The sequence below is a fragment of the Thermobia domestica genome, chromosome 17 (genome assembly GCF_964235325.1).
Source record: "Thermobia domestica chromosome 17, izTheDome1.hap1.1, whole genome shotgun sequence".
Classification (NCBI taxonomy): domain Eukaryota; kingdom Metazoa; phylum Arthropoda; class Insecta; order Zygentoma; family Lepismatidae; genus Thermobia; species Thermobia domestica.
In genome coordinates this window covers 41,695,941-41,984,298 of record NC_137470.1, presented here as the reverse complement: position 1 = coordinate 41,984,298, position 288,358 = coordinate 41,695,941, and the positions used below count along the sequence as shown (strand labels likewise).

The following is a 288,358-nucleotide window of genomic DNA, read 5'->3' as shown; positions in this document are numbered from 1 at the left end:
ATTCAATCCCCCCGCACTGGAAAATCTGAAATGAACATTGTCTCCTATCGTGCTCAATATGAATTACATGTATTTTTGCAGTACTGCTTTTCAGCTCTAGTGTAATGAAATTCTTCCAAGAGAAAATTCTGTAATCAACACTCAGGCACGTAGCCAAGAGGGGTCCGGGGGGTCCGGACCCCCCTTCGAGACCAGAAATGAAAAAAGTAAGGAAGGATAAAACAAAATGAAATGACAAAAAGAAGGATCAGCGTTAAAACTTAAGAAAGAAAACTACAGGAAGTTTTTGTTTCCTCTTTCTTATGAGGAGATTTGTATTAGTTGCAATATGGTGGCGAGGTAAGTGAGGTATTCGGGAAGAGTCAGGGAATTTGGAATTAAAAAAAAAGTTATGGAATTCTCAGAATTCCTGCTACTAGCCAGGGAGATTTCAAGCTTTCGAAATCATAAGTGCCGTTGTGTAACAGCGTGGACATTTCTAATCATAACTTTTCGTCATCACATCCTTGCAGTATTAAACATGTTATTTCAAGGACAATTTTCTGTTGCCTCTTTAACCTGTCATTTGGAACCAACAGTAGTTTACGGAATAATAAAAACAGAAATCATGTTGAAAGTTCTGTTAGCATTTGACTCAACACAGAAAGAAACATATACAGTATATTGTAAAACTAGTTGAATATACAAATGCTTCGCACAGGGGCTGTATTTGGAAGTCAACGCCTGTGGGAGTATCACCATTGATCTCAGCAATCGCGAAAACTATGGGTTTGACACTAATATCGATCATTTTGGATTACTTTTATGTCTTGATATCTCACCCCCTCCGGTGACCCCCGGCCCGGAGCCGAATAGCGTGAATTTTGAAGTTAATGCAACTGGAATTTCATCAATGATTTCAGCGACCGCGAAAATATGAATTCGACACTAATAGCTAAAGTGGTAGAGCGTTGGCTTCGCATTCGGGAGGTCGTGGCTTCGAATCCCGCTGCCTACCATCCTGACTGAGATTTTCCACGGTTTCCCTCAGTCCTACCAGGCAAATGCCGGAATAGCACCCATTAAACAGGCTCTGGTCGATACCTTCCCAAATCCTTTCCATTGTTAATGTTGTTGGATATTCAATGTAAAATCCCTCTGAGCTGTATCTGGTGATTGTTAAATAAATAAATAAATAAATAAAGATCGGTCATTTTCTATTACTTTTACATGTCCCGGTTAAACACCCCTGAGACTCCCATGGTTCGAATTTTTACAAAAACGTTTAACTCTGGTCTGGAGCCTGGACCAAGTTATTCGTGACTAAAATTTGGTAATTCTCGGTCCATTTGTCTGGTTCCCAAGCCGGTTCCGGTAAACGCCCCCTGACACCCCACTGTTTCGAAATTTAAGAAAAACGCTTCGTCTTGATCTGGGGCCTGGGCCAAGGTATACCTGATCAAAATTTGGTAATTCTCGGTCCACTCGTCTGGTCCCCAGGCCGCACACAGACAAACAGACAGACAAGCACACAAACAAACAAACTCTTTATTTTATTTATATTAGAAGATAGTTTGCAAGACAGTATTCAGTGTGTAACTTTTATAATAATTGAGGTCATAACGAAAGAAAAATTGTTATATTTGAATAAACAGGAGAAGGACGTAAATATTTCAAAATCTTCTTCAATACTTTTTTTTATTTTTATTTTGCTCGAAATTTCTTCATAGTTTGTTATTAAAATACTTGCCAATATATCCTCATTTTATTGTCCTAACAAACCAATATCTGTTGATAGTAAATTAGTTTAGATTGATCGAGCTCCTGGGCCTTCAGAATTTCATGTCATCCCGCCCCGTTACGAAATCCTGGCTAAACTAACCAATATATGTTCCAGAAAAACAGTTTAGAGTGATCGGACCTCTTTTGTGATGACCACAGTAGTTCATGTCACGGACCCTTCCCCCCTTCACGAAATCCTGGCTGCGTGCCTGCAACACTGTCAGTAGCTACGTCCTCGACTAATATACATTTACAAGTACAGCTTTATTTTCGTATTTTTTTCAACAGTTAACAAATTTAAAACCGTATTATAATGCAAAGTACTTCTATCTCATATTTCTATCGTAAACAGGAATATGTAGTTAACTTCTTAAATACTTCGCTCCGCAGGAACCCGTTCAGCGCGTGCAACAAGCAAAAACAACATGTTTGGCGTCTCACAAAGGACAAAGGAGAAAAAAAGAAAAGCAAAAGCAGCACAGCAGTGCCTTATGGTAGTCAGAGCTGACAACATAGTTTCGGTCGTCACATACGCCAATAGACCTACAAGCGGTGTACAAGAGTTATACAGTTACAATATGTTGTACCATAGTAGCGCTACAGACGGAATGTGCACGAACTACAAATGAATATGTTTCTTACAAGTATCAGTCACTGTTGCACCCTCTTCACAGTCTACACGTGTTTTTTTCTCCCACTTTTTGACCTTGACAAGCAGAAGTGCCAGGCATTCCGAGTTCACAACCATAAACTGTTTGTGTACAGAGTACGTTTTCAGTTCTTCGAATGACTGTGCGCGCGAAGAACAAGGGTGATGATCGGGCTACCGTATACGGAAGTCAGTAACACCCGGTTGCAATAATAAATGTAAAATACAAATATAGAGCCTTGACAATGCCGTGAGGATGAATATATATATATATATATATATATATATATATATATATATATATATATATATATATATATATATATATATATATTTATATCAGCTAATGCTTCTGGCAACAAATACTATTCGAAGCTTTCTTGCACCCACTGGAAAACGTGAAGTATATTAATATTTATTTGCATATATTGTTATTGTAGACTGTTCCCATAATGCCCACCGACTTCGATTTTACAAAATTTGAGAAATAAATTTCACTTTTTATTTAGTGGTCAATTTGAAGGCATTTTGTTATACTACCATTAAGAAACCCATATACATCATATTACGAATCAATCATTATGGAACAATCTCATGTGTGACACGCAGCAGTGCTACCAATCTTTGAAAGTTTCATTTACAACTTTTTTCTTTTTTTCTTTTTTAACTGATTTTGTGAGTAATTGTGCATTCAGTATAAAGGTACAACAAGATATTCTCTTTCTCTCTCTCTCTCCCTGTGTGTGTGTGTGTGTGTGTGTGTGTGTGTGTGTTTGTTTGTTTCTAGTTTCCGGCGTAAGCGTGTGGATACTACTAGGTATACTTTCGTGTGTACAAATGCTAGTGTGTGTGTGTGTGGCGCGGGTATATGAACTATTAATTGGGATCGCGTAGTGGAACTTATCAATATTAGTACGTACATACAAACGGCTGTTACTTCACACGATAACTTTGGACGAATGCGAATTTTTAAATTCTGCTTTTTGCAATAAATAAGTAGAGTGATTCCTCTCGAGGGAGTTCCCCTAAATGGTAGCCCCTACCATGTCCAATTAAATCACAAATTGCCGCAATCGTTTGTACATTGTTTGTACAGAAATGTACAGGCCAAATTTTCGTTTGTACACTATTAGGGGCGCCGCCAGAACGAAAACAAATTGGGGCTGTTTAACTGGTAGCCCCCCCCCACCAACATGTTCTATTCAATCACTAATTATCGCAATCGTTTGTACTTCGTTTGTACAGAAATGTGCAGGCGAAATTTTCGTTTGTACACAATTAGGGGCGCCGCCAGAACAGAAAAAATGGGGGCTGTCTAAGTGGTAGCCCCCACCATGTCCAATTGAATCACAAATTACCGCAATTGTTTGTACTTCGTTTGTACAGAAATGTGCACCCGAAATTTTCGTTTGAACATAATTAAGGGCGCCGCCAGAACAGAAAAAAATGGGGGGTGTCTAAGTTGTAGCCCCCCCCCCACCATGTCCAATTCAACCACAAGTTGTCGCATTCGTTTGTGCATCGTTTGTACAGAAATGTGCAGGCGAAATGTTTGTTTGAACAAAATTAGGGGCGCCGCCAGAACGAAAACAAAGTGGGGAGCTGTCTGAGTGGTAGCTCCCCCCACGATGTCCAATTGAATCACAAAGTATCGCAATCGTTTGTACATTGTTTGTACAGAAATGTACAGGCCAAATTTTCGTTTGTACACTATTAAGGGCGACGCCAGAACGAAAACAAATTGGGGGCTGTCTAGCTGGTAGTCCCCCACCAACATGTCCTATTCAATCACAAATTATAGCAATCGTTTGTACTTCGTTTGTACAGAAACGTGCAGGCGAATTTTTGTTAGTACACATGTAGGGGCGCCGCCAGAACAGAAAAAAATGGGGGCTGTCTAAGTGGTAGCCCCCCCCCCACCATGTCCAATTGAATCACAAATTGTCGCAATTGTTTGTACTTCATTTGTACAGAAATGTGCAGGCGAAATGTATGTTCGCACGCAATTAGGGGCGCCGCCAGAACGAAAAAAATTGGGGGCTGTCTAAGTGGTAGCCCCCGACGATGTCCTATTCAATCACAAATTGTCGCAATCGTTTGTACTTCGTTTGTACAGAAATGTGCACGCGAAATTTTCGTTTGTACATAATTAAGGGCGCCGCCAGAACAGAAAAAAATGGGGGCTGTCTAAGTGGTAGCCCCCCCACCATGTCCAATTCAATCACAAGTTGTCGCATTCGTTTGTGCATCGTTTGCACAGAAATGTGCAGGCGAAATGTTTGTTTGAACAAACTTAGGGGCGCCGCCAGAACGAAAACAAAGTGGGGGGCTGTCTAACTGGTAGCCCCCCACCAGCAAGTTCTATTCTATCACAAATTATCGCAATCGTTTCTACTTCGTGTGTACAGAAATGTGCAGGCAAAAGTTTCGTTTGTACACAATTAGGGGCGCCGCCTGAACAGAAAAAAGGGGGCTGTCTAAGTGGTACGCCCTCCCATGTCCAATTCAATCACAAATTATCGCAATCGTTTGTACAGAAACGGGCAGGCGAAATGTTTGTTTGTACACAATTAGGGACGCCGCCAGAACGAAAACAAAGTAGGGTGCTTTCTAAGTAATACCTCCCCACCATGTCCAATTGAATCACAAATTGTCGCAATCGTTTGTACTTCGTTTGTACAGAAACGAGCAGGCGAAATGTTTGTTTGTACACAATTAGGGGCGCCGCCAGAACGAAAACTAAGTGGGGCTGTCTAAGTGGTAGCCCCCGACCATGTCCAATTCAATCACAAATTGTCGCAATCGTTTGTACGTCGTTTTTACAGAAATGTTCAGGCAAAATTTTCGTTTGTACACAATTAGGGGCGCCGCCAGAACGAAAACAAACTGGGGGCTCTCTAAGTGGTAGCTTCCCACCAACATGTCCAATTGAATCACAAATTTTCGTAATCGTTTGTACATCGTTTGTACAGAAATATGCATGCGTAATTTTAGTTTGTACACAATTAATGGCGCCGCCAGAACGAAAAGAAAGTGGGGCTGTCTAAATGGTAGCCCCCACCATATCCAATTCAATCACAAATTATATCAATCGCTTGTACATCATTTGCACAGAAATGTGCAGGCGAAATTTTCGTTTGTACTCTATTAGGGGCGCCGCCAGAACGAAAACAATGTGAGGGATTGTATAAATGGTAGAAGCATTAAAAAAATGTGTCACATTTATGGAGTATTTTTCTAACAGGACTTTGTTCACACTATTGTGTGGTTTGGTTTGTTCACACTATCGTGTGATTCACTATATTGATCTTATCCTAACGATGATGGAATTAAATGTTGTTTTTTTTTTGTTTTTTATATTTATATTTATACTTACAATCATTATTGCTGAGTTAGTTTTTCACTCCTCGGCTCTTATTATTAAACTTATTCATTATTTCTTACGTGAACTGAATCCTTATGAGAAAAATGTATTTTTTTCTTTCTATCTTGCGCAGAAACCGTTATTCTCATCTCGTACAGGAATTTGATAAGTGGAAGATATAACAAATTCACAAAGTAGACTGTTAAAGGGAAAATTATAACACAGTATTTTGTTTTATTTGATCATCTTCATTAAACTCATTTTGCAGAAACTATAGAATGCATGGTGAAGTATTTTGGTGCATTCAGCATCCTGATTTACGAGTAGAGTTGCTAACTGGCCGGTATTTGCTGTAATTTTGATTAAGGCCGGTGACCGGTACAAACTTCTTATTAGACCCCTTATGACCGGTATTTTGGAATCTGCAATCCAGAATATAACATTGAACATCGAAATTTTTCAACAGTGCCTTTACAAACACAAATTTCCGTTGTATTATACATTATCGATATTTTTTTAACGTATGGCAGTTTTTTTATTTATTTAACATAACAAATTTGATAACACTTATATTTTATTGTAAAAGAATTTTATTCATTTATTGAGAGTAGAAAATGACTTTTTAAAGCAATTTCCTTTGTTTGAAGTGAAGTTTATGGAATAAATTTCATTTTATGAATCAACTATTGTTACATAAAGATTAATATCCAGTATTATTCATCTGTTTCCATAATTTTAAACAAGTGACAATTGCTGGTAAATACAATAACGATCAATACAGTCTTCAGTTTCTCATTTGTACAGAGAATTTTGAGGGTGTGCCGGTAATTTTGTTTTCCTGAGTTGGCAACCTATTTACGAGGTTTTGTTTCAACTCTGCTACGTAGTGGCTCCGTACTGACACTCCGCATGCAAATAAGTATGTAAGGCTACCATACGCCCCGGTTTCTTAAAATTTGTCCCGGTGTGCAGAAATTTTCCTTCTTGTCCTGTTTTTTTTCTTTATTATTATTATTAATTACATATCAAAATTTCTGAAAAGATAATAAAATCGACTTATTCCTTTTGCTTTCAATTCCGACAATACTATAGGAACAATTTCATTCTAATCTTTATTATTATTGCAATCGCTGCTTTCCCGGATATAACATGCAATGTTTAAATCCTCCTAAGTATAACTCTTATCACTAAAAGTAAGAATGTATACCCCGAGGTGGCAACAAATTCTTGTGACGTTGCAGACCAGCCCCGAAAACACATTTTTTTTTCTGCTTCAGAAAAACAATTATGCAAATTGCTTTCTTTTAGTTCGCATTTTAGGTTAACAAAAATAAATCAGCCTATTGAAATTTTGAAACAACTTCATAAATCTGGATATTTTTCTTTATAGACATGTAGAGCATGTAAAGGTGGTATGCGTAATAATATTGAAAATATAATTTTTGCCTAAATATTGTATGTTCACTGATTGCGTTTATATTGTATAACAGCTTCTAGCTTCTATAATAATTTTTAGCACTGTTGATTAAGTATGGACAGTGGCGTATTTACGATTTTGTTTCGGGAGGGACTTTGCTAACTTCCGGGTGTGCTTTGCCTGAAAATATGAAAATTCTGCAAGATATTTCATATACTTTACTATAGTAAGTAAGATTTCGGTGGGGGGTTGAGCCCGGAAGCCCTCCCCCTAAATACGCCACTGAGTATGGACTATATTAATACATTATTTTAAGTTGTATAACTAGTGCGATACTGTAGTAAAATTCGAAAGATAAAATTAATACAAAATGCAATATTTACTACTAATTTGTAAGATGTCCCGTTTTTTCTGTTTTCAAAAAGTATGGTAGCCTTAAAGTATGCTAAACCATACAAAATAAATTGTACTGTAAATAGTACCCCTCTGATAGTGCTCTCAAACGGGTCGGGTTTTCGGGTCGGGTCAGTCGGGTTAGCTCGTGTCGGGTCACTCGGGTCGGGTCGTCACATTCTTCACTTATTTTCTATACGGAATACTATAAAGAGCTTTGTTGTGGAATTCAATTCGAAGTTGGTGAATGAATGATAAATGTGACTAATTGAAGGTGAAATAGTAATACAATTTTAATTTTACCCTATATTAACTAATTGGTATTGTAATTGTAATTAATATTACTACTGACTTTTTTCCTTTCTGCGTTTCTATGTCAAGTTAAATGTCACATTAAGTGAAATTGAAAGGAAATATCTAGTTAACGTCCCACGTTATGCACCAACGCTAAGAGAGACAGTGATGATGAGAAATAATTGAAGTGGTTGAATGAAGAAAGTGGGAGGAAATGGGAGAACACCGAGAAAACCCATGCACATGGGGTTTGTCCACCAGAAAACTTACTTGGTACGAGCTGGAATCAATACCCATGGACCTTCGGGTCAAACATCTGCCTTTGGGCAGGACACATTATTATTATTATTATTATTATTATTATTATTATTATTATTATTATTATTATTATTATTATTATTATTATTATTATTATTAATATTATTATTATTATAACTTTAAGAGTGCCCAAGAAAGTTCCGCCGCCTTTTCACCAACACCTTCGAACATTGGTATGTAACCTAAGACGTACCTGGAATATCAAAAATCGTCTCCATCAGCCTCGACGACCTTCTGAAAACGTTCTGGAAGGCCATGGATTCCATCGCAGTCGAACTTGGTGGGACGTGAAGTGAAGAAGGTATCAAGTGCATATTGAACCTCTTCTAGCTGTTTGAATTGGCGTTCTCTAAGGTGATTGTCCAAGGAATGGAACAGGTGATAATCGGACGGTACAATGTCCGTGGAGTATGGCGGATCCAATAGTGTTTTCCATCCAAGGCGTAGAATGATGTACTGGGTCATTTTAGCCACGTGGGGATTAGCGTTGCCTTGTAACAAGAGGACCCCTTTGCGATTCAGAACTGCTGGATCCAGACAGTACACAGTGACAGTACACAGTTGCATTGATGATCTGACCAGCTGGTAGCAGTTCCCGATGGACGATGCCTCGAGCAGTCCACAAAATGCACAGGAGAACCTTATTCTGGCGTAGTGCTGACTTGGGCTGTTTTTGAACCGGTTCATGGGATGCTAACCAACAATGACGGCGCCGTGGAGCTTCGTACAGGACCCACTTCCCATCACATGTCAACACCCTGTCCAGAAATTGCTCCTTCCTCAGACGAGACACCAAAGAAACACAGGTGTCTGCTCGCGTTGCTTTCTGGCTCCAAGTCAAATCATGTAGGACCTATCAACCCAACTTGCAGTGCTTCCCAAGTTGATGGTGGTGGTGCCGAATGGTTTCTCCACTTACACTGAAAGGTAGTACCAGTTCCTCACATGTCTGTCTTCGCCTCAATTGCTGCCTGAAGATCTTTATTTTGAACATCTGTTTGTCTTCCGGCACGTGGTGCGTCTTCAAGTGTTTCGTCACCGTCCTTAAACCGTCATACCACTGCACTCTCCGCGTAGTCACGACACCCTCACCAAAGGCCTGTCATATCTTCCGCCCCGCGGTGCAGCAATTTGAACTCGTACAGCAAACAAGCCCTTATGACGCTCTGTGAAGGCCCCATGTTCACTCAGTCCTTACGCACGTTCACGGTGTATCTGAACAGCCACAACCAAGTAGTATGTTGGATATACTTACTAGTGTTGCTCACGAGACCTGGTTTGGGGCATTCTCGTTTCGAAAATGTGTCGTGAAGGTAGTCTCGTCTGGAAAAGTGCATATGTTTCTATTGAAAGAGTTCTGTCTCATCTCGTACCCTTTCATGAAAATTCTGTCTCGTCTCGTCTCGTCCAACAACTGACCTTCACCTTATATCCATTCGCATTCAACTCACGGTGTGAGGGCCAATTGAACACAGACCTCCACAAAGAGACAGAACTTTCTTGGTCACCTTCAGATTATTATTATTATTATTATTATTATTATTATTATTATTATTATTATTATTATTATTGCGGTAGTGATTTGACTTTCTCCGCAATAAAATACTTGCTAATTTTATATAACGTTGCAAATATCTTCTAGATAATTTAATCAAGAAAAAATAAAAGGTAATTCCCTACAGAATGATATTTCAGTGCAATTAGTTCCTTATGATTCTATCAGACAGCAACGCTGTTTTTAAATAGAAAAATCGGAATGTTAACGTGATGAAATTGTTGTTTGTTACACAGCAAAAAATATTAAAAGAAGTTCTATATACATTCCTTACTTGAAAATAATGTTGTCTTCAGAACTTTTATTATTTTAGCCTTCAGAACTTGTCTTCAGAACTCAGTCAAATTTTATTTTGACTTTCGAACTTGATTGCCTAAATTTTAACCTTGGAAATTTGGATGTGGAGTAAAATAAAGAAGGTTAGCAGGGTAGAGAGGAAAACGAATTAGGAAATGCTGAAAAAATGCAAGAGACGAGAGCAATATTAGACGATATAAGGAAGCGAAAAATGGACGGATCACAAGTTTTGATCTTGCTAAGGGATTGCATTCTGAGTGATGTAGTAAAGGGGGTGATATCAGGAGAGCGAGAGTGTGTAAGAAGGTTGGAATTGATAGATTGTAATAAGGAGGGTGGTACTTTATGTTGGGTTGCGAGGCAGATATTAGCGGGAAATCGCAAAAATGGAAGCTTCTTACCTAGTTCACGGAAACTGGCCTGTTTATTAATGGGAGAACACTGAGGAGGAGGAGGAGGATAATTATACTACAAGTAAAAAAAGCCGAAACAATGGTTTATGCATAAGAATTGGTCAGCATTTTTTTTCTGGTGGCAGTTTTGTAAAGTTCTAGCTCTCTCAAACTGGTTAGATTGTAAGGTCAAGTCACTCGGATCGGTTGTCGGGTTAAGTCACCTCGGGTTGGTTCACTCGGGTCACTTTGGGTCGGGCCAATCGGGTCAGCTCGGGTCGGGTTGTCGGGTCGGGTCAGTCAATTTGGGTCACGGGTGGTTTCGGGTCGGTCTTCAACACATATAATTTCCACGAAAATTACAATATACCACGGTTTATACCTCATTGGACTTCCAATAAAACGTTTTCAATGATGTGTACACCATGTCACCATTTTTGTATGAGGGAATGTCTAGAGGGATTTTGTGGGAATTTGATGGAGTGTAGATTCCTGTGTGTGTGTGTGTGTGTGTGTGTGTGTATGTATGTGTGTGATACCTTACAGGATACAAGATGTCGAGGAAGTGTGTAAATAAACCGGACAATTTCTGTTATGTATGTGGGGAGCTGATATTTAAATCACAACGTCGATGTTTTACTCCACTTGTGAGGAAGTGTTATCAGTTATATTTTGGTTGCTGTGTAGGAGACCAGGATAAGAACTGGGTTCCTCACTACATTTGTTGTACTTGCGTGAAACGTCTGACTGGGTGGGCAAATGGTGGACGAAACATGAACTTCGCAGTACCGATGATCTGGAGGGAACCAAAAGATCATTCTTCAGACTGCTACTTTTGTATGACACAGATAAAAGAAATAAGCAGTAAATCTAACCACACAGTACAGTACCCTAATTTGCATCAGCAATTAGGCCAGTTCCACACAGTGCAGAATTACCTGTACCGGTACCTCCTTCTTATCTTACGGTAAATGAGGATTACGTACTTAAGGCAACTATTGAAGTTCCAAATGAAAATGATGATCCTACTTATGTAGGAAGCACATCTACATTGGATTCCCATCTGATAACTCCGGGTGAACTAAATGACCTCATACGGGATTTAAAACTCTCCAATACACAGACAGAACTTCTTGATTCTAAACTTAAGGCTGGAATCTGCTCCATCGTGACACTAAAGTGTGTATTTTTCGAAACCTTCATACAGAGTTTCAGAACTACTATTCTCAAGAAAATGATTTAGTGTATTGTAATAATGTCTGTGCTGTGATGGATAGACTTGGACATGCACATATAAGTACAGAGTGGAGATTGCTTATTGACTTTTTGAAAACTAGTTTTAAGGCTGTCCTTTTGCACAATAGCAACAAATTTCCTTCAGTGCCTTTGGCTTATGCAACTAATATGAAAGAAACCTATGAAAACATCGAAATAGTGTTAGAAAAAATTCAGTATGAGAAATACAAGTGGACCGTTTGCTGTGATTTACAAGTCATTTCTTTGTTAATGGGTTTGCAGCTTGGTTATACGAAATATTGTTGTTTCCTCTGCGAATGGGACAGCAGGAACAAAGCGGAACATTACATCAAGAAGGAATGGCCAACGCATGTATTAACTCCTGGACAGAAGAATGCTGTTTATTCCTCACTGGTGAGCCCTGATTAGATAATTCTACCTCCTCTTCACATAAAGTTGGGGCTCTTCAAAAACTTTGTTAGGACAATGGACAAAAGTAACGCAGGATCTTGTTACCTCAAGGAAAAAATTCCTCGGGTTAGTGACGCTAGGGATTTTTGTAGACCCCCAAATAAGATGTTTGATTCGTGACCAAAAATTTGAGGATCTCTTAACTCTGGTTGAGAAAGCAGCTTGGTGTCCATTTAAATGTTTAACAGAGAAATTTTTAGTAAACAAGAAAGCCCCAAATTACCGTGAAATTGTGAGTGATTTCCGGCAATCATTCAATGAAATGGGTTGCAACATGTCCCTTAAAGTTCACTTTCTAGACTCCCACCTGCATTTCTTTCCTGAAAAGCTTGGTGCTGTTAGTGATGAGTATGGGGAACATTTTCATCAGGACATTTCCTCCATGGAGAAGAGGTACCAGTGACAGTGTAGTTCAAAAATGCTAGCTGATTACTGTTGGACACTTAAAAGAGATGTTCCAGAAACCAAACACAGAAGAAAGTCGACAACTAAAACATATTAGTTGAGGTAAGTAAGTGCACATTTATTAAGAAGATACCACTCAATTCTTTTGTATTATTTATTAAGTAGATATAAAATGGTGACACGGTGTATACATCATTGAAAATATGTTTTATTTCAAATCCAATAAGATATAAACCGTGCTTATATTGTAATTTTCGTGGAAGTTATATGTGATTTTATCTGCACTAATGAATATTGTAAAATGAACAGTACACATCGCATATTTTTTATATAAATATGTTTATTTCTCTAGATAGAATAATGCTATTCTTATGAAACTTAGAGGGCTTACTAAGTATAAATCAGGCTAATATACAATATAATTTGTGCGTTTATATACCTAAGGTACCCAAGCTACAAGTATGAAAATGGTTTAAAAAAAAGAAAAAAAGAAAAAGAACAGAAATTTGAGGGGAAATTTTCCGAAAACGCCTCTGTCACGGGAAAACTGAGGGTGATGGAGAAAAACTGATTGCAGATTTGAATTCTACGTGAAAAGTTCTATTAGAATCAGGCATTTTCTTCCGTGTGCCAGAGAAAAAGAATTTTTTTTCAACTAGTGCAATAGGAACCATTTTCAAACTCATCAACCGTTATTCAAACCGGTTAATGTTGATCGCAGATATTAAAAATACTCACATCCGTATATTATTTAATACAAACGAAAATTTTACCTGCACATTTCTGCACAAACGATGTATAAACGATCGCGACAATTTGTGGTTCAATCGAACATGGTGGGGCTAGCACTTAGACAACTCCCCTTTTTTTTCGTTCTGTCCACGCATCTTATAGCTTAGAAAAAAAATTTCGCCTGCGCATTACTGCTCAAACGATGTGCAAACAATTGAGATGATTTTCTTTTGAATCGGACGTAGGGGGTGCTACCAATTAGGTAGCCTATACTTTGTTATCGTTTTGGCGCGCCCGCAATTGTGTACAAACGAAAATTTCGCCTGCAAATTTCTGTACAAAACCGTAAGAAACAAGTGCGACAATTTGTGGTTGAATTCGACATGGTGGGAGGCCTATCAATTAGAGAGCCCATAGTTTGTTATCGTTTTGGCGGGGCCACATTTATGTGCAAACGAAAATTTCAGCTGCACATTTATTATGTACAAAGGCGTACAAACAAGTGCGACAGTTTGTGGTTGAATTGAACATGGTGGGAGGGCTAACATTTAGACAACCCCCCACTTTGTTTTCGTTCTGGCGGCGCCCCTAATTGTGTACAAACGAAAATCTCGCCTGCACATTTCTTTATAACTATATTCAAACGATTGCGACAATTTGTGATTCAATTGCACATGGTGGGAGGGCTACCATTTAGACAGCCCCCCCTTTGTTTTCGTTCTGAGGTCGCCCCTAATTGTGTACAAACGAAAATTTTGCCTGCATATTTCTGTACAAACGATGTACAAACGATTGCGACAATTTGAGATTGAATTGAACATGGTGATTGGGCTATCACTTAGAAAGCCCCCCACTTTGTTTTCGCCCTGGCGGCGCCCCTAATTATGTACAAACAAAAATTTTGCATGCACATTTCTGTACAAACGATGTACAAACGATTGCGACAATTTGTGATTCAATTGGACATGGTGGGGGGCTATCACTTTAACAGCCCCCCACTTTGTTTTCGTTCTGGCGGCGCCCTTAATTATGTACAAACAATAATTTAGCCTGCACATTTCTGTACAAACGATATAGAAACGATTGTGACAATTTGTGATTGAATTGGAAATGGGAGGGGCTAACATTGAGACAGCCCTCACATTTTTTTCGTTCTGGCGGCGCCCCTAATAGTGTACAAAGGAAAATTTGGCCTGCACATTTCTGTACAAACAATGTACAAACGATTGCGATACTTTGTGATTCAATTGGACATCGTGGGGGGAGCTACCACTCAGACAGCTCCCCACTTTGTTTTCGTTCTGGCGGCGCCCCTAAGTTTGTTCAAACAAACATTTTGACTGCACATTTCTGTACAAACGATGCACAAACGAATGCGACAACTTGTGATTGAATTGGACATGGTGGTGGGGGGCTACAACTTAGACAGCCCCCATTTTTTTTCTGTTCTGGCGGCGCCCTTAATTATGTACAAACGAAAATTTCGGGTGCACATTTCTGTACAAACAATGTACAAACGATTGCGATACTTTGTGATTCAATTGGACATCGTGGGGGGAGCTACCACTCAGACAGCTCCCCACTTTGTTTTCGTTCTGGCGGCGCCCCTAAGTTTGTTCAAACAAACATTTTGACTGCACATTTCTGTACAAACGATGCACAAACGAATGCGACAACTTGTGATTGAATTGGACATGGTGGTGGGGGGCTACAACTTAGACAGCCCCCATTTTTTTCTGTTCTGGCGGCGCCCTTAATTATGTACAAACGAAAATTTCGGGTGCACATTTCTGTACAAAAAAGTACAAACGATTGCGACAATTTGTGATTGAATAGGACATGGTCGGGGGCTACCACTTAGACAGCCCCCAATTTTTTTCGTTCTGGCGGCGCCCCTAATTGCGTGCGAACATACATTTCGCCTGCACATTTCTGCACAAACGAAGTACAAACAATTGCGACAATTTGATTCAATTGGACATGGTAGGGGGCTACCACTTAGACAGCCCCCATTTTTTTCTGTTCTGGCGGCGCCCCTAATTGTGTAAAACAAAAATTTCGCCTGCACATTTCTGTACAAACGATGTACAAAACGATTGCGACAATTTGTGATTGAAGTGGACATGGTGGGGGGGGGCTACCATTTGGACAGCCCCCACTTTGGTTTCGTTCTGACGGCGCCCCTAATTGTGTACAAACGAAAACTTCGCCTTCACATTTCTGTAGAAACGATGTACAAATGATTGCGACAATTTGTGCTTGAATAGGACTTGTTGGTGGGGGGCTACCATTTAGACAGCCCCCACTTTGTTTTCGTTCTGACGGCGCCCCTAATTGTGTACAAACGAAAATTTCGCCTTCACATTTCTGTAGAAACGATGTACAAATGATTGCGACAATTTGTGCTTGAATAGGACATGTTGTTGGGGGGCTACCATTTAGACAGCCCCCACTTTGTTTTCGTTCTGACGGCGCCCCTAATTGTGTACAAACGAAAATTTCGCCTGCACATTTGTGTACAAACGATTGAGACCATTTCCGATTGAGTCTGATAAGGGGGGGGGGGCTGTCTAAATGGACGTCTCCTTTTCACCTCTACTGTAATTAAATTCTTCCTCGAGAAAATCTGTAATCAACACTGTCAGTAGCTACGTCCTCGACTAATATACCTTAACAAGTACAGCTTTATTTTCGTATATTTTTCAACAGTTAACCAATTTAAAACTATCGCAAACAAGAATAGGTAGTCAACTTCTTAAATACTTCGCTCCCCGAAACACGTTCAGCGCGTGCAACAAGCAAAAACAACATGTTTGGCGTCTCACAAATGGAAAAGGGGAAAAAAAGAGAAGGAAAAGCAGCACGGCAGTGCCTTATCGCAGTCAGAGCTGACAACATAGTTTCGGTCGTCACTAACGCGAATAGACCTACTAGCGGTGTACAAGAGTTATACAGTTACAATATACGTCGTGCCACAGTAGCGCTACAGGCGGAATGTGCACGAACTACAAATGAATATGTTCCCTTACAAGCAACAGTCACTGTTGCACCCTCTTTACATTCTACACATCCTTTTTTCTCCCACTTTTTGACCTTGACAAGCAGAAGTACCAGGCTTTCCGAGTTCACAACCATAAACTGTTTGTGTACAGAGTACGTTTTCAGTTCTTCGAATGACTGTGCGCGCGAAGAACAAGGGTGATGATCGGGCTACCGTATACGGAAGTCAGTAACACCCGGTTGCAATAATAAATGTAAAATACAAATATAGAGCCTTGACAATGCCGTGAGGATGATATATATATATATATATATATATATATATATATATATATATATATATATATATATATATATCGTAATTTCAAAGAAGGGCGGCTGGACTCTCGTGGTCAACCTTCTGACAAGTAAACCTTACGTTTGGGTGAATCGAGTTGCTGACTGAGACACATATGAGAAAGTAGTACTATATGTGGTCAGTATTTCAGTGAAGTTGTAGGTGCGAAGCTCCAGGGGTTTAGGAGATACAGCTACCAGAACATCACATGGAAGTACAGAATAGTCTTCATACAGTTGGAGGTAAAAGCTCTGTAAGACCTCTTGTAACGACAAAAGGTGAATAACAAATATATGGGTACATATTAGGACTAGGGAGAAGTCATATAGTAAGGGTATACCTGACGGCGGCCATCTTGAAATCCGCCATTTTGAATTAAGGTTAAGTTTCTAAAATAGGAATAGGGTCATGTGATACATGATTTAAGGCGCAAATTTAATTAGCAGAACAATGGTGACGTTAATTTTGATTTACGCGCAATTGGTAAAACGTTACAGGGAAATTAAATATTGTTGCAGCATATGTATTAGTCCTTTACCCCACCTTGTAAATTTTGTGTTAATGTTAATAATTAAATAAAAAGCAGGTGGATAAATATTAGGTCTATGGTAAGAGTTGCCTTCATGGCGGCCATGTTCAAATCCGCCATTTTGAATCAGACAAAAGTTTTAAACAAAACGCATAACAATGACACCTTATTAATAGGAAATTTTACCATAACTACAACGGTATAACCATTTTTGCTTTATCATTAACCAGTACAAAATTAAATGGATTGCTCCTTACGACTACTGCTTTGACGGAATTGTTAACGACAAATGTGTCAAGTGTAACTCGATTGCCTTTGTCAGATGTGCTCACTGTGAGCAGAGCATTTGTGTAAGTCATGTACTCCTTTCTGAACTACATATTGATTGTACTAATTGAGGACTTTTCTGGAAGAAAGACCCAAATTCAAATATGACTCAGTTCCACTTTGGTCATTTTTCCTTAAATTAGCAACTTGTTTATGCGATAACAATTGCTGGTTGATGACAAAGCAAAAATGGTTATACCGTTGGATTTATGGTAAAATTTGCTATTAATAAGGTGTCATTGTTATGCGTTTTGTTTAAAACTTTTGTCTGATTCAAAATGGCGGATTTGAACATAGCCGCCATCAAGGCAACTCTTACCATAGACCTAATATTTATCCACCTGCTTTTTATTTAATTATTAACATTAACACAAAATTTACAAGGTGGGGTAAAGGACTAATACATATGCTGCAACAATATTTAATTTCCCTGTAACTTTTTACCAATTGCGCGTAAATCAAAATTAACGTCACCATTGTTCTTCTGATTAAATTTGCGCCTTAAATCATGTATCACATGACCCTATTCCTATTTTAAAAACTTAACCTTAATTCAAAATGGCGGATTTCAAGATGGCCGCCGTCAGGTATACCCTTACTATATGACTTCTCCCTAGTCCTAATATGTACCCATATATTTGTTATTCACCTTTTGTTGTTGCAAGAGGTCTTACAGAGCTTTTACCTCCAACTGTATGAAGACTATTCTGTACTTCCATGTGATGTTCTGGTAGCTGTATCTCCTAAACCCCTGGAGCTTCGCACCTACAACTTCACTGAAATACTGACCACATATAGTACTACTTTCTTATATGTGTCTCAGTCAGCAACTCGATTCACCCAAACGTAAGGTTTACTTGTGAGTACTTCACTGACAGAAGTATCAAACAAATGAAATTATGGTTAACCTAGTTTCGTAATCTTTCTTCTCTGTTCCTCCTATTGTTATCTTCTTTCCAACTTGATTTTTTATTAGATTACCTTTTTTTCTTTTGGGTCTTCGAATGTCACAATCTAATGTTGATGATAAAGTTTTAGGGCCAGCCCTAGGCACATAACCATCACGTGAACATGAACTCAAAAGATCTTCGTTTACTATACCATTAGATTCACTGTTTTCCTTCACAAATTTACTTGACGTTATTCAATTCTGATGTTGATAGTAATGATTCCGGGTCAGTAATAGACACATCATTTTTACTTGAACACGAATTCAAAAGGACTTTTTCTTTCTGTACCCAACTCAATGTTTTCTTTTACTGTTTTCCTGGTGTTATCATCCAATTTGATTAACTCGAGAACTCTTCTTGCCTTCGAAGTCAGTTTGCAGTTTATATATGAACTTTGCGGGACCTCGTGCCAGTCAGCATCCACGCTTCATTCATTACTCTCCTGGTTTTCGTCATTCTTGCTAAGGAAAGAAAAAGTTACTAAAAAATAAAAAGTCGACAACAAAAGACTGTCAAAAAATAACTTCCATTGTTGCGGATTAGTACTTGACAAAAATGTGATTTGCTTATTTTGGTAGTGAGTAAAAAGTTGGGCAGGCTGAAAAGTCTTGTGAGTCAACATTTTATTTGGTTTCTGTAATAATTAACTAATATTTTATTTACTTGGTTTTGAAATATCGAAACAGCGTTATGATTTTAGTATAAAAAAATACTTACGTCAACTAAAAGCAATGGTACCCACTAAAGGGAATATTTCAAAATCATCTGAGTTTTCGAGTCAGAGAAACATATGATCCAATACGTCTCTTCGGTCCTGAAAATTGAATGACCTCTTTTAAGAGAAAAGAACGTATTGGATATAACGGTTTTCTGGCTCTAAGATCATTTCGTAAATGAGAAATACGTTACTGCCTTTTAATGCCATGAAGAAGAGATGAAGTTATGTCGATTTGTCACCAAGTGGGCCTTTCAAAATTATATAGATGCATATAGAAAAACGGAAATCCAACTTTTGGAATTTCTTTCTTCTGGGTCTCATATGACGATATGAGCAGATGAGAAACACAATGTATCCAATGGCAAACATGTCAATCGTTACCGAAAAACAGATCAATAATGTTGCATAAAATTTCCCTAACATCCTTATTGAGTATGTCTTGTTTGTGTTTCAATGTGGTGCTATGTAGAAAAGTACACTAAGAAAAATCCGTTCTCCGGACAGCGGTATATTGTACAAATCATAGGCGTCTCTGGCGGAGGGGGGACGAGGGGGTCGCGTCCCCCCAATATTTTGAAGTACAAATTATTAAATATTTCACTCTAATTTAATTTATTTACTAACGACACAATAAGAAACAAACAAATAAATAAATAATAATCATATTTATTTGGAATATATTATTCAGGCTGTGGAACGATTATATCAGAGTTCTTGATATACCTTAGGGTATCCGTGAAGCTAAGCAGAAAGGTAACAAATGGAATCGAAGATAATAAATAGGTTGGGCTAGGTAGCATCATTTTAATAACTTTCTTCGATGCCAACCCCCAAATTTTACATGTCAGGGGCGCCAGTGGTACAAATATAGTGAATCCTCTTGCTCACTACAGAAATCGGTACGGAGCATGCGTTATCCGCATGCTACATACGCACTGCCCTTAGATGTTACATCATGCCGTTGAAGGATGTCTGACATCTAACAGTTTTCCGTATATCACGTGCATGTACTTATGTTGCATTTCTCAGCTATTTGTTATATACACGTACGACCATTTGAGTGTGAGATCCTGACCGCCTATATTGTTTCATACGGAAAGTAGGTATAGATGAGACACTTGTACAGAAAGTATTATAAAACATACGTTTTCATTATACGTCTGCTGTACGTTAAGTCCAAAAACTACAGGAATTATGCATATAACCTACCATTTTAAGTACGATATCTACATTTCTTCTCAGTGTATTTTACTGATTTATTTTTACACATGCGTTTATCAGTATTTTACTGATTTATTTTTACACGTTAAAACTAGCCTTTGTTTAGGCATACTGTTAGGATCTATATTTATTTTCACATTCATTAACGAAAACCAAGGCTACATGATAAAAAGTAAGACATTTTTAAGTAGGCCAGAGTAGTTATAAAATGCCGGTTCTGCGCCACTGACCCTCTACCCACTTTCTCAGTCCCGCCTGAAGCAGACAACCAGTTTCCCAGTGCCGCCTGACACACTATGCCGGAAGACACAGGGAGGATACGATAAATCGAGCACCTTACACCGTCAACCCACGGTCTTTTACTACCTCGATTTTAGGGGTGAATTTGTTCCCTTTTATGAGCACTTTTTAGGGGGTGTACTCGTTCCCTTTTATGACCTCCATTTTTGGGGTGAACTCGTTCCCTTTTATGAGCATATTTTCCAGCCCATATTTTAACATAGGAGATACCACCTAAGGCCACGTAACACACAGCAGAACAGATAACACATAAGAGTACGTAACATAGCAAGGGTGTATTCATTCTCTTTTATGAGCATATTTTTCAACCCCTATTTTAACATAGCAGATAACACATAAAAAGAGCAGATAACACATAAGGCTACGTAACACACAGCAGAGCAGATAACACATAAGAGTACGTAACATAACAAGGGTGAACTCGTTCCCTTTTATGATTACTTTTTCATCCCCTATTGGAACATAGCAGATAACACATAAGATTACGAACACATAGAAGAGCAGATAACACATAAGACTATGTAACACACAACAGAGCAAATAACACATAAGAGTACGTAACATAACAAGGGTGTACTCGTTCCCTTTTATGAGCATATTTCTCAACCCCTATTTTAACATAGCAGAGACTACGTAACATAGCTAGGGTGAACTCGTTTCAACCCCTATTTGAACATAACAGATAACACATATAAGAGCAGATAATACATAAGACTACGAAACATAGCAGGGATGAACTCGTTTTTACGAATACACAGCAGAGCATTCCACCCCTATTTGAACATAACAGAAATGATAAAAGACTATGACTTATTTTTCAACCCTTATAAGACTATGTAACACAGCAGGGGTGTAATCATTCCAACCCTTATTTTAACATAACACAAAGAGCAGACAATGAGCAAAGATAGTCATTTTAGAGGGTGTATTCATTCATTCTCTTTGATGACCATTTTTTCCACCCTTAATTAAAATTACATAGCAGAGCAGATAATACATAAGATTCGTTCTCTTTTATGAGCACATTTTAAGGGTGAACTCGTTCCCTTTTATGATTACTTTTTCAACGCCTATTTGAACATTTTAACATATCAGAAATTTATGAACACATTCTCCACCCCTATTTTAACGTAGCACTGATTTCGTTCCCAACCGCTAATTTAACATAGCAGAAATGACACAAGCATGTCCTCAAACTACTGACCATCGTGAACAAAGGTCAAACACAAAAACGAAACAACATAACGAGGTGCTGTTTCCACATTTAGTAATTGGTCATCAACTACTGACCCTCGAGGTTAAAGATCAAAACTCGAAAACAGAGCCACATTTAGTAATTGGTCATCAGGTACTACATGTCCCAAAATTAGTGGCCATCGAGGCAAAGGTCAACATACTTAAAACCTAATAACTCGACAACTGAGACACATATTGAAGTGTTGTTTCCAAATCTAGTAACTGGTCATCAACTATTACAAGTTCCAAAAGAATGATCATCGAGGTCAAAGGTCAACATACTTAAAACCTAATAACACGAAAACTGAGCCACATATTGAGGTGCTGTTCCCACATTTAGTAATCGACCACCAACTACTACAAGTTCCAAAATAATGATTATCGAGGTGAAAGGTCAACATACTTAAAACCTAATAACTCGACAACTGAGACACATATTGAAGTGCTGTTTCCAAATCTAGTAACTGGTCATCAACTACTACAAGTTCCAAAATAATAATCATCGAGGTCAAAGGTCAACATACTTAAAACCTAATAACAGGAAAATGGATCCACATACTCAGGTGCTGTTTCCACATTTAGTAATTGGTCATCAGGTACTACAAGTTCCAAAAATAATGACCATCGAGGTCAAAGGTCAAAATACTTAAAACCTAATAACTCGAGAACGGAGCCAAATATCGAAGTGGTGTTTCCACATTTAGTAATTGGTCATCAACTACTACAAGTTCCAAAATAGTGACCATCGAGGTCAAAGGTCAAAATACTTAAAACCTAATAACTCGAAAATGGATCCCCATGCTGAGGTGGTGTTTCCACATTTAGTAATTGGTCATCAATCACTGCAAGTTCCAAAATAATGACCATCGAGAGCTTGTAAACGGAGCAACGGTAAATTTTGTACAAAGCAGAAAAAGTGAAGGAGGAATAAATTTGAGTGGCCTATTGAATTTTGTACCAACGAAAAATCTAATTTGTAACTAGCTCAGAATTTCTGTAACGAAAAAAATAATTTGGATGGACTAACGAAAGAAAGCAAATATATGCCATTTTAACTAGCTGAGAATTATATGTCTTCTTGTACTAATTAAATAAAACGAAGGAATATTGTACCAATGAGAAATGCCATTTTTCTAGACCATGTCGTAATATTTAAACAAACGAAGGGGTGAATTTGAGTGACTTATTCAATTTTGCACCAACGAGAAATAATTGCGTATTTTAAATCATTTTGTACCATTTAAATAAACAATCGGATAAATGGTATAAAAATACCGAGCTTGTAATAATGGACCTTCGTGGTTGGTATAAAATTAAAGGGGCTTTTTTCTTTTTGCTATAAAAGTGAATAGGTCACACAAATTTATTCCTTCGTTTGTTTGAGTAGCAGAATATGGTCTTTCTTTGCTTTTCTCTGGTTTGTACAGAAAGTAGACCTTCTCCGCTTTTTTAATTGCAAACAAAATTTATTCATTCTTCAATAGGTCACTCAAATTTAATAGCACAAATGGTATAAATTGACCTTCTTTGCTTAAGCCACTCAAATTTATTCTTTCCTTTTTCTGATTGTTACAAAAGTGAATAGGTCACACAAATTTATTCCTTTGTTTCTTTAAGTAGTACAACATGGTCAAGAAATTGGGTAGACCAAAAAAAAAGCTGTAACATGCTGAGCTATTTAAAAATGGTATTTCGTTGCTTTTTTCGGTATGATACAAGTTTTACAAAAAGGCATAAATTTCTAAGCCAGTTAAAATGGTTCTCGTTGGTACAAAAGGAAATAGGATACCCCAATAAATGGCACAAAAAGTATAGAATGCTGATCCTTCTTCTCCTTTTCTGGTTAGTACAACTTTATACCATCGTTTACTTGATTAGTACAAAGTGTTAATTCTTTCCTTTTTTCTGCTTGGCTAGTTAAAATGATCATTCTTTGATTTTTTTCTGATTGGTACAAAAAGTAGTACAAAATGGTATAAAGATCTGAGTTAGTTAAAATGGTCCTTCTTCATTTCTTTCTGGTTCATACAAAGCTAAATACTCCATCCAAATTTGAGTAAAATGGTTCATGTTCGCTTTCTCAAATTTAGCCCTTCGTTTTGCTTAAATAATACAACATGCACTAGAAATTCTAAGCTAGATAAAAATGGCATTTCTTCTTGGTACAAAATGGAATAGATCACTTAAATTTATCCCTTCATTTATTTAAATAGTTAATATGGCATATCTTTGCTTTCTTTCTTGTTACTCCATCCAAATTAATTTTTGCGTTATAGAAATTCTACGCTAGTTAAAAAGGTCTTTTTTCGCTTTTTCTGGTTAGTGCAATTTTATTATTTCGTTTATTTGAGTAATACAAAATGGTTCTTCTTTGTTTGGTATAAAAAAGTAGAACACCCAAATTTGTTCTTTCGTTCATTGGGCTAGTATAAAGGTACCTTCTTCGATTTTTCTGGTTAGTACAAAAAACAGGTCACTTAAATTTATCCCATCGTTTGTTTAAATAGTAAAAAAAGGTACAGAAATTCTCAGTTAGTTAAGATGGGTCTTCTTCGTTTTTTTCTCTGGTTTCACTCATATTTATGCCTTCGTTTATTAGACTAGTTTAAAATGGTCCTTGTTTTGCTTTTTCCTTTTGTTTGTTGAAATAATACAGAATGACCCTTTTTAGAGTTGACACAAATTATAAGTCCTTTGTTTATTTGAATACTCCAAAATGATACAATTTCTTTGTTTTTTCTCGGTAATATAAAACTAAATACTCCATTGTTTATTTGAGTAGTAAAATTCTGAGCCAGTTAAAATGCTATTTCTCATTGGTACAAAATTGAATAGGTCACTTAAATTTATTCTTTCGTATATTCAGCTAGTTCATTTTTTTCTAGTTGGTATAAAAAGTAGAACATTGAAATTATGAACTTGTCAAAATGATCCTTCTTCGTTGTTTTCTGATTGATACAAAAATTGAACATATCAGTAGTTCAAAAGTTACATAAATTCTGAGCTAGTTAAAATTGTTATTTTTTCGTTTGTTTAAACAGTACATAATGAGCTAGTTAAAGTAGCTCTTCTTCTCTTTTCCAGTTGGTACAAAAGAAACTAATCCACCTAAATTTTGTTCATTCTTTACTTCTTATTTTTCTGGTATTCCTTCGTTTATTTGGGTAGTACAAAATGGTATAAAAGTCTGAGTTATTTAAAATATTTTTTCGTTTTTTTTGTTTATTTGAGTAGTACAAAATTGAATAGGTCACTTAAATTTATTCTTTCCTATATTCAGCTAGTTCATTTTTTCTCGTTGGTATAAAAAGTAGAACATCGAAATTATGAACTTGTTAAAATGATCCTTCTTCGTTTTTTTATGATTGATTCAAAAATTGAACATTCCAGTTGGTACAAAATAAATTAGTCCACCTAAATTTTATTCATACTTCACTTCTTTTTTCTAGATGGTACAAAACTAAATACTCTATTCCTTCGTTTATTTGAATAATGGTCCTTCACTTTTTCCAGTTGGTACATAAGGAAATAATCCAATCAAATTTTTCTGGTTCGTACAAAACTAAACACTCCATCCAAATTTAAGTATTACAAAATGAAATGGAATTCTGAGTTAGTTTTTTTAAAAAAAAATGGCCCTTCTTGCTACAAAATTGGAAAGCCCACTCAAGAGTACAAAATAGCATTGAACTTCTGAGCCGGTTAAATTTATCCGATTGTTTATTTAAATAGTACAAAATGATTTAAAATATGCAATTATTTCTCGTTGGTGCAAAATTGAATAAGTCACTCAAATTCACCCCTTCGTTTGTTTAAATATTACAACATGGTCTAGAAAAATGGTATTTCTCATTTGTACAGTATTCCTTCGTTTTATTTAATTAGTACAAGAAGACATATAATTCTCAGCTAGTTAAAATGGCATATATTTGCTTTCTTTCGTTAGTCCATCCAAATTATTTTTTCGTTACAGAAATTCTGAGCTAGTTACAAATTAGATTTCTCGTTGGTACAAAATTCAATAGGCCACTCAAATTTATTCCTCCTTCACTTTTTCTGCTTTGTACAAAATTTACCGTTGCTCCGTTTACAAGCTCTCGATGGTCATTATTTTGGAACTTGCAGTGATTGATGAACTATTACTAAATGTGGAAACACCACCTCAATATTTTTCTCCGTTTTCGAGTTTGACTTTTGACCTCGATGGTCATTATTTTGGAACTTGTAGTAGTTGATGACCAATTACTAAATGTGGAAACACCACCTCAGCATGGGGATCCATTTTCGAGTTATTAGGTTTTAAGTATTTTGACCTTTGACCTCGATGGTCATTATTTTGGAACTTGTAGTAGTTGATGACAAATTACTAAATGTGGAAACACCACTTCGATATTTGGCTCCGTTTTCGAGTTATTAGGTTTTAAGTATTTTGACCTTTGACCTCGATGGTCATTATTTTTGGAACTTGTAGTACCTTATGACCAATTACTAAATGTGAAAACAGCACCTGAGTATGTGGATCCATTTTCCTGTTATTAGGTTTTAAGTATGTTGACCTTTGACCTCGATGATCATTATTTTGGAACTTGTAGTATTTGATGACCAGTTACTAGATTTGGAAACAACACTTCAATATGTGTCTCAGTTGTCGAGTTATTAGGTTTTAAGTATGTTGACCTTTGACCACGATCGCCACTAATTTTGGGACATGTAGTACCTGATGACCAATTACTAAATGTGGCTCTGTTTTCGAGTTTTGATCTTTAACCTCGAGGGTCAGTAGTTGATGACCAATTACTAAATGTGGAAACAGCACCTCGATATGTTGTTTCGTTTTTGAGTTTGACCTTTGTTCACGATGGTCAGTAGTTTGGGGACATGCTTGTGTCATTTCTGCTATGTTAAATTAAGGGTTGGGAATGAAATCAGTGCTACGTTAAAATAGGGGTGGAGAATGTGTTCATAAATTTCTGCTATGTTAAAATGTTCAAATAGGGGTTGGAAAGGAATCATAAAAGGGAACGAGTTCACCCTTAAAATGTGCTCATAAAAGAGAACGAATCTTATGTATTATCTGCTCTGCTATGTAATTTCAATTACGGTTGGAAAAAATGGTCATCAAAGAGAATGAATCAATACACCCTCTAAAATGACTATCTTTGCTCATTGTCTGCTCTTTCTGTTATGTTAAAATAAGGGTTGGAATGATTACACCCCTGCTATGTTACATAGTCTTATAAGGGTTGAAAAATAAGTCATAGTCTTTTATCATTTCTGTTATGTTCAAATAGGGGTGGAATGCTCTGCTGTGTGTTCGTAAAAACGAGTTCACCCCTGCTATGTTTCGTAGTCTTATGTATTATCTGCTCTTATATGTGTTATCTGTTATGTTCAAATAGGGGTTGAAACGAGTTCACCCTAGCTATGTTACGTAGTGTCTGCTATGTTAAAATAGGGGTTGAGAAATATGCTCATAAAAGGGAACGAGTACACCCTTGTTATGTTACGTACTCTTATGTGTTATTTGCTCTGTTGTGTGTTACATAGTCTTATGTGTTATCTGCTCTTCTATGTGTTCGTAATCTTATGTGTTATCTCCTATGTTAAAATATGGGTTGGAAAATATGCTCATAAAAGGGAACGAGTTCACCCCTAAAATGGAGGTCATAAAAGGGAACGAGTACACCCCCTAAAAAGTGCTCATAAAAGGGAACAAATTCACCCCTAAAATCGAGGTCGTAAAAGACCGTGGGTTGACGGTGTAAGGTGCTCGATTTATCGTATCCTCCCTGTGTCTTCCGGCATAGTGTGTCAGGCGGCACTGGGAAACTGGTTGTCTGCTTCAGGCGGGACTGAGAAAGTGGGTAGAGGGTCAGTGGCGCAGAACCGGCATTTTATTACTACTGGCCAGCTACAATGTTTTTTTTTTTGTGTACTTATATACTCTCAAAATACATTTATTTATGTAATCGAATGTTTTTTGATATGTTTAAGATTCAATTTCTCATGTTCTGTCCATGGTTCATTGGTCTTGTTTGTATATAAGAATGTACATTCCTCCTGTATCTCATAACGTCTGATGAAGACAAAGTGTTAGCTTGCGAAACTGTAACACGTATGTAGATGTTTAATGTGAATATATTATTTTGCTCAGCAAATAATTTTTCTTGTGTGTGTTTAAATGGCTCATGGGTGTCAGGTCACATTTAGGCGGTATTTTACCTGTTGCGAGGATACAGATGTGTCTTCCCTCAAGGTCCGCCACAAAATTACCAACATTCTATAGATATCTTTACTGTTTTATTATAAGTTTATTTGGGTGAATATATAGAACCATAATGAGTCATCCTTGCTTGAGCAAGAAGTGGAGGCTTACGAATGGAACGTCAGACATGAATACGATGTTTTGAGGTGAATATTGTCACGTACTGATTTCTTCCTTCCAGGCTTTCCCATATGTTTTGTAAAGTCCTCGGAGGCTGTTGAATGGTCCCTGAGAGTGCACAGGGTTAATATCCTTAGATGCTCTAAGCACTTAAAAGATGTACATGTGATTCTAACTTTAAACAATGTAAACCATAAAATAAAATTGTGTTTATTGAACTCAAACAAAAGTTGTAGTAAAATGAAAATTAACGTTTATTTTTGTGTATTTCTACTTTGTTTTATATTTCAAGGTTCCCTCCTATTTCTTTTAGTTGCAAAGTTCGTCAGATTTTCAATCATAATTATTACCAATCATTACCATTGCAGTTATTATTATTATTATTATTATTATTATTATTTTATTATTCATACAGGCTGTTTCAAACGGTGTACACATGTTTTTTTTTTTCAGTGATGTTGATCAGGAAATTTACAGGTTTCACATACTGCATACACAGTTTCCGCTCCTTTTACGTATTAAGGGAGCATTTGTTTTCTTTTTACTTAATGACCCTTGGCGGAGGTATGCATTCTATGAGTACTCTTGTAATTATTGCATGGGTATATTATTTCTATTTTAATGTGGGTTTAGCTGCACTATTTTCAGAAGTACATCATATGAACCATGGACTATGATAAACGCAAATATTAAACTTTATATGATACCTACTTCGTTTGATGCTCTAAGCATGTACTTGTTTTCCTTAACGATTAATTCATCCCTGGGGGTGTACAGTTCGAAGCATGGAAAATGTTACGAAAAGTTTAACTCCGACTTAGGAACCAACTCTTGTTCCGTGTGCTTAGGCATTCCGAAATACTTCTCATCGATTAAATACTTCCGGTATTCAACCCAACTCATCACCCTTCTACATCTCTCCTTGTCTAAAGCGGTAGCAAGGACAAAAATATTGAAATCAAACAAGTGAAATAAATAATGAAACAATAACTTTAAAAAAAATTCTAAAAGTAATTATTATTACAAACATTTCGAATAATTTAAATTGTAACATTTAATGTATAGGATTTTTTTTAAAAATTAGAAAATCTTAGAAAGATATGGGTATAAAGTGTGTAAATAATTATTTTTGTCACTACAAGCATTCTTTTTATGGATGGAAAGATTCTGCAGAACGCCTTTTATAAACCATCGTCCCATGAATACATGTCGGCTAGATTGATCGAAATACGAAATACACTGAGATAGAACATTGTATTCCACCCTAATATTGTGTGTTTGGGGGGAGTGTATAAAAGAGTTGGTGGTAACAGTTTAGAGATGAGTACCAAAACTAGCAAAAACAAGATGATTTAGGGAGAAATGAGTTGATATAATAGTTGTGACCGGCAATCGATTTTTGAGTAAAGTGTGATGAAAATAACCTATCCTAACCTCACTTAACGCACAGAACCATAAGACAACCTAATGTGAGTAGAAAATCGCAGAAAGTAGACGAAAAAGCTATCCTCCCATCGTTAAACAAAGACTCTGTTGGCTATACTACAGTATTAAATATACTAGAATTGTTATGTTAATTTAGATTACGATTATAGTGGCTAAATACCTACTACTCTGCTATAGAAGTACACATCTGATATTTTTGCTCCATTATCAAAGTACTTCTGCTGTCAATGATGCTTCATGCTTATAAATTAATATAAAATATCATATGAAGATATACTAGTATGTTAAGGATAACTATTATGCTTATTCAGTAATAGTTTAATACTGTATTTTTATACCAAGATCCATAATTTCTTTATATGTGCTCCTGCTCCTTTAAACGCCTAATATCGAAACATAATACTGCACATTTCGTTTTGTACTTGAGCTTCTATTACTAATATTCTTTTTTAAAAAAAGAAATTCTTTCGCATTGTTCTTTCAACATAAGAAAATATGGAAATTTTACTTTTTCCCATTAAGACTGGTTTGTTGCACTTATTAACAATAGATGGCAGAACACATTTATTAATTTTAAGAGTAGAATGTTAAAGTAATTCTTATATGTAGCGCTCCAATTTTGCATTATTTAATTTGCATATTAAACTTAGTTTTCTACTTTAGACTGAACTTAAATATTTGTGCGTTAACATTTAAGCAAAGTTTAAAATTCAAGCAGCCTGCAATAGCTGTGTTTGAATTGTATTGAAAATGTAAGGTTGTCTCTTGTTCTTGTGCCCCGGTTTTAGTATCAATGATCAGTTACTCCGTCTGTCTAATGTTATTATCAATCAGTTTAATAAACAATTTCCATCTTGAATAGTGCTCTTCGACCTGGAAAAGGCATTCGATTAGGTATCCATGCAGCTCTCGTATATAAACTTATCCGTCTGACACTTCCCATATCATACATCAGGTTTATCTATAATTTTCTTTACAACCGTATTGCATATGTCGCTCTTAATGACACACTCTCACACCCGATATTTATTTTCTCTGGAGTACCACAATGGTCTGCTTTATCACCTTTGCTTTATCTTCTGTATGTAGCAGATATGCCACCGTTGCCACCTAACGCACACATTTTTCAATATACAGATGATACTGCATTTCTTACATTGGGCCGAACAATCCATCGCATCAGTACTGAAATTAATGCAGCAATTCAAAGCTTTCACACCTGGTGTACGAAATGGCGTTTGAAACTCAACCCAGATAAAACCCAAGCCATAGTATTTCTCCCGACAAAACGCAGATCTCGTGTACATCGAAATCCTTCGCTACTTAACATCTAAGTACATAACACTCGCGTTCATCCAACTAAACATGTCACATATCTGGTAATTATTTTCGATCAACACCTGACTTGGCGCCCTCACCTTCAGAATGTAATACAGAAAGCATGCAATAGGCTTAATCTTCTCAAACGTCTCACAGGTACTACATGGAGACCACGAGCTAATACTGTTCTTAACACCTACAAAGTATTCCTACGACCAGTCCTGACATATGGCTTCACAGCATGGATATTCCGCCTTCCAAGCCCATTATGAAAATACTTGAACGCCATGCCATACGACTAGCCTATAGAGTAAAGCTCCCGAGTCGTACTCAAGAGCTTTATGAAGTACTGCCTTTTCCACACCTATTACATGTTGAAGCTTTACGATCGAAGTATATTACTAGCAGATTTGAGTCCAGACATCCATTACTCCTCGCTACCATGCAAGCAGACAATCCATACAATCCACCTCGGAAGCTATTGAAAACGCCTTTATCACTTCTGTTTGCACTTTACCAATATACACTTCCTCCTGATCATCCGGATTTCGACGCAGTTGCAGCATTTTCAACATTCATAGTTCCTCCATACACAGCACCATCATTTACTGCATAGTAAGAACCTCATGTCTTAACAGGGCACCCATTTGGTCTTCGTTACGTCCAGAGTCGCCTCTGGACAGAAGATAGCTCTCACTTGTCGCACTAACCATTTCCTATGTGTTGTGTTGTTACAGTGCACTACATGTTTCCCATTTTAATTCTTCATTCTCATATATCATGTTTCAGATAAAGGATACAAATGAAACAGCAAACCAATAATATACAGCCTAAATCCCTTTTAGTGAAATTAAAATAGAAAATTCTACTCCAGCTCTACGAACATCAATTAGCCTATCGAAAATTATAGACCTCCAATAATTCGTTTACATTTATTACCGCACAGAAGGCGCAAGCTTCTAACGGTTGCTGGCTGATAGCCAGCATTGAAAACAAAACTTGTTCTTGTGTTGAAGTGTGCATCGATTTTAGTTAAAATCGATTTGTTTACTCACCTACTATGGCTGAAGCTGCGTTTCTCGTTTCTCCAAGGAATAAGAAGCTATTGAGTCATAATGGTTATATATAACATATTCACTCGTGTAACAAAGAGAAGACCAAGCGCTATTGGCGTTGTGAAGATCAATTTTTCTGCTCGGTGCATTACTACTTGTGACGATGATAGGCTGGAACTCTTTAAAGATGGTACAAATGATCACTATCATGGGACGACATTTACAAAATCGAAAATCCGTCAAGTGAGATCAACTTTGAAACTGAATGCTGAAGCTCATCCTAATGCTCCCCCCCCTTGAGGAATTGTGAGGCATGCATTGATCGGGCTTCCAGATGAAGAAGTGCTTGTGCAAATGCCCGATAGAAACACATTTGCGAAGTTTGTACGGCGTCATCAGCATCGCAACCATCCTCGTCTGCCCCAAAACTTTCAGCAATGTGAGATTGTTCCACCATATACAGGTAGTAAGGTCGGCAATATCTTCTTCCTGTTTGATTCTGGACAGCATGACCCGAACCGAAATTTAATTTGGTATACCCATGTAACCGCCCAGGTGTCGGGTTGCTGTTCGGGCTGCCATTTATTTGTAACCATTCTGAGTTTGAGGTCTTTATTTGGTTGAACATTTATTTGTAATCACTCCGTGTAATCTGGTTGCTGTTTGTGGTGCGTGGTCCTACCAATAAGTACTCTGCTGGAACTGGAACTTACCTGGACAGAACGATGAAGGACCTCTTCAAGAAGAGTTACAAACTTTTTCCAAATCGCTCGTTGGTTTCAATAATGAGATGAGCATTAGGCGCCGAGAGGTTCGGTTGTTTTGTCTTGAAAACCTCACGGACGATTAGACGGTCATTCAGACCATAGCGCACACAAACATCACTTATATAAACAACGAAAACACACTGGATTAAATGACACTATACTTATTTATTAGAACACTATCATATATATATATATATATATATATATATATATATATATATATATATATATATATATATATATATATATAAAATAGCGAAGAGGAACGAACACAACACTGAACACTGAATATGTAAAATAATTTTCGTCACTGAAATCACACTTTGCCTTTTTAGTGCGCAATAGCCCTTTAAATATATAAGATTATAATTCAGATTTTACTGTAAATGCCTCTCTCACACCATTGACACACTTGGGAGATTAACACTGGGGAAAAGTTGTCTGGATCGTCCCCCGATGAATCCAGTTGTTACGCCGAACAGTCCTAAAACGTAGAGGTGATTCTTTAGCAAATTAAACAAGAAATTTTCCAAAGTAGAATGCTGATGTTGGAGGGCGCGTATATAACTTTTTAGCACACTAGGTTTGTGAACCTGGGACTTCACTAGTTGGGGGCTAGCCGTAAGAAAGCGTCCTTCACCGGCTAAATAGCTTGTGCCCCTTAACAAAATGTCAGACTTGAAGCTCGACGCGAGATGCGTGGTTACGGCTTCCAGACCTCGAGTCAAACTCCCCGAGCACCCAAGCTCAAGGAACGGGTTGCAATGGTCAACTGAAAGTGTTGGCAGTTTATTTTAAAAATCACTTAGTTAACTCACCTGTATGCACATACAAACAGAATATATATAAAAAAAATATGTTAATTTTAGTCAACTGCCCATAATGCACTAGACACGGCGATAACTCTGGCGTGAGAAAGTACAGATAACGAGTACGAAACAATGCAGTTGGTGCCACTTTGGTCACTGGAACATTTGGTCAGCCCGTATTTCTCTAATCTATAGTAATGTTTCCATAAGCGATTAAAGAAAGCACTTAATTCAGTTCCCAATTACTATATAATATATACTGTGCATATAATGAGTCAGGGAGAAACACTGAAATGGTTCGTCACTAACTGAAACGTTTTCACTAAAAGCCACGTTTTAAATATACTTATGAGAAAACGATGAAATACTTTTTTGTCCAATTGTGTGGGAAAGAAGCAATTCCTACCGAAGAAAGAACTTATATGCGTTGCAGAATAAAGTACAAATTGAAAATAATGATTATTGTTTTTACGAAATATACAGAGTGTCCACAAAAAATCCTTTTATAACCTGGTGGCGGTTATACCCATAATGACTTTGTGTCCTCTCTCAAAGTGATAGAATACTTTGCGACGGTACGTTTAAAACTGTACCGAGACTGATTTTGCAGCTTTTTACAATACATGGTGTATTTATGGACCATTGCTATCCATTCGTATATTGTCTCACTGTCAGAAAGACTGAAGATACATATTCACGAGGGAAAGGTTGGGATGTGAAATATGTTGCTGCAATAACTGCTAACATGTCATCTAAAATTTTAATGTTGTGAATGAAATACTTTTAAAATAAGTACCCTTCGCTAAAATTAATGGAGTTTAAATTTGAGTAAGTGAAATATTAGGTGTTCAAACCTTTGTGTTAGAAAAGTGAAAAATAATGTGTGTCAAGTTTTTTGAAGAAATACTGAGAACAGAAAAATACACATATGTGAAATATATTCTTTTTATCATTAATAATACCCTTAAATTGTCACTTTCTTGGCTGCAACATTGTGATAAGTGATTGACAAATATAAGGTGAAAGTTGGAATATTTCGTGTAGAATATAGGTTTGTTGTCAGATTAACCATAAGACTGTTTTCTCTTCGTAGACTATTGATATTGTGTAACTTCGACAGACGTTTCTACATAACTAGAGAGCTGTATGACAAACCAAAACTGTTCATTTTCTTGTATTTGTATTTTAGTGTTATTAAAATGTAAATGCAGTATATACTTTGGATTTCATATTAATTTTCTCGGCACAGTACAGTACATTGAGATATCCATTGCAAAGTCTTAAACCCAAGGTATATAAAATAACAGGTAGCCCCAGTTTAGCGTTTAGCCCGATTAGCGTTCTGATTGACTCCCTGTCTGTGACGTCATGTGGAGGTATCGGTGAAGATTTTTCGCTTGCCTGATTGTTACACTAACGCGCTTTATTACTAAAACTGGATCCACAACATAATTATGTACTTCCCTTTCTTTCCAAATACAAATAATGAGCTTTTTCTACTCACAGATGAGACAATATAATTTAATAATTAAATAAATACCGTCAATAATAATTAATGATCTAAACAAACAAAGTGAATACAATGTTTGCTCGCTAACTTATCCCAAACCTTTCGGCCGATTTTTATAATTTTTATTACATGAGTTGACCTGGCCTGACTAAGATTTTTTACTACATTACTTTGATTAAAAGGCGAATCCTAAGGGGGTAGAAAATGTTCAAAATTTGTGCCTAAAATACAGTGTCCCAAGAGCCAATCAAGTTAGAAAGATGAAACTCGGTATACAAATCCCTCACTAAACTTAAGGGAAAACACGTTTCATTCTTTGAAAATTTCCGTTTTATGGGGAAGAAGGGGCATTTTCTATTTATAGAATTAAAAAAAAAACATTGTAACAATATTTAACTGGTAACCCCTCCTCAACCAAGTACTTTTGATACTTTAATGCATCCAAGCCTAAAAAAGGATCTTATCATTTTTTTGAGTTTTACGTCCCACGTTTATGCCGGTTAGGCGAGATGAATGAGATGGTGGGTGAAGAAAGTGGGAGGAAACGGAAGAACTCCGAGAAAACCCAAGCACACAATGTTTGTCCACCACAAAGTTCACTTGGAGGCAGCAGGGTTTGAACCCAAGTCCCCAAACACCAGAGGTGACTTGTCATTTTTTAGCTAGGGGGTGAAAGGAGATAGGAAGGAGACGACAAATAATCGAAAAAAGTCCATAATTTTCGTGGTTACTGTCCCGATACCGTTTAAATCGAAATTCATCCTCTTTCGGTGTGGGAAAGGGGTGAAATAGATTTTTGTCATTACACTTTCATTGAAACGTGAATTCTAAGGGGGAAAGGAGTTCAAATACTTTCCATAAACCAATCAATCCTCTCTATAAGAGCATTGCAGGTAGTAAAATACATAAAACAAACGTAATTCAAAGTATTCAGAGATTCCGCGTATGTAATAACAAATTAGGTTAGACTGTGTTAGGATAGGTTACGGTACGTTCCAAATTTAATATATCCTAACATAACCGAACCTAACCTAACTTCGTTTGGTTAGGTCGGGTTAGGTTAGAAATCTAACCTCACCTATTGTATTTGGTGTGTATTTATCAAACTATCAGATATCGTTACTGCAAAATATTTCCTTGACAGTGTTAATATTCGTTTATTACTCAATACAACATTTTACATTATGTGTTACAGGTTACAAGTTGCACAGATAACTATAGAGTGGTATACATACATAAAAACCGGCGGGAGCTCATGTGGTTCGGATTCCACGTTAATCAGTAGGTCCACGTCTCATGTAGCCTCGCTGCTGAACGGGACGTTAAACTCAAAATCAACTCAACATACATAAAAAGTGACTTCACAGGGAAAAATTGCTGCTACACTTTACCCTTCGATATCTTGAAATTTACTTATCGTGGTTTACCCCCCTCTGTTGGTCAGCCCTAGGGTTGGCAGACGTCTCGGTTTACAATGAAAGAATTAACTATTCCGAGAAAGGCTTTCGGGACACCTCTTTGTACCGGTTTTTATTTTTAGATCGAAAGAAAAATCCAACCTGCAAGAACTAGTATGTCTCATCTAAAAACGGAAGGTTTTCGGAAGATTTGTGTAGCCAATTACTTTTACTAAAAAAAACAACAAGGAGTTTAAATATCACACCCATTCTTTCGTCCTATGGGTTGTTTAGATTCCAGAGTGGAAGAAGGATTTTTAAAAAAAAAAAAATTATTCAAGAGGAAGAATATGTTATGACAGTAAGTTCTTGAACATCACTCTCAATAGAAAAGAACGCCTTTTTTTCCGGTGACGGGCTTTGACTACTACTTATTTCATATTTCAATCGGCAGCGAAGAACTGCTTCGTTGTTGGACTTTAATCAACAATGGCGACTTCTGAGCCACAATTTACAATCAAGCGTTTTATCTAGCGTAAGAAGTGACAGTTAAGCAGTAAAGGTATGTGTCTTGTTTAATTTTAATACTCATTTTTTTTGCCAAACTTTTGGAGAGTCTGTGTAAGTATTTAAAGAGATTTATACTACTTTTGTATATCGATCTGAATTTAGCGTAAAAGTATTTTTTTTTTTTTTTTTTGCTATATGCTAAATTTGTATTTATTTTATAGTAGTGTTTCTGACTCAGGTGATGATGCAACAAAGAAAAAATATCCCTTCAATCATAAGTGGGAGATGTTTCGTAATTGGCACAATATTTACGACCTTTTAAACACAACAAATCGGAATTCAGAGTACGAAGCGGCAGGCGGCTGCACTTATGTTACCTTTCCACATCGTTTATTCAGCCTTTGTGGGGCTTCATGTATGTTAACTGTGTATGGTAAAGACGGGAAGAACGGACATGCTAAGCAGTTTTCTGTTGCTTGTATGAATATGAATGAAAGAAGAGAAATCAAGATATTTCTTACAAACTAGTAAGCTTTCTTCAAAGTAAAGGTATAACAAAGAAATCAGTTTGTCAATTAATCAAGGATATATTGAACAATTAGTATACAAGGGTGCAAGATGCCCATATGCCCTATGGGGTTGGGCAAAAGGACAAAAATAGGGGGTGCAAACGGACAGTTACAGTTACAGTTTATAAACCACTAACACTGTTACAATGAATGCGTACAAAATATGCATCACGACCATTTGGATCGCAATCTACATGGAACCAGAAAAACAACCTTTACACACTACCCAGTCTTCTCCCTCGACATATCGTGTCCAAGAGTTAAACTTCTAGCTGTAGCATAGGACAATGATTGCGCTACACGCGCACTTAGTGTTTTGTGACGTTGTACGAAAATATGCTCCCAATCTTTACCAGCCATTTTTGCATCATTATTGAATATGCGTGTGTATTTGTTCTCAACAGCAAAGTTGTACGCCAACTTTTGTAATTCGCGTAGAGTTAACCCAAATCCCATTTCGTCCAAAGCAAGTAGACGCTTTTCCAATTCATTTTCTGCTGTACTGAGAATGTTGTATGATTTCCAAACTTTCGGATTATGTGCGTTGACATAACGCGTCGTCGTAGTGTATTACGAGGGACATTGAAAGTTGACGCTAGAGTTGACAGAGGTATCTTGTCTTCACGTACGGCTCTAACATCAGCGGCTATGGAATCATTTTTCTATTTGCATCTGTCTGCTGTGCGAGATGGATAACGTACCATCTTTGGAAAAAATGGCAATACTAATAAGAAACCCGCCTCTTAAGTAATATTCATACAAACAAATATTGTTTTTCTATTTCATACTAACCATTTAGGTCACTGTCCGTTTGCCCCGCTAATTGCGTTTCCGTCTGCCCCGCACACACATTGGTTTCAAATATTTCTGACCCTATTCAATAGGTGGCACGCAACATTCATTTACTCTAGTGGTGCGTATAACTATCCATCTATTGTCTGGTGCTCCTCCCGCGAATGTTTAGCAACTTTCCTTCGTTGTCAAATATTTAATTTCTGAAGTCGAGTTTTTAGAAATCACGTTTTGGGATACTTGCCTCTGTGTAATTGTTGCCAATTTCTTTGCAATAGTGCTGTGTACACACGATATTCAGTGAATTCTACTCCTGCGATGTGAATCACGAACTACAACCAAACACCACACACGACTAGACTCACTGTTGCTAGGTTAGCATATTTCCTATTACTATATTTCTCAACTCCTGTCGGTCTGCCCCACCGTCCATCTGTCCCGTCCTTACCATATAGATTGAATTGGAAAATTGTGAGTAGTAACATGGAAAAGACAGGTAATTAATTCATTCTGACCAAATGAGTAAAACCATTGACCTTATATGTAGCCTGAGATTAGTGTCCCGGATTTTCGTTTACAAAATCTGGTAACCCTAATCATCCCTTCAATTATAAGAATAATGGTAAAAGTGCACGAGTAGAACAAGTAATTTTGGCACGATGTGCCATTGGAGAAGGAATAAAATCAATGTAATTTGTACACTCATGTACAAATTTATTGTCGCATGTCTATAAATATGTTGTTCTAAGAATATAATTTGATAACAAATTCGCCCGGTATTTCTTATAATGTCAGTATGTATATAATCGGCAGAGCCATGTATGTTGCAAATTTCATGTCAAAAGAGCAGTAAATAAAAACAATAAAACGAAAATAAACCTCTCTTCTCCATTTAGCAAAATTTGGTTTTACTCAATCTAATTTTCGTATTTATAATTCTTTCCCTATGAAATTTACCACGTATACATTTCCCGATTATACACATACTATAAGTATTAGAAGTGCCTTGCAACATCATTATCAAATTATATTCTTACAAAAAAAAAGAAAAAAAAAACAGTTATAGGTATGCGACAATCATTTTGGACATGTGTGTACGTAACATGTACGGTTCATTTCATAAGATAGTGCTAAGTTTGGTTAGTAATAGGTTCCTATGAATGTTCTGTTGAAAGGACACTCTAAGCTCTTTGCAAGAATAATGATTCAGATACTGAACAAAACTTAAGTATATCATTTAAACTAAACAATATGTGATAGTATACATTTATATTTTTGTTGGTACCCACTTCCACTTCGCTTTACGTACATAAACTCCTTAAGTTTCAGGCCCGCAGAAACAAATATCAATAAAAATAAAATAAACTATTGTTGTTACACACCTGTTTTTCAACTTGACTAGCGTCTAGTTTATTTCTTTCCCACGCCAGTTTGGTATCAATAATGAAGGAACAGCGTCAGATTTTAAAGACTACTTTTGCGGGAAACCTAAAAACTCATTTTCCAGACCCTTTGATAATCTTGTGGTGAAAAGTGAGGGGAATATATTCATGCGTTACCCGTATTAAAAGTGTTCTTTTGATTACAGCGGAAAATTGATCTTCTTTGAAGTTCAATATTTTCAGGGGAACGATGGAACGTTATTTCATTTTATTGCTTCCTCTGTTATTACAATTAGCTAAAGTGCAACTAACATAGTTTTTGACCATCTTAAACTGTAGCATAATTCTTTATGCAGTATTTCACTTGTTCTGTTGAAAAATACAACGATACCACCATGAGACGTCGCCGGCCTCAATGTATCCTGGGAAAAATGAGAGCAGAAAAGATGAATCTAGAGTCCCCTGTCTTAAACCAAATGAAAGATTCAAATGCCCATGCAGAGGCAATGTTGCCCTCAAATATAGAGGGAGTTTGCTCTTCAAAGGTTAGTTTATCATTATTTCGGGAGGAGGCAAATTCCTTAACCAACGGTTGTGTTTTTATAAAATTATTAATGAAACCATAGAAATGTGCCTTACATATTGTATTTAGTCAATCCATTCGAAGTGATCCAGCATGTGCACTCGACTATCTAAAAATATATATATATATATATTTAATTATTGTATATCCTATAAAAGCGTACTTCATAACCACGGAAACATTCTTTAGAAACACCACTTTGACGCAGCGGCTGCGGCCATTTTCTTTTCAGGCGTTTACGTTTTTCTGAATATCTCAACATATATTTCTTCTATCGAAATTAAAATTGCGGAATAAATCTTATTTCAAATTTCCTTTAGAGATAAGAAGCTACTGACGAGGAAACGGTCTTAAGTGTAAACAACCGATTTGGCTGGGGTCGGGATATGCGTTACGGGAGACCAAAGTAGGAGACACGTATTTTGGCGTTGGACCCATACGCAGCAATTTCCGAAATACGAAGCCTCAAAGTGGCCCTACATGCTATAACTAGGAAGCGAATGACGTCACTTGTACACAACCGATTTGGTTGGGGTCCGGATATGTTACGTAAGACCAAAGTAGCAGACACGTATTTTGGCGTTTGGGCCCATACGCAGACATTTTCGAAATACGGGACCCCAAAGTGGCCCTACATGCCATAACTAGGAAGCGAATGACGATACTTGTACACAACCGATTTGGCTGGGTTCGGGATATGTGTTACGGGAGACCAAAGTAGGAGACACGTATTTTGGCGTTTGGGCCCATACGCAGAAATTTCCGAAAAAAGGGACCCCAAAGTGACCCTACATCCTATAACTAGGAAGCGAACGATGTTACTTGTACACAACCGATTTGGCTGGGGTCCGGATATGTGTTACGGAAGGCCAAAGTAGGTGACACGTATTTTGGCGTTTGGACCCATACACAGAAATTTCCGAAATACGGGGCCCCAAAGTGGCCCTACATGCTATAACTAGGAAGCGAATGACGTTACTTGTACACAACCGATTTGGCTGGGGTCCGGATATGTGTTACGGAAGACTAAAGTAGGAGACACGTATTTTGGCGTTTGGGCCCATACGCATAAATTTCCGAAATACGGGACCCCAAAGTGGCCCTACATGCTATAACTAGGAAGCGAATGATTTTACTTGTACACAACCGGTTTGTCTGGGAACCGTATATGGCTATTATAAGCCCAAGTCGAAGACATGTAGTTTATCTAACGACAAAACCTGACAGGGCGGCAAATTTTACTTCCGCCACTGTGCCCGGTTTCCTGACAGCACACGCTGTATCGATTAAATATTAATGTTCACTCTCTTGCACAAAAGTGTATCACCCGGTTTCCACACATGCTAGCCATAGAAATACTAGCGAAAAACGCAAACATTCGTTCGCTCCGTTGACACCCTCGTGGTCAGCAGATCCCCCTCGACGGCTCGTTCCAGCTGAACATCTGTTCATATTTGCATGCGTACCACATACGCCAACTTCATGGCCTTATTGAAAATCTACCAATATCGGACCCTGTACATTCGACATTCCTTTTTATGGGACTTAAGAACAAACACAAGTCTCATACCTTTTGATATATTATAACATATTCCAACCCATGCCAACATTCTGCACCAGTAACGCCATTCGCTTCCTAGTTATGGTATATGGGGCACTTTGCGGCCCCGTACTTCGGAAATCTCTGCGTATGGGCCCAAACGCCAAAATACGTGTCTCCTACTTTGGTCTCCCGTAACACACATCCGGATCCCAACCAAATCGGTTGTGTACGAGTAACGTCATTCGCTTCCTAGTTATAGCATGTAGGGCCACTTTGGGGCCCCGCATTTCGGAAATTTTTGCGTATGGGCCCAAATGCCAAAATACGTTTCTCCTACTTTCGTCTCCCGTAACACATATCCGGACCCCAGCCAAATCGGTTGTTTACACTTACCCCGATATGGACGACGAAAACAAATTTGTAACGTTTCAACGCATTGCTGTATTGCAAGCCCGAGCATTTTTTTTTTTATTCGAAACGACGAACGTTTCATATCCGTTACGTTTCGAGGATTATATTTGACAAGTAGCGAAGCCTGGCGTCTTCAGTGTGGATCACAGCTTGATACCGAAAACAATTTTTTTCTTCAACAGGAAAATAATTCCGTCCATAAAGGGTTAAGACCGTTTCCTCGTGAGTGATAGGGTTATAGGCATCAGTTTTACTCTTCTAATAGAAACAATCCCTTACCCCCAAGTGTTACCTGACCAAATGTTCTTTGGACGAAATGTGCTTTGAACATCCCTGGACGTAATGTCGGTTGGGCCAATTGTGTTTTGGACGAAATGTTTTTAGGGCAAAATGTCTTTGGACGAAGTGTCATTTGGACCAATTATCATTTGGAGGAAATGTCCATTAGACGAAATGTCACTGAACCAATTGTCTTTTGGACGAAATGTCCTTTGGACCAAATATTTTTGGGCGAAATGTCAATTGGATCAATTGTCTTTCGGACGAAATGTCGTTCGGACGAAATATCACTGGACCAATTCTCTTTCGGACGAAACATTCTTTGGACCAAATGTTTTGGAAGAAATATATTTTGGACTAATTGTCTTTTGAACAAAATGTCCTTTGGGCCAAAGGTTCCTGGACAAAAATGTATTTGTACTAAATGTCTCTAGACGAAATGTCCTTTGGACGAAATATCTTTGGAGGAAAAGGGTGGTCACCATTCTCAGTATTTCTTCAAAGAAACTTGACACATTATTTTTCACTTTTCTAACACAAAGGTTTGAACACCTAGTATTTCACTTATTCAAATTTAAACCCCATTAATTTTAGTTAAGGGTACTTATTTTAAAACTATTGCATTCACAACATTAAAATTTTAGATGTCATGTTAGCAGTTATTGCAGCAACCTACTTCACACTATAATCTTTCCCTCATTCCTGTTGTTCAGCCTAATTTGTTTTCAGGTGTTTACGTTTTTCTGAATATCCCAACATTTATTTGTTCCATCAAAATGAAAATTGTGGAATAAATCTCTATTTCAAATTTCCTTTAGAAATAAGAAGCTACTGAGTCATAATGTTATTGGCGTCACTTTTACTCTTCTAATAGAAACCCTAGACCCCCAAGCGTTACCGGACCAAATGCAATTTGGACGAAACATGTTTTGAACTTAACAACCCTGGACGACATGTCCCTTGGGCCAATTGTCTTTTGTACGAAATTTCCATTGGACCAAATGTCTTTGGACCAATTGTTCTTGGACGAAATGTCCTTTGGACTAATTGTCTTTCGGACGAAATGTCCTTTGAACAAAATTTCTTTGAACTAAATGTCCTTTGGACCAATCGTATTTTGGACGAATTGTCCTTTGGACCAATTGTATTTTGGCCAAAATGTAATTTGGACCAAATGTCTTTGGACCAATTCTCTCTTGGACGAATTGTCCTTTAGCCCAAATGTCTTCTGGACGAAATGTCCCTTGGACCAGCTGTACTTTGGAGGAAATGTCCTTTGGACCAATTGCCTTTTGGACGAAATGTCCTTTGGACAAATTGACCTATGGACCAATTGTCCCTGGACCAAATGTCCCTTGGACGAAATATCTTTGGGCGAAAAGATTGGTAACCCTCAAATATTGTATTCAGCTTTTCATTAGATTAGTCTCATTATTACGGTTTCAAATAACTAAGCAGGTACCTGACAACGTAGCTGAGAATGACTACGGCAAAGCAAGTGTAAAACCATATGGTTTCTCACAACACTGCTTACAGTATCCAGTATCCGCTATCCCAAATTAATAAATACGTGTTTGCGTAGTTATGTATCAATGGCATCAATGCTCAAAACACGTCCCCGAATTTTCAGAGTATCGAAGTTTTGCATATTTATTAAACGCTCAAATGTATTAACAGGACACCAGAACAGATTATAGGTGCTCAGAACAAAATTAAAGATAAAACCAACATTTACAGAAATATTTTTCAAATACAACCATTCATTTATCCAGAAAAGGTAGTGACAGCATGGGCGCCCGATGAAAATTTTCTAGGGGATTCATCTCAATGGTTACTATAGGTAACCAGGGTAAGAGTGGAACGCTGGGGCAAGAGTTAAAAATGTATTGACGAAGAAGTGGCAACGTCGGTAAACAAACCAATGTTGAAAATTACTTACGGCATGACACATGTAGGAACGGAAAAGGAGGGGAGCCGTGTGCGTGCTGTGTGAAGAGCAGCAGAGTAGAAAGTTTGTTGCAAAAGGAAAGAAGTAAAAGATTCGTAGGTAAGTGTTACAGTTTATAACGTAGTTTCAGCTGAAGGTGCAGGATTGGAAAGATTTCCTGGAAAAGCTGTATAAGTTCGTATTTCTTATCAGTGGTACGCAAAAGAAAAAACTGCTCTGGCGGGAGATGGCAGGCAATTATTGGAAGATACCTGAAGAGGGCCAAGAATGTACGGTGCAAGTGTGAACGTTCACACATGCCGCTTGTTTTAAAGTTGGGTAAAGTAAATGTAGGAGCCAACACTTAACGTTGAGTAAAAAAAACATTTGCAGAGGTAAGACAGAAGTTGGTGGCTATAGACTACTAACAAAACATTAGCATGATCGTTTAGAATTTCGCAGCTCGAGTTGTTGAGCATATGTCATGTCGCACGGGAACTTAAAAGAAGGTAGAAATTCGCATCAAAGTCATCCACACTCATGGGTACCCCCAGCCAATTCAGTGGGAAATTGTTTTCAGATACACCAAACGGTGAAATGAGGATTTCCTGTGTCATATGCGAGTGGTTTCACGAATAATGTTCCAATCTTAATCAAATGAAGTCTGTGTACGTGTGTGACCACTGTGTGCACCGGAAGTAACATTTATGTGCTTCATGATTAATGTTGAACTGAATAGTATGTATGATATATAGTACTGTAACATTTGTTGGCCGTTCCATTTGACACTGATCTGTATGGTATTTTATAACTTCCTTAGTTCCAAGTAATCAGTACATATATATCAATAATTCAATGTATTTTTGGTGTTTATGCCTACTTTCTATGTTTTGATTCGACAGTACATCGTTGCCCCAACCATTGTTTACTCTTACCTCACCATATGGGGCAAGAGTACAAAAATTTTCCTTCGTCAATACTATGTTATCCCTCTGTATCCTCTGCTTGATTTGCCTCAATTAAACTGTATATTTTATTAGAGATAACAGACTTTCACATAGATAATATATTGCGTTTTTCTCTGTCACCATTCCACCGCAATTTTTGATTTACAAAAAAAAATGTTCACTCTTGCCCTGGTTACTCATACATACCCTACTGCATTTGGTATTTTTTATTTGTATTAAGAAGTTTAATAGTTTTGATTAGCTAGGGAAGCGACCCCTTGCCCCTCCTTCGGACACACACGAGTGACAGTATACATTTATTTCTGTGACATGAAAAATTCCAATTGATGCAGCACAATTTATGTAATGCTGTACTAAAAGGTACGTACAGTAAACTACGAAGCACTTTTCCTAAAAGATTTTTCTTTTTCTTTTCTTTTTTTTTTTTTTTTGTAAGTATTTGAACATTGTGGTTCTAATTCTAGCTTCACCACCACTCGTAGTTGGCTACGTCATCACAAGAACTTTAGGTGATACATTCAGCAGCTTCTTGGTTTCCCATCGTTGCACTTTGGAGCGATCTACTTGCCACGATAGGCAACTAAAGTTTTGTTTGTCACCGAACAAAGTTCACATATTAACATGGTGCTTTCCCATACATTACCTTGCTTAATGTTGAATTTCCAGGATATCTTCAACAGTAGTACTGTATATATCAAACCAGAAAACCACACACTAAACAAACAAACAAACAAAAGAAAGAAAGAAACAAACAAAATAAAGCACAACACATCCGAACCTACGCGCCATCAATCCTCGCTTCGAACATGTGCTTTTTCTCTCCAATGCGCATGCCCGACACAAGTATTTGACAGGAAGACGGTCTCCTACCATTATTTTAGAAAAACGGTAAACCATATATTTTTCATGGTAGGAGGCACTTATTTTCACGGTTATTGGTTACAGTGTATGTGACAGGCTACGTAGAGTTCTCCTTGGCTGAGTTGATAAAAATAAAAAAAATTAAAAAGGAAAAAATCATGGTTCGATAACTAAAAGGTTCCTGGTTCGAAACCCAGCTCGGAAGCTAAAGATTTTTTTTAAAATCTTAATTTTCCAGATCTTAAGATCTTTCTCTCCCTTCGTAATCACCTGTTGTTCTAAAAAGAATTATCCTAATGTGATCTTAACTCAACAATTGCCTAATGTGATCCTCCAGTTCGGAACCTTACCTTCGTCTGTTTCACGAAGTCACAATTTTCATCATAATACGAATGCTGTCCGATCATTTTTCTCCAATTCTAACCTTGTATATGTAAATCATTCCTTTCTGTCTCCATGTTTGAATCCCCCCCCTCTCTCTCTCAATGTCGCCCATGAACTGTCTTGGCTCAGATCAAACCTTCGACTCTCCAAACCAAATGTAAGCGCTCTAGCAATGTGCTATCGTAACTAGATAAGCTTGTTGTTATAAGCAGCGTCATTTTAGATTTAGCCTGGGTCCGGGGGGGGGGGATTCTCCGCTGAAGTAATAGTTTCATTTCTTTCATTAGTAAAAAAATGAAATGAAATATTTATGTTTTCCATTCATCGATTATGCGGGGTAGGATAAAGGAGACGGTAACGATAAGCAATGAAAGAAATAGTGGAATAAAAAAGTGGGAGGAAAAAGGAGAACCCACGCTCACGGTGTTTGTCCAACACAAAATTTACTTGGCACGAGCTGGGATCGAACTTGTTTATTATATTACTACAAATTTGGTCAAACAATATGTATTTCTCAAGCTCAAGCTAGGTTGCAATTACACCCTTCTGTAATGCCCAAATTACGCCAACCGGAACATTTGCTTGCAATTACTGACATGAAATGAATAAAATTCATTTCTGTCAGTAGTTTCAGTAGTTTTTAGAGCTCTGCGCCCGCATTACAGACTTTTGGAAGCAGAAAACGTACTACCATGATTAACAATTTACATAGAATTCACATAGAGCATCTTCCTAGATTGGTGTGATATGCAGTCTTTGAAGAAGGAATAGAATGCAAATAAGGGTGTTTATGAAGCTATGGGAACATTTTCTGACGTTTGGTTTTATTCAGGCCCTAGAAAGGCATTTCAAAACAAACGAATGAGAGAGACAGTCTTAGAACTATAAACTTTGTAAACTGGTTCGTGTTTTTTTTTTTTTTTCGTTTGAATTGAAAGAGTATATTACGTCACATACCGCTTTAGACAAGGATTTATCCCCCTTTAGATACCTTAAAACTTAAAAATATTCACTTTTGGCTATTTTCCTGTGGGTTAGTCGCGAAAATCTACAATCATGCTAAATTTCAACGTGGCAAGTCAACCGAAAGTACACGTTATTTTATGTCTGTTCATGTAGTTGTACATAAAGTTAGCACTAGCCCTCAGCTAGATGGGAGCTCCGCTCCCAAATCCCAGCGTTAATTAGCCTTACGGCCTTGTACCTCTTGTCGCACAATTCTACCAATGTTCACATATATTTTCCTATTTAATCTATCTAGAAAAGTTTTTGTATCAAAAAACGACAATTTAAATTGCATGGCAATTTCTTCATCCCCATTTCTACCCTTTAAAAACTAGAGATATTCATTCTCGACAATTTTACTGTTCCAAAATTCATTATTCTAATCCTGCCGGAAGTGTATTAATATTTTGGGGTGGTAAAGTTGTCTCATATAAATAACATGGGAAACATTTTCAGTTCCCCATAAATCCAGTCTAAAGTTGGATTTTTTTAAAAAAATTTGTGATGGTACACTAAGTTAAAAGCGCACAAGCGTACCGAATTTCAAGTTTTTATTCCAATTTCATGTATCCAAGACATGAGATTATAGGTCCAACAAAGGTCCCTTTTAAATAACCTAGAGAATTTTTCATCCCCTTTTTGGGCACCCTAACACTTAAAAATATTCACTTTTGCTAATTATTCTGTTGTTCAGTACGAAAACCTTCAAACATGCCATATTTTAACTTTCCCCTTCTACCGGAAGTACCCCTTTATTTTATGTCAGTCAGTTCATGTAGTTTCATGTATAGTAGGACTAATATTTGGCTAGCTGGAGCTCCGTCCCATATCTCCATGTTTGCGCGGGCCTAGTGCCTCGCATCTCTCTTGAATCAGACTTTGCATCAACAGTGAATTTCGTGCACTTGGGCTTTACTTATATTTCATTAATTTGGTCCATTTGGAGGATTTGCTCCCTGAGTCCCGCTTTTACTCGGCCTACGTCCTCGCACTTCTTAAACATACAATTCTATCAAATTTCAAGTTTCTTTTCGTCTTCCAACTATCTAAAAGATGAAATTTTGTATCACAAGAAACGCCCATTTAAATAACAGATTTTTTTTTTTATTTCCCCTTTAGACTCCTTATGAATTAAAACTATTTTCCTTACACAATTTCCTTGTGGGTTAGTCCTGGAAGTCTACAATCATGCAAAGTTACATAATTCTAATCCTGTCGGAAGTGCCTAAACACTTTTGGGTGTAGAAGATTGTCCCATATAAATAACATGGGAAAGAGTTTTCAGTTCCCCATGAAACAACTCGATTTTTGGAAATTTTTAATTTTGTCGATTTCCTTAGTTAAAATTAACAAAAACGTATAAGCATACCGAATTTTAAGTGTTTATTTCAATTCCTTGTACCTAAAATATGAGATTATACCGTTCAAAAAAAAAAAAAAAAAAACATTTAAACAAAATGAGAAATTTTTCATCGTCCCTTTAGACCCCCTAAAAATTAAAAATATTCACTCTCGGTAGTTTTTCTTTGGGCTAGTCCGGAAACCTATCATCATGCCACATTTCAACTTTCTATGTTAACCGAAAGTACTTCTTTATTTTATGCCATTCAGTTCATGTAGTAGGATATGCCATACTGCAAACTCATGAAGCCATACGTTACATCTTTGTGACACACCCTCTAAACCATTTTTGTTGGCGCAACTTATAATGAAGTCCCGTAAATTAAAGTTATATATTGCAACATCACTCACTTCCTATTTACTAAGAAAATAAAATGCAGTTTTTCGGTTTAACGTCCTACGATTAGGCTAAGGGAGATGATCGAAGCAAAGGAATAATGAAACATGGGAGGAAACGGAAGTGCCTCGAGAAAATCCATATATACGGCGTTGTCCACCAGAAACTTTCTAGTTCGGGGATCGAACCGGAGACCACACGCAACAGAAGTAAGTGTTATACTACTCCTGAATATAAAGTGAAACAATTGAAAATGAGCCCGACCCTAACTAAGCACAAGTCTCACTCAACATGTTAAACCCTTCTCCATTGAGGTTGTCGAATGACCTTATTTGGGGTTAGCAGGCCCGAACCTGAGTGAGTGCAGAACATATTAAGTTAATCAGGCCGCACCCTTGTGATGCAGAACCACACTGAAAGTAATAAGCTGAACTCCATTTCACCTTAAAGGTCACAAAAAATGTATTTATTTGCGCTTTCAACAGAGTATAAAACTCCAGTTAAAGAAAGTTAACATTTAGTGTTTATGTTCAGTTAACCTGCAAGAAGAAAGATGATAAATGAGTTTAAATACATAAATAAATATATAATAACAGGACAAGACAAATACAATACAATAAGTATACAAATAAGCCATAAATCTCAAAATTTCCAAAACTTGGTTTCAGAAGTAATGTTCTTTGTTAGTAAATACAGTAGAGCGTCGATTATCCGAACATCGGTCAACCGAGCGACCGTTTAACCGAACTGTGTACTCGCTCGCCCCTGTTACTCTCCCGCCCTACCGTCCATCATCCCCCTCTCTCCCATAACCAAGTTTCCCAGAGTAGTCACCAAGTACGTGACTTAGCTGCTCGTAAGCGTGTAAGCTTGCTTAGACAGATCAAAATAAAGGATTTTTTTAAACGTTAATTTTGTGTACTGTGTCTATTGTTCATGCAAAATGCGTATGTAATATGTACATATTTTTGTTTAATAAAGTGTACCACATACTATATATTCCTACTAAAGTTGTCTTTGTACGTTACTTTGTAATACTTAAAGAGATGCCTGTTTTTATGAATAAATTTACTGTACAGTACTTCTTTTTGGCAAATAAACATATACAGTTCGATTATCCGAACAAACCACTTTTCCGAACACCATGTCCCCCAATTACTTCGAATAATCGACGCTCTACTGTATATCAAAATAAATATTATCCTTATTTTTTGCATTATAAGCAGCACTAATTCTGCAAGTAGGCGAAATATAGAGTATATTTGTCCTTGCCTTCCGCGAAACAATTTGTTATTATTTTTTGCACGCGTTTTGAGTTACTTGCCTTTAATAAATATATTCTGTAACAGCACTGGACAGTAGATTTTATTATGCAGGAGTCTAAAGAGAAAAAATAAGTCAGTTAAAAGTTCCTCTTTGTTCTAACGTCTGGAATTTAAAATTGTCAATAAGATTGGTCTAGTGCTCAAATTGTGGATACAGATCGGTCATTTTGTAGGTTAAATATCTTAAGAATTTATTTTTAATTGCTCAACTTTCTGGGATTCAGGTTTTGCGTAGGGATTCCAGATAACTGACACATATTCTAATTTAGCCCTAACCTACGAAAAGTAAAAAAGTCTTCAATGTCGTATCATTTCTAAGCTCATTACTCATTCGGATTATAGTCCACTCAATAAAGCAAAAAAAGGGGGAGGGCTTTTGTCGGGACTGATTAGTAACAAGCTGAAACTTTGCCAGTTATTACAGCTCCATAAGGGGAATATTTCCTAGAAAGTCTCCAACCTTTTCCCTCTTAGTTTCTCCTCCAAGGCCCTAAACATGCAAATTTGCATACCTATATTAAAATTCTAATAACTAGATTAGCCCAGCTCGTATCAATATGATTTTTTTCTAAAATTAGCTTCCTCACATTACGTTCTTTAAATTATATCTTTATGCGTTTTTATCTAAAGTAAGTATATGTGGCGCTATTGAAATAAATTACTAAAAAAGTAGGTTTTTCAATATATTGTTCAACATTTTTGCTATTATTACTAAAACCCTGATAACGTTGCAACAAAATGTTTCAAACAAAACTTTTAACTTGTTTTATTAGCTTTAAAATGGCATACGTGCTAATAGATTTATAGGAATGGGAACGATACCCAGAGAGTTCTTACCAAAAGATTGTAGTGCGGAGAAGACATCCTTCCGGCCCGACTAGGCGCGCCATAATCAGGCTTTGACACTGTCTATGCGTCAGTTTAAGTTGGAGATTTATGAAGTTTGAATGTGCTAAGTCATTTTGTAGAGTAAAAGTGAGAGGTACTTAATGACTATATAGTAGGTTATTCTTTCTGCTTTCTGTAAGCTTTCTTTTTTATTTATAATTTGAAGTGTATTCATATATTATTATGCCTTTAGTATTCTGATTTGTTATCTTTAACTACAACGTAATATTTTGTGTACATGCTCATAATCAATTTAGATTTTTGTTTTAAAACATCTACAGACAAATTTATGTTAGGTTTAATTGCAAAATAGCAGTTTTCAACTGCAAGGCAAGCATTGGAAAGTTTAATCACTACATGATTATTCACAATCAGTTAAAAATATAGTATACAATTTATAATATGCCTGGATAAAAACCCAAAGTGTTTAATTTTGAACACTAAACTTCAATTTAAAATGCATACATCTTTATAAAGTTTTGTGATTATACAATATTTAATCATTTTCAAGCTGTCAAAATTAGTATTTCTTATTGTCAATATCACTTACCGTAATTAATAATAGAAAGTAATGTTCCTAATTTTAAACTTAAATTTCCATATTTTCAGTAATGAACCCTAGCTCGGTATGATATAGTCATTATTTGGCAAATGTGCAGTTATTTCATATTGTTTCTGGCTACCTGAGCAATATATATAAATTTTGATTTCATTTGTGTAAGTTGTGGAAATGAACTTAACGTGGACACTGTATTTATAAAAATGGTGTACATTCTTTCGTGAAGCAGGTGTACAAAGAAAAGTTGATGTGCACAAGAAGTTACGGAGACGGAGTATTAAGAAAGTGCATACAGGTTTTAGGATGTGATTAATTCAGGAGGGCAAAATCTTATCCTAGACTGTCGTGACGTTCTTATATCACAAGTTACAAAATTACAACTTCAAGTGAATCCCAGAAAGCTGAAGTGCGTTGTTAATCCCAGTAAGTGCGTTGTTATGGGCCTACATCACGCCATTTTATTTTTGTCACACATGTAGACAAGCCTTGCTCTAAATCTACATCGATTATACGATTCAAAACACTCCATAAATATATTCCATTAATGGGTTTGTGAGTAATTGAGTTCTAAGGGCAAATCATGTAACAATTTGGCATCCCATAGTTTTTTTTAGAACATATAACCATCACTAGCCACAAAAACGCTGGATGTCAGAAAAAACACCTCACGGTATGGGAGGGGGAGGAAGAGAAAGCATAAATTTTAGCCGTTTCTATTGTTCATTATATTTCCGTAACTGTGGGAGCTACAGCATCCAAACCTTTTTCAGTTTGTTTGTCTAATTGTCTTCTATAATTTAATTCTAGTGCATTTTTGAGCTAAATGTAGTGTTTCTCTTGTCATTTTCATTTTTACTCAATATTGGTTGCGCGTCAGGTCAGTTTTTTAGCCACACATTCTTTACAAGATCGAATTCGGAAAAAAATGTTTAATCTAAAAGTTTTTCATAATTTTATGCTTTTTCAAAAAATGTATACTTATATTAGCGTAGGACTAATAGTACCTGAGTTATAAGCGGCTTTCTTCCGTCGTGTGCGAGTCACGGCGCAGCCCAAGATTTACCTTTCCACAAACGGAAGATATTAGCAGCTGATGATGATTAATATATATATATATATATATATATATAATCTTTTCTGCTTGCAATTATAAAATCCTGATGATTAAGTCTATAATCTCATTAAAAATATCCGTTTTTAATATCAATTGAGGGACTTTTCGGAAAGTAACCTTTGTCAAAACAAACATTTTTTTTCTGAAGAATGAGAAGAGAGCATACTCTACTACACAGTGTGAGAAACTCTGCAAATCTGTTTGTTTATACGTGTCTCTGATACCTTCTAAAACATGACCAAACATGCAGCGTTCTATTCGTTTTTTGTGAAAATATCTTGTTTCGACAAGGCTTGTTTTTGCTACAAGTTCTTCGATTTTTGTACTACAATGGTACTGAGCAGAAAAGAGCAGGAACCAGATTTCAAAATTGCCTTCAAGAGAGAATCATGAACAATTTGCCATCCACGTTTTTTTTTTGTATATATATATATATATATATATATATATATATATATATATATATATATATATATATATATATATATATATATATATATATATTACTTGATTTCCCTCTTAAAACTTACTGTAAAGGTAAAAAAAAAAAGAAAGCAAAATAAATAAATAAACAAATAAACAAGATATGACTAAGACATTTTATAAATTATCAGTTTTTAAACTGTTAAATCTTATTTACAGAATAAACACTTGCCTATTATTAAGATTGTGTACAGTTGCTATATTACAATAAATCTATAATGAGAAACGTAATAGAAGGAAACCATATACTTAAGAAATCTCAGCACAAGGGAACAAATTAATTGATTTCTATAATTAGTTCTCAATAATGTTATGCCATTTTCATATAAAGGTAACCAAGAAAGGTCTGTCGCCTTTTGACCCACCACTTTCGAACAGCGATATATCTCCTAAGACGTACCTGGAAGATCAAAGATAGTCATCAACATCGACGACCTTCTGCCAATGTTCTGGAAGACCATGCATTCTATCGCAGTAGAACCTTTTGGGCCATGAAACGAAGAAAGTATCAAGTGCTTTTTGCATACCTACTAGAGATTTGAACTTGCGTTCTCTAAAGTGATTGTCCAAGAAATTTAACAAGTAATAATTGAATGGTGCAATGTCCGGGGGATATGGCGGATGCAATAGTGTTTACCATCCAAGGCGTAGAATGGTGTCCCTGGTCATCCTAGCCACGTGGGGCTTAGCGTTGTCCTGTAACAAGAGGACCCCTTTGAGATTCAGAAGTTAGGTTAGGTTAGATTTTCTTGAACACGGTTCAACTGCTTGAGAGTACACAGTCGCATTGCTCTGACCAGCTGCTAGTGGTTTCCGATGTACGATTCCGCAATCAGTCCACCAAATTCACAAAAGGACCTACTTCTGGTACAGTGCTGGTTTCGGATATTTTGGAAGCGGTTCACTGGATGCCAACCAATGATGACGGCGCCATGGAGCTTCATAAAGGTTCCACTTCTCATCACATGTATAACAACCTGTCCAGAAATGGATCCTACTTGAGACAAGACAGCAAACAAGTAGGTGTCTGCCTGCGTTGTCTTCTGGCCCGGAGTCCAATCATGTGGGATCCATCGACACAACTTGTAGTGCTTCCCAAGTTGATGGAGGTCCTGCACTCACACTGAACTGCAGTTTCAGTTCCTCACACGTCTGGCCACTGATCTTCCTAATTGCTGCCTGAAGATCTTCATTTTGTAAATGTGTTGGTCTTCCGGCGAGTAGTGAGTCTTGTAGTGTTTCGCCACCGTCCCCAAACTTGTTAAACCACTGCTGCACTGTCCGCCCAGTCGCGGACCACACCCTTACCCTCACCAAAGGAATTACATATTTTTCGCCCCACTGGAAGGGCGTTTGATCTCAGTTTGAACTCGTACAGCACGCACATCCATATGAAACTCTGTGGAGGTACCATGTTCACTCTGTCCTTACGCAAATATACGGTGTAACTAAACTGCTAAAAGCAGCTAGTATGTTGGACAGACCCACACCAACAACTGACCTTCGCCTTATATCCATTCGCATTCATCTCACGGTGTAAGGGCCAATTGAAGACAGGCCTACACAATAAGCGACATAACTTGTTTGGTTACCTTTATATCTCGAAAAGAGATTAAGAAATGTGTGATGTCCTTAATGCGTCATTCAGTCTTCTTCACCACTCTGTTTTTTAACCGATATTGAATTTTTATACCCGCTCGGACAACTAAACATTGGATTGCATAAGAAACCGTGATTCTTACATTTGTATTTTAAACTTACACTCAAGTTTCTGACAACTACACATGGTAATCTCTAAACAAGCCTTGGGAATATCTTCGAGTGTTGTCAAAACTGGCTACAGACTTTACTCCTCCAAGTACCATCCGTAGTCTTCTAGCCTTGGTGGGTCAATCTCTCAGTTATGAGCATTTCACAAATTGTTGCTTGGTAATAGGATCTCTTTATACGTTGTTTCAAAGCACAATAGTAGGAGGTAATTTCTCCTGGCTGCATTTCCCTAAAAGTATATACGTAAATTTATCACCGATTTTCGCATTAACCTTGAGGAGCTTACTGAAAAATGGTTCTGAAGATTCTATATCTCTTGCTGACAGAAAAGTCACGGTTTTCTGACACGAATAAATACACAGTTCTTGATCTTTGATGTTCCAACTGGATATGACGTTATGCCGCATCCAAGTGGAGCGTGATAAGCCATTACCTCTCTTCTTATTTTCAGATAACTGGTGGCAAAGGTAGTGAACCTTCTTGTCTTTGAAATTACTCCATCATGTACAATTGTTTACAAGAAATTCTGTCATAATTGTGTATTAGCAGCAAGAATACATCGGTGTCTCTACTCACCGGAAAAACTCGTTCTGAATTGTGATTCACAACATCAAGTATCATTCTAGAATCTAATTCTTTATGCTTCCCTTCAAGATTTTGAACATTGATCTGGAAGATTAACTTAACAGTCTTCTGATCTGTAAAACTACCGGAAACAACAACAAAGAGTTCTGAAGGTGATAATTCCAGCAATGGATTATTTACTTATCGTCTGCTTACTCAGAGAACTGTGACGTTTAATTTTGGCTAAGACAGATTCATTTATCAGAAAACGCTATTGAATCTGTAGAACTAATTTTCCGCAAAGCTCCTCAAGGTCAATGTGAAGATTTGTGATGGAGCTAGGCTCGTACGTTTAGGAAAATGCACCCAGGCTAGATTGCCTCTAACTAGTGATGCTCTGAAACACCATATAAAGAGATCCCATTAGCAAACAGCAACTTGGGAAACGCTGAAAAGTGTGAGAGCTATCTACCAAGGCTTGTTTAGTGATTACTATGTGTAGTTGTCAGAAACTTGAGTGTGTAAGTATGAAATCCAAATCTAAGAATCGTGGTTTCTTGTGCACTCCAATGTGTAGTTGTTCGGGCGGGTATAGAAATTCAATATTAGTTAATGAACAGAGTGATGACTAAGACTGAATGATGCATTAAAAACATCACAAATTTCTTTATCATTTTAGGATATAAGATTGATATAACATTATCGAGATCTAATTCTAGAAGTCAAATAATTTATTGTCTTTAGGAGAAATTTCTTAAGTATATCATTTCCTTCTATTACGTTTCTTATTATAGATATATTGTATTATAGCAACTGTACACAATCTTAATAATAAGCAAGTGCTTATACCGTAAGTAAGATTTAACAGTTTAAAACGGATCATTTATAAAATGTGTTAAGCATTTGCTTTTGCTATATCATTTTTTTGCTCTTTTTTTTACCGTTACAGTAAGTCCTAAGAGGGAAAGGAGGTAATATATATAAAAAAACGTGGATTGCAAATTGCTCATGATTCTCTCTTGAAGGCAATTTTGAAAACTGGTCCTGCTCTTTTCTGCTCAGAACCATTGTAGTACAAAAGTCGAAGAACTTGTAGCAGAAACAAGCCTGGTCGAAACAAGATTTTTTTTTTCATAAAAAAACGAATAGAAAGCTGCATGTTTGGTCATGTTTTAGAAGGTATCAGAGACAAGTATAAAGAAACAGATTTGCGGAGTTTCTCACACTGTGTTGTAGAGAAAGCTCTCTTTACATTCTTCGGAGAAATTTTGTGTTTTGACAAGGGTTATTTTCCGAAAAGCCCCTCAATTGATATTAAAAAATGGATATTTTTAATCAGATTATAGACAGAGTTAATCATCAGTCATCAGGATTGTATACTTGCAGGCAGACAAAATTTTATATATATATATATATATATATATATATATATATATATATATATATATATATATATATATATATATATATATATCGGGTGGGTGTGCAAAAGATGTTAAGTCACAAAATGTTGCTTTTGAGAAAACTCAATTTGAAAGTTTGAAAATTCGGCAAAAATCAGAAACTACAATGTATGATTTTTTTATATATATATATTTTATTTCAATTAATATTTCTCCATGCACAATATACTCAGCTTTTAGTGTTTAACAACTTCTAATAAAAAAAAGTTCTAGATTTGTTTTTAGGACTATGTTTCAAAACTTGTGGACTTATCTGACTTTGCACTTAATATAACTTACAGCACTTCTAGACTTACTGTTTTTGCACTGAATGTATATACTTGTTATACTATGCATAATGCTATAACATTATTTTAATGAAAAAATATAACCAAATTGTAATTAATAATTAAATGAAGTAAATAAAAAGAACTAATATAAGATAATATGTTGGCGATTATGGTTAATGTCACAAAGCCATCTTGGTAAGTTTAGCAAATATAGATTTAATCTTAGCAAAACACACAGAGATTAATTTTGGTAAAAATATATTACATTTCTGTTATAGTTTCCATAGATTAGCTCTGTATTCTATAGACAAACATTACATACTCAAGTAAGCAGTGACGGCGGTTCGACGTTAAACGTGGGGGGGGGAGCAAGACATGATCTGAATATTTGTATGTTAATATTAGTTTCCCTGGTTGCTTGTAACACTTTGTTTGACTAAAGGCTGTATAACTATTAGTATACTGTCTTTTTCAGTTAAAATACCGTATATCTTGTTTCATATTTTGTTACGTAAATTGACAAGAGCAACACAAGATACTAACTTAGTGTAGTCTTATAAAACGAAGGTGTAAGAAGAGATTTGATTCATTGCTCATGAAATCAAAAAAATCATGAAATCATGAAATCGTGCATCTTAAAATTCTGTCTGGAAAATTGTTTGATTAGATTAGGGACCTATTTAATAACAAATTTGCAAAACAAATAAATAGAAAGGATAATATTAATCAAATAACCATAGTAATGGATAATAAGGCTTGTTCTGCAAAAGTTATATTGAAACTGGAAATTAATGAACAACTTATATTTTTAATTCCACGCATGCTATTATATGTGTTATTACTCCTAGAAAGACAGTAAATGCTACAAGCATATGCTATGACATTTAAAGAAATACTTTTGCAGCATCCCGAAACATGTTCGTTGCCATTAGATACAGTTTTCATTTTCTTGGAATACATCAAAACTCTACAATACTTAGAGGCACTCCACATTCCAGTTATACACAATAATCCTAAAACCTAGAATTATGTTGAATTTACTAAATTTAATTATATAACAAAACTGTATACGTACACCCCCTAAACTCATATATTAAACTGCAAAATTATATATTCCTTACTGAGCTCCTTCGTGGCTAAGCGGTTAACGTACGCACCTTTGACGTGGGAGACCTGGGTTCAATTCCCGGAGGGGGCTCGCGTGGTTCGGACTCTACGTTAATCATTAAGTTCCCGTCTCATATAGCTTCGCAGCTGAACAGGATGTTAAATTGAAAAAAATCAAATCAAAATATTCCTTACTATATAAGATATTTTAGGGACTGTCGATTTTTGTGCAATTAAAGAATACCTTGTGAAGGACTTCTTTTCTTGCGAAATGATATCTCAATTAGATCCAGAGCGGCTGACTAACATATCGAGCCCTTGTAAGATGAAATGAAAGTAAGCTCGAATTGTGGCGGTCCAACAGCTTAATTTTTGGGCCATTTTTAGTGGCAGTTAAAACGCAATTTCTGTAGCTTTCTTAACTTCATGGAAAGATAACCAATACATACTCATGGAACGGCAAATATTTTCTGGCACCATTTGTATTCTATGAACCAATAATACAAACAAAATTTATATATCCAAATGAAACTAACTCTGCTCCCGCCAAGTGGACTTTGTGGTGGACAAACACCGTGATCGTGGGTTTTCTCGGGGTTCTTCCGTTTCCTCCCACTTTCTTCATTGCACCATTTCATTCATCTCTCATCATCATCGTCTCCTTTAACCTAACAGGCACATGCGTAGGACGTAAAACTCAAAAATGTCATTTCATTTTCCAAATAAAACTATATACATTATCATAATGGATCATTTCAAAAAAGTGAAGGGGCAACTGCCCCCCTTTGCCCTCCCCTAATCGCCGCCCATGCAAGTAAGCATGCAATGTTTGACTGTAGAAGACAGAGCTAATCTGTCGAAACTGTAACATAAATGTAATATATTTTTTTATCAAAATTAATCTGTGTGTGTTTTGCTCAGATAAATTCTATAATAACATTAATGTCAGTTTACTAATCGTCTTCGTTTGGACTGCTTTCTGTTTCACCAGAAAATACATTTCGAACAGAGGATGCAGTTTTTAATGACCTGCAAAACTCAAGAAATACAGGGGATACAAGAGGAAGCTGGTCCAAAATATCCTTCTTCTTTTCATTGCTGATTGCTATCGGTCCATTGTAGAGACGTTTTGGCTTCAAAATACTTGGCTTCCCCCTTCTTGAATCATCCATAGTTTTGAAATTTTCACAACTATCGTGTGTTGTCTTGTAAAATAACACACCTGGCTTTCGTTTCTCATAGCGTAACCACTTAATATGTCTCCACAGAAACGTTCACCAACACTGCCACTCTTGCGAATTTAAATGGATTCTGTTAACACAGAGGAAAAATCGTAGAAATCTTCTTCAAACATTTCACGTACTACAAATTGTTTTTTCTTCCCTGCTTGACGAATTAATTGAGACCAGTCGTGGGGATGCTCGACGTTACCATTAAACATTTTCTTCTTTTTCTCTATAATACTATGGTCTGTGTCGAATTCCATATGTGTATGACCTGGTATTAGAAATTTGTGGTCAATAGTTTCAAAGTTCGTAGACTTCTGTAAAACTGTGAAGCACATGGCTGCAAAGTGGGAATTGCGATTCTGTCCAGCACAAGAATCGGAGTATATAATTACTTATTTCACTTCTGGATTCATATTTTCTAAAACCAGCCCCCGCCAAGTGAACTTTGTGGTAGACAAACACCGTGTGCGTGGGTTTTCTCGGGGTTCTCCCGTTTCCTCCCACTTTCTTCATTCCAACATTTCATTCATTACTCATCATCACCGTCTCCTTTAGCCTAACCGGCATAATCGTGGGACGTAAAACTCAAAGATTTCATTTCATTTCATATTTTCTAATAGAAAATGATAAAAACACGATATCGCTTTTGTTTCTCTTCCACCGATTCCCTCATGCCACACAAAACAAAAAACAGTTTGATTGTCACAATCGGGAACTGTAAGATTAAATGTCCATAACTGTCTTTTGTAAAATGATACTGAGTTCTGTAAAAAGGGAGTTGGAAGACATTGTTGTAAGTCAAATGTGATGGTCTTGCGTGTAATATCATTCCTAGACAGTTCTGTGTCGGAAGCTTTAGAGTTATATGCCACTTCAGCCTCTTCATGATGTGTATCCAACTGTGTTTTTATGGAAGAATCTCCGAACACTTTAAGTTGAAGAAATAAATTATCACAGACTTGATACGTTTCTCCGTGCGGTTTCTTTATTTTCAAGTTCATTTTGTGGAATTCACGCTCATACAGACGTCTACTTGCGGAAATTCCATTGTATATTCTCTTATTCTCCTCATACAGTCCCGACAGTGTCACGTATGGCGGTAAATACTTTTTACTGGAGGCTCGTCGGGAATAATGACTTTCATATGTGGGAACTGATTGAATGTGTTTGCGAACCTCTTCCAGTTCATTTTCGGACTTGGTGTTGGAAGGTTTGTGGGATCCTCGGCTACTAGTGTCTATAACACTAGAGAGAGAGAAACATGCTTCCTTTGAATTACAAAATCTACGAAGATTTTGCTTTCACCAAAAATACACAAAAAGCAACTTTTACACACTTCATGTCTTTTACCCGACACTTCGATGTGATACAAAACAGTCACTTGGCGATAGTGCTTCTTGTCAAAATATTTCTGTCTGATTCTGGTTCTCTGCTTATTAGCAATATTCAGCAAACTAGAGATATACATAACTCTTCGATTATAATCACCAAGAGCCCAGTAATTGTCAAATATATTTCTAAACACTTCTTCTGAACACAACATTTTACATTTTTTTCTACACTCTCCGGGAAGCTGAAATTTACGAGCTAGAACGCATTTCCCTTTCGAAGTAACATATGATGACCTGTATTTCTGGGACGTTTTATCGTTTAACGAATTTTTCGTGTATCGCCTTTCAAACCTCGTGATTCCTTCCGTCCTCTATTTTCACGGGATCTATCTTCCACAATTACCTCGCGTTCGATGTCAGATGTTCCTGGTTTATCTGATAAATTGTGCAGATCTGTACACTGGCCGAGCACAGTAGTAGATGTTTCTTCCTCTCTCTCACTACTATCTTCTTTCATCACTTTTCTCTTATCATTCTGTTTCTTGTGTCTCGTCCTATGACTCTTAAGCTTCTCTTCTGGTTCGGATTCTGTTGATCCGGATGCAGAATCATTCCCATCAAAATCCGGGTCTTTTACTCCGTCATCTAAATCAAATAATACAGGACAGGAATTTTCATCACTGCAGTCTCTAATGAAGGAAAGAAATTTTGTATTGACTGAATACTACAAACTCTCTCTCTTTTTCTCTCTCTCTGTCTCTCTCTCTCTCTCTCTCACACACACACACACAAACAAACAAACACACACAAACACTCCACACACATCCATCCATAAACTCACTCAGATCCTCTTTATTCTCTTTGTATTTGTAAAATGATTCTATTTGTTTCAAACAAATACTACCTAACCTCTGAATAATATGAAGAAACAATATAATTCGAGTAATGATTAAGCAAATAATTTACAAGCTCGTTTCTCCTTAACATATTTCACATAACTTTATTGCTTGCATTTCTTTCATTCACACGATGGAAATGTTTTCAACAATTAAGTGCAGCGCAAAACATGTTAAGTCCACTTACTACGAACTTAACTTGTTTTGCACACCCATACGATATATATATATATATATATATATATATATATATATATATATATATATATATATATATATATATATATATATATATATATTAATCATCATCAGCTCATAATATCTATCGTTTGTAAGAAGGTAAACTCTTGGGCCGCGCCGTGATTCGCACACAACAGAATAAAGTCGCTTATAACTCAGGTATATTAGTCCTACACAAATATAAGTATATATGTTTTGAAAATGCATAAAATTATGAAAAACTTTTAGAGGAAACATTTTTCCGAATTCAGTCTTGTAAAGAATCTAAAAGACTGACGTGACGTAATATTGAGGGAAAATGAAAATAACAAGAAAACCACTATATTTAGCTCAAAAATGCAATAGAATTTGTAATCGCCCGGGTGTCGGGTCGCTGTTCGGGCTTTAATTTATTTGTAACCAATGCAATTCGAGGTCTCTATTTGGGTGAACTTTTATTTGCAACCACTCCGTGTAATCTGGTCACTGTTCGTGGTTCGTGGTCCTACCACTAAGTATCTTCCTGATACTTGAACTTACCTGGACAGGACGATGAAGGACCTCTCCAAGAAGAGATTACATACTGTTTCCAAATCGCTCGTCGGTCTCAATAATGAGAGGAGCATTAGGCGCAGAGAGGTTCGGGTGTCTCGTCTCGAAAACCTCACGGACAATCAGATGGTCATCCAGACCATAACACATACAAATATCTCTCATACAAACAACGAAAACACACTGGATTAAATGACACTATACTTATTTATTAGAACACTATTATATATAAAAAATAGCGAAGAAGAATGAACACAACACTGAACACTGAATATGTATAATAATTTTCGTCACTGAAATCACACTTTGCCCTTTTAAGGCAATATAGGCCCTTTATATATATATATATATATATATATATATATATATATATATATATATATATATATATATATATATATATATGAGATTATAATTCAGATTTCACGACAAACGCTTCTCTCACACCATTGACGCACTTGGGGTATTAGCACTGAGGAAATGTTGTCTGGATTGTCCGACGATGAATCCAGTTGCGGCGCCGAGCAATCCTGAAGCGTAAAGGTGATTCTTCAGCAAAAAAAAAAAAAAAAAAAAAGAAAGAAAAAGAAGTAGAATGCTAATGTTGGAGTGCGCGTGTATAACTTTTTAAACACAAAAGGTCTGCGGAAATGGGACTTCACTAGTTGGGGGCCAGCCGTAAGAAAACGTCCTTCGCCGGCTAATAGCTTGTGCCCCTTCACACAAATTAATACTTGATTTCCAACGCAACGTGCGTGGTGGCTGCGTACAGTACCAGAGTCAAACTCCCTGAGCACCAAAACTCAAGGTACGGGCTGCAATGGTCGACTAAAAAGGATTGGCAGTTCATTTCAAAAATCACTCAGTTAACTTACCTGTATGCACATACAAACAGAATACGGAAAAGAAATTTATGTTAATTTTAGTCAACTGCCTTTAATGCACTAGACACGGCGTTAACTCTGGCGTGAGAAAGTACAGATAACGAGCTGCAAAACAACGCAATTTGTGCCACTTTTGTCACTGGAACATCTGGTCAGCCCGTATTTCTCTAAACTACTGCAATATTTCCATAAGCGATTAAAGAAAACACTTAATTCAGTTCTCAATGACTATAGAATATATACTGTGCATATAATAAGTCAGTGAGAAACACTGAAATGGTTCGTCACTAACTGAAATGTTCTGACCAAAAGCAATGTTTTAAGTATATATATGAAAAAGCGATGAAAGACTTATTCGTCCAATTGTGTGGGAAAGAAGCAATTCCCACCGAAGAAAGAACTTATATGCGTTGCAGAATAATGTACAAATCGAAAATAATAATCACTGTCTTTACGTAATATACAGAGTGTCCACAAAAAAATCCTTCCACAACCTGGTAGTGGTTTTAAATTAAATTGTAGAAGACAATTAGACGAACAAAATGAAAAAGGAATCAATGCTCTAACGCTAATAGTTACGGAGATATAGTGAATAATAGAAATGGCTGAAATTTCGAATTTCTCCCCCTCCCCCTCTGAAGCCGTGAGGTGTTTGTTTTCTGGCATCCGACATTTTTGTGATCAATGATGTGTATGTATTCAAAAAATATCGGATGCCAAATTGTTACATGATTTGCCCTTAAACTCGAAAAGGAGAGCATTTTTTCAAGTTGATGCCTAGACTATATGTTAGGGGCTTATTGTGTCACGTAAGATACCTGTATCGAAACTCAGATAACAGTTAAGATAATTCGAATGGAGTCCTTTATTTATATCACAACTATCCGAGAGTACTTATATTCAATGAAAAAGAGAAATACAGGTCTTTCTTAAATGGTCATTGAAGACTTCAGTGAACTTCAACAAGTAAGATCTCTTACGGCCTAATCTTCTCAATATATGGTTTCCGTCAACCTTCTATGGCTTGTAGGATTAGAGTTGGATCCAGGATGGAGTGGATTTATGACTACCATAATGACAAATTCTAAAAAGAATTATAGGTGTATTGTAGTGGATTAAACCAGAAAATGAAATCAGTTGTAGTCATTGATGAAGGATTTCGTATTTATTATGTTCTTTGTACCTACAGAAATGCTATTCAAAACTGCAGTAACTACGTACTCTAAGTATTCACTGAATTACGACCACCTACCTAATACTCTGTTGGTCTAGTTTGCTCAGAGGACGGCTTGAACACGGCGTGGCATGGATTCTGGTAGTTACGGATATGTTTCCACGGGAATCTGATACCATATATTACTGATGGCATACCACAACGTGCCGACAAGTGTTCGTGCAAGATTTATTGTGCCAAGAGATCGTTCCTCAACATCCCACAAATGTTCTATAGAATTCAGATCCGCTGAGATAGGAAGCCAATACATAAGCTACAGCTCTCCTTAAGAACAAGCAAGTGCAGTACTGGCTTGGTGGCACCGTGCATTGCTGTCCTGGAAAATGCCGTCTTCGTGTAGGTAGAAGTGTTGCATTATAGGGTATACGTGATTCTCTAACACCTGCAGTTACACAGCGGATGTCTCGTTATGGTCCACACACACCAACGGGTCAAGTTCATGCCGACAGAAATATCCCCAAACCACTCAACGTCCTGTACAGTACGCACCATGCACGAGGAATTTATAGCTTCGTGCTGTTGGCGCCATAAATGGGCACGCCCGTTCGAGAGGAGTAGCACATAGAGTGATTTATCAGACCAACACACCTTTTGCAACCATCCATGGTAAAACTAGAGTGTCCCTATGCCCGAGCGTGACGAAGTCTGTGGTAACGAGTCCTAAGGAGTGGGTGACGAGTATGCAATCTGCTGTGGAACTGCATGCGTGTCAGTGTACGCGTATAGTTGAGTGGGATATAAGTGTTGTGCGTTCACCATTGTATTGGTCACGTAATTCTCAGACACTGATGGTTCGTTTGGCTGTCACGAACTGTTTCACGCGAGGCTCGCCCCACGTTTTAAACTTCTGTACGTTCCAGTAGTTACACCTCTTGGAGACCGTTACACCATTTTCTTCCAACTCCTTACATACCTTCGTTACAAAGGAACGGGAGCATCCGACCAGTATTGCTGTTTGGGTATTAACACGTTCGCTGCTGAGAACGCCCTTTGGCGTCCAGTACTGAATTTGGCATATGCGCAGGACGCCGCTCGGCACTTGTCCCTGCGGCTGATTCACTTTCCCGCCAGCACTAGTGCAGTTATTGGCGGGAAAGTGAATCAGCAGCAGGGACAAGCGCCGAGCGGCGTCCTGCGCATATGCCAAATTCAGTACTGGACGCCGATGGGCGTCCTCAGCAGCGAACGTGTTAATGTACCCATTGCTCTGGTTCCCACAATCATGCCCTCTTAAAATGCGGACAAATTACGTTCATTTGCCATTATAACAATGTGCTATCTGCCAACATGTAGCAACGAGTGTGTTCTTTCTCTGCAATACTACCAGTTGGGCTGGTCATATAATCATCTCGGCTGCTGGGCACACTTTCTTGCGTGGAGATCGCAATTCAGTGAGCACTCAGTGTACACTGTAAACATACACGAAAAAATATTACTGCCGTTTCTGACTTTTATCGTGAAGATGGAACATGTTAAAGTAGTTTTGATACATGTACCAAACTTTAAGACTTTTGCACCTGATGATCTTCGTCTCCTTTCTCGTAACTGTGACTAATCTTGAGCCAGCTATATGCAGAAGTGTAGAGTTAGATTTTTCCGCCATGAGTGGATACTTTAATAGACGTTACCGTGATAATTCTCCTGCCTATGACGATGTTACCTACTTTGATGATGACGAGTGTGAACAGTGTAACATTTTGTTTTAAGGTGGTCTCTAACCCTTGGAGCGCGCTGAGATTATCCCTATCTAAAAACATGTAAAATTTGGTCATGATTATTTCAGGAACTACTGTACTTAGAACATTGCAATTTTGGATAAGTGTTTTAATGACCAATGCCCAGAAAATGACTGAGCAATTTTATAGATATCCCGTTTTGTTTTGCAGTTGATTTTCATCGATTAAATTTGACAATCATGCAATGAAAGTCGTCGCTGCTAGCCCGAGCAGACACATTGTTTTCTCTTTGGTCACGTTCATTGTAACTCAAGAAACATTTCAATGCTCTGCGCTATACTTCCGCTTTCCTCATATAGAGTTACTATGCGATGCCGACACACCACGGGTGGTGGACGATGTCACCAAACTCAGTATGAGGACCTATTTATGGCTAGTCGAGGAAAGTTGGTGAGGGTAACAGATCTATTATTGCCACATTTCCGTTTTGTGTTATTTCTATGCATACTTCTCAACACTTTTGTTCCATGCTTTTATGCTGTAGAATTCACCCACGCCAGGTATAGCTGTAGGTTTTGGTTTCACAAATGCGGTTCCTAAAACAATCGACTGTAAAAAAAAGTATTTCTTTCATAAAACAGCTCAACTGAATTTTGTTTAGTTTTGCTGTGTGTTGTGAGGAAGTATGAGTTTGAAATACTAACATTGGGTCTTTGAGACATTCTGTCGCCTTTTGTGGTGCTGTGATATTTTCTTCTTTTTTCGTTTTATTATTATGTATAATTATGAGCGATTGTACTGGTTGTTTTTAGAGTGCGTGGACAATTTTTATTGTTGCACCCGTATTGCTTTTCTAAGTCTCTTGAGTTTCGGAGTAAAGAAAATAACGTACCTAGTATTGACTTTTGTGCATATTTACGTAAATACTAACCCATATTTGGCGAGATGAGCGATACAGAAGATTCGAAAGTAAGAAGACGAAGGAGATGCTACTCTCGGCTTCCGAAAAAACGATCCCGTCAGGGATATTTTCTGAAGAAGTACTGGGAAAATCGACGAGAATCTGAAATGGACAGGTAAGCAAAACGAATGTCTGCTTCTTTGAAGCATTGGATTGGTGCGATTGAAATGTCACTTTCAATGACAGTAAAACCAAATAGAAAATATAATTACTGATTAGTTATTCAAACTAGTCTGCTGTTGCAGCCACATACTTTGCGTTCTCTCTGCCAACAATTAGATTCCATCAAGAAAAAGTCTGAAATCTGCAGTGGCGGAAATCAGGCCCGTATAAACGAGGGGTCTGAGGAACCTGCCCCCAAAATTTTACTGACTCTCCTAAAATTTTCACGGTATGCTTGCAAATGACCTATAATATGGTGATGAACTATAATATGGTTGGATCGCCCCTCCTAATTTCTACCGCCCCCCCTACATTTTTGGACTGGCTACCTGCCTGGCAGAAACGTAGGAAGTTCAGGTCTCCCTTCTCAGTAGCGACCATGTTATTGCTTACTAAAATATTGAAAAACTTGTACAGGTCGGGTAAATACTTTTTTGCTAACAAACATTCAAATGCAACTTCTGATAACCCTAAAGTACCACTAGAAAAATATCAGTAGTTTTGAGTTGTCCACAAGAAAAATATAACATGTGTAAGCCATATATAAGAGTTTCGAACCCAGACATACCTAATGCTGAATCAACGAAGTGACAAGCAGTGAATCAGTGGCTGCTTCTATATATTTTTGTTGCACGGCTAACTCGGTAGCTAAGCTAGGTGGGCCAAAATTTGCCAATCCGTCCCCGGGAATCAACATAAATAAAAGAAACGGACACCTCATTTCTCATTCCAGCTTTTCAAATTAGATAATAAACATGTCACACTGAAATATTTATTATTAAACTAGTCTTCGGCTAGCTGAGAGCTTTTCGTCCCCAGAGGCCCATATTTGCTTGACCTACTACCTTGCACTTCATAGAGCTGCAAGCATACCGAATTTCACTTCCAATATCAGGTTTCATGTCTCTGACCTTCCGAGATCCTGGGATACATCGAATTTCAGTTCAAGTACCAGGGGATTCGCTCCCAGACCTAATAGTTTACTCGGCCTGCGGGCTCGCACTTCATAAACTACCAATTACACCAAATTCCAGTTTCAACACCAAGTTTCATGTCTCTAACCCTTCGAACCCTGAGATATGAACATATAATCATTGTAATCCCCATCCATATTTCTTCCCGTCCTTTTTCTTACCTTATAGACCATATATAAAAATACCGCTTATTGAGAAGTCGAAATAGCAAATTGCATGTTTCTCATTTTCAGAGATTCTGAGAGAACAATATCTTTGTAATTGCAATCCTCACCCCTCATTTTCCTTTCTATCTCTTTTCTTATCCTTTTTATTAAAATGCTGAAACACGTGTGAAATTATTTTAAATGTGAAATCCAAATACTAACTTTCTTGAAGTCTCTAAGGGTTTGTAATAATGATTGTAATTCCCACTCATGTTTTCTTTCCGCTCCTATTCTTCCCTTCAAGACCATATTATTAGGGGGGGGGGAGCTGAAAACATGTATCTAATATGAGTTCAAATACCAAATTCCATGTTTCTCAAATCCTATGTATTGTCCAAATTTCAAATTTCTGGTTGTGGATTAGCCTTTGCTTAGTGTCAGCCAGTCACTCAAGACTTCAATATTTTATTTACTGAGATTCAAATAGTCTGTCTAGTTAAAAAGTTTACATCTAGTGTGGCCGAAATTGTCGAAGGATTATTTCTCGTCTCGATTCCATTTTCCCATCTCGTCTCGAAAACTTCGTCGTTTTTTTCTGTATAATGACTTGAACATCTTTAAACGTTAATAAGTGCTCTTCATTTTGGTCGTACAATAACTTAGTCAACTTATAGGATTGTATTATGCATCATTGAGATCCAATATTTGGCTAAAATACTGTTTCCCACAGGACACGAGAAATTTTTCCTTTCATGTAGATTGTCGTGTGGAAAGTAAGGTGAGAATTGTCATGTTTCTCGTCTTGTCTCGAATTTAAAAATGATTTGTTGCCTCGATTTCGAGACGAGACAAGACATCTCGTCTCGTGACAACACTACTTATCTCACCAGTGTAATATCCTTTCTGGGTCCTTCACAAAAAAATGTACCATATTACAGGGTCAATTATGAAATACTATATTTATTCTAAAAATTCAATTTCTATAGCATTTATTCACAAAATTATAAGAACCATTCCTAACAGAATGACTAGAAAAGTCACTCAAATTCCGCTGATTCTATTTTGACAGAAATTATGCTATATTCTAGATTTACTAATGAAATAAACTCTGGAAACGACAGGATAGAGTATCAAGTGATATTTTCTAAATTAATATTGAAACCGAAAGTGATATTAGATTTATGCCGCTTCCGGTTTTAATAGAGAGATTAGAGTGAACAATATATTTTTTTCTTGACTACAGAAAACCGTTCCTATCTAGGTAATTATCTATTACAGTTTTTTGTCTACAGTGATCAACATTAAAATGTCAACATCAACATGAACTATGTAACATATGTATACATATGTAATATACGGAACATTGTTAGATGTCAGACATCCTGCAGCGACATTATGTGATATCTAAGCGGAAAAAGACAGTACGTATGTAACATATAAATATGTGCTCTGTACAGATTTACGTAGTAAACATATTGATTCCGTATATTTGTAGAATATACCGATGTCTGGATAACGGATTTTTCTCTGTGTATTGTGACTTGAAAAGACTGGCTACCCACTAGTCATTCAAAAGTCATATTTAATCAATCGTATACATGAAATTATGATGCGACAGCTTGAAGAAACATCTCAGTTCCCCAAAAGAGATGTTCTTGTCTTGCTCATGATGAATAAAATCGATGGATGTCAAAGAGATAGGAGAGTGACCATACATTTTTTGAACCAGACTGTACAAGACGAAATTAGTGATGGAACAAATGAATTCAGACCCAATAATATTGTATCCTACAGTGCTGAGATTGAACACATTCTTCACTTGCTTTTACTGTGATCGGACTTAGCCTCAAACTTGAATATTTTTTTAAGTTTCAAAAAGGAGTGTGGTTCAGTACTTTCTTATTCACTATAATTATGAATATTAAAAATATTTTACGTTTTGCATTTTAAAAAGATATACGAAAATTAGTAAGGAGACAGTTTTGTTCTTTTTCCAACCACTTGACTGTTATGCTTCTGCTGTAAGAAAAGTTACATTAGGGGGGCGCGGTGGCTCAGTGGTAGAGCGTTCACCTCTGGTGCTTGGGGTCCCGGGTTCGATCCCAGCCCCCGCCACGTGAACTTTGTGGTGGACAAACACCGCGCTCGTGGGTTTTCTCGGGGTTCTCCCGTTTCCTCCCACTTTCTTCATTCCACCATTTCACTCATCTCTCATAATCACCGTCTCCTTTAGCCTAGCCGGCATAACCGTGGGACGTAAAACTTAAAGATTTCATTTTTCAAAAGTTACATTATCTGTGCCTCAGCCTATTTTCAGATTCGAGGGTGAAAATGACTGAATAATAATAGTACTCCAATAATCTGTAAAGAAAATGAAACTTCTTATAAGCATTTCGTGTAAGGAGACAGGCAACGCGAGGAAGAGAAAAACTGGTCGATTGTTGTTTTCTGTGCGAGCAGCAGCCAGTCTTATTGCGCAGTTGTCAAATTTAAATGATCAAAGTCCACTGCAAAATGAAACGGGATATCTATAAAATTGCTCAGTCATTTTCTTGAGATTGATCATTGAAACACTTATCCAAAATTACAATGTTCTAAGTACAGTAGTTCCTGAAATAATCGTGACCAAATTTTACATGTTTTTAGATAGGGAGAATCTCAGGACGCTCCAAGGGTTAGAGACCGCCTTAACTAGATCGGACTGAGAATTGAATTGAAGTTTATCAGTCAACAAGTGAACACTGATTTATATAACGTGTAGTAATATTGTAGAAAGTAGAATATTTAGATTTATCTTCTATATTCCATGTGTTTCGGGTGGGTAGTCCGTGATGTTATCACAGTATAAAGTACACTATTATTTTTCACTATTAAGCAGCTACCGATTGTCGCCAGTCATGGACATGGCGGTCTATAAGTGATGGATAATGGAATAGCCCTGATCTAAGTTAGGAACAATTCCTCGAACCAATATTTTCCATATTAAATAGTAATAATACAAGTAAAAATCGAACGAATAAAATATATTAACCATAAATTTGTATATAACAGTTATAAATAAAATATAATGGTCACTTACTCTGAGGGAAGAACATAGACTGAAAGTATTTGAAAACAAGATCCTGGGACGAATATTCGGACCCAAGAAGAACGGGAATGGGGAATGGCGGAAACTTCATAACGAGGAACTACATAATTTATATGGTTTACCATACATTGTTAGGATCGTCATGTCTAGGAGGCTTAGGTGGGCGGGTCATGTAGCTAGAATGGAAGAAAGTAGAAACGCTTTCAAAGTCTTAACTGGAAGACCAATCGGAAAACGACCATTAGGAAGACCTAGGAGCAGATGGGAGGATAATATTAAGATGGATCTCGCAGAGATTGGAATAAAAAGTAGAAACTGGATGCAGTTAGCTAAGGATAGAAGTCAGTGGAGAGCTTTTGTGAACGAGGCATTGAACCTCCGAGTTCCATAGGCCATAGAGTTAGTTAGTTAGTTATTTAGTTAAATGAAAAATTACTTGTGTGTATATTAAAAACATATATATCCACTAATTGCATAAATCTTAAAGCTAAGAGTTATATATCGTTCCGTTAGTGATAGTTTCGTGGTATACTAGAAGGATAAGAGTGCTGTTACTGGATTCGATTATCTGAAAATATATCATTAGAATTGTCAAAAGGGTTAATAAATATTTTTCTCCTCCTAATTATTATAGATATTGTAACTAAACTAGGCACATACATTATGTATAGACAGTAGTATTTTTCAAGGTAGATTATATTCAAGCTCCTGTACCCGGTACAGCTTCAAGGGTTCCCAAATTTCAGAAAAAAAATTTTGGAGGGAAGTGTTCATATTTATACCAAAACGTTTTTCTTTTCTACATTACAAACACATGCGCATGGAATTATTTAAAATATAGTTTCCTTCTGAAAACAATGACGTATTAACCATGATACTTGGATGTATAATACTGTGTTAGGAAACTTATTTTATACATGTGTTCCACTTTTCCTTATTATACATGAATTTCGGTATTGGCAAGAAGGATTGAGAAATATTATTTTCCGGCGTAACTGTTCTAGACATTGCAATAAAACTTGGAACACACATTACATATAGACCATTCTATTTTGCCAACTATATTATATTCAGATACATTTAGCTAAGGTTGTTACAAAGGGCACTAAATTTAAAAAAAGGATTTTTCGGAGGGAAAGTTCTCTACTTTACCTCGAATTTCTCTTCCCTTGTACATCTTGCAAAAATGCACATAACACCATTTGAACTAACTAACTATATGACCTATGGGACCCGGAAATTGAACGCCGCGTTCACAAAAGCTTTCCACTGACTTCTATCCTTAGCGAACTGTATCCAGTTTCTACTTTTTATTCCAATCTCTGCGAGATCCATCTTAATATTGTCCTCCCATCTGCGCCTAGGTCTTCCTAATGGCCGTTTTCCAATTGGTCTTCCAGTCAAGACTTTGAAAGCGTTTCTACTTTCTTCCATTCTAGCAACATGACCCGCCCACCTAAGCCTCCTAGACTTGACGACCCTAACAATGTTGGGTAAACCATATAAATTATGTAGTTGCTCGTTATGAAGTTTCCGCCATTCCCCATTTCCCGTTCCTCTTGGGTCCGAATATTCGTCTCAGGATCATGTTCTCAAATACTTTCAGTCTATGTTCTTCCCTCAGAGTAAGTGACCATGTTTCGCAGCAATACAAAACAACAGGCATGGTTATCGTTTTGAATATTTTAAGCTTCAAATTCCTCGACAGAATTCGCGACAACAAGAGATTTTGAACTGAATAGTAACACGAATTTCCTGATTTTAGTCTACATTTAATTTATTCCTGGATATGATTTACCTCTGTTAATATTAATCGTAAATATTTGAAACTATCCACTTTATCAAAAGTATTATTTAATATTTTATCGCGTCTATAATTTGCTTTATTACGGTCCCGACGCACTTCTATGTATTTAGTTTCCTCAGCATTTAATTCTAAACCCATGTCCCTGCAAGCGTTTAATAAGATCTCTGCATTTCTTTCTATTGTTCTCCTATCATCCCCTATTATTTGGTCTAGGAATTAATTCGTGCGGTTTTACAAAAGATGGCGTAACTAGCTTATTGTCCCATAGTTTCGTTGATCCAAACATGCGTTGAAAACTACTGTCATTGAGCATCTTGTTTAGTATATGTCAGTTGCTTGAAGCGGAAACAACAACATTTTTTCTTCAACTGAAAATGGCGCATTTTGTGCCTGATAAAGTGTTTTTGCGGGGAGTTATTCTTCATTGCTTTAACATGAAGAAAAGTGCTACCGCAAGTCATCACATTTTAGTGGAAGTGTTTGGTGACCATGCTCTAGCTGAGCGAACGTGTCAGAAGTGGTTTGCACGGTTTAAAGGTGGTGATTTCAGCTTGGAAGACCAAAAGCAATTTGGACAGCCAAAAGAATTTGAAGATGAAGAATTGAGAGCATTGCTTGATCAGGATTCGTGTCAAACGCAGGACGAACTTGCAGAAGCATTTGGAGTTGAGCAAACAACAGTTTCCAAACGTCTCAAAGCCATAGGAATGATTCAAAAGATGTCTTATTGGGTTTCACATGAATTGGAAAGAAAGACGTTGAAAGAAGAAAAACCGTTTGCGAATTGCTGCTTCAAAGACAGAAAAGGAAGGGATTTTTGCATCGAATTGTAACTGGTGATGAGAAGTGGATTCATTACGAGAATCCTAAACGAAAAAAGGCCTGGGTGAAGCAAGGTGAACCAGGTCCTTCACAACCGAAACGAGATATTCATTGTGCAAAGGTTATGCTGTATATATGGTGGGATTTGAAACGTGTGGTGTACTATGAACTTCTGAAACTTGGTGAAACTATTAATGGACACCGCTATCGACAACAATTAATGCGTTTGAAGCAAGCTCTGGCCTGAAAACGACCAGAATGGAATAACAGGCATAATAAACTTATTTATCAAGATGATAACGCTCGACCACATGTCGCAAAACCGGTCAAAACCTATTTGGAAAATGTCGGATGGAAAGTGTTACTCCACCCGCGATATTCACCAGACACTGCTCCGTCTGACTACTCCTTGATCGATTGCATGAATAACAATTTGATTGGACAGCGGTTCACTTCTTCAGAAAATATCGAAAAATGGATCTTTGATTAGATTGCGTCAAAAGATGAGGAATTCTTTCGACACGGAATCCGTAAATTACCTGAAAGATGGGAGAAAGTAGTGGCTAGCGATGGACAATATTTTTGTTAACGTATTCATTTACTTTGTTTTTGAACTAAAGCTTCAATTTTTATTAAAAACCGCACGAATTAATTCCTAGACCAAATAAATTTACAAAATCAGCAAATGCCATAACATGGGGAATACCGTTCAACTCTAGGCCCTGGTTCCTATCTTTGATTTTCCTTGTAGCGTATTCCAGAAAAAAGATAAATAATAATGGCGACAACGCATCTCCTTTTTCAAGCCGTTTTCGACGTGAAAATTCGTCTAAAAAATTTTCCCTACCCGGACTTTACTTTGGTATTCATTTAAATATATCCTAATTAATCTAATTAGCTTTCTCGGTATTCCAAATTCTGTAAGAATGTTGTATAATGTTTCTCTCCTAACCGAGTCGTTCCTTATATTGTAGCCTTTCTAAAAGCGATAAATAATTGATGCAACCGGGGTATTGTATTCCCACTTTTTTCCGAGTGTTTGGCGAATGGTAAACATTTGGTCGATAGTTGATCGATTTCGTCTAAATCCGCAATGATAATCTCCAATAATTTCATCTGCGTATGGGGACAATCTTGCTAATAGAATATTTGATAGGATTTTATAGGATGTTGATAGAAAAGCATGGTTTATTTTGAACATAATGACGTATAAGCTATGATACTCGAACGAACGGTACTGACGTAGTAGCTACTTAATTGAAAGTCAACATTTCCCTCAAAAAATGCACGAGTCTGAAAGTGTTAAGGGAAAAGAGAGGAAAGCAAGAGAGGAGGAATGGATACTTTTAAGAAAATGCCCCTTATATTGTAGTCTAACGTTCATCTTCTTACTAATTAGTACGGACACAAAACCTTTATTAGCTTTACTATTATGAATCCTAGGTTCCTGTAGGCTACATGAGCTGTTGTTTCTAATTGTTGATTGACAATTAACCCATGATCAAATATTACTTTCAAATCTTTCACTAAGTTTAATTTGTTTAAATTTGCCCACCGAATGCTGTACGAATATTCTGAAGAAAACTCTTTCCTACAGAACATCACAGATACACATTCATCTACATTCATCTGAATTTTGTGTACTTCACACCAATTCATTACGTTATGTACGTCTTGTAATAAATAACAGTCTTCTCGTATTTTGATTTTTGTATATATTTTGAGATTGTCTGCAAACACTTGCCTTTTCTGAATTTGCAATACAACATGAAAGATTATTGTTGAAAAGTAAAAGGAGAAGAGACCCTAAGTTCGATCCCTGTGGAACACCTGAAATAATGTATATTTTTTAGCAAGAAATTCTTTACAGAGAACGGACTATTTACGGTTTTGGAAGTAAAAAAGACGGAAATTGACCATAGCAGGACTAAAGTTAAATGAAGCGTATTTATATAGTAAACCATGTTGTACAGCGTCAGAAATCTTACTGAAATTAGTGTATATAACATCCACTTGACCATTCTTGTTCAAAGCAGAAGTTAAGAAGTGTGTAATAATGCCCAAATTTGCAACTGTCGATCTACTTTGTAAGAATCCATGTTGATATACCGAGATTGCAGGGCGCACGTGCTTTAGTAATCGAACATATAGGACACTTTCTAATATATTGGCAAACACGTGTAAAATTGCAACAGGACGAAAGCTTTCAACTTTTTTTTCATTCCCCGATTTAGGAATTGGGCAAACTATTGTGTGCTTCCATTTGCCATGAAAAACACTGTTTTTTATTGCAAGATTAAATATTAAAATTAGAGAGTATTTAAAATTATCCATACATGCTTTAACAATATATGGAGGAATGTTGCCAATTCTCATTGATAAATTATATTTTATTTTTTATTGCCCTTTCAAACTATTCTATGGTAATATCCGATATACAGAAAGAGCCTAGTATAGTATAGTATTATTATTATTGTAACAATTAGGTTTACAACTAGGGTCTCATCTCTTTATCTTGTATTGGAAGCCCGCAATCTGCTACGCCACTGGTGTCACTTATTCTGTGTTTGTCTTTCTGTTTCATGTGAATGTATATTTCTGTGCTGTTAGACTTTTATATTAATCCTTTACATTATGCAATCTTTTCCTTTTCTAGTAGATAAGGCAAATGATAATTATTATTGTTCCTTTTTTAGAGAAAAATGAGAGAAACTGGTTTCCTCTAATATATATTTATTAAAATTCCTCTTGTTTGTACTACTTGAAAGAAAACGTAAAAAAAAAGTATGTAGTAGTAAACGAAGAAAACCAATGTAGAGGAGAGGAGTCGCTAAAATTAATTCTCTTTTAACGAGGGCGATTACTAAACATCACCTACTAATTGAAATCCAGATTATTCTCCAATAAAGTAAATTTCAATAAACTTTCTTGTTATTGTTAATTATCCCATATCGGACTCCCGAAGAAAACTCATCTAAACAACTTATTGACCGTGCCAATAGCGACTACTCTCAATCGTGACTCCGTTTTCTTTCATTTAGAAATAGGAAAGAAAGAGAGGAAAGTAGAAGGGTAAAAGAAGGAGGTAGAAAAAGAAGAAAGAAAAAGAAATAGGGTATTTTAATAAGAAACAGATTACTGGATAATTCCGGAAATATAGTAAGAAGTCGAGAAAGTCCTTGAAAGATGAATCATTCTAAATGTTATTAACGACTAATCAATTTTGGAATGCTTCGGAATAGACACATGTTCCCTCATACCACCCAGACCTAGCTCCAGGCACCACGATCGTGGGGTTGCCCAGACCTAGACCTGGAAATGAGAAAAGTGAAATCATTCTTTGTACTGTTATTCTAACCGGTGATTGATAACCATCCAGCATCTGAACTCTGTTCTCTAGGATCAACCACACATATGAATTAGCCAAGAAAGAAAGAAAAAAAAATCAAACTTATAAACTCAATATAAATTTATGTATCGTATCAATAAGAATTTCAACTTCCTGGAAGAAAAATGTCGTATTTAGGCTCATCCTGCTATTTTTGTTTCACTCCTAGAGCCGATTTAAACCATTAGTAGCGGTCCTTCATGACCTAGGTTATTTACCTTAACACATATATTAAAACATGACACATATATTACAGATGTTAATATGACAAATGATATCACTAAAATTACTTAAATTAAATCTATCATGCATTCACACGCTCACTTAATCAGGACAGTGTATATATGTTTAAAGGAAACCAACTAACTACAAAGATACAAATAGTTTATTACATTCATAGTGAAAAGGAAAAATAATTACAAAGAAAATCTTAAAAGCACAAGTTCTTGGTTATATATTAATAGAATACATGAAGTTATACTTTAGTAAATCTTTATATATCCAATCATCTTGACAAATAAAAATAATTACATATATTGTATCTTAGGCATGCTAAAGCAAAATTATGATTTGCGACATACGCAAAGGAGACACTTATTTCACTTTAAAAAAATATGGACAAAGAGGAAAGAAAGAAAAAAAAACTTTTAGGTGTATTAAAACTTATATGAGTCTCTACCTCACATTGAGCAATAAAATATTAATAATTTTGAGCGTTCAAATCACAAATCACGCACTACTCGTAGTGTCCAAAAACATTTCGCTCCATTTAACTTAGTTTGTGTTTATATACATATCCATATATATATAACTATTAGTTTATAAAAACCATTCATCAACTATATTTGGTTTGAAACTCTTAACAGTTTATATCTGCACTCGCACACTGCGACGTTTATACCCATCTAGGGATTTCGAAAAATCACTTTCGCCAGAGGATGTTTCTCCTCTTAGACAGTCCATTCACAAATTTATTAATTGAATAATTTCAAGTTATTTATTCAACACTGGAACACGTCATGAGACCTTTCCTTAGGATCACTTTCGTATATATGTATACATGGTTCGGATTTAAAACGATCTTCCACAGGAGTAAGGAGTATGATGGTTCAAATTGAGGATAAAAAAAAAACTGGTCAAGTCACAGGATACATATGCAGGTGAGAAGGATTCAAGGTACACTTTCCACAATGGTTTTAGGTTAGTAGTTCAGGGATAATATTCGTTATGAAGTGGGTTACGTTTAGACCTGCCGTTACTTTTTAATACATGCCATTAAATAATTACATAGGTTATCATTTACATCTATTCAGAAGAAAAGGAAAATTACTTGAGTGCACGGCGGTATTCTTGACAAAATCTATATTCTTATATTCGTCGGAAAACTTACTGGTAAACTATAGCAACCAATACACGTTTGGGGGGACAGACACGAGCGCTCTTACATATATTCATATAATACATTTAATATCATACTTTTACTATAAAATCATATTCACATACTAAATACATATACATTTCGACGTATTCATTTCTATATATATATATATATATATATATATATATATATATATATATATATATATATAATAAATGCGCACACATTTCAATTAATCACCCCAATAATACTTTTTGAAAAGGTTGCAAACATTGTCCAAGAAAACAAATGACTTCCGACATTACATATGAAAAAGAATTGAATTTTTTTATCTGATACCGCGCGTCTATAAATTTTTAACTTTTATATAATCAATTCGTGCTTAAATAATGAAAAAAAACTTTGTGAGGCAGGCACATAACACAGAGCATTTCTAAAGATATAACTAGATAAATCAAAATACAATCTCTGGGCCCAGGTTAACTACAAGGTAATCGAAAACCAAAACAGAAAGGAAAGTGACCAATGGATTTAAAAAAACTTAGGAGGGACGACGGTGAAAGAACGTAATTGAAGTGTCGTCAAATATGAAGTCGTTATTCATTTCGGCGATAGGTCAAAATGTGATGGAGGACCCAATCATTATCTACTTTATCCATGAATCGTGTCTTGCAACGTCTCAGTTGGTAATTTCAGATCAGAGTTGTACGTTAAATAAATCGTAAGCGACAAGTTCAAAATCGGGGGGGGGGAAGGTTGAAAATTTAAAAAAAAATCTCGAAGTAAGAAGGAAGAGACAAGGGAGAGAAAGCGGCGCCAACGAAAGGAGAAAGATTAAAGTACTACTCACTACACAGAAGAGTGATCGAATTTAAATATATAACAACTCATAGCCAAAATATTCACATATGCCGAAAGAGGGTGGTTTACTTAAATGCGTAAACTAGGAGGGAGGTCCTGCTGCCAAGGATGCAAGTTCTGTGTCCATCAGATCCCAATCCCACAAGAGTTTGTTTGTAAGATTGAAATCCGATCCCCGTATCCGGCCGAGACCAGCAGGAGAAAGGGAGAGGGGGAAGGGACCAGGTAACTGCGTCCCCAATTTTGAAATCTCTAAGTAAGAAAAAAACATTCGACCCCTCAGAAGAACTAAGAAGGTTCAAGGACAGTAAAGAAACTAGAGTAAAAGTAATAGTTAAGATATCCCTAATTAGTGATTTGCCAAAAATAAAAAAAAATAAACTGAATTTTGGATCGGTGATTTCTATTGCCAAACTTCACCGATAGCTCCCCTTCGCAGAATGCGCTAAATTCTGAGGCATCGATTAATTTCCATCACTATCTAGTTTGAAAACTAAGAAAAGAAAACGAAAATATTCAAGGGGGGAGAGGTCGATGCCCGGGTACGGGATAATAAATTTCAATAATTAATTGTTTTGATTCTGTAACCCTATCAGAGCTGTCGCCTCCATGAACATTGTAAGCTAGCCCGAGTAGGTGATGTGAAGAAAAAAAAAATCTCACGGAGCAGGATATTCTATTTTAAAACCGACCAGAAAATATAATTCACTACAGCCCCGTTGTATAACTACTACTGTCTTTTCATAATTTATTATTCAATATGTCTAGTCAGCGATTATATGATGCTACCCATTCTATCAGATGGTATTACTATGGTTGATTATTACTATAACACATTAAACTACAAAGTATTACCATAGTCCGACTATATATCGCCCTCCGGTCCGCGTGATATTATGGTGCAGGGGTCAGAACCCGAGATGTTTGTAGCTACACGTATCTATTCAATATATCCACACGTGGCGAAGTATTCACTGGGCTACTATATATTTAACTATATGGGTGTCCTATCTTCTATATTCATTTACTACAATATTCGCATACTTTCATATTCATATTCATATTAATATTCATATAATATTCATATCATCATTCCTTTCATTTACTACGACGCTATATTTTACAAACACCCTGTTTCCTCTATCTACGCCCAGCCTATATGCACATTTCATCATAACACTTTAAAATCTATAATCACTACAAACATTTCCCATTCCGATCACCGCACGACAACCTCACTCGAACTCAAGACTCTTTCACCACACACACAATACTATGTAATACCTGGTAGCTTTATTAAGAATGGAAAAAAATCCTACGTATGTTCACTGAAAATAGAATTATCTGCGATAATATTTAATGTTTATGAAATTCTGACAACAATGAAATTATTCTGCAGCCACAAAAAAAGAAATGAACATTTAATATAATTTCAAAGCGAAGAACTAGCATCATATCGCCCGACTTCTGTTTAAAAATTACGTATTGTTTATTTACTTAAATATTTCAATTTCTAGACTAAGCAGAATGTTGTAATTTTCAGGATATATTAATTTCGGGTCACTTGACCTAACTGTACATCCATATGGGCTGTGAACTATACCTTCTAGGTTTTATTTCGAAAAGAAAGGTCAATTTCATGGAAACTAAATCACTAAGAACATCGACATACGAATGGCGGTTAATACTGACTTTTGACACTAGGGGCTAGCGACGATATAATCAACCCTTGAACATCTGAATGTGACCTTGTACACGGAATTATTGTACTATATTACGTTCACTTTTAAATATTGTGTATAAGTTCTTTTAATGACGGAATAAAAAAAATATCGCATAGTAAATACTACACTGTCCATATTTAATTATCTCACACACTCTTTCATCACTTAACTACCACAATTACTACTACTAGAAAATGTTTACTACATTACGAACACATACATGCCACATCCATACTACACACTACATTAATACATGTTATACTAATAAATATACACAGACAACATTCAGATTTTACCATTTTAAATCGGCTCGAAAGGAAAGGGAAAGAAAGGAACAGGGCCAACTGGCCCTTGTATTTACTAAATCACATTCTTAACTCAACCCGTTTAATCAATGCCCCCGAGGGGACATATCGAAGTGTTGAATAACAATAGGACCCCTGCCCTGAAGGGGCAGGAACCCGGAACAAACTACATGTTCAACTCATCCCGCTGGAAGCCGTACTCCCAATTTGGGAGTCAGATAGGAGCCCTTACTGTAAATTTACACGTGCATTATGATTACTATCCTAACTATAACGAAATTAAATACCGCCATATATGTTAAAAAAAAATCACTCGCTACCTACATAAACAAATCTATATATGGACAGGTCTTATAACCCTCAATTAGCAGGAAAATTGGAAGGTGAAAATATCAGGGGAAACACTGATCTTCAGAACCGGTTTTAGGAAAAGAAAAACGGAAATCACACTACTTCTGTATCCTGTCCATAGCGATCGGTAGATGAAATCATGGCGTCACTATATTGCACTTCCTATTTCAGCTTTTTAGTCCAGTTTTTTACTATGAAATTTAATAGTTTTATGGCTCCTTGAGACCTCCAGCGATTTTACATGTTAATAAAATCCAAATGTTACCTTTATTTGCAGCTTTTCTAGCTCATTTTCGACTTTATGAGCTAGAAGATCCGAATCTGGCGTCTTCAGTGAAACTTCCCGGCATGGAATGGAATAATCGCGCTATAATATCATAGCGTGGGTGTATCCTCCAATCATTTTGGCGGTGGGGCTTTGAAACGAATAAAATTTGGTAAAATCTGGATTAAACTAGATTTTAGAAGGACCTAGGTATCTAAAAGAGAGGTGAAGGGTGGTCCTAAAAATTCTGTCGAATTTTAGATTGGTTATTTAATCTGAAAAGTTCCGTCCAATAGTGGACCTATGTTTTCAGATAGCACTGACACCGTAAGAATTGTAATAATCCATTTACACATCCATATACAAGACTTATAACTAATTTAAAATATAAATAAAGATATTGATTCCCAAAACTATAATTCCTAATATTTTTTTTACAGTTTTCCATGTTAATTTGAAATAGAATAACCAACAATATTACGAATTGTATGGACAGCCAGAATTTTTTTTGTTAAACGTCAAGTACAGTCGGTGCAAAAATTTTCGGGCACCCTCCTATTAAAAACATAATCTCATTAGACTGTAATGGCATTAGACTGTAATAAATAAGATAATTTTGTAACTTTTTATGTCATCCATTGCCATCCCGATAAGAAAAACGTTATTCTTAATAATTTATTTTATTCTCTTATTTGCAGTTTGCCACACTGATATATTTGTAAGAAAATTGGAGTTCGGTCCAACACCTTTCTGATTCTCAACCAATCAAAGACCCAGCTTTTCGGGGTGCCTACTATTGCAGGAAAGAGAGAATTGCAGGTGGGAATGTACTTTTGGAGTCGTCCATACCTAAGTCCTATGAAAATAAGATTTGAGCATGTACTTAACTATATAACCAAATGTTTTAATAAAATCTAATCTAAGAAGACAAATGAGATGAATAATCTCCAAGTTTCGAATTTTTAGGAATTATTTACCCATAGAAGGGACAAAAGAAACCACCTAAATTTAATAAAACATAGAGAACGTTCAACAAATTAGAGGAGTAGTCCTATGTACACCACTCAAGTTTCAAGAAGGAAGCATCAACTGATATATGCCATTTTTGAAGAGAAAATAGATTCCTGTACTTAAACATATAATCATGTAACGTGTTAAAGCCTCATGAAAGAGGATACATTAAATCAATATGCACATGGTACGACGTATTAGTTATGTTTGTATGCTGTCATTTCTTTACCCATAGGAAGGATAATCAAGACCAATGCAAATTACAGGCATGTATATTTGGTCTTAGAAAATATTTACCAAATTTCGTTTTTAACATTTTCCTAATTATGGGGTAAACCAATGTATCCTTAAGATTGTAGCACCGATGTAAACATGCCTCATGAAAGGAAATGTATCCCTTTACACATTCATACAATCATAGAAGAAAACCCTCATTGAAGGAGATAAACATGGTCAATAACCAAACTCGGGACAAACACTTGGCCACATTAATATTTGACAATTTTATTCCCGTGGAAGAAGACGAAATGAATACCTAAAATGACAGTGATGCGTTTCCAAGGCCTACAGAGCACTTACAAATTATTGTGTTTTTTTTTGTTTTGTTTTTTATTGAGAATTCCAAATTAATGTGGTTTGGCTAGGTACCCTAACAAATTTTAAGAGGGTAGCATCGAGGTACTAATATCCCATAAAAGGGAATAAGCTCTCATACTCGCTCATATAACCATATAATGTAACGAAGCCTCGTAAAAGGGATAAAATAGGTCCAAACCAACGAAATTTTAATTTTTGACAAATTTTATACTCATGAAGAGGAACGAACTAGACATCCCGAATTTAAAATGATATACATTAGAGTCTTAGAGAACATTTACCAATTATTGTTATTTGACAATTACCAAATTTTAAGCCGTGGTCCTAGATACTCCTTCCAAATTTTTAAGTGTATGCATCAATGTACCCATGCCCTATGGAAGAAAATGAACCCCTCTACACATACACATAATCATATAAGGTAATAAAGCCCTCATCAAAGAGTATAAATTGATGGTATTTACTAGAGCAATACACTACTATACAATTTTTTTTCAAGTTGGCAGTTTCCAAAACCTAAAGCGTAGGCCAATGTACTCCTCTTAAATTTGTAAAGGAGAGTTCCAAATTGAGTTGAGTTGATTTTAGTTTAGCGTCCCTTTCAGCAGCGAGGCTATATGAGACGTGGACCTACTGATTAACGTGGAATCCGAACCACATGAGCTCCCGCCGGGAATCGAACCCGGGTCTTCCACGCCAAAGGCGCGTACGCTAACCGCTTAGCCACGGAGGAGCTCAAGAGTTAAAAATAGAGTACATATCTTATAAAACCTGCACACACCTATATAAACATATAAACTAATAAGAGGATAAATTAGGTCATATACTTCCAAAATTTATTTTTCTTGACAATTTTATACCCATGAAAGGGAACGTGATGAACCCCAAAACCTACAAAGGTAGATACCTTGGTTCTATACTATCATACCAAATATTAAGATTTAGCAATTTTCTAAATTTAATGGGAGTGGTCCTAAGTACTACTGTCAAAATTTTGGAGGTGGGCCAAGGTAACCCTCCTGAATATATAGGGGCTTGCCCTAGGTACCCTAGGTCATTGACCCCGTGAAAGCTAGTTAGGTCATAGACATTTGACCTCTCAAATGGTTGCTGCTGACTCGGCGAGATATAAAGCAGGATCTACTATTGTGGAAAATTTATATTTTAATGAAAAAACAAGGCACGTTAAATTACCTTTTTAAAATCGCCCACGGCATCTTTTCCTAATGATTCTAGATTATATTTAATATATTCGCCACTCAAAGTCATATTAATTACTGAACAACGAAATATGCCTTTTGAAAATTGTCTTACTGCCGGGAATCTGGAAACAATAAATCAGGTTTCACGTGCAAGTTTCTCTTTTAATGACAGGTCTGTAAATTTACGTAGCACACCGTAGAATAAAGGATGGTTGATAGAATTTGACGATAAAAAACTCGATAGTTTTGTATTAATATTACGATTTATTATTGCGTAATGAAATACAATACAATGGAGCTAGACAAATCATTAAGTCAGTGAAACGTTTTGAATGGATCAAGAGACTGAACTGGAACATAGGATTTTGAAAATGTACATTTTATCAACTTTTTATTATTTATAACAAATAAGTTAATTATTTAATAAATGTATGAACTATTTAGTATTTGTATTGGTTTATTTTCTGAATGTTCATTCACATGTTTATAATATACACAAGTATTTTACATAATGCTACAAACTGACATTTCAAGAAATTAAAATTAAAAATAAAATAAAATTGAGAGGAAAGAAATCTATGTGGTTTGAGAACTGATTTAAAGTGTTCAGCTTCACTATCCATGCAGATTTATAAGATTGGGAGCTATTGTATGAAGAACCTGTTCCACATTGTTGTTATAAAAATAAAGCAAAATGATTAGTCATTTTCTTTCAATGAACATTCACTTTTAATTATAATTTGAATTGTGGTTTCCTTCAACACTCATTAGTTGGTGCCTCCTTCTTTGTTTTGCTTCTTATTTTGCCCATTTCATAGCCTTCGTATCTCTCAGAGACCTCACAAATCGCATATTTTCTTCCAATTTTATAAAGGAAGCCAGGCAGTAGTATCAGCAGCAGAATCGCGAGAAAAACGATGATTAATAATCCCTGTTTATGCACATGACTTTGGGAATAGACGATAGTTTCGTTGAAACCAGTTTTGCTTCCATTAACAATTGACGAAGAGATGTTTGTGTAGTTCATTGTGACACCTATATTGGACTAGGTCAGATGTACCAGAAGATATTTACTCATACGCAGATGGCAGTTTCTCCTTCAATTATAGGTGATCTGCAATGGAAAAATCATGAAATTAGTGACACGTAGTAGAATTCTAAAGAAAATGCGTTTCAATGAAAACTGAATTGAAACAGTGTTCCTGATAGGGGCTACTTTAGCGCTTTCAGAGCCGGGTGTTTATTCGCTAGACGTCTCTACAAATACATTTTTCAAATATAACTTAAATCATTTTTGGTATCAACTTAATGATCATCGGTAAAACATCGATTTTTATAAGCTGTTGATGTGACCATATGGGACTTTAGTAGAGTTATATACATTTCTCATCATCGCATTCTGATTATTTGAAAATTAATGAATAAGCATGTCCCCACCCATCTTCTAATACAATTAATAAAAATGGCAGTTGTGATATAATTAATAAAAAAAATTGACAGGTAAATGAATAGTTTTAGAAATTTAATTCAGAGTTTGTCTACAACGATATATTAATGAGTAGTCGGAATTTATTGTAAAGTATAAATAATGAATAAAAATGACAACTGTGATATTAAAAATATTTGAATTGTAAATTTCACAGTTAAATGAATAATAATATGTTTGAAATTAATTCATTCGTGGCCTATATATAATAACATGAAATACTGAAAAGAAATTTGGATATTAAAATCAACCTATCTACGTAGGCAAGTTTTAATACAAGGGAACCGAGAAAGAGGTCTTATTTCTTATATATACGGGGACGTTTCTTTAAAAAAGTAGTTTTGGACTACTATTTACTGACCGAATAGCACGTGCTTATTCTAAAGACTTCTGGAAAATTCGACTTTAACTCCTTATAAAAAGAAATAAATTACTGATTGCGGAAAGGCAATGCTTTTAAATAAGAATTATTTCTTTTTAGTAGACAGCTGAAAGCACCCCTGGGTTGAAAGCGGATTCCGTTGAAACAGAAAGATAATGTAGGTCATTGAGAGACATAACATGATAGAAATTTGTATACGTTATGTAGATTGGGTATAAAACCCAATGTAAAAACCACTAACCGTGGATTGTGAGATAATTATCTTTCAGTTCGTTAAGAAGTGCAATTTCGTAGCTATAAATAGATATTCAACCTTGGTGTAAACTTGGAGGGAAGATTAAAAAAATAGATGTGAATACAAAATAAATTGCTTTACTTTCTTCTGAATTTATAGAATCGTAATACTTGTCAAGTTGTGTATGGGGAAAGATTTGTTTTAAACATAGCGTATTATTACATTGGTTGTTTAACACCAAAGCACCGATTCGATACGGAACAGGGGCCATTGAACCGTACCGGAAATCGAACTTGAGGTCTTCCATGCGCAGAGCTATATAGCTTGGCAAACATTAAGGCTGTGTCCAACACTCGGAATGCGATGGGATTTCCCTATATAATAACATGACATATTTGTTTCCAAAATATTATGAAAATTATTTATTTTATACATTTCAAACTTCGTCCAAATGTTTGTTAGTATTAATATTGCATGTTCACTTTTACTTTTTCTTGCTAGGGTAATATTAAAGCGCGCTAATTAAAAATTTATTTTCTTCCATTTAAAAGCTGTTTAATTTATGGTCTTTATGTTGCAACAACGCAGAACAGAAGATAGGAGGCTAAGCAGGTAGTTTCTTTCATGCTCTTCCCCCCGCTAGGTCACGTGCGTGAACTTTGGGTTGTCCCCACAGACGAAGATACCAATGGAATGCAGATTGACAAGAGATAAGAGCAAAGTCAGTTTTCTCTCTCTTCATAGAACATAAAGATTGCATTGATTCTGTGTAAACATCTCGGCGAATCGTTACCTGTAGAGGCATATTGGAACTAACGACGTACGAAAGTTTCAGAAAATCTCTCCGTGTTGCTTTCAAGTGAGGAAAGTGTTCATCTTGTAAAAATAGTTTTGAACTGTATAGTGAACTGAATAGTAAACTCGCTTCAACTCGCTATCCACATAGCCCCTATTTCAGTAGAGAGATACATGTAAAGATGGTACTTTTCTTCAGATGCTCAATCGATTTTCGAAAACTGTCGTTATCTACTACCAATTTAGTTTTATGGCGATCAATGTTAAAACCGAAAAAGGTTGATTTCTTCCATCTGGTTTGAATGCAAGGTTAACGGAAGAAAGATAATCTATTCTTGAGACGCTGTATGAATTCCCGAAAATTACTCGATATCTCTGACAGCTTACCTGTGGTGTGTGGGGTGGCCGGTCCGATCCCAGCTCGCGCCAAGCGGGCTTTGTGGTGGACAACCACCATGTGTATGGATTTTCTCGAAAATTTTCTGTTTGCTCAAACTTTCTTCATTCCACCATTTCATTAATTCTTATCATTACTGTATCCTTTAGCTTAGCCGACATAACTGTGGGACATAAAACTTAAAGATTTCATTTCATTCCTAAATAATAACCTAATGCATTCTACAGTGCTCTATTCCCTAATAATTGCGTAAATATTGATTATATGAGTAGTATGTTACCATCTAGTCCTCACTCATAAATATTCATGAGTGAGGACTTTCCTGACATTTTAGCAGTTCCTAATGCACGTTTGAAAAAATGGATACACTCTTTTCCGCATACTAATGACACATAATGTATGCAGGTGCGGCCGGAGGTTGTATAAAGAACATGACACATAATAAATTGGTTTCCGGTGAAAAGAAATGTTAATTGGACAAGCGGAATACAGAAAAAACCTTTCGGAAATAAAATATGCAGATCACACACGTAGAACAAGGTAATAGATTGTTGGATTCATTAATATGCATCACATGTAACGCGACAGCTGCTGTTGGAGAATATTGTGGAATTTTGATCGTCGGAATGGGTGAAAGAAAGCAGTGGAAACTTCGAGATCTTTTTCCAAGCTTATTATTGTTGGAATAAGGGAAAGAACACTCTCGAAACTTCTGGAAAGATTTAAGAGTATAAAAATAACGATTTATTTGCATGATTCGTACAACGTATAAGAGATAAGAAACGCAAATATACTGTTGGAAGAAGAAAATCGATATATAGAAGGCACCGGAAGAAAAAAATCATTAGTAGGGACTAACTTTGTAGTTTTCTTGTATTATACTTGTTCATTTTTATATGGAAAAGGGACATATTGTAATTGTCTGGAGTATAAGGGGACGGAACTGTTTGGTTTTAATCGGGAATTGATTGCGGATTTTCCGGCATTGAAAATGATATGAATTGGTGTAATTTTATGGAATTATAACGTGACTAAGATATAGTATAATGTAATATGGAGGGTACAGGGAATCAACATTTTTTTATTGCACCGGGACTCGAATTAGTATTCTCCCACGTGGAGAACCGTACGCTAAATATTTTGCTTGCAGTGCGAACTTGTTACTTATACATAACTATGAATTGTGTATGACATAACCGGTATATATAAATTATATTGTACAGAAAGTTAGCAGAATGCGCCCCGGAAATTGAACCAGAGCTCCTCCATGTGAAAAGCCGTACGACAAACATTTTGCTTAGCAGATGTTGTTACTTATATGTAGCTATGAATTGTGTCAGATATAGCAGGTATATATATTATATTGTACAGGAAGTTAGCAGAATGCGCCCCGGGAATCGAACCAGAGCTCTTCCACGTGAAAAGCCGTACGACAAACATTTTGCTTAGCAGATGTTGTTACTTATATGTAGCTATGAATTGTGTAAGACATATAATTGGTAGTTATAAAGTATATGGGAAGAAGAAAATTATATTAGATATGGGAGACATGACATTGCCGGAACTCGAACCAAGACTGTCCCAGGTGGAGAACCGTATGCTTGCTTCCACTGTAGACTTTTAAGGTATAAATGAAATATTTTACTGTGTATGAATGAAATTATATTGGATAGGTAGTTAGTAGAATTTGCACCGGGAATCGAACCATGGCTCTCTTACATGCAAACCCAATATGGTTGAGAACGTTGGTGCTACGTTGAATATCATATTTTTGTAACTTGAAAATTCGTAATACGATAAGTAACAATTTCCATTTTTTTCTTTTTAGGTCATGAAGCAAATAGAAACGGTTGTAATTAATAGAAACATTGGAGAATTAAACCTTATTTTCCTGAATTGTTTGTTGCGGAGGTTTTTTAGTGAAAAGGAGTTATAGATTAGTTTTAAAATATGAATTCACTGAAACCGTTGGATTTTAGTTGTATGAAATATCGAAAATATTGGGTAATGTGTGATATGAATATTGAATACTGAAATATCGAGATAAAAGTTATTATAAGTGTTACATCCAACGAATATACTGGCTAGACTAAAGGAGACGGTGATGATGAGAAATTAATGAATATGGTGGAATGAAGAAAGTGGGAAGAAGCAGGAGAATCACGACAAAAACTCACGCACATAGTGTTTGTGCACCAAAAATCTAACTTGAAACAATCTGAGATTGAATTAAGGACTCCATGCACCAGAGGTGAACGCTGTATTGCGTACCCACTATAGCTTTTCTATGTATTATATTTGGATGAATACAGTACACATTTATAATTTGGTGGAAACCGGGGATTGTAGGAGGAAACGGGAGAACTTTACAAACAATGTTTAAACAAAAAATACACTTGGAATGAGCGAAAGCATTTAGTTTCAGAAGTGACTTTTTTATGATTAGCGCTATTTAATGTGTATGAAGGAGGAAAGAAACTTACTGTAGCGCTTATGGAGAATTATACTTTTGATACTCTTTATACAAAACTAGGTGTTTATATAACTTCATACATACTAGTAAAGAAAATATATCTAATAAGACGTAATGTACGTTAGGTACAATTTTGACATTATATATTTAAACAGTGTAGGTAACGACTCTTTTATGGCAATACAAGAGACGGACAATTATTTGATAGCGCAGATTGTGATAGTAATGGTGTGCTTGGTTTATTAGGATTAGTCATTTGCAGATGGAAACAATTGCTTTAAATAAGAGATAGCACTTTGAACGTATAGTTTGCTTAAAAGTGCTTTACTTTAGAACTCATAAAATTAAGTACAAGGTAACCAACACCATTGGCGATAACTATTAGCAGGACTGTAAACGATGGGAATTAGCGTGTTGGAGAGACAGATACATTTTGCGTATATAATAATAACGAGCATGAATATTTAACTTTGGCACCTAGAAGATTATGCAACTGACAAGTTAAAAATGTTTTGAGGATTGCATATTATATTTACAGACAGTCTGATACGATTTTGTATTTTACTTGAAGTGTGATGAATGTTTGTTGAACTAAAAGGGTATTTTATTTATAGATCTTGTTTGTAACTTAGAAAAAAAAACAAGAAAATATTCTTGTAATGGTGTTACGACCGCCAGAAACGAAATAATAGCTAACATGTCCTTTTTACAGTTGATATAGATTTCTGTCAATTTTAAACTTTAATAAAAACTAGTCTGAATTTCGACAATTTTTAAACTTTATTGTAATTGTTAAAAATGCATAAGAAAATAGAATTTTAATGTTTTAGTTGTCTGCATATAGAGTATATATATATATATATATATATATATATATATATATATATATATATATATATATATATATATATATATAGTTGTGAGCGTATACATGGCATACAGTTATAACATATTAGAAGTGTTGTGCTCAAGAAGTTAGATTTTCCTAAACGTTAAAGAGATTATATTGTGCAGTTTGCACTTATTGAGTTAAATTTGGTCATTTAAGACGAACTGTGGTTTTGCTCTTTTACCCAATGCAATTGTATTGCATTGAAATACGGAAGTTACTATGTTTGGAATTTTTAGTTACTGTTTTGCTGGTTTTCACGAGCGATTTCGGAGGGCTGTTATTAAAAGTGGAATTTGAACCATTACTAATGCTTGTAACGAGAAAGTATATCTATTGAGAAGTGTGGATTTTCTTTGACGGAGATGAGAAGTAACCTGTATGTAAGACAGCAATACGAAAACGAATATTTGCACAACGAATTGAATCACTAATGCTCACACCAAGATTTATTTTAACTGTACCTGGGACTTTTGATTGATTAGTAAATGAGTAAATTATATTTTAAAGCGGTGTTGAGATTTATTTCGTATTAGGTTTTTAACTACTGTTTGGATTATTTTTTAAATTTATGTTTTATATAACAACAAGGTTATAAGGAACGGTATATTAACAGTGAAATGGGTTTTGAACCACAATAGGGACAACGTTAATGCAGTTGCTGTTTATATGAACTGTTATGGAAGATTAATTTTCATAGTATATATAATTTCTTTTATGTTATCGTAACTGCAAGAGAACTGTATTATAAGACTACCTACCACATGTAAATAATAGTTAGAGCTAAAATACTGAAGTACTGGCAACTGAATTGTCAGTGAGAGTAATGTATTGTTTTAAAGAAATAAATAAATAGATATTAGAAAAAATAATCTTAGTTGTTTTCTATGTTATATGAAGAAACTAGTGTTTAAGAAGCAGTGCATTTGAAGAAAAATAATTGGTTTCGAAGAATATGGTAGGAAACTGAAAGTATTTAATACTTAATTTTAGATTATTTTTTACAGACGTAACTGAATGATGAACTGTTGTCCATTGAACAAGAGTCACTGAGCTTGATACCTTGTGTTTACTTTATGATATGAAGACTTTAAAACTTTTCTTTTCGAAACTTTTTAAAGAAAATTGTGGTTGCAGTAGGAGAGAAATGCGTGATATACTGTAGAAAAGTTGATGTTACAGTACCCTTGTGCTCCTTTCTTATAAAAAGAAGTTAGTGTACTATTTTGTTGAGAATATAGATGAAAATATTGTAAAATTACATCTTGTTTTATTGCAAGTAGAATAATGCTACTTCAATAATGCTTAAACGCAGTGACTGTTAGGCTGCATCCACCCTTCAACAAATTTCAGGATGTGCAGACCCTTACTTGGTATATGCTTTTAAAAGAATAAGGCTTAGAGAGCTCAATACTTTGAGGTAAAGGATAAAATGTCTATGAAATGCATAGAAATATACAGGAAAATACTTCTTCTTATTAAGATGATAACGTGAAATACTTATTCCATTTTATATAGTAAAAGGACAAGATTGTACTTTTGTGAATAATTACCTTGGACTTGAAAATCAAACACAACCCTTTTGTTAGACAACCACTAGAAATCCTACGTATAATGAATTGACACACACTGCAAACGCTTTACTTTTATTGATCCTGATAATAAACATTGTATGGTAACCTCTTGAAACTTGTAGACCCACAGTGAGGTATACTCGGATATGGGGAGAGCACTATGACTCAGTGGTAGAACGACATTTTGATGGTCGTGATTTAAAAACGACCAAGTGAACTTTGTGGTGGACAACACCTTTTTTCTCCTGGTACTTCCATTTCCTACAGCATTCATTTATTGTCTTAATGGGCTTATCCCTTAACCTAAAGGACGTTCTTTAGAGTAAGGAAGCTATCATGTTTCATAATATATAGTATAACAGGTACGATTGTCGTTGTATATTAAAACCTCAACTTCCTCGATAGAATTTTACAACGACAAAACATTTTGAATTGAATAATAATACGATTTCTATGCCTTGGCGGACTAAGATTGAACCATGGATTCAGAGGTGATGAATTTTAAGGCGATGAAGAATATTTTTAATTCCACAGTAGTATTAATGATTGTTTGAGATTCTTAATATACTATGTGATACAAAGGTTACATGAATGTTATTTTGTTCTTTTTGGACTAATGTTTAAGAGGACCAGAATGATAGATTTCAGGAACTACCTATGGTGCACGGATTACAGTTTTAATTTTACAGCTTTATACACATGCATTCAAAATTATAAGGCCATTAGATATTTGTATAAGACTCTTGTTGGACTTGACTTGATTTGAGTTTAACTTCTCTTTTCACCAGCGAGGCTATATGAGACGTGGACCTACTGACTAACGTGGAATCCGGACCACATGAGCTCCCGCCGGGAATCGAACCTGGGTAGACTTTTGTTGGAATAAATGCTTTCGCTGGAACCTTTTTTTAAAATTTAATGTAAAACTTTAAACATAATGAAGAAAATAAGAACATACTGAGGTGAAGTAAACTTGAAAACTCCCACCGTGCAAAAGAATTAAGGAAAACAGCCACTGTTTTCAAGCTGAGACTATCCATGGTTGAGATTGACCACCAAATATAACGATTATTTTTCTCAGATGATGAGTTTGTATGCTTATGCCAGTAGCTAAAACTGGAAAAGTGAACCAGGTAGTGTTTGCAAAATGGTATTACATGGTTTAATCTCAGAACATGTGCAATTGTGATGGACAAAAATTCCATGGGTAGTGGTGCTGGTGGACAACAACAACTTCACGAAACATCTGTTGGTATTAAAATTAACGATACATGAACTTTCAAAAGACGAAATGTTTCTTTATCTGGACTGTTAATACTTTTTTGAAATTTCATCGGAACAAGCATTCAACTTAAACTATAATAAACGAACGAACTATCTAGTTGCATTATAGGAGGGCGATACAGGTGTGGGTGAAAAGTTTATGTATTGATTTTGAATACGAGTTGTGTGCGAGTAATTCAATTTTATTTAACTTTTAATATTAGAGATTATTTTATTTGACCATTTAATATTTTATTATTTCTTATACATATTCGCTTTCATCATTTGTCCATTGTAATGTTAGTAGAAAAAATGTTTTATTTAACAACATGAGCACGAAAACCCACAAGAAAAATATTAGACAACATTCATAATTATCAATGTACAGAATACTTCTTTAAATGGAAACAGTTTGATCCATTGGTAGAGTGCACGCATCTGGCACGAGGATCCCTAGTTCAATCCCAAGACCGTGACAATTTGTGATGGACAACACCCTGTAGATATTCTCGGGTTCTCCATTTCCTACCACTTTCTCCATATTCAACATTTTTACAATCACTAACCATTCAACGTTGCCTACTTGTAAAATGTCTCAAGTAGATGTGTATATAAGACTCATGCCAGATCAAAATGTTTTCTCTTTGCTCTCACGCCAGAAAAAAAAAGCAGAAACTCATATCTACATGCCAGAATAAGTGTTTTCGCTTTGCTCTCAAGCCAGAAAAGAAGAAACACGTATCCACGAAACTTGTGAAATTTGGCGAATAGCAACTCGAGAAATTTTACTTCGTGGATACGAGTTTCTTCTTTTCGGCTTGAGAGCAAAGCGAAAACATTTATTCTGGCATGTAGATATGAGTTTCTGTTTTTTTTCTGGCTTGAGAGCAAAGGGAAAACATTTTGTTCTGGCATGAGTCTTATATACTCATCTACTCGAGACATTTTACAAGTAGGCAACGTTGAATGGTTAATGATTGTAAAAATGTTGAATATGAAGAAAGTGGTAGGAAATGGAGAACCCCGAGAATATCCACAGGGTGTTGTCCATCACAAATTGTCACGGTCTTGGGATTGAACTAGGGATCCTCGTGCCAGATGCGTGCACTCTACCAATGGATCAAACTGTTTCCATTTAAAGAAGTATTCCGTACTGTGATAATTATGAATGTTGTCTAATATTTTTCTTGTGGGTTTTCGTGCTCATGTTGTTAAATAAAACATTTTTTCTACTAACATTACAATGGACAAATGATGAAAGCGAATATGTATAAGAAATAATAAAATATTAAATGGTCAAATAAAATAATCTCTAATATTAAAAGTTCAAGAAAATTGAATTACTCGCACACAACTCGTATTCAAAATCAATACATAAACTTTTCATCCACACCTGTATCGCCCTCCTATAATGCAACTAGATAGTTCGTTCGTTTATTATAGTTTAAGTTGAATGCTTGTTCCGATGAAATTTCAAAAAAGTATTAACAGTCCAGATAAAGAAACATTTCGTCTTTTGAAAGTTCATGTATCGTTAATTTTAATACCAACAGATGTTTCGTGAAGTTGTTGTTGTCCACCAGCACCACTACCCATGGAATTTTTGTCCATCACAATTGCACATGTTCTGAGATTAAACCATGTAATACCATTTTGCAAACACTACCTGGTTTACTTTTCCAGTTTTAGCTACTGGCATAAGCATACAAACTCATCATCCGAGAAAAATAATCGTTATATTTGGTGGTCAATCTCAACCATGGATAGTCTCAGCTTGAAAACAGAGGCTGTTTTCCTTAATTCTTTTGCACGGTGGGAGTTTTCAAGTTTATTTCACCTCAATATGTTCTTATTTTCTTCATTATGTTTAAAGTTTTACATTAAATTTTAAAAAAAGGTTCCAGCGAAAGCATTTATTCCAACAAAAGTCTACCCAGGTTCGATTCCCGGCGGGAGCTCATGTGGTTCGGATTCCACGTTAATCAGTAGGTCCACGTCTCATATAGCCTCGCTGGTGAAAAGAGAAGTTAAACTCAAATCAAGTCAAGTCCAACAAGAGTCTTATACAAAAATCTAATGGCCTTATAATTTTGAATGCATGTGTATAAAGCTGTAAAATTAAAACTGTAATCCGTGCACCATAGGTAGTTCTTGAAATATATCATTCTGGTCCTCTTAAACATTAGTCCAAAAAGAACAAAATAAAATTCATGTAACCTTTGTATCACATAGTATATTAAGAATCTCAAACAATCATTAATACTACTGTGGAATTAAAAATATTCTTCATCGCCTTAAAATTCATCACCTCTGAATCCATGGTTCAATCTTAGTCCGCCAAGGCATAGAAATCGTATTATTATTCAATTCAAAATGTTTTGTCGTTGTAAAATTCTATCGAGGAAGTTGAGGTTTTAATATACAACGACAATCGTACCTGTTATACTATATATTATGAAACATGATAGCTTCCTTACTCTAAAGAACGTCCTTTAGGTTAAGGGATAAGCCCATTAAGACAATAAATGAATGCTGTAGGAAATGGAAGTACCAGGAGAAAAAAGGTGTTGTCCACCACAAAGTTCACTTGGTCGTTTTTAAATCACGACCATCAAAATGTCGTTCTACCACTGAGTCATAGTGCTCTCCCCATATCCGAGTATACCTCACTGTGGGTCTACAAGTTTCAAGAGGTTACCATACAATGTTTATTATCAGGATCAATAAAAGTAAAGCGTTTGCAGTGTGTGTCAATTCATTATACGTAGGATTTCTAGTGGTTGTCTAACAAAAGGGTTGTGTTTGATTTTCAAGTCCAAGGTAATTATTCACAAAAGTACAATCTTGTCCTTTTACTATATAAAATGGAATAAGTATTTCACGTTATCATCTTAATAAGAAGAAGTATTTTCCTGTATATTTCTATGCATTTCATAGACATTTTATCCTTTACCTCAAAGTATTGAGCTCTCTAAGCCTTATTCTTTTAAAAGCATATACCAAGTAAGGGTCTGCACATCCTGAAATTTGTTGAAGGGTGGATGCAGCCTAACAGTCACTGCGTTTAAGCATTATTGAAGTAGCATTATTCTACTTGCAATAAAACAAGATGTAATTTTACAATATTTTCATCTATATTCTCAACAAAATAGTACACTAACTTCTTTTTATAAGAAAGGAGCACAAGGGTACTGTAACATCAACTTTTCTACAGTATATCACGCATTTCTCTCCTACTGCAACCACAATTTTCTTTAAAAAGTTTCGAAAAGAAAAGTTTTAAAGTCTTCATATCATAAAGTAAACACAAGGTATCAAGCTCAGTGACTCTTGTTCAATGGACAACAGTTCATCATTCAGTTACGTCTGTAAAAAATAATCTAAAATTAAGTATTAAATACTTTCAGTTTCCTACCATATTCTTCGAAACCAATTATTTTTCTTCAAATGCACTGCTTCTTAAACACTAGTTTCTTCATATAACATAGAAAACAACTAAGATTATTTTTTCTAATATCTATTTATTTATTTCTTTAAAACAATACATTACTCTCACTGACAATTCAGTTGCCAGTACTTCAGTATTTTAGCTCTAACTATTATTTACATGTGGTAGGTAGTCTTATAATACAGTTCTCTTGCAGTTACGATAACATAAAAGAAATTATATATACTATGAAAATTAATCTTCCATAACAGTTCATATAAACAGCAACTGCATTAACGTTGTCCCTATTGTGGTTCAAAACCCATTTCACTGTTAATATACCGTTCCTTATAACCTTGTTGTTATATAAAACATAAATTTAAAAAATAATCCAAACAGTAGTTAAAAACCTAATACGAAATAAATCTCAACACCGCTTTAAAATATAATTTACTCATTTACTAATCAATCAAAAGTCCCAGGTACAGTTAAAATAAATCTTGGTGTGAGAATTAGTGATTCAATTCGTTGTGCAAATATTCGTTTTCGTATTGCTGTCTTACACACAGGTTACTTCTCACCTGCGTCAAAGAAAATCCACACTTCTCAATAGATATACTTTCTCGTTACAAGCATTAGTAATGGTTCAAATTCCACTTTTAATAACAGCCCTCCGAAATCGCTCGTGAAAACCAGCAAAACAGTAACTAAAAATTCCAAACATAGTAACTTCCGTATTTCAATGCAATACAATTGCATTGGGTAAAAGAGCAAAACCACAGTTCGTCTTAAATGACCAAATTTAACTCAATAAGTGCAAACTGCACAATATAATCTCTTTAACGTTTAGGAAAATCTAACTTCTTGAGCACAACACTTCTAATATGTTATAACTGTATGCCATGTATACGCTCACAACTATATATATATATATATATATATATATATATATATATATATATATATATATATATATATATATATATATATATATATATACTCTATATGCAGACAACTAAAACATTAAAATTCTATTTTCTTATGCATTTTTAACAATTACAATAAAGTTTAAAAATTGTCGAAATTCAGACTAGTTTTTATTAAAGTTTAAAATTGACAGAAATCTATATCAACTGTAAAAAGGACATGTTAGCTATTATTTCGTTTCTGGCGGTCGTAACACCATTACAAGAATATTTTCTTGTTTTTTTTTTAAGTTACATACAAGATCTATAAATAAAATACCCTTTTAGTTCAACAAACATTCATCACACTTCAAGTAAAATACAAAATCGTATCAGACTGTCTGTAAATATAATATGCAATCCTCAAAACATTTTTAACTTGTCAGTTGCATAATCTTCTAGGTGCCAAAGTTAAATATTCATGCTCATTATTATTATATACGCAAAATGTATCTGTCTCTCCAACACGCTAATTCCCATCGTTCACAGTCCTGCTAATAGTTATTGCCAATGGTGTTGGTTACCTTGTATTTAATGTTATGAGTTCTAAAGTAAAGCACTTTTAAGCAAACTATACGTTCAAAGTGCTATCTCTTATTTAAAGCAATTGTTTCCATCTGCATATGACTAATCCTAATAAACCAAGCACACCATTACTATCACAATCTGCGCTATCAAATAATTGTCCGTCTCTTGTATTGCCTTAAAAGAGTCGTTACCTACACTGTTTAAATATATAATGTCAAAATTGTACCTAACGTACACCTTGTCTCAAAAAGGTTGAGCGCATTCTTTACTGGTGTTTTGAGGCAATAATTTTCTAAGTCCAGCTTCGGGTATCTTCGGGAAAAAGTAAGCCAGGTTCGAACCTCCAAGCCAGCCTTTGCAATCGGGAAAAAGTTTGCAGATGTGTTTTTCTTCTTTTAAATATAATAAGACTTGTTACCAAGTGTTTAAAACAGCAACATTGATTGAAATACTTAATGATACAATATTTCGAAACTTTTTTTTCAATGTCAGCACATGCTTGTTTGTCATTTAGCTCTCCATACGTAATGGAACATTTAAATACGTTAAAGAATCTTTCCATATATAAAAGAATGCTCAAAGTTAAGAAATAGAACATAATTATCGCCTGAGTACTAAAATAAAAGTCAAAGTAGAACAGAAACAGCGTTTGTAATGGATATGAATGTCATAATTATCTTGAGGTCCGTTATACATCGCTAGAAGCTTGTGTTAGCTCATTGGTAAGCTGTCGGATTTCAAATCATAAGGTTGAGAGTTCGAATCCCGTCTAGGTTAATCCTTTTTTTAATTATATTTTCCGCAATGCATGAAAAATTATATAAAATAATTACATTAGAATACATAAGTTGTGTATATATAACATAATCATTGCAGAACATAGTAATTATTATGTTTAAAATATAACATCTGACATAATTTTCACAGTAGGTCGGTATTATATATGAGGATGTAAATACAAGTTAAGAAACTCGTTCAATAGCAATAAATAAATCATGTAGTGTATTTATTTGCAGCTATTTGTCATATAGAGGGTAATTCTCAACATTCATAATACAAAATGTCATTTATGTTCTTCGTGTGGACTTTGTGGTGGACAAACACCGTGCTCGTGGGTTTTCTCGGGGTTTTCCCGTTTCCTCCCACTTTCTTCATTCCACCATTTCACTCATCTCTCATAATCACCGTCTCCTTTAGCATAACCGGCATAACCGTGGGACGTAAAACAAAGATTTCATTTCATTTCATTTCATTTATGTTCTTGAAAAGTTATTCGATGCATAAACAGAAGGTATAAACAGAGAATCCAAAGTCGGAACGCTCGCAAAAAAAAAAAAAAATCATGAACCCCAAAGGTCACGTGAGTAGACTGGAATTGTCCTTGTGAAGCATGCCACAGCAGAAAGTCTTTACATAAATTTTCAATTCAATTCCTGATATATGCTTTTGCAATGTGGAAGTGGTGATGCCTTGAGTCGCCCTCTCTCGCTCGCTCGCTCGCTCACTCTCTCTCTATTTATACAGAATATAAAAGTGGATTTATGTGTGTATTTCAACATAATTCTGATATATCTAGAGCAATTTTAACTATATTTCTTACAGTCTGGAAAAAGAGTACTGTCGGGATACATATCAAAAATGCTAGAAACGGGTCGATATTAGTATCGAATCCATAGTTTCGTGGTCGCTTAGGTGAATAGTTCTACTTTCAATTCAAGTCCTATTAAGCTTCCATTATCACCCAGGGTGGTTACGTAGCGACATAAAGATATCGAAATCATTCGATATTAGAATCGAATCGTAAGTTTTCAGCGCCGCTAACAGTGCAGCATTTCCCATTAGTCCACATTAGTCCACATTTCACATTAGTCCCATTGCCTAGAGGGCAACATATTTGCAGAGTGCAAAGTTTAAAACTTGAATAATATTTTAATTTTTTTCCGTATGAAAAAGTTATAAATCAATAGCAAATATACTATTTCACGAACAATCCTCTTTTACTATTCTAATATGTTTAATAATAGCGTAAGAAATCTAATAGTAATTGAGAACATGTTTCACAGTTGTTATTTTTTGTTACATTGTTGTAGCTGTAGCATGTAGTGAGTGGAATTAAACTGTAATAAATTCACTAATTAACCATATTCGAATTAAGTTTTATTTTTAAGTTCGGGATGAAGGGGCGGAGAAATATGTAGTTATTGGGGGCACCGAGCTTTTCTACATTTTACTTTCAAGATCTCCATTTTTCTTTCATCATTTGTTCCTAATAAAAAAAGTTCAGTTACTTTTGGATTGTCATAGGATAGTAGGAGTTGGATTTTGGGATGCAGCCTGTGAGATTCTAGAGGAGCTAACTGCTTGAAAAAATATTTTTGAATCATCTGTAACATATGAAATAAGGATATGTATCATAAAAAATTGAAAGTAACTATGTCTGCGTAATCATCACGGTCAAATTGCAAAGTCAAATGAATTGACGTTTGGTATATAATTAGTCTCCATTCCCAACTGGGAAGTTATCATACGCGTGTCACTTTCATTATAATACATATCCTTAGGGGGAGTAGAAGTCCGAATTTTTGCGAAAAATTTAGTATCTTACAAGCCGTTCAACTGAGAGCTGAAATTCAGCATATAACTGTTTATTAAAAATAAAGAGAATATGTCCTGGCATTTTTTAAAATTATCTTTTATGAGCGAGGGGACGGGGGTGCATTTTCTATATATTGGAAATTGGTAGTGGGTTGATTTGTAAAAATAATCGAAAACGATTGATATTAGTTAAGAAACAAATTGAGTAATGCAAACTAAAGTTCTTTTTGAATTTTATACCCACTGCTTTCTATTTATAATTGCTGAAGCTGGTGTTTAATATATGGAGCGTTCCGAGCATAAGACAATCAAGCCATAAAGTTAGAGAAAAATGGACATAAAATTTGTACTCTAAACTTAATTACATGGGCATTTTCAATTAGTACGGCATACTTAATTATATAGAAAATTAGTCTTTCTCTCTCTCTCTCTCTCTTTTTTTTACGTTGGTCTAATTTTCCTTGATTTGAAACTTTCAAATTTCACCCTATTTTCTACTGAAATGTGTCTGTAAGGCAACAAAGAAATAATTATATATGATAAATTTAAATTCATTTTAATTTGGAAGATGAGAAACACTTTGCCATTATATATCGTAAAGGTCAGACCCACCAGTATTGTAACAGAGAGGTGCTTGAGCCATTGACGGTAGAAATTCAAACTCCGATAAGTGATAATTTCACAGTCTTGTTTTATTACAAGTGTAACCTCTTTAGTTAATGGAGAGGAGGACGTGGGCCATCGGTCAGAGTTGATGTCGATGGGTTTTGGTGGGTCGGAGTTGGTCGCAATGGTTCAGAGTGGTTCATAGTTGGTGGTGGGTCAGAGTGGATCACGATGGTTGATGGGTCAGAGTGGGCCAATGGGGCATTTGGGTGGTGGGTGATAGTGGGTCATGGTGGGTCGTGGATCAAATTTTCATTGACCCACACCATCTCTGGTTAAAATTGTACTAAAGATAAGAGGCACCGAAGATGCATGTCGGCTATTATGCTCAAATTTTGCTCATGGATAGTACTCCACCAGGAAGCAATAAATCTGAAACGGTTCACGGTATCACCTTCTAGAACTCGAGATGTAGGGGTTTGTCTGATTGGCTAAATTAAGACGTCAATGATTTATCCTTCAACAACCAAGCTTTTTATGATCGTTTCCGTGGGGAAGTCAGAAGAACACGTGCCTAGTAATCGTAATATTGATAGTTTGCGTCCACCCCGGGTATTTGTTTTGTGTTTTTTTGATTCACCTAAATATAAACAAATCACACATATAGGCATTTTGACATATTTTGGGAGAGTAATTTTGTGGTTCGTTGGCGTTTCATCGCGTCTCTGCTGCTGGTAGTAAAGTTTTCAAAATGGAACTTGGGCCACCACGGATCGTCGCTGCGGGGCCACCAATTTCTGGCGAGAGGTCAATAGTTGACCATCTGTAGTTCACCGACGCTTACAGCTTAGAGTAATGAACGATGTCTTTGCCTTGTAGAGTTCATGAATACCGACGTCGGCGGTCAACTAGCTTTTAGTATTCCTTTACTAACCATCTATTGTTCATGTTTGTACACGGTGTTGTAATAATAATAATAATAATAATAATAATAATAATAATAATAATAATAATAATAATAATAATAATTATTATTATTATTATTATTATTATTATTATTATTATTATTATTATTATTATTTGTAGTAATAGTAGTATAATTGATGATAGAATAATTATTGTCTATGTATTGTCTAGGTAGGACTACACACAGGATTTGGCTCGTTTTGGTTCGACTTGACTCTAATCCGAGTCGAGTTGGAAGATATTTTTCGCGCCGAGTCCAAGAGTAGACCTCAAAGATGTCTGTTTTGAGTCGAGTCGAGTTTCAAAGAAAAGTCGTTCGTGCCCATCCCTACTAATGAGAGCTTAATCGGAGTTAAGCGAAATTGAAAGTCTCACTATTTATCTAAGCGACCCCGAAATCTATGAATCTAATATCGATCATTTTCTAGCAATCTTTTATATGTATCCCCTCCCGTTCACCATAGATAACCCGACAGCAATCTTTTTGAAACTATAAGAAATGTGGTTAAAATTACTCTATGGCCAGTGGTTCTCAATCTAATTCCTATCACGATCCCCTTTTATCACACGCTCTTGCCAGCGACCCTTTTATAATTTGTTTTATAATACGGTTGTGTGGGATTTTTAACATACCTATTTCTATAATAGTAGAATCCATTTTTTTGTTTATAGTGAACAGTGCCATGGAAAATCAGCGCCCGGGGCGACAGTATAGTACGATGTCACCGTATATATGAGTGACGTCGACAGACTACCTATGAAGCGCCACCATGGTTGGCACGGAAGCTCAATAACATTTTCAAAATAAACCCTACCTTTCCTTAATTTTGAGCACATTTTATTACGTTTTTCCTTCTATTTTACACATGTGCACATGTACTTTCCTAACATGAGTAACACACTTCCTCCGAAATGTGTGGCCCCTTTTTTCGGCGCCCGGCACTGACAGTGGATACAGTAACTGTAATATCTATATTCCCAACGACGAACGTGCTGGTTCAAAATGAATGTTAAACTCCTTCATTGAAGAGGCCATTAACGTATCCGATCTAAGCCCACAACTTCTTGACCAAATAATAGAATGATCATGCGACAAGTCTTTGCAACTGGTTTTTTGTAACGAAGACTTGGACAAGTTCTGCCTGATGAGGAGAGAAGAATATCCTGGTCTGGGGATTGCTGCTTTAAAAGTAATAATTCCATTTGCTATATCGTACTTATGCGAAAGTGTTTTTTTATGATAAACATTAAAACAAAGATAAGTAATCGCTTATCAGTTGGAAATGGCTTGATAATGTTCGTCATGAAGATGTTACCGGACATTGCTGCACTAGTGAAATTACACCATGCTTAGGTATCTCATTAGGTTTTAATTTTAATTGTATTTCAATGTGCAGGTTTTGTTGCATGTGTATTTTTCTAGTATTTCTATATACAGTTCTCATTAGTTTTATATCATACCTCTTTGATTTAAATTTATTTTTAAACAACTCTACTAACTAACTAACTCTATGGCCTATGGAACCCGGAGGTTCAATGCCGCGTTCACAAAGGCTCTACACTGACTTCTATCCTTAGCCAATTGGATCCAGTTTCTACTTTGTATTCTTATCTCAGCAAGATCCATCTTAATATTGTCCTCTCATCTGCGCCTAGGTCTTCCTAATGGTCGTTTTCCGATTGGTCTTCCAGTCAAGATTTTGAAAGCGTTTCTACTTTCTTCCATTCTAGCTACATGACCTGCCCACCTAAGCCTTCCAGACTTGACGACCCTAACAATGTTGGGTAAACCGTATAAATTATGTAGTTCCTCGTTATGAAGTTTCCGCCATTCCCCATTTCCCGTTCCTCTTGGGTCCGAATATTCGTCTAAGGATCTTGTTCTCAAATACTTTTAGTCTATGTTCTTCCCTCAGAGTAAGCGACCATGTTTCGCAACCATACAGAACAACAGGCATGATTATCGTTTTGTATATTTTAAGCTTCAAATTTCTCGACAGAATTCGCGACGACAAGAGACTTTGAACCGAATAGTAACACGAATTCTACACCCTTTGAAAATGTTCAGTAGACTTATTTTTTATTGTTCTTTACATTGTGTATAAAAAATAAAAGTATGCTTATCAGAACAAAATTAAAAATAATATTTAAAAATAATTTCTGGTATTAGATTCTAACTATATTTATCTCTTCCGCCTATCTTCGCGATCCCCTAGGGGCCGCGACTCCCAGGTTGAGAAACCCTGCTCTAGGCATACATGAGTTATGTTGGAACATACATACATACACTTTTATGTGTATAAATGCAGATAAGAGAGAGTTGAGAGAGAGCGATTAAGGAATTACCGCTCTCAGTCTCTTCACTTTACTTTTGCGATTCGCGAATTTCTATCGTGACAGTTTGGGACTAGCTAGTTTTTTGTCTTGGACCACGATCCGATTTTCGATATGCTCTACCTAAATGCTGTAATGCGAATATTGAGAAGTTATCTGCGATGAAAGTAGCTGCAAATAAATACATTACATAACTTATTTATTGCTATTACAAGATTTTTTAAATTTGTATTCAATATTCACACATAACACACCGACGTTCTGTCAATACCTCAGATGTTATATTTTAAAGATAAGAATTACTTATGTCGTGAAATGATATTAATATATATATTCAACTGATATATACAACTGATGATATGAATATATATATTCAACTGATATATACAACTGATGAATTGTAATGTAACTATTTTACATAATTTTCATGCATTGAGAAAAGTAGAATATCATAAAAGAATCTCGCCTGAACGGGTATCGAACTCACGATTTAAACGCTCGGTGGTGTACCACTGAGCTAACATGACCGCTTTTCGGAAGCTGCTTCTGAAATATAACTGAGCTCATACGTAAATGCTCTTTTCCGTATGGAAATCACAATGACGAAACGAGAGTGTGAATACATAGTCTCGAAATATTGTATCATTAAGTATTTCAATGTTACTTTTTTCTACACTTAATACCATTTCAACATGTCTTATTATATTTAACAGAAGGAAAAACATATCTGTACATCGTTTCCCGATTACTAAGGTTGGCTTTGGAGGTTCGAACCAGCAGCTTTAGTTTACTGATTTCCGAAGATACCCGAAGTTGGACTTCGAAAGTGTTTGTCTCAAAACAGCTATCATCATATCGCTCAATCTGTTTGGTATATGGTATATATTTTTATACGTGTAAAGTCAGTATAACAATTCATTCTTTAAACAGCTTTTCGTATGTATTAATATTCCTTTATAAAAACTGTTTTTAATACTATTATTACGGCGCACCATTTTCAGATTTTTTTCGCGACCAGGACCAAGTCGTTCCCCACCCTACAATAGGCGTGTCGTGCAAGTAACCAATCACACGTCAGGTACTAGCTTTTACCTATTGCTTCCTTCTCACAGCTCAGAACATTGGTAACTATGGATAGACGTACAGCAGTAATTACTTTATGGGAGTTGGAATGTTATTCTGCAACTTCAGCTAGCAGGCGAGTAGGTGTCCCGGCCTCTACAGGAAGGCGATGGATTCGGAAATATGGTGCTACAGGTCAGACTGATAATTTACGATCTCCTGGTCGTCCGCATGTGTCAACCGAAGCCCAAGATGCGAGATTAGTAAACGAAGCCCGGTTAGACCCACTAAGGACGTCTAGACAGCTAAGGGAAGTTTCTCTCTTTCCTGGTAGTAAGCATACAGCTCTGCGAAGGTTTCGTCATGCTGAGTTACGTGGCCGTGTTGCTGTCGTGAAGGAAAAACTCTCAGACGAGCACAAAATTTACTGTCTCGCGTTTGCACAGGCGAATGTGGGTCTCAATTGGGAAAACGTAGTTTTCTCAGATGAATCCATATTCACAACATCAAAGGAGGGACGCCGTTTTGTGTATCGTCCGAGAGGCACCCGATATGACCATGGATATGTGGCTGCTTGCAATCGCAGTGGCCATGTATCTATTTTATGTTGGGGTTGGATTTCCAGTTGCGGAGCAGGACAGCTTCATAGAATTGAAGGACATCTGGACAATGCTCAGTACTTAGACATTATCAGTAATATCATGGTGCTAACTGTACGAGTATTTCAGCCTGATGGTGTAATTCAGTTCCAGCAATACCAGTCGTCAATACATACTTCCCGTGTGGTTCAGGTATGGTTCGCAGGGCACCCTGAGATTGATTTAATCGACTGGCCGCTCGTGGAGCACATCTCAATCTCATGGAAAATATGTGGGCAGAAGTGAAGCGTACTCTAAGGGAAAGTTGGCCTGAGGCAGATCCACCAAGAACTCAGGATGGCCTGTGGCATCTTGTTTCCGAAGCATGGCTGGAGGTAGGGGAAGGAAATAGATTTGTCACCCATGTAATAGATTCCATGCCCAGAAGAATGGAGCGTGTAATAAATTCAGAAGGGTCTTGGACACAATATTAATGTCCCCGCCTTAACTCCCGAAAACAGCCCTTTTCAGGGCTACCTAAACGCTTCTGAAAATATTTCTAGAAGTAAACCACTCCTTGTATCCGATTTCTGTGCAATCCTACCAACAAAAGAATGATAATTAGCTGTAGGCTTTGAACTCAAGACCTCTTTATTGGCAAGTCCGTACTCTACCAGTGAGCTAACATGAACACGTAAACCCAACCTGAAGAAACACGACTTTCAATTTCTGGTATTCGATGACAATGATGCTCATATACTTGACAAATGTTGTATTCAACTTGGAATATTCCGCAACACAGACACAAACACACACACAAATAAACAAAGCGAAAGAGAGAGAGAGAGAGAGATGAATATACAAAAGCATATTCAACGTATTCGAATGAGACTCTAAGTAACGACATTCCGTTCTAAAGAGAATTTGTTTCTTCCCGTGACGTTAAGGGGATCGCGAAAAGTTATGTGTCTTGAAGCAGGATACGTCTTTGGATACTTTCTATATCAGTAGGAATATATTGTATTTCACGAATGTAAATGACATGCTGTAATGAGAATATTGAGAAGTTACATCTGTATGACAAATAGATGCAAATAAATACACTAAATAACTTATTTATTGCTATTAAATGATTTTCCTAACCTGTATTTACATCATCATATATAATACCGACCTACTGTGAAAATTATCTCAGATGTTATATTTTAAACATAATAATTACTATGTTCTGCAATGATTATGTTATATATACACAACTTATGTATTCTAATGTAATTATTTTATATAATTTTTCATGCATTGCGGAAAATATAATTTAAAAAGAAAGGATTAACCTAGACGGGATTCGAACTCTCAACCTCATGATTTGAAATCCGACAGCTTACCAATGAGCTAACACAAGCTTCTAGCGATGTATAACGGATCTCAAGATAATTATGACATTCATATCCATTACAAACGCTGTTTCTGTTCTACTTTGACTTTTATTTTAGTACTCAGGCGATAATTATGTGCTATTTCTTAACTTTGAGCATTCTTTTATATATGGAAAGATTCTTTTACGTATTTAAATGTTCCATTACGTATGGAGAGCTAAATGATTAACAAGCATGTGCTAACATAAAAAAAAGTTTCGAAATATTGTATTACTAAGTATTTCAATCAATGTTGCTTTTTTAAACACTTGGTAACACGTCTTATTATATTTAAAAGAAGAAAAACGCATCTGCAAACTTTTTCCCGATTGCAAAGGCTGGCTTGGAGGTTCGAACCTGGCTTATTTTTTCCCGAAGATACCCGAAGCTGGACTTAGAAAATTTTTGCCTCAAAATACCAATAAAGAATGCGCTCAACCTTTTTGAGACAAGGTGTACATTACGTCTTACTAGATATATTTTCTTTACTAGTATGTATGAAGTTATATAAACACCTAGTTTTGTATAAAGAGTATCAAAAGTATAATTCTCCAATAAGCTTTACAGTAAGTTTCTTTCCTCCTTCATACACATTAAATAGCGCTAATCATAAAAAAAGTCACTTCTGAAACTAAATGCTTTCGCTCATTCCAAGTGTATTTTTAGTTTAAACATTGTGTGTAAAGTTCTCCCGTTTCCTCCTACAATCCCCGGTTTCCACCAAATTATAAATGTGTACTGTATTCATCCAAATATAATACATAGAAAAGCTATAGTGGGTACGCAATACAGCGTTCACCTCTGGTACATGGAGTCCTTAATTCAATCCCAGCTTGTTTCAAGTTAGCTTTTTGGTGCACAAACACTATGTGCGTGGGTTTTTGTCGTGATTCTCCTGCTTCTTCCCACTTTCTTCATTCCACCATATTCATTAATTTCTCATCATCACCGTCTCCTTTAGTCTAGCCAGTATATTCGTTGGATGTAACACTTATAATAACTTTTATCTCGATATTTCAGTATTCAATATTCATATCACACATTATCCAATATTTTCGATATTTCATACAACTAAAATCCAACGGTTTCAGTGAATCCATATTTTAAAACTAATCTATAACTCCTTTTCACTAAAAAACCTCCGCAACAAACAATTCAGGAAAATAAGGTTTTATTCTCCAATGTTTCTATTAATTACAACCGTTTCCGTTTGCTTCATGACCTAAAAAGAAAAAATGGAAATTGTTACTTATCGTATTACGAATTTTCAAGTTACAAAAATATGATATTCAACGTAGCACCAACGTTCTCAACCATATTGGGTTTGCATGTAAGAGAGCCATGGTTCGATTCCCGGTGCAAATTCTACTAACTACCTATCCAATATAAGTTCATTCATACACAGTAAAATATTCCATTTATACCTTAAAAGTCTACAGTGCAAGCAAGCGTACGGTTCTCCACCTGGGACAGTCTTGGTTCGAGTTCCGGCAATGTCATGTCTCCCATATCTAATATAATTTTCTTCTTCCCATATACTTTATAACTACCAATTATATGTCTTACACAATTCATAGCTACATATAAGTAACAACATCTGCTAAGCAAAACGTTTGTCATACGGCTTTTCACGTGGAAGAGCTCTGGTTCGATTCCCGGGGCGCATTCTGCTAACTTTCTGTACAATATAATATATATACCTGCTATATCTTACACAATTCATAGCTACATATAAGTAACAACATCTGCTAAGCAAAATGTTTGTCGTACGGCGTTTCACGTGGAAGAGCTCTGGTTCGATTCCCGGGGCACATTCTGCTAACTTTCTGTACAATATAATATATATACCTGCTATATCTGACACAATTCATAGCTACATATAAGTAACAACATCTGCTAAGCAAAATGTTTGTCGTACGGCTTTTCACGTGGAGGAGCTCTGGTTCAATTTCCGGGGCGCATTCTGCTAACTTTCTGTACAATATAATTTATATATACCGGTTATGTCATACACAATTCATAGTTATGTATAAGTAACAAGTTCGCACTGCAAGCAAAATATTTAGCGTACGGTTCTCCACGTGGGAGAATACTAATTCGAGTCCCGGTACAATAAAAAAAATGTTGATTTCCTGTACCCTCCATATTACATTATACTATATCTTAATCACGTTATAATTCCATAAAATTACACCAATTCATATCATTTTCAATGCCGGAAAATCCGCAATCAATTCCCGATTAAAACCAAACAGTTCCGTCCCCTTATACTCTAGACAATTACGATATGTCCCTTTTCCATATAAAAATGAACAAGTATAATACAAGGAAACTACAAAGTTAGTCCCTACTAATGATTTTTTCTTCCGGTGCCTTCTATGTATCAATTTTCTTCTTCCAACAGTATATTTGCGTTTCTTATCTCTTATACGTTGTACGAATCATGCAAATAAATCGTTATTTTTATACCCTTAAATCTTTCCAGAAGTTTCGAGAGTGTTCTTTCCCCCTATTCCAACAATAATAAGCTTGGAAAAAGATCTCGAAGTTTCCACTGCTTTCTTTCACTCATTCCGACGATCAAAATTCCACAATATTCTCCAACAGCAGCTGTCGCGTTACATGTGATGCATATTAATGAATCCAACAATCTATTACCTTGTTCTACGTGTGTGATCTGCATATTTTATTTCCGAAAGGTTTTTTTCTGTATCCCGCTTGTCCAATTAACATTTCTTTTCACCGGAAACCAATTTATTATGTGTCATGTTCTTTATACAACCTCCGGCCGCACCTGCATACATTATGTGTCATTAGTGTGCGGAAAAGGGTGTATCCATTTTTTCAAACGTGCATTAGGAACTGCTAAAATGTCAGGAAAGTCCTCACTCATGAATATTTATGAGTGAGGACTAGATGGTAACATACTACTTATATGCTTGCAGATTGATATGCCATAACATTGATTATTCATGCAAAGAAATGTACCAACATCTGCCAGGTAGTCGCTACAAGAAAGAGTGATATATATTTCGTTCAAATAGTGTTCTCTATGAAACGAGAAGAGAAATAAAGTTTTCTCGTCTCTCTACTGAATTTAATAGGTCTTGTCTTGTCTCGATCCTCGAAGGCTTCTTTCGCTCTTGTCTCGAAATTTTATTCTTTCGTTTTGTTAATTCATGTAAAGAAATCATAATCTAATTGTTTTTCTTAATTTCAACTGGAAGTTATCACAACCGTTCTGCGTCACGATTGGTTCACGAATAGTTTGATATAACAACATTTAAACCATACTTACTATTGGAGTAAATTGTGTAATGACTTGTATATTTTAAACGTAGATAAATGCTCTTCATTGTTTTTGTACCATCATTTTATCAAGTTGTACTGTTTTACATATGAATCATGTGACACTTAAATAGTGTTTGAGATCCACGACTTGGGTGAATTAGTGTTGCCCACAGGACTCGAGGAATTTCTCGTCTCGAAAACGAGACGATAATTGTTGTGTTTCTTCTCTGGTCTCGAATTTAAAAAGGTAAAAAGATACAATGTCCAGCTTTTGTTTTCTTGCGCCACAGTGAAATATTTTCCAGTATAAACTGCCAATGCACTTGTAGAGATTTTAGTTTCAAATGCAAATTAACAAGTATCTATGACTTTTTCATTCAAGAGGTCAACCCTTTGAAACTTCGTTCGACAACACGACTACAGTTATTAACATCCTACGTGTTCTTATTTCTGTGATAATTCAGGTTTGAACTTCCTATATAGTATTACTGCTTATAATACCGATTCAAATATTATCAAAACCGGTGGGAAACTTAGGATCTTGTTTCGAGGGGGGGGGGGCTTGAGAATCAGTAAGATGCATTTGTATTGTGCGTATAATGCGAAAAATAATAATGAAATTATTTCGGAGGGTCTTCGAGTTCGATAGCGCCCCTAAATATGCCACTGATCAGAATATATTTGTTATAATTATTAGTGCATAAATGTAAATTAATCTTCATAATATTACTAAACACTTATGTTCATTGCATTGTTCACATAGAACAATATCATGGTGATGGGGCAAACTTTTTAGCGCTGTATATCAGTTACATGAGTTACACGTTATTCGCCTACATAAATAAATTCTTCGTTTCTGAATTAACAGATTTTACACGTAAATTTTTTAAAAGAAAAAGAAAAAAGTAGCATTCCATTCTTGTTTTGCACTTTTACCTAATTAAATTATATAATGAGCGAACTGTGAAGATCTCTCTTCAACGCAAGTGTTATATTAATAAGCCGGGAACTAACTGCTTAAATATCTTTCCTTTCCTCTTTCAAAAATTAATAGAATCACTTATTATGTTCTGCCTTGTCATTTATTTATTATAAATATTATTATTTTTCAAGTGTATAGTGAATATTTTATGGGCTAACCGGAAAAGCATATGACAAAGTTTGTCCTCTAAAAGTTGCATGACATTAATGTCCTTTCGACCGATTCCAAGTTATACCACTTTCCATTTCATATTTTGAAGTTGCCCCCCGTTGGAGGTATTCACGAGACGCCACTGGTCACGCTAGCATTTTTATTGCATTCTACACATACGATTTGGTAATGCAATTTTTTGTTTGAAGGCTCTACGTGCAGTATTAGTTGCGATATAGGCCTGGTACGTTCTTATTGAATCAGTTTGCGGGAAAAGAATGATAACACTCATGTGAGTTTAATTGTCGAAAGAGTTCAAGTTTGAAACAACAGCATTTTAGTATGTTTTTTTTCTTTTTTTTTTAAAAAAAAAAATCTTGCATTGTTTCCGTAATTCAGCTCACATGAGTGTTATTATTGTTTCTTGTTAACCCTGTAACCAACTCACGCGGTTTTATAATTAGAGTTATCATTGTTTCCCCCCGAAATTTTCAATCAATTCTGTAAATCAGGTTTTCAGTCAAAATCAAGTGAAAAAAATATTTCACTTGCTTATCTTTGGAATGCCAATGTCGGGTCCAAATGATCTAGATCCTCAGAAATATTGTAATACCTATTTATTTATTTATTTATTTATTTATTTATTTATTTTGTATATTACTGTTAGGCACACGCCTGAAATTCCATGATTTGTTCTTTCACTTCCCAGATATTTCTTTTAAAGTTATAAGTTTTATTTTTTTAAAGTTACATTCCTTATTTTGGAAAGCAAAATATTGATAATAATGCTTTTAGTTTTGCGTTTCCTATGTTGTGTCTCATCTTTTTCACCGCGCAAAAATCAAGACTTAGCCTAAAAATGGCCGAATAATGAAAATAGAGAAAGTGGATCTTGGTTGACAAGGCTTGTTATAAAATACAAGTATTAAGATATGTAGGCAGATAGGGTTGTCTCATTTCTGACAGCAGCCAGTCTTGCCTTCCGCAACCCTTTCTTCTTCCGAACCATATGATCAGATTGTCAACTAACATAACTTCGAAGATATATACACTCTCCACATTATTAGATGAACAATCTTTTCTCATTTCATAACTTGTTATCCTCCCCTACCAACTTTTTGAAGATCATTGGGGAACAATGGTGTGAATGAATCAGGAGAGATTGTATCTGCAACTTCACGAGCAGGAAAAGAAACCCTGGTAATTCTCCAATACCTGAATTTGTGTTGATTTTTATATTATTTCCAGTGTTCTCACATTTACTTTTAAAATGTAATATTAATGAACTATAAGAGCTAGATTAAAAATAAAAAAGTGAACATGTAGTATTGGGGTAGGTTAACATCTGGAAAATGTTTGAACTGCATAAGACAAATAGTTTTCATAATATTTTGGAAAGAAGTTCACCATGTTATTATATAGGGATTGATGATCTCAGCTCAAAACGTTAGACACGGCCTTAAGTGTATACAACTATGAATTGTGTAAAAGTTTAGAAGAACAGCGAAATGATACGGGGCAGTGGCCACCGGAACCTACTGGTTATCCAACTCGAGATCTTCACGCGGAAAGCATGAGGACTAAGCACAGCGTCTCGCGAAATTTAGGTGTACGCAACTATGTATTACGTAAAGATTAGAGAACCTTCGAGGTAATACAGGACGGGGCCGTTTGAACATGCCGGAAATCGAACCCGATGTCTGTCGCGTGGAAACATATAAATCGGCGCACTTTAGTTGTATGTAACTATACCTCGTGTAAAGCTTAGACCAGCATCGATGTTATACATTACAGATGACACCAGACCCTCTTGGGAATCGAACCAGGGTCTCTTGCGCCAGGAGCCATATAGTCCGCTGAACTTTAGGTGTACTTGAGTATGAATTGCTTGATGTTTAGCACAGCATCGAGGCTATTGCAGACATGAACTTAATGTAGCAACGCTTGGATTTACCAGCAATTGGCTCAGGAGTCTCTCACGGGGATAGCTTTTGGGATAACCACGTAATTGGTGGGCCTTAGGTGCATTTGAGTAAGAATTGTGTAAAATACTTCACCAAGACGATACGAGACATAGGGAACTTGACCATATCAGGTATCGAATCCGAGGTTTCAGACATCGAAAGTTCATGGATTAAACATACAGTTTGACAGTCTTTAGATAAATGTAACTATAAGTTGTGTAAAACTTCAGAGCACCATCGGGCGATACGACAATGAAGCCACTTACCCACTGGGAAACTAACCCAAGGTTTCCAGCTTCAAAATCAGAGCATGGAACATATATCGGAAGGAATTTCAAATCGGTTGGAGTTTTTACCGCAACATAAATTCCACGTGAACGTTGTCCAATAGATGTAGTGAATAACTTTTTTTTTTAGATTCAAAGAAATCTTGGATTAACACAAAAACATATACTTTACTGTTATATTTCAAAATAAAAGAAAAGCAGTAACACGAAAATAAACTAATTGCAACTCTTTTTTGCTCTTGGTGGATAAGCAATGTGAAAGTGCTTTAACTACGAAAAAGAAAGAGTGGCGACTAGAAGTTACGGGTAAGAAAAGAAGATTGTACAATAAACACCGATCAAGAGAAAAAATAACGTTATATATTTAAATTATTTTTCTTCTTCTTCTTCTTCTTCTTCTTATTATTATTATTATTATTATTATTATTATTATTATTATTATTATTATTATTATTATTATTATTATTATTATTATTATTATTATTATTTTTATTACTGATTTTAAAATTTTTGTTCGGTTTTGAGTTGTTTCTTTGAAAAGGAAATCTTAAGGCTAGGATTACGTACCTGCTCACTATTTTATTGGTAACTCTAGATATAGCCTTATTGATTGCATTTTTTTTTTGCATTTTTCTAGGAATGGTCTTGCATTATAACGAACACTATTGAGGAACACATATTTCAAGAGACATTAAGAGGCTTAAATACCCCCATCGTTATCCAGAAACTTGGAAACAGGTCGTTGAACTTCAAGCACAAGGGTAGAAATGAACGTTGGAGATTTTAAGTAATCTCCTTTCGCTATTGCACCAATATTTGAATATAAATGAACATGTTGTACTGAATACTGTACGTTAAGCCACGGATATTATTGATTTTTTTTGTATGGAAAATATGTATGATGTGGCATACATAACTTCTGTGCAATATATGTCGTCGAGTAAAGAGCAGTTAGTGATAAAAGTGTGTCCGAAGTGTATTTTTTATTTGCTATTTGCTAATTCTTCTAGAAATATATGTAAATGATAAACAAGAATAACCTTAACATCAAAGTCACCTGTAAAGTTTCGTCTGTGGGTATATTTACTCCGTTTAAGTTTACATAAGAAATCATGACACTTTGTGAAAGGTGTTCAAAAGCAATTGCTAGGTTGGACATCAATCAAAAAATCCAGTGTATGAATATAGGAAAACTTTTCATGGTGCCTGTGTGGAGGATATTAAGTTTTTACGAACTTCCGATAAAGGGTGGATGTGTGAGGACTGTAGTAAGGTAAGGCGTAAAAGTATGAGTGGTGATTTAACCCAAGATATCAATAACTGTCCATCTTCAAAAGAAATTTATGAGTTACTCCTATCTATTAGGGAAGAAGTAAACACACTTAAAATATCAAATAAAAATGTAGAAAGTCAATTAGGTAAATCTTTAAATTTAGCCCATGAAAAACTTGATGAAAATTCCAAACTCCTAAAAATCAGAATGAATCTCTAAACAAATGTATGGAAACAATTGGCGATCGTCGTAATAAGAATTTTCGTTTGCAGAAGCACATTGATAAATATCCAGTTGGATGATCTGGACCAGTATAGTGGAAGAAACTCTCTGGAAATTCATGGTATTCCAGAACAGCCGAATGAAAACACATTTAAGGTTGTTAAATCAGTGGAGCGTGTGCTTGGGATGGCAATTAATAACAGTATGATAAATACATGTTACAGACTGAAAACAAATCAACCTATTCCCGGAATTGTTGTGAAATTTATAAGGAGAGTGGATAGAGACATGATTATACACAAACGTAAAGTTAAGCGTAGCTTAAATTGTAAAGGTTTAGGTTATAACGTTGGTGGTCCCGTGTATATTAATCCTAGTCTTTCATTAAATAGAAGAATTGCATTTTCCGAAGCCGGGAAAATTAAGAAAAAAAAACTTTGCATTTGTTTGGGTTGATTGGGCAGGAAATATAAAACTGAGGAAGAAAGAAAATGATACATACGTATACTTTAAAATCTAATGACGAAGTTAGAAACTTAGCTTGAAATAGTATATAATCAGTGTGTAATAACATAATTTCAGTTTATTATCAAAATGTAAGAGGTCTGAATACCAAAATTGACGAAATGTATACGAGTATCCTTTCCTCAAATTACAGTATAGTCATGCTAACGGAAACCCGGTTATCTAAAAATGTATATGACGCAGAAATTATTGACAACAGATATTTGGTGTTTAGGAACGATCGGAGTTGCAGGAAGGGTGGTGGGTCAATGATAGCGGCAAAGAAGTCTTTTATTCTGTTACAGAGTTTCATGTAAATATTAAAGATGTTCAAACCGTATGTATTAAGACAAATATTGGTATAATTCTGCTTTTAATAATTTGTGTGTATTTCCCACCGAAATCCAAAATTGAAATTATAGTTCGTTCTTTGCCAGGGTTAATGAAATAATAGATACTTTAACATCCTGTAGAATATTAATTGTTGGTGATTTTAATATTCCAACTTTTATAGATTCAAGTTACAACTTATTACTCGGGGATTCAATATGTAAAACCCTCTCAAATTTCTTGGCATTACACGATCTTCGCTCTATAAATGATATAAAAAATAAAGATAATAAAACACGTGATCTGGTTTTAACAAATATGAGTGAATCATGTAATGTATATACAAGCGAAAATTCTATGGTATTTGCTGATATCTTGCATCCACCACTACAGCTTGATTTACAAATTAAAAATATGCGGCGGGTTGAAATGAATGATAATATGTTAAAATACAATTATAGTAAAGCATATTTTTATAATTTTATAAAGATTTGCAAAAAAAATGTTGGGGTCAATTATACACTTATAGAGAACCGAATGGTGCAATAAAATATTTTTATGAAATAATGTTTAATGATATCGATAGATATGTACCGAAAGTGAAAGGCCATGAAAAGAATTTGTACCCGGTTTGGTTTACTTCTGAGATTGTAAATGTTTTGAAACATAAAGAATATTATAGGAAGCGTAAACAACACTCACAGTATAACTTGGAAAGGTTTTTAGACCTGTGCAGGAAATTAAGGCGATGATTAAAAAAGCTTATTCTTTATATATTAAAAATATAGGGAATAATATTAGTAGAGACACAAAACACTTCTGGAGTTTCATAAAAAATAAGAAAATAATTTTTACAAAATCCATCCACTATGTTGTATAAGGGTCAGTTATTAAAAACAAATAAAAATATCGTTGAGGGTTTCGCTCAATATTTTCATAGTGTGTATGATGAAAGGCCTTCATTCTATGAATGGAACACCTCTAATATGCCTTTAAAACCTCACTGCCTGGTTATAAAAAAGTGAGTGAGGAAGAATGTAAGGAAGCAATAAAGAAAACTCAATTAACAAGATCTAGTGGTCCAGATAATTTACCATCTTCTATTTTTAAGGTTTGTGTAGATGTTTTGGTAACTCCTCTTTGTTATATTTATAATCTCATTTTGGTTACTTGGTGATTTCCTGAATGTTGGGAAATTAGTAAAGTGACTCCGATATATAAATCAGGAAATCCAAAAGATGTTACAAACTATAGGCCTATTTCATTAATATCGATATCCTCTAAAATATTTGAACACTTATTGTACAGTAAGATATTTAATCATGTAAAATCATACATAGTAGAGTGTCAACATGGTTTCTTATCGGGGAGATCCACTATAACGAATCTAACTAACCTTACGCAGTTTATTTTGGACTCCTTGAACGGAAAGAGTTGTTCTATTGATGTAATATATACCCACTTTGCGAAGGCATTTGACAAATTAGATCATAACATATTGCTAAACAAATTAGCAAATTTGAGCTTATCAGAAGCGTTATTAACTCTAATTAAATCTTATTTAAGAGAACGTGTACAGTTTTTTTTTTTACTTATAATGGGCTATGCTCGGATAGATACGTGATTCATTCAGGAATACCTCAAGGATCTAAACTGGGTCCACTCTTTTTCTTATTGTTTATTAATGATTTGCCTGGCGTTATAAAATATTCCAAATGTCTGTTGTACGCGGATGACTTAAAAATATTTCGGGCAATAAATAATATGGAAGACGTAAAGAAATTACAAAATGATCTTGACAGTTGTTACAAATGGAGGATTGATAATAAATTACAATTTAACGTTAAAAATGTTCTGTTATTACTTTTTCACGACAGAGTGAACCAGCTCAATACAATTCTAAAATTTACAATGAAATATTACAAAGATCAACACAAATTAAGGATTTGGGTGTTACTTTGGACACAAAACTAAAATTTAATCTACATATTGATAGAATTGTTAACGAATCCTATAAAGCTTTAGGATTCATAATTAGAAATTCAAAGGAATTAAATAACGCAGAAGTGTTAGTTAAGTTATTTAGTTCACTAGTTAGAAGTAAATTAGAGTACGCTTCATTAGTATGGTCACCCTGTTATGATAATCAAATAAGGAAAATCGAATCAATACAAAAAATATTTTTAAGGTATTTATGGTACACGAGATTCAAAATCTCTGCATATGAAATGAAAGTGAACTATAGTGTTATCTTAAGGGAATTCAATTGTACGTCTCTGGCGAAAAGGAGGGATATAATGCATCATGGTTTTCTGTTTAAAATTATTATTGGTAATATAGTTAATCGAGATTTTCTGGAATTGTTAAAATTTAGCACTAGTAGATCTTTAAGAGTACGATTACCATTTGTTATACCTAAGTCTAAAACAATCTCCCATAAAAATTCACCACTTATAAGTCTTTGCAAGAAACATAATGATATTATAAAATCTGGAATAATCGTGGATTTTGCGATATCTTTGGAAAAGTATATAAAATTGATTCAATTGTTTTTGAACTCTGTTTATGTAATGTAATGATTATATTATTCACATTCAAAAAGAAAAAATAGCCTGCATGAATGTTGCTATTTTAGACTATTTTGTCTTTTTTCTTGCTTATATTAGTTTTAATTCAATAGATTATTTAGCAATTTCTCAATTGTATATTGTATTTGTATTCACCTGTTGTAATTGGAACATTTGGGCTCTGTAATAGGTGTGTGTTAAATAAATAATTAAATAGAATTTGGATAATGCATGATCTATTCTTTAAGAGGGGTAGAATTCAATTAACATTGGTTAGTATTTATTGTACGAAATTAATTTGAAGGACTTCTATTAAAAATTGAAAATTTTGGAACTGATGATGAAAATAATTCTGGTGAGATGTTTTGGCAAAAGTTCAAAGAAATAAATGAAGAAAACGAGCGAATAGATCTTTTGAATAAAGATCATTATTCAGAGTATATCCGACAGCAACCTCTCTGGAACCGTCAGTCGGAGGTGAAGGTGGGTATGAAACGGAGTGTAATAAGTTTGAAATTGCGAGGAAGAGTGTGAAAGAATGCTCCCGGCTTTATATGAATGGAGTGGGAGTTATTGAAAGGCCAACAGGACAGTGTTGTATAACAAACTCCATGGTATACATCAGATCCATAATTGAGTATGTGTTTAACACCATCCTTCTGGATACACTGCAAGTGACTTTGTAGGGCTACGAATTAATTACGATAGGAATATATTTGATAAAGTATTTGCGTCACCGTAAACGGCTATACTTAAATGTGGGCTTTATAGCAATGAACCTTTTCTAGTGGTAGACAAAATTCAATTTCATTTCGATAGAATCGACTAAATCCATGGTCGGGGAATGCCGAAGAGTGTTGCAGCAAGAAAATATGCATACATGACTAGTTCTGTGACAAAGTGTGTAGTGTCCACCAATGCGAATGAATTACTTTGTCCTTCCAAATCCATTTTGTATGGAGTTGTGAAAAATGAACTAAGTAATAATGTGTTATACGTATACTAAGACCCTGCCTAAGTGGAGAACGTGGCAGAGAAAAAAGCAGAGAAACACTGTGTGGAAGCAAAGATATATGTAGGGACAGACAGAGGCTTTATTGAGATGATGTTTCATTTCCCAAATTACTTGCTGAAACATAACTATCAAGTTGTAGTTTATGAGCTACTAATTAGATTGAAAAACATCAGTGGTATCGAGTCCAATAGTCCAATAATAAATGCCGAAAAACATGTTTATATTGTGTGAAAGATGGGGTAGACTCGGACATTTTCAATCCGTTAAAATGTCACATCTTTATTCTTAATACTTTTTTCTTTTTTGTCTTTCTTGCCTGGAAAAATTTAATAAAACATGTAGGGTTCCCCAACGCGAGATGAGATGTTCATACGGTTATGAACGTGAAGAAAATGCAAAGTTCTGCACGTTAAACACAATGTAATTGAAATTTAGCAAGAGGCTCTTCTTCTGACAATCATTTGCAATTGAATAAAGTGATGAAATTCACATGTTACCAGCGGCGCAAATCTATCTTCAACATTGGAGGAGACAGGTAAGACAGTTCCCATATTGTTTTTAAGCGATATCCAAAAGATTTATGAAGTTGAAAAACTATGCTGTGGAGGATCAGGGGAGCAGAGTTGTCTTCAACATTGGGAGGCGTTCAGATTTGAGGATCGTTCTGTGGGACATCAATTTCATCTCACTTTCTTTGTGGCAATCGAACACAAATAATCACATTTCTTCCCTTAAAAAACGCATTTCAAATCAGATTATTGAGAGGGCAGTCTCCCCAGTTTCAAGATTGGATGAAGGATGTTACCCTCATCTACCCGTTATTTGCGCCAGTGGAAATCATGTGAAATTGTGTAACTCGTTTGGAGTAATTTACGATACGCGAAGAATATAAGCGGCTCATATGTGCGGCGACTATTGTTGTATTCTCTGTAAAGTGCACATTGTTGTTGGGTATAGATATGTTGAGTATAGATATATTGTTGATTATAGATACTTTTACTTCTTTCTAAGCAAGCTAACAAACAAATAGAAAAATCTAAAACAGAGAAGAAGTTTGCAGAAATGTTTAATTGATATACTACTTGATATGCATTATTAGCACGATCCATGCGTCATTTTCATGCCACTGAAATCTGTGATTTTCAACCGTAATATAATCATTGCAGTCACTGAGAATAGCTGTATTGTAAATTTACCAGAAGTGTTTTTTTTTATTTGTTTGTTTGTTTCAGAGAACTTCTATGAAAACTGAGTCTTAGCTGAGGTGTCAAAAGATAGAATCCATATGCAGTCTTAAAAGTGACAGACCTGTGGCCCTAGAACTGTGTATTATATGTGCAGAAGATGCAGGTAAACCACCCATTGAACTTGGTGAAAAGGAAAATGCAGTTCTGAAAACAGCATCGGAAACAACAAGAAAATTTCGAGATATTGCTACAAGACATATGTTTTATCATCTTCATTTTATTCTGGCTGCATATTCTGGTGTAAACAAAAACATTTGTGAGAACGTTGATGAATTTCTTGCAGCAAACAAAAATCCAAACTTCTAATTCTGGTGAACCTAAATTCAGATGGTGCAGATTCTCCTTCTGCTCACTCGAGCACGGGGAGAAGGCAACTGGTAACTTGATCTGCAAGCATTTCATCTAATGTTGCCTTTTTTCATGAGGTACAATCATACAGAGTATGCAAAGTGCGGGCTGTATATCTATGTGAGATTCACCAGCTCCCAGAAGAGGTCAGGGCTAAATTTGAGAACGGTACTTTTGTTGTGAAAAGACCAAAACAGAAATTCAAATAAGTGGACCCAGACCACAACCACGAGTGGACGAATGGCATAGGGAAGAAAAATGGTGTAATTGTTGGGATCATCAAGACATCACCAGCTCTCAACCGATAAGCCCCTTCATACAACAGGCGAAGTCACTTGGCTACCGAGACAAAGCGTATCTTTGAAATTGGACGGGAGGATCCCTTCATTCACAATGAATGCAACACAGGTAGAAACGGGACCTTAAAAAATAAGAAAATCTGATGCAATCCTCCAAACATTCAAACTATTTGCTGAAAATCTACCTGAACGTCTGGAAAATATTGCAACAAAGGGCAACGTCACACAGCAGATTGAAGACAAGTTCTTAGAACGCCTCATCACTGCCATAAATGCTGGAAGAAATGAAAATTTTAAAGACATACTGAAGCATGAGCTGATTCACGCACCTCCCGCGCTTGCAGGTATTAATGGTGATCTACGGACAGGGCAGTAAACACTTCTGATAGATACTGCGGTTGGTGAAACCTACAAACCTTGATCCAGTAGAGTTCTTGCAGCAACCTACATTGATAACACTATGCAAAACTTTATTTTTTTTGTCCTTCGGTTGCTATCGTTGATTCCTTAGTCATATTCATTAAACATTTACGAAAATGTGCATAATTCTCATGAAACTTCGCTTTTGTATAACATAGATTTGTTTAAAAAAACGTAACGCTATAAAATATATTAGGCATTGCATTTAAATTGATTAAAAGAGTTTGGTAGTATGTTCCTCACGACCCCTATTATAACATCAAAAGAGTAGGCTACTTAAATACTTAACTTAGGTACATAGATATCAGGGACGACCGAAGAATTTTTTTAAGGGGGCCATCTCCATGGCTGTTATATTACATTGATATTTCTGGTATTTAATATACATGGTTTGCTATATTACGTATACATTGTCGTGAGTCAGGGGGACCCTCTCTGCCCCCTTCGTGCGACCATGATAGATATCCATGTGTACCTGTGTATACCTTAGAAATGTGTCCTTTTCCTACATTTTCGTTTATGCATATCATCATTTTCATGAATTAGCCCCTAGATGTACAGATGGTGATCAGAGAAATGGAGACACCTGTTGTTGGCAACACGTCAGATGTATGGGTTGGCAGTGGTGACATGGTGCCCGCTGGTGGTAATGTGTTAGGTCGGTCTCCATACTACGTCAGGCGGAGTGGAACAGCAGTGTCCAGTGGCTGCAGCAGACGGAGGTAGTGTAAAATGGGAGACCTCTCAGATTTTCAAAGAGGGCAAATTGTTAATGCGCGGTTATGTGGAGTGAGTATGACGGCAGTGGCCACTGTGTTAGGTGTATCGCGTGGGACAGTGTCGAAGGTGATGACGGCCTACACAACACACGGGAAATCCACTCGGGGAAGCGAAACAGTGGGCGGAAGAAAATCATGAGTGAAAGGTCACGCCAGGTACTAAAGCGCATTGTCACGCAGAACCGTCGTGCCACTGCGGAGGAAGTGACGGAGGAAGTCAATCAGCACCTCCCTCAACCTGTTTCGACAATCACAGTCAGCCGCGAATTACATGACATGAACTTGCGGAGTCGTGTTACACGGGCCAAACCGCTCATCAGGGACCATAAGGTTTTCGCACGCCGCAATTGGTGCCGCGACCATGCAACTTGGACCGTTGAGAACTGGAAACGTGTGATATGGTCGGATGAGATATCATTCACCCTATTCTCAACCACGGGCCGTGTTTCTGTGTGGAAAAGGCCCAAAGAAGCTTATGATCTGCAGTGTCTCCGCCCAACTGTGAAACATGGCGGCGCTTCGGTGATGCTGTGGGCCGCAATATCATGGTTTTCATTGGGTCTTGTGGTCACGTTTAGCGGACGAATCACTGCCAACGATTATGTCGCAATTTTAGGAGACCACTTGCATCCTATGATCCGGATGTTGTTCCCGGACAATGACACCGTCTTCCAGGATGATAATGCACCCATTCAGACAGCTGGCGTTGTTGCAGCGTTGTTTGAGGAACATCGGGATGAAGTTCAACACGTCCCCTGGCCCGTCCAATCTCCAGATCTCAACATAATTGAACATCTGTGGTCCGTCTTGGAAGCACGACTCCGGTGACGATTTTTACCTCCATCCTCTCTCACGGAACTGGCCGATGCCCTGCACGCGGAATGGTGTAAAATTCCACTTGCTACCATTCACGACCTCTATGCCTCCATTCCACGTCGCATCAAGGCTGTTCTGAAGGCGAAAGTTGGCCCGACACCATATTAATCTCGTAAGTGGCAATTTCGTTCAGGTGTTTCCATTTTTCTGATCACCATCTGTAGTTCCTCATCATGTTCTCGTTATATTGTCTTGGTAACCGCGTTCGAAAGTCATAATGTCTTGGTGAAATCACTCACCGTGTTCCTCTGTACCCATATTTTCCTTAAAACTGTTCAGATGAGAGGTAAGAACATGTAACTTAAGTGACATGCTCCAACTCGTTTCGCCATGGGTTGTCACCATGTTCATAATTTCCACATAATTTTCAGCTCTGTGATTTTCTAAGAAACACTGAACAACTGCCACACAGCTGCTCCAGGCTTCTTTTTCAACCTCAGTTAGCAACGTGGAGACCTCAGTGGACTGAATTATCATCATCATTTGCGGTCCTACAAACACTCCAGCCTCCATCTTAGCATGAGATAACTGCAGAAACATGTTTTGTAAGAACTTGAATGTGTCAGAATCTCTATCCAAATCTTTCACAAATTGCTTGATAATGCCAATTTTAATGTGAAGAAGTGGTAACAATACCATTTTAGGGTCCACAAGTGGCTCGTATTTTACGTTATGTGTCCTCACAGTGTTTTATTCCCGCTGTGCCTCGGCATCACTATTGTCTCACAAATAAAGGTAACACGAGAATTTGGTGAAACCACCTTGCAAACCCATGAGTAAGGCAATAATTTTGAAGTACAATATTTTATATACTCTAAATTGTCCAATAAGGTCTTCCAGCTGTTAGTCTTCCTTCATAGAGACGGAATGAATCGCAAGAATAGACAGGTGCTTTTTCCCATTGTGCAAATGCACAGCCTTGAGACTTCTATACTAGCTGTCTATAAACGAACGCCACTCTTTCAGAATGCAGGGTAGCTTTAAAGCATAAACACTTTTAACCACAATCTAGCTTTCAAACAATAAATTTGGAAAACTGTTCGTGCCGTCTCCTTTGAGCTGTTGCGTTTACTGATTTATCAATTATGTTCCAACCTACCATCTTTACTCATACTTAGATCTCGAATAAGATAATTTAAATCTGGTTAGGATAGTAGGGTTGTCTATTAGTAGTTCATATCTGCAATGTTTAATAAGAAAGGCATGCTATGACACAATTGCAGTATAATAGGAAATTATTTTGTTATAAATATACAAGGTGGCTCTAAAGTAGGTCTATAGTACGGTAGTGATCAGCTCATTGCATTTTATGTCATTTCTTATTGTTATCCACCAGGTGGACTGAGCTTCTTCATTTGTTCTTAATGTGTTTTTACTTACATCTTAAGCTCGGAAGAGCCGAAGCAACTACACCCACAAACTAGAATGTTATGCTTGATCATTGCAATACCTAATTTTGGGCTACCCTGTATATACATATACCTTTAAATCCTTACAAATAGCCTTAAATCACTCTGCCCAATGCATGTTGATTCTATCGCGAATCTCTCTGTGTTGGCAGGTTTTTCAATCGAACTTAAATGCAACTTAACGCAACAAACATTTTAAGATGAGCATATGAATTAATTAATATAGGACAAATTCCATATATTCGATGCTACTATTTACATAAGCGAAGTTTCATGAAAAAAAAATACACCATTTCTAGTCACTTTCAAGGTAACAATACAGGAAATCACTATTGTAAGACAAGGACAAAATGAGTGTTGCATAGTGTAATTGAAAGCCAATATCACATATTCGCATTGGGAAGTCCCTAAAAGAAAAAAAAGGTTTGTTGATTTTGCTGATGTGTTTGTTGCTTCTATACTTCAAACGGGAAGTACGTTCTGTCGCATAGACTTTGTGTTTGATAGGTGCTATGACATGTCAACAAAAGAAGGCACAAGGAAGAGGAGAATCAAGAAAGTAGCACCAGTGCGGCGAGAAATGCATGACAGGAGTATCCCTCTCCCAGAAAACCTGGGACAATGTTATAGCTAGGAAAGAAAATAAAACTGACCTGGCGAATTTTCTGTCTGAACAGCTCATTCTACAGGCTGCTCCAAAGTTATTGTTGTTTTAGGTGTTTTGACTAATGAAGAGCTGGTTATAGCATCTTCCCCTCTCGTCAATACAAAAGAGCTGGAAGCCCGACAGGAGGAAACTGATACACGTGAGATTTTCCATTATATAAAAAACCATGCTTCCTCTATATACATGCACGACACAGATATGTGTTTGTTCTTCAGCTGGCTCATTTCACAAAGATTGTAATCGCCTGGTTCGGTTCGTTGTTCGGGCGGCCATTTATTTGTAACCACTCCGTGTAATCTGGTCGCTGTCCGTGGATCGTGGTACTACCAATAAGTATCTTCCTGATATTTTAACTTACCTGGACAGGACGACGAAGGACCTCTCCAAGAAAAGGTTACAAACTGTTACCTAATCGCTCGTCGGTCTCAATAATGATATGAGCATTAGGCGCCGAGATGTTCGCGCGTCTCGTCTCGAAAACCTCACGGACGATCAGACGGTCATCCAGACAATAACGCACACAAACATCACTCATACAAACAACGAAAACACACTGGATTAAATAACACTATACTTATTTATTAGAACACTATTGTATAAAAAAATAGCGAAGAGGAATGGACACAACACTGAACACTAAATATATATAATAATTTTTGTCGCTGAAATGACACTTTGCCCTTTTCAAGCAATATAGCTCTTTATATATATATGATTATAATTCAGATATCACTACAAATGCTTCTCTTACACCATTGACACACTTGGGGGATTAGCACTGGGGAAAAGTTGTCTGGATCGTCCCACGATGAATCCAGTTGTTACGCTGAACAGTCCTGCAGCGTAAAGGTGAATCTTCAGCAAATAAACAAAAAGAAGGTCTCCACAGTGGAATACTGATATTGGAGGGCGCGTATATAACTTACATGTACGCACAAGGTCTGCGGACCTGGGACTTCACTAGTTGGGGCTAGCCGTAATAAAACGTCCTTCACCGGCTAAAAAGCTTGTGCCCCTTAACACAAAGTCATAATTGAAGCTCGACGCGAGATGCGTGGTTACGGCTTCCAGACCTCGAGTCAAACTCCTTGAGCATCCAAGCTCAAGCTACGGGTTGCAATGATCAACTAAAAATTGTTGGCAGTTCATTCCAAAAATCACTCAGTTAACTCACCTGTATGCACATACAAACAGAATACGGAAAACAATTTATGTTAATTTTAGGCAACTGCCCATAATGCACTAGACACGGAGATAACTTTGGCGTGAGAAAGTACAGATAACGAACTACGAAACAACGCAGTTGGCGCCACTTTGGTTACTGAAACATCTGGTCAGCCCGTATTTCTCTAAACTATTGTAATGTTTCCATAAGCGATTAAAGAAAGCTCTTAATTCAGTTCCAAATAACTGCAGAATATACACTGTGCATATAATAAGTCAGGGAGAAACACTGAAATGGTTAGTCGCTAACTGAAATGTTCTCAGCAAAAGCAATGTTTTAAATATATATATATGAGAAAAGGAAGAAAGACTTCTTTGTCCAATTGTGTGGGAAAGAAGCAATTCCCACCGAAGCAAGAACTTATATGCGTTGTAGAATAAAGAATAAATCAAAATAATGACCACTGTCTTTACGAAGTATACAGAGTGTCCACAAAAAATCCTTCTATAACTTGGTAGCGGTTATATATGGTGTCCGAGCGGGAACGACCTGTTAAGTGCACACGTAGACAGGTTGAGAACCCTTGGCCGTCTAATGAAATATGAATAAAATTAAGTTTTTCACCAAAAATTAAAATTAGTTAGTTGGCAACACTGTCATATGGTGTGAGACTTACGTGCATAGACGATGAATGGTTTTTCACCTGAAAAAGGGCTATTTAAAATAGTTAAATAACTTGTTCACTCACTACAGCATGATGAGGTTCCTGCGTGAGCAGTATCCAATCCAAGTGTTCCATGAAGTAATGAGATCCACTTGAACAATTGGTGCAGTTGGGTTTCTTTATCTTCCATTTCTTAACATGTTGAAACCATGCTGTCTTCCTGTGTTGAATGTCCTCCGTGATTCTCCAACGATGAGTTGATGAGGGGTGAAGGGAAGTTTTTTAACACTGGTGTGAGAAACGAAGTACGGTCATAACACCTGTATGATAACTTCACTAAAAATGCGCAAAAAGCGTTTGTAGGGCTATTAAAATTCTTGTTCTTTTTAACACTTAAATACTTTTCGTAAAATGTTTAAGTGTTCTGTTTCGATCACTTTATTTGATATAATATGAAGTAAATATATACACTCAATAACTATTCATGAACATATCGGCTTGGAAAAATATCAAACATTGCAATGAGAATTAGTAAATATCTTCCTCTAGATATACTGATATCTGTATTTAAAATATTAGAATATGAATGACTATGCAAATAGCAAACACGTTAAAGGTATTAAAATACTTAAATTATTGTGAAAGTTTCAATATTACCATAATATATTTGAAAAATATGAAAATCATTGACGTAAACACCTAATAAACTGACAATATGTAAACAAAATAAGATTTTCACCTGTATGTCCTTTTTTTAAACTGTGCCTCGTGTTGTTTGGCAGAAAAGAACGAAAAATCGTTTTTCAAAAATAAAAATAATAAACTTAAGTGTCAAAGATGACGTTCATAGTGATTCCAAGAAACAAGCATGATTTTGCATATCAAAGAAAAGATCGTGATTTCGTTGGCATGTATGAAGAAAATTTGGCACGCCATAAGATCAAATGCCATCTGCTCGTCGAGACTTTATTTCAATAATGCTCAATACAACTAATGGTTTCATTCTGAAACAGTTATTATTAGCTTAGGCCTAGAATAATGGTTGTTGTTCACTTCCATAAACGTAAATATTGTAGGGTTACCAGAAAATGTGGCTATTATCTGCAAAAGAACTTATAATTAAATCGTTGAAAACTATACAGTATTGATGCAAGTTTTTTTAAGGTCTGAATCAAGGAAGTTGACTAGTCCAAACATTTCTGAAAATAAACGGTCATTACGTCATGAATTGACCAAAACCATAGGTGGGAAAAAATGTGTAATACTACACGTACTTACACACACAATATGCCATCAACACCTGCGAGACAAAACTAGAAACGTGAAAAGGCCTGCAACCATAGGCACTTACAAAATGTTTCTATACGAAACTGAAATATAAACATTAATATTCAGTAAACTACGAGTATGTTCCCTGGAACATAATGTACGTCTTCCACCTAGAAAAGATGTGTAAACACACAAAACACAAATGCTCTCGCAGCATCGTAAAATATGTCTCTATAAGACAAATTACATGAGACCTATTAAAGAAAAACATGGGATACAAACAAAAATATAGTCAACGACATTCTAACTTTCTGGTCAGTCAGAAACATCAAGATTAAATTCCCTACAAGACAGCTGTATCAAGCTTTTTTAGGCATCTTCGCTACAAATATTCAAAATGGTCTTATTAACTTATTAACCCTCGCAGGACCAAGCGTCAACCCGTTTCGCTGTGGACCAAGGGGGGGTTAAAAATGTCCACTGTATTATTGCACTTAAATGAGATTTTATTGTTGTGGAATTTAGTATAATTAACAAATACACCTTTTCATATAATATTTATGATAGTTCACATGGGTATTTAGGCTTATTTGTATGTAACTATGCTGAGTATTATTCAATAAAATTAATTGGACGGATGATACCATACATAGCTTTCATATATTATTATGTGAAGCTAATACTAAATTTATAATGTTGGCAATGTTTACATCACACTAATTTTGAGTTCTTGAACAATGTACGCCACTGTTCATATGTTAGTGATGTAAGTAACTTTTTAGTGCGGAACTTTTCACGGAGTATTCAATCGGAGTTTTCAGTGTCGAGCTGACAATTCTCGCAAATGTTTACTTTCTCACTATGTTTCCCACAAACAAATCTGCTGCATTTGGTACACAGGATTGTTGTTTTAGGAAGCTTGTTTTGTTTTTCACGTTTCGTTCTCACCTGGGAGTTGCATACATGACACCTATCTTTGACTGTTGTGCAGACCGTGCAATGCCCTGACGATGTGTGATAATTTTTCTCTTCAGTACGTTTTCCATTGAGGAAACAATATTACGCTGCATACCCCTAACATTTTTGGTGCGTTCTTCAATGTTTGGCTAGATGAGTTCAATTCCCAGTTCTTGAAGAAACAAGCGCCTTCTATTACTTTTTGTTTTATTCCGATCAGGAAAGTTCAATGTGTACAAGGTATATGCGTTTATACAAGCGATGTCAATAAGCGTAAAAAAGCGGATAGTAGCCATCTCCGTGTACTTCTCTTGGTGCTGTATTTGCGTGCCATTTGGTCGATTGTATCGACACCAACTTTTGTTGCGTTATAGAATAAATTTATGTCTGATTTGTTCATTCCCTCAGTATCTGATATCTTGTCATCATTATGTTGAGTTGACAGTAGCAATAGAAGTTTTTTTCGGTTAGTAGTTAGATATGGTTACTACGAGCACACTTTTCCCCCCACCCCCTAACTACCAAAAATTATGAAGCCACTCCTGACTATTACGCTTTAACACAGAAGGCTAGCGCAAAGTATTCCCATAACTACAATGTTAAAGTGAGATTGAATATGCTTTTATGACATTTAAAATCATAAAAACTTACATCTAAAAAACTTACAATCTAAAAACTTAAATCTAAAACTACAACTCTTCTAACTTATAATGTCCCCATGGTAGGGTATTGATCCCATCCTTTAAAACACATCTCTTATCATCTACACAACTTAAAGCTAACTTATTTACTTCTATACTGTACAAATCGTGCTTATAACTTCTAATCAAGTTCATCTTCTTATAATATTCTTTTTGGCTAATCAAACAGTCCTTATATTCGTTAAATGAAAGTTCTTTATACACAACACTCTTCTTAACACCTTTAGCCTTCTTACAACACTTTTCTTTATCGAACTTACCTTTAAAGTCTTTATCTGTTAAATCTATTTGAGGTGCTTTTATACTGTACATCTTACTTCTTAAACCCACAAACTCTTCTATGATTGTACCTTTAATCTCATCCTTCATCTTACCAAGTATTTTCTTATTGATTTGTGGTATCTTATATTTGTTATCTTTAGGGTAATCACTCGTGTCGAAGTAATCAATGTAATTTTTCATGTCCTCGTACACATCTTCTGTTTGAATATGGTATATATAGCTATCAGTATCTGTATAACATACTTCTATTTTGTCTTGGTATTTTGGCTTCATCACATTGTAATGGAAGTCGTACATTAAATATTTTGACAAATCTAGAATTGACATACCAACATAAATCGGTTTGTTAAATTGCACTTTAACCTTGTTCATGTGAACTGCTACTAAATTTTCCGTAAAAACTGTAGTACTCTTATAATTCGGTTTTGCTACAAGTTTCTCGTATTTTTTCTCATCACTTACAAGTTTGATATTAACTCTTTTTCTAATATTCTCCATAGTCTTTCCAAAAACTGAATTGTTCATGAGCTTATAGAAGTCTTTCTCAAAGTCATTTGTTGCTCTAGTTCTCATCTGTGTGTTTAAATCTATATAGTTCTTTAACCAATCTGATTGTTCGAACTCTATTACTCGATGTATCTTGTTAAGTTTTAATCCAAGTGAAAGACATTGTTTCAGGTTTCGATAGTGAATCACATATTTCTCTTTATCATATAGAGTTGTTAATAGTTTTGATTGTTTTGAACCAGGCGGACATATGTTTTGAGGAGCTAATGGGTAGTCTTTGTGATAGTCATGTAATTCTTTAGGATATTCAAGATCAACTTCTAATATGTAACCAGTATCAGAATCATCAGGTATATTTGTGAAATCTATTTCTTCAATCTCATCTTCACTTAACCATCTAAATCCCTTATACGGCAGATATTGACTCATTGCCCACCCATACAAGTTATTGGCATCTAGATACATTAAGTAAGAATCTTCTTTGTTCTTATCATAATCTTCCATATACTTATTGTTTGCTTTCACATATCTTTTTGAGCATTGACTAATCCCACCTCTTATACCTTTCTCTACCATTAATACCATATCATAATCCCACAACAATTCTAACTTTATATTCGTCATCTTTAACATAGCATCCCAAGCTAAACCTGGTGCTGTCATATACCAAGCTGGATCAAGGTCATAAGCTTTAAGACATGTTTCTCTAAAGTTCTCAAACACATCTGCTAACAATAATACATCTGTTTTCAAATATAAATCATGGTATTGTCCGAGATTCTTAATGCCAAATGTTTTCCATACTTTCTTTGCATGTTCATAATCCTCATCACTTATATGTGTGTCCATAAGCTTGTTGAAGAATGCTTCCTTTATCGGTAATTTTCTTTCTCTAAACCTATCCCAATTGTTAACATAATCATATGGGTAAACACCTTTTCTTATTACAAGTCGAAACTGTTCTTGATTAGGATAAAAGTGTTGGGTATGTATCATTTGTTCGCGTTTCAAGTTCGATGACAATTTGTCTAAACTAGAAGCCATAAATCTAAATGAATCTACAAATTTCAATTTAATAGTTCCAACCTTTTTACTGAATGATATGTATCTTTCTTCGTTATTGGGTATTAGATCTATTTCTTCTTTGTTACATCCAAGCTCTTTTATAAACAAGTGTGAGTCATATCCTGTCAAGTTATGTATGATCACTGGTACAAACTTTGGTACTTTGACTTTTAAATTGCAGTTATTACATAGAGGTGCTACAAATTTTCCTGTTATATGATCGTGGTGCTTCACTTTATGATTTTCTTTAGTATACTCCTGCTTACAGTAATAACAACATTTAGATTTATTGAACTCTTTTCTCTGACTTTTTGTTAATGGTAATTCGTTATTTTGTTTGTATATGTTCGATATGTGTTTAGCTTCTTTTGTTAACATTCTTATGAACTTCTTAGCTGCATCTTTACCTCTATACACAACAGGATTGGTTTTACTTCCATCACTCTTTACTACATAATAACAAAATCCAGATGGTTTGTGTCGTTGATATTTTTTGGTATATGGCTCGTTATCTGGATAACATTCTTCACAACCCATAACTCTATGTAACAAACATTCAAAATCAGCATAAATCACAAATGGTATTTTCATTCTGTATTGGTAGTTTTTAAATTCAACGCATTTACCTTCTCCAGGCATTATTATTTTTACTGGCTCATTTAACGAACAATCTTGCTCATGTTTATTTAAAGCGTTTTGAGAGTAAAAGTATAACAAACATCTGTCACATAAATATTTTCGAGCTCTCTTTTTAGTTAACTGTGTACATACTAGTCTGCTTAAATCCTTAATCCAACAATAGTGTGTTTTAACTTGGTCTCCATTTTGTTCTTTTATATATAATAAATTGACATGATTTTCTTTCTTGTTTTGTGTATGATATAGTATAAAAATTGAATAGTCTTTATCATATGCATAGACATTTATAGAAATATTAAGTAATTTTTCAGCTTTTGAGATGTCACTTAGTTTTACAGGATAATTGATACCTTTTAATTTTTTTTCCAAGTCTATAACAACATGCTTATACTTCGGTGGCCGTTGTGGATTTTTTTCAACAGGATGTAATGCAGAAGCGATTGAATATAAGAAACATTTTTCATCTTCGTTTTTTACATTTATGACTGCTTGTTTATTTTTAATTTTATCAGGCAATTCTATGTATGTTGAGCCTCTATATGGTGTATATTTGACGATTGCTAGTTGTAAAAAGTTAATGTTTATAAGAGCCCAGCCAGAACCTCTAGCTTGGAACTCATCCATTCTTGTTCTTAATCTTTGTTTCATCTTAGTTATTTCTTCCTTCAAATTACTTGATCGGTATATTTCCTGGTTTTCAGTGTTAAAATAGAAGTTTTCAGTTTCTTCACCTTTCTTATATGTACAACTTATATAAAGATTAGCTTTCAATGAACTATGTTTACTTAAGCCAATTTGTAATCTGTTTAATATAGCTTTAGATGTTGCAGTAATATATTGTTCAAGTGGGTCTTGTGGTTTGTAATCTGTTGTAAATCTCCATGTTTCTAATCTTGATTTTAATGCAATGTTCTGACGTTTTACACCAATTGGTACTGATTCAACTTTGATTCTTGGTTCTTCAATTACTTCTTGTTTAAATGGGAATATATTTCTAATCTGTCTCCTGCTTTGTTCATCATCATGTTGTTTAAGAAGGTCTATCAGTTCTGCTTTTCTTAATCGGGAATATCTTCTGATTCCCCTCTCTTTACATTGTCGCCTTAACTCTACTACAGTAAATCTATTATAATTATTCATCTTATTTATTATATAGAAAATCTTTATACTCTTCAATTTTTATCTTCACCGGGTTATTTCAGTTCATTTTCATTTGTCCTAGTACAACGCTTAACATTGTACACCCCTGCTATTGTCTACATATTACGCGTTGTATTAGAACACGGCTTTTATGGGATTAGCCCATCAAAGTCACATATACACATTTAAAACTGAATCATTTTTGTAAACTTACTCATCATCATCATCACCATCATCATCATCACTACCATATTTATATTCATCATCACTACTCAAATCAGATGTTTTTTGTTGCATTACTAATAACTCTTTCTCCTTTAACAGTATTTGCTTCTCTAGTAGTGTTGCTAAGAGTTTAAGATCATGATGAATTAGTTCAAGTCTATCATGTAATAAATCAAAATGCGCTTCCATATTTGTTATATAGAAAACCAGCAAAAATGAATCAATTTAAAAATCTAAGAATAAAAACAAACATGACTAGTGCTAAGGAAATATTGTCTTACAAACCTGTATTTGATTGTGTATGTAAATATTTAGATATTGGTGGTTATAATGACAAAGACAAAATAAACTTTAGCATCTCATTAGGTATGTTAGATCATTTGTTCAAGAAGGCCACTAAAGAAAACAACTCATTTCTTACACAAAACATTCTCTATGCGAACGTTATGAACTTGTCCGAAGAGCTGTTAGATTCACTGACTGATGAACAATGGCTATCTATAGGCCATGATGATTATGAGGAGGAATATAACTATGATCACATTACAGAAGACTTCATACGCAAATATCTGCAGAAAGTTAATTTGATTGAAATATGTTTATGGAAAAATTTATCGGAAGAGTTTATAAGAGAATTAGCTGATAAAGTTGATTGGGAGATTATTTCAGGAAGCCAAGACTTATCAGAAGACTTTATAAGAGAATTTGCAGATAGAGTTGATTGGAAAGAAGTATCGTATCACCAAAAGCTATCTGAAGAATTTATTAATGAGTTTATAGATAAAGTTGATTTTGATGCTATATCTTACAAAAACGAACTCTCTGAAGCCTTTATACGAGAACATGCAGATAGAGTTAATTGGTGGTACATATCTGGAACTAAACAATTATCAGAAAACCTTATAAGAGATTACGCTGACAAAGTAGATTGGGAAATGATTTCAATGTCTCAAAATTTAACAGAAGAATTTATTGCAGAGTTCGAAGGTAGAGTTCATTGGCGTAACATTTCAACTTATCAAGACCTATCTATAGACTTTATATATTCGTTTAGACATTACGTAGATTGGAGAGCTATAATAAGAAAATATCATAATAATCCCAATTTAGGTGATATGTTGAATGTAGCATTCGCTGTTGCAGCAGAGGGTTAATGCATAACACTTAAATTGTACTTTGATGGGTTAACCCATAAAAGCAATGGTATATTTAGTTTCTCGTACTTAAATGTCTCTTAACTGAATAAACCTGTCAACAAGATCTATATCACTTAAATCTGTGTTCATATGCGAACCGTGCCAAGTTATTCTATCATCATAGCGTTCTTTAGCTCTGTTGTATAAGTTGATAGAGTTTGGATCGTCGACGTTAAGCAGAATACTCATACTTGGATACTTAGGTTTGAGTTGTTTAATCCTACTTTCGTAATTGCATGTTTGTACTCTTCCAACCCAATACTTATATCGTTCTATTCTTTCTTTTTGATCTCGTTCTTCTTCGTCATAGTAAAGGAGTACATTCTCGAGTTGTTCTTTAGTAAGGTTTTTCTTGATAATGAATAGCCTATGTATCTTTCCTGGATCTTCTGTATATGGTGCTGCAACTGTTTTAAGATAATCAACTTTGCTTTCTAGTTCTTGATTGTACAATCGTAATTGCTCCATTTGTTGTTCTATCTCTTCTACTTTTGATTGTAACTCTTTTTGGTCTTCTTGAATCTGTTTAAAATTAGAAACGAAATAGTCTTCGATGATATCATAGCATTTGTCGTAGAAGTCTTGTGATATCCAAATAGCAATAGAGAGAAATATCTTTTTGTAGACATATGTTCCGGAGATAATAACATTTGTTTCTGCATCTCCTCCTTTTACTAAATATGTAGAAGAGCGACCGCTGGAATTCCGGCAGTCGGTTTTCTCATCGTAATACCTTATTAGTTCTTTTGATTGTTTATTTTCTAGCCAGTGTCTAAACCTCTTACCTCCGCTCTGACACAGCTTAGTAGCGTTGAAATATCCTGTACTCTTATCTATAATCAGCTTGAAATCACCAAACAAACCATACCAGTAATCATCTTTAATCTGTTCGTAGCAAATATCGTTTAAACTAGGAGAATTATCCATAGTACCCATATTTATTATATAGAAAATCTTTATTTTTAACTTCATTTTCGTTACCAGCTAGTTTTTACTGTCTAAGATGAGTTTCTGAAGTTCCCAGCTTCGGAGGGACTTCGAAGTTTGTTGTATTGTGCTAATTTGACTTCATATGATGCCTGTTTGAAACCCTCGGAATTCCGATGATTAATCCCAGCCACTTCGAAGTTTGTTGTGTTGTTAATTTTTGATAATTTCCACAGCTGGAATACAAGCGCTGGAAATATATGTTATGGGGTAACGTTTCGTTACCCCCTTATCTCGTTCAAACTATCCTTTTATGGCATAATAACCATAAAAGACAAACATCTATATTTACACTACAACATTACTCTTATCTATCCAACTATTATGTGAATCATCAAACCCTAGCCATTTGACATATACTTTATCACCTTTCTTTCTCAACACTTTCTCCACCAAGTATTCATCTTTGTGTTTCGTCTTTAATAGTTCTGGTTCGTAAAATCTACCTTGCACATCCTCTTCTTCCAAATCTTTAATTCTATATGTAGGCGGATTAGATGGAATAACTTCACTAATAACAAATACTTCTGTTGACCAATTAGGTGTATATCCCTTCTCAAATAACCCTTTCGACTTACTTATACGAACATGATCACCTAACTTGTATTTGGGCTTAACACGCTTATATTCTTTTTGATACACTTTCTCCAATATTGCTCGCTCATTCTTTTTGCTAACTTCTATAGGTTTTAAACCAATTGTTCTATGAATTTGATGATTATACTCTTTAACTAGTGTTGGTAATATCTCTATCCATTTGTAGTTCCCTTGTGTTGTGAACCTTTTCCACATGTTCTGCTTAAGCGTTCTATTGAATCTTTCAACCACAGAAGCTTTCTTACCACTATAGGTTGAGTAGTGATTAATCTTATTTTCTTCCATTAACTTCTTAAACTCTTTATTGTAAAACTCTTTACCTTGATCTGTTTGTAAGTTGCTAGGTTTTCTCGTTCTTAATATGGATTCGAATGCTTCTGTAACATTCTTCCCACTCTTATCTTTAACAGGAACAGCAAACGCATATTTCGAGAACACATCTATAATCGTTAGCAAATACTTATAACCTTTATTGATTTTGGAAACACCTTTTAACACTCCACTATCCATTTCTACAAGATCAGCCTGCCAAAGATCATCGATACCTTTTATAACTACACTTAATCTGTCAAAGTTTTTTCTAGATGGTTTGTGAATTTCTTCTACAATGTCTTCTCTAACACCTTTACCTTCTTCTAGTCAATCAGGTTTTTTAACGAATTGAGTTTTAGTAACACCACATACAGAACAAATACCTTTCTTTAGATATCTTCCATTCTTTGTTTGTTCAATTCTAATAGTATCTTTCTTCGTATCTGTCACTTTCTTACACTTAACACAATACATCCTGTTTATTATATAGAAAATCAATAACTACCGTTGTTTAATATTATGCTTTCAACATTCTCACCATCATCATCACTATCTTCGTCTTCTCTTTCTACATGCATAAGAAGCAATAGTAATTTACCATGTTTGAGACCAGAATCTTTAGAAGGCCTAACTGCTAATAGATCATTTGTATTAAAGTGCAATGGAAAAGTTTCAACTAGAGAATCATTTAAATATAGATCTATATAATACGTATTGTAAGATGACTCTATGTGCATTAACCTACCTTTATAAAGAAATTTGTATGCGATAGATAGATTATGTATTAAAAAGAACGGAGTTTCAACATTTTCTGATATCAATCGACTATGAAGCTCTATAACATAACTCCGTTTGATGAAGTTAAGCTCTTCTTTCAACATAGCAATGTCTTTTCTCACAACTGCATTATCTAACTCTGATGTCATTTTAACATTACCAAAGATATCCATATTTATTATATAGCAAACGTCTTTAGGAAAGCTCTCTCTCTATATACATTACAACAAACAATAATTGTCCTTCTTCCATAGCAGAATTTTTATTTGGTTTAATCGTAATTATATCGTTCTTCTTAAAGTCAAAAGGTATCTCTTTAACCAAAGTATCACCCAAATATATATCTAAAAAGTATTTATCCAAACTTAAGTCCATGTGCATTATTTTCCCATTATAGAGAAATTTGTAACCATTAGAGAGATTAAATATTCTAAAGATTGGCTCCTTAACGTTTTTAGCTCTTAATCGATATAGTAGAGGCATGGTTTCTTTCTGCATAACCAATCTAGTGGTATCCATTCTAATCTTTTGAAAATCTTCTTTCTTGATGTATGTGTCTTGTAACGTTTCTAATGCATCTTCAAATCGTTTTCTATCGTTCTCTAATTGGGTTTCTATTGACCTGAGTTGACTTATGCTAACAATATCATTTAAATTCTCCAACAATTTTAATTTTTCTTCACTAATATCAACATCGCCTTTTCTATCTTTAACATTACCAAATATATCTATACTCATTTATTATACAGAAAATGCCCATCCTAGTTTTTCAAAACATTTCTTTAACATCTCTATTTGTCTAGGTGAGCGTTTAAAATCAATATCAACATGAACATCGTGCTTTCTCAACAGATAGTGCAATACACATTTCAAGTTAATAAATAATGCTCTTTCCGGATACAGCTCCCTAAAGACCTCGTGTAAGTTTTCGAAGTCGTTTATAAGTGTTTCTTCCATATGTTGTAATTTTAATGGTTTTTGATCGGTAAGGTGATAGTGTATTAAATAGACATCATCATAATATTTTGTGTATTTGTTTTTCTTTAGTACTTCTAGAACATCTTTTGTTGATATTAAATCTCTTGGTATATCTCTAAGTTTATCATTTAACACCTTGAGCACCTCTTCGGGAATAATTCTATCCTGTAAAGCTTGCAAACGAGATAGCTGTAACTTAAATCTTTTTATAGTATCATACCATGGTTTTCTTACGCAAGCAGCTTTCGTTTCTTCACAAGTACTGTAAACCCAACCACTCTCTACAGAACAATCGTCACAAATGCAACTACTCATACCTTTTATTAATGACTTACTACCACAATAACTGCATTGTAATGGCTTAGAGCTATAATTCAACAACAAGTCCTTTAAGGTAATTATTGGACGTAACTTTTCCAACTCTTCTTCCGTGTACAAAAATTTCGGTATTAACCTTTTCCATAGATCAATAACATTATATACGTTGTCTTTATCTTTTAAGTCTATCTCGCTAACATCCTGAAAATACTGACAAAAATTATATGTATCTAGCGCATCTAGTTCATCCTCATGCTTCTCAAAATAATCTAAAAATCTATTGTGTATAGCTTCCATATTTATCTTTAAGCAAAACTTTTATGGATACAAAACCATAAAAGCACTTAATTATTTTTAATCATATACATAACGTTACTAAAAGAATATCCTTGATTTAGAAGATTTAAGACCTTAACACAAAGATGACCACATATAACTGAGTTAAAGTCTTGTATTCGTTCGTCATTGTAAAGTAAGTTTTCGGTACCAAGATATTGTACCAGTTGTTTAGGAGGAACACCACCATAAGAATCGAACACGTACTTTATGTTGTTATCTTTCCAATAGCATATCCAATGAGTACCAATGTTTTCTGATTTATCAAGGTTAACTACGCCACACTCATGTACATGGGGTTTTTGTGGAAGTTCATCACTCATAAATACACCTCTAAATCGTTTTATCTTTAGTTCTTTAGCCAACCTCTCTATATCGAAGTTGGTCAATGGTTTTAGTTTTTTGACTTCTTTGGTTTACCTGCCCCCTGCTTTTCTTCCATGGCCATATTGTGTCTCTTTTGTTCTTCAAGTTCTTGTTTATTCTTCTTAGCATCCAGTACAGTTTTAGTAATCGCCGCTGCACCACCTGCTAATGAGCCAACTGCTCCTAAAGCTGCTAGAATGGCTGGAATTGTAAAGATAAAACCGCCAATATGCTCTTTCTTAATCTTTTTCATTTGTGCAGTAGTTAAAGTTAAATCCATTCCTTTACCTTCTTTAATTTTCTTAGCTTTATCGTTAAGTTGTTTCTTTGTTAATACATGATCAATATTTAGATCCTTTAGCTCGTTATAAGGAACACTAAACATACAACCTTTAATAGAACACATCTTCCTATTTATCTAAGAGAAAATCTTGATTTGTAAAAGTACAGTTGTTGTAGCTCCACCAAAATCAATTAAGGAATCATTCTCATCTGTTATCCTTATCTCAAAATTGTCAACCTTGTCTTTGGATATAGGGAAAAATAATGGATAAGTGGGCTCGTAAATAATACTATGTTTGAACTCAGCATCTGTTTTGAATGATGCTATAATTCCTGTTTCTCTATGTGTGTATTCTGTATCTTTAACAAACATGCCATCTGCTATATTACAGTGAACATTTATAGTATCAAACGGATGAAACTTTGGCAACTTACTTCCAATATGTGTTTTGTTCTTTTCTAAAACTTCAAAAACATTAAACCCGAGGACAGTGCCTATACTCCCAATTGTAACATCATTACTATCAGTTTCAATTTTGACTCTATTTCTTAAATGATCTTCTGATAATGTTATGTTGATGGATTGAGATTTTAAATATTCATTAAGACTGTTTAAGCTGTATTGCCCTTCTGGTATAAAAACTTGTCTATCACCATATGAGAAACTGTTTTTTTTTCTGTTGTTATGTTTGGAGTTAGATATGTACTGTAAAACCCAACTAGTCCTATACTTAAATAGTTGCTCTTGTTGTCTAATTCGTAATGGAGTTTCTTCTTTAAAACAGAAGTATCGCTCGTTAGCTTAAATACCTTAGCCATTTATTATATAATAAATGAATGAGTTTGATTTACCTAGAGATATTCCAAGAGAGAAAGTAATCAAGTTAATAGAAGATGTCATTCGAAAGTTAGAATGCAGTTTAAAGAAGAAAAAAAGAAAACTACGAATTGTTAAATATGCATACTACACTTTGATCACGTTGTCGGTTATTCTTTCTGCAACAACTGGGTTTATTAATATTTTTATACCTGTAACAATTTACTCAATATTAACAACATCTCTTGCAACTGGAAGTGCTATAATAACAGGTTTGTCTTCGAAGTTAAACATAAGCAAAAGAAAAGACGAATATAAAACCATTGTCACTTGTATTAACTCATTTAAAGAACAGTTAGAGATGATAATAACATTGAATGGTGAAATGGATGGTGAATATATAAAAGATACGTTGCTTAAGATTAGAGAACAACTTAAAGATATAAGATCATAAGATTTGCCCCGCTGTATTCGGAGGTCCAACATGTTCTTAAAGGGTGAGCAAAACGCTCACCCTACAGTTCATCCTCAAACTGTTTGAAAGGGGGCCAGTGCTGGTGGCCCCCTGATTTTCTCTATAATAAATGAGTAAGAAAACTATTAATTGGGATGTAAAAGAGATGATAAAAGAAACAACAGCTAAGAAAAGAAATGGAGAGCTTATACCTGATGATGTTCGTTGTCTTATCGTGGGTCCGTCGGCGTCTGGTAAAACGTTTTTGCTATTTAACTTCTTATTACAGCCAGGTTGGTTAAACAATAATTACTTCTACATATATTCTAAAAGCATGAATCAGCCAAAGTATGAGCAGTTAAAAGATCGATTTGAAAAGGCAGAACTAAAGTTTAAGAAGCAAATAGCAACGTTCTTAAGCGGTAATGATTCTATTGTACCTATTGATGAATGTGAAAAATACTCTGTTGTTGTGTTTGACGATTACATTTTGGAGAATCAAGATACTGTTAGAAATTACTTTACAAGAGGTAGGCATAGACATTTAGACTGTTTCTATCTTGCACAAACATATTCAAAAGTACCTAAACAGCTTATAAGAGATAACGTCAACTTCCTATGCATATTCAGACAAGATGATACTAATCTTAAACATGTGTATAATGAGTTTGTTGGGGGAGATATGTCTTATGATAAATTTAAAGAGATATGTTCAAAATGTTGGCAAGAAGATTATGGTTTCATAGTAATTGATATGACAAGGAAGGTAAACAATGGTAAGTATAGGAACAAGATAAAACACTTCTTGAACGTTTGATGTTTATTGACGTTTTACGTTTTAACGTTTGACGTTCTTTGACGTTTATTGACGTTTATTGACGTTCTTTGACGTTCATTGACGTTTGTTCTTTGACGTTCATTGACGTTTGTTCGTTTGCTATACAATAAATGGATGAGAAAGAAATTGATAAGAATATTAAGCTGAAGGAGTTCTTGATAAAGGGCTTCAAATCTTGGAAGAAAGAAAGAGCAGGTATATACGATAAATTTAAGACACAAGAACAGCCTGTAATTGATGCTATTCAAAACTTGGGAAGTGAGATCAAAGAAGTAGCAGAACAAAATAAAAATCTAATAACTGAACTTGTTCCAGTTGTACATAAGACGGCTTCAATAGATCCTAGTCTACTAGAAACACCTAAAAAGATACCTTATGATAGTTCTCCAAGCAGTAGTGATACACCTATAACGGGAGAAATAAAACAAATGAGAAAACAAATTAAAGACAAAGTGGAAGGAGTAGAACCTTTAACAACAGCACAGTCATTTGGTAAGATTGCAACGAAATATTATAGTAAAAGAAATGATACTGTGTTTGGAATAAGAACTGAAGAAGAAGATGGAAAAATAATAAATAAGATAGGAAATTTGGAAGTTAAAGTGAATGGTGATGATTTGATAATTAATGGTAAAACTTATAAAGGAACAGAAGGTCTATGGGAATTGTTAACGATGAATACTAATAAAACCATTGAAGATTATGATGATGATGATTTTGAACAGTACAAGGAAATAATTATAGAATCAGATGCTGCCTTCCAAAAATATAATCGAGATAAAAAGGTAGCATCTAGTAGAGGTTCAAAGTACATTAATATTATCAAACCTATTTGGGATAATTATATTAAACCAACTTTACCCCCAACTCCTAAAAAGAACACGACACCTAAAAGGACTGGTGAAGGAATTAAACAATATACAGAGATACCTAAAGAATATATATGGATGGATGATGTGAGAAAGTTAATTGATCGGTTAATAGTTATAGATGGAGAAGAAAAGGCTGGAAATGATAACTTTTACAATGAGAAGGTAGGTATAGTGAGTATGATTAATAATAAGCTTTCACAGTTTATTCCTAATGATCCAAAAGGTATAGGTTATTTGATTAAGATCTTAAATACGTTACCACCACGATTCTGGAATGATGAGAAGCTTGGGAAAGGATTAGTAAATGACTTGATTAATAAACTCCCATTTGAATTACATATTCCGGGTTTTAGATTTTGCGGTCCGGGGACTAAGCTTCAAGAAAGGTTAGAGAGAGGTGATGAAGGCATTAACCCATTAGATGAGGCTTGTAAAGAACACGATATATACTACAGAGACAATAAAGATACAGAGTCGAGACATATTGCAGATAAGGAACTGGAAACTAAAGCATGGAAAAGAGCATTTAGTAGTGATGCACCAATTGGTGAACGATTAGCTGCTTTTGGGGTTGGTACTGCTATGAATGCTAAGGTTAAGTTGGGATGGGGATTATAAGCTTCAGAAAATTTTTCCTCAGTCGACTTTACGACAATGCTAATATTTATATAGCTTGATGGTGTTTACCATAAAGCGCTGTTTCAAGATTTTCTTTATAATAAATGGATAGTGTTGAAAGCTACGAGTTACAGAGTTTTAAAGCTAACACAAGAACATTTAATAATTTGAATGAAGCTAACAAAGATATTGAGTTTGATTTCAACGTGGGGGACGGCTTTATACATCCACACAAAGCAGATTGTTATATGACTTTTGAACTTGTTGGTGCATCAGCTGGAGGAACATTTGGTGCAAACGATACTATAAAACTTGTAGATAACTTCTTCCCATTCTTCTTTTCTGAAATTGAGGTTAGAAAGCATGGTGTTGTTATAGACAAGATTGAGCTACCAGGGATAACATCTACAGCTATCGGAACATTAAAGATTTCCAAACCAGAAGTTGAATATCTAAAACAAGCAGGATTTGAAACAGATGATAAACTTGGTCTAAGAAAGAACTTTAGTGTTTTGTATCCGTTAAGATTAATTCCAGGCTTTTTAAGTGATTATAAAGAGGTTATGTGGAAAGGTGGATTGAGAATAACATTTACAAAAGCTAACAACAATAACGATGTCTTGTACAAATGGGCTGGATCAGGAGCAGCTCCTCACGATGGAAAAATAACAATAAAAAGTATGGAGATAAGAATGCCTATTGTTGAATACGAGTCTAATTACGAAAACAAGTTAAAGTTGAATATTCTTAAAGAACCTAAAATCATGTTTTCATTCCATACTTATCAATGTGTTCAAAAGACTGTTGTAGGTCCTTTCTTAGAGTTTGATGTTACTACTCAATTTAATTCTAGACAATTTGATATGCCTGATTTCGTAGTTGTAATGTTCCAAACTGATAGAAGTGGCAAACAAACAGCAGATGCAAGTAAGTTTGATCATTGTAAAGTAAAGAATATCTATCTTAAGAATGGGAGGAATGAGGTATTTCCAAAAGAATCAAGAAACTTAGATATTGCTAACAAGGATTACTTTAAGATGTACGAAGATTATACTGCATTTAAGAGAATAACATGTGGCAACACCGAAATGTACTATGACCCTAAAGAGTTTATAGATAACAGACCAATGTATGTGATTAATTGTAGTAAGAGGAAGAATGTATCGATAAATGAGAGAACGAACATAAAGATTGTTGCAGACTTTGCAGAAGCTGTGGCTGCTAATACTATGTGCTATGCGATTTTAATTGGACGAAAGAACTTTACATATGATCCTAAGAATGAGAAAGTAGTAGAAGAGTTTTAAATAGTTAGCAAAATATCAACGGACATAAGGGTATCGAAAAGATACCCTCAAACTGTTTTCATTAACGATTGTTTTATGGAAGTTTTTCCATCAAACGAAATTGATGAAAATGATTAAATATTTTTTAGTGAAGATAAAAATTGAAGATTGATTTTCTATATAATAAATACGATGGCAAGTCACATTGAATATTTAAACAAGCTTGGAAGTCTTGAACAAAAAGAAGTTGTTGGATTAAGAGAATTAGAATTAAATACAGAATATAAGATTGTAAAGATGGAAAAGATTAAAACTAAGTTTGGAAAGAGCATTTTGGTCGAGTGTGAGGAGTTCAAGGTTTTTCTTCCACCTAGATTTACAAAACACTTAACAGATAAAATGTTTGATGAGATCGTTAAAGATGGAATAAAAATCAAATACACTGGTCTAAAAGGTAATTATCCAACTGTTGAGTTCTGTATGTAAATTTCAAATGTAAAGCGGTTTTATGAATATTTTCATAAAACGAACAAAAATGAACAAAAATATGTTGTCAGAAGTAAAAAATGGAGTGATTAGAATGGATCCTCAAAAAAAGTTTATACTTACTAACAATTTCAATGTAATTGTGAAAAATGTGCAAACCGAAGTTCAAGTTGTTTTCGATATTAACGGCTGTCTATTCAGCTTGAATTACGATCAGTGGACAGAGTTTAAGAAGTCATTGTTTCCTATAGAGAACGAGGTTAACAGAAGATTCCATTATCAGTATCCGAACTTGTAATTTTAAGTATGTTCTAAGCGTATAAGTGTTTTTATAGTATTAACACTATAAAAGCTAAGACCTTTGGATATACAGAACATATTGTCATTTGAATTTTAAAGATACATGTATAAATAAGAAAGTTATTTGAGTTTTTGTAATTATATCCTTAGAGTTATGCAACCTGCAAGACATTCGGTCGCTAGCCTTCTGTGTTAAAGCGTAATAGTCAGGAGTGGCTTCATAATTTTTGGTAGTTAGGGGGTGGGGGGAAAAGTGTGCTCGTAGTAACCATATCTAACTACTTCGGTTTTTCCTTAGCTACATAGGACACTATTGTTACCGGAAGCTTTCCACTGTTGGGATCAGTGAATGCTAACATATTAGAATGTAGTTCCCTATTGTTGATGGGTTTCAGTTCCTCAGGAATGTGTTTCCTATAGCTTTGTAATGTTTCTACTAATGTAAGACCATAGTCAGTGTACAAATCTTCAGCCAGTTCTACAGACGTGTAGTACCTGTCTCTAGTGACATTCCTACCTGTATTCTTTATAGGAGTGACAAGTCGTTTCACTACTTCTTTGGTCCTATTGAGGCAGCTGTTGTGCCCTCTTCCTTACCGGCATACACTTCCATATTATAAACGTATCGGTGATCGCAGTCAGCTAACATCCTGATGAGTATACCGTATTTGCCAGGTTTCTCTTTCATAAAAACTTTGAACTTACAATTTCCGCGGAAAAGGGAAAGCATTTCATCAATAACTGTATTAGTTCCAAGCTTACAATACTTCGGAAACGTGCTGTTCAGAAGGTTGAGCACATCGCGTAAAGGAGCAAATTTGTCCTTAGCTTTCCTTTGCTCTCTCGTAGCCTTGTCATCAAACCGAAGAATTTTGAGGAGAACGAAATCTGTTCGGACTCATGCTTGCAATGTATACAAATCGTCCTAAGTCCTCAGACCACAAATCGTGATAGTCTAAGTTAGTGTCATCATTTGCTCCCATCAGAATAAGCTCTCCTATAAGTGCAAGCGCTTCACTTTCATTGGTGGGTGAATTCGATAGACGCACACAAACATCACTCATACAAACAACGAAAACACACTGGATTAAATAACACTATACTTATTTATTAGAACACTATTGTATAAAAAATAGCGAAGAGGAATGGACACAACACTGAACACTAAATATATATAATAGTTTTTGTCGCTGAAATGACACTTTGCCCTTTTCAGGCAATATAGCTCTTTATATATATATGATTATAATTCAGATATCACTACAAATGCTTCGCTTACACCATTAACACACTTGGGGGATTAGCAATGGGGAAAAGTTGTCTGGATCGTCCCACGATGAATCCAGTTGTTACGCTGAACAGTCCTGCAGCGTAAAGGTGAATCTTCAGCAAATAAACAAAAAGAAGGTCTCCACAGTGGAATACTGATATTGGAGGGCGCGTGTATAACTTACATGTACGCACAAGGTCTGCGGACCTGGGACTTCACTAGTTGGGGCTAGCCGTAATAAAACGTCCTTCACCGGCTAAAAAGCTTGTGCCCCTTAACACAAAGTCATAATTAAAGTTCGACGCGAGATGCGTGGTTACGGCTTCCAGACCTGGAGTCAAACTCCTTGAGCATCCAAGCTCAAGCTACGGGTTGCAATGATCAACTAAAAAGTGTTTGCAGTTCATTCCAAAAATCACTCAGTTAACTCACCTGTATGCACATACAAACAGAATACGGAAAACAATTTATGTTAATTTTAGGCAACTGCCCATAACCCTTTCCGGATCCTGGCTTTTTGGGCTATTTTTTAGACTTTCAGTCAAGCAGCTACTGTATCGTCACTTTCTATCCTAGGATCATGGTTCATACCTCATTCTCTTCAGAATAGAGCTGGCTTTCAAATGGTTCTTCTTGCGTGCTCATACCATATACCAGAAGCGGGAAAAAATGTCAAAGTGAAAATTTTTGAGGGAATTTTTTTCTCGAATTTTGCCCTCCCCCCCTGGACCACCCTGTGTGATCGTAGCCATCTAAAATAATTTGATAAATAGTACTTGTTATACTGAATGTGTGGGCCAAATTTCAAGTTTCTATCATGAATAGTAAGGGCGGGAGAATTTTTATCAAAAATTCCCACAGTGCCCCAAAGTACCATAAAACACTATGATCTCAGGGAAAAAATCTTGATACATCCCTAATTATCCTAGGACTATAATCCGCCAATCATTCTCTTCAGAATGGAACTGTCTTTCAGGCGGTAACATTCATATGTCTCCATCATGTATTTAAGGCGGGAAATTCCTGAAACGAGGGATTTTTGGGGGCAAAATTTCCCTTTTTTCAACTTTTGCCCCCTGGACCCCCCTGTTTTTACGCAAAAATCGAAAAAAAACTTCTGGTAAATACTACTCGGTGGACTGAATGTTTGTGCAAAATTTCGATCTTCTACGTTGAAAAACAGGCCCGCCAGAAAAAATTTCCCTACCGTGCCCCACTTTTACCCTATACAGAAGTATATTTGGATAAGAATTCACTGAGACGGCCTTAATTACCCTAGAATAATAATTCGACCGTCGTTCTTGTCAGAATAGAACGGCCTTTCAGATGGTATGAGTCACGTGGTCCTATCCTGTATGTGAGGCGGGAAAATGACGAAATACGGGATTTTGGGGTAAAAAATCCCTATTTTTACCTCTTTTCCCCTCTGGTTCCCCCTGTTTTAGCACTGACATCGGAACAAAAAATCTGGTGAATAGTACTCGGTGGGCTGAATGTTTGTGCGAAATTTCAATCTTCCACGTTCAAAAATAAGCCCGCCAAAATATATATATACCGACAATGCCCCATATTTCCCTATATAGAAGTATATTTTTCAAAAAATTCCTGAGACGTCCCTAATTACTCTAGAATAATAATTCGACCGTCATTCTCTTCAGAATAGAACGTCCTTTCAGACGGTTTGACTCACGTGGTCCTATCATGTATGTGAGGCGGGAAAATGACCAAAAACAGGATTTTGGGGGTAAAAAAATCCCTGCTTTTACCCCTTCGCCCCTCTGGTTCCCCCCTGTTTTAGCACTGACATCAGAGCAAAAATTCTGGTAAATACTACTCGGCGGACAGAATGTTTGTGCAAAATTTCAATCTTCTACGTAGAAAAATAAGCCCGCCAAAAAATATTGAACTTAGGCTTAGAAAATGAGAAAAAAAATTTTGACTTATGACGTCATCACCTCCTATGTCTGGACGCAGGACGGTCTGAAACCATACGTAATGTCTTCTACAAGGACTCTGGACTTGGAAAACAAAAAAAAAAGACCGGACGAAAATGCTCAAATAGAAGAGAAATAACGCAATGTACCATGAAAAGTGCATATGGTACAAATTGTACCATAAGATCCCCAAGTTGGCAGTTCATTCCAAAAATCACTCAGTTAACTCACCTGTATGCACATACAAACAGAGTACGGAAAACAATTTATGTTAATTTTAGGCAACTGCCCATAATGCACTAGACACGGCGATAACTTTGGCGTGAGAAAGTACAGATAACGAACTACGAAACAACGCATTTGGCGCTACTTTGGTTACTGAAACATCTGGTCAGCCCGTATTTCTCTAATCTATTGTAATGTTTCCATAAGCGATTAAAGAAAGCACTTAATTCAGTTTCAAATAACTGCAGAATATACACTGTGCATATAATAAGTCAGGGAGAAACACTGAAATGGTTAGTCACTAACTGAAATGTTCTCAGCAAAAGCAATGTTTTAAATATATATATGAGAAAAGGATGAAAGACTTCTTTGTCCAATTGTGTGGGAAAGAAGCAATTCCCACCGAAGCAAGGACTTATATGCGTTGTAGAATAAAGAATAAATCAAAATAATGATCACTGTCTTTACGAAGTATACAGAGTGTCCACAAAAAATCCTTCTATAACCTGGTAGCGGTTATAAGATGTCATGTCCAAAAACCTGGATGAAGTCAGGAACATCGAAACGGAAGTGTATTTCAATTCACATTATTATATCTCAGCTTGATGGTAAAGTAATCACCAGCTTTCCAGCTTTCCATTCACTAACAGGTTCTGATACCACATCATTAAAAAAACTGACTGAGAAGACCAGTTCACTGACCAAATATCTTCTGGTGCAGAACAATTCATCTGTAAATTTTATAAAATCGATACAACTGGGTTAGTGAACGATGCAACATCAATACTCTTTGCACGAGGGCATCCTCTTAAATAACTGTCCTTAACAAAGTTGCCCTCCCCTTTCACATCAAGAGGGGACACTTTCAAGCATCAGTTTGGTATCAAGCGAATAAGCAATAACTTGTGTTGGTCCAACCTAAGACAGCTGTATGGGTAAACAAAAGTAGCAGAAAAATTACCGATCTGGGACATACTACGCCATATTAGACCAATCCCGTTCCAGCCTGATCCGAAGGTCTCAATATTCCAGTGTCGCACGAACTTTCAAAATGAAAATGAAATAAAAACTTTGAGTTTTACGTCCAACGGATGTGCCGGTTAGGCTAAAGGAGACGGTGATGATGAATAATGAATGGAATGGTGGAATGAAGAATGTGGGAGGAAACGGGAAAACCCCAAGAAAAAAGACACACATGGTGTTTGTCCACCACAAAGTTCACTTGTCGGGGTCTGGGATCGAACCCGGGACCCCAAGCACCAGAAGTGAACGCCCTACCACTAAGCCACGATCTTTCATGTCACGCGTATCGCCCATCTATGAAAAATCGAACACCCTGAAAACTGTTCTCTTTTATGACCTCATCTTAGGAGTATGTTCGTTCCCCTCTACGAGCACTATTCTCAACCCTTAATTAACATAGCAGAGATGGAACCAATAGCAGGGGTGCACTCGTTTTCTTTTTCAACCCCTATATAACACGGTACAAATTACATAATACTATGAACAAAGAGACTACGAACATCAATTTTAGCAGCAATCACATGTATGGAAGAGTATGGAATAATTTAAACCACTATTTTACATAGCACAGTTACATAAGACTAAACTAACTAACTAACTAACTTTATGACCTATGGAACACGAAGGTTAAATGCCGTGTTCACAAAAGCTCTCCACTGACTTCTATCCTTAGCCAATTGGATCCAGCTTCTACTTTGTATTCCTATCTCTGCGACATCCATTTTAATATTGACCTCCTATCTGCGCCTAGGTTTTCCTAATGGTCGTTTTCCGATTGCTCTTCAGTCAAGATTTTGAAAGCGTTTTCTACTTTCTTCCATTCTAGCTAGCTTCCGCCATTCCGCACTCCCGTTCTTCTTAGGTCCGAATATTCGTCTCAGGATCTTGTTCTCAAATACTTTCAGTCACGTTCTTCCCTCAAAGTAAGCGACCATGTTTCGCAACCATAGAGAACAACAGGCATGATTATTGTTTTATATATTACAGAAGACTATGAACTTATATTGCAACCCTATTTTATACAGCAGGGAATATGAACCAATACCAGGAGTGTATTCGTTCCCTTTTATCAGCATTTATGTAACGTAACATAAATTACACAATCATTCATCAATTACTACATATCCCAAAAGTACTTACCATCGAGGTCAAATATTTAAGCCCGAATAACTCGTAAACGGAGCCACATTTTGAGGTGATGTTTCCATATTTAGTAATAGGTCATCAAATACTACGTGCTCCAAAATTACTGACCATCGTGGCCAAAGGTCAAATATTCAAACCTAAATAACTCGTAAACGGAGCAACGTATTGAGGTGCTGTTTCCGCCATTTAGTAATAGGACAAGTACTACATATTCCCAAAGCACTAACCATCGAGGTCAAGGGTCAAATACTTAAACGTAAATAACCAGTAAACGCAGACCAATATTAAGGTGTTGTTTCCACATTTAACAATACGTAGGTCGTCTAGTACGACATGTCCCAAAAGTACTGACCATTGAGGTCAAAGGTAAAATGTTAAAGCCCGAACAACTCATAAACAGAGCACGGTATTGAGCTGCTGTTTCCGCATTTAGTAATAGGTCATCAAGTACTACACCTCGCAAAACTACTGACTATCAAGTTCAAAAGTCAATCATTAAAACTCGAATTACTCGTAAACGGAGCGAGGGATAAATTTGTGTGACTTATTCACTTTTGTACTAAGCTGAAAAAAATGAACAAGGAACAAATTTGAGTGGCTAATATACTTTTTCATTAAGGAGAAAAAACAGAAAGAACGATATTTTAACTACCTTGGTGCTTTATACCTTTTCGTGCTCCTCAAATAAACGAAAAAATACATTTGTATCGAGTATTCATTTTTGTACTAATCAGAAAAAAAACAAAGATATGCCATTTTAAATAGCTGAAAATTTTATATCATGTTTTACTATTTAAACAAACGAAGGGATGCATTTGAGTGACATATTAAATCCTGTACCAACCAGAAATGCCATTTTTCACTAGTTAAGAATGTTTATTCCTTTTTGTGCTATTCAAATAAAAGAAGGAATAAACTTGAGTTTTAGATTTAGTTTTGTACCAACCTTAAAAATGCTATGAAGGAGCATTTTAACTAACTAATGATTTTATGTCATTTTGTACTACTGAATAAACGAAGGTATAAATTTTTACTAACCAGAAAAATCGAAAAATGACCACTTTGACAAGCCCAGAATTTATGTACCTTTTGTACTACTGAAATAAACAAGAGAATAAATTTGGATGTTGTACTTTTTACACCAATCAGCAAAAACGAGGATGGACCATTTTAACAAGCTTAGTATTTTATACCATTGTGTACTATTTAAATAAACAAAGGAATACGTTTTTGCTAACCAGAAGAAGCAAAAACGGATCACTTAACTAGCTCAGAATTTATGTACTTTTGTACTACTTAAAGAAAAGAAACAATAAATGTGTACCAACCAGAAGAAAACAAACAAGAACCATTTTAACTACCTGAGTATTTTATACCAGCTTGTACTGTTTTAAAAACAACGGAATAAATTTGTACTAACCAAAAAAAAGCAAATAAAAAAGAACCTGAACCTGGATCGACTACCAGAGAAGGGTGGCAGCTATTACAGAAAAAAGCATATTCGAAACACACAAAACCTTGAACAGACGCAACAACATTCCGTTCAAATTAGAGTAGTATTCATAAAACCAGTTTGGGGCCACTTCCTCAAACCAAGCTTTTTTATATATGAATTCCCCCAGCATAGAATCTAACTATACACATCGAAAATTACATCTTCCCCACATTGACCCCATACATCTTCAATCTACTTTTGTGATATATAACCATAAAAGAATTTTACAGCTAAACTTACATCTAAAACTTATATCTAAACATTTCTTAAACTTTCTATTCTTCGCTAATCATTTTCTTGTCTTCCTTTGATATAGCTATCCATTAGTTCTTTTAGCTTTGTTAGTAAATCTTCTTTCCTTAAATCTATCAAATAATGACCCCAAGCTAGAGTATGTATCCCATCTTCTAATATGTATCTTTTATCATCGTAAGAGCTTCATGCTAGCTTGTTTTCTTCTACTGAATATACATTATGTCTTTTACTCCTAATAGTATTTTGCATTTTATATAATTCATAATCTTTTAAGACACAATCTTCGTAATCTTTGAAAGATATTTCTGATTTAACAATATTCGATTTTATTCCTTTTGCCTTTTTACAACATTTGTCTTTATCAAATTTACTTTTAAAGTCTTTATCTTCGAGGTCTATTTGAGGTGCTTGTATTGAATACATCTTTGATTTGAGACCTACGACTTTTCCTATGATTTCACCTTTCAGTCCATCTTTGAATTTTCCTAATACTTTCTTGTTAACTTGTTTTATCCCATATTTGTTATTATCTTTGTAATCAGATGTATCTAGATGCTCATACATAGCTTTCATATCCTCATATACATCTTCTGTTTCTATATGTGCTATAACCGAGTCTGTGTCACTCATTAATAGTTTGACTTTATCTCCATATTTATTCTTCAACACATTGTAATAGAAATCATATAGACAAATTTTAGATATATCCAGAACAGACATCCCAACATAGATAGGCTTGTTAAAAGTAATTTTTGTCTTATACATATGAATAGCAGCTAGATCTTCGGAAAATATAGTTCTATCTTTAAAAGTAGGTTTAGCTATTAGTTTCTCTGCTAATTCTACATTATGTGCTAATCTTATATCTACTCTCTTTCTTATGTTTTCCATAGTCTTTCCAAATACTGCATTATTCGCTAGTTTATAGAAGTCTTTTTCAAAATCATTCCTTGCATGCGATCTAAGTTCTGTATTTAATTCTATATATTTCTTTAACCAGCCTGATTGTTTAAATTCTAATATTTGATGTATCTTTTTTAATTTTGAGACCTTGTGACATATGGAATTTTAAATTTTGATAATGCAATATATAGTTTTCTTTTTCGTAAAGTGTTGTTAATAATTTTGGAAGTTTCTTGTTGTTTATATAATTTTCAGGAGCTAATGGCAAATCTGAATGTTTATTATGAAGTTCTTTTGGATACTCTAAATCGACTTCTAGTATATATCCAGTATTAGACTCATCGTCTGTCTCTAATATTTTATTTATCCAGTATTTATCATTTACACCATTAATAACCTTTTTCCATTCGAATTCTCCATAAGGCATATGATGATTCATAGCCCATCCATATTCGTTATTTGCATCCATGTACTTTATGTAAGAACTTTTCTCTTTAGGATTATAATTTTCTAGATACTTATTATTAGCTACTGCATATCTATTTGAACATTGAGAAATTCCACCTCTTATACCTTTTTCTATAAAGAGCAGTTTATCATAATCGGTTAACAATTCTAATTTTTGTTGTGTCATCTTTAACATTGCATCCCAGAAGAAGCCTGGACTTGTGAAATACCATGCAGAATCTAATTTATATGTATTAAGAGCTGTATCTCTGAAGTTTTCAATAATGTCTGTTAATTGAAGTACATCTGTTTTGTTGTAGAATTGAGTATATTCTCTTAAGGTTTTTAAATTGAATATTTTACAGATTAATAGATGATGGTTATAATCCTCGTCACTTATATCTTCTCCTGTTAATCTATTCTTAAACTTGTCTCTAGATAGTGGAACAGGTTCATCTAGTTTTTCAGGTGAATCAGCATAATCATATGGATAGATACCTTTTCTTTTTACTAAATCAAATACATTTTTAGGAAAGAATTTTAATGTTTCTCTAAATTGTTCTGGTTTTAAATTTTTTGCTAATTCAGCTAGACTTCTTGATAAAAATCTAAACGAATCTACAAATCTTAATTGGATTGATCGTTCTTTATTTTCTTTATTCTTGTATTTTATCGTTTTTGAGAATGTAATATACTTTTCTTCTGTGTTAGGTATTATAGTTATCTTTTCTTCTAATTCTCCACCTCCTAAACTTTTTATAAATAGATGTGTATCGTATCCAGATAAGTTATGAATGAACACAGGAATAAATCTTGGGTTTGTATATTTTATGTTACAATAAGAATGAGCAGCTCCTCTAAATTTTCCAGTTAAATGATCATGATCAGCAACTTTGGTTATACATGATTTTATATTGTTTATAGTCTTTTTCAATTCTTTAGTACATTCATCAAGTATAACTTCTATATCCTCCTTTTGCTCTTTTATATCTATTAATATGTCATCTATATCATCAATATCATCATCATCTTTTTTCATATACAATTCCTCTTCTAGATGTTTATAGAATTCTTCGATTTTCTTTTTTAAATAACTAGTTAAAATATTTAACCTCTCTATTTTCTTTTCTAATAAGCGTGGAAGTTCTTCAAAAGTTCTTTCACAAATATGACATTTTTCAGATGATTCATATATATTTCTTTCTTCTTCTGTAAGACGATTCATAGGTTTATAAGTATCATAAATCTTTGCAATTTTAATAGCTTCTTCTTTTAATTTTTCTACAAATACATCTGATACATTATCTCCTATATATTCTACTGGTTTGCTTTTATAAGAATCTAAAGTGCTTTTGACATAGTATGTAAAACTATTTGGTTTATGTTCTTGATATGCGTTTGAATAAGACCTTTCTGGATCAGGTTGGCATGTAATAATTTCCTTTAATAGTGATTCAAAGTCAGAAATAATTGTAAATGGAATTCTCAAAGATCGTTTATAATTAATAAATTCAAGTACCTTATTCCATTCTTTTGGTAAAACGATTTTTGCAGCTGAATATAATCCACAGTACTTTTCATGCTCTTTTAATAACTCTTCTGATTTAAAATGCTTAGCTAAACATCTTTCACATAGGAATCTTTTATGACCATCTTTAGTTATTTGATTGCCTACAAGCTTCCACAAGTCTTTAATCCAACAATAATGAGTTTTCTTTTCACTTTTAAGATATAACAGATGAATATGCTTTTCTTTCTTTTCTTGTGCGATTCGAAGTGGAAAAATTGAATAGTTATCATCAAAACTAAATACACTAATGGAAATATCAGTTCTCTTTTCAAACTTGGCTATATCAGTAATTTGTACAGGAAATGGGATATCTTTAAAAACATCTTTAAACTTATATTCATGTTTTTTATATGTAGAGACCCTGTCTCCATGTTGCCCATGTTTAACTGGATATAATGCAGATATGACTGAGTATAGGAAGCACTTTTGATCATTATTCTTTATATTAACACATGATCTTCTCTTCTTAATCATGTATGGAAGTTCTATGTAAGAGGAACCTCTCATTGATACATACTTATTACTTCTTAATTCTAAAAAGTCTATAGAATGTAACATCCATCCAGATCCTTTACTTTGAAACTCTTCCATTTCTCTTATGAGTTTGTATGAAGCTTTTTTACAAAAGTCATCTAAATCTGTAAATTCGAGTATTATTTCATTTGAAGTTTTAAAATTATGTTCTTGTATCGTATTTTCTTTTTTAAATTTACAAATAAATGACATATTAACTTTAAGCGCATTGAAAAGTTTAAAACTGTCCTTGATTTTATTTTTTACAATCCTACTACTTGCACTTAAGAATTTCAAAGGATCTTTATATCCATCAATGTTTTCTATTCTAAATGTCTGTAATCTATATTTCAATGATGTTTCTTTCAATTCAACTTTTAGGTTAGGTCTTTTCGGTTTCGGTTCTTCAATTACTTCTTTTTTAAAGGGGAATATATCTCTAATCTGCCTTCTGCTTTGTTCATCGTCATATTGTTTAAGAAGGTCTATCAGTTCTGCTTTTCTTAATATCTTTTGATTCCCTTTTCTTTACATTGTCGCCTTAACTCTACTACAGTAAATCTATTAAATTTACTCATCTTATTTAATATATAGAAAATCTTTATACTCTTCAATTTTTACCTACACCAAAATTTTTTACTTCATTTTCGTCCATTTTTTTTAACACATCGTTCAAACATCTGCATGTGCCTACATATGTTTAAACTGCGTGTGAGTCTAGAACTTTCATGGGAAGACCCATCAAAGTTACATATACACATATTAAAAATTAAATCATTTTTGTAAACTTACTCATCATCATCATCATCATCATAATCATCACTACCATATTTATATTCATCATCACTATTCAAATCAGATGTTTCTTGTTGCATTATTAATAATTCTTTTTCCTTTAACAGTATTTGCTTCTCTACTAGTGCTGCTAAGAGTTTAAGATCATGATGAATTAGTTTAAGTCTATCATGTAATAAATCAAAATGTGCTTCCATATTTGTTATATAGAAAACCAACAAAAATGAAATAAATTTAAAAAATCTAAGAATAAAAAACAAACACGACTAGTGCTAAGGAAATATTATCTTACAAACCTGTATTTGATTGTGTATGTAAATATTTAGATATTGGTGGTTATAATGATGAAGACAAAATAAATTTTAGCATCTCCATAGGTATGTTAGATCATTTGTTCAAGAAAGCCACTAAAGAAAACAACTCATTTCTTATACAAAACATTCTCTATGCAAATGTTATGAATTTGTCTGATGAGATATTAGATTCACTGACTAATGAACAATGGTTATCTATAGGTTATGATGATTATGAGGAGGAATATAACTATGATCACATTACAGAAGATTTCATACGTAAATATCTGCAGAAAGTTAATTTGAGCGAAATATGTTTATGGAAAAAGTTATCGGAAGAGTTTATAAGAGAATTAGCTGATAAAGTTGATTGGGAGATTTTTTTCAGGAAGCCAAGACTTATCAGAAGACTTTATAAGAGAATTTGCAGATAGAGTTGATTGGAAGGAAGTATCGTATAACCAAAAGCTATCTGAAGAATTTATTAATGAGTTTATAGATAAAGTTGATTTTGATGCTATATCTTATGGAAGCAAACTCTCTGAAGCCTTTATGCGAGAACATGCACATAAAGTTTCTTGGTGGCGCTTATCTGGAACTCAACATTTATCAGAAAACCTTATAAGAGATTACGCTGACAAAGTAGATTGGGAAATAATTTCAATATTTCAAAATTTAACAGAAGGATTTATTGCAGAGTTCAAAGACAGAGTTCATTGGCATAACATTTCAAATTTTCAACACCTCTCTATAGAGTTTATATATTTATTTAGACATTACGTAGTTTGGAGAGTTATAATAAGACAATATCATAATAATCCCGATTTAGGTAGTATATTGAATTTAGCATTCGATGTTACAGCAGATGGTTTGTTTAATGTTTAACTAATTACCTTTTATGACTATTATATCATAAAAGTCGTAACCTTAATTCTTAGATATTAACCTTAATTATCTTTTATGATTATTATATCATAAAAGTTTTAACTTTAATTATTTAATATTAACCTTAATTATCAGATAATAACCTATCATATAAACAATCAATTTCTTTAACCAATTCTTCTTCTGATAGTGGGGTCCAAAACTCATTACCCTTACCTTTACGAATATCTAGTTCTTGTTGCATTAGATTGAATAGCTTAATACTGTTAGGATCTCTAAACTTTTCATATATTATTACATGATTCGGATATTTTTCTTCTGCTTCATTAAGAGGCTTATATAGACTTCTCTTTTGACATCTAATAGCATAATAAGGGAAAGGATCATTAGGTTTGTTCTTCTTATATATGATTAGACAATTATCTTTTGAATTATCGTTTGTATATGGTGCTGCGATTGTTTTAAGATGATTTATTTCCTTTTCTTGTTTCTCATTGTTTATACGTAACTCATTCATTTGTTGTTCTATTTCTTGTAGTCTTGTTTGAAGTTGATCATTGTTAGTAAGGTATAGCTGTTGAAAGTCTTTAACGAAGTAATTGATAATGATTTGATTACATTTAAGATAAAACTCTGGGGATAACCATCGTGATATATCTAGAATCAATTCTTTACAAACATAGGTTCCTCTTAATTCATTCCATATTTCTCCTTTACCACCTGCTACTTTTTTAATAATTTCCACAGTCGGTATACCGACCCTGGAAATATATGTTATGATTTCTTTCGATTCTTTATTTTCTAACCAATGTTTAAATTCTTTTCCACCATCTTGACACAGTTTAGTAGCATTGAAGTAACCAGTCTTCTTATCTATAATCAGTCTAAAGTCACCAAACAGACCGTACCAGTAATCATCTTTAATCTGTTCATAGCAAATATCATTTAAACTATACGAGTTATCCATAGTACCCATATTTATTATATAGAAAATTTTTATTTTTAACTTCATTTTCGGAGTTTTTACCCGCACAAATGAGCGGATGGTAGAATCGCCCTCCATCGCCTGTTCAATGTATTCTTAAACTATCCTTTTATGGAATAATAACCATAAAAGACAAACATTTATATTTACACTACAACATTACTTTTATCTACCCAACTATTATGTGAATCATCAAAACCTAACCATTTAACATATACTTTATCACCTTTCTTTCTTAACACCTTTTCTACCAAGTATTCATCTTTATGTTTCGTCTTTAATAGTTCTGGTTCGTAAAATCTACCTTGCACATTATCTTCTTTTAAATCTTTAATTCTATAGGTAGGTGGATTAGATGGAATAACTTCACTAATAACAAATACTTCTGTTGACCAATTATGTGTATATCCTTTCTCAAATAACCCTTTCGATTTACTTATACGAACATGATCACCTAATTTGTATTTGGGTTTAACACGCCTATATTCTTTTTTATACACTTTTTCCAATATTGTTCGCTCATTCTTCTTATTAACTTCTATAGGCTTGAAACCAATTGTTCTATGTACTCTATTATTATACTCACTAACCAGTGTTGATAATATCTCTATCCGTTTATAATTTCCTTGTGTTGTGAACCTTTTCCACATGTTTTGTTTAAGTGTTCGATTAAATCTCTCAACAACAGAAGCTTTCTTACCACTATAAGTTGAGTAGTGATTAATCTTATTTTCCTCCATCAACTTCTTAAACTCTTTATTGTAAAACTCTTTACCTTGATCTGTTTGTAAGTTATTAGGTTTTCTCATTCTTAATATGGATTCAAATGCTTCTGTAACATTTTTCCCACTCTTATCTTTAACAGGAACAGCAAATGCATATTTTGAAAACACATCTATAATCGTTAGCAAATACTTATACCCTTTATTTAATTTGGAAACACCTTTTAATACTCCACTATCCATTTCAACAAGATCAGCTTGCCAAAGATCATCAATACCTTTTATAACTACACTTAATCTGTCAAAGTTTTTTCTAGATGGTTTGTGAATTTCTTCTATAATATCTTCTCTAACACCTTTACCTTCTTCTAGTCAATCGGGATTTTTAACGAATTGAGTTTTAGTAACACCACATACAGAACAAATACCTTTCTTTAGATATCTTCCATTCTTTGTTTGTTCAATTCTAATAGTATCTTTCTCCGTATCTGTTAACTTCTTACACTCAACACAATACATCATTATTTATTGTATAGAAAATTAACAAAAAAAATTAAAATTTATCATTACCTAATACTATACTTTTAACATTATCATCATCATCACTTGATTCGTTTTCATCTTCTATTTCTACATACATAATAATCAATAATAACTTACCTTCTTTCAATTCAGAATCTTTAGATGGTCTAATTGCTAACTAATCAATTATATTAAAGTGTAATGGAAAACTTTCAACTAAAACGTCATTTAAAAATAAGTCTATAAGACGTTTATTAAAACTCGATTCTATATGCATTAACCTACCTCTATAAAGAAATTTGTAGGCAGCGGCTAAATTATGTACAAAAAAGACTGGTTTCCCAAGATCATCTTCTGCCAATCGACATGGAACTTCAACAATTTCATTTCTTGTAAGTAAATTAAACTCTTTTTTCACTGATTCAAGCTGTTCTAATGTTACAACATCTTGTTTATCATTAGCATTAGATACATTACCAAAAATATCCATATTTATTATATAGCAAACGTCTTTAGGAAAGCTCTCTTTCTATGTACATCACAACAAACAATTATTGACCTTCTTCCATAGCCGAATTTTTAGTTGGTTTAATCGTTATTATATCATTCTTCTTAAAACCAAAAGGTATATTTTCAATCAAAGTATCACCTAAATATATGTCTAAAAAGTATTTATCCAAACTTAGTTCCATGTGCATTATTTTCCCATTATAGAGAAATTTGTAACCGTTAGAGAGATTAAATATTCTAAAGATTGGCTCCTTAACGTTTTTAGCTCTTAATCGATATAGTAGAGGCACAGTTTCTTTCTGCATAATCAATTTAGTAGTATCCATCCTAACCTTTTGAAGATCTTCTTTCTTTATGTATGTGTCTTGTAACGTTTCTAATGCAACTTCAAATCGTTTTCTATCGTTCTCTAATTGGGTTTCTATTGATCTAAGTTGACTTACGCTAACAACATCATTTAAATTCTCCACCAATTTTAATTTTTCTTCACTAATATCAACATTATCTTTTCTATCTTTAACATTACCAAATATATCCATACTCATTTATTATACAGAAAATGTCCATCCTAATTTTTCAAAATATTTCTTTAACATCTCTATTTGTTTAGATGAATGTTTAAAATCAATATCAACATGAACATCATGCTTTTTCAACATATAGTACAATACACATTTTAAGTTAATAAACAATACTCTTTTCGGATACAGTTCTTTAAAGGTTTTGTATAAGTTTTCGAAGTCGTCTATAAGTGTTTCTTCCATATGTCGTAAGTTTAATGGTTTTTGATCGGTAAGGTGATAGTGTATTAAATAAACATCATCATAATATTTTGTGTATTTGTTTTTCTTTAATACTTCTAGAACATCTTTTGTTGATATTAAATGTTTTGATATATCTCTAAATTCATCATTTAACACCTTGAACACCTCTTCAGGAATAATTCTATACTGTAAAGCTTGTAAACGAGATAACTGTAACTTAAATCTTTTTATAGTATCATACCATGGTTTTCTTACGCAAGCTCTCATTCCTTCACAAGTACTGTAAACAAAACCATTCATTACAGAACAATTATCACAAATATATGTACTCCTACTTTTTGTTAATGACTTACTACCACAATTACTGCATTTTAATGGTCTAGAACTATAATTTTTCAACAACTCCTTTAAGGTAATTATTGGATATAACTTTACCAACTCTTCTTCCGTGTGCAAAAATTTAGGTATTAACATTTTACATAACTGAACAACTGTATATGCGTTGTTTTTATCTTTTAAGTCTATCTTACTAACATCCCGAAAATACCAATTAAAATTAAATCTAACTAGTGCATCTAGTTCATCTTCATTTTTCTCAAAATAATCTCAAAATCTATTGTGTATAGCTTCCATATTTATCTTAAAACAAAACTTTTATGAATATAAGCCATAAAAGTACTTAAACTTAATAATATTTAATCATTTTTAATCATATACATAACATCACTAAAAGAATACCCTTGATTTAGAAGATTTAAAACCTTAACACAAAGATGACCACATATAACTGAACTAGTCTTGCATCCGTTCGTCATTGTAAAATAAGTTTTCGGTACCAAGATATTGTACTAGTTGTTTAGGAGGAACACCACCATAAGAATCGAACACGTACTTTATGTTGTTATCTTTCCAATAGCATATCCAATGAGTACCAATGTTTTCTGATTTATCAAAGTTAACTACACCACATTCATTTATATAGGGTTTTTGTGGAAGTTCATCACTCATAAATACACCTCTAAATTGTTTTATCTTTAATTCTTCAACCAACCTCTCTATATCGAAGTTGGTCAATGGTTTTAGTTTTTTTGATTTCTTTGGTTTACCTGCTCCCTGCTTTTCTTCCATAGCCATATTGTGTCTTTTTTGTTCTTCAAGTTCTTGTTTATTCTTCTTAGCAGCCAGTACAGTTTTAGTAATCGCTGCTGCACCACCTGCTAATGAGCCAACTGCTCCTTAAGCTGCTAAAATGGCTGGAATTGTAAAGATAAAACCACACATATGCTCTTTCTTAATCTTTTTCATTTGTGCAGTAGTTAAAGTTAAATCCATTCCTCTACCTTCTTTAATTTTCTTAGATTTATCGTTAAGTTGTTTCTTTGTTAATACATGATCAATATTTAAATCCTTTAGTTCGTTATAAGGAACACTAAACATACAACCTTTAATAGAACACATCTTCCTATTTATTTAAGAGAAAATCTTAGTTTGTAAAAATACAGTTGTTGTTGCTCCACCAAAATCAATTAAGGAATCATTCTCATCTTTTATCCTTATCTCAAAATTGTCAACCTTGTCTTTGGATATAGGGAAAAATAATGGATAAGTAGGCTCGTAAATAATACTATGTTTGAACTCAGCATCTGTTTTAAATGATGCTAAAATTCCTGTTTCCCTATGTGTATATTCTGTATCTTTAACAAACATGCCATCTGCTATATTACAGTGAACATTTATAGTATCAAACGGATGAAACTTTGGCAACTTACTTCCAATATGTGTTTTGTTCTTTTCTAAAACTTCAAAAACATTAAACCCGAGGACAGTACCTATACTCCAAATTGTAACATCATTACTATCAGTTTCAATTTTAACTCTATTTCTTAAATGATCTTCTTATAATGTTAAGTTGATGGATTGAGATTTTAAATATTCATTAAGTGATTTTAAATTATATTGCCCTTCTGGTATAAAAACTTGTCTATTACCATATGAGAAACTGTTTTTTTCTGTTGTTATGTTTGGAGTTAGATATGTACTGTAAAACCCAACTAATCCTATACTTAAATAGTTGCTACTGTTGTCTAATTCGTAATGGAGTTTCTTCTTTAAAACAGAAGTATCACTCGTTAACTTAAATACCTTAGCCATTTATTATATAATAAATGAATGAGTTTGATTTACCTAGAGATATTCCAAGAGCGAAAGTAATCAAGTTAATAGAAGATGTTATTCAAAAGTTAGAATACAGTTTAAAGAAGAAAAAGAGAAAACTACGAATTGTTAAATACGCATACTACACTTTGATCACGTTATCAGTCATACTTTCTGCAACAACTGGATTTATTAATATTTTTATACCTGTAACAATTTACTCAATATTAACAACGTCTCTTGAAACTGGAAGTGCTATAATAAAAGGTTTGTCTTCTAAGTTAAACATAAGCAAAAGAAAAGACGAATATAAAACCATTGTCACTTGTATTAACTCATTTAAAGAACAGTTAGAGATGATAATAACATTAAATGGTGAAATGGATAACGAATATATAAAAGATACGTTGCTTAAGATCAGAGAACAACTTAAAGATATAAGATCATAAAAAAGTCGATTTTCTCTATAATAAATGAGTAAGAAAACTATTAATTGGGATGTAAAAGAGATGATAAAAGAAACAACAGTTAAGAAAAGAAATGGAGAGCTTATACCTGATGATATTCGTTGTCTTATCGTAGGTTTATCGGGGTGTGGTAAGACGTTTTTGTTATTTAATTTTTTATTACAGCCAGGTTGGTTAAACAATAATTACTTCTATATATATTCTAAAAGCATGAATCAGCCAAAGTATGAGCAGTTAAAAGATCGATTTGAAAAGGCAGAACTAAAGTTTAAGAAACAAATAGCAACGTTCTTAAGCGGTAATGATTCTATTGTACCTATTGATAATGTGAAAAATACTCTGTTGTTGTGTTTGACGATTACATTTTGGAAAATCAAGATACTGTTAGAAATTACTTCACAAGAGGTAGGCATAGACATTTAGACTGTTTCTATCTTGCACAAACATATTCAAAAGTACCTAAACAGCTTATAAGAGATAACGTTAACTTCCTATGCATATTCAGACAAGATGATACTAATCTTAAACATGTGTATAATGAGTTTGTTGGAGGAGATATGTCTTATGATAAATTTAAAGAGATATGTTCAAAATGTTGGCAAGAAGATTATGGTTTTATAGTAATTGATATGACAAGGAAGGTAAACAATGGTAAGGATAGGAACAAGATAAAACACTTCTTAAACGTTTGATGTTTATTGACGTTTATTTATGTTCTTTGACGTTTATTGACGTTTAATTATGTTCTTTGACGTTTATTGACGTTTGTTCGTTTTCTATATAATAAATGGATGAGAAAGATATTAATAAGAATATCAAGTTAAAGGAGTTCTTGATAAAGGGCTTCAAATCTTGGAAGAAAGAAAGATCAGGTATATATGATAAATTTAAGACACAAGAGCAACCTGTAATTGATGCTATTTAAAACTTAGGAAGTGAGATCAAAGAAGTAGCAGAACAAAATAAAAATCTAATAACTGAACTTGTTCCAGTTGTACATAAGACGGTTTCAATAGATCCTAGTCTACTAGAAACACCTAAAAAGATAACTTATGATAGTTTCCCAAGTAGTAGTGATACGCCTATAACAGGAGAAATAAAACAAATGAGAAAACAAATTAAAGACAAAGTTGAAGGAGTAGAGCCTTTAACAACAGCACAATCATTTGGTAAGATTGCAACGAAATATTATAGTAAAAGAAATGATAGTGTGTTTGGAATAAGAACTGTGGAAGAAGATGGAAAAATAATAAATAAAATAGGAAATTCTGAAGTTAAAGTGAATGGTGATGATTTGATAATTAATGGTAAAACTTATAAAGGAACAGAAGGTCTATGGGAATTGTTAACGATGAATACTAATAAAACCATTGAAGATTATGATGATGATGATTTTGAACAGTACAAGGAAATAATAATAGAATCAGATGCTGCCTTCCAAAAATATAATCGAGATAAAAAAGTAGCATCTAATAGAGGTTCTAAGTACATTAATATTATCAAGCCTATTTGGGATAATTATATTAAACCATCTTTACCTCCAACTCCTAAAAGGACTGGTGAAGGAATTAAACAATATACAGAAATACCTAAAGAATATATATGGATGGATGATGTGAGAAAGTTAATTGATCGGTTAATAGTTATAGATGGAGAAGAAAAGGCTGGTAATAATAACTTTTATAATGAGAAAGTAGGTATAATGAGTATGATTAATAATAAGCTTTCACAATTTATTCCTAATGATCCAAAAGGTATAGGTTATTTGATTAAGATCTTAAATACATTACCACGACGATTCTGGAATGATGAGAAGCTTGGAAAAGGATTAGTAAATGATTTGATTAATAAACTCCCATTTGAATTACATATTCCAGGATTTTCGTATTGTGGTCCGGGAACTAAGCTACAAGAAAGATTAGAGAGAGGTGATGAAGGTATTAACCCATTAGATGAGGCTTGTAAAGAACATGATATATACTACAGAGATAATAAAGATACAGAGTCAAGACATATTGCAGATAAGGAACTAGAAACTAAAGCATGGAAAAGAGCATTTAGTAGTGATGCGTCAATTGGGGAACGATTAGCTGCTTTTGGGGTTGGTACTGCTTTGAATGCTAAGGTTAAGTTAGGATGGGGATTATAAGTTTTTAATTGTTATTATGTATGATTCTTTTATGGGTATATCCCATAAAAGCGTTGTTTCAAGATTTTCTTTATAATAAATGGATAGTATTGAGAGTTACGAGTTACAGAGTTTTAAAGCTAACACAAGAACATTTAATAATTTGAATGAAGCTAACAAAGATATTCAGTTTGATTTCGATGTGGGGGATGGGTTTATACATCCACACAAAGCAGATTTTCATATGACTTTTGAAGTTGTTGGTGGATCAGTTGGAGGAACATTTGGTGCAAATGATACTATAAAACTTGTAGATAACTTCTTACCATTCTTTTCTCAAATTGAGGTTAGAAAGCATGGTGTTGTTATAGATAAGACTGAGCTACCAGGAATAACATCTACAGCTATCGGAACATTAAAGATTTCCAAACCAGAAGTTGAATATTTAAAACAAGCAGGATTTGAAACGGATGATAAACTTGGTCTAAGAAAGGACTTTAGTGTTTTGTACCCATTAAGATTAATTCCAGGCTTCTTAAGTGATTATAAAGAGGTTATGTGGAAAGGTGGATTGAGAATAACATTTACAAAAGCTAACAACAATAACGATGTCTTGTATAAATGGATTGGATCAGGAGCAGGTGCAGCAGCTCCTCATGATGGAAAAATAACAATAAAAAGTATGGAGATAAGAATGCCTATTGTTGAATACAAATCTAATTATGAAAACAAGTTAAAGTTGAATATTCTTAAAGAACCTAAAATCATGTTTTCATTCCATACTTATCAATGTGTTCAAAAGACTGTTGTTACTACTCATGTTTGATGTTACTACTCAATTTAATTTTAGATAATTTGATATGCCTGATTTCGTAGTTGTAATGTTCCAAACTGATAGAAGTGGCAAACAAACAGCAGATGCAAGTAAGTTTGATTATTGTAAGGTAAAGAATATCTATCTTAAGAATGGAAGGAATGAGGTATTTCCAAAAGAATCAAGAACCTTAGATATTGCTAACAAGGATTATTTTAAGATGTACGAAGATTATACTGCATTTAAGAGAATAACATGTGGCAATATCGAAATGTACTATGGTCCTAAAGAGTTTATAGATGACAGACCAATGTATGTGATTAATTGTAGTAAGAGGAAGAATGTATCGGTAAATGAGAGAACAAACATAAAGATTGTAGGAGACTTTGCAGAAGCTGTGGCTGCTAATACTATATGTTATGCGATTTTAATTGGACAAAAGAACTTTACATATGACCCTAAGAATGAGAAAGTAGTAGAAGAGTTTTAGATAGTTAAATGTATTAAAGTTTTTCCATAAACAAAATTGATAAAAAATGATTAAATATTTTTTGGTGAAGATAAAAATTGAAGAGTGTTCGTTGATTTTCTATATAATAAATACGATGTCAAGTCATATTGAGCTTTTAAATAAACTTGGAAGTCTTGAACAAAAACAAGTTATTGGATTAAGAGAATTAGAATTAAATACAGAATATAAGATTGTGAAAATGGAAAAGATTAAAACTAAGTTTGGGAAGAGCATTTTATTTGAATGTGAAGAGTTTAAGATATTTCTTCCACCTAGATTTACAAAACACTTAACAGATAAAATGATTAATGAGATCGTTAAAGATGGAATAAAAATCAAATACACTGGTTTAAAAGATAATTATCCAACTGTTGAGTTCTGTATGTAAATGAGGATTGGTTTTTAAGAATTTCTCATAAAACGAGCATTTTCCTTATAATAAATAAACTATGGCTAATTATTTGAATAAAAAAATGACGTTAAAGCATTGAGATTCCTTCGCATAGATGAGTTAGAAAAAGGTAAAGCGTACGAGATAACATTATGGAAATTGATTCAAACACAGCGTTATGGTCAAAGAGTTTTAGTACATTTAGATGAGAAATATAAGACGTTATTACCACAAAGATATAATGATGAAACTGAGCAAGTATTGAAAGATTTGAAAAAGTATAAGCTGTTTGTTAAGTATGAAGTTTTGAAAGATTTAGATAATGTTTATAAAATACATCAGTTTTACTTTAGAAATGAATCCAAAAAATAAAACTTGTAATTTTAAGTGTATAAGTGTTTTTATGATTTCACTATCAATATCCGAACTTGTAATTTTAAGTGTATAAATGTTTTTGTAGTATCAGACTATAAAAAACTAAAACTTAGAACACAATGTCATTTAAATTTTAAAGATACATATATAAATAAGGGATTTATTTGAGTTTTTTGTAATTATATCCTTAGAGTTATGCAATTTATAAGACATTCAATAGATAGGAAATTTGTTTGTCTATTGATTGTCGTTTGAATTTTGAAAATCGGTTAATATTTGACGATTTTATAGCAAGTTCAAAATTTCGGGAATTTTTTACGGGTTTATTTTTGAGTTTTCGGGAAAATGTTATTCTTTAAGAAAGTCTTAAAATTTTATTTGACTTATGATAGTATTTTTATTTTTTCGATTTGTTGAAATTTTGTAGAGATATTGAAAAAGGGAAAAGTATCCTTTGGGTTATGCAACCATTTATGCATTTTAGAAAATTGGTTATATTATTAGTATTCATTTGCCGTTTGAATTTTTGAAATTGGTTAATTAGGGACCGAGGTATTAAATAATAACTTTATTTGGGGGTGGGACTTCAAGTGTTGCCAACTCACTTTTAACAATTATCATATTTATTAGTAATGGGGTGAATTCATCCCTATATGTTTTAAAGCGATATCTTGTAAAATTAAATCCTGGAACGTTCCGAAAAAATATATTGGGTTGGATACACTGCATGGTAAAACATTAGTTTCGTTGGCGGGTTTATTTAAACAGTTTCTCGTTCATGCTAGCTAAGTAACACGGAAAGTTTTTTAATTTGCATAGTTGAAGTAGTCCGATCAAAAATTTTCATGAGAAATAACCTTGAATCAAGAAATCGAAGACAGACACTCCGCCAAAGGTTTCATCTGGGTTAATGCTGGCGGAGTTAATGCTGGCGGAGTTGCTTATAAAAAGAAAGAAAACATGTTGCAGCTGCTATAAGACTATGTGTATGCATATATGTATGTTAGAATGAGGAGAAGGAAAGAGAATCGGATTGGACGGTCCTGTGCTGGTACTGGAATCGTTCAAATGAATCAGTGACAGATCATCTATTCCGGAGTTGTATGTATTCCTTCTCATTGAGTTTTTAAAGCTAATTATTAACGGATTTTCATTATTCAAGTGTCAAATTAAAGCTTATAAACTGGAGATTAAGATGCAATAAATATATTTTGTGTAAGATTCCATTGTAATATTTTAGATGTAAGTTTTTATGATTTTAAATGTCATAAAAACAGTAGTTTATTTATCTTTACTCCCAATTTGAATAAGGCATCATCCTTACCCTCCATTTCAAAAATGCACTTATATAATCACTCCACTTCTTATTATTAATATGATTAATAAAGATATGATGGTTCTTAAAACTAAAATAGTAGTCTAAATTCTTATAGGGTAATGCATTATTCCACAGCTCGTGTATTTTATTAAGGTGATATTTTGCTCTTTCATCAAGTTGAGCTTTCCCATTCTTGTAGTCGATGTAAAATTCTAAAAACATTAGTTTGATATCATTCAATTCGTTTTGTAAGTCTCTAAATTCTTTCTCAGATAATTGTTCAGGATTTACAACATGATAAGCAAACGCGCCCATTTTTTCTGTTTCATCATTTTGTTTGCTCATTTTATTCCGGCATGCTTTACACTCATCTTGTCTTGTATTACCATTTCTAGAGAACTCTTGGTATTGTTTTAATTCTCCACAAATTACACACTTCTTCATGATTTATTAAATATAAAATATTCAAAATACTTAGTTCATTTTTGTTTGATTTTTAAATGTCATAAAAGCATATGCGCAGTGCAATTACTCAATTTACTTTGTGCATTCTTCTTTGTTAAAGTACTATGGTTAGTAGTGGATTTGTAATTTTCGATGTGCATAATTAGATTCTATCCTGGAGGATTTCATATATAAAAAAGCTTGGTTTGAGGAAGTGGCCCCAAACTGGTTTTATGAATACTACTAATTAGCCATACGGACATGTAATACACTACTGCAGCCCATACTTTTGTATGGATGTGAAGTTTGGGGTACAAACTGTGCTGATAACGTAATTAATAAAGCAGCAACCAAGTTCATTAAACAAATATTAGGGGTACCACAATCGGCACCTAACAGTGCGGTCTTACTCGATACAGGGAGGTATCCCGTGAGCGCAGCTATAAAAATATGGGTACTAAAGTATTGGTTAAACCTTTACGAAACAGAAAACGAGAAGGAAATTCAGAAGCAATGAATTAAATACCAAATGAAACAGAGAAAATAACTCATGGATGATGGGAGATAAATATGATCGACCTGTTAGAAAAATGAAACAAGAAAACAAAAGAAATGTGTAAAACAATTAGAAAAAAAGTAATATCAAATGAAAATTAAAATTTGAAAGCTGATTGCGAAGCCAAGCGATCTTTGACAACATACATACAAATCAAAGCAAATGAAGGGGCAGAAATATATCTTGAGTTAGGGAGGGAAAAAAGACGCGCCATAGCAATATTCCAAATGGGAATGTATGGGTGAAAAGTCCGAAAGATGAAACTGGGAATTACATATGTAGTCTATGTGGAGAAATCGAAAATGAAATGCATATGAGGTGCTACAGGAAGAACGCAATAGGGGATGGACAGGGGATAGCATACATGACAAAAACTTGTAATTAAACAGAACTATAAACGCAACCGATAAACAGAAGTTATCGACCTTAGCAAAATTTCTGCAGTCATTCTTTCGTTTACGGGAAGAAGCTTTAAAAGACACTGAGGACAACAACGCACCCTCTACTCCACCATAAGAGAAAAAAGAAAAAATAATAATTATTAATCTTTTAGTGTGTCTATTCATTTCTATTTGTTGTTTATATTCACATTAGAAGTGTGTCACAAACCTGGAGAATTGTATTATGGGCCACAGGCATTCAATACAAATAAATAAATAAAAATTAAATTAAAAATTACACCAATAAACGAAAGAATAAAAGTAGGTGTTCTACTTTTTATACCAACGAGAAAAAGTGAAGATCCTTTTTAACTAGCTCAGAATTTTATACCTTTTGTACTATTTAAACAATTGAAGGGATGGATTTGAGTGACTTATTTTCTGTATCAAATATAAATGAAGGTTAATTTTAACAAGCTGAGAATTTTATAACATCTTGTATTATTAAACAGAAGAAGAAATAAATTTTAGTGATCTATTCAATTTAGTACCAACGAGAAATACCATTTCAACTAGCTCAGAATTTCTGTAACTTTTTGTTCTATTCCAATAAACAAAGGAATAAATTTAAATGGTCTATTTAGTTTTGTACTATCCTTAAAAAGGCAAAGAACTCAGAAATTTATATCATTTTGCACAACTCAAATAAACGAGATAATAAATTTGAGGGGGCTATTTTGTAACAACCAGAAGAAGGAACATTTTAACTAGTTGAAACTTTACACCACTTTGCACTATTTAAATATACAAATTAATAAATTTGTACTAACCGGAAAAGGCGAAAAAGTACCATTTTAACTATCTCATTTTATATTTTTGTACCATTCCAAGAAACAAAAGAATAACTTTAGTTCTACTTTTCATACCAACAAGAAAAAAATAGGTCCATTTTAACTAGCTGAGAATTTTATATCATCTTGTACAATTCAAATAAACAAAGGAATACATTTGGCTGCTCTATTCAGTTTTCTACTAATGAGAAAAAATGAAAGTCCGTTTCAACTAGCTTAGAATTTCTATAACATTTTGTACTATTTAAAAAAACGAGGGGATAAATTTGAGTGAATTATTCGATATTGTACCAACGAGAAATGCTATTTTAACTAGCTCAGAATTTCCGTATTTTTTTGTGATATTCAAATAAACCAAGGAATAAATTTGAGTCGTCTACTTTTTGTGTTAAACAGAAGACGGTTCATTTTAACTAACTCAGAATTGCTATACCATTTTGTACCACTCAAATAAAGGAAAGGATAAATTTGAGTAGCCTATTTAGATTTGTACCGACCAGAAAAAAGTGAACAAGGACAATTTTAACTAACTCACAATTTTATATCATTTTGTACTACTCAACAATGCGAAATAGTTAATTTGAGTTGGCTAATTAATTTTGTTACAACCAAAAAAGCAAAGAAATACCATTTGAACTAACTAAAAATGTTCAACTTTGGGGTATTCAAATAAAGGAAGGAATAAATTTGAGTGACCTTTTTTTATGTCAACCAGAAAAAGGATCATTTTAAGTAACTCAGCATTTTATACCTTTCTTGGGTATTCAAATAAACAAAGGAATAAATTTGAGTTTCATATTTAGTTGTGGTACTAGATTTTGTATTATTTTGTATATTTTTCTGTAACCCAGAGAAAGTGCTATTTTAAAGTTTTGCAGACCAATTATTGTGATGCAAATTTGTAATTCAACATTTTATAGTACTTTTATACAAGGAGAGCCACATTAATAATATGTTTGTGCACTTTTTTATATATTCAAAATAAACGAAGAAGGGCCATTGATTTATTTTACTACATTTTAAAATTCGAACCTTTTGTACCAACAGAACAAAATATTATGTTTAAATAAGCAACACTTTATTATGATACTTCGTGTGTGGTCATAGGCCGAGTTAGACATAAGCAAAAATGCTGAACAAGCTGCATTGCTAAATAAATTTTAATTTCCTCCCCCGTCACTAAGTAAGGCTCACAGTAATATGGTTAATGGATGTGTTTTTAGCGAATTGTCTTACGTTCAGTTATAGTTTGACAAAATGCTAATTGCGACGTTAAAGTCCAAAGTTTCCAGGCCACTAACTAAATATTTGTAGGTAAGATTCAACCCACGTGAGCTGCCAATGGTTAGAGACGAAAAATATTCAAGTAGAAAAGAGTAACGTCATACATTCAATTTTAACTTAATTCTGTAGAACGACTCCATAGCAATTAACGTTACTAAGGGTCCAGGACGTACTAAAGAAAACTAATGAAGGACGACGAATTATGTCGATAATAGAAAAAAAAGAAGCAACATACTTGACCATTTTATTGAGCGCTCCGATTGGTACTGATATTGGAAAAGGCAGAAGGAAAACCAGTATAGAAAAATTAGATGCACTTACCAAGAAGATATCATATCAAACTGAAAATCAGCTCACCAAGTTAGGGAAAAATTTTCAAAGTTCCATGTTGCCCACTATCTATAAAAAGTGCTGAATTACTAGCTGTGAACAGTTTTATTCAATTCGCAGAACTACTATTCTTCCTGTTATTTTGAATATACTAAAAATTCAATTGCTGCATATATTTCAGCTTCTCAATATAAATCCACTTTATATAAAATATAAAACACCCGTTACAAATGTGTTACCTAAGATTAGTATTTTTAGCATAGTGAAGGTCCTAAGGTACAGTCTATTGAGCGCAAATATGCTTTATATAGCATAGGATACCTTACTAATATGGAAAGCAAACGGCTATTAACATATTTTTACTTATTTCCTTTAGTGTAATTCCATTACGCAAAAGCTGCTTATTTTGTGCATTTCTTTCAAATAACGGAAGAGGCAATTCAATTTTATTTAGCGATGCAACTTGTTTAGCATTTTTGCTTATACCTAACTTGGCCTATGACCCGAGAGTTTTACCACACACGAAGTACCAAAACAATGTGTTGCTTATTTAACCCTTATCCGGGTAAGACATTTTTGTAACGTAAACGGGCAACCGGGGCCTGTGAGGACCAGTATATATTTTAAGTGCAGAATACAAAAAAATCAATGCCTATTGTCACTTACTCTTCAGACTAGTCTAGAATGTACCGGTATATATTTTTGACAAGTAGCGAAACTTTGTGTCACGCTTTTGTAAGCCGACCAAGCAGAATACCGAATCCGGTTCAGAGATTTTTGTAACGTAAACGGGCAACCGGGGCCTGTCAGGCCCAGTACAGAACACTCAAAATTCAATGTCTGTTTCCGCATACTGTTCCGACTAAAGTTTACAACAGTCACGTGTTCAATATATACTTATGTGACAATTTGATCTAATATTTGACAGGAATTTTACTAAAGTTATACGGGGCCTCCTAGGCCCCGGTTGCCCGGTTACGTCAGGAAAAGATTTTCACATTAAGAAAACTTTACCAACTCGATATGTTCATGATTTTATCTTCGACGAAAGATAGAAGAATTCAGTATTTTATGTCTTCGAAATATGTATGGTTATTGAGAAATTTTAGAAAAATGAAGCTACTGAGCCTGAGAGGCCCCGGTTGCCCGGATAAGGGTTAAACGGAATATTCTTCTGTGGATACAAAAGATTCGAATTTAAAAATGTAGTAGAATAACTTAGTGGCCCTTCTTCGATTAGTTTCAATGTATAAAAAATGCACAAACATAGTAATGTGGTTCTCCTTGTATAAAAATGCTATAAAACGTTGAATTACAAATTTGCATCACAAAAAGTGGTCTGCAAAACTTTAAAATGGAGCTTTCTCTGTGTCACACAAAATAATACAAAATCTAGCACCACAATTAAATAGGCCACTCAAATGTATTTCTTCGTTCATTTGAATACCCCAGAAAGGTATAAAATGCTGAGTTAGTTAAAATGACCCTTTTTCTGGTTGGCAGAAAAAATAGGCCACTGAAATTTATACCTTCGTATATTTGAATATCCCGAAATGGTACAGAATTCTTAGTTAGTTAATATGGCATTTCTTTGCTTTTACTGGTTGTTACAAAATTAAATAGCCCACTCAAAGTTTTTACTTCGTTTATTTGAGTAGTGCAAAAGGTACAGAAATTCCTAGTTAGTTAATATGGGTAATCTTTTATAAACTGATATAAAATTGGGAATTAGTTAAAATGGTCCCTGTTCGCTTTTCTGTTTGGTACAAAACTAAAGGTACCACCCAAATTATCCCCAGTTTATTTAAATAGTACAAAAGTATAAAAAAGCTGAGTTAGTTAAAATGAATCTTCTTCAGTTTTTCAGCTTTGTACAAAATTGAATAGGCCAATCAAATTCATCCCTTCGTTTTTTCAATAGTACAAAAGCTATAATGGTCTTTACTTTTTCCAGTTGGTACAAAACGAAAGAGTTCACCAAAATTTTATACATTCTTCACTTTTTAGGTCGGTACAAAACTAAATAAACCACTCGAATGTATCCCTTCCTTTATTTGAATGGCAAAAAATGGTACAGAAATTCTTAGCTAGTAAAAATGGACCTTCTGGTTGACAAAAAATAGACCACTGAAATTTATTCCTTTGTTTACTTAAATAGCGCCAAAAGTTAGAGAAATTCTCAGCTAGTTAAAATGGCATTTTTCCTTGATACAAAATTGAATAATTCACTCAAATTTATGCCTTCGTTTGCTTAATAGTATAAAATGGATTAAAAATTCCGAGCTAGTTAAAATGGACGTGCATTTTTTCTCCTTGGTACAAAATTGAATAGACCACTAAATTTATCTCTTTCTTTATTTGAATAGTAAAACATGATATAAAATTTTCAGTTAGTAAAAATGGACTTATTTTTTCGTTGGTATGAAAAGTAGAACATCTAAATATTTTATTTTGTTTCTTGGAATAGTAAAATGGCACATAAATTCTTATATAGTTCAAATGGCCCTTTTTCGACTTTCTGAAAAGTATAAGTTTATTTCCTTGTTTATATAAATAGTACAATATGGTATAAAATATTTAACTAGTTAAAATGGTCCCTCTTCGTTTTTTTCTTTTTTGCAAATTTCAATTGCCCAATCAAATTTATTCTTACGTTTATTTGAGTAGTGCAAAATGATATAAAATTCTCAGTTAGTTAAAATAGTACTTCTTCGCATTTTTTATGTTAGTAAAGAACTAAATAGACCACTGAAATTTATTCTTTGGTTATTTGAATAGCACAAAAAAGTACAGAAATTCTGATCTAGTTGAAATGGTATTCCTCGTTGGTACAAAATTGAATAGGTATCTCAAATATATACCTACGTTTGTTTAAATAATACAATATGATATCAAATTCTCAGCTAGTTAAAACTGATCTATATTTCTTATGGTTGACTAAAAATATTTAACTCAAATTCATCCCTTGGTTTATTTAAATAGAAAAAATGAAATATCCTTTGCTACTTAAAATGGCTCTTCTTCACCTTTCTCGTTGGCGTAAAGAGCAGAATACCTAAATTTATTCTTTCGTTTATTTTAGTACTACAAAAGGTACATAAATTCTGAGCTGTTTGAATGGTCCTCTTGTGCTTTTTTCTTGTTAGTACAAATTTATTATTTAGTTTATTTAAATAGTTCAGAAAGGCATAAAATACTCAGCTAGTAAAAACGGTCCTTCTTCGTTTTTACTGGTTCGCACAAATTTATTATTTCCTTTCTTTGAGTAGTACAAAAGTACATAAATTCCGAGCTAGTTAAAATGGTTCTTTCTCGCTTTTTCTGGTTAGTACAAATTTATACCTTTATTTATTTAAATATTATAAAATGATATAAAATACTCAGCTAATTAGAATGATCCTCCTTCGTTTTTCCCTGGTTGGTACAAAAAGTACAACACACAAAATTATTATTTCGTTCATTTGAGTACTAAAAAAGGTACATAAATTCTAAGCTAGTTAACATGGTCCTATCTTTCGATTTTTCTCGTTAATACAAATTTATTCCTTCGTTCATTTGAGTAATACAGAATGATATAAAATTCTGAATTAATTAAAATTATTCTTTTTAGCCTTTTTAGGTTAATAAAAACGAAATAGATCATTCAAATTTATTCCTTCGTTTGTTTGAATGGCACAAAAGGTATTGGAATTTTGAACAAGTTAAAATGGCATTTCTTTGCTTTTTCCTGTTTGGAGCATATTTATTATTTTCTTTATTTGAATAGCACTAAAAGGTACAGAAATTCTGAGCTAGATAAAATGTCATTTCTCGTTGGTACAAAATCGAGTATGTCACCCAAATGTATCCCTTCGCTTGTTTAAATAGTACACGATGATATAAAATTCTTCGCTAGTTAAAATGGCATATCTTTGCTTTTTTCGTGGTTAGTACAAAAAGAAATACTACATCCAAATATGTTTCGTTTATTTAAATAGCGTAAAAAGGTATGAAACACTGAGGTAATTAAAATGGCGTTTCTTCGTTTTTTGGTGTTAATACAAATGTAAATAAGCTACTCAAATTTATTGTTCTTCAGTTTTTCTGCTTAGTACAAAGTTGAATATTCAAACAAATTTATCCCTCGCTCCGTTTACGAGCTATTCGGATTTAAATGTTTGACTTTTGACCTTGATAGTCAGAACTTTTGCAAGGTGTAGTACTTCATTAGCTATTACTAAATGCGAAAACTGCATCTCGGTACGTTGCTCCGTTTACGAGTTATTTGGGTTTTAATATTTAACCTTTGGCCTCGATGGTCAATACTTTTGGAGCCTGTAGTCCTTGATGACCTATTACTAAATGCGGAAACAGTACATCAATACGTGGCTCCGTTTACAAGTTATTCCGGTTTAAATTTTTGACCGTTGACCTCGATGGTCAGCACTTTTTGGACATATAGTACATGATGAATGCTTGTGTAATTTCTGCTATGTTTCATAGGGGTTGAGAAACTGGAACGAATACACTCCTGCTATTGGTTCATATTCTTTGCTGTATTAAATAGCGAATGTAATAAAAGATCATTGTCTTATGTAATGTGTGCTATGTTAAATCATTTTTAAAATAGGAAATACTCTTTTATACATAGAGGGTAGCGAAAATAGGTGTTCGTAGTCTCTGAGTAATTTCTGTTTGGATTATGTGTTCATTGTGTTAAGTAATTTCTGCTATGTTAAAATAGAGGTTGAAAATCGGCCATAAAAGAGAAGGAATACACCCCAAATTATTCTCCGTTGTGTTAGTATTCTTTGCTATGTTACATAGAAGTACTGCTAGAATATGCGTTCGTAGTCTCTGTTTTCATAATCTTATGTATTTTTGATGTATTAAAAATACATACTGGGGGAAGGAATATAAAGGGGTGGAAAAATAAGCCATACTCTTTTATCAGATCTGTTATGTTAAATAGCGGTTGTAAAAAGGTCTCATGAAAAGGAACGAATACACTTCTAAAATGGGGTCATGAAAGAGAACGAGTTTTTAGGATATTCAGTTTTCCATAGCTTGGTGATACTAGGGCATTCAGTATCATGCGACACTGGAAAATTGATTGCTTGCATTCAGACGAACCTAGATTGGTCTATTGGCCCAGATGGATAATTATTTCTACTACTAACAAGAAGTGTCGCTATATTCTTACTTTAGCATCCCTGCCAACTGTTCCAGAGTCTTGCGTTATGCCTATCACCTGTAGTTGTAGAACACAATGCAGAATGGCCAGCTGCAATTGTTAAAAGGCAAAAATAAAATTGTAGTGCTGCTTGTAAACGCAGCATGAGCCAGGCTATCTACAGAAATATTTTAATACATTATGTGTTATGCATTGGCTTATCGAAATCGATGTTTATTCGTTTCTAAAAAAATAATAATTATAAGTATTCACCAGCTCCTGTATGTGCAAATGAATTATCTGGCACATATGAACGCATTTTCTTTGCGGTATAATATCTCTTACCCCTTGAAGCGGTGGAAGACATGAGAAAATCAGTTCGCTTAATGTAATTGACCTTAACAACTTTTGAAGCTGTGGATCCTGGTAAAACAAAAAAATATAACGTTTGCAAATACAATTTACACAATAAATAACACGAATAGTATGACAAACAGGGAAAGCAGAGAAACTGTTGTATGGTAAGACAACAGAAACAAAAATCACATGCAGAATTTTTAAAATGTATTGCAAGAAATCAAGCACATGTGTTTTTCCCATAGTGGGTAATGTTCTAACCTACCAATCAGCTGATTCATGTTCGAATCGTCATCAAGTGCATTTTTTTTCTTTTCGTCGAAGGTACAGGCATTGTCTGTAATATTTATTTTTTTCTTTTCGTCATAGGAATAGTCATTACTTGAAGTGTTTACTTCTTTTCTTTTCGTTGAAGGAACATGCATTGCTTGTAGTATCAGAGTTTTATATATGTTTTCAGTGTGTTAGATTTTCCTTATTCCTGTCTAAGGTAATAATATAAGACTGCAAATATGATTTTACCCAAAGTAAATATACAAGTAATTGAAATGAAAGTAACAAGTTGGTGAGTCACCACTGGGTAGAAGAGCAAAGCAATATAAACTGAGGCGCTTTCACGTGCCTGTATTATCTCTTTCTTAACTGTGAACAGGACGCACTCTTTTCAAAACACAATGTTATCAATGAAATACTGGTCCGTGTGAAACCATAAAAAGGAGATTAAAAAAATAGTGTATTTTGTTTTCACTATTAGTTGTTTCAGTGTTCTGAAAAAAGAAATCATGTTCACTATTTAATGAGAATATGATTAATAAACTAATGTTCATAGTGGAAAGATAGTGTGTATTTTGGAAGGTCATATTCTATTTGGGAATACGTGAGAATTAAAACTGAAACCTTTATGGAATCAACAGTACCGGAGTTCATTTAGTTTATGATCCCAAGTTAAGTTGTAGAACCATATCTCATATAGTCCCAGTGCTGAAAGAGATGTTACAATGTCAATGTAACATCTTAGTTTTAGAAATACCAGTTTCAGGAAGGAACATTGATATGTGAACTGAGAAAGGTCTCTAATAATCAACAAGCCATGCTTGGAGCAATTTCCACGAACCCAAAATAGATTAAAGTCAAGTATCTGCGTATAAAATTGATCCCTTGCTGAATTATTGTGAGCCATAATTAAACTTGACTTTTGCTACCTAAAATTTGTTTCTAGGATAATAATAGGGGTTCAAAATACCCGTAAATATATTCGAAAAATAAAAAAAAGGAATTCACAATTCGTTGAAAATATAGGCCTAGGCTGTAACAATTTTTAAAGGGCATACACGAATTAGTTGAATTGCTCATTCTTCGAACGAGAAGAATAAGTTTATGGAAATATTATTTGCGAAATATTCAAATCTCTTCCCCAATACAATAGTATATCAATCGACGTGAAATGGAAAAGGTCCAAGTAAATCCAACTACTAAATATCTTCTAGATTTATTTTAAACAGCGAAAATGCCTACTTACTTGAGACAGTTTATATATACAAAATGGGAAATTAAGATATTGCAGCAGTTACCTTGCTGTTTTGCTAGAGTTGGAATTTCCATCACGTTGGACCACTTGGTCATAGATTTGTAAGGAGAGTTTAAATGCCGAGTTTCAACTTCCTATGATGAGAGATTCGCCAGAAACTCTCATTTTTTGAGTATATTTTTAATACTCCTTTCCAAGCTTAGAACATGTATGAAAGTAACATGAAAAAGCAAGGCCAGAGTTAATTAACAAGGGGAAAGCAGACGTTAGTAAATGAAATTCGGGGCCATCCTTCGTGAGGCACTAGAGCACATTTAAATTGTTAATATTACAAAGAGGGGGCGCAATAGCCTGAAATATTGGGGGAAAGCGTCTTAGAATTCCAACTCGCCGCATGTATGATACGTCGCGTAAAGTTATCAAGTGAACCCGTGACAGAGTTAGGAGGATTCACGACTCCCACGCAAAGGGTCCCGGGATCGATTCCGGCCATTTTTTACTTTAACCGGTAAAGAAACAATTTCTAACTACAAGTAAAATATTAATTCATGATACGTTTAAAATATATAAAAAAAACTTTCAATATTCCATGTTAACGAGCAATAAAGTGTAACCTATTCCGCGTTGTATATTGATACCATTGGTTATATTATGGTTATAACAGTCGTTATGTAAACAATGTTCTTGACGCTTCGTGTCTATATGTGTCAACCTGTGTGAATTGACTGGATATTTGCAAGAGTGAACGGATTTGCATCAGACGACAATAGCATTGAAAACTATTGCAATTGTAGTTAGCTGCGTCATTTAGAGAGAGCAGGAGGGACAATTGCCCTTCAAAATTTTGAGAAATATATATATAGTTTAAACGATTGTCCTCTAATATACTAGTGCAACCATGAACGTCTTATCTCGATGGTGCTCGTGCTCCCTCAAGAAAAACAGAAATGAAGCCGAATTTTATACCATACATCCAGTATTACCAAAAGGGAATTTCCCACTCATTCGTCTGGTAATTCGCACAATATCCACATATAAAGACAGGAAGCGTCAATAACATTTTTGCACAACGACTGTGCTAACCATTTTACAATTCGCGTTATTAGTATATTTACGAAATAGGTTACATTTTGTTGCTAGTTAACATGGAGCACTGAAAGATTTTACAACTGATTTGAGCATTTCTCTTGTTTTATGCATTATAATCATATGGTGAATTAATATTTTATGGGTAATTTATTCGCTAAAACAAAAATAAAAAAGTTGATTCTAGCGGGAATCTAATTTGGGACCCTTTGCACGGCTGCAGTAGATACTTCTAACTCTGCAACAACGTTACTTGATAACCTTGCGCGTCGTATCATATATGCGCATCATATTAGCATGTTTTTTCTTCAGTATTTCTGGTTATTGTGCTCTTCCCGTCTGTAAAAATAAAACTTTGAATATGCTCTGCTATTTCGCGAAGTATGCCCCAGAAATTCACTGGCCAAAGTCTGTTTTCCCCTTTGTAAGAAATGGTCACTTGGCGCTGGTGAACTTGGACACTACTTAGAAAATGGTCAACTACGACTCAATGAAAAAAATTAACAGGTTTAAATACACGCGAGAAGAAGTTATGACGATTGAAGTGAAGTTTAGTAACGAAACTCGGTAAGAAAAAAAATAATTCAGCCGCAATCAGTCAGCATCAATTGAGAGCGCAACTAGCACTGCAGACGGTCGATCCGCTGGGACAAATAACACTAAAAACGAGCCGTGGATATCTGACATGATATTTACTTTTTTCTAATGCAAATTGTCATACGAAATTCAAATCTGAAAACAGTTTTGATCTATCAGTTCAAGTCTTTAAGGTATCGTCCAGCTTTATATTTCACACTACGCCTATTTTAAAATTACAACAAACTGTGCAGAAATATGTGGACTTATGCGCTGAATAATGCAGACAAAAGCTTGAATAAATGTTTTTTTAAACAGTTCTTAATATGAACCTATATGACACATATTGTCAACTTGTATTGGTGTTAACAACGAATATAAAGCGGCCGAATTACCACTAGAATAGGGAAAAATCACCCCCTTTGGAACTGGGTGTCTCCGAATGTGTCTTCAATTTTCCCATGTAAATTTTCTGGGACTTACACTTTATGCACCTCATAAAAATACTCTTTAATTCGCACCCTGTGAATAGCAGACCTTTATCACGTGTAATAGAGCAACATTGGTGATTTAACAAAAACAACAAACGCCAGTATCTATTTTATTCTTTTGTGTAACAGCTTGAAGTGGAACTACGGAAATTTGAACTACTCAGCTGAAAACAATAGTCACAGTCCTCGCCTCGAACTTAGGCTAAAAGTGATTATGGATCCTGTGAAAATTTACTACTACAGATGTCGTAAAACTACGTACCACACTTAGAGATTTTTTCTTCTTATTTTGATGCCAGTGCATGAAAGTTAAAACCTGGATTTATATAGAAGAAAAGCAACTCTTTGTGTAACTTCATTGTGTTTGTTTCGTTTTTAGAAATTTGACATTGTTCTTTGTAAGAATTGAGCCAAACTGTTTCACCCAAGTTTTATACTGTTCCCAACTTTTTTCAAAAGAAACAACGAAGCACTGGTAAGAAAGCATTATATTTGTATGTTTTCTGTATCGTGTGTTGTAAATAAATCTAGTTTTCCCACTAGCTGTATTGATACATTCCACTAACGCATACGTAAAAGATGTGAAATTAGTAAACATTCCCACACCAAAGTAAATCCCTATTCCATAAGATCTAGTGGGAAAAAAACACATAGGAGGGAACAATGCAAATCTATCCCAAATCCAGTTTTAACTTCTTGTAATGTTGCTGCCACTTTTAGCTTAAAATTTAGAAGTACAAAAAGATGTGTTATGTAAATGTAGAATGGCTGAAACGGGGAAGAAAGTTGCAAGAATTTAAAAACACAATTTGTTCTATACTTAGGTGGAAAAGAAGACCAATAGAGGTTTTATTATTAAGCAATGTTGTTATCTTCTGTTAAATCATGCTTTTAGATGGAATACGGGTATATTTTAATCGTTCCTATACATAAACAGTGCCAAAATGTGTTGCTATATTTTAGAACACTTTACACTCGTTTCGTTTTTGGATAAAGTGAGTATACAAGCCGCGTAGGTTGTCATTTTTTATTGCAAGAAATCTAGGTTTCCAAAAATGTTTTTATATGGGATGAATCATGCAGGCAGAGACATCCAGCTTCAAATTTATTCTTATATACAGGGTGTAAAGAAATGTTGTTTACAACGCTTGGGAGATGATTCCACAGATGAAAACAAGTAAAAATGTCTATGTAACACAATGTCCATCTCGGCCTCCTAACCGAGTTAAGGACGTCCAAAAGGGTGGGAAAATGAACTTTGAAGGCTAGTTCTGGCAAAACGACAAGAGATAGAAGGCAGTGTTAGGCGGACCACACAGACTATCAATATGGACTATCCAAAGACACTAAGATTAGATGTGTACAAGGCGAGCACAAGAGATTCCCCAAAGGATGCAAAGCATGCCGCGGACGTTATGAGGGCAAAGTGAGGTGAGAGGATGTATGTGATGTGTTTATGCATATAGAAACGAATAGCTGTAGTGTGTGTGCGTATTCAAGATGGCTAGAGAAGTGCGTGGTTGCATAACCGTACAGGAAAGAAGCGCAATTTCGACAGATTTATTCAAAGCATATGTTCGAGAAAGCAGAAAGAGCAGTCCGACAGTGGGGTAGTGACATACAGCGCTCTACATAGATCGACAGTTGTGTAATTAAAAAGCGCTAATAGGGAGGTGATGCAACGTTCACGATAGAGGAACCGAAACCTGTTCCGATGATAGTACTCGTAGAAAACAAGCTGCAGCTGATTACTACAATTGCAATACAAACAAAAGTAATGAAAAACTGAGTAAAGAAATTCACACAGAACGGCAAGATGCCGAGGCACAGCAAAAGTTTAACTGGCATCCAAGATTCAACGTATGATTCTGCGCATGGAGAGTGAAAGGGCAATTTTATAAGCACTTAATAATAATAATAATAATAATAAGAAGAAGAAGAAGAAGAAGAAGAAAAGGAGGGGGAGGAGGAGGAGGAGGAGGAGGAGAAGGAGATGATAAGGAATACGAATAAAACTAATGTATTACTGTATTAGTATTTAGTATTAGTGTTAGTATTAGCACCGTCACTACCAGCATTGTACTAGCTACCTGTTGTCTCAAATGGACCTACATCATACTACAATGACCTCCCTAAATATTACAGATGCATATGTAGAAAATGTCATGTGCCTCTCAATGTTCTGTGTGCATGCGTAGAAAGATTCATCGAGACACTCAGCATGTGTGTTGAAACTCTCCTCCATGAACAGCATTGCACAAGTGACATCTGTTAATAACAGACTGCCTGGTAGGGCCAAATACTTCCGATTTATCGGAAATTTGTGCCGCAGCTATCTAAATATGAGCCACGATTTCTTCGGCAGTTCGCACAGGTGTTTCATAGACAATCCGTTTCATTTCACCCCAGAGAAAGAAGTCCATGATTTTGAGATCTGGCAAACGAGGTGGCCATAATACTGGACCACCCCTATCAAGCCATCGATTACCGAAAGTTTCATGTAGGCATGTCCGTACACGTTGGTCCAAATGAACAGGCGCGCCGTCATTTTGAGACCAGAGCCGCTGTCTGAATGCCAAGGGTACATCCTCTAGAAGTAGAGGTAAGACCTCACAGAAAAAGGTAAGGTAATTGCCACCAGTCAGACGATTAGGTAAGATGTACGGTCCAATCAGGTAGTCATGTATGATGCCACACCTGACATTCACAGCAAACCTGTGCTGATGCTGCTGCACAAGGGTTGCGTGAGGATTATCCTTAGCCCATACTTGACTGTTGTGGCCGTTTAGTACGCCGTTTTTGGTGAATATACATTTGTCCGTCCATAAAATAACTGTTGGGAAGTCTGCTCAGCAATAGTGAGCTGCAGAAACCACTGGCAAAAGTCCATACGTGGTTGAAAGTCTGCAGGGGATAAATCTTGAACCTTTTGAAACTTAAAATAGTGCATTCGTTCCTCGTGCACAACCTGCCACACAGTCGTATGACTTGTGTTTAGCGCCTGACCTACGGAGCGCGTGCTGGTTTTAGGATGAGACGTAAATGTTTTCATCACGTTTTTCTCAAATGCAACAGTTCGCACGCTTCGATTTCGTCCTACTTCTTGTCATGGTTTTTGTAGTGATTCTGTGTTCCGAATTCGGCGATCGATGGTTTGAAAGAAGACGTACGACGTAATCTCCTATTAAGAAACCGTTCTTCATATAGACGGCTTGCCTCCCGGCTGCTACTTCTCGCCTCGCCATATATGAGATGCATATCAGCAAGCTCAGTAAAAGAGTCGTCCGCCATTCTATCAGTTGCACTGTCGTTCACGGTTCTGGGCGTACCACAATGATAGGCGGTAAAACTATTTAAATGATTATTGTTTCTATTGTTTCTACTATGATTCACGTGCGAGTTATCAGTTGCCCAATTCTATACGCTGAGGCCCTTATTCACTTTACGCGAACACACACACACGCACACAATCACTCACACAGAAACACCAAAATAGCATTTACTCGACGGCATCAACTATCAATGCCGCTCCAACTAGTTGTGGAATTCAGTTACGAGCCCTGTGCATTAAATACGAAACCTAGTGTCAAACCAGAGATAGAACCACACATGTTGCTTAGTGAACGAAGAAACTACGTCACTCGCAGCTCGGAAACGCAATTTCGTATTGAATCATGGAGAAACTTACACCCATACGGATACTGTCATTCATAGCGGTGTTTGTGTAGGGCAAAATTAACGAGTGATACGACTTTTTTCAGAAGTACTGTAATTGCAAATGAATATACAAATATATTACTGGCTACATGTCAAGATAGTTTGTTCTTCTTTTTTCTGAGCTCCGCAGACGAAACTGAGCTCCTAAACTCACCTTTGCCACTACGTGTAGCATGAACGTTGAATAGCTTTGGTGTGCAGTAAATATGGATGATTTCTTATGGTGTGGTTAAAATAGATGAATGCAAAATCGGCGCTAATGTCTTCGTGTTGGATTATTTTCCTTCCAGTGTTTTACCTTAAAAGGCTCGATACTTAAGCATAGAGTTCTGCTATTTACTTAAGGCTCTTCTAAACGCTCCCCCCCGATTTATGAATTTCGTGTGAAAACTGAATAAAATATTCAGGTTTTGGAAAGTGGGCCACATAGTAGTTATGGTACTCATAAAACAAGAAACGATTCAAATAACATTTGAGACATTTGATAGGACAACCTATGACAATCATTTGGCTGGCCTCAAAGGTATCGAATATCTTTTCTGGAAATAAATTATTTAACATTACTTCATAGAGTTCCATGATCACTGTGTGGCCGAATTTTCAAACTTTGACTACTTTCTTTCGTTTTCCCACAATTTTCAAAAACTGAGAAACGTTATGAGGAGCGTTTAGAGATACCTTACTCAGCAATGGGAAGTGCTTAAATTCCACAGTAACCTTGTCATGTCGTGGATAACACTTGTAATAATTGATTTGCAGTGTGTCAAATTATGTTAATAAATAGTAAACATCTGGCTAGACGTGACGCTTAAGAAACGCGACCACACTTAAGCCATAGTCTGTCGGTTATAAATAACTCTGCTTCTTCCTTTCGTAATGAGAGGCAAGGTTGCCAGATTTCCAACACTCCTCAGAGAGCTATCCCTAAATCACCTGGTAACTTTTCGCTTTAGAGGTGTTTTACTGCTTCATAAAACAGTGGGCGCTGTTGGTTGGCCGACGCGTCAAGTACGCGAGAGGATCATTTATTATTATTATTATTATTATTATTATTATTATTATTATTATTATTATTATTATTATTATTATTATTATTATTTAAATGCTCATCGAATTGCACTTTCACGCACACGTTCAATCCCGGATGCCAGTTCCCACTGCTGCTGTGTCTCGTCATTTTGCCGTACTGTGTGAATCTCTTTGCGGGTGAATTCCACCTGAAGAACACTCCAATTTATGTGGATAATTTCATCGAAACAAGAAGTAGTTTAAAATTTTGCAGTCTCGCAACATCTTTTATACTTCTAACTACAGTTTGAAAAGCTTAGTCACAAAATAAAACTTGCTTTAATAATAAGAGACAAGTAGAACAACTGTTCACGCTCAGTTCATTATCGAAAACCGTAACTTCTCATTCAAATGCTCTTTTTATACAATAATGGCTGAAGCTTATCTTCTACGAGTACTATCACCGGAACAGGTTTCGGTTTCTCTATCGTAAACTTTGCATCACCTCCCCATTTGTGCCTTTTTAATTACACAACTGTCGACCCTATGTAGAGCGCTGTATGTCCCTGTACTACTGTCGGACTGCCCTTTCTGCTTTCTCGAAAACATTTGAATAAACCTGTTGAAGTTACGCTTCTTTCCTGTGCGGTTGTGCAACCACGTACTTCTCCTGCCATCTTTAATACGCATACACACTTCAGCTATTCGTTTCTGTATGCATGAACACTTCACACACACCCTCTCACCTCACTTTGCTCTCATAACATCCACGGCATGCTTTGCATTCTTTGGGGAATCCCTTGCGCTCGCCTTGTACACATCTAATCTTAGTATCTTTGGATAGTCCATGTTGAGAGTCCGTGTGGGCCGCCTAACACCGCCCTTCTATCTCTTGTCGTTTTGCCAGAATTAGCATTCAAAGTTCATTTTCCCACCCACTTGGACGTCCGTAACTCGGTTAGGAGGCCGAGATGGACACTGTGTTACATAGACATTTTTATTTGTTCTCATCTGTAAAATCACCTCCCAAGCGTTGTAAACAACCTTTCTTTACGTCCTCATATATATGGGTTGGAATTATTTGCATTGATTTTTTTAGTTGGAATATGGGCACAGTACATAAATGTCTTTCTATATTTAAGAGTATTTCACATTCCTTTTGGTGGTAATTAAGCTAACAGGTGAGCATTTATAACTGCAGGAAATTTAGGTTCGTGAAACATCTGGGATGAGTTGTGCACGCAGAACAATTCGGCTTCAAATTTATTCCTTTTAAATTATTTTTACTTAAGCTGTAAACCGACCTTTGGATTCCTGGAATACGGGTACAATACAGGAATGTTTTACTATATTTCATAACATTTCACATTAATTTTTAGTTAGATAAGTTGGATAATCACGTTTAATTAAAAGAAAAATAGGATTTGTGAAAAATGTTAATACTTACAGTGTTTTATAGAGAGAGTCAACAAACAGCTTCAAAGCTATGCTTTCTAAACTTTGTTTACTTAGGATGAATTTCAATGAAACATTTCCTTGTATTAGTTTTCTGCATTCATTGAAACATACTGTCATGGTCGCGTTACTATGTTTTCGTTTGTTTGTTTTTATTTTCAGTGACAATGCACATTATGGTGTCCAGAGGAGTCACAAATTCACCAGATTTACTCTGCTATTTCACGGACAAATCTCATCTCAAGACTTTTACTCCGTTTCTGAAGAAAGTATACGAACTATACTTTCATTCCAAGGTGGATAGTGAAAAGTCATGGGCACCACAGTACATCTGTTAGTATTGTGCATGCAACTTGCGCGACTGGATATGGAAGGCACTGGCATTCGTAGTTCCTATGATAGGGCATGAGTTAAAAGACCACATCACGGACAGTTATTTTTGTTTGCAAAACGTCGCTGGATTCTCCTACTAAACTTGTGCATCTCTAAAATATCCAGACGTTCCCTCAATTTCCAAACCAATTGTATATTACTCCCTCAGTCTTCCAAAACCAAGACCACCTCAAGAATACACAGTTGAAGAAGAAATGCAAGAAGAAACTTCTCTTTCATCTTCCAATAACGATTCAGACTCTGACTACTAACCCGAGGAAGCTATTCATTTATTACATAATGATGAACTTTGGGACCTTGTACGGGACCTGGCACTAACAAAAGGTCAAGCTGAACTGCTCGGATCACATTTTAAAGAATACGGTTTCTTGCACTGGGTACTGTGACTATCGGTTTCGGCATAGCCAAAGTGAACTCGAGAAGTTCTTCACAGTGAGTGACAATATTTTTACTATACGGACGTTAAAGGTCTTATGTCAAGTCTAGGAGTGGAGCGCAACACTGACGAATGCCGACTGTTCATAGACTCTTCAAAGACAAGTTCGAAAGCACTGTTGTTACATAAAGGAAATAAGTATGCGTCACTGCCTGTTGGATATTCCGCATACTTAAGGGAGACATACAAAACCATGTCGCTACTTCTTGAAAAACATACCCTATACTGAGTACAACTCGCGAATTTGTGGGGATTTCAAAGCAATCACTATTCTCAGGGGAATGCAGACAGGGTTCACCAAGTACTGCTGCTTTATCTGCGAGTGGGATAGCAGAGATAGGAAGCATCATTAAATAAAGAAGAATTGGCCGAGAAGAGATAGAATGCAACCAGGAAGCAAAAACATCCTTTGTGCGCCGTTGGTTAAGCCTGACAAGGTTATCATGCCACTGCTCCACATAAAACTGGGGCTCATGAAAAATTTCGTGAAGGCACTAGACACCGAATCAGATGTTTTTCAATACCTGTGCAGTAAGTTTCCTGAGTTAAGTTTTGCGAAAGTAAAGGAAGGTGTGTTCATAGGTCAACAAATTAGAAAGATTATGGCTGACAGCAACTTCTAAGACTTGCTAAGTGGCACTGAAAGAGATGCATGGGTGGCATTCATGTCAGTCCTAGCAAATTTTCTGGAAAATCATAAATCCGATGACTATGTGAGTGTTGTGCAGAAGTGTATTAGTGCGTATAGACAGCTTGGTTGCATCATCTCTCTCAAAATTCATCTCCTCGACTAACACCTTGACTTTTCCAAGAGAACCTATGTTCACTCAGGGATGAACATGGTGAACGATTCCATCAGGACATATCTATGATGGAGCCACGCTACCAGGGTCTATGGAGTGCAGCAATGCAAGCTGACTACTGCTGGACATTTCAGAGGGAAATGCTCACTCAAATGCTCAGCACAAGCGCAAGTCTTAAGCTAAGAAATGCAAACCATAAACAAAAAAGGCATTCAGAATGTATGAATTTTATATCTATATTATATGTGTGTGTTTGTGTATTATACCTTTAAAAATGTTACAATATATTTAGGTTATATGTGACGTGCTTACAATATTTAGGTAAAGCCAAGTTTTTATGCGCTGCAGGTAGCAATTTGTGTTCTGGTGAAACTACAGTTTGTGAGTTATTTGCATTGATACAATATTGGAGACTTGCATATGATGATACCCCTATATCTCAAAAACTTTGGGGGATAGAGATAAACTGTTTTCATATTTGAAATCAGAACGCTGCGATTGAATTAGAACGCGTGTTGAATACTCAGATATTTGTCGAAAATTTATTTTCGTTTTTCAGTGTAATCTGCTACTCATGTCTTCCAACCTTATAAAAGGTTACTTTTTTTTTTTTAGTTTTCGCACATCACATTCTGTTTTACAATGATAATCCGCTATTACTTCTTTCCTTGTGTTCACTTTCTCCTGAAGTATTATATTTAGGCATAGTTGACCATCCTTTAAATTGTACCTAAGTTTTGTCAAGATTCCAGTGAACGTCAGCTATCCGTTTTCTTTCAAGTACTAAATGCATTCAAATATTAATTTGAAACGGTACATGCGATTTCCCGTGATGATTGGGCAGACAGTCACGATGCCACTTTTACATATTGATCGCGTGTTTATCCCTTTTCCCCTTTTCCCCCCAAAAGGGATTTTTAAGGACAACGGAAGATGGGCTCACATATTTTAAGTTTAAGGTGTTTATGTCCATAGTTTCTCCTTATATGTGTTAATGAATTATATAAACGCGACAGGTGTGAAATATGGGTGTTGGTGTGGAGTGCTGGAGAGCAAGAATAGGCCTATTTCAAGGTATCGCTCGTGGGCAGTGTTGCAAACTAGAAACCGGTCCGTGCTATGACGCTGCGTTTGGTGTGACAATAAGTGTAACTACGGTAGTAGCGATTCTCCTAATTATTAGCGGCATTGAGACAAACCCTGGGCCTTATTCAACGGACGACTTATTCAAGAAATTAGAAGAAATGGATAAGAAAATTACGGGACTGTATGACGTGTAGGAGATTTCAAGAAGCAAATGGATAATGTAGTGGAGGAAGTAAGTAACTTAAGGAAGGACAATGAAATGCTAAGGCAGGAGATCGCAATAAATAGGGAAACTATCGACAAACTGGAAAATCACTCGAGACGAAACAACATTATATTCCGTAACATACGACGAGAACTCAATGAAACGTGGGAAGAATCTGAAAACTTAGTGAGAGCATTCTGCAATGAACAATTGGGAATCGAACTTAATTCGCATGATATTGAAAGGGCACATCGTCTAGGGAAGGGTCAAAATTCTCCAATCATTGCTAAACTTTCTTCGTATAAGACGAAAACAATAATTCTAAAAAATGCATTTCGTGCAAAAGGTTCTCCTGTTGTTATAATGGAAGACTTTTCAAGAGCCGTTCGAGAGACTCGAAGAGAACTTAACATGTTTTTAAAGGAGGAGAAATCTCGCGGAAAGAACGTTAGGCTTCGGTTTGATAAACTCTATATAGACAACAAACCTTACACACTAAATGAATTAAAGGCTGCGAAGAGTGAAGTGCGTGTGAATAACAGTGAAGTGCATCTGAATAATAGTGAAGTGTCTGTGAATACCGCAGTAAATGTGTGGAGTCCAAAAGAGAATCAGAATCTGGAGATGGCAACAGTGGCAAAGGAATCTCATTCCGAAGCACAGGTGAGTGAACCAGTTACCCCCCACAATCAACCCTCTAGTTCTCATCCTTCAAGAAATACAAGAGCGTCAACTGTGTCTCGGGGAAGGGGAAAGGGGCGACCTTGACAGAAGGATGACTCAGTTTGCTGCATTTTTAATCCCCCCAGCAAATCTGATAACAAAAGCAGTGCTCAAAATAAACAATTTTCTGTATATTATCAAAACGCGAATGGACTACGTAGCAAACAATTTGAATTCTATACAAATGTATTAGCAAATAATTACGATTTAATTATAATAACTGAGAGTGGGCTTTGTGATGGTATACACAACGCGGAATTCTTTGATTCAAGATATACCGTATTTCGCCAAGATAGGAATCTTGAACTGACTGGGAGGGCTAAAGGAGGGGGAGTTGTTGTAGCTGGGCTGCACGTGCACTCTGTTTATAATGTTGCTTCATATGATAGGGGATTTGAATGTGTAATAGCAAAGGTAGCAACAATGTCATCAAACGTATATGTATGTGCTGTTTATATACCACCGGATTCAAACATGGCTGTTTACGAAAACTTTTTTTCAATTCATTGAGGGCAACATTTCTGTGGGAAGTGCTGTTTTGTGTATTGGAGATTTTAATATTCCAGAAATAACAGGAGTGGCATTTTCTTTTGAGCATTTAACTAGTACTTGTAAAAGTTTGTATAATTTCATGAGCTTGTTTGGTCTAAGTACATATAACAATGTTGGAAACGAAAATAATCGTACATTAGATTTACTAATGTCTAACATAGAAGGAGTGAAAGTTGAAAGAGCGGAAATGTCATTGGTGTCCGAAGATCGCCATCATCCAGCACTGGTAATCTTATGGTCATATAAACGACCACCAAAAATGAAATCCCAAAATAACTTCCAGGGTTACAACTTTAGAAGGGCTAACTTTTTAAAAATGTATAATGATTTATCAAATGTGAATTGGGACTGTCTTAAGCTTTCAAATGATGTTGATGTTGTAGTAGATAAATTTTACGAAATACTTCATAACGTTTTAGGTGCAAGTGTTCCTCCTAAGAAACTCACTAACCATAATTATCCGTGGTGGTTTACGGCTAGTATCATTAAAAAACTTAAAGCAAAATCATACCATCACGAAAAGTGGAAAAGTGGAAAGGGGAATATTTCATTTCACAGGGGGGAGTTTCGCAAAATGCGCAGGGAAATAAAACTAGAAATATCACAAGCTCTTAGAACGTTCATATTAGAAACGGAAAATAAAATAGGCACAGACCCTTGTTATTTCTGGAACTACATTAAAAGTAAAACTAAACATATTTCAACTGAGTTTCTTATCTTTAATGGTCAGGAATTAAAAAACAACAACGATATTGCTAATGCGTTTGCTAATTATTTTCGGTCAGTATACTCAGATGTCGGTGCTAAATATAATATACAACATTACACTCCTGACAACCCTGTATATGATACATTAGATCTGTTAGTACTCAATGAAATAAAAATGGAAGAAGTAGAAGAAGCGATAAGAAAATTGAAGCCAAAAACGTCTTGTGGTTCAGATGGCATACCACCTTATATACTGAAAGGTTGTATGGACATTCTTAAATATCCCATACATATTATAGCGAATATCTCAGAAAAGACAAGAATTTTTCCAGAAAAGTGTAAAGAAACCATTATCTGTCCGATACCGAAGGCCAACGGAACTAAAGATATAGATAAATTTAGACCCATATCAGTATTGTCACCATTTTCAAAGGTATTTGAACAGATTATTTATCAACGTGTTCTAAATCAAGTGAAACCCGTGCTATCGACCTATCAACACGGCTTTGTACGAGACAGATCAACATCCACGAACCTGGCCATCATTACTAACTACATCTCAACGGAGATAGATAAAGGTAATCAGGTGGATGTAATCTATACTGACTTTTCTAAAGCCTTCGACCTAGTGGATCATGACATTTTACTAGCCAAACTAAACTCTTTCCACTTTTCTCAAGAGTACAAACAGTTAATATCTTCCTACTTAAGTAACCGTAGGCAATCAGTTGTTTATAAAGGGTGCATCTCTGAAAAGTTCAATGCTTTGTCAGGAGTTCCCCAGGGCTCAAATCTCGGACCGCTTTTGTTTCTCTTAGCAGTTAATGATTTGCCGACTAGAATTAAACATGCTAACTGTCTTCTATTTGCAGACGACCTCAAAATATATATTAAGGTAGATTCAATTGATGATTGCGAGAAAGTACAACAAGACTTAACTAACATTATGGAATGGTGTAATAAAAATAAATTTAAAATGAATGTAAATAAATGTAACTTCCTACGTTTTACACGTAAGAATAGTTATGTAGACTATACTTATTCGATTGATGGGACAAAATTAAGCTCTCCCAAGTATATCAAAGATCTTGGAATTTTCTTTGATCAAAATTTAACCTTTAAGCATAATATGGAAACAGTAACGAGCGAGGCTTATAGAAACCTTGGTTTTATCATGAGGCTAGGTAAAGAGTTTCGTAATGATTTAACTTTAATGAAATTGTACTTCACTTACGTTCGGTCAAAGTTAGAATATGCTACTGTTGTGTGGACACCAAATATGCAAAAATACTGTGATATGATTGAGGGAATACAGAAAAAATTCCTAAGACTTCTAACTTACAGGAAAACTGGGATTTACCCGAAATATGAATCTTACAGAGAGTTACTGGAAAATTATCAACTACCCACTTTATACGAAAGAAGAAAATATAATGATATAATATTTTTATATAAATTAATACATGATAAAATTGACTCTATTGAGCTGCGTTCGTTGCTTTGTTTTCAAGTCCCATCAACCAGAACGAGGATAGGAAACACATCTACGTTTTATCAAAGAAAGGCAAGAACAAATATCCTTCGGAAATCTCCTATATGGAGGATAAGCACTCTCCACAATGAAGTCGAAAAAGACTTCAATATTGATATATTTAGCATGTCGGAAAGTGTGTACAAAAGAGCAATTAAAACAGGCATGTTTTGAAAACGGCATATAAGGAGCTCATATGCTAAAGACAATATGAATGTGTGTTTTTTTAATTGTTTATTTTGTAATGTGTATTTCTTTTAATTATTTGTATATCTCATTGTTTTGTATTAATATGTATTTCGTTGTCAAAGGCAACACAATAATTGGGCCTAGAGCCTGTTGTGTTGTGCTTGAACTAAAATAAAATAAAAATAAAATAAAGGTACCAGATATAGAAAAAAGTATATAATATCATTTACTTCGTATAATGTAGACTTGGAGTTCTTGAGCCAGCGAGAACAAGTACAGCGAATTTTTTTTCTTGGCGACAGCGTTCTGTCCTGGAAGTCTGATGAAAAATGTTTGATACTATGTCTAAGAAGAAATGTCTCGGGTAACCATGAATAGGAAGAGTATATGGTATAGGAAGCATTAAGGATCTTCCTCTGTAAAAAAACCCTAGTTGAAAGCATTGAGCGCACAACGCACTGTGCTCTTTGTTTCAAAAATCATAAAAATTTTAGCAACGATATGCTGTATTTTGTATTTCTATACGTGTGCTTTTCGCACCTTTCAAAAGTATGTCTCACCTCTCTAGCGTTGAGCGTCAGTATCAACCGCCATAGTCAACGAGCCTTTTTCTACTTTTCCCGAGATGCATTGCTTGTTTGAAATTGTGTATTTTATTTTGACTATTTTCATATATATTTTACTAATACTATCGTATTACGCTCAGAAGTTCTTGGAAAGTACGTCATAAGTCATAGTTTGATTTTTAATCGTGATTCCTTTCGTCAAATACATTTAGATCTTTGGTTGATTTCAAAATTTGTCTGCATCAGCAAATTCTCCTTCTCTCTCCTTCTTGGAGAAATGGCAGACGGAAATTGCAGACGGAAATGGGCAATGCCATGGAAAAATGAATCCCTAAACAATAAATATGTAGTGTCATGAGTAAATATATGTATAATTATATTCTGTTTTACCTATTATGTCATTATGTATGTTATAAGTTGGTTTACTATCTTGTATATAGTGTGGAATAACAAAATATTTATTTGTTTACCTCTGTTGCTGCAATTGACACCTGATAGTCCAAGAACTTTCAGAACTGCCGCTAGTTGCAGTGAGGGCAGCACCTATCAAGTGTGTTTTGATAATTTCTGTGCAGTTTTGCCGGTCCTGGCCCTTGTGTCTGCAGAGCCCACTCAGGATTTAGTCTCCGGCTACTGACAATTCCTAAAACAATTCCGAAAAGAGCGAGTCTCTTTCTTTTTGTCAAGAACCAGCACTATGTTGGGAAAAAGGGCAAAACAGAGAGTTAGTTGTGATTAAAACCCGGAAGCGTCAGCACGACGAGCTGCGTGGACTTCAGTTGACTCGTATAGAACAGAAGTTCTATACCGTGAGACGTGTGTGGTTAATACAATACTCAGTTGTTTGATATTCTACAACATTTATCATCATGTGTGTTTTTATATGAAAATTTTAAAACTGTGATACAACGTTCTCCGTGCTCACACACACAAACAGATCTCGAAGTGAAAGTGTTTGTACTTGTATTCTTCATAAACTGTAGGCTATAATGGCCTTTTATACATTAGAAATTGCAGTGCAACGTATTTTATGTTGATCTTTACACAGTCTAGCGCACTAACGTTTTATCTTCATAAGTGAAGATCTTTAATTTTCACAAACATGTCTCAAAAGAGCTAGTTTCCTGTCCGCACCTATGGACAGGAATCTCCTGAACTTTTAATGAAGGAGACAGAGTAAGAATATTTGGATTTGTGCTATTTTGCACTACAGTGCCTTTTTGAGCACTAACTTCTTCACGATTTTGGGTGCCACCAGGAACTGCTAATGTTTCCATGGACTGACCTTAGTATGGTTTAGCAGGAACCAGTGGGTAAATCGTCACATAAACTGTCTGATCATCTTGTAAAGTGCAGAGACTAATCGATGTAAGTGGAACATTGTCTTCATATAAAAATGGAACTGTGCATCACAATATGATTGTAAATAGTTTGTTTATTTTGCTTATCTTCATCGAAAAGACGGAAAGGGACACATAGACTGTCATAGAATGAGAAAATAGAGTAATTTCTATTCTGTTAAAAAGGTTCGTATCGGTGAGTTCTTTTAATACCTATATTTATATATAGTATATCTTGTTTTTTTCTCAAATTACAAGTTTCTAAGGGTCATAATTGCTAAGCGTGTGAAAATTATAATTTTTAATTAGTGATCAGTGGTGCACCATTTCTGTGTTTCTCATGCTCAATGAAGGTATTAAGTGTGGTAGTGGCGGCTCCAGAAGGAAGTCACCTGTTGACTTCAGTAGGGAATTTGCATTCTGGAAAGTGCATTAATTAATTATCACCTGATAAAAATTAAAATATTAAATTATTCCCTCGTCACACCACCACCTTTCGTCAGTAAAGTTCTCTCATAGAACGAAATCCACACCAAGCACCGGAGGTGAACGCTCTACCACTGAACCACCGCGCCCCCCTGAGAGATATTTTAAGTTGGGCTTACATTTTATCCCCATCTCCTCTGTTAGGATACGTAATTTAATAAAATTGGAGTGACAACACTCCAGTTCGCTGTAGGTGTTAACTATGTGAATAAAATTCATTTCAAACGGTTCAGTCATTTTTTGTTACGATAGATAATGTATTTTTTTATTTATATACTATGTAGATATAGATTAGTAGCATGGTTACTGTTTTGCTATTTATTTCAGTTATTTATTGATACAAAAAATGAGATGTTATGTTTAATGTTTAACAATACCTAGCATTTTCCTTGTTATCAAGTAGCGAATGTTGTGTGATATTACATTGAATTAAATGTGTCACGCTAGTAGCAAATTTAACATGATGCTAAAACATTGTTCGGTTTCAGTTCTCAAGAGATTTTCTTTCCTGTCTTTCTTTATTATTTTGTCAATAGAGTACAAAACACTAACACCTGAATTTTCCATTTATAGTCTTTAACATTTTTCCCATATAGTTTCCTCAACGTTTAAATCCTTTAAGCTAAAGGAGACGGATGATTAATGAAAATAAATTCTAGTTAAAGTAAAGGTTTAATTAACCTTAACGGGAATCGAACACGAGACTACAAGAACCAATAACAAACGCGCAAGCCACTAGACCAACAGAAAGCATGTAAGTTCTACTCACAGTATCATACAAATTCTCCGTGTGTATGACGATGTTTCGTCGTCTCCAGGACTGTTCCGTTCATACCGGGACACAAGTCTGACTGCTTTCGGGCCACGAAATTCTTAACCAGTTTCATCACTGCTTCCCAATACCAATATAATAATAGGATTTTTTCCAACCGTAACGGGTGAGAACTGCCTGTAGTCTGATATTTTTTTCTAAAACCGGGGTTCGAATTTCGGCGGGAGCTCATGTGTTTCGGATCCCACGTTAATCTGTAAGTCCATGTCTCATATAGCCTCGCTGCTGAATGGGACGCTAAAATCAAATTAACTACTACGACTAATAACATACATTCTAGAAGGAGCTCTGCAGACCATTTTCTTCGAACCAAACAGAACACACATATATGGATAATAACGAGCATTCTGTAAAACCTTCGAAGTATTCAAACAACCAAAAAACAATGATGTAGGAACTCCCACTAAAAATAGGTTCTAGCAAGTAAAGTAGGCGATTTTTGGCATTATTCAATTTCATCAATTGCTACATTTGCTGATGAAATGTTGACGTTAGATGTTCTCCCTGAAATACATGCAAAGGTAAAAAAAAAAAAATATTTTTTTACAAAAAAAAATCTGGCCTTAGATACTTTAATTTATATTAAAAAAAAACGGAAAACAGGAGCTGGTTCAGCGGGCTGCTCCCTGTATTTATCGCTAGTTAATAACGACAATATTATAACCGTGGGACGTTAAATTTCTATTCTTTAAGCTTTAAAGTTCTTAACATATTGGAGAATTTTATAGCTTCTAGGATTAACATATCTAGAATTAACATATCTAGAATGAAACTCATAGTGCATTTTCAAGGTGACGTTTCCCTATCTATTCAAGAAACTTGTATTTCAGCATATAAGGACAAATATTTTTGCTAATTTCAAATACGCTGCATTTCCTTACAGCTAATTTTATTATAAATCATTCTTAAATTCTATTAAAGACTTTTTCATAATATTTATCATATTATCTTCGACATTTCTAAATATACATGTATTATTTTCTTTCATTTCTTTATATCACGAAACGTGATGCCATAGTGACATTTTACACTATGCTCTTTCGTTAAGAACTAAAGGTGAGTAGTATTTTATATCTAAACGAAAAATAATATTAGTTATATTTAGTTTCAGGATTAAATATGATGGAAGCATATGTGCCGACCACTCACAAAATAACTGATATATGTCCTTGAGTATAGCTAATTATGGACTAAAATTGAAGAGATTTCAATTTAGTTTTGAGCTGTAAACATATTGATAGCTTGTATTAATAGTAAAATCTAGAACAGTTTTTCGGTTGTAAAATTCTACTTTACCTCGTTTGCTTGACAATAAATATATAAATTATACTTGCAGAATATCGAATCACACCTTAATCCTTAAATACTCGAGCGGGCTGTACACAGACCCCCAAACAGGTAAATCGTGTGTTGCTAGCCAGAAGTCCTGACGAAAAATAATACAAAAATGTATCAAAACAAGTAGAAACTATCTAATTCCAGCAAATACCTTTAAACACATGTCTGAAGTAGTGCTAGAATGTCTTAACTATATAATAAAATATTTTATTGTAAAAAATAATAGCAATTTGTCGGTCTACTCGACCCCTGCGTGAGTACTGTCACGAAAAAAGGCGCGAGTACTTACGGGTTAAACTGTAACCATATTTCTTTTATTTTAGTGGATCCCTACCCGATCAATGAAAAAATGAAAATAACAAAGTGCTAAGACGAAGATACGAAGACGTGTCGCAAGAACGGGAAATCTGCACGGGTCCATTGAGCAACGGAATAAGGTACACAAGTCTTCTACTCTACAAATATATGGCAATAACCGTAAGATTCACGCTGTGAATGAACTTTTTTTTTTAATGAACTTTTACGATATTTCTATAGTGTCTTGTGTGAACGGCAAAGAGATATATTATTATTCAGTTACCAATTTGGTTAGAGATTGAGCTTTTTAAAACCTTAAAACATTTAATTAAATCGTGAAGTGATAGCAAGAAATGTGAACCGATTTCATTCTCATAGTAAGGGGCAAAGATACTATCTCGCGCAAAACATGTATTTCTTATGTGACAGATAATACCCCTCCATTGTATCCTACAAATGCCCTATCCCAAGACAAAAGTAGAGGTCATTCCAACCACATTCTCCTCAACTGATCTGGCCACCTCATTCACCAGACTTTCATTCTATGTATCATTATATTAGTGGAGAGGTCCAAGCAAACCCACAATCTGCTGCCTTCAGTGCTTCACTGGAGGCACCCACCATAAATTAACCGTAATATTTATACAAATTATATTTCCATAAATTCGGCATGCTCGACATATTAGTTTAAATGTACATTACATAGTGGTATTTAAAATTCAACAGGGTAAATTCCAAATTGAATATTTGGCAATAAAATATATGTCACGACAAATTACGCTTGTAGTCCGAGTGTTTGAAGATGTCGCACGTGCACCTTACAGTTATGTATTGTTTGATCTCCCACAACAAATACATGATGCTCTGCAAATGAGAACGAATATATTTCCAGAGAAATGATGCATGTGTACATTAGTGATAAAACAAGGGTACATATATTTCATTTTACTTGGCATCAAAATGTTGAAGGTAAAACAGAGTAATAATACACTCTATATCCTTGCGAAATGTAAGATATCGGAAAATTATTATTCAAAATGCGCCGGGTGATATAATTCAATTATATCACAAGTAGCAAAAATATTCTGAAAAGAAATATTTATTTATTTATTTAACAATCACCAGTACAGGTCAGAGGCCATTTTATACTGGATATCTAATAACAACAACAACAGCAACAACAATGGAAAGAATATGGAAAGGTATCGGTCAGGGTATTTACTAGTAGGTACCATCGCGGGATTGGCCTGGCAGGACTGAGGGAAACCTTGGAAAAACCCAGTAAGGATGTTCGGCAGCGGGAATCGAACCCAAGACCTCCCGAATGCGAAGCCAAATTCCTATCTCAATGATTCAGAAGCAAAAACTTTGTACGAATAAGAAGATATTACATGCTTCCTCCTCAAATCTCTCAATTAAAAAGAAAAAAAAATTGTTATTTCATAAATGTGGTGCTTTACTTCCGTTAATTCTCGGCCCACTCATTAGTGCTCTTGCTTCAACAATATTTTTGGAAGATAACACGCCGGAATTACGTAAGATGCTATTCGTTCCGGAAAATGTAGTTCATAGAATACAATGTAGTCTAAAGAACATGAAGCACATCAATCAAGACTGGATAAGTGTATGAGTGATATTCTACAACGTACTAAAATAGAAATTGTATTAACGTATATTACATCAATATTTACATAATAAATCGGGTTATACTAATGAAAACCTTATTCCATTTTCAATTGCCGAGCGAAGTAGCTCAAGTGGTAGAGCGTTGGCTTCGCATTAGGGAGGTCGTGGATTCGATACCCGCTGTCGACCATCCTGACTGGGATTTTCATGGGTTTTCCTCAGTCCTTCCAGGCAAATGCTGGGATGGTACCTATTAAACAGGCCCTGGCCAATACCTTCTAATGTTATTGTTGTTGTTGTTACATACCCAGTGTAAAATGGCCTCTGAGCTGTATCTGGTGATTGTTAAATAAGTAAATAAATAAAAAATGGTGGCCCAGATAATGTAACTAGCCCTACATATAGCGGTATTTAAACACTTGTGTCAGATATATTACAATCACTACCAAAAACGCCTTGAAATAAAACAGATTTATTACTTACATAACTCATCAATTCATAAAAAATATCGTGGGCTAAACCGATAAGTGGCTATTGATGAAAATATCGTCCCAGATCCAAAAATTATCGATTTAGTGATTTATGTTGTTCCTGCAGGGAGTTATCCAACACAAACTGCAGACTTTTAAACGTTGCTGGGTAATATTAATGTTCGTTGGAAATTTACTACTTCACGATCACCAGGACCAGCGGCACTCGCATTCGGGTCTCGAAAGTGACTGGTAGTAACATTCTAAAACAACATTTCCCAACCGGTGTGCCGTAAATGGGCCACTGGTGTACCGCGAGGAATAGAAACAAAATTATTGATTTTATAGCAATCAAATTGCAAAACATAGGGAAATATGCATATTTGCATTTCACATTACTATGAACCTTTATTATGAATCTACAATTTTAAGTTTCATACCGGGTTGCTGTTCTTTACATTTCTAATGTTGAACGAAGTATTTCCTATCATTGTTATGACCATTATGGCTTCCTTATTGTTGAAGACTAATTCGTAACTTGAAAGTTTAAAATATCATTCAATCCTTTCGACAAATTACCTACATTTGTGTTTTTAAAGTAAAAGAGATTTGTTCGTTTGTTATTTAGTAATCTTCCTTCTTAGTAAAAGGTTGGATATAGTTTTTAAAAAGAAAACGTTTTTTTTAAAAGCCTGAGTCCAGTATTTCTTTGTAATTATTTTCTATTTTTAAATTAGAATGAAAAATAAGCATAATGATCATAATGATTTACCACGGGGAAACCCCAGTTAAAGAGCTTTCTTCTCTGTGAGAAGGAGATCAATAATCACAGAAAAAATACCACGGTATTTTATATTTATAAATAATAATATCTATAAGTGTGCCGCGAGAGTCCAAGTAACACCCCGTATTGTGCCGCAAGTTGAAAAAGGTTGGGAAACGCTGTTCTAAAATATAGTACTAGTAGATGGCACTCTTCGATTGCAGTATTATCAACAACTGCACATAATATATTTTGGTTTTGGAAAGAATATCAAATGTAAGCAGAATGACTATAAAAAGTCTATTACAATTATTCGGGCCCTGCATCCTTATCCAGTGTCAGCACATTAGAACGTGCAAAAAAGTTATTATGAAAGAAAATTAAAGAATAGTGAAGATCAAAAGATGCATTTACACTACATTTAACAATACATTACATTTACCGATAGACTACATTTACCAGTACCATTCACCAATACACTACATTTACATTTACCGATATTTCAGCGAAAACAATGTTATGTTTGGGGTCCAAATGAAACATTACAATGCGAATTGGCAGACGTGTAAAATTTTGCAAAGTATAATGACGGATATCGATATGTTTTATGTGCAATTGACATTTTATCGTGGTATTTGTATCGCATTCTCTAAAAGCAAAAAAGAGGCCTGAAATGACTAACAAGTAGACCTCACCACTTCGCCGTTTCGTTAGCAAAAGGAAACAACTACTGTAATAATGTAGGGTTGAATATAAGACACTGACAAAAATTTTAGCTGCTAATGAGCACTAGAAATATGGAAAAACGAAATAGAAACATGAATTTGGGTAAGCCATCTACAATATGATTTGATAGTTGCAAGACCGATATTTTTTCGAAATAGATAGAGGGGCAATAGTTATGACTTCAACTATGTAAATCGAATTAGGAGGGATGTTTTATGGCATTCCGGATCATGACCGCCATCTTGAAATCCGCCATATTGGATCGACGTCAACTTTTTCAAATAAAAAGATCAAACAACAATGATTTTTTTCCAGCCAATCTCATACACTAATTAATTTGTCCATATCTAGAACGGTTTACAACTTACAGTTCTTTGAATGCTGAAAAATTCGATGTTTGTAGCAGATAACAGATAACTACACTGGCAATGAACATAGCTCCAGAGACAGCATTTTTACTGGATAAAATTACCGCAATGCAAGAAATGAAATTCCTCAGCATTCATAAAGTGGTTTTTGACCTCGCCACTTCGTGTATGCGTTTGTACATTCAAACTGAAACTATAAGCAGTAAGGTGCAGCACGATGATGAGAATAGCAATATTGGTTGCCAATGGTATTCCTGGTCGTAGCAACCACGTTATTAAGTAGCAGCTTACGTGTATCGTGTATCATTCTACAGCGAAAAACTCTTTGTAAGGAGACGAGTGCAGGAAATGTATTATTCTCACTGTCAGTTCTACCCGTGAATTTGGAAGTGTTTGAGAAATAGTTATTTCTTTTATTGCATTGTTCCTGTAACTCTAAGAGTACGTACGTGTGTGCGTGTTAGGGGGAGTGTGTAAAGGCAACAAATATAGACTAAAAAATGACACGCCATGGCGTTAAATAAGGCAAACATTGCCATGTACCTCTTGCAGCAGTTGCAGACATTATGGTTCAAGCACGAACAAGAAAAAGAGAGATCGCAGAGGACATAATTGGATTCCTAGCGGATGAAGAACTGGAATTCGAAATGGAACACACTTTGCATATTCTAGAGGAAGCACATTATGAGATAAACAATCAAGAAGCTAGTGTGGAAGCGGAAGGGGATAATAACACAACAGATTCCGAAGATGCCGACAGAACACCAAGTGTCCAAGAAACTACGTCAGACGCATCACTTCCATCACCATTGAAACGCAAGAAAGGCGCTTCACTCTCGCTTTAGAAGACGAAACAAATTATTAACTACATGACACAACATCCAAACCACGGTTAAAAGATAATATGTACCCGATTTTGCATTAGCGAGTGGACCTACGATCGTGTTGTTAAGGAAATAAATAAATAAATAAATAAAAGACTATCACGCGAAGTCAAGCGTTCCGTTATACAGGAGGCATTGTACGTGCAGTTTATCCACGCATGTGAAGTACTTCTCCAAACGGTATCAGACAGTGATCTTCAGCGAATGGCATGTTACGTTGCGCGTGATATTGGGTATGAACAGTTTAAAGCCGCGGAGGCCTGACTACTGAACTTCAAACAACACTATAATATCGGGCTAGGGAAAGTAATAACCTTTAAAACAAGACTTCATCATGAGCGCCAGCCATACCTAAAGAAGATTGCTAAAGACTACGTTCACAGCATCAAACAGACGTTCCTTAATTTTGAGTTTAAATATGTCTGTGATGCTGACCAAAGTGGTTTTCAATTTGAAATGCATCGCCCGAGAACTTTGGATATAAAACGCAAAAGAAAAATTGAGGCTCTTGCAATAAGTGTAAATGCTATGACACATTCCTACTCAATCATACCTTTAATTAATTTAAAGGGAGAGCTAGTTGGTATGCTGTTTATTGTTCTCCAGGAAAAGAACATCTGGTAAAATGGGATTACATGAATTGCGAGAATGGTGTGTGAATTGCTATTCGCCGAATACAGGGAGCAGTAATTCACTTATGCTGGAAACGTGAGAATCATTTAATAATGAAGAGGTGCGAAGTACAATAGCTCCACCTGGGAAATCAGTGGAAGTGCGACAAACTTCAAAAGGTACCTCTTACATATTTCAACTTTTGAATATATTTTTTTAGACAATACAAAACATTGGCGTACCATATGTGATTATGCAATAAAGGACGAACATTTCCGTTCAAAACTGCATGACAGAGAAATATTGTCACACTACATTCCCTTGTGTACAATCAATTTCAGTCTCCTCGCTTTACAGGAATATTCAATATGCATTTTGTAAATAACTATATACTGATGATCTGTTCGAATGGTTCGAGGTGCTGAGGAAGTACGCTTTCAACATTCCCGGCATCAACTTTTGTGGTATTTGTGAAGCTTCCTTTTTTATTAGGTGGTCATGGTGCTCTGCAAAATTCTGTTTTGATCATTTTGTGAATGCTGAGGACGTGCATTTCTTGCATTGCGGTAATTTTGTCCAGTAAGAATGCTATCTCTGGAGCTATGTTCATTGTCACTATAGTTATCTGTTATCTGCTACAAACAACGAATTTTTCAACATTCAAAGAACTGTAAGTTGTAAACCGTTCTAGATATGGACAAACTAATTAGTGTATGAGATTGGGTGGAAAAAAATCATTGTTGTCTAATACCTCACACGGTCATCTTTTTATTTGAAAAAGTTGACGTCGATCCAATATGGTGGATTTCAAGATGGCGGCCATGATCTCGAATGTCATAAAAACATTCTTCCTAACTCGATTTACATAGTTGAAGTCAAAACTACTGTTCCTCCATCTATTTCGAAAAAAATATCGGTCTTGCAACTATCAAACTATATTGTACTTGGCTTTCCCAAATTCATGTTTCTATTTCGTTTTCCCATATTTCTAGTGCTCATTAGCAGCTACAATTTTTGTCAATATCTTATATTCAACCCTACTCTAGGACAGTAGTTGTTTCCTTTTGCTAACGCAACGGCGAAGTGGTGAGGTCTATTGTAAGACAATCGTTTCAATTTTAAATCAATTTTGATTACTGATTCATGTTTAAACTATTTAGGAACAGAATTTCATAATTGACATTTAAAACAAGGACGACGCCAGGAACGCTTGATGGGGTGGGCGGAAAGAGGCGGACCTAGTTGCTGGGTGGGCGGACAACGAAAATGAGAACTGGGCAATGTAGACATTTTTTGACAATAATTAAATTTCAATTTTTATACTCTTTAGTTAGCTAAGGCTCAGACCGAAATAGGGGAGAAACAAGGATGTGGAAAACAGCTGTGTTGGCCTTATAGAAGGTGTCATTCCAGCATTCACCTGGTAAGACTGAAGAAATGCAGGACTTAGGATGGGCTGCGGGAGTTCGTGGCAATATGCTCGACCTACCGAATTCCGCGTGGCACACACACCACCTCTACTTTCAGCTTTTTTAAAAATAATAACGGTGTGTTCTGTGTAGTCGAAGAAGTTCAAGACTGCTTTACCTCCTCTCCCTCCAAGAATGCACATGAATGCATAGAAATAAAAGAAGGTTCAAACAACGCAGGCTAACAGATCATACTCTACTTTTCGTTAATAACATAAAATACACAATAAGTAGGTAAAGTAAAACAAGGATAAAATAGGCTGCTGCAAACATTTTTATCTTTGAAGTATTTATTACAAGAAAGCAAGAGACAAAAAATATAAATGAGTAACTTCAGAAGCAATGCTGTCGTCTTCGCTCTCTCCAACATCTAGTTCATTTTCACTTTCCTCGAAATCGAACACTTCAAATTGCGAATCCTGGTGTCACATGTATTTGTATTTTTTGTCTTTTTCCCCATTGAAGAAGGATTATCACTAACATCAACGGATTGAAAATCGCGCTTCTTTGAACACGAGAAAGACACCGAGCCTGAGAAGAAATCGCTAAATTTTTTCGACATATTAACTGAACAAGCACCGACCGCCAAGACTTCTGAACGCAACAGAGATCAACTTAACAATGCTATAATAAGGGTTTTTACAAATCTGTTTAATGCCACACGGGTAAGACATGTGGTACATTGCTGTAAACAATTGCAAGTTGGAACCCTCTTATAAGAAGCTATCGCGCCAACACAAAGCAAGGGGCCGATTTCTCTGTAAATTTGGGGGGGGGGGCATTAAGATGCAGAAGGCATGCGTGAGGATTTTAAGATAAATTGAATTCAAATTATGCCAAATATTGTATATTCATAAATAAAATGCGTTGGCGCACATGGGCTTTGGGGGAGCCCAGGCCCCCTTGGGCCCCCAGGATTGGCGCCCTTGACACAAAGCACTACTCTCCTCCCTCTCTTTCTCAAAATGAGACAATAAATACAGTAGAGCGTCGATTATCCGAAGTAATTGGGGGACACGGGTTGTTCGGAAAATTGGTTTGTTCGGATAATTGAACTGTACTGTACTGTACTGTACTGTACTGTACTGTACTTCTGCAGCCAGTGCCAAACCGACAGAAGTGTGCTGATTGTTGAAACACAGCGACTGGCGGCTTGGCCGGTCAGCAGCGCCTTATGAAGGCCCCATTAGAAGCAATGTTCCGCCAGCGGTGGCTCAGTGCGGCGACTACTGTGAGAAACTTGGTTTGGGAGTGAGGGGGATGATGGACATTAGCGTGGGAGAGTAACAGGTGCGAGCGAGTACACAGTTCGGTTAAGCGGTCGTTCGGTTGATCGACGTTCGGATAATCGACGCTCTACTGTAATACTGGCCAGCTCTGACCATTATTTAGTTGGCTTTTTAAAAAGCACTTTTTTTTTCAGTGCAGCACATACAAACATTGGCGTTTCAATAGCACGATTGTGCGTGTGTGTTAAACTTCAATTCATTAATCACGACTTTTGGTATTATTATATTACTACAAGTATCTGTCTTAAAATCATTGTCCATTGCAGAGTTAAACAGAGTCATAGAACCTATTACATTACAATCGAAAGTAATACCTATTGCTTGTGAAGTACAAGATGTCACCTTCATTGCCGGATTTGCGTATAAGCTAAACAAGCTATAGCTCTCTTGGGGGCCCCAAAAATTTTAAAGAAAAAGTGGCTGTAATGTCATTTCCAAATAATAAGAAAAAGCAAATAAGATGAAACGCACATACAACAACGGTATTCTGTACTGTTATGTATTAAGCTCTCATGAAGCAAGTAATAGGGCCCTGTTTTCCAACCCGTCTGCAATGAGATTTCTGTTGCCCAGCCCCGCTTATAATGGAACCCTCGTTTCCCAGCTCCGCTTGTAATGGGGATTTTGTTTCAGAGCCCCATTTGTAGAGGTCTGCGCGGATGCGGATATCCGCGGATATATCCGCGGGTATCCGCATCAAAATGGGTATTTGCGGATATATATAGCTTTTCTGTGCGGATAGCGGATAAAGTTGCGGATAATGTTTCCTACATCTTTTTCTACCGAAAAAAATGCTGTGAATTTTCTGATAATGGTAGAAAGAGCACTAAGAAACGTTCGTTTTGAATTAAAAGTTTTAAAACCAGTTGAAAAATACTAAAATCAAAATACAAGTGTGTTTGAAGCTGGATACTCAGTGACAGCAAAAGGACAAAAAATGACACGAGAGAGTTGTCCTTTTATTGCTGTTTTCAATATTTTTAGCAGCCGTTTTATAGGCGAATGTCATCTCTGACCTAAACAGAAAGAAACGACAGGCCCCTTTGCTACTCCTCAAGTACCGCTATTTACTGTAAAAAAGAAAAATAATTGCCGCTAAAGCCCCTCTGATAAAGCTGAAAATTTTCAGACCGTTCGCCTTGAAGAGGAAAAAATGTCTTCAAATAAAGCTTTTCTAGCCTGAGAGGTCAGGAACCAAAACCCTAATTTAAAACACCGCATCCCCTTCCATAAACTGAAAACTGGTCAGCAGAATTATCTTCGCCTTTTGTGACAAACTGGGGAAGCGCGTAGGTCACCGAAATAGTAAACAAATCACATCAACGCTCATCTTTCTCTCTTCATCTAAAAGAAAGGGAAAAAAAAACCTTCTTCACTGTTTCCTTTGAAGTACATCAGTTGCGACCCACAGATTTCTCTCTTCGGAGAGGTGCCACGGACCTCAATGAACATTCCGAAGGATTGGAGTTTCTCTCTCCAATTGTTTCTCTCTCTCTTTTTCTTCTTGTGTATGTGTGTATGTATGTATGTTCTTGGCCTCTGGTAAAGAAAGAAAGAACAACCAATGCGTTGTTCCTTTTACCCTAAATGTGTCCAACAATGAGTGGGGCTGCAAAGAAAAGCAATAAATTCTAAACATCCTCTATTGCCTCTTCCCGAAATTAAAGGCATAGACTTCCTATTTGTATTCGAAGTTATTTTCACTTCTAGTTTCAGTAAAAGCGTGGTCGTGAAAGCTTGAGTTGATTTTGAGTTTAACATCCCGTTCAGCAGCGAGGCTATATGAGACGTGGACCTACTGATTAACGTGGAATCCGAACCACATGAATTCCCGCCGGGAATTGAACCCGGGTCTCCCACGTCAAAGGCGCCTACGCTAATCGCTTAGCCACGAAGGACCTTGGTCGTGAAAGCATGCATTGTATTGCGTTGTTAGTTTCGTCACTTATTTTTTAAATTTAGTGCAATTACTGGTGCTAGTGTCAGTTCGGGATATGTGGATATGTTTGCGGTGCTGTGATTAATTTTTATTTCTTAATAACTATTATTTCTATTTCGCCTTTGTGTTTTGAACAAATGCCCGTTTTTTTATGAATAATGATGAAGTTTATAAACTTAGAGACGTGCTCTAAAATTAGTCGATTGAGGGGATATTACCTATGTGACATTATTTTGGTCCGATATCTGCATTTGAAGATCTTGGGTAAGTACATAGATCGTTCATTAATTTCTCGTTGGTATCTTCACGGTTTATAGTGCATTTTATTTATCGTAGTTGGTATTTGATCACGAGGAAACTGATAGGGCTTGAATGTATTGTTTCGTTTGATTCAGAAAACTACAAGAGATAGTTATTTAAAATGTATTTAAAAATATTTTCGAAATCATGACTATTATAGAATATGTAAATTGTATATATTTGTTACCTCTTTATCTGCGGATGCGGATGCGGGTGCGGATAGAGATGTTGCGGATGCAGGTGCGGATGCGGATAGAGATGCTGCGGATGCGGTACGGATGCGGATGCGATATTTTGTATCCGCGCAGACCTCTACCCATTTGTAATCGGGACCCTGTTTTCCAGCCATTACACTTAGCTACTTTAATAAGACTTCACAGCATAAGTAATACAGTATCTTGTATGCGGATAGAACTCTAGTGCTACTTTTTCTTGTACTATTTGAATTCGACAAGAAATTGAAAAAAAAATGAAATTTTTGAGTTTTACGTCCCACGGTTATGCCGGTTAGGCTAAAGGAGACGGTGATGATGAGAGATAAATAAAATGGTAGAATGAAGAAAGTGGGAGGAAACGGGAGAACCCCGATAAAACCCACGCACACGGTGTTTGTCCACCACAAAGTTCACTCGACAAGAAATTGAGTCTGGTAACAGTGGATACTTAAGAAGAAGGCATGAAACGACCAGCTCGCGAAATAATAGTAAAATATAAAGGAATTAAAGCCCTAAGCGGCAATAATCTTTACATCGCGAAATTATAGCTATTTTATTTCGCTGTACGTAAGTATGAAAAGTAGTTTGTAGAAGTATTTTCATAACTTTCAGAACTTGGCACTGATTTTCATAGTGATCTATAGAGTTGAGTTGATTTTGAGTTTAACGTCCCTTTCAGCAGCGAGGCTACATGAGATGGGACCTACTGATTAACGTGGAATCCGAACCACATGAGCTCCCGCCGGGAATCGAACCTGGGTCTCCCACGCCAAAGGTGCGTACGCTAACCGCTTAGCCACGGAGGAGCTCATATAGTGATCTATAGAGTGCAATAATGGATTCATAAAGGCAGGGGCGGATCCAGGGGGCGATCGCCCCCCAGAATTGAATATGTTTTATTTTAAAAATAAAACCTATCCTAAGAATTTTCACCTTTGTATTATAAACGTAAAATAAAACCTATTGACTTCGAACGACTGCCCCCCTAAACATTCAGAATGGATCCGACCCTGACTAAAGGAAAGAATAGGAGCACGAATCGTAGTGATTTCATCCATTCGTTCTAGGCATATGAGTCGTTCGTTTGTATACTGTATATTAATAGTATTTTATGTATTGTTACGTTCAGAACTGCCCGAATTTACCTTGTGTAAGTTAGTATGCAACAGACTGAATCCATTAGGTTATCGGCACTAGTTACTACCAGTGGCGTATTTACGATTTTGTTTCGGGAGGGGCTTTGCCTGGAAATGTGGAAATTCTGCAAGATATTTCATTTACTTTACTATACTAAGTGATTTCGGGGGGGCTAAGAACGGAAGCCACCCCCCTAAATACGCCACTGGTTACTACATAGCAAGGTAAGGTACCAACATCTTTTCACGTCGCAGTAAAAAGATGCTACCTACATTTATAGGTCTTATAATAATTTTAGTGCAACAGTTAGGTTTTTTAACGATGTTTTTATGATTTTCAGCCAGAGACGGATCTAGCCAGGGGCCGGTGAGGTCTACGATCCCAGTTTTTTGAGTGACAAAAATAATTGAAGCCATTACTTACATATTTTTGAAAGTTTAGAGTAAACTCACGATATATCTATCATAATATGGGTTTTAGTTGCCCTTTCTCCAGTTTTAACCTTCTAAGTTCGCCTCTGGTTCCAGCGAATTTGTGTCGTATTACACCTTGTGTAATCTTCGAGGGTTGCATTCCATTTTGAGTTACTCCAGTAACCTGACCTGGAAAAAGCTCACACGATTAGTTGAGCTTCAGGCAGTAATTACCAACCCTGAATGATATTTACACTGTATTTACGTACACGGATCCCTGGAAACGGTTTACACTTTACCCAACTGAACAGAAACAACTTGAAATGAGAAATGATGCGGTCTCCACATATTGTAGAAGCATGGCGTGGAGCGTTGATCATAGTTGGTGAAAAAAGATCGGCAAGGGACTTTATTGGTACCAAATTAAACTATCGCTAATTTTACAAATTTTACAGTTTTTCTGTAATGTATTCAAAACAGTAAGTTAACGAAATATACACGAAAACGTATTTACTTAATAGATATGTATTATGTCCATAAATTACCATATAGCATATATTCAAACAAAAAGGTGAAATTTTGTCGCTGTAAAAGAATGCTGGAAATAAATGGGCCCCATTATCTTCAATAGCTTAGGGCCCCATCAAACCTAAATCCGGCACTGGTAACCTTCATTATTCTACTTCTGTTGCAGGGGTGTCATTTCAGACTTCGCTTGAGGGGACAAGAACACCAACAACATAAGACTTTCCTAGTTTGCACTAGTATATTAGTAGACAATCGATAAAGTATATATATTCCTCAAAATCTTACGGGGGGCAATTGCCCCCTCCTGTCCCCCCTTAATGACACCCCTGTTCTGTTGGGGTGGGCGGATGGGTGGGCGAGGCCATCCATCGGTTGGGCGGTTGCCCACCCCCGCCCACCCTTAGCGCCGTCCCTGATTTAAAAATATTTAAAGATTTTGGAAATAATCACTATAATGTTCATTTGGAAATGAAATGTACAGTAAAACCTGTCAACTTGGCCACCTCTCTAAGTTGGCCACCTGCTTATCTTGGCCTGGTTCGTCTTGAACCTGCATTTTCCTATAAGACATTCGTTACTTATTACTCTGTAAGTTGGCCACCTGTCTATCTTGGAAGTTGGCCGCATTGAAGCAATGTTTATCCTATATTGATAATGATAAGTTCACCTGTGTATCTTGGCCACGCGAATACGTTTTGCTATTTTACTTAACTCTTTCGTATTCCCGCATGAGAGCCAAATGTTCTGTATTTGTTACTGGAGACAGAGAAGCATAGATTCCCACGATTTGTTCTTGGAGGTCAATGACCAGAATACTACCCTGACAAAGAGGTGGTGAAGGAAGATGCGAATAAGAAAAAGCACGTACAGGAATTCAGGAAATGGTTGTACGTATTTGTTTACCCTGTCTGTTTTGGTAAAGCCATTAGCTATATCGGCTCCTTTCATCAGTGGGAAGCTTTAGTAATTCCGAAAAATTCTCAAGGTTAAAGCTAACCATCTCAATTGTCATTTATTGGCACGTGACTGCTTGTCGAAAGGTAACGGAAGTTTTGAGACATGAATTCCCTTAAGATTTTCTCAAAACTTCTTTCGCTCCAAGGGAAACACTTGTAGCTCATTAAGAAGTGGTAAATACTACAAAATTAGAATGTTCATATTGTGGCAACACTCGTTTCACGAGTTAATTATTTTGTATATTTTCAATTTTGTTTTAATGTTTACGTTACAAAAGTCATATATTAAGGTTAAGGTAATTGTATGTTATGTATGAAAGATAATGCAAGCTGCACAATGTTGTTAATTCAAGTGTCAGCAGTCTGTTGTAAATAAATGTGAATAAGAATGTCTTCGTTGAGAGTCTGGCAATGTAGGAAGGAAATGTAGACAATGCGTCTATTTTCACATTAGCCAGATTCTATACATTGTACAAAGAGAATCTGTAAGATTTCACGAATTTCACGAAATCACGGATATGCGGAAATTGCTTAGAATCGAGAAATCAGAGTGTGTCCAGAGTTGCAGTTTTTGAGTCTTGACACATGGAAGGAATTTGTCTTTCCATGTGAAAAAGGGGTTGCACGTGCCACAAGCAGACGACAAGCAGACGACAAGCAGACGACGGAGGTTGGACCGAGCTCAACAAAACCAGAGGATGAGAGAGGTTCAGGATGAAGTCCTAGTGATCAAGTCTTTAGGGTCGAGTTTTGGATCAAGTCTTCAGGATCGAGTCCTTGCGGATCAGTTGATGAAGTCTTTGGGATCGAGTCTCAGTGATCGAGTCTTAGAGATCAGTCTTTGAATATCCTTTGATCGAGTTCTTGGAGAACTAAGTTTAAAGTCGCCAGATCGCCAGATGCCAGCGAAAGGAAATACATCGTAAAACTACATTATTTGATCGACGCAGAACGTCACGTCCAGTGAAGCTATTGAGAGGATTCATACCTCAATGCTCGTCCTCGTAGTCCAGCAATAGGAGTATCATCATAGAGGAGCCAGGTTCGACCCCAGATCATCGTTGGAACAACACCAGATTTCCAGGTATGTGTTACACCGACTCAGGGCTCAAAGGCTCAATGCTCGACCGTTGCTATACTCGTCTGGCAAATCGTTTCTAATATCCATCATTAAATGCTTTACGAAATCTTACAGTAAAATCTTAATTTTGAGAAATACAGTGATATCAATTCAATGAAGTTAACGTATTCTTATTTGATTTTATCCCCATTAAGAAACCTCTCGCAAATGAATACTAGTTTAATCCCACTCATTCTAGATGGTGAGTGGAAGGCATCCAGTTGCACTCAAAATTGCATCCCCAACTAGGCACTGAGTGGCTGGGTTGTCATGTTGGAGACGCTGGTGGCTTACGCCATTGTAACGGTCTCAGTAGATTTAAATGTTAGTAAATTTAAGTCCCTCCCTGCCCTCCCGTTCATGATGGAGATACTGTTAGACGTAAAGTCAAGGTAGCGATTCCAGTGAACTTAATGTTCGTATTTGTATTTATTCCAGTTTAAAGAGTTAATGTTGGAAATCGTAGTAAATTTAATTCCCTCCCTACCCACCCATTCATGGTAGAAGTACGTTACATTAGTAATTTAATTTTATTAGTAAATGAAACCCACCCATCCCACCCTCTCTTCGTTCAAGTGTAACAGTAAGAAGTACGTAACAGTCACGAGTTCGATTCTCGGCTGTATTACAGTAATGTGTTTTAGTGGTATTTTAAATAGAATAACTAATAACGTTCAAGAAACGTAGTAATTTTATGGTGGGGTGGTTTACAATATTTAAGTATATTATTAACATATTTAGTGATAAGTTATTACAATTTTATAGTAGTAAAAATAAGTGAGAAAGTAGTGAAATATTTTGTAACTAAGTTATGAATACACAGAGCTAGAGAGCAGCGTGAATCCTGCACAGCGAACGAGGATTGTCGCGCAAGCGATTAGAGACGAATGTTGCCGATCAGAAACGACGGTACACGAACGCTCATTCTATGTCAGTATCTGCTCTAGTTTTTGCTCCGACTTAAGGTTGAAAGGAAAGCAGAAAAGAATAATAAAAACACAGCAGTTATTTTTGCTATAGATTAAACATAACTTATATTAGACTTAAAAGTAATCAATACAGAGTTCAGTTAGTAGGTAATAGCAATAAGAATATAAAATGTTGTCATTGAAAAACAATCATAGGGTGCATTATCCCGTATTGAAAGATAATGGGAAAACAGCGACAATGTTTACCAAGTCAAGATACTATTATCTGGACTTGGGCGTTTTGAAACACTTTATGGAATTTAATCCAACATACAATGAGGACAAGGAAATGATATTTAGAGATAACGTACTTGGTAGGAAGTATAAACATTAATATTTCATTGAGTTTTATGAGAAAAACTTTAGTGTGCATGAATTAGTAGAATTGGGTTTCAGACGGCATTTCATGTCTGTGATAACGGGCATTGCTGAAACGAACACGTTAGTGCGTGAATCTATCTTTTTTGCTATTAAGAACGAACAGTTAAAATACAAGGTTTGTGCATTGTTTAGTTCAGGTGCTACCCAAGAACGAGTAAATGAATGGTTACAACGTTTTAGACATAAGTTTGAATGCACTCAGGCAATCAAGATATCTGATTTTGTTACAACACTTGCGCAACTAGAAAAGCAAGCGAAGCTTGTTATTTCCAGTGATAAGTCCGCATTAGATTTGGTAGCCTTTGCTACATTTTTTCAGCAAAGAACACCTTGGTTATTGTACTAAAATATGACGTAAACATGAGAGTTTTATTGATATTGACAATAACAATAATCTAATGTACATAGTAATATAGTATTTTAATATTAATATTTAGTTATAAAAAGGAATATATATAGGGTAATATTAGAAATATCGTTAGTTATTAATATTTTGTGTAATGTTAGTTTAGTTAAAGACAAGGAAGACGTAAATAAAAAGTGTATAGAGTATATTATTATTAATCATAAAGATATATATAGGGTAAGGATAGATATTTTAGTAATCATCAATGTTTTTAACTACTTATTTAGGTTAATGATTTAATTGCAAGGAATTTATTTTAGTAATAGAGGAAATACGCATATATGGGAATTTATAGTAGTATTATTATCAGTAATAGAGAAGTAAAAATCTGACTATCAATTTATTTTTAGCGAATTATGTCTTCATGGCATATAATTTTAATGTAGTGACGTAAGAAATAGAATAAAAGTAGGAAAGACTATGGAGAAAAGAAAAGCAAAAACAAAGAAAATGGAAATATGAATGATTTTGTTATTAGTTTTTGTATTAGGAAATTAGATGTAAGAAAAGGCAAGAATGAAAAAAAACAAGAAATGAATGATGCAATTGAAGTAGATTTAATCTAGACATATAAGTTAAAATTAAGAAACCCTGATAATTAGGCGAAACCTTTCATTAGGGGAAACTCTAATCAGGAAGGAAATCCCATTCTCTTCGAGTTGAATTGGGCGATTACCAAACGTCGATGAGAATATTTTATTTATCAAGCCACATAAGTCTTCCGTGATTGTTGAAAAGAGACACAGGTGTTGACTCGTACATCACGTGCAAAGCAGTGAAATTTTTTTTGTGGAGATATCCTTCATTTTTAGCCAGTTCCTTAGTGTAAAATTAAAATTAAGATAGTAATAAATTGGTTAGTAATTAATTCGGTATCATAGAGAATAAGTAGGATAGTCAGAATAGAAATAGATGTAAGGAGTGCATCTAAAATATAGTAGAAGCAGAATATATTTATATTCTCGTATTTATAATGTAAGAATTTGTCTAGTTTAATCTTTTCATTTGTGTTAGTTAGAAGGAAAGAGGAAAAGAGTTGGTTTCTAGGAATGTGAGTAGTGAGAAGAAGGAAATTTTAGTAGAAGATAGATACTAAAAAAATAGTAAACAAGTAAACAATTAAAGACGTTAGACGTAAAGAAATAAGCAAGTGTAGATTTATAACGTAGACTAAATTAGTAATAAATGTGGATAGAGAGAAGAAGAGTGAAATAATAATAATACATAAAGATTAATGAATAAAGAAGAATAAGAAAATAGAAGTAAATAGTGAATTTATAGAGAATAAAGCATGCATCGTTGAATATTTATAGAAGAAGTTATATGCATATGTTAAGCGCTAAGAGTACTCTAAGAGAATAAGTAGATGAATATATATATATGAATAAAGCGCAAGAGTATAGAGAAAAGAGAAATATTATCGGGGACATGCAGATGTTTTCCTGCACAAGAGTAGCCCTGAAAAGATTTAGTACGTTTTGAGTTGGACATATGAAGCAGTTTTGAACTCACTTCGAGGAATTCCTTCTCGCAAGCTATAGGCCCTGTCGGCATTATTTAAATAATTTAATAAGTTAATATTTTAATATAGTAATAAGTATAGAGAGTAATAAGTTAATTTAAATATATATGACAAGAAGATTAATAATATAGTAATTAATAATGAAATTAATTATTGACCTAATGATATTGTTGTGGGAATGGCCACCCTAGACGACGTATTTAGGCAAATAAATAAGTAAATAATATAATAAATAAGAAGTCTATTGTTATAATCTAGTAAAATAAATAGTTACGTCTACAATATTGGAAAAAAAAAGAATCACGTCACGATAGTCTTATTGAATTTGAGTATGAAGAAGAATTAAGTTTTTGAAATTAAAAAAAACGGTCAGATTTTTATAAAAACCATGTAGATAGTTAGTAATAAATGTGCTAGCTGTAGCCAAATTTTGATTGGGATGATACGGCTAGTCAGGCAGCCGTATTTAACAACCAAAGCCTCTAGGATTTTAAGGAAATGTAAAATCCATCATTTTCCCTGAATCTCAATCAATTTTTGTATGCAGTTAACAAGTGTTAGGGGTAATAATAATAATTGTAGGTTAAGCATAAGTAAATATACATAATATTTAAATAAATATATATTCGCGTGTTTAAATATAAAATTGTGCACTTACCCATATAGATGATTAATCCAGTGAATAGTCCATTAGGTAATACTTTGTTGTGTCCACTTAATTATATATCATGTAGTAACCGGTCATATTTTATCACTTTTAATATTTTATCACTTTTTAATATTTTGTCACATTTTAAAATTTTGATCACACAAGAGAAATGCCAGATTGAGTAAAGTAAGGTTAAGTAGTAGCATGAACTTTGAGTATTGGTAACACTAGTGTAGTGCATGAAATCCCGCACGAAATCCCGCAAGTACATGTTACGGATTGGAACAATTTTGGTGAATCCAATAAACATTCGACATGGATAGGAAAACTCCGACACGTAATGCGAAGTAATTGTGCTATAAAACACAGTGTTTTAAGACAAATAACGCAATATTTGGTAGTGAATATTAACATCCAGTGTTATCCGTACAAGAGTGACGCGCAAATAGAATTGATGGAGCGGATGTAAGATTAACCTTGGTCGAAAAATGATGAACCAGCAGTTACCAAGTTGGAACTTTCAGCAGCATAGCCAACGCCCTGCAGCAAGATTTTATTTCCGTCAACTCTAAAATATCAGTGATTAAATTTTAGGATGAAAATAAAACAATTATATTTTCAGTTTTTTTTACAGTGCTACGGAAAAATATCAACTTACTATGTTTTAATACTATATTAAGAGTTTTTGTTTTTAGATTTTCAATCTAATACCAGTGGAAACAAATGATGATTAACCAGTACTAATACGGCCAATAAATACGTCAGTTGGCACGTATGGACAGAAAGAGTAGTGGAAATTTTTGTAACATGAAACCATAAAAGCGCTGTTGCGAAGAGAGATTAACCAAGAGTACTTGTAAATGAACATATATATAATTTTGCACAAGCACTCTTGAGCAAATGTGAGGAGCAAGTAATTCATTGAAAACTCACTAGATGTCGTGAGCATATACTTTGCCAGTTACATTTTGAAGTTTTGTATTCTATTATTATATGAATTAAGTAAATGATTAAAGATTGAAATATATATATATTATTAACAGTTTAGGTGAAGGAATATTAATTATTGTCTATATTATTATTTTGCACAATTATACATATTTTATTTAATTTCAAATTTACATTTATCTTTTATTACTGATTTATTTTGTATGTTGTACAGGGTGTTCATGGAAAATCTCCCTCTTACGAGGTCTACCTTGGTTTGCGAAGCAACCAAGATTTTGAGGGGGGCCATGTGGCAACACTCGTTTCACGAGTTAATTATTTTGTATATTTTCAATTTTGTTTTAATGTTTACGTTACAAAAGTCATATATTAAGGTTAAGGTAATTGTATGTTATGTATGAAAGATAATGCAAGCTGCACAATGTTGTTAATTCCAGTGTCAGCAGTCTGTTGTAAATAAATGTGAATAAGAATGTCTTCGTTGAGAGTCTGGCAATGTAGGAAGGAAATATAGACAATGCGTCTATTTTCACATTAGCCAGATTCTATACATTGTACAAAGAGAATCTGTAAGATTTCACGAATTTCACGAAATCACGGATATGCGGAAATTGCTTAGAATCGAGAAATCAGAGTGTGTCGAGAGTTGCAGTTTTTGAGTCTTGACACATGGAAGGAATTTGTCTTTCCATGTGAAAAAGGGGTTGCACGTGCCACAAGCAGACGACAAGCAGACGACAAGCAGACGACGGAGGTTGGACCGAGCTCAACAAAACCAGAGGATAAGAGAGGTTCAGGATGAAGTCCTAGTGATCAAGTCTTTAGGGTCGAGTTTTGGATCAAGTCTTCAGGATCGAGTCCTTGCGGATCAGTTGATGAAGTCTTTGGGATCGAGTCTCAGTGATCGAGTCTTAGAGATCAGTCTTTGAATATCCTTTGATCGAGTTCTTGGAGAACTAAGTTTAAAGTCGCCAGATCGCCAGATGCCAGCGAAAGGAAGTACCTCGTAAAACTACATTATTTGAACGACGCAGAACGTCACGTCCAGTGAAGCTATTGAGAGGATTCATACCTCAATGCTCGTCCTCGTAGTCCAGCAATAGGAGTATCATCATAGAAGAGCCAGGTTCGACGCCAGATCATCGTTGGAACAACACCAGATTTCCAGGTATGTGTTACACCGACTCAGGGCTCAAAGGCTCAATGCTCAACCGTTGCTATACTCGTCTGGCAAATCGTTTCTAATATCCGTCATTAAAGCTTTACGAAATCTTACAGTAAAATCTTAATTTTGAGAAATACAGTGATATCAATTCAATGAAGTTAACGTATTCTTATTTGATTTTATCCCCATTAAGAAACCTCTCGCAAATGAATACTAGTTTAATCCCACTCATTCTAGATGGTGAGTGGAAGGCATCCAGTTGCACTCAAAATTGCATCCCCAACTAGGCACTGAGTGGCCGGATTGTCAATATGTACAAAAAAGAATAAAAGACATGCGTCTAGAATGAAACACAATGAATAAATTTGTTATTAATAACTGATTTGCTACTTTTCGTAAGGTATCTACAGAAAATATTTGTCACTGCCAAAAAATATCATATAAACTGCATATAAATTATTGAATTTATAATTTTGCTTTTCTTGTTTTCAATCTGAATAACTTAGTGTGCTACAATACCAATTTCAATAAACTGCGTACATATGTTTGGTTTTATAGTTGTTTGTGTGATTGTGTTTTCCATCCGAACAATTCAGTGTACCAGACTAGTTTTCAGAAAGAAAAAGGTACATATATTAAATATACTGAAGTATTTTTTCTAGTACTGTATATTGTTATGATTACTCAATATACTTTATCTAAAAGTAGATGTCGTGGTATTGCTTATTAAAATTTTACAATCAAATAATACTAGAAATTTTATTCTAAAAATACACCAATCACACTTATTTTCTATAAGTTGGCCACCTGTCTAAGTTGGCCACTTTTCAATGGAACGGATGGTGGCCATCTTAGACAGGTTTCACTGTACATTAGCAGAAAGAGTGATTCGTACCATTAAAAGTAAAATACAGGGTGTTAATGAACAATACAGACAAACTTTAAGAGGTGATTCCTCACATCAAAGTAAGGGAAAAGTTCATATGGACTTATTGCGAAAAATGCATAACTTCAGAGCTAGGGCTCTCCTAAATCGATAAAATCCCAATTTCAAGAGGCGCTATTTAGAATTTAAGAGACTGTGAATGGTGGGCCTTATCAGCATAAAGAAAGTCACATATACACAATCCAGAAATGCATATTTCATTAATGTTCAATGGGAATACAGATTATTCCCTGCAGAGTGGAATTCCCAGACATGCCATCAACCGAATGTTGAGATATTGTCTGACTTTATATGATTGGGCCAAAGCAGGCAAACGACAAGCCTTGATATCAGTGAACACAGAACCCTTTGCGCGATGTCGGAAGTGTTAAGGATCGTCAGCAGCACGGTTTCTCGTACTCGGGAAAACACATGGTGTGACGTTTTGTTTCACGCTTATAAGTGAAGAAATTGTGAAATATAACGTGACGAAATATATATCGTCACACGTCATTCCGAACACAAAGAAACATGGAGCTGCCGGTTAACACTTCCGCCTTCCCTCAGATGCATTGGATGTCCATTGTTGTCAAGGTTTACCTGTTGCCTATTTTGGACCCTCCTTGAAATATCTGAAAACTCTATTGAAAACATATCTGAGAATTACACCCTGTAGAGAATACCCTCTACACTTATTGACAATTGATGAAATATGCACTTTTGGATTGTGTATGAGTGACTTTCTTTACGCTGATAAGAACCACCATCCACAGTTTCTGGAATTCGAAATAAGGCCTATTGAAATTTGGCTTTTCCGCGATTTTGGACAGCCCTAGCTCCGAAAGTATGCACTTTTCGCCATAGGTTCACATGAACCTTTCCCCTTATTTTGATGTGAGGAATCAACTCTTACAGTTTGTCGGTATAGTTCATTAACACCCTGTATATCGTTATTTTACTGCTGTAAATACTCATCGATATATTGATATTTTAAATAAAATCGCACACAATTATAATCATAGTTAACGAATAACAATTGAAATGATACCTGCGAATATTTCCTACTCAAATGTCAATCAAATGTGAAGTACGTTGTACGGGAAGAATGTAAGTTAAAATAAATTAAAGTGAAGATTTGAAGCAGAAGATTATGTTCTTCTTAGCAAATATAAACGTAACTTTGTTAAATGTTATATATAAAATTGGTCAAGACATATACTTGTTTTTAAGTGTATGAAATCAAATCTTGTAACTTATACATTAAAAGATAGGATTTGTGTTGAACTTAAATAATGTTATTTGTTGAATAAATACAAAAAATATTTTTAATTTCAATCAAGACCTATTTAAGTGAAAAAAATTCTTGAAACTAAGAAGGATGAGTGTTAGTGAAATGGGTGGGTTACTTAGAAAGTGTTGATTCATGGAATCGAGTTTCTGCTAAACAGTCTGCATAATGAGCTTGTCATTGAAACAAACATTTTAAGTGACGTTACACACCAACGCAAGTAATACACTTTTTGATTCCAACATAAGTATTACTACATTCTCATTTTGCATGAAACTTGCACGAGCCATATACTTAACGGACGGAGAATGTTTCAAAGGTTTAAGACAACATAATACACCGTGGAGTTTCAGTAATGTCGGTCCGGTGAACAAATTACAATTGACACGTTTACTAATAACGAATATACTCTATTTTCTCTTAAAATATCGGAAGATTATTGTGCATCCATTAAAGCCATCTTAAATCTAATTCTGGAGAAGGTACGTATATTAAAATATAATTATTTCAAAAATCAAGTGTATATTGAACATTCCTTCAGGACACGTGATCGTTGTTTTCCAGACATTGCAGAAAGTGAGCAGCATGTATTCAGTTTTATGAATGAAAATACAAATTCTTATTACCCGATTATTTACACGCACACACAAACACACCTTAAGTACTTTAGGCGAAAGGAAAGGGATGATTAAAGTAAAATTTAAATGTAAAATTAAAAGTAAAGTAAAATTTAAACTAAAGTATTAAATAAAATTTCAGTGATCTCTAACGGGAATCGAGACTGTGACTCCATCCACAAAAGTTGCATGAGCTAGTCACTACAGCAGCAGGAAAGGACGGACCTTTATTAACAGTGTCATACAAATGACGAAGACGATGTTCCGTATGTATGACGGTGTTCCAGGCTTGTTAGGGTCATACCGGGTCACCAGGCTGAAAGTATAAAACATTTGTTCCAACCCCAACGGGCTAGAGCTAACTTTGCTCAGGTACTTTTTCTCTAAAAACGGAGTTCAATCCTCGACGGGAGTTCATGTGGTACGAATCTAATGTTAAATGTAGATTCATGTCTCATTTAGCCTCGCTGTTGAATTGGATGCTAAATTCAAATAAACGAATAACACATATTCTCGGATGGGTTCTGAGGACCATTTTCTATGTAACAAAACTTTTTTTCACATGAAACAGAATAAACATGTATATATAACAGAAACATTCTGTAAATTATTCAAAGAAGTATTAAAACCCTTTCAGAAAGGTTTGATGTAAGGGCATCCACCAAAAATTGGTTGTAGGAAGAAAAGTAGGCTAGTTTTGGTAATATCAAATGTTATCAGTTGCTATATTCGGTAATGAAATGTTGTCGTTACTTGTTCTACCTGAAATATATGCAAAGAAAAATATATGAACTTATCTAAAATTATGCATGTAGAAACAGTAATTAGTTATGTTCATTTATAGACAAAACTGGGAAACAGAAGCTGGTTCAACAAACTACTACCTGGTCTCATTACTAGTTTAGCCAGTTTTTTAATGACAATTTTATAACCATTGTTCGTCAAACTTGTGTTGAGTTCTTGAAGATTTAAAGTTCTTCACACATTTTACATTATACCAAGAAACGCATTTAAGATGTACATTTCAAGGTAAAGTCTATATATTAAAGGAACTTGTGTTTCAGCATATAAGGGCTAACATTTTTGCTAACTTCCAATATTTTGCAATTGATTGCAGTTTAATTTATCATCAATTATTGCTTAATTTAATACTTAATTGCTTCTAATATTTGTCAGATTACCTATAACATTTTCAAGTATAAATGTACTCATTTTCTCATTTATTTATATAACAAAACGTAATGGCATAGTGACATTTTCAACTATGTTTTGTATTTTGTTTATAACTAAAGGTAAGTGTTTTATATATAAAGAAAAATAAAATATTTTATTTATATTTCGTTCAAGAAATAAAGATGATGGAAAGCAATGTGCTGACCATACACGAAATAACTCAAATCCATTTCCTTTCCTTAGTTATTTATAGACTGCAATTGTAGAGGGTTCAATTTAAATTTCAGCACTAAACCTATTAATGTTTTTATTAATAGTAAAATCTAGAACGGTTTTTACGTTTGTAATATTCAATTGCATCTTCTTCGCTTGATAACAATAGATAACGAGGAGTATCGCAAAATGACGTATCACAGCTAGTTATTTTGTTCTACCTGATGAATGAACAATAAAACTAAAATAACGGGCGACGAAGATTCAAACACTTATTCTGTGGGTAAGAGTACAGTACGGGTACAATGATCTACGTAATAACATGGTAGAACTCATGTACTCTGTAATTATGTGTATAATAGTCGTACTTTTCAAGCTGTAAATAAATGTAGTTTTTCTTCTTTTTATTAATTTTTATTATATTGCTATACTGTATTATGTGAACTGCAAAGAGAAAGATAATACATTTATCGAGTTTGTTAGAGATCGGGCCTATAAAACATTTAATTAAATCGCAAGGTGGTAGAAAGGTACGCATACTAATTTCATTCTCGTAGTAAGGGACAAAACATATTATCCGGCAAAAAAATGAATTTTCTTTTATGACAGATAATACTGCTTACAATACAATAATAAATTCAAAGATAGAACCAGTTCCGTGGACTCTAAATCCACATCAAATAGCCATTACTAACTGTCTTTGATTGTTTTCGTTCCATACCGGAACGAAACGGAAATGGTTATGCTTTTACAACCTCTGGTTTAGGTAGAGAATAAATAAATGACAAAAATCTATTCTTGAACAGTGGAACTGTTTGAAAAAAAGACAAAAATATTTTTATCTGTCAAATATTTTGATCTATCGCGATAAAATGTAAAACCTAAAATGGTTACTTTCAATCACTTACGTATTAGATAGTATCTATACTTGGAACGCTGAATCGATTGCGAAAAACAGCATCTTAATCGCATTGACCGTTTTTGCTCTACGGCAATCAGTATTGAAATCTGGAATAATCGTGAAATTGAAAAGCCTCCATTCTTCGTAGAGATTTGTAGATGATCATGATATATTGCCTTGAAACGTTCAAAAGAAACCCTTCTCTAAGTGTTACTGTTTTCGTCCTTTGGTGATAAACGGTGAAATCGGAAATGACTAATTTGAACTACTTACAATTTGAATAGAGAGTTATTGAAAGGCATGGAACCTATGCTTGGGGCGCTGTATCAAATGCACAAAGCCCATCTGGATAGCACTTACAGTTTTCGCTGCCATACCTGTCAACAGACGGGCGGATGGTAAAGGAGTTCTATAAGACTTCTGGCATTTACGTATAGCAAACTTTGGAAGTGTAATGATTCCCAGTTCACCTGATTATTACCTTTTTCGGGTACATATTAAGAGAGAATAGGAAAAATAAAATATTTGTCCCATTTCTTAAAATGTAGAATAAACCCAATTAATACAATTTGAAATTTGATCATATATTGCGTAAACTGAAATCAAAATACTCAAATATATAGCGGTAGAACTAACAAAATATATAATACTGTCATTTTATCCGTGACTTCTTAATAGATTATGAGGTAAATCTATTTGAGTTGCAAATTTTAGAACAGTAACAATGTGTACTCTAAGAGAATTGAGCACTACAACAAATTCTTTTATACAATATTTATTCACAATTTTCCATTTTCAGGCTGTTACATTTGTATCAGTAATAATAATAATAATAATAATAATAATAATAATAATAATAATAATAATAATAATAATAATAATAATAATAATAATAATAATAATAATAATGCAACCAACGTTACAATCATCAGAATACCTTGGGAAGCAACGAAAACAATCACTACATTGGCGGATCCCAGAACAAGTCAACCAGGAACATGTAGATAGAGAAAGCATTTCAGTGAATGAAATAATGATATTTATACGCAGAAACAAACGTTTTCATGACAGGAATACAAAACCACGTAAGGAATGAAAAATATTACAAAAACACATCCAAACAATATTGCAACCAAGATGGCAAATTCAGAATATGTAAAACGTATGGAGAAAGAATACAACATATCACAAGTGAATTTTCAATAATAGCACCAACTGAATACAAAGGAAGAGGCAATAAAGTACCAAAAATCATACATCAAGAAATAGCAATGAAACAGAAAATGATTCTAGAAGAACTACCACATTAAAAACACCAAACAGAAACCATACTAGAAACAGAAAATCACAAACTTTACAGGATCGGAACAATACTAACCTATAAAAAAAGTACATCATTGCAGGACGAACATCGCAGTAATAAGCAAAGAGAAAAGAAAGGTACGTGTAACAAACATTACAATATTAAGCACAATAAACATGCAGAAAGCACATAGAGAACAAATAGAAAAATACAAATAGCTGACCGAAAATATAAAAGAAGAATGAAAGAAAAATGGGAAAAAATACCACTAGTAATATACCGGAATTGCTCATAAGACGTTAAGAAATGCTCTTAAAACAATTGGAATTGAAGAAACAGTCATAAAGAAAATTCAGTGGTATATGATATTGGGCACATGCAGAATTCTAATAAATTCCTTGCAAACCTCAGAGTAATATACTCGGGTGACCCATATGCCATATATGTACTGTATTATATCCCTGATTAGATAAGAAGTCGAGAAAATGAATAGTAATAATAATAACAATAATAATAATAATAATAATAATAATAATAATAATAATAATAATAATAATAATAATAATAATAATAATAATAATAATAATAATAATAACACGTGTAATAATATACATGAGCTGAACACTCCGGGAAAGTTCAGGTACACGATGTCAAAGCCTAATAGCCTAGGATGAATCATTGGATATTTCGTATTATACGAAAATGTAAAGGAAGACTCGAGGCTGCATGGATAACGTATGCGCCTTTCGTATAGAAGGCCTGGATTCGTTACCCGATTATAACTCATGCGGTTTGGCTGTAGGTTAAGTGCTCGTATAACCTCGGTGCTGCAGTGGATACTGAAATTCAACGAACAAAGACCTTATAGGAAAACTTGAGCTGGGCTCTTATTTTGTGAGGTTTATGTTTTATAAAAAGGTTTCCCTAGCAGGTATATGCTTGTTCTTGCTATGCAATCCTGAGTTCATTTTATAGACTTCGTAATTGAGACCAGGTGAATGCCGGAACAGTACCTACAATATAAGCACTTGCAGACCTTCTTCCACTTCTCTTTCTCTTTTAAATCATTGTTTGTGAGATCAAAAGATGCAATATATTTCAGGCAAAAATTTTCTTCATGGCCGTGTATCTCGAGAACTACATATAGTGTACCCAAACCAAAACAAATAATTTGCTCAGTATGATGTGCAATCTTTCGAACCGTTTTTTTTTTTTATCATTCCTAAACTTCTTGTTATTCCAGTGCAAACAGAATTATGGTCTTTGTCCTAAAGTTAATTCAATAAAGAAAATGAATACAATGCTTATGAATACGTGAGTACAAACAGAGAAAAAAAACTTGTTGAGAAGCCTTAATCACCGCGGTTTTCTAGGCTTCTTACAGACGGAAAGAAAATCTTTGTTCAGATCCGAACTCAAGTGAAGAGATAACAAAATAAAACGGAAGCATGAAGAAATGTGAATGTGTGTGTACATTTTCTGATGCGATCAATATAGTCGTTGGAAAAGCCGTATTTAGGGTAAGAGATAGCGAGATTCGAATCAAGGGTATGGAGATCAATCAGAAATATTACAAAAAAGCTTCATTATCACAGGTGACTATCGTCTGTCGTATGCTAGAAAAGCTTCCAAACTTTATGGAAGCAATCATATTTGGTTGATACAAGTATAAAGTTCGTTTCCAGGGCCTAGGTTATAAGAAATGTTGGACTGCATTGATCAAAAAAAAAACATCCAAACCACCAGAATGTATTCAAGTTTCAAAATCACGAATCTAATCTGAAATTATGTCCAGCAACAACGTAATCAAGTGTGAAACTTATTTAAAGACATTTTTTTTTACCCTTCAATACTATAAATAAACTAGACGAAAGTTTATCTCTAAGAGAGTGACAAGGTAGTGACTTTCAAAGCTTCCAAGCTACAAAATTATTATTTATAGTGTTACTCGCATTAAATAATAACTAATAGTTTATATGTCATGCGTTATTCTACTTAATACTGTTCGTTACACAATTTCACTGTTACCTCAAGTATGAATAAATAAATAAATAAATGGAACACTGAAAATTGATTAAGAATTCAATGACGAAAACAAAATGAAATCGAAAAATATTTAGTAACATTCTTTCCACTTCTGGAGAATTACGGGTTACTACCACTTTCGTTTATGTTTGTCCTAAAATGTAAGTACATCAATACATTAACAAACTGTTATAACCCATCTGAGTAAATTACTAAGATTGAAACCATGCTATTCATAAGTATGGGAAATCTTGCAGCACGGTTTTTCTCCTCTTTCCGTCTGTCTGCAGACATGCAGCTGACTAAAAACATTAGAAATAACAAGAAGTGCCTTTCTGGATCCAATTTGGTATTCCATGAATAGGATCATTTTCCCCTTATATGTCTCCCTCTGAAATTTATTAGTACTTCCGAATTCTATAATAATCCCCATAAATAAGAAACGGTTACAAATACTAAGAAATGCTTATATATATATATATATATATATATATATATATATATATATATATATATATATATATATATATATATATTACGCTATTTATGTAGACCCTATGTATTGGATGCATTATTTATCTTGAAATGCCACCGTTGTTTTTAAACTAGTGAACAAAACCAGTCAAATTTTGTACTATGCAAATATCTGCAGAAATACTTTCTTTTCTTTTTTTTTTTTTTGCCATACACCGTAAAGCAACAAAGTGAACACTGCTACAAACCTACCATAAAGTTTTGTATTTTTAAAGGCACTGCGCCTGTTTATTAAATATTTTAAATATGTATATAAAGGAAAACATTTTATTTAGTGTTACAATCTATAGAGGCTACATTATCACAAACATCAAAAATCAACAAAATTCTTAGGGATTTTACAACAGTAATAAAGAAAATGAGACGGACTAGGTAATGCACGTCCCAAGTATCTCTTTATGGAAAGCCAAGGCCGTTTATGACATATTTCGAACAAAAAGAAACAAAGTTACAATGAATTGAAAGTTTAAAGTTTTTTTTCAAACGAATTTATTTTGAAAAAAAAAAACTATTTAGGTAATTATGGAATCAAATTACGCACATTTTTTTTACAAAACATCAATATCATAGTTTTTTCTATAGCATTAAAAAAACTACTTTTATAGGCAGGTATATTTACAATAAGTTATAAAAACTGCATAATTTTAAGCAGTGTCGCTAACTTTAACAGTTTTTATTGTATCTCCAGAATTGTATGAAATGACAAATTGCTGTAATATCCTTCGTTATCTTCATATATGTTGGAAATAATCTTTGGAACTGAATGAGCTATTTACCCAAGCATTTTTTTTTTTTTTTTTTTACAAATAAAGGTCTTTGAAAGAAGTCCAATTTTCAATATCTTAGAACTTCATACGCATTCCAAATTATTCATACCATGACATAGTATTAAACAGTATAGACTTCGGATGTGCATTCCTTGTCTCTCTCAATTGTATTATTATTGCTTTATAGACAACCAAAATTTGAATGTTTATGATATTGAAAAATCCTTAATTTGCAACACTCATTAATAAATGTAACATTGCAAGTTTCAGTTTAACATGCAAATTTGAAATATGTAATAAGTTGACCTAGTACTATTTAAAAAAGTAAAACTTTATGCTCGTTTGGCATCTGCTAACCTTGTAGTATCATAGAGCATTTCAACATTTCAAACAATGTCCGACTACCAATATTGACATAGAACAACATTTCATCGTTCTTGGCCCATTATTTTAAACATTGCTAGTGTGGGACATTTATATGTGGTGCAAGTGCGTATCAAGTTAATTAGTAATAAAGTTAAATATAAATATATATATCGTTTCAATCTACCTACACTCACCTTTTGGAACAAGAGGTCAATGTACGCTTTCCGGCTTCAACACTGATCGCTATACTGCGAAAATATTAGCAGACAGCGAGAACGAAATATTTGATATGGATTCAGTACAATATAGATATGACCCACTTTTGACCTTGTCCCAGTATTACAACCAAGAAGTGCCAGAGACCACTTCCGATGTTAGTATTAATCTCCATAGAGAAAGATAACGGCCCGAGATAGCAAGAAATGTATTTATTTTTAATATAAATCGAACGTCGCAAGAATAGATTAAATCCCGATTCTAATTCCTCAATTAGGACTAGAAGTTTTAGATATGCTACTTTTGGTTTCAATAATAAATTGGGGGACGTGATGGCTCAGCAGAAGGCTTACCTCTTGTTTATGGGGGCCCTGGTACGATCCCAGCCTAAATAAGTTTGTTATGGACAACATCATGTTCGTGTGTTCTTTCGGGATACTTTCGTTTACTCCCATACTCTCATTCCACCAATTATTTCATGATCATTCACTTGCTTTTGTTACCATCTTCCTTAGCCTAAAACTCACAATCGTGGAATGTTAAACTGAACGATTTCATATTAGTATTAAATTTCCATAGTTTAAAAATATATTGTAGTTTCAAATTATTTAATCGAAACACACAAACACACACACAGACACACACAAATTTATATATTGGCGTTCATAAAACTAAAATTTTAAATCAACATACAACCAAGACGGCGACGGTAATAATTTAAACCGAAACAAATCACATGTAAAAGACGGAGTATATTGAAATCTTTCAGTTTAACTTCCCACGGTTATGTCGACTACGCAAAATGAGACGGGAAGTATATATCATTAGAGAAAATAATGAAAATCAAAATTCAGCAGGGGTGAATCTAGCCTGAATGTTTGCAGGAGCGGTCCTTCTAGTTCAATATGTGTTATTTTACAGTTATAATGTGAAAATTCTTATGATAGGTTTTATTTTTCTGAGAGTAGCAATCGCCGCGATCGCGCTCTCCCTAGACCCTCTGAAATTAAGATTACTTTTTCTTATTTTAAAAGAAAGTATACTAGAGACTAGTAGGTTACTACAAACTGTTTTATTGTAAAGCTAGACAATAGAAAACAGTGTTGAAACACACGAAATATTCAGGAAAGTGGTAGAACAATAAAACGACAATTACATAAACAATACTAGGATGATCAGATGAAAGAAGAAGATAGGGCCTAACTAAATGAGACCTGTACGTAATACAGTAATATTAATTACATATACAGGAGCAAACTATTTTAAAATAATTACAGAATACTCCGTAACATTGTTCCATAGAACGCTACAAACTTAAAAATGTGACAAAATAATCAATACTTACGTTTAAGAAAGCCTTTCACTTTGAAGAACGATGGTCAATGTCACTCCTATAAACAGAAAGAAACACTATTGTACATATACATTTTGCAAACACATACTTCCTGGCATGATTAAATGATATAGTGCCACATTCCTCAACGCCATCTATTGAAGCTATGCAACCATATACCTCTAGAAATGACTAAACGATAGACATGGCATTCTCTGGCGCATTCCATCCAACGTTACTGCTTGCATTTCCTTTGAACCACGTGACCTACTGCATGCATTCTGTTTTATCCTACCTCAGTGGTGGCTCTTGGTGGATGTGACACATATAAAAGTTCAAATTTTATCACTACAATATAAAGGAAGAGAGTTTACCAAACTACTAATTTTTGTCTACAGGTTTCTTAAGTTTTCTAAAGCTTTCTTTCCTTATATTGTAGCGATATCATTTAAATTTTCAGCTGTGATTTTCCTGAAGAGACGCGTCTGACGTACCTCTTACCATTTATTAAAAGGTGCCTTCCATTTCAACTCAGGCAAAAAAATATAAAATTGTACCATCACCATCTCAGATATTGTTGAAACTTTTTTTTTATAGCAACTAGACATGTTTTTAAGAGACCCATATTTTTTTGTTTTGTCGAAAAAAAATTTCCCGCCAAGTAATGGGCCATCAAAGACGGGGAGTACAATTTATGAATTGTAGAAGACATGGAAAATAGTCAACTTCGGAACCTCACTATTTGGCTATGGAGACAGGTAAAGCTATAATTCTTGTTGTGGTATGTACATAGGGATATAAATAAACTATATTTTATTATAGTTTGGTTTGCGCATGCGTATCTTTTTGTACATAAATTAACAAATGAACGTAAATTTATCTGAAAAGTCGAAGTTTGCGAATTTTTTTCAAGCACTTCCGGCTCGAATTTTAAAATTCTGTTTTCACGGTTGGTAAGACCTAATTACCCGCTTTCCGAAACATTTTTTGTATCGCTTCTGTGTGCAACCGTTTTGTCGCAAAAAATTCGAGAAATTGTAAAATTTTCAAAAATCGCCATTTTTGGGCGCCATTTTCTCGAAAACACCATCTTTTAAAATTCTGAAATTTTGTCAGATGGTTCAACTTTACATGAATAATAAATACACCAAATACCATTCTCGACCAATGCTTCATGAATTAACTGCAGCCTTTTAAAGTTAGCGAAGTTTCGTTAACTTTGATGTCACAGTTAGCAACACTGGGAACAATAAAAGTGCAATGATTTGATGATGTTTGTGGTTCACATTCATTAAATGAAGAATAAAAGGTTTTCTTGACTGTTTTTTTTTTCATTCATTATTTTGATCAAGAAGGCTCTCAAATAGTAAAATGGGCCTCCCCCTACTCCTCCGTTTTCTTAAACCGAAATAATCTGAGGTGGAAATTACGATTGCGAAACGCACAAATTTCAAGTTCACTTACCTAAAATGGTCTTCGGAAACAAAATTTCACTGATTTTTTTTATTTTTTTATTTTTTACATGGACCAACCATTTGCTTGATTGGTGTCTAATAGCATGTAACCGTGCAGGTGCTCCATAGGTGTTGGCTCACTCACAACTTGTCCAGGAGTGGATCTAGGGGGAAGAAACTTTTTTCATTTTAAATATAAATAAAACCGATCTCAGAGTTTGGAGCTCGTAGCTCTAAGTAGCAGTATACCCCCCCTCCCCTTCCAGAAGTCCGTCCTGGATCCGCCTCTGCGTAGCACATTGTCTATAGTCACAAATGCTGAACGTCCATGTGGAAGCATAAACAGCACTTCAACCTCACGTAATTCATGATTTATTCATAATATTTCTGCTACGCACCACTGGTTACCATACATATATGTATGTAACAAAAGTTCCCTTTTGCAGATTTCTTAAATCTATACTTTGAATTGCAGAAGTTCGATTTTGGGGGAAGCATGAAGTTAGTTCATGGTGACCCATTCTGCCGTGTCGTGACAAAACGCTGTAACTTTGGCGGAGAAGTTGTGAGAAAATGAGCCGTAAAGTTTTCATTCGAAAATGTGATCTGTATCGTGTAGAACCAGTGTATCTTGACTTTGGAAACACGTGGTTACATGTAATGTTACGTAAATACATGTTGTGTGATTAAATTTGGTGAAAATTGATTGGTTGACCATTATTGCCTAGTTACACTGGTTCTACACGATACAGATCACATTTTCGAATGAAAACTTTACGACTCATTTTCGCACAACTTCTCCGCCAAAGTTACAGCGTTTTGTCACGACACGACAGCATTACTGCCATAAAAACTTCGCCATTTTCCGAAAGCCAAAGATGACTTCGTTGAATACCAGTTACCGGTCGCATACTTTCCCTTTTTTAATTCCGGAAGTCGTCGAATTCAGTTCCAGGCAACAAAACGAGAGTAATACCCGGAGTTTGTACTTGCACTATACTCACGAATTCTTCTGCGGTTTTAGTGGGGGCGCGGTGGCTCAGTGGTAGAGCGTTCATCTCCGGTGCTTGGGGTCCCTGGTTCGATCCCAGATCGTGCCGTGTGGGCTTTGTGGTGGACAAACATCGTGCTCGTGGGTTTTCTTGGGGTTATCCCGTTTCCTCCCACTTACTGCATTTCATTCATTTCTCATAATCACAGTCTCCTTTAGCCTAACCGGCATAATCGTGAGACGTAAAACTTAAAAGATTTCATTTCATTTTTTTGTCTTCTGCGGTTTTAATACTGTGTATCTGTATTTGCCTAAGGTTATGCCACGTTGCCACATTCTTTACACCTCCCTTCCCCCCTCAATACCGTCGCAGAGACCATGCATGGCCGGTTTCACTGCAAAACGACTGCTTTATTGGACCTGTCTGCATCTCGAACATCTTAAATCGATTTTTAAAGTGGGATGCAGCGCCATCAGAAATCACTGACACGGTTTGGGAAATCGTAGACACTTATTTTCTCGTATTCAAACCTTTTTCTATAAAGTATATTTTCGCTTTTCTTCGAGTATTTTTAGAATCTTGTCTATGGTTATGAGTATATGAGCCGAATCGTGTGTTTTATCGTCGTTTATTACAACAAAACTGTCAGGTGTTTCATATTCCGGTGATAACTCTGAATTTCACTTTGCAGAATAACAGTCCAGTTTTCAGTGAAGTCCACATGAAGTAAAATAGAATTTGTATCTTGAAATTTTATACGGTGCTTTTCGGTAGCAATGAATTCCTGATGTAGTCATGAATTACAATTCTTACAATTAAACAAGCAATGTACGTTACGAAAACAGAAAGTGTCAGTTTTTTTTAACGAGATTATTGTTTTCCTATATGGCATACGTAACACTTTCATTTTCATCAGGATCAATAATTAAAGATTCCACACTTACTCCTTCCACTCCAGGACATTCACCACATTCTTGAAGAAGACAGTTGTCATTTTCTACGGATCATACTACTAAAGGAAATAGGTCACTCATGACAGCTTCAATACAGGCAGCACCTTTGATTTGTAGCAACGCAGTAGCAGCTAACTTAAAATTTGCACAATACACACACACACACACACACACACACACACTTCCCTCGCAGGTTGTGGACTGACCCACTTTAGTCGAATACTATAAAATTCCGAGTGACCCATTCTTATGTTGGGATTGCTCTGTTTGAAAAGTCAGTAAATTTCTTTGGAACGCATAAGAAAACGTTTCGATTTTTTAAAACTTTTTGCCCTTTTTCGATCACTGTAATGACATCGCACTTAATTGAGACTTTATCTGGAGCATTCGAAACCATCATTGAGGTAATAGTTCAGGCTTTTTGTAGATCATCAGAATTTATTGGATGGCCATTTCAAGTAAACTTAAAATTTGTGTGTTTCGTAATCGTAATTTCCACCTCAGATTATTTCGGTTTAAGAAAACGGAGGAGTAGGGGGAGGCCCATTTTACTATTTGAGAGCCTTCTTGATCAAAATAATGAATGAAAAAAAAAACAGTCAAGAAAACCTTTTATTCTTCATTTAATGAATGTGAACCACAAACATCATCAAATCATTGCACTTTTATTGTTCCCAGTGTTGCTAACTGTGACATCAAAGTTAACGAAACTTCGCTAACTTTAAAAGGCTGCAGTTAATTCATGATGCATTGGTCGAGAATGGTATTTGGTGTATTTATTATTCATGTAAAGTTGAACCATCTGACAAAATTTCAGAATTTTAAAAGATGGTGTTTTCGAGAAAATGGCGCCCAAAAATGGCGATTTTTGAAAATTTTACAATTTCTCGAATTTTTTGCGACAAAACGGTTGCACACAGAAGCGATACAAAAAATGTTTCGGAAAGCGGGTAATCAGGTCTTACCAACCGTGAAAACAGAATTTTAAAATTCGAGCCGGAAGTGCTTGAAAAAATTCGCAAACTTCGACTTTTCAGATAAATTTACGTTCATTTGTTAATTTATGTACAGAAAGATACGCATGCGCAAACCAAACTATAATAAAATATAGTTTATTTATATCCCTATGTACATACCACAACAAGAATTATAGCTTTACCTGTCTCCATAGCCGAATGGTGAGGCTCCGAAGTTGACCATTTTCCATGTTTTCTACAATTCATAAATTGTACTCCCCGTCTTTGATGGCCCATTACTTGGCGGGAAAATTTTTTTCGACAAAACAAAAAAATATGGGTCTCTTAAAAACATGTCTAGTTGCTATAAAAAAAGTTTCAACAATATCTGAGATGGTGATGGTACATGCTCTGCCTGAATTTAAATGGAAGGCACCAAAACATAATTCTAAAGAACAAAATAGAAACTGTTAAGCATTACCTAAATTATAATAGAAACAATATGCTGGTTATTATACCAGAAGAAATAGGACAAGTTTAAGAAGTACCCGTAATGTTGATAAAGAAAGGCGATTTTAGCCGTGATATTTAGAAACAATCTTAAATATTGATTAAAATTTTCTCATACTGCACTTTTGTAATTGAAAATGGCATGTTTTGGTTTCTTCAAGTAATGTTATCTTTATTTACAGTGGCAATGTTTAGTTGAGAAAGATATGCATATTTCAAGGATCGAGTCAGGGAATTAATGCACCTAAAATGCTGATAATAATCAATTGTCGATTTTGATCAAACAAAATTGTCAATTGCTGACACCGACTAGAAATCGAAAAATAATTGTGCTAAATGTGAATGTGCTGCTCACTCAACACAATGTTTAATGTAAATTGTCTGGTATGCCATAGCCTTCCGGAAGCTGTAGCGGTAGGGATAACAAAATATTAGATTAAGCATTTTATTATTTTTCTTGAAAAGCATTTACTCAATTCAATTTATGAGCGTCTATATTGTCTACACTTCGTATACAAATTTTAAAGATCAAAGATTAAAAATAAAATTGTTCTTCTACGTCCCCAGAAAAATGATTTTATTAGTAAACACTTTTTTTCTCAATATCATGAAGTTTCCATTTTGGGTAATATACAATTCTTATAAGAAAAGTAAACATCATAGAACATGTGATAAACAGTGATTTCAAATTATGAAGCAGCTACAGTTTTGTTCGTTCAGTACACTTTCAAAAATGGGGTCAAAGAACATTTCAAATAATTATAATGTGGGCAATAAAAATATTTTTAGAAACAATATATTAGTGGAACGGTCTGGAAATGACACAAAATTGTACCAAAAACAAACGAATGTAAGTTTTCAATTCAAACTTCATACAATCAACTCTTTTACAATCTGAGTACTTATAGAAGGGATATATCTAGATTGGTGAATGTCATAGTTCAAATGTTTGATTTTGTGTAGTTTCACGTCCGTTTTCCACTATGAAAAAATGAAAATGAAATTAAATATTTCAATTTAACTTCCCACTGTTAAGCCCTTTAAAATAATGAAAATTGATGATTAAGGCACGTGAATGATGGTGGTAAAAGTGGTGGAACTAGAATGAGGGAGAAAACTGTAATACCCTAGAAAACCCACGGACAAGATGTTATCCATCACAAACTTATTTCGCTGAGAACTGAATTAGGAACCTCACGCACCAGAAGTAACCGCCACCGTGTCCCTATCTTTCGACTATGTTGTCACGTCCCAAAGTAAGACGGGACTGAAACGAACATTGGGCTTGTGTCCAACGCAACGAGGATCGAACTCAGGACCACATACGGATATTACATATATTAACTACTTGGTTACAAGGAGGAATCTGAAAAATAATAAAGAATACTTTTAATCATCTCGGAGTGAAATAACTTTTTGCATTCTAAAAGACTTATGAGCCTCATTTATGTATCTACTTAGGAATTTTATAAAGCCCAGATTCCAAAAATGCGTAAGCGCTTTTAAGTTCTAGTATATGTAGGGAGTAAAGTGGTGTCTTCATTATACGATTTAAAAAAAGTACAAATATAGATTTTTAATGTTTCTTGGTGTTTTCTTATTTTTTTTTTTTTTTGTTTTGTTTGTTGCTTGAAGTCTAGATGCGCTGTAGAATAAGGTACTTGTGGTTTCACGCTTTTGTGCGTAGAGACATAGAGTGTGATGGCGTCATAACTCAAAAATCAATTATTATCTGTTTGCTTTTTTTATGTTTTTAGCTGGCTTACTTTTGCACCCAGAATATTGACATTTTGCTTACTCACTCAGTGCACCCGCTCCTACATTTAATTTTCTTTAGATTTCTGTATTAAAACAGGGGGATCCAGAGGGGAAAAATCTTAAATAAAAGGGATGTTTTTAAATTTAAAAAATCCCCTTTTCCACAACTCTCCCGCCTTAGATACATGATGGAGGCATATTAAAAGTGCCATTTCAAAGAGTGCTCTATTCTCTAAAGAATGATGGACAAACCATGATGATAGGATAAACAGGGATGTCTCTGGAAAGTTTTATATTACAATCGGGTATTTCGGAGTAACCTGTGGCATTGTGAGGCTCATTGGTAAATATTTTCTCGCCCTTACTGTTCAAGATATAAGCTTGAGATTTTATACACAAATTTAGCAGGCCCTTAGTGTTATTGCAGTTGATTTTGAGATCTGTGCTTTAACACTGAGGAGTCCAGAAGGGCTCAAAATTTTCTAGAAAATCAGAAAAACAAGGCGACTTCCCTCAAACTTTTCCACCTCAGAGACAGGATACTGACGTGTGATTGGTACCGTTTAAAAGGCTGCTTTATTCTGAAGAGAACGAGGTACAAGCCATGATCCTAGCGTAAACAGGAACGATGCTCTAGCTGCTATAATTTACCTAAAAGGGCTAGAATTTAAAAGAGTTAAACGTAACTTGTTGCTCGCTTTAGGATATATATGTGACTCTTTAAACAAGTGTGTTTCCTTTTTAGTTGTGAGACGATGATAGATTTGCAAACTATGCAAATTTAATTCCCTTCCCTAGATTTATATTATATGATTGCAACAGAGCAGTGGTCCCCAAGCTGGTGGAGTGCACACAGGGGCTTGTGAGGAGCGATGAAGGGGGACAAAAGCTACTCACACAAGCAAACTGAGAAATTATGAATAGTGCAACACCTGTAATTACCTTTACAATTTAGCTTTTACTTACTCTAGGGACGTAAGGTGTTTGACATTTTGCCTTTCATGTAGCTATCCTGTAGCTTAATTAAAAACTAATAAATACAAATTGGTTGTAATATATTTAATATCATTCTTTATTATTGTTATTATTATTATTATTATTATTATTATTATTATTATTATTATTAAGAATTGCAGATGTGGTCTATAATAATGAGTGAGAACAAGGAGATTGAATGATGATAGGGGTGTCTGGTAAACAAGTTTGGCTGCCAATGTGAGAGAGCAATCAGATCGAAAGGTGAAACATGTTCTTCGAACAATGGGCTAATATCAAAAGAAACTTCTCGCTATTTACTATTTCAATTATTAGTAAAGTAGAAAAATAACAAGTGAGTAGTAAATTAAAATTAGTATTTATCATTTATCTGCCCAAAACTTGGTATTGTTAAAATGTAATATAGTATTTATGAAATCGTTTAAGTTGTAATTCATGACACACATTTTATACTGAAACACATAGCAGATATTAGGTTTGTAAGGATTTGCCCGGTACTTTTAGTGGTAAATGTATTGCTAGGGTTCACTATTCTTGTTTCATTGTGCGAAGAAGTAACAAAAAACTGAATGTTCAATTTATATAATATTATTTACTTTATATCTACTCTTGGCACATATTTAAATAAACGTTTAGATATATTACAAATTTATGGTGAACTATCAGGAATTAGATTTGTACTTGTTGTGTAGCCTAACAAACTCAGTACCTTAGATTATTATGTGATCTCTCAGTTGTCTGTTTTGTTCTCTTTCTGTTATTGAGGTAAAAGAGATAGTGGCTCACTTGCAGGTGATTATAAAAATTATCAAAATCGTTGAATATGATGCTGGTCAATCACATACACTTAGCTTCGTAAAAAAATCTTTAAAAAAATATATGTTGTAACTGCAAAATACAAGCAAGTGATTTCTTACTATCGTTCCAAGAGTAGATGTGACTGATTCATCGTCACCCAGGGGATAATACTACGGGTAGAAAGGTGAAATTTGGAGGGAACACTCTTTTTGACACGAAAGTACAAAGTACATATATATATTGGAATACTTATATTAACGATGGTGAAAGAGAGTTGATCATTACATTTAAAAAAAAAAAAACAAAATAATGTGTCCCACGAATTCTTCAAGTTAGAGAGAAATTAAAATCCAAACATAAATTCTTTGTTAAAAGTAAAGGGATACGCGCCTAAACATTTTAGAAAATTTTGTTCTTAAAGAGAAGAAGGATACGTTTCTGAAACACCTCCAGGAGCTAGATGCACCCAGCAGGCACTTCTGGAAGTTAGTGAAAAACATCACAAGACCAGAAGCAAACTCCAGAACACTCACACTTCAAACTCCACAAGGAACAATACACGAACCGGAAGAACAGGCAGAACTTTTCGCCCAGACCCTGGAAACCACCTTCCAGATCAACGCTACCAACACGCCAGCAACCACCACTGCAGCAGTACATAGATCCTACCACCTCTCCCGAATAGAAGACCCACCTCCTCCAGAAGCCCTCACAACACCGCGGGAGATACAAGCAATCATCAAGAGGATCAATGCACACCGGGCTCCAGGTCAAGACCGAGTGACGCCGCAAGCACTGAAGCACCTCCCGAGAAAGGCCCTGGTCCTACTCTGTAAGTTGTGCAACGCCATTATGAGAACCGGACACTACCCAGAAGCCTGGAAAGAAGCAAAAGTCATAATGCTGGCCAAACCAGGAAAGAAAAGATCAAACCCGGCCAACTACCGCCCTATCAGCCTGCTCTCGCATACCAGCAAGGTGTTTGAAAGAGTACTGCAGAGCAGACTTCAGCAATTCATAGAAGATCATGACATCATCCCGGACCACCAGTTCGGCTTCAGGAAAGGACACTGCGCGGATCAGCAGCTGGTACGGGTGGTAGAGAAGATATGTGACAGATTCAACGAGGGAGGCCACACCTTGGGGCTTTTTCTCGACATAGAAAAAGCATTCGACAAGGTGTGGCACGAAGGTCTCTTTCACAAGATGATGCTCCAGGGCACTCCGCACTACCTTCTGAGAATCATCAAATCCTTTCTTCAAGGAAGAACCTTTCGTGTTGCCCATGCAGGACACCTAACACCCTCCAGACCTATCCTAGCAGGAGTCCCCCAAGGATCCTGCCTATCCCCAACCCTCTACGCCATGTACACGGCGGACATTCCCACAACCCCCAACACAGCGGTAGCAACATTCGCAGACGACACGGCAATCTTTGCCAGCCATGGAAACATCAGATACGCTGAACTATACCTCAGACGACACGCCGAACTTCTCCACCGATGGTCTGAAGAGTGGAAGATCAAAGTCAGCGAACAGAAGACCTCAGTAGTAAACTTCACAAGAAACAGAAGAAGGGTTCACGTCAGGATCACCATGGCTGGAACACCCCTCCAGAACCGAGATGATGCCAAATACCTCGGAATAATACTGGACAGGAAACTTACATTTGCTCACCACATACATGCCATCGCCAAGAAAGCCAGTCAACGCCATCAAGCCTTGCTACCGCTACTCCTCTCCCCATCCCTCACCCTGAAAACCAAACGCCATATATATCAGATGAGCATTCGTCCCATCCTGATGTATGCCCACCCTGCATGGCAACACGCAGCAAAAACGCACCTCAGCCAACTACAAGTCATCCAGAACAGAGTAGCCAGGGCTATCACTGGACACTCGAGAGACACTCGCCTCGAGCAAATACATGAAGATTTGGAACTCCCATTTCTACATGACTACAGAATCCACAGATCAGCCAACTTCTGGAGGACAATCAGAGCCTCGCCACACCAACACATAGCCACCATAGGAACGGCCAACCCAAGAAGACGAACTTACAAGATGCCGCACCCCTAAAACGCACAACCACTAAACTGACATAGGAACAGCAAAAGAGGAGCGCGACAGTTGCGTCCTCTCTCACAACAAATACGCACGCAAAACAAAAGACAGTCAACAACACAAATGGAAGGCAAGTGCCCAAGCCCGGTACTTACATCAACCACAAAAACCGCCAAGAAATCTCTGCTCTGCTCTGCTCTGAAACACTTAAATTTCTCTTTGTTTAATCAGAAAGTGTCGAAAGTGAGAACCTTTTAAAGTCAGGACACTGAAATCTGGCAAATTTTAAATCCACGTGCTTCAGAGTTTTGAAAGACACCGCTTCTAACGTGAAAAATGGGAAAATTTTAATAATAATGAAATTTCTCTTACCCAGTCACAAATTACTGAATGTTTGGATTTAGTTTAAAATGCATTATATAGACATTCAAATAAAAATAATAGATACAAGTTTCAGCGTTTTCGAAAGTCTGCTTCTAAGTGAAATAAGGACAATTTCTATAATAATGGAATTTCCCTTTCTTTGTTGTATCAAAATGTCTTTAATATTTTAATATCATTATTAGAAAGAGTGCATATCAATTTTAATTTCGGAAGATTATCGAAGTATGTTTTTCTTTTTTTTTAGTATTTGTTTCATAAAAATCAGTCTGTGAATGTTGTTAATGTTGCAAGCTGTCTAAATACCTTTCTATGAATGTAAGCATTTCTATTAAAATTCTGAATGTTGACATGATGCTCAATCTTTAAAAATGTATTGGTTGACTAAGATTAGTTAAGATAAATCTCATACGCACGTGTAGTGATTTCTGCCCATATTCTGAGAGATGCAAACTGAAGTGTAAGCACCTTTTGTTGTATAGATGCTTCAGTTTATTTCAACGCAATCAGTGAAAAGCAAAGAAAAATTAGTCGTAAAGTCAGTCTTGAAAAGGTTGTTAGAAGACTCATTATGCTAGTATCTCGTCGCTAAATATTCAAGTTAAAATTTAAGTATTATATTAAACAACGTTATTCTGATAAACTAACATTTTGTACAACAAAAGCAGCAGCACTCATCCATTGCACTTCTGGATTTTGGATCGACATCATCAAGTATGTCAGGTATGATACAGATAACCTATGCCTTTGTTGTCTAAAAATTGTCAAACAGGTTTTAGAAAAATGAAATCTTTAAGTTTAGCGTCCCACGGTTATGCCGGTTAGGCTAAAGGAGACGGTGATAATTAGAAATGAGTGAAATGGTGGAATGAAGAAAGTGGGAGAAGAACCCCGAGAAAACCCACGAGTACGGTGTTTGTCCACCAGAAAATCCACACGGCGCGAGCTGGGATCGAACCAGGGACCCCAAGAACCAGAGGTGAACGCTCTACCACTGAGCCACCGCGAAACAGGTCTTAGAGTAGCATAGACATCGCATCAAAGTATCAAAAAGTAGCATTCCAGGTCAACCAAATTAAAAAAAAGAAAGATGTTTGTGACGATTGACATAGGCTGGAGATGTAAAATTCGGTGTACAAACAATTAAATAAAAGTAACTTAATATATCATTGTAATAATTACACTGCTAGACAAAATTAAACTTTTTAAAAGCTGTTTTTGATTTGACACCTGATTTTATATAATTTGAGGTTGCTAATTAAGAAAATGAAATTAGTTTTCTCCCATCACGTCCGTTTTTTTTTCACAAATCGGAAAACATGATTGCGAAAATTGTGCTATTTACACAACAACGCTGCTAATATAGAGTAAGAGTATACCATATATTTCTAACAAAGGAACATTATTTTGCGTCAGAACTAATCTGAACATCGATATTCTAATAAATTAAGGTAATCAGTAACGTAATTAGGGAGGCAAACGAGGATTGTGGCCCGGGCGCCGGATTGGGAGGGCCCAAATTTTGCAAATATTTAAGGGAGCGTTTTGGTTTTGTTAGTCAGGGGGTGCTAAGGCGCGTTCTTGCCCCAGGCGACAACTAGCGTATTTACATCGCTGAAGGTCATTGATGAACAACTGATCTAATTTTTGTCCCTGCCTTTTCACATGGAAGCTCCTAACACTAGATTTCCTTTTGTGAGTAGTTCGTGAATCTTCAAGTACCAACGTCCAACAATAATCCGCCAACATTGTTGTTCTCCAAAGTCCCTGATAGTGGAATTCAATTGCTTTGATGTTCTGGTGCGATCTGTCATAATGTTCTTCACTTTAATCACCGAAGTTAGAAAGAAAACTGTCTAAATGTGAATACGGAAAATAAATCTTAAGAGTCATTATGCACTCTAATATTTTAAACTTGTGAAGCATATTAGACACAATATACTTGTAATTTTCGTCTCTTTTGTTCCCGAGAAAATTATGACACACGTCCGTGAATGCACTTCATGCTTCCTTTTCAACGCTTGTCATACAATGTTCAAAATCTGACTGATCTGAGACTTTCTGATCTGAGAACCAGTGAATATTCCTTCTTTTAAGTTAGCACTTGAAAGCTCTGGGAATTTTGTCAGTAGACACTGGAAGCACAGCCCATTTTATTCAGACCTTTGACAAACTGTTTCATTAGGCGCAGTTTAATATGCAAGGTGGTAATATGACTTTTGAAAGGTCTACGAGGAAGATGTTTTTCACATTTTTCCTTCCTTGGGGCTTTCCCTAACAGGCCAATCAATTTGAGCCCAGTGTTTACACGCACTCTGCTGTTCCATTCGCAAAATGTGGGATGGGTATTTGGTGTACCCTTACTGCTGTCCAAGAAGCATACTTATCACCTTCAGATCACCGCACAATAACCACTGATGATCCTCGTATTTTATTCTTTTAAAAACATTTCCATATTTTCGTAAGTCTCCTTTAAATACACAGAATGAATAATGGGTATAGAGAGGGTTGTTGGTCGATGTTGTGAAGAAGCAGACCGTTCAAACTTCTGTTCTTGGAATCAATGAAAAGCCTTAATTCCTCTACATTATAGTTCTCGCAATCATAGCTTACACAGCGCTGTTATTGCGTTCCCAAACGTGTAACGCGTTGTGATATCATTCAGTGCTACCAGATACAGTACATATATATTTTTTTAATGTTAGCAGAATAAGTAAGTGCACGTATTTTATTACAAGTTCAAAGATAATCAGAAGGATATGCACTGTAAAAAATTTCGCCTTAAATTTACTGACCGATTACCATCAACTCTCGCTGCCAACCGATTACCCTAAAATTTACGGACCACCGTTTTTTCATAAAAACGGCAGACCGTATATTTAGAAGCAAAATAATATTGACCGTGTTTAGAAACAAATTTGGTACCGTATATTTTACGGTAATTTACCGTAAAATTTAGGGATCGTTTTTTGTTTTTTTACAAGATTTACGGTAATTATCACACCGATTCCCTATCTAGAGGTCCTTGCTGGTCCAGCGTGCCCTCTTGCTAGATCCAGTAAGAAATTTTGCTGGGCAATATATATTGACCCAATTGCTGCAAACTGTATCAGTACACACACTAGCTAGCAATAATTTTTCCTGGATGGATGCAACTAGAGTGCACGCTGGTCCACTGGTGTTAAAGACTACTTAACTAAAGAAAACATAAAAGTGAACGAAAGAGGTGTTGCACTTACGACGTGCATAATATCCATAAGAATAAAAGTTGAAATTAATTCTTAGTTTGTAATATCGAACCCTTGCTCTGATATCATCTTGAACATACATTGCTTTTTCTTTTCAAAATTACCAATTTTGTCATGTATTGAACAAAACAGCAGAAGAGAATTCGATATTACATACAAAAAAAAAAAAAAAACTACTTCTTGAATTTTATAGCTTAGTTTTCGCACGCTTTGAAAATGTTGTTGGAACAAACATCCATGTCCTTTTAAGATATTCATAAATCGATATTCTGTTGCAGTGTTAAGACTAGCTTTATCGCATGTATTTACGCTATGAGTACCAGTAGACTAATAGACCTCAAATATTCTAATCAGCGATTCATTCGATTAGTCGCATTATTACGGTTTCAGATAACCAAGCAGTCACCCAACAACAGCTTAGAATGACAACGACTAAACATGTGTAAAACCATATGGCTTCTCACAATACTGCCTACAGTATCCAGTATCCGCTATCCCAAATTAATAAATACGTGTTTGCATAATTATGTAACAGTGGCATCAATGCTCAAAAAAAAAAAAGTCATCGAACTTTCGCATATTTATTAAACGCTCAAATGTATTAACAAGACACCAGAACAGATTATAGGTACTCAGAACAAAATTAAAGATAAAAACATTTACAGAAATATTTTTCAAATCTAACAATTCATTTATCCAGAAAAAAATAATGACATCATGGGCGCCTGATGAAAATTTTCTAGGGGACTCATCTCCCTGTTACTATATACCCTATTACATTTGATATTTTTTATTTGTATTAAGAAATTTAATACGTTTTCATTTGCTAGGGGAGCGACCCTGTGCCCCTCCATCGGGCACACATGAGTGACAGTATATTTTTATTTCTGTAACATGAAAAATTCCAGTTGATGCAACACAATTTATGTAATTTTGTACTAAGTACGGTAAACTACGAAGCACTTTTCCTTTTTTAAAAAAGTATTTTAACATTGTGATTCTAATTCTAGCTTCACCACCACTCGTAGTTGGCTACATTATCATAAGACTTTAGTTTATGCATCCAGCAGCTTCATGGTTTCGAATAGTTGCACTTTGGAGCGATCTGCTTGCCACGATAGGAAACTGAAGTTTTGTTTGCACCGAACAAAGTTCATATATTAACATGGTGCTTTCCCATACATTACCTTGCTTAATGTTGAATTTCCAGGATATCTTCAACAGTAGTAGGCCTACTGTATATATCACATCAGAAAACCACACACTAAACAAACAAACAAACAAAAGAAAGAAACAAAACAAAGCAAAGCACAACACATCCGAACCTACGCGTCATCAATCCTCGCTTCGAACATGTGCTTTTTCTCTCCAATGCGCATGCCCGACACAAGCATCTGACTGGAAAACGGTCTTCTACCATTATTTTAGAAAAACGGTAAACCGTATATTTTTCATGGTAGGAGGCACTTATTTTCACAGTTATTGGTTACAGTGTGGCATCGAAAATATCTTTTTGTATTTGTAATTATAATCAGTACTCTTCCTGAAATATACATTTATACGGCTATTTTCTTCTCTCCTCCCCTCTATTTTAAGAAAACTGTACATGATAGGATAAACTTAACTACATTTTTGGATTTCTCAGGTCAAAAACATTAAGAAAACCTTAATAGTTTCCAAACAGCAAAATCATTGTAGAGCAGTGTTATCGAAGCACTTCACTTCTATCAACATCCTAAAATTCTCTCAAACGTTCCATTAGTAACATTGGCCCCATACTCAGATGAAATTATTGGAGATTATCAGTGTGGATTTAGACGAAATCGATCAACTATCGACCAAATTTTTATCATTCGACAAATACTGGAAAAGAAATGAGAATACAATACCCGTGATTTTAGAAATGCTTACAAGAATGTTAGGAAATAGACATTGTAGAACATTCTTACAGAATTTAGAATACTGAAAAAGCTAGTTAGATTAATTAAGATATGTTTAAATGAATTCCAAAGTAAAGTAAGGGTAGGGCGATAATTGTCAACGAGCTTTCATATCGAGAATGGCCTGAAACAAGAAGATGCGTTGTCGCCATTATTACTCAACTTCGTCTTGGAGTATGCTATGAGGAAAACCAAAAATAGCAATCAGGGCCTGTCACCAGGTTATGGTATTCACACGGTTGTGGCGTATGCTGAAGATGTAAATTTAATAGGTAATGATATTAAAACAATATTAAGAAGTACTGAGGTCTTATTAAACTCTTACATGGACATGGGTTTAGAAGTAAATAAAGATCAAGCTAATTGCATAGAAGTTCGTCGTGATCGTAACAAGGCAAATTATGAATATGTTAAAACATCAAATAATACTTTGATTAAAGTTTGTAACATGTCACTCTGTTAGTTACCAAAAAAAGTTGTAAGATATTATATAAATTCATTCTGTTTCAAGTCTTCGATAAACTAGTTTCGTTTGTCAAATTTTGAATATAGCGCCTTTAGTGGCGATTGTTGTTACTTCACCCAGCACTTGAGTTATTCTCATCAGATGTGTGCTGGAAATGTACTCGGTAAAACCTTGTAATAGTAAGCTCTGTTTTTCGAAAATTGGTAAATTATTCTATTAGAGTTGTATGTATATTACAAGAGAATTCAATTTGACATTCTAAAGTGTGGACCGTTATTTACTTAATATTCTGGTGAGTTGTTTAATAATTTTCTTAAATTTAAATCGAATTCATATATGTTCTAATGGAAACTTAACTGTTTGATTAAATGGGATATAGACCATTGTGTGTTAACCATACTTACAACTTCCTGTACTCGATATATGTATATATATTTGAAAATTCGGTACAATTATCCAAATCTTTTAGGTTGTCGTGGAACACGATTAAGTTGAGATTTATTAGGAATAATATTAATTTCAGTTGCATTTGATTTAATGTGTCCAAGTAGTAGCAGCGAGTTTAATTACTTGTAAGGAAATTTGTAATGTCGATTGATTTTGTTATAAAGAAGAGTTTCCTAAGTCATTGACTTATTACTTAACGAAACTAATATTAAAATCCTTGACCTATTTATGGTTTTGCGATTGGCCTAATTTTAGGAAGGTTATATGGTATTTATAATTAAGCTGAACATATTGTGGTCCTTAGGATTTCTGGCAACTATTTTTAATTTGAAAATATATAAGTTGTTTCTCAAATGTGGCGGGTTTTCACAGGTGGGAGGCCCGTACCGAGTAACGAGCTCCTATCTAAATGGGAACGTTACAAGTTGATACTTTCAAATATCCAGGATCAATATTAACAGACAAAAACAATATTCACGAAGAAATTAAATGTCGACTAAAAGCAGAGAATTCGTGTTATTATTCAGTTTAAAATCTCTTGTCCCGAAATATGTCGAGGAATTTGAAGCTTAAAATATATAAAATGATAATCATGCCTGTTTTTCTACATGGTTGCGAAACATGGTCACTTACTCTGAGATAAGAACATGGACTGAATGTATTTGAGAACAAGATCCTGAGACGAATATTCGGAGCCAAGAGAAACGGGAATGGCGTGTTGTGGAAACTTCATAACGAGGAACTACATAGTTTATACGGTTTACCCAAACATACTTAGGGCAATCAAATCTAGGTGACTCAGGTGGGCAGGTCATGTAGCAAGGATGGAAGAAAGTAGGAACGCTTTCAAAGTTTAAACTGGAAGACCAATTGGAAAAAGACCATTAGAAAGACCTACACACAGATAGGACGACAATATTAAGACAGAAGTCGCAGAAGTACGAATACAAATTACAAACCAGACTAAAGTTAGAAGGCAGTGAAAAGCTTTTGTAATAGCGGCATTGAATCTGAGGGTTCCCCTAGGCCATAGGGTGAGCGAGTGTGAACCTACTATATCGACGTTTGCAAAAAAAAAAAAAAAAAAAAAAAGCTATTAAAGACGAAGCAGAGACAATTTCTATCATATTAAGGTTTCACATTTTTCTCATGTTTTATGCAAGGATCGTTTAAGTTAACAATTTGAGATTAGTTACATAAACTCTTAATTAATAATAAGATGACGCATCATGTAAAATAACTTACTCGTTCTAAATGAATTCTGGAACAGAGTAAATGCCAATTTATTTATTTTTTATCATATCATTGATTTTTATCATATCATTTACCATAAGAGAGAATAGGAGAGTTTAAAATGTAAACCAGAAAGGAAGTATCTTACGGATTTTCTAATTACATTTCTTTTGATATTTGTATCCTAAGGGGAGAAGAAGCTTCAAATATTTCCATATACCAAATATCCAAGTGAGAAGAATGAGGGGCTAGTCTGTAGTCGGGATAAGAGGGGCTATTCTATAGTCTATATATGAGCGACTCGGGCAAACTACAACGATATATTCTTATTATAATTAATCTGTACCTATTTTGTCAATACTGATCAGAGGCGCAATAATCAAGCATATAGCCTATATATAGTTAAAAGAAAAAACATTGTTATTGACATGACATGTTGTCATGGAAAAGATTATTATGGACGTATACACGAAATGGACGAATATAGATGGAATATGTTTGTGTAAATAAAAGGAATAAATCGATGTTAGTTGGTATGTATAATGTTATGACATATTAATCTGAAGTTGATAGGTTTTAAATGTAATTATTGCCTTCTGATGGTTGACGTGTGATATGATGACAATCTTAATTGTAAATATCATTTGTATATGGATGTTATCGCTCAAAGTAAAAAGGAACAATTAACTAGTAACTCTGCGTAAGTCATCAGTTAGTTATAATTTTGAATAGACCCATAAATAATATTTTTAATGAATCGACGTTTTATGATATGTGATTAGTAATAAAAGAAAAATGTTGTTATAAATGAATTAATATATATATGGAGAAAGAAGAGAAGAGAAAACTACTTATATTGATGTAATAATAATTGATACGAGAGTTGATTTAATAATAATTAGTACGAGGGCTATTCAAAAAGTGAATGTTTTGAAAATATCCAGGGTTCTTTCCTTTACTGTAATACTGTTACGGAATTCCCGTTCTGGGCGACATTTCATACAACGATATATTCTTATTATAATTAATCTGTACCTATTTTGTCAATACTGATCAGAGGCGCAATAATCAAGCATATAGCCTATATATAGTTAAAAGAAAAAACATTGTTATTGAAATGACATGTTGTCATGTCAATAACAATGTTTTTTCTTTTAACTATATATAGGCTATATGCTTGATTATTGCGCCTCTGATCAGTATTGACAAAATAGGTACAGATTAATTATAATAAGAATATATCGTTGTAAAACATAATGATAAGCATCACTTCCGATGTAATTGAGTTCGTAGGCCTATTGGGTAGATATTGAACCAGGTAATTTTGGTATGTCATGGGCATTGTATTGCCCGAGAATGATCAACCTTCTTTTCCAATTTACTTGAAACAGCATGATGTGAAAGTCATAAACTATAATGCATACACCCGATCACAAGTGCATTTGCATTTCCAATTTTCACATCCTGCAATGTTAAAGAATCAACTTTGCAATGCTATTTTCTGGGTTGAGAATCAGGTAAAACGTTATATAAGTGCCCTAGTTTGTTCAAAAGATGTCCGTGTAGCAGACTTCAAAAATGTAGAATTAAATCCATGTCTCTGGCACGAATAAATAATCGGGAAGGACACTCCGTCAATATCTACAAGCTATTGGTTTCATGATAAAGATACAAAGGGATTTTGTTTAACCTTAGACATACCAAGAAAACATCAATGTTCAAACTTTGATTTTGTTTCTCAGCATACAATATTTTATAAAATTTTTGAATGTTTTATCTTATTCGTTTCAACATTACCTTCACCTTTGCTAGCTTTCAGTTTTAATATCTCTATTGAAACTTACATTAAAGCTAACAGGAATATTTCCTCTGTTATATTATTGGTTTCCAGAATGTTCGAAAAATGAAATCGAAAGAACAAAATAACATATAAGAAAATAAAAACGAGATATGCAGTGTGTGATATTTTAATTTGTGAAAATCATTGTGTCAATAGAAAAGAAATCATACGTTACAAATATGACAATTACTAAAAATTATATCTTTAAATATGTTGTGACCACATAACATAAGTTTGAGTAATTTAGCATACAATTAATAATACAAGCATACCTCAATTAGAAGCATTTATGAGATCAAATGAATACGAGTTCTCTAGTCTAGAACGCCGTAATATATAATTTACCATCATTTTATATATTCTAAGTAACCGAGAATTGTAATTTAGTAAAGAAGAATAAACGGAAATGATCTAAGACACATTCAAATATAAATATGGATGGTTTGTTCTGATAGTATCTCAATAAGAAATTATGTCCACTCTCCCTTTCTCATGGTTAATATTTGCATCATTATTACATCTCATCTCTAGATAGAGAACTTTGAGTTAAGATTATTTATTATTAACCATGAAAGAACAAATTAAATTTAAAGGTATTGGTTCGCAGTAGAGTGAATTTGAACTGGAGACCTTGGGATCCCTAGAGCATAGCCTATTACACATCGACTATTCTTCCACTTCCAGTGAAGTCTCCTAACTTGATACTTGCCTTCATGAAATGAAAGCCGGAGAGAAAGAAAGAACGAGAAAAATGTTCGAATGAAGAAACAAACAAACAAACAAACAAACAAACAAACAAACAGAAATAAAAATAGGAGTGTTTCGCTTTCCGAATGAAAGTTAAAGTAACTCAGGACAAGCTTCTCGAAAGTAATAATCGAACAATAGTCGGCTAAACCATACTTTGCTCTTGTAACCTATTTTTTTGACCTATCGAGAAAATTGGCAAAAAATAACGTTTTCAACAACTTTCGTAAGCTTTTAGTTTGTATAAATATTCACTTGAAAGGTATTTGGCCAAGTTTAATTAGCAAAGTAACTTTTGCCAAATAGTACTGTGATAAACAATTTCTACATAGATTGTGTTACTTTGAATCAATATAACTATTATAATATTAGGAAAGTATTTTTGTCATACATTACATACGTAAGGGAGCCGTTAGCACGGTACACTTCTGTTCAGAAAAATATAGAAATCCTCTCAGAGATTAAGTTCGAAAATTGAGCCTAGATCCATCACAATTCCCGCAGATGTGCACAGAGGAAATTTCATTTTGCCTTTCTCGTTATATAGACATTAGCTGCAATAAGTACTTGTGCCAACTGAAACCGAGCGTTTTCAAGCAGTGAGTCTTCCTAAAGAACTTAAAACACATGAAGATCGAGAGCTCGAAACTCAGTCTCAGTCCTTTTTTTATTTCTCTTTTTGAACATGAAAATACGATTAAATAATTAAGAATGACAAATTAGTTACACGTGTAAATTTTGAGATATAATGATTAGTTGTTAAAATAATATTTTACTGTTATATTGCGTTTGCGTTTTTGTTTACTTTTAGTTCCAAAACAAATACTTATAAGACTTCTTATTTTGAATTGATAGAATAATCAGTGACACACACACACACACACACACATATATATATATATATATATATATATATATATATATATATATATATATATATATATATATATATATATATATATAGGGTGTTTCAAAACAACACCGACAACGTTTGGGAGCTGATTCCTGACACCAAGATAACACAGAAAGTAAAGACCAATCTGGGTGCACAAATCCTTCCTTTCGGAGATATAGCCTGCCGAGATCATGAAAAATCAACTTCGAAAATCCATACTTTCAAAACTATGGGACCTAACATAATCGTGTCAAGACTTCAGTTAGGAACTAACATTTGCCCTATCGAAATATCCATGTTTCAGATCCCTGTGGTACTTCCGCAACAATTTTTATAAAGGTAGTTGGTGAGTACTTCAATTATATGCCCGTAGAAAAACTCCCTTTATAAAAGCTGTGGTATGAGTACCTTACGGTTCTAAGACATAGATTTTTGGACACCGCACATATTAGTTCCTAAGTGAAGTCCTGATCCGACTTCGGTATGTCCCATAGTTTTGGAGCTATGGAAATTTAAAGTTCAATTTTTCATGATTTCGGCAGCCTGTAACTCCGAAAGGAAGCATTTGTGCACCCAAGTTGGTCTATAATTTTTGTCTTATCTTGGTGTCGGGGCACGGTGGCTCAGTGGTAGAGCATTCACCTCCGGTGCTTAGGGTCCCTGGTTCGATCTCAGCTCCCGCCGTGTGGACTTTGTGGTGGACAAACACCGTGCTCGTGGGTTTTCTCGGGGTTATCCCATTTCCTCCGACTTTCTTCATCCCACCATTTAAATCATCTCTCATCATCACCGTCTCCTTTAGCCTAACCGGCATAATCGTCTGACGTAAAACTTAATGATTTCATTTTTCTCTCATCTTGGTGTCAAGAATCACCTCCAAAACGTCGTCGGAGTTTTTTAGACACCCTATATATCCTAAATGTGCTGAAGAGGTTTTGATAAAAGCCTTGGGGTTTCATCCCCAACGAAGGGAAAATGCAAAAATACACCTCCTCGCGGAAGAGAGCGGTCAACGTCTTAAACGTAGGTGGAGACCAGCTGACTCTGGGTATAACGAATCAGATTCTACCAGGTGTCAACGGCCTTTTCGGATGTCAGGGCAGGTTCTAGCCTTTAGGAGGGGAAACTGTCCTAAAAGGCGGGTGAACACAAGGTGGTGAACAGCATGGGGATATGGAAAGGAAATAGGAATACTTCCACTTTATCTTTATTCTAGGAGGGACGAAAAAGGAGAATAAACAAATATGATGGTTCTCCTAAGGTAAAACACTTCCGAGGTAGAGTAGTCTCCCGTTCGGATCTTCGAGTGGGGACTACGCCGGAAAGAATCATCAGGTGAGAAAATAAAAATAATAACATTCATTTCAGCAGATGAACATAGATCGTGTGAGTAAACTTGACAATTTAAAAGTGTAAATAGACAAATGTAAAGTGAACATAATGAGCTTAAGTGAAGTGAGGTGGGCAGGAAAAGGTGAGACAGTATCGGGAAGTTTCACAATATTCTATTCGAGTCGCGTTATGGCCGAGAGTGGTGTTGCGATAGCAATGATGCAAGAAGTGTTATCAATGTGGAATGGTGCAGTGCCCGCTTGATGTTTGTAAAACTAACAAGGGAAAGGTTTATCGCCACTCAAAGATAATTACACAAAATTGGGTGTAGAAGCAGGTAATGCAAATACAAAAAAAAAAAAAAAAAAAAAAAACGTGTGGAAGCATTAGTTTCGCAGGCATACTTTTCATATAAATATAGCGGTCTGCCACATTTAATTCAAAATGGTTACGTTTTGAACATATATTTTTCCATATATTTTTCTCATACCTTACTCTACATGTGACACCTTCATGCTGAGTTTCGTTTCCATATACTGTTAGATATATATTGGTCGTTTTACGGTGCATTTACTGGCAACCAAAACCGCCAGTAATTCTCCGTACTGTTTCACTATAGTCGACGTAAAAAATGTGCAAAATTGAAGAATTTTCTCAAATATTACGGAATTTTCGGAAAATTACGGTGAAAAATTGGCGTTCTTGGTTGCCAGTGAACGCACCATATAAAATGTCAACGGATCTTTTAACCATGCAGCTCCAAAGTTTACAGTTGGACATACTTTTGAAATATAAAATCGCTCTTTCAGGCCGACATGTTAGTTTCTAGCTTGGAAATTATTGTTATTTTAACAAATCATTTTCTTAATATTAGTCAATATACATGCCAAAGCTCATGGCTTTAGTAATTTATTCTAATTGTTCGGAAAATTGTGTCTGTCTTAGCTACCGTATTTTCGCTCACACTTACACTTACAACTGCCCATTTGGACACAGATCCTCAGTATTCCAAACACGTGTACTATATATGATTGAGTCACGGTTATCGACGTTCTAAAGCACTATCTTCCCATCTCTATCTCCTACTGCAGTTGATGTAGCCAGGTGTTGCATGTTCAGGCCTTGTACACATCTATCCACTCAAACACCGATACTGTTCTCTGAACTGTTTTGTTTATAATGGAATAGTTCCACAGCACGGGCTGAAAGTCTAACATCATGAACTGAGCACAAGTCTGTTGTTCCAAACCTGTTTATGTATGCTTACCACAAATCAATTAGCACCTTGATGGTTGGGTAAGACTAAACGTCCCATTGATCAGGTCAGTAATTCAAGTCGCAGATTCGAGCTTTATCCTCGACATTGATTTATTTCTGTTTATATATTTTCTTTACATTTTATTAATTTTCTTAATTTAATTTCATTGGGCTACCTTACCTAGTGATTCATTCCCAATGGACAAGAGATAAGACGGGTTATGACAAGCGCAGTTGATAGATTTAGTATCCAAACATTTGCCTGGTGCGACTCAGAGTGGACATTGGAGCATTTTCTGTTCAGCTGATCTTTTCTGTTTTCAGTCCACTTTATTTAACTTCTTTTGCATTGGTCGCTACATTAAGCAAAACATCCGTACTATCAATATCTGTTTTCTCCATAAGTATAGGCTCCAGTCCTTCTGATTCCGGACGTCTGCGAAGCGAAAGCTTTTACACGTTCTTTTTTATTCTCATTACCTACTGCTACACCAAATTTGGCGGAATTATACCTGAGTGGCATCACACCCTTCCCTCGTAAGTGCAAAACCAGTGTGATAATACAAGTATATAAGCCAATAACCGACCTTGATGACAATGAGGTACAATTAATGTATGATGGGATTAACGACATATTGTACCAGGAGGGAAAATGTAAGGTCAACGCCATAGCAAACGGATACTTTAACAGCGTAGTGGGAGAAGGAACCGCGAATAAGGTAGTGGGATCATTTGGGCTAGATAGAACAAACGAACGGGGCCAAATGCTTATCGACTTCTCTAAGCAACATGATATGGTGGTGACGAACACGTGGTTTAAGAAAGGAAAAGATCAAGGTGAACACATGGAAAAACCCAGGAAATAAGAAACGCTATCAAATCGATTACATTCTTGTAAACCAGCGTTTCAGGAATAGTGCACGAAACGTGAAGAAACTTCCGGAAGCAGATATAGATTCGGATCACAACCTCCTAGTGGGGGAAGTTCAAACCTGGTTAAAGACAGTCTTGGAAAATGGGGGGAATCGAAAATGAACTGAGATCAACTAAGAAGTATGGACAGTGATGTGAAAGAAGAGATTGATGAAAAATCTTACGTAATTGTCGATATGGCAGATAATATAGAAAATAGTCGGGGAAAAGTTAAATTCTACTTCACCCACCCTACAAATAGCACTGGCAAGATTATCAAGAAAACCATGGATAACTGAAGCGATTCTTAAGAAGATGGAGGAATGCAGAAGAGCAAAGACCACAGACATCAAATAATGTATAAGGCTGAATAATGAATTGAGAAGAGGGACAGACAAGGTCAAAGAAAAGCACATCGAACAGATATGTGAAGAAATAATGGAATTTCCATTGTACGGCAGTAATGATCTGATGTATCAGAAGGCACAAGAATTAGGAGGCAAAGCTAGCAAATATATGCACACGTTTGGAATTGAAGATCAACAAAATCATGTAGTCACTGACCATCAAGAAATCCTTAGAGTGTGAGAGGAATACATAAAAGATTTTTATGACCCAATCGCCCCAAAGACATTGCGACCGAAGTAGACGAAGGGGCTGATGATGAAGAAAAAGGATACAGTATGTTAAAAAGTGAAGTAGTACAAGCCATTAAATACATGCGAAGGGCAAGGTCACTGGAGACGACGACATACCAGCAGATTTACTCAAGGGATTAGGAGACAATGGAACGCAAGTACTGACTTCACTTATTAACAAGATCTACCTGAGTGGAGAATGGCCAAAGGGTTTTCTTGATGTTACGATGATCGCATTGCCCAAGAAAAAGTAAGCAAAAAGTTGGAGCAGCGAGCACAGAACAATTAGCTCTATTTCACACACTGGAAAAATAATTGCGCGCATACTGAACAGACGGTTGGAAAGCAAGATAGAAAAGATGGTGGAGGAAGATCAATTTGGATTCCGAAAAGGGAAAGGCATGTGAGATGACATTGGTTTGATGAGAACTATCTCAGAACGAATTCTTGGTGTAAAGGAAGAGTTGTGTTTGTGCTGCATAGAATAGCAAAAAAAAAAAAAAAAAAAAAAAAGAAAAGAAAAAAAAAGAAAAAAAGAAAAAAAAGAAAAAAAGCCTTTAAAAGGCTTAATTGGACTTCTTCAACTTCTGCTAACAAACGTCTGCAAATATGTAAATAAAGTGGTGTCAACTTGAGAGACCGATGACTCATTTGCGACTTTCATATAGGTCAACGAGTCAAGTTGCGCTTGAATGAAGGAGAAATCGATAGTGTGGATATAGGAAGAGCTGTTAAGACAAGTATGTAATATGCCGCCCCAATTATTCAATATTTACACTGAATGTTAAATGAATGAAGCATTAATGGGAATTGCAGATTTCCAGATTGGAGGTCAGATTATTAACAACATCAGTTATGCAAATGATATGGTAATTATATCTGGAACCGAAGAAAGATTACAGGAGATGGTTGACAATATAGTTGACAACGGAAAATTATGTGGAATGGGAATCAACATCGGAAAATCGAAAGTCAAGAGAATGCCCCGTGGAAATGCGCCATTACGGGTCACAGTGCAACAAAGAGAACTTAAGAAATCGATCATTTCAAATATCTGGGAAGTATTCTGACGAAAGACGCGTACTACATCAAAGAGACCAGGACAAGAATTGTCATAACCAAAGAAGTATTCAACGATGAAAGGTCACTCTTAACTAGCAGCATTAATATTGGACTTAAGAGGAAATTGCTTGCGTGTTACGTCTAGAGAATAGGACTTTATGGTTGACACTTGGACATTGCAGAAGTTAGAGAAGAATTATTTAGAGAGCTTCGGGATGTGATGTTGGAGGAAGATGATGAAGATAAAATAGACAGTGATCGTAAGAAACGAAAACGTTTCAAAACGAATAGCAGAGGACAGGGTCCCGAGGTCGATTCCCGCTTAGTTAAGTAAAGAAAATGTTATCATTTGCAATATTGATATTTTCGATGTATAATGACATGAAAATATTAAATTTCTGTTAGACATAGGGTTGAGACGACGTTATTGATTTCACGCGCTACAGAAACAGAAATACTAAAAAATGACTCAGATGTATTAACCTTGATTTGCACTGTCTGAGAATGTAACGTGTTTAACAAACAATTGATGAATACTTAAAACACTTCCTTAGTAACGGTCAAAATATGACTGGTCAAAAATAAACATTATTGTTTCCTAGCAGTTGTGGAATTGTTCATAGTGGAATACTTCTTCTTCTTTTAATAATAATAATAATAATAATAATAATAATAATAACAATAATAATAATAATAATAATAATAATAATAATAATAATAATAATAATAATAATAATAAAGTTTACCATTTCCAGTACGTTTCTTAAATCCATTCAACCAAAATTTGTAAATTGGGATAATTCTTTACTATATTCGTATGTATATTTCCTTTAAAAATATCAATAAAACACATAAATAGAATATCGTCCAGGAGTTGCCACCTTTTCTTCTCATCCTTTTCATTCCAGAGATTAATCATTCAAAATTATCACTTATTAAGCAATTCATCCTTGGACAGAGTCGTAACCAATATCCTTTCCTTTTTGTATCGACTTCAATATTATTCCTTCTTCATTTATTCTTCTCGAAATTTCTCTATTTATTTTCTCTTCCCATCTGATTTTTCTATCTCTCTCCATATCTACGTCTCTAATCTTACGATGTATATATTTTATTTTATTAATGATGATAATTGCGTTTACTGTAGCAAAAGGACAAATTTGGTGAGGAGTATGTTTCGATTCTATACGAATGGTTTAATAATATTTATGCCTCACTTCATTTTATTGAGTTCTTCAGTCCCCTCTATATCTCTGCAAGAGAGGATGAGTGAAATTTGAGAATCTGAATGAAATAGATCTGGGATTTTTTTTTCCGGCAGCCATTCTTTTCGAAAATAGAACAGATGTATATTACTGACTCAATGTCGAATGATCAGTTTATATTCTTAGTGTTGTCCCATACTATTGATTCACACTCTACGCCACAGTAGACATCTGCATATTTTTACTTGTGTAAATTTCTTCCCATTTTTATTAGCACATTACTAAATATTTTGTAATTTCATATCAGACGATTATTTACGAAAGGAATATGGAAATACTTCACAAAGCTGGAAACACAACTCTTTGTTTTCATTAACCCTTTCCCCTCGAATTTGTTTTGACACAGCAAGCTGTACTGCTCGGATTTATTTTGAGATAATTTTAGTGATTTCTGCTTACTACCATTTCAATACAAATAAACAACCACATTACAGAAAATACCTTTGTTTTATTTAAAAATACATAAGAAATTTAGCATAAACTGCCCTTTTACATATCTGTTACCTATATTTGCGCTGTGTGTGATATTTTTCGAAACATTCACCTGGATGCAATCCAGGTTTTCTGGAGCACGTATTACGAAAATACACAGTCTCTCTCCTCCCACCTTTTACTTTTCTATCACTGCACACTGCACAGTCTTTGGAATTACTCTTTGGATTGGAATATATAAAATGTGGTGCACCATTCAGTCTTTCTTCCGTATCTGTAGACGACGGCCTCCCTCGCTTGCGTTGTGTATTTCGGACATTGCCTACCAGCTGAGTGATCAACTTTTTTCTGTAGTCAATATGGGCAACTCTTGGATTTTGATTCATTTGTCCCTGCGTGTTGAATAATAAGAAACTATTCACAATTGCTACCTCTAATAGCCAGAAAAATAACTTTCTCTACCATTTCACCGATTTACGCATAAAATTGGCAGCAGTTGTCGACTAAGGAACGGCCGAGTAAGGAGTTGAATAGACGCCCAAAAGATGGAAGAAGTTGTCGACTAATTCATACAAGCGGGGCTCTGTCGACATGCTAGTAATTAAAGCGTCAAAATTAGTGCGGGGTAGGCCCGACATACGAACGGAAAGGAAAATTTCGAATGTCGGGGCTCTCGCCGCATTCGAGGGGAAATGGTTAAGTAATGTATATATATATATATATATATATATATATATATATATATATATATATATATATATATATATATATATATATATATAATTCTCGATAGTAATGAAAATGAAGTTACCTTCATTGCACTGAGTGTACTATATATAATCCTAGCATAATATCCGTTCTTCGTACAGGAAGAATACGTTCCATTTTGGACACAAAGGGCACCAAAACTGTCACCAATCAAATTAGTGAGCCCAAAAGCTATGAATTCGAAACTAATGTCAATCATTTTCTATTATTTTTAAATGTCAACACCCTCCATTAGGAGTACTAACGTTTGTTGAATTTGGATTTAAACTTCATCCGAAATGTCACTGTTTATCTCAGCGAATAAGACAACTAAGTATTCAATACTAATATCGATCATTTTCGATCATTCATATATACCTCACCCTTTCCCATCCAGCTGCAGCATCAAAATGAAATGATACGAACTATACCATGCCCGAACCTCATCTATGTTCAAAAATTTGATCGCGACCGGTTGGGTGTTTCAAAATTATTAAGTTGCAAACGTAGTCGCTTACATTTGTATTTATATTTTATGTATGTAACCCTTCTCACCCTTCGCCAAAATTGTAAGGCTGATTTTGGATGTGAACTACATCAGAAGTGTCACTGTTCATCTCAGAAACACTACAAATTATGGACTCGAAATTAATATCAATCGTTTTCGATCATTGTTTATATATCTCTTCTCATCCCACTCTCCCTCTAAGTTATGGCATCAAATTAAAACATAAAAAACATCATAGATCCGAACCTCATAAAATTAGTTTGGCGTATACATTTCTAATTACATGATTCTTTGTGTTTATTTTAATTTCACAATCTTCTTAGTGATTATTAAACAGATTTTAAGTCAAGAAGTCTTACAAGTATGTGTTTTGGAACTAAAAGTAAAATGATAAAGACAAAAAGTGCAATGTAGCAATTAAGAAATATGTTAACATGAAAATCTTATATTTGCAATTTACATGTGTAAGGAATATTGCATTTTAATTATTTCATCATATTTTCATGGTTAAAAGAATAAATAAAAAAATCAGAGACCAAGTTTCCAACCCTCGATCTTCAATTTTCCTAATTTCTGTACTAAGACTCAGTGAATTACTAAGCTCAGCTACTGTCTGCGCAAGTACTTTTAGCAGCTGATACCTCCATAAGGAGGGAAGGAAAATGCAATTACTCTAAATATATACAATAATGGAGATGGATCTAGGCTTCATTTTTGGACTTAGTCTCTGAAAGTGTTTCCTTGTTTTTCTGAACAGCAGTATACTTCGCTAACGCCTCCCTTGTATATACAATATATGACTACAAAAACGTTCTTAATATGAAAATAGATATATTGATTCAATGTAACACAATCAGTACGGAAAATTTTATCATAGCAGTACTTAGCAAAAGTTACTTTTTTAATTTAACCGAATGGATTGCAAAATAACTTTTGGCCGAGAATTAAAACAATCTATAAATTTAACCTCTTGTTTTTCTTGACTAAAGTAACAGAGTAAGATACGAATTCTTTTTGTCAATTTTCTCTTTCACTAGCATCAGAGAAATGGATCACAAGAGCAAAGTATGATTTACCTGACTACTGCTTAGTTATTAGTTTCCAAAAGTTGTCCTAACCGAGACTTAGCTACATTCAGAAAGTGAAACATATTTATACTTATTTCTATTTTTTTCTCAGTCAAACATTTCTTCGTTCTTTCTTTTTCTCACGCCTTGATTTCATGAACGCAATTATCAAGTTAGGAGACTTCTCTGGGAGTGGAAGAATAATCGATGTGTTATAGGCTATAGTCTACGGATCCCAAGGTCTCCAGTGCAAATCCACTCTACTGCAAACTAATACTTTTAAATTTAATTTGTTCTTACACGGTCAATGATAAATTTTGTTTGCTCAAAGTTTTCCATATAGAGATGAGATGCAATAATGATACACATATTAACCAAGACAAAGAGACAGTGGAGATAAATCCTATTGAAATACTATCAGAAACTGCCTTCCGTATTCATATTTGAACATGTTTTTAGGTCATTTCTGTTTATTCTTCTTTACTAAATTACAATTCTCGGTTACTTAGAATATAGCAAGTGATAGTGAATGATACGTTACGGCAAATCCGGACTTTAATCCTCGAAATACCAGGTTGAGTGTATAGCGAGACTAGAGATGCGTAATTCATTACGAACTACTTGAGCACAACCAAACACTCAATGTAGAGCTAAAATAAATTAAAAACAGAGACCGAATAATCAAGAATGGCATATTTCTGCAACACCACAAAGCCAGGCCTCACATGAACAATATGACCAGAGCCACATTCGAAAACTTGAATGTAAAGTGTTATCCCTTCTTTATTTTCTGCTGATAGACATCCTCAGATTTTCGTAATTTTCAATCGCTTTCGAACGCTTTACGCCGTATGTCCTTCAACAGTGACATGGAATTCAAGAGTTCGTTTACTGATTCTTTGAGTCAAGAGAGGAAGATTTCTAGCGTCAAGGCTTGGAGAAACGTATTGAACGGCAGGAGGAAAAAAAATATGATATTGGTTAAACTGTTGTAGTTTATTTGTCCAAAATAAATAAAAACGTTTTAAAAACACGCTTTCTTTAAGACTAAATAGTATTAACAAGGAAAAGAAAAATAAATTAATAAAGTAAATCATACTAAAGAGTATAACGTAATTGTTTGTAGACTTTTTTTTTTTTTTTTTTTTTTTTGCTTTTTAATGAGTTTATATTAACACCTGACCGTAAAGAAAAGCACGGGGAGGGCTCGGATGTGCCAACTATTTATAAGATATGAGCTGTAAACATGCGCCGTTGAATGAGAAATTTAGATCCTGGATAAAGACAGAGGAAGAACAATATCCACAAAGGAATTAACCTAAAAATCATTCCACTGCTCGGGTATTTATACTATTTCTTTATGTACGCCCGCATATAAATATCTATCGTAGGTTGCATACATCGAAGACACTCAGAAGCAACCTGAAACGTGGCTACCTTCTGACGCGCACAATCCCTCCTCGAGCACAAAAACACAAAAGTAGTTACGTGCGTGATTGCATCTGGCGAATATATATCTGCGCACAAAATTTGTTGGCTCATATCGACTCCTTTCTACGCGTATACGTTATTTTATTTATACAGTAAGTACTGAAGTATGTGAGAGTGCTTTAATTGCTTTTGTTTTGAATATTTCATAAACATAATTTATGTTTTAAAAATTAAAATTAATGATATGACATGATCGAATTAAACCAGTTGCACAGCTGAAGTAAGAATTAGCAAAAAAAAAAAAAAAAAAACACTCGGGGTACTTGATGCACACTGTACAAACTCTTTAGTTTTGTTTTCAGCAAAAAGAAAAAGTAGAATAACAGACAATTTATACAAAAGCTACTCGTCTCTCTCTAGCATTTAGAAACCTGTGTTAGGTCCTAAATATATTCAAATTATTCTTAACGACTAAATATTCCGATTACCTTAAGGATTCCATTTACGAATGAAAATGTAACACTCCCACAGTTCAAGTATACACTCAACTCTAACTTAATTATAATACGAGACTTGACAATGATATCAATTAAAAAAAAAAAGAAAGAATGAAAAAAGTGTGAGGATAGGGTGGATCTTCGAGAACATCTACGGACAGAGTGCTTTTCATTTGTCCACCACAAAAACCTACTTTCTAAGACCTGAGATCGAACCAGAGATCTCATTGACTACTTTACCCTTAACCACCGTGCCCCCTACGGAATTTTTCAATAAAAATATGTTTCAATCCATATAATAGGTGCATAATATCATTGTTCAAGAATACAGTGCCCACCCCGTATGCGAGGTGTATCTAGTTCAACGCGAGTTTTGTAGTTTTTGCGGTTCGTGCGTTTTCTCAAGTTTCTCTATTTTCCTCCCCAATTATATTTTAGCCACTAATTTTAATAATTATTCACTCTTATAAATTACCCATCTCTCTTAACCCTCTGCTAGAAAAAATATGTGACCCCCTGCTGACTTCACTTAATACATTTCTGTCAAAGTACAGAAGAAAAGTTACGGGATTATGTTTAAAATTTTGGTCATATTTTATTTCATGATGTTGATTGTATCTTCATGGTTCATTTTAGATAGTCAGTTGAGATTTTGATCAGATTGGAGGCTCCTATCCACCTGGAGGCCCACGACTATAGCCCCTTTAAGCCCCTCACTTAATCCGGCCCTGCCAAAACTTGATGCAAATTAAATCCAAACCTCCGATGAAAATAGTAACTAAATATTAATAATTTGCTTTACTCTGCTCCTTTTAGGAAGCAAGATGATTTTGGCACTAGTCGTCCTCGGTTGGATTGCAGAGTATGTAAGTGTGATGTCAGTGAGTTTTCTTAGCGCTTTATAGTTACTTTTCACATTCACATTCCATCAATGATATCATAAATATTTTTTGTCATGAGTAATTCGTTCCCTTTAACCTACACGGCATAACCGTTAGACGTGAGGCTTCTAGGTTTTAAAGGAACAAAAACTATCGAAAAATAAACAAAATCTTATATGTCCATTAACTTGCACGACATAATGGTAATTTATACATTTTTTCGCTAATTTCTTGTGAATAAAGTAACCGTAACCTTAGAATCCTTCTGATTTGAAATTGCATTTTTTTGTGTACACCTAACTATTGTATAGAAGTTAAATTTGGGTGTGTTAGCAATGGTCGCTTCTTTCTGACTCGACACGTTCAGCCTTAGTTAATAAAATTGAACAATTGTTATTTCTCTTACTTCTAAATACAAAAGGGGGACAGGAGTAAGGGTTTCTGTTATATAAGTACTACCACATTTTACCTTTCTGCTAGAAAACTACAAAATAAAAAATATTAAAAAGAGGAACAGTATGGGCAGCCGCCTGCTTTATTGTGAAACAAGTTATTGAAACTTTTCCTCTTTCATATTTTAAAATACTATTCTACAGTTAAATTTCAGTCATAAAAGATGCAATATGAATCCACCTGATGCATTCGTAAATCAACGCCAGTCCTTATGCATCTGACATATTTACCTTTCCGGGCAGGATTAGATACATTAAAAATGACGACTTGCATGACATAAACATGGCCGTTATTTTATGTTATAAGGGATAAATGGAAAAGAAATAGGTTGGATTTTGAACTCTCATTCTAAAATAGCCATTATATAATTTGTTACATATTTTCGGATATAACAAGTGAACATTGTGATGCAATTTGCACCATTTTATATGATTACATATCGTTAAGTCTTAGGTCTATCATTGTTTAGATTAACCAATTTTTAAGACTTACTGCTCTGTTACTTAATGAATTATGTGGATATGATATATCGCTGGAACCTGCAAAACGTTGTTATCAGTTAAATTTAAAAGCTTCATCAATACCTTCTAATTAAGGACACCTTATGCAGAATTCATTGAATGCAAGTACGAAATGTATAAATGTTGCTAACGCATGTACTGAAAATTGAATGCAAATATACTTACCATTCAGGGCTCAAATCACAGTGAATCACTACTTCATAACTAACAAGAGTGTGGGCTGCACTTCACCCTTCACGACGGATATTTTGCCACGTACCAGGAGAAATATGTCGCAACTGTCAACAGGAAACGCCTAACACTTCCAGACATGACTAATTGTCAACAATACAATTTCTGATGTTCGTGTGAAAGTCTGGGTGGGCAAACCTAACAAAGGGTTTGCCATTCCTCCAAGTCTATGTTCTCTTCCACCAACCAATGAATCATTTACTGAAAATGTTAAAATAGCACAATACTAGCTGTATCTACGGAACTCAGCAGGAATAAGCAATCCAAAATGTCTCGGTCCTGTGGATTATGGGTGGGTTAAGGACGAATTGAACAAATCACTGGTACTCATCACAATCCCCCCTGGAGTTTCGTATGCCCGTGAATCAATTTTGAAATGAGTAAAATGTGGTTGTTCCAAAGGGAACATATGCCGATACTCGGTATATTACTGGTTTGTTAAAAGAATACCTTGCACTTTATTCTGTAGTTGCAGTTCTTGATTTAGAATGTTTGAATTTGCATTGGAGATGCAAGGGCTAAAAAAAACGGCTTTTTTTTTAAAAAAACTCGGTTTTTTCTGCTTCGCTTTTTTGACTGGGAAATTTTGGGCTTTTTTCAGAATTTTGCTTTAAATTGATAAAGCAGACTTTGTTTCGCTTCTCTACCGCACAAGAACTCATTTGATTAGTGGTTGATGTAGATAATAATATAGAACTTCTAAAATAAAGCATGAATTTCGAAAAGATTTTTTAAAAAAATTCTTAACATATTTACATTATGAATTCCAAAGTATTAGCCAATATATATATATATATATATATATATATATATATATATATATATATATATATATATATATATATATATATATATATATATTTTTTAACTTCTTATGCACAAAAATAAATACTTAAAAAAAAGATACACAAATAACTAGCAAAATTGTATGTAGTATTTTTACTTCAAAATATCACACACCCTCTTTTTGAAACAAAAAACAAAACATGAGAAAAATACATTTATATGATAATTTTAAAAGCTGAACATCAAGAACTTCGTTTCGAGTGGTTCTGTACATTCTTGAAATTTTTAACTTTCATATACATTGTATGAATATTTCGAACAAATTTTTCATTCATTGATCACATACGTAATAATGTTACCACCTATCAGATGCTTGGAATCTGCAAAATCGGTAAAATTCCGAATTCTATAATGCACTGACTATTCCTTAAGCTTGTTCAAAATCGGGAAAGTACCAAATTTTCTGTACCTGGATCATATACGTAATAGACTGTTCATCTGATCGTGCGGTTTCCTAGGCTTATAACTACCATCGCGGTTTACCCAATCCTGAAGATTTCTGAATTTTTAACGACAGGAATTCAACATATCATTACGAAACTTTTTAAAAAAAAAATGAGAAAAAATATGGAATACATTTAAGAAGAGTAGAAAGAATCAATTACTGTTCTACTTCACAAGAAAGGCGACAAAACTGACTGTAATAATTATCGAGGCATTTCTCTTAACATTCTATTAACAAGATTGATTCTACACGTAGATGAAATTATTGGAGATTATCAGTGTGGATTTAGGGAAATCGATCAACTATCGACCAGATATTTACTATTCGATAAATACTCGAAAAGAAATGGGAATATATTACCCAGTACATCAGCTGTTTATTTGTTTTAAAAGGCTTACGAATCGGATAGGAGGGAAACATTGTATACACGACTCCAAAAGTGCATTACCACCTGCAATTCTTCTTTTCCTGCAATAGCATGCAACCCAAAATGCTCGGCGGTTGGGTTGGTTCCGTATTCGAAAGGCGCTGGACCAAACCTCAATTTTGTAATAAATATATCAGTGTGGCAAACTGCAAATAAGGGAATAAAACAAATTGTTAAAAATGACAATAATATTATCGTGACGGAGATGGATGACATCAAAAGTTACAAAATGATCTTACTTAAGAAGTTCAAACAAGATGAATGGCAAGAAACATATATCAGAGGAAAGCATTTCTCTCCTCACCTCCCAAAAAAAAGAATCTCATAAAAAAGAAAAAGTTACATACAGTTACGTAAGTTTTGATATAAAAGCCCCACTCTATATTGTGGAAGTTGACACCCGAAACGCAAGAACAACTGAGCCAAAGTCAATGAAATTGTGCACAGATATTGTAGACGTAAAAGGAGGGAATACGAGTTTCGTATTTTCCTGGAAAAAACGGCTGGGTGGGGCACGGACCCCTCCAAACCTTTGATCACGAAATATCATAACTGCTAGTAACAGTATGTCAGAAGTGTGTAAAAGACATGAAGAATTGCAACGGAACTTTCTGTACTGAAAGTACGCAAAAACTAAAGGAATACGGGCTTTTTAAATTTTCTGCGGAAAAACGGATTTAGGGGCCAAAAGGTCCCACCCCAAATTTTGAAACTTAACGTCCAAAAGGCAACAAGAAGTGAACCGAAGTGAACGAAATTAAGCGCAGATGTTGCAAACGTAACATGAGGATACGAGTTTTGTATTTTCCTCGAAAAAACGGTTGGGTGGGGCGCGGACCCCTCTAAACCTTTGATCACGGAAAATCAAATGTGCTGGTAACAGCATGTCAGATGTGTGTAAAGGACATGAAGAATTTAATCAAACTGCGTGTATGGACAATACGCAAAAAATAAAAGAAAACATTTATTTAAATTTTCTGTGAAAAAACGGTTTTAAGGGGAAAAAGCTCAAACCCAAAATTTTGAAAGTTGATGCCCGAAATGCAAAAGGAAGTGAACCGAAGTGAATGAAACTGTGCGCAGATATTGTAGACAAAACGGGGAATCCGCGTTTCGTATTTTCCTCGAAAGAACGGTGGGGCACCGATCCCTCCAAGTATTTGGTCACGAAAAGTGAAAAGTGCTAGCAACAGTATGTCAGTCAGATGTGTGTAAAGAACATGAAATATTGAAACGAAACTTATTGTATGGATATTACACAAAAAATAAAGGAACACAGGATTTTCTATGTTCTTCACAAAGACGGTTTTAGGGGGTAACCTCAAAATTTTGAAATTTGACGCCCGAAAGGTAAGAAGAAGTGAACCGAAGTGAAAGAAATTTTTCACATGTATTGTAGATATAAAATGTGGGAATACGGGTTTAGTATTTTTCTGGAAGAAACGATTCGGTGAGGCACTAACCCATCCAAAGCTTTGGTCACGAAATATCAAAAGTGCTAGTAACCGTATCTTAGATGTCTGTAAAGGACATGAAGAATTGCAACGAAACTTTATGAATGGACAAAAAAATGAATATTGTTTTTTTATTTCCCGCGGAAAAACGGTTTTATAGGGAAAAAGTTCCCACCCAAAATTTTGGAAGTTGACGCCCGAAAGGCAGAAAAAAATGAAATCTTTGAGTTTTACGTCCCACGGTTATGCCGGTTAGACTAAAGGAGACGGTGATGAGTAATGAATGAAATGGCGGAATTAAGAAAGTGGGAGGAAACGGGAGAACCCCGAGAAAACCCACGCACACGGTGTTTGTTCACCACAAGGTTCACTTGGCGGGGGTTGGTATCGAAGCCGGGACCCCAAGCACCAAAGGTGAACTCTACCACTGAGCCACCGCGGCCCCTGAAAGGCAGAAGTAAACCGAAGTGAATAAAAATTTTCACAGATATTGCATACGTAAAATGAGGATACGAGTTTCGTATTTCCTTGGAAAAAACGGCCGCGCGGGGCACGGACCCCTCCAAGCATTTGACCACGAAAAATAAAAAGTTCTAGTAACAATATGTCAAATGTGTGTAAAGGACATGAAGAATTGCAACGAAACTTTGTGTATGAACAATACGCAAAAAATAAAAGAATATGTTTTTTAATGTTCTGCAGGAAAACGGTTTTAGGAGGCAAAAGAACCCACCACAAAAGTTTGAAATTTGACGCCAGAAAAGCAAGAAGAAATGAACCAAAGTGAATGAAATTTAGTACACATATTGTGAAAATAAAGTGTGGGAATACTAGTTCCGTATTTCCTGAAAAAAAACTGTTAGGTGGGGCACGGACCCCTCCAAACATTTGCTCAGGAAATATCAAAAGTGCTAGTAACAGTATATCAGATTTGTGTAAAAGACATGAAGAATTCCAAAGAAACTTTATGTACGGGCAATACGCAAAAAAATGTAGAAGGGTTTTTTCTGCGGCAAAACGGATTTAGGGGCAAAAGCTCTCACACAAAATTATGAAAGTTGGCGCCGGAAAGGCAAAAAGAAGTGAACCGAAGTGAATCAAATTGTGCACGGACATTGTAGACATAAAATGAGGGAATATGAGTTTGATATTTTCCTGGAGAAAAGGGGTGGGAGGGGCACGGATCCTCCCTAACGTTTGATCACAAAATATCAAAAGTGCTAGTATGTCAGATGTGTGTCAAGGACATGAAGAATTGCAACATAACTTTGTGTATGGACAATACGCAAAAATTAAACGAATACAGGTTTTTCTGCGGGAAAACTGTTTTAGGGACCAAAGCTCCCACCCTATAGTTTGAAAGTTGAGCTCGGAAGGAAAAAAGAAGTGAACCGAAGTGAGTGCAAATGTGTACATATATTGTAGACATAAAATGAGTATACGGGTTTCATATTTTCCTGGAGAAAATGGTCGTGTGGGCCACGGACCCCTCCAAACCTTTGATAACAAAAAATTAAAATGCTAATAACAGTATGTAGAAAGTGTATAAAGGACATGAAGAATTGTAATGAAATTTTTGTATGGATAATACTCCAGAAATAAAGCAATACGGGTTATTTTATGTTCTGCTGAAAATGGTATTAGGGGGCAAATGCTCCCACACAAAATTTTGAAAATTGACGCCCGAAAGGCAAAAAGAAATGAACCGGAGTGAATGAATTTCTACACAGATACTGTAGACGTAAAATGAGGGAATACGGTTTCCTATTTTCCTGGAAAGAATGGTTGGACACCTCAAAACCTGTGATCACGAAATATTAAAAGTGCTACCGACATTATGTCAGATGTGTGCAAACAACATGAAGAATTCCAACATAACTTTGTGTATTAACAATACGCAAAAAATGAATACTTTTTTGTTCTGCAGAAAAACGGTTTCAGGGGCAAAAGCCACCACCCGAAATTTTGAAAGTTGACGTCCGAAAGGCAAGAAGAAGTGAGCCGAAGTGAATGAAGTTGTGCACAGATATTGCAGACGTGAAATGAGAATACAAGTTTTGTACTTTCCTGGAAAAAACAGTAGGGTGGTGCACAGAATCCTCCAGACCTTTTATCACGAAAAATCAAAAGTAATAGTAACAGTATGTCAGATGTGTGTAAAGGAAATGAAGAATTGCAACATAACTTTGTGTATGAACAATACGCAGAAAGTAAATGAATACGGTTTTTTTATGCTCTGCGGGAAAACAGTTTTTGGGGGGTAAAACCTCCCAAACAACATTTTGAATGTTGACTCCCGAAAGTCAAAAAGAAGCGAACCGGAGGGAGTGAAATTGTGCACAGATATTGTAAACATAAAGTGAGTGAATACGGGTTTCGTATTTTCCTGGAGAAATCGGTTGGGTGAGTCACCTACCCCTCCAAACCTTTGATCACAAAAAATGAAAAATGCTAGTAACAATATGTCAGATGTGTGTAAAAGACATGAAGAATTGCAACAAACCTTTTTGTATGGACAAAAAATAAAGGAATACGTTTTTTTCTTTTTTGCGGAAAGACGGTTTTAGGGGCAAAAGAACCCAAAACCAAAATTTTGAAAGTTGACGCGCGAAAGGTAAGAAGGAGTGAACTGAAGTGAATAAAATTTGGACAGATATTGTAGACACAAAATTAGGGAATATGGTTTTTGTATTTTCCTGGAAAAAAAGGTTAGGTGGGGCACGGACCCTTCCAAACCCTTCATCACGAAATATCAAAATATCTAGTAACAGTATATTAGGTGTGTGTAAAGGACATGAGGAATTGCATCAAACTGCGTGTGTGGACAATACGCTAAAAATAAACGAATACATTTTTAAATTTTGGTTAAAAACTGTTTTTGTTGGCAAAAGCCCCCGTCTACAATTTTGGAATTTGACTCCAAAAGACAAGAAGAAGTGGACCGAGTGAATGAAATGTGCACTAATATTGTAGAGGTAAGATGAGGGAATACGTGTTTCGTATTTTCCTGAAAGAGAAAAAAAACTTATGAGTGAACCGAGGCGTTGAGTTGCGGGAGAAGTGGACCGAACCGAAAGCAATTGTATGTAGATATTGGATATGTAAAATATGGCCTTCCGTGTTTCACAAGTGTCGTGTCTCCATCCGATTTCTTCAAACTTGGCAGATCAAGTAACAGCAAACACAAACATTATAGCGTATTTTATAGTATTTCAGGAGGCACCTTTAATCTTTGCAATGTTTTTTCAGCATAAAGAAAAACACGTGTCGATTTATTTCCAGTTTGCTATTGATATGCCAAATTTGAAGCAAAACGGATAGGAACACTTGAGAAACACGAGAGCCCTTATTTTACATATAATATCTACACACAATTTGATTTGCTTGGGTCCACTCCTTTCTTAGCTATTACGGTAATATTTTCTTTTTTTTTCGGATGAGACCTAGGCCCCAACACTGTTTTTCCGCAAAAATTAAAACATGTTTCATATACTGTTTTGCAAATAGTCCCTTTACGAAGTTTCGTTGCAATTCTCCATATTCTTTAGGAACGTTTGCGTATGTTTATTTGCACTTTTGATATTCCGTAATCAACGGTTAGAAGATCCGTGCCTCACTCAACCGCTTTTCCCAAGAAAATACGAAATCCAATTATCTCATTTTTCGTCTGCAATATCTGCGCACAATTTCATTTAATTCGGTGCACTTCTTCTTGCATTTTGGGCCTCAAATTTCAAAATTTGGGGTGGGGGCTTTTGCCCCCTAAAACCGTTTTTTCCGCAGAAAATAAAAGAAAAACCGTATTCGTTTATTTTTTGCGTATTGTCCCTACACAATGTGTCTTACAATTCGTCATGTCCTTCAAACACTTGTGTTATTAGCAGTTTTGATATTTCACGATCAAAGTTCTGGAGGTGTGTGTGTCCCACCTAAACAGTTTTCTTTTTTTCTGGAAAATAAGAAAAACGTATTCCCTCATTTTAGGTCTACAATATCTGTGCACAATTTCATTCACTTCTGTTCACTTCCTCTGGCCTTCAGGCCTTAACTTTCAAAATTTTGGGTGATAGCTTTTGCCCCCTGAAACCGTTTTTCAGCACAAAATAAAAAACCCGTGTTCCTTTATTTTTTGGTATGTTGTTCATACACAAAGTTTCGTTGCAATTCTTTGTGTCCTTTACACACATTTGTCATATTGTTATTATCGCTTTTAATATTTCGTGATGAAAGTTTTGGAGGGGTCCGATCCCGACCTAACCGTTTTTTCCAGGAAAATACGAAACACGTGTTCCTTCATTTTATGTCTGCAATATGTGTGTAAAATTTCGTTTCCTTCGGTTTCCTTGGTTTTTGCCTTTGGGGCGTCAACATTCAAAATTGTGGGTGGGGTCTTTTGCCCCTTAAAACCGTTTTTCCGCAGAAAATAAGAAACACGTATTCGTTTATTTAATATGTAGTATCTACCTTCCAAATTTTATCAAAATCGGAGTGTTACATTTCAGAAGTGTTGCTTTGTTAATAATAATATTTCTTTAAAATTGTATTAACAAATAGAGGAAATTAAAGCGAAAAACTGGGATCAATTGGAACTTTCGGCTCCTACCAACATTGAAAGAAATGACAGCACAAGTATTTGGATGCAAGGTAGACATGAAATTTAAAACAGAGATTTAACTATATTTCTGTCATGATTTTAATGCACACTGCGAAGTTTTTAAATGCTAATTAAGTCAGGATTTCACATCCAAATTAAGCTGGAACACAATAATTCTTATTAGAAAACCCGAGTCGGCAATGCGAATTTAAGATTAGCCAATACTTTAGATAGCATGGGAAAAAGGTGAAGACTGTAACCTAAGTGTGCGGCCAAGTGGGTTGCGAGGCGATTTAATAAATTGGATGTCTTCTACTCGGCAGAGCCCACCTCAACTGTTTCATTTTGTTTTAAAACGAAACATTTTTGTCATGAGTTACATTTAGGGATGCGCACGAGACGAATCGAGACAGGATTTTCCTGACAAAACTCGAGTCGAGACACGGCACTTCCAATAGAGATATATACATTTTTCGAGTCGAGACATCACTTTTACAGCACATTTTCGAGACGAGACAGCCACAAATCTTGTCTCGTGCGCATCCCTAGTTACATTAGCACACACTACATGAGTGACAATTTATATTATGATAGAATATACTATGAGCTTTAATCGAAAAAGTGTAGACACTCGATAATTATTTTACATAGTAAGATTTCAATAGATTCAGTGCTTGATCGTGCCGTGTATGAAGTTATGAAATATGAATTGGTTTCAACAGGCGCGGATCCAAGAGGAATTTTATAGGGTCTACAGCCCCCCCCATGACGCTCAGGTATACACTGGATAGAGTGTGTTTCAATCCTACTTTATTTACACTGGGTAAAGTTAGAAACTATGGTTTAGTCCATCCCTTGATCGTATCCTGGTTCTGCGGTGTTAATATCTGGTCAGAATTAGCTGTTCTAGAAGCCTCAAGTTCATACGCGATAAAATAGTATTTCTGCATTATGCACCTTTCTAAACTATTTTCAATATTTGTATGTATCTTCAGATAAACCCTCCTCGAAAATTTTGATTTATTGGATACTGCATTATCAAATAGTGTATGTAGTTTTATTTAACATAGAATTGCATACGCCAAAACAGTAGAAAACATTCTCATTGTTATAACTTTTCTTGAGTTGATTTTCAGCTTAACGTCCCTTTCAGCAGCGAAGCTATATGAAACGTGGACCTACTAATTAACGTCGAATCCGAATCACATGAACTCCCACCGGGAATCGAACCTGGGTCTTCCATGTGTTAACTTTACTTGAAAAAAGTTTTGCTTTTTTTAAAAAAATAATCCTTGAATTATACGTAGTCAGTGTTGAATACAGGTTTCATTTTTGTATCCTCGTCGCCAAAAGTGCCTTTACATCGCCGTGACGGGTATGTGATCGCGCAGTACTGCAAGGAAGGGATGGTTGCATAAAAAATTGTGATTAATTTTGAAAAGTTTTTATTTTGACTAGGGAAATAACGTAGGTATAGTGAGTAAAGGCATAGATTTGAAGCATCAGTGCACTGTCATCTCTGAAAAGATTTGTATTATCAGTTTTTCAATTTATTGTCTTATATGTTAAGTTAATAACTGCTAACATCTGCTATTAGCGATTTTCACTCTTCAGGAACTTAACACGACCTGCTCGCAGGACACTTTTCTAAGTCCTAAATGTATGCGTCAATTATTTCATTCTCCTCACTGTCCTTATTTCAGAATGGAAACTGAATACGCTGAACGTGAATATACTTCGCTGTCGTAAAGCAAGTGCCGTAAAAAGTGTAAATAAGGTCCTTATTATTAAATAAAGCACAGAAGTATCTATTCCGTGTATAGCACAATATAAACCAGTAATTAAACAACATGATAAACACTAACGCCCGCAGAATTTTTTCAACGGGGGGGGGAGGCAAAAGACCGTTATAGAGTGTTTCGATTTATTGCCCTATATATATTAAAAGTCATAACTTTTATCGTTGATAGCGTATATCCTCCTACTTTTTAAAAACGCCATTGTAGCCTATTCGTCAGAACATACATCTCCAGATATAATGTAGAGATAAGAGAAGGAAGGAGATATGAAAAGTGGCGTAACTAATTTTATTGCTCCCTGGATAATCGATTTACTCATGCCCGCCCCCTGCCCCACGCATTTCAGCTGCTGCGTTATGTATATATGGTTCCATGTCAGAAGGGCCCTACAAAAGGGCGAGGTTAGATAGGTCTGAGTCCAAACGGCCCCGGTCGAAAAGGCTCCGCGTCAAAAGAGTAAGGTTAAAAGTGGCCCCGCAACAAAAGTGCCCGAGTCGAAAATGCCCCGCGTCAAAATGTTCCCTTCGGCAAAAGGTCCCGGGTCAAAAGATCGTCGCGGGAAGAGAGTCCCAGTCAAAAGGGCTCTATGTCAAAAAACCCGGGTCACAGAGGACCCGCCTCCTAAGGGCACGGGCCAAAAGATCCTCGCGGGTAAAGACGCCGAGTCAAAAGGGCCTTATGTCAAAAAAGCCGGGTGAAAAGGACCCTGCTTCAGAAGGGCACAGGTCAAAACGGTCCCGCGACAAAATAACCGAAGTCGAAAGGGCCCCGCGACAAAAGCCCCCGAGTCGAAAAGGTCCCGCGTTAAAAGTAGCCAAGTCAAAAGAGCCCCGCGTGAAAGGGCTCGGAAATACAATTCTACGGCTAAAAAGCCTGAGATCAGTAGTGGAAATCAGGAGAAAAAAGAGATATGACCAGTGGCGTAACTAATTTTATAGCGCCCTTATCGTTGATCATCTATTTACTCATACCTTCCCCCTGCACCGGCATTTCAGCTGGTGAATATATATATATATACAGGGTGCGGCACGTAAAACCGGTGCGGCACGTAAAGTGAACACATAAAATGAAATGTAATGTATTGAATATGACTACTCACCTTCACAGCAGCCTTCACAGCAGGTGTTGAAAGTGTCCTCCGCCCACTTCAACACACATGTGAGCACGATTGAGGAGATTCATATATACCCTTTTCAGTTCTTGTGTTGTAATGCTATTAGTGACATCCTAGATCCTGGTCTTGAGTTCTTCAATTGTGTGTGGATTTGTTTCGTACCCAGACAGGTGGAACCAAGCCTCGTCACTCATGATGAGCATTAGTGGATCCAAGAAACCACTGGCAACATTGCTCAACAGCCATGAACAGAAATGCACCCTCTTCTGCAGGTCAGGCTCCTTCAGTTCTTGCACAACACTTATCCGGTATGGTTTTAACTTCAGTCCCCTTAAAACACGTCTGCAACTTCTCTCACTAGCATGAACCTGTTGACTCAATCTCCTGGTTGACTTTCGAGGACTTCTTGTCATCTCCTCCACCTGCATCTTTAATTCAGGTGTGCAGACAGATGGTCATCTGTTCCTGGGAGCATTTTGAACCGATCCTGTACGCCGCCATTTTTCAATCAATTCCTCAATGGTGCTTTTTGCTGGCACAGAACGTCCTGCAAATTTCTCCCAAAACAAATTCTTTGTTTTCACAAAAGATCCAGTGAGAATCAACCCTTCAACCATGGCAACACGCTCGGGTATCGAATACGGCATTATCACACACTGACACTCACCCGGCTTAACACAACGAGGCCTTTTTCTCAACTGGTTTCGACAAGTTTCACTGGCTGCGGCAGGTCACGTAATTCGACCCGACCTCGACACGCCATCTCTTGGTAGGAAGGTAGATTATTTAAGTGTTGCCAAAAACACAATATACCAGAATATTACGACGGGACGGTTTCACGTGCCGCACCCTGTATATATATATATATATATATATATATATATATATATATATATATATATGTCAGAACGACACGGATAAAAGGACGAGGACACAAATGCCCGAATCAAAATGGCCCCGGTCGAAAGTGCCCTGCGACAAAAGAATCCGAATCAAAACAGGCCCGCTGTCAAAAGGCCAGAATCAAAAGGACATCGCGACAAAAAGGCCCAACCTATCTCAAAAATGTCCGGGTCAAAAGGGACCTCGCCTCGAAAAGGACACGGGTCAAAACGGTCCTGTGTCAAAGGATCACAGTCCAAAGGCCACCGCGACAGAAAGCCCGAGTCAAAGATGCGCCCGATAAAATGGGACGAGTCAAAACGGCCCGGTAAATACAATTCCACGGCTAAAAAGCTTGAGATCAGGGATGAAAATCAGAAGAAAGGAAGAGATATGACCAGTGGCGTAGCTAATTTTACTGCGCCCTGGATCATTGATTTACTCATACCCACCCCCTGTCCCAGACATTTCAGGTTCTGCTTTATATGTATATATGGTTCCATATCAGAAGAGCGCGACAAAAGGGCGATGATAGAAATTCCGGAGTCAAAACGGCTCTGGTCAAAAAGGCCATGCACCAAAAGTACCTGAGTCGAAACTACGGGCCCCTCGTCAAAAGGGCCCGAGTCGAAATGTCGTAGCGAGAAAAGAGCCCGGGTCAAAGAAGACTCCGCATCAAAACGGCCCCGCTTCAAAATGGCCGAGTCGAAAGGGCTCCGTCACAAAAAGACCCGAGTCAAAAAGGCCGTTAAAAAGATCGCACTCAAAAGAGCGCCGCGTAAAAAAGGCCCAACTCAAAAGGCTTCGCGTCAAAAGGGCCCGGCAAATACAATTCCACGGCGAAAAAGGCTGAGATCAGGAGTGGAAATCAGGAGAAAGAAAGAGATATGATCAGTGCTCCCTGCTCATTTTAGTGCTCCCTGATCATTAATCATCTATTTACCCATACCTGCCCCTGCCCTGCCTCACGCATTCCAGTTGGTTGATGTATATATATATAGTTCTGTCAGAAGGGACGGACAAAAAGGAGCAGACAGAAATTCCCTAGTAAAAAGGACCCCGGTCAAAAGGGACCGGTGACAAAAGGGTCCGAGTCAAAAGAGCCCCGCTGTTAAAAGTTACTCAAGTCAAAATGCCGTCGCGAAAAAAGGGCCCCAGAAAAAAGGACCCTATCTCAAAAACGCCCGGGTCAAAAAGCATACCGGGTCAAGACGGTCCCGTGTCAAAAGTTTACGAGTGAAAAGGGCCCCACAACAAAATGCCTCGAGTCAAAAAGGCCCCGCATTAAAAGAGGCCGAGTCAAAGATGCCCCGCGTCAAAAATACCCGTGTCAAAAAGGCCCCGCGATAAAAGGCACGGTAAATACAATTCCACGGCTAAAAAGCTTGAGATCAGGAGTGGAAATCAACAGAAAGATATATGACCAGTTGCGTAAGTAATTTTACTGTGCCCTGGATCGTTGATCATCTATTTACTCATACCTTCCACCTGCCCAACGCATTTCAGCTGGTGAATATATATTCTGTCAGAAGGGCACGGACAGAAGGGCAAGGACCGAAATGCCCGAGTCAAAAGGGCCCCGATCGAAAGGGCCCCATGACAAACTGTCCTATTCAAAACGGTCTCGCATCTAAAGAGCTCGTGTCAAAAGATCCCAGCGATCAAAGGGCTCGAGTCAAAAGGGTCCAAGCCGAAACGGCCCCCGGTCAAAAGAGTTCAGATAAGAAGGACTTGGCGACAAAAGACCCCGCGTCAAAAAGGCCCTGGTCAAAAGGGCCGGAGTCAAAATGGCTCCTCGCCAATAGGGTTTGAGTCGAAAGTGCCCCGCTTAAAATAGGACCGAGTGAAAAAAAACCGTGTCAAAAGGGCCCGGTTCCTCGTTTATAAAGCCTGATATCAAAGCAAGAGTGGAAATCAGGCATGCATTAGTGTATCCTTTGGTAACTTGAAGTGTTTGTGAAAAAGAAGGCTCGTGACATAGCCTAATCAAACTTTACCTATTGACTTTCCCCTTAGTTCTAAAATTCCATTTCCAGCCCTGGATCAAAGTATAGTATGAAAAGTATTTTGTGAAAAAGATTAGTTTAATTTTGCTGTGAGAAGACACATGTTGAGCTGTATACAGGGTTAGTCAATGGTATTGGGACAGAACAGTAATAACGACGTGCGTGGACGGAGGCAAAATAAATGTTACAATTGGTATTATTGCATTTATTTGGAGTGCAGTCACCTGCGAACCCATCTTGAATTCCGCCATATTGCATATCACACAATATTTTTAAATGTGAAAGGTTATGATTTTAGACTGTAATTTAGACTTGAATATTCCCACAAATGAGAATGTGAACTCGCTTGTGACACATCATCTGATTGAGACAGAGTGTGCTCTGTTTTACAGGGTGTCCTATGTTTAAAAGTAAATTAGAGATATTCAGTCCAGCGGCTACGGCATCATTCCTATCTATCGTAGGATCATGCTTCCTACCTCGTTTTTTCACAATAGAGCAGCCTTTCAAATGGTAAACTCCGCATCAAAAATTACGACAGCTAACGCCGTGCAGTTAGCCCACCAAATATATATCTTCTTATCCCATAATCGTGTCAGGTAAAGAAACCCCTATCTCTACTCCTTCCTTCACTCCCATACTAAAATTAGCTAACAACATGAGCGCAATTCTTATTTCAAACTACACATGTATTAGTTTAGATAAAATGAAATAACAAAACCGAGACGGAACAAGATTCATAGGTTGATGTAGGGAGAAACTGAAACACCCACGATGAAAAATTGAAACAAATGAATGTCTATCACACAGAAATTCAGAAATGAGGTAGAGAGAGAGAGAGAAGAAGAAGAAGAAGAAGAAAGAAAAGGGAAAACAGATAAAACTGTGGAATTCAAACGTATTAAGAAGAGAACCTAACATTATAAACTTCCGTATCCAGAATTCCAACAGTATTATAGAAATAACATTTGTTTTTACACATTTTTCAGAACTATTCGAATATATAGAGAATGTTTTAACATTTATTATGTTACTTTCATAATGGATAGCATGCCCAATTTCAACTAGAACTGTAGATCTCCGAGACGCATCTAGGATAATGTCAAATGTTTAACACACATGCTTTGTTTCCGCGTGGTTCGATTGCAAATTCGATAGTGTTCATTGGACGTATTGATCCAAAATACATTCTAGTATACCCAGTAGATAGCGTTGGTCATATCCTCCATTTCCGACTACTAATGCAAACTGAACGAAAAAACGAAATGAAAAGAAATGAGAAAGAAAGAAGAAAGAGAAAATTCAAGAGTGCTATTTTATTGTTAAATTTCTATAAGATATACCCTATATTAAAAGTCCAAACTGTATCGTAATGAAAACTTACAAATGTTGGAAAGAAAAAGTTTATGTTTCTCATAGATGTAGGATGTTTCAAATTTCAACGTGAATAAAATACATTGAATTACAAGATGGAAACTTGTATAAATAACATTTTTGTTTTCAAATAACCAAAAAGGTACCATTTTCTAATCTTTTCCGAAGATTTATCTGTTCCGAACATCCAGCATTGATATCATCACTTTCGAATATAACATAATTTGCAGATAGAATGAACTCGCTAACAGCCCAAACGGTTCATCGTGTCAGTCGGATGATGTTGGTTGGGTTATAGATTACCACTGGGTCGAGGATTCAAATCCGTAGTGACACGCTAATTAGACTGAGACTCGGTAACGCAGAGGATAAAAAAGATATTTTACTTATTCCCTTGCGTTTAAACAGTATTTCTGTCAGAGATGGCCAGGACCGTTGATGTTATCCCCCGAGCACGGAAAACACGACGCTGAAGTTAAGAGTTAATTAGATTCTCCGGACCAGGTATATCGGGCTTCTGCTCCGTTTTAACTTTGGAATATGAAGTGCATGTATGTGTATGAAGGAGAGAAGTGAAAGATGCAAAGACAGAATAGGGAAACACCAAGAAAGAGTAAGAGGGACGGGACGAATAAAAATATGAATCATACTTATCATTGTATTGTGTGATATAGAACGCACACCCTGTTTACTCGAACTATCGCCAGTGATGCCTTGTAAGTTCTCCACCAGAAGATGAATCACTATTTGCAGCCATAATTTTATGCGAAAAAATCCTACTACCTGATGGGGAATCGAATTAAGATTTTCAATTTGGAATTCTGACACGTTACCACTACACTACCGATTGCTTTAGCCAAACTTTGTTTAACAAATGGTGTAGTGTTTCTTTCTGAGAACGAAAAATCGAAAAGTGCATACTGTAGATCAATGATGTCTTTGAAATGTCCTGGTAATTCTCTTGCTCTTTCCCAACCAACATTCGTAAATCGTCTTTATCATGATACAGGTGTTTGCTTTCACATTTTTACGTATTGCTTGTCCAGTATGACAAGTCGATTCTTCGCAATCACTGTAAAAAAATTAAATTTGACGTGAACAGTATTTGAACCTATGTTAGATAGCTGTATTATTCATAAGGCCATTGCGTTACCCCTATACCACCAAGCCACCTAAAATTACAAGCCGAATATTACTTACTTTAGCCCTATCTTTGGAACGAATCGGTTTCTTTCTGTAACGTTATTTGCACCAAAGTGCACAACGAAATTGATTTGTTCGACGGCCTAGAGAGTAATAAGTGCCCAATGATAAAAAACATAAAATCGAGGAAAAATATGGAAATAAAATATAATTTGCAGTAATATCTCCTTGCAAGTTAAAAAGTACGCAAATACTACTACTACTACTACTACTACTACTACTACTACTACTACTACTAATAATAATAATAATAATAATAATAATAATAATAATAATAATAATAATAACCTACATTATAAAATTGAAAGTAACTATGTTTGTGGCTCCTAATCTCTTGAACCAGCCGACTGATCTCACTCAAAGTTCCAACAGTGATAAGGTTCGGGCCTGGGAAGCTTTTTTATCATTTCATTTTAACAGTAAATCTTAGGAGAGGGAGAAGGGGAAGAGGGTTGATATATAAACATGAATAAAACGTAATAATAACTCT

General features: G+C 35.3%; 1 long non-coding RNA gene across 1 annotated transcript; it reads right to left on the bottom strand.

Annotated features, from left to right (window-relative positions):
- Positions 1-86,587: 86,587 nt before the first annotated feature.
- Positions 86,588-271,762, bottom strand: LOC145673931 (uncharacterized). Its single transcript, XR_014128869.1, has 3 exons — positions 271,659-271,762; positions 236,825-236,870; positions 86,588-87,262 (listed from the first exon to the last, which is right to left on the bottom strand). It is a non-coding gene; the product is annotated as an uncharacterized LOC145673931 (long non-coding RNA).
- Positions 271,763-288,358: the final 16,596 nt, after the last annotated feature.